This window comes from Lynx rufus, unplaced genomic scaffold, assembly GCF_022079265.1.
Source record: "Lynx rufus isolate CCGP_SWC_20201006 ecotype Redwood Valley unplaced genomic scaffold, mLynRuf1.p SCAF_14, whole genome shotgun sequence".
Taxonomy (NCBI): domain Eukaryota; kingdom Metazoa; phylum Chordata; class Mammalia; order Carnivora; family Felidae; genus Lynx; species Lynx rufus.
This window is the reverse complement of record NW_025814828.1, coordinates 52,989,320-53,277,677: the sequence shown is the minus strand read 5'-3', so window position 1 is coordinate 53,277,677 and position 288,358 is coordinate 52,989,320.

Genomic DNA, 288,358 nt, shown 5'->3' with positions numbered 1-288,358 from the left:
TGGTGCTGGGAAAACTGGACAGCTACATGCAAAAGAATAAAATTGGACCACTTTCTTATACACAAAAATAAACTCAAAATGAATTAAAGACATGCATGCGAGACTTAAAATTATAAAACTCCTAATACAAAATATAAGCAGTACTCTCTTTGATATGAGCCTTAGCAAAATTTTTCTAGATATTTCTCCCCTGAGGCAAGGGAAACAAAAGCAAAAATAAACTATTGGGGACTACACCAAAATACAAAGCACTTGCACAGCAAAGGAAACCATCAACAAAATAAAAATACAACCTAGTACATTGGAGAAGATATCTGTAAATGATATATCCAATAAGGGGTTAATATCCAAAATATATAAATAACTTGTATAATTATAATTCAATACCATAAAAAGAAACAGATAAAAAATAGGCAAAGGACTTGGATAGACCTTTTTCTAAAGAAGACATACAGATGTCCAACAGGAACATGAGAAGATGCTCAACATTACTAATCATCAGAGAAATGCAAATGAATACCACAATGAGCGATCACCTTACACCTGTCAGAATGGCTAAAATCAAAAACACAAAAATAGCAAATGATAGGAAGATATGGAGAAAAAGAACTTTCATGCACTGGTGGTTGGAATACAAACTGGTGCAGCACTGTAGAAAACAGTGTGGAGTTTCCTCAAAAAATTAAAAATACAAATATCACATGATCCAATAATTCCACTACTGGGTATTTACCTAAAGAAAATGAAAACACTAAAAAAGATATAAGAACCTTCTTGCTTACTGAGCATTACATACACAGGAAGCAACCTGTGTCCATTGATAGATTAATGGATAAAAAAGCTGTGGTATAGAATTCTGGTCCAAGATGGTGACATAGGAAGACCCTGAACTCACTTCCTCCATGAAACACACCAAATTACACTTATTTATAGAACAGCTCCTCCTGAAGAACTGAAGGCAGACTAAACAACTTCTGCATGACAAAAGAACAGCAAAAGAGAACAGGAAGAGAGAAGGAAACATGGTAACAAATGAATCCCCCACCCTAGATTCTGTGAACTACAGTTGGGAAGGATAGTACTGAGGGACTGAGAATAGAAAAGGAGCCTTGGTTTAAAAGAGCAACTAGCATATAAAAGAAACAACACTGGGATTCTGCCAAATGGCAGAGGAGCCATGGGAATGTTCTCTGCATCATAGGGACTGAAAAACTGCAGGTTTGTGTTCCCTCACCACCTTAGCACAGACCAGAGCAAGGTCCTGGATTCCATCACTGGGTCTGCAAACCCACACCAGCCTTGGTCACTCTAGGACACACACACACACACACACACACACACACACACAAAATTGCATGTTTTCTTCTTTTTAAATTTTTTTTCTATTCTTTTTTCTATTTTCTTTTTTTCCCCCATTTTTTTTCTTTAAAAAGCTGCAGCTTAAAACAGCAGCTAGCATATAAAACAGCCAGCATTATACCTTCACCAAATGGCTGGGTGAGCAGCTGGAATGCTCTGTAGGTGGGATGGACTGATGGACATGATGTGCACTTCCCCCAACCTTGAAAGCGCGGACCAGTGTACAGTCCGCACACCCTAACTGACCTGCCACATCAGTGAGCCCCACGCCCATAGCCCACACCAGCCCCAGCTGTCCCCACCAAAGTGGCCACAGGGTGGTGCACACTAGATCACTAATGATTAGTGCTCACTACATCTCCACCTTTTGTGCCAAGGTGACACAGGCACAAAGCACTGTGGAACACTCCAGGCCTACACCACTTTGTCTTCAGATGGCTTTCTAGGGAACCCTGAGTGCAAAGTGCTCTGGAAACTTGGTTAATGTCTGCTTCAAATCCAGCTTCCTTGCCAAGATGCCCCCTATGTGGAGCATTCTGGGAACCCCTGGCCCAAAGCTGCATCAATTTCAGCTTCCCCAATAGAGCACCCACTGTGTACAGCACCCCAGAACATACCTTCCCACACCAATCTTGGCTTCAGTTGCCCGGCCAGAGCACTCACTGAACTGAGCACCTTGGGACATACAAGCTTGCACCCAGTTCAGCTTCAGCTGCCCTGATAGGGTACATTTAGCATGAAGAGACCAGGGACCACCTTGCTCCACCCCCATTATAGCTTTAATAGTCTGCCAGGGTACCATCTGCATGGAACACCATAGGAACTCCTGGCCTGTACCATGCCTCCCCTGCAGCCACTTCTTCTGGGCACCATATGTGCAGAGAGTCCTGGGATACCTTCAGATTCAGCTATCCTGCCAAGGTGCCCTCTGTGTGTAGAGCCTGGGGTCTCCCTGGCTTGCATCCAGTTTAATTTCAGCTATCCTGCTAAGGCACCCTCAACACAGAGAACTCAAGAGACCTTGCAGCTAGCATAATACCTCAGGCTTAAGTTGTACCACCAAGGCACTCCCCATGCAGAGTGCCCCAGGGAACCCCAGCTAGCACCCATTTCAGCTTCAGCTGTCCCACCATGGTGCCCTCAACACATAGAACCCCAAGAACACAGTGGTGTGCATCCACCTCAGCTTAACTATTCTGGCAGTGTGCCAACTGTGTGGAAAACCCCAGGACCCCAGCCCACACCAGCCACAGCTCTAGTTAGTTAGCAAAAGTCATCAACTACACACAATCTACATAGATAATCATACATTAGACCTTTCCTTGAAGTTTGTATGAAGTAGTTGTTCTGCCTAATTCACAGAAACAAACACAGAAAGTCAAGCAAGATGGGGAGACAAAGGGATACGCTTAAAAGAAAGAACAAGACTAAACCTGAGAAAACAGCTAAATGAAATGGAGATAAGCAATATGCCTGATTAAGAATTTAATGTAATGAGGGGTGCCAGGGTGGCTCGGTCGGTTAATGTCTGACTCTTGATTTCAGCTCAGGTCATGATCTCACAGTTCATGAGATCAAGCCCCACATCAGGCTCTCTGTTGACTGCACAGAGTATGCTTGAGATTCTCTCACTCTCTCTTTGCCCCTTCCCTGCTCTCTCTCTCAAAATAAATAAATAAACATTAAAAAAAGAATTTAATGAAACGATTGTAAAAATGCTCACTGGGCTAAAGAGAAGAATGGAAAAACTCAGTGAAACCTTCAATAAAGAGACAGGAAATATAATAAAGAACCAAAGAGAGTTGAAGAGTACAAGAACCGAAATACAAAACACACTAGAGGGAATCAAGAGTAGACTAGAAGATGCAGAAGAGCATATCAGTGATCTAGAAGACAGGGTAATGGAAATCACCTAAGCAGAACAGCATAAAGAGAAAAAAATGAAAATAGGTTAAAGGATCTCTTGAACAAGATCAAGTGAACAAACATTTGCATTAGAAGGGTCCCAGAAAAAGGCGAAAGAGAGAGAAAGGGGTAGGAAATTAATTTAAAGAAATAATCAATAAAAACTACTATAGTCTTGGGAAGGAAATAGACATCCAGGTCCAAGAAGGGCAGACAGTTATAAAAAAGATGAATCCTGGAAGGGCCACACCATGACACTTAAAACTTACAATGTGAAAGATTAGAGGCACCTGGGTGGCTAAGTTGGTTAAGTGTCCAACTCTTGATCTCAGATCAAGTCTTGATTTCATGATCATGAGTGCAAGTCCTGTGATAGCCATGAGGCCTACTTAAAAAATAAATAAATAGGGGCATCTGGGTGGCTCAGTTGGTTGAGCAACCGACTTTGGCTCAGTTCATGATCTTGTGGTTCATGAGTTGAAGCCCCGCATCAGGCTCTGTGCTGACCACTCAGAGCCTGGAACTTGCTTCCGATTCTGTGTCTCCCTAGTTCCCTGCCCCTACCCCACTCTTGTTCTGTCTCTCTCTCTCTCTCTCACAAAAAATAAATAAATATTTAAAAATTTTAATAAATAAATAAATAAATAAATAAATGTCAAAGATTAAAGATAAAGAGAGAATTTTAAAAACAGCAGGAGGGGTGCCTAGGTGGCTCAGTCAGTTAAGCCTCTGACTTTGGCTCAGGTCATGATCTCACAGTTCGTGAGTTTGAGTCCCACATTGGGCTCTGTGCTGACAGCTCAGAGCCTGGAGCCTGCTTTCTATTCTGTGTTTCCCTCTCTCTTTGCACCTTCCCCACTCATGCTCTGTCTGTCACTCTGTCTCAATAATAAACATACATTTTTTTTAAACAGCAAGAGAAAAGCAAAAAGTTACCTACAAGGGAAAACTTATAAGGCTATCACCTGATTTTTTAGCAGAAATCTTGCAAGTCAGAAGGGAGTGCCATGATATAGTCAAAGTACTAAAACAAAAAAAAATCTACAAAAAAGAATATTCTACCCAGCAGGTTATCATTCAGATTTGAAGGATAGTTTCCCAAACAAATTAAAGGAGTTTATCACCACTAAACCAGCCTTACAAGAAACAGTAAAGAAACTTCTTTCAGTAAAAAATAAATGGACATGATTATACATAATAAAATTATGAATATAAAGATGTAAAATATGACAGCATATACATAAAATATGGAGGAGGGAGAAAAAACAATAAAAAATTCTTATTTTAGAATGTTCTTGAACTTAAATGACCATCAATTTAATATAAACTGCTATATACTTAAGATGTTAAGAACCTCATGATAACCACAAACTCAAAACTTATAATAGATACCCAGAAAATAAAGAGAAAGGACCAAACATAATGTTACAGAAAATCACCATTCACAAAAAAGGAGAGCAAGAGAAGAAGAAAGGAATAAAAATCACAAAATAACTATAAAATTATAAACTACAAGAACTACAAAAACAACCAGAAAACAGATAACAAAATAGTAATAAGTGCATATCTACCATTAATTGCTTTGAATGTAAAAGGCCTAAATACAAATTCTTTTCAAGTGCACATGGACACATTATCCAGAATACATCACATGCTAGGCAACAAAACAAGCCTCAGTAAACTAAGATTAAAATCAAAAGACATAGGATGACAGAACGGATTACAAAACAGACAAACAAACAAAAACCCCTGAGATCTGTTTATGTGCTGCCTACAAAACACTTCATACCTAAAGACACATACAGACTGAATGTGAAGGGATAAAAAAAACATTTACCATGCAAACAGAAGCAAAAAGAAAAAAAAACTGGAGTAGCAATACTTATATCAGACAAAATAGACTGTAAAACAAATACTGTAACAAAAGACAAAAAAGGACAGTACATAATGGTAAAAGGATCAATCCAACAAGGGGATATAACAATTGTAAATATCTACACACCCAACACTGGAGTACTTAATTACATAAAACAAATATTAAAGAACATAAAGAGAGAAATTTATGGCAATACAATAGTAGGGAACTTTAACATCCCACTTACATCAATCAATAGATCACCCAGGCAGAAAATTAATAAAGAAACTATGTCATTGAATGGCACACTCAATCAGATGGATATAGTAAATATATTCAGAACATTCCATCAAAAAGGACAATATACAAATTCTTTTCAAGTGCACATGGACACATTATCCAGAATACATCACATGCTAGGCAACAAAACAAGCCTCAGTAAACTAAGATTAAAATCATACCATGCACCTTTTCTGACCACAGTGGTATGAATCTGGAAATCTACCACAAGAAAAATAAAATTTGAAAAAAACACAAACACATGTAGGGTAAACAACATAATATTAAACAACTAATAAGTCAACAAAACAGTAAAAGAAAAAACTTTTAAATGCATAGAAAAAATGAAAATGGAAACACAATGGTCCAAAATCTTTAGGATGCAACAAAACCATTTCTAAAAGGCAAATATATTACAATACAGACCTATCTCAAGGAACAAGAAAAAGATCAAATAAACAATTTAGCCTTATACAAAAAAAAAAAAAAACTACAAGAGAAGAAATAAAGCCCAAGGTGAGCAGAAGGAAGAAAATAATAAAGATCTAAACAGAAATAGATGGCATAAAGGCAAAATAGAAACAAATCAGTGAAACTAAGAGCATGTTCTTTGAAAAGATAAACAAAATTGATAAACCCTTAGCCAAACTCATCAAGAAAAAGGTTAAAGGCTCTGATAAGCAAAATCAGAAACTAAAGAGAAGTAACAACCCCCACCACAAAAATACAAAGGATCATAAGAGAATACTATGATGCAAAATTATATACCAACAACTTGCACAAAGTAGAAGAAATGGATAAATTCCTAGAAGCATACAATCTTCCAAAACTGAATAAGGAAGAAATAGAAAATCTGAACACACCTACTACTTAGTGACAAAATTAAATCGGTAATCAAGAAATGACCAAATAATAGAAGTTCAGGACCAGATGGATTCACAACTGAATTCTATAAAACATTTGAAGAAGTTGAAACCTATTGTCCTCAAACTATTCCAAAAAATAGAAGAGGAAGGAAAACTTTCAAGTACTACAAGGCCAACATTACTTTCACACCAAAACCAAAAACCAAACAAAAACACCACACACACACACACACACACACTTGCTACAGGCCAATAACCCTGATGAACATAGATGTAAAACTCCCCAACAAAATATTAGCCAACTGCATCCAAGAATACATTAAAATGATCACTCACCATGATCAAGCGAGATTTAGCCTGAGAATGCAAGAATGGTTCAATATTCACAAATCAATCAACGAGATACACCACATCAACAAAGCAAAGCATAAAAATCATATAACTACCACAATAAAGGGTTCCCTTTTTCTGCATCCTCACCAACACCTGTTGTTTCCTGTGTTGCTATTTTTAGCCATTATGACAGGTGTGAGGTGACATCTCATTGAAGTTTTGATTTGTATTTCCCTGATGATGAGTGATGTAGAGCATCTTTTCACGTGTCTACGTTAGCCATGTATATGTCTTCTTTGGAAAAATGTCTATTCATGTCTTCTGCCTGTTTTTTAACTGCATTATTTGCTTTTTGGTATTGAGTTATATAAGTTCTTTATATATTTTTGATATTAACCCTTTGTAAGATTTGTCATTTGCAAATATCTTCTCCCATTCTGTCAGTTGCCTTTTAGTGTTGTTGTTTCCTTTGGCTTGCAGAAGCTTTTTATCTTGATGAAGCCCCAATAGTTTATTTTTGTTTTTTTCCCCTTGCCTCAGGAGACATATCTAATAAGTTGCTACAGCCAATGTCAAAGAGGTTACTGCCTGTGTTCTCCTCTAGGATTTTAATGATTTCCTGTCTTATATTTAGGTATTTCATCCATTCTGAATTTATTTCTGTGTATGGTGTAAGAAAGTGGTCCAGGTTCATTCTTTTAGTTGTTGCTGTCCCAATTTTCTCATCACCATTTTTTTGTGTCTTTGTTTAAGTTTATAATTTCATTGCTGGATTTTGAAATGCTGCTCTAAGTGCTGACTGAATTAATCATTCCTTAGACTTTTTGGCCTAACTTCCTAGGCCTCTTCATTTTTGAGATGTAGAAGTGAACAGGTTAACCTAAAAAAAGATTTATGGATCTCCAAATCCATCTAAAACAATTTAATAGAAAGTCCTAAAAAAGATTTATGGGCCTTCAAATCCATCTAAAACAATTGAATAGAAAGTGACTATATTTATTTTAATTCTATGTTCTTTCAATTTAAAAAGTGGATTACCTAGGGGAGGCTGGGTGGCTCAGTGGGTTGAGTGCTCAACTTTTGATTTCGGCTCAGGTCACGATCCCGGGTCATGGGATTTAGCCCTGTGTCAGGCTTCGAGCTGGGTGTGGAGCCTGCTTAAGATTCTCTCTCTCTCTCTCTCTCTCTCTCTCTCTCTCTCTCTCTCTTCTCTCTCTCTCTCTCCCTCTCTCCCTCTTTCTCTCTCTCTCTCTCCCTCTCTCCCTCTTTCTCTCCCTCTGTCCCTCTCCCCCTCTCCCCTCTCCCCAGCTCATGCTTTTTCTCTCTCTTTCTTAAAAAAAAAACACACACAGTGAATTACCTAAAGATTTCAGCTAATACTAAACTCATGGAGTTTAATATTTGTCTTTTGTATTAAATGAATCCAAAAACATTAATTAATTATTTATGAGAATTCTTTCATAAGAGAAGTGAATGAAAACAAAATTTGAGTCAGTTGTTAGATGATATTTGAAAATTGGTGAAACAATGTTAGAAATCACCAAAGTAAAAATTAAAATGTTACTAAAGACATTTTTTTTAAAAAATAACTTTTTCTAATAGGTACACTTTATTGGTAAAATTGGAAGTTGGTGACAGTATATTTAGGATTTAAACACTGGAACATTTACTGCTTGGTAAAATATCATCTTCCCACTCCCTTAATGTACTCTTAGAGTACTCATGATATAGTCTTACTTTAATTAAGTATAACTTCCAGAAATCTAATCATCCATTTAGTCGGTATTTTTGCATTTACTTGAAAAACAAATCTCAAACAAAAGGAATAAATTTTGAATTAGAAATCAGAAGGTAGGTATAATAAACCAATAGGGGAGGTATGTGGAATATGTAGAGACTGAATATGGATAAGACCATATATAAAAACAGAACTCTGATCTACAACCACTGTAGCAACGAGTTCAGAAAGCATTGTTCATAATCACTTACCTAAAATCAGCATATCATAGTGCACATTACAGAATTATTTCACAAGATGAATTCTTCCTTCAATGTAGTTTCTTTCGTGTTTTCATTTGAAATATATACATAATTTCTCATATTATTTCTTCATTTTTTTCTTTCTGAGGTAGAAACTAATCGAGTCTCATCTCTGTAAAAATACAAGACTAAAATTAGTAACCACCAGACCTGGGGAAGATGGCGGTGTAGGAGGACGCTGGGCTCACCGTGCGTCCTGCTGATCACTTAGATTCCACCTACATCTGCCTAAATAACCCAGAAAACCACCAGAAGACTAGCAGAACGGGGTCTCCGGAGCCAAACGCAGACGAGAGGCCCATGGAAGAGGGTAGGAAGGGCGGAGAGGCAGTGCGCACTACACGGACTGGCGGGAGGGAGCCGGGCTGAGGCGCAGCCCATGGGCAAAGCAGAGCCCCCAAGTCTGGCTTGCAAAAGCGGAGGGGACAGATGGAGTGTGTTGGGACAGCAAGCTGGACTTAACATCTGGAAGGTTATAAGCTAACAGCTCTGCTCAGAGAGCAGGAGGGCTGGAAGACAACTGGAGGGAGAGTTGTTGAGCCCCGGACAACAGAGCTCAGCTTGGTGGGGAACAAAGGCACTCACCAGCGCCATCTCCCTCGCCCATCCCCCAGCCAAAATCCCAAAGGGAACCAGTTCCTGCCAGGGAATGTGCTTGTACCACACAAACACCCAATGCTCTGCTTCTGCGGATCCATCCCTCCGGCGGGTCAGACTCCCTCCTGGTGCTGCAGGGCCCCTCCTGAAGCACATCTCCGAAGGAAAAGCGAGCTGAGCCTACCCCTCCCGCCCCTGTGCACCTTGCTGATCCACTCCAGCTAATATGCCAGATCCCCAGCACCACAAGTCTGGCAGTGTGCAAGTAGCCCAGAAGGGCCACGCCACCCCACAGTGAATTCCGCCCCTAGAAGAGGGAAAGAGAAGACACACACCAGTCTGACTGTGGCCCCAGTGGTGGGCTAGGGGCAGACATCAGGTCTGACTGCGGCCCCGCCCACCAACGCAAGTTATTCAAGACAGCACAGGGAAAGTGCCCCTCAGGTCCGCACCACTCCAAGGACTATCCAAAATGATGAAACGGAAGAATTCCCCTCAAAAAAACCTCCAGAAAATAACAACAGCTAACGAACTGATCAAAAACAATTTAAACACTATAACAGAAAGTGAATTTGGAATAATAGTCATAAAATTAATCACTGGGCTTGAAAACAGTATAAAACAGTATACAGAGATCAAGGGACTAAGGAACAGCCAGGAGGAGCTAAAAATTGCTATTAATAAGATACAAAATAAAATGGAGAGGACCACGGCTCGGATTGAAGAGGCAGAGGAGAGAATAGGTGAACTAGAAGATAAAATTATGGAAAAAGAAGAAGCTGAGAAAAAAAGAGTTAAAAAAATCCAGGAGTATGAGGGGAAAATTAGAGAAATAAGTGATGCACTAAAGACAAATAATCTATGCATAATTGGTATTTCAGAGGAGGAAGAGAGGGAAAGGTGCTGAAGGTGTACTTGAAGACATAATAGCTGAGAACTTCCCTGATCTGGGGAAGGAAAAAGGCATTGAAATCCAAGAGGAACAGAGAACTCCCATCAGACGTAACGTTAATCTATCTTCTGCAACATATCATAGTGAAACTGGCAAAATACAAGGATAAAGAGAAAATCCTGAAAACGGCTAGAGATAAACGTGCTCTAACATATAAAGGGAGACCTATAAGACTGGTGAATGATCTCTCTACTGAAACTTGGCAGGCCAGAAAGGAATGGGACGAAATCTTCCATGTGATGAACAGAAAAAATATGCAGCCGAAAATCCTTTATCAAACAAGTCTGTCATTTAGAATAGAAGGAGAGATATAGGTCTTCCCAAACAAACAAAAACTGAAGGAATTTGTCACCACTAAACCAGCCCTACAAGAGATCCTAAGGGGGATCCTGTGAGACAAAGTACCAGAGACATCACTACAAACATAAAACATACAGACATCACAATGACTCTAAACCCATATCTTTCTATAACACAATGTAAATGGACTAAATGCACCAACCAAAAGACATAGGGTATCAGAATGGATAAAAAAACAAGACCCATCTATTTGCTGTCTACAAAAGACTCATTTTAGACCTGAGGACACCTTCAGATTGAAAGTTAGGGGATGGAGAACTATTTATCATGACACTGGAAATCAAAAGAAAGCTTGAGTAGCCATACTTATATCAGACAAACTAGACTGTAAATTAAAGGCTGTAACAAGAGATGAAGAAGGGCATTATATAATAATTACACGGACTATCCATCAGGAAGAGCTAACAATTATAAATGTCTATGCGCTGAATACCGGAGCCCCCAAATATATAAAACAATTACTCACAAACATAAGCAAACTTATTGATTAGAATGTGGTAATTGCAGGGGACTTTAATACCCCACTTACAACAATGGATAGATCTAGACATGGTCAATAAAGAAAAAAGGGCCCTGAGAGATACATTGGATCAGATGGACTTGACAGATATATTTAGAAGTCTGCATCCCAAAGCAACAGAATATACTTTCCTCTCAAGTGCACATGGAACATTCTCCAAGATAGATCACATACTGGGTCACAAAACAGCCCTTCATAAGTATACAAAAATTGAGATCATACCATGCATACTTTCAGACCAGAATGCTATGAAGCTTGAAATCAACCACAGGAAAAGGTCTGGAAAACCTCCAAAAGCATGGAAGTTAAAGAACACCCTACTAAAGAATGAGTGGGTCAACCAGGCAATTAGAGAGGAAATTAAAAAATATATGGAAAGAAACGAAAATGAAAAGACAACAATCCAAACGCTTTGGGATGCAGCAAAGGCAGTCCTGAGAGGAAGATACATTGCAATCCAGCCTATCTCAAGAAACAAGAAAAATCCCAAATACAAAATCTAACAGCACACCTAAAGGAAATAGAAGCAGAACAGCAAAGAAGAAGAGAAATAATAAAGATCAGAGCAGAAATAAACAATATAGAATCTAAAAAAAAACTGTAGAGCAGATCAACGAAACCAAGAGTTGTTTTTTTGAAAAAATAAACAAAATTGATAAACCTCTAGCCAGGCTTCTCAAAAAGAAAAGGGAGATGACCCAAATAGATAAAATCATGAATGAAAATGGAATTATTACAACCAGTCCCTCAGAGATACAAGCAATTATCAGGGAAGACAATGAAAAATTATATGCCAACAAACTGGACCACCTGGAAGAAATGGACAAATTCCTAAACATCCAAACTCTTCCAAAACTCAATCAGGAGGAAATAGAAAGCTTGAACAGACCCATCACCAGCGAAGAAATTGAATCGGTTATCAAAAATCTCCCAACAAATAAGAGTCCAGGACCAGATGGCTTCCCAGGGAGTTCTACCAGACGTTTAAAGCAGAGATAATGCCTATCCTTCTCAAGCTATTTCAAGAAATAGAAAGGGACGGAAAACTTCGAGACTCATTCTATTAAGCCAGTATTACTTTGATTTCTAAACCAGACAGAGACCCATTAAAAAAAGAGAACAACAGGCCAATATCTCTGATGAATATGGATGCAAAAATTCTCAATAAGATACTAGCAAATCGAATTCAATAGCATATAAAAAGAATTATTCACCATGATCAAGTGGGATTCATTCCTGGGATGCAGGGCTGGTTCAACATTCACAAATCAATCAACGTGATACATCACATTAATAAGAGAAAAGATAAGAACCATATGATCCTGTCAATCGATGCAGAAAAGGCCTTTGACAAAATTCAGTAACCTTTCTTAATAAAAACCTTTCAGAAAATCGGGATAGAAGGAACATACCTAAAGATCATAAAAGCCATTTATGAAAAGCCCACAGCTAACATCATCCTCAATCGGGAAAAACTGAGAACTTTTTCCCTGAGGTCAGGGACACGACAGGGATGTCCACTCTCACCACTGCTGTTTAACATAGTGTTGGAAGTGCAGGCATCAGCAATCAGACAACAAAAGGAAATCAAAGGCATCAAAATTGGCAAAGATGAAGGTAAGCTTTCACTTTTTGCAGATGACATGATATTATACATGGAAAATCTGACAGACTCCACCAAAAGTCTGCCAGAACTGATACATGAGTTTAGCAATGTTTCAGGATACAAAATCAATGTACAGAAATCAGTTGCATTCTTATACACTGATAATGAAGCAACAGAAAGACAAATAAACTGATCCCATTCACAATTGCACCAACAAGCATAAAATACCTAGGAATAAATCTGACCAAACATGTAAAAGATCTGTATGCTGAAACTATAGAAAGCTTATGAAGGAAATTGAAGAAGATATAAAGAAATGGAAAAACATTCCCTGCTCATGGATTGGAAGAATAAATATTGTCAAAATGTCAATACTACCCAAAGCTATCTACACATTCAATGCAATCCCAATCAAAATTGCACCAGCATTCTTCTCGAAACTAGAACAAGCAATCCTAAAAGTCATATGGAACCACAGAAGGCCCCGAATAGCCAAAGTAATTTTGAAGAAGAAGACCAAAGCAGGACGCATCACAATCCCAGACTTCAGCCTCCACTACAAAGCTGTCATCATCAAGACAACATGGTATTGGCACAAAAACAGACACATAGACCAATGGAATAGAATAGAAACCCCAGAACTAGACCCACAAACGTATGACCAACTCATCTTTGACAAAGCAGGAAAGAACATCCAATGGAAAAAAGACAGCCTCTTTAACAAATGGTGCTGGGAGAACTGGACAGCAACATGCAGAAGGTTGAAACTAGACCACTTTTTCACACCATTCACAAAAATAAACTCAAAATGGATAAAGGACCTGAATGTGAGACACGAAACCATCACAACCCTAGAGGAGAAAGCAGGAAAAGACCTCTCTGACATCAGCCATAGAAATCCCTTACTCGACACATCCCCAAAGGCAAGAGAATTAAAAGCAAAAATGAACTACTGGGACCTTATGAAGATAAAAAGCTTCTGCACAGCAAAGGAAACAACCAACAAAACTAAAAGGCAACCAACGGAATGGGAAAAGATATTCGCAAATGACATATCAGACAAAGGGCTAGTATCCAAAACCTATAAAGAGCTCACGAAACTCCACACCCAAATAACAAATAACCCAGTGAAGAAATGGGCAGAAAACATGAATAGACACTTCTCTAAAGAAGACATCCAGATGACCAACAGGCACATGAAAAGATGCTCAACGTCGCTCCTCATCAGGGAAATACAAATCAAAACCACTCAGATATCACCTCACACCAGTCAGAGTGGCCAAAATAAACAAATCAGGAGACTATAGATGCTGGAGAGGATGTGGAGAAATGGGAAACCTCTTGCACTGTTGGTGGGAATGCAAACTGGTGCAGCCACTCTGGAAAACAGTGTGGAGGTTCCTCAGAAAATTAAAAATAGACCTACCCTATGACCCAGCAATAGCACTGCTAGGAATTTACCCAAGGGATACAGGAGTACTGATGCATAGGGGCACTTGTACCCCAATGTTTATAGCAGCACTCTCAACATAGCCAAATTATGGAAAGAGCCTAAATGTCCATCAACTGACGAATGGATAAAGAAATTGTGGTTTATATACACAATGGAGTACTATGTGTCAATGAGAAAGAATGAAATATGGCCCTTTGTAGCAACGTGGATGGAACTGGAGAGTGTGATGCTAAGTGAAATAAGCCATACAGAGAAAGACAGATACCATATGTTTTCACTCTTATGTGAATCCTGAGAAACGTAACAGAAACCCATGGGGGAGGGGAAGGGAAAAAAAAGAGGTTAGAGTGGGAGAGAGCCAAAGCATAAGAGACTCTTAAAAACTGAGAACAAACTGAGGATTGATGGGGGGTGGGTGTGAGGGGAGAGTGGGTGATATGTATTGAGTAGGGCACCTTTTGGGATGAACACTGGGTGTTGTATGGAAACCAATTTGACATTAAATTTCATCTATTGAAAAAAAAAAAAAAGAAACCACCAGTATGTCAAAGATAAATAAACTCCAATAAAAGATAAATATAAAAGAAAAAAAAAGTAGTAACCATAGATCAAAATTCAAATGATCATTTGTTAACCAAACTTCTCATGATCCTGAAAACAAATGGGCATAGTATTATTTGTGAATATATTCTGGATACTAATTTAGTATACTCTTTGGGGCAGGTAGAGTTAGTAAGCAAACCGTACAATATTTTAGCAGTGTACAGAGTTTAGAGAGATTTCTAGATCTGAATACCTCTGACCTTGTAAACATAGGCTCCTCTTCTCTCATACTCAGTAGTATCAACATTTATGTGTCTATTTTAAAATATAATCGGGGCACTTGGGTGGCTCAGATGTTTAAGTGTCCACCTTTGGCTCAGGTCATGATCTCGCGGTCTATAAGTTCAAGCCCCACATTGGGCTCTGTGTTGAGAGCTCAGAGCCTGGAGTCTGCTTCTGATTCTGTGTCTCCCTTTCCCTCTGCCTCTGCCCGCTCATGCTCTTTCTCAAAAATAAACCTTAAAAAATTAAAATAAATATAATAAAAGTTACTGATGATTCCTTTCAGCCAATATGTAGCTGATAGGTTGGAGATTAATTTTGAAGGAATCAGACAATGGTATTGAAGGTTGTAGCAATTTGACAAAATGTTATTTTCATTTTGTAACACTTTGATGCTTTTTATATATGACCCAGACTTAGACATCAAGATTCCTAGTGTTTTATTTATTTTTTTTTATACGAAGTTTATTGACAAATTGGTTTCCATACAACACCCAGTGCTCATCCCAAAAGGTGCCCTCCTCAATACCCATCACCCACCCGCCCCTCCCTCCCACCCCCCATCAACCCTCAGTTTGTTCTCAGTTTTTAACAGTCTCTTATGCTTTGGCTCTCTCCCACTCTAACGTCCTTTTTTTTTTTTTTTTCCTTCCCCTCCCCCATGGGTTCCTGTTAAGTTTCTCAGGATCCACATAAGAGTGAAACCATATGGTATCTGTCTTTCTCTGTATGGCTTATTTCACTTAGCATCACACTCTCCAGTTCCATCCACGTTGCTACAAAAGGCCATATTTCATTTTTTCTCATTGCCACGTAGTATTCCATTGTGTATATAAACCACAATTTCTTTATCCATTCATCAGTTGATGGACATTTAGGCTCTTTCCATAATTTGGCTATTGATGAGAGTGCTGCTATGAACATTGGGGTACAAGTGCCCCTATGCATCAGGACTCCTGTATCCCTTGGGTAGATTCCTAGCAGTGCTATTGCTGGGTCATAGGGTAGGTCTATTTTTAATTTTCTGAGGAACCTCCACACTGCTTTCCAGAGCGGCTGCACCAATTTGCATTCCCACCAACAGTGCAAGAGGGTTCCCGTTTCTCCACATCCTCTCCAGCATCTATAGTCTCCTGGTTTGTTCATTTTGGCCACTCTGACTGGCGTGAGGTGATACCTGAGTGTGGTTTTGATTTGTATTTCCCTGATAAGGAGCGACGCTGAACATCTTTTCATGTGCCTGTTGGCCATCTGGATGTCTTCTTTAGAGAAGTGTCTATTCATGTTTTCTGCCCATTTCTTCACTGGGTTATTTGTTTTTCGGGTGTGGAGTTTGGTGAGCTCTTTATAGATTTTAGATACTAGCCCTTTGTCGGATATGTCATTTGCAAATATCTTTTCCCATTCTGTTGGTTGCCTTTTAGTTTTGTTGGTTGTTTCCTTTGCTGTGCAGAAGCTTTTTATCTTCATAAGGTCCCAGTAATTCACTTTTGCTTTTAATTCCCTTGCCTTTGGGGATGTGTCGAGTAAGAGATTGCTACGGCTGAGGTCAGAGAGGTCTTTTCCTGCTTTCTCCTCTAAGGTTCTGATGGTTTCCTGTCTCACATTTAGGTCCTTTATCCATTTTGAGTTTATTTTTGTAAATGGTGTGAGAAAGTGGTCTAGTTTCAACCTTCTGCATGTTGCTGTCCAGTTCTCCCAGCACCATTTGTTAAAGAGGCTGTCTTTTTTCCATTGGATGTTCTTTCCTGCTTTGTCAAAGATGAGTTGGCCATACGTTTGTGGGTCTAGTTCTGGGGTTTCTATTCTATTCCATTGGTCTGTGTGTCTGTTTTTGTGCCAATACCATGCTGTCTTGATGATGACAGCTTTGTAGTAGAGGCTGAAGCCTGGGATTGTGATGCCTCCTGCTTTGGTCTTCTTCTTCAAAATTCCTTTGGCTATTCGGGGCCTTTTGTGGTTCCATATGAATTTTAGGATTGCTTGTTCTAGTTTCGAGAAGAATGCTGGTGCAATTTTGATTGGGATTGCATTGAATGTGTAGATAGCTTTGGGTAGTATTGACATTTTGACAATATTTATTTTTCCAATCCATGAGCAGGGAATGTCTTTCCATTTCTTTAAATCTTCTTCAATTACCTTCATAAGCTTTCTATAGTTTTCAGCATACAGATCCTTTACATCTTTGGTTAGATTTATTCCTAGGTATTTTATGCTTCTTGGTGCAATTGTGAATGGGATCAGTTTCTTTATTTGTCTTTCTGTTGCTTCATTGTTAGTGTATAAGAATGCAACTGATTTCTGTACATTGATTTTGTATCCTGCAACTTTGCTGATTTCATGTATCAGTTCTAGCAGACTTTTGGTGGAGTCTATCGGATTTTCCATGTATAATATCATGTCATCTGCAAAAAGCGAAAGCTTGACTTCATCTTTGCCAATTTTGATGCCTTTGATTTCCTTTTGTTGTCTGATTGCTGATGCTAGAACTTCCAGCACTATGTTAAACAACAACGGTGAGAGTGGGCATCCCTGTCGTGTTCCTGATCTCAGGGAAAAAGCTCTCAGTTTTTCCCCGTTGAGGATGATGTTAGCTGTGGGCTTTTCATAAATGGCTTTTATGATCTTTAAGTATGTTCCTTCTATCCCGACTTTCTCAAGGGTTTTTATTAAGAAAGGGTGCTGGATTTTGTCAAAGGCCTTTTCTGCATCGATTGACAGGATCATATGGTTCTTCTCTTTTTTTTTTGTTAATGTGATGCATCACGTTGATTGATTTGCGAATGTTGAACCAGCCCTGCATCCCAGGAATGAATCCCACTTGATCATGGTGAATAATTCTTTTTATATGCTGTTGAATTCGATTTGCTAGTATCTTATTGAGAATTTTGGCATCCATATTCATCAGGGATATTGGCCTGTAGTTCTCTTTTTTTACTGGGTCTCTGTCTGGTTTAGGAATCAAAGTAATACTGGCTTCGTAGAATGAGTCTGGAAGTTTTCCTTCCCTTTCTATTTCTTGGAATAGCTTGAGAAGGATAGGTATTATCTCTGCTTTAAACGTCTGGTAGAACTCCCCTGGGAAGCCATCTGGTCCTGGACTCTTATTTGTTGGGAGATTTTTGATAACCGATTCAATTTCGTCGCTGGTTATGGGTCTGTTCAAGCTTTCTATTTCCTCCTGATTGAGTTTTGGAAGAGTGTGGGTGTTCAGGAATTTGTCCATTTCTTCCAGGTTGTCCAATTTGTTGGCATATAATTTTTCATAGTATTCCCTGATAATTGTTTGTATCTCTGAGGGATTGGTTGTAATCATTCCATTTTCATTCATGATTTTATCTATTTGGGTCATCTCCCTGTTCTTTTTGAGAAGCCTGGCTAGAGGTTTGTCAATTTTGTTTATTTTTTCAAAAAACCGACTCTTGGTTTCGTTGATCTGCTCTACAGTTTTTTTAGATTCTATATTGTTTATTTCTGCTCTGATCTTTATTATTTCTCTTCTTCTGCTGGGTTTAGGGTGCCTTTGCTGTTCTGCTTCTATTTCCTTTAGGTGTGCTGTTAGATTTTGTATTTGGGGTTTTTCTTGTTTCTGGAGATAGGCCTGGATTGCAATGTATTTTCCTCTCAGGACTGCCTTCGCTGCGTCCCAAAGCGTTTGCATTGTTGTATTTTCATTTTCGTTTGTTTCCATATATTTTTTGATTTCTTCTCTAATTGCCTGGTTGACCCACTCATTCGTTAGTAGGGTGTTCTTTAACCTCCATGCTTTTGGAGGTTTTCCAGACTTTTTCCTGTGGTTGATTTCAAGCTTCATAGCATTGTGGTCTGAAAGTATGCATGGTATAATTTCAATTCTTGTAAACTTATGAAGGGCTGTTTTGTGACCCAGTATATGATCTATCTTGGAGAATGTTCCATGTGCACTCGAGAAGAAAGTATATTCTGTTGCTTTGGGATGCAGAGTTCTAAATATATCTGTCAAGTCCATCTGATCCAGTGTCTCATTCAGGGCCCTTGTTTCTTTATTGACCGTGTGTCTAGATGATCTATCCATTTCTGTAAGTGGGGTGTTAAAGTCCCCAGCAATTACCACATTCTTATCAATAAGGTTGCTTCTGTTTATGAGGAATTGTTTTATATATTTGGGGGCTCCGGTATTCGGCGCATAGACATTTATAATTGTTAGCTCTTCCTGATGGATAGACCCTGTAACTATTATATAATGTCCTTCTTCATCTCTTGTTACAGCCTTTAATTTAAAGTCTAGTTTGTCTGATATAAGTATGGCTACTCCAGCTTTCTTCTGGCTTCCAGTAGCATGATAAATAGTTCTCCATCCCCTCACTCTGAATCTAAAGGTGTCCTCAGGTCTAAAATGAGTCTCTTGTAGACAGCAAATAGATGGGTCTTGTTTTTTTATCCATTCTGATACCCTATGTCTTTTGGTTGGAGCATTTAATCCATTTACATTCAGTGTTATTATAGAAAGATACGGGTTTAGAGTCATTGTGATGTCGGTATGTTTTATGCTTGTAGTGATGTCTCTGGTACTTTGTCTCACAGGGTCCCCCTTAGGATCTCTTGTAGGGCTGGTTTAGTGGTGACAAATTCCTTCAGTTTTTGTTTGTTTGGGAAGACCTTTATCTCTCCTTCTATTCTAAATGACAGACTTGCTGGATAAAGGATTCTCGGCTGCATATTTTTGCTGTCTAGCAGCCTGAAAATCTCGTGCCAATTCTTTCTGGCCTGCCAAGTTTCAAAAGAGAGATCAGTCACGAGTCTTATAGGTCTCCCTTTATATGTGAGGGCACGTTTACCCCTTGCTGCTTTCAGAATTTTCTCTTTATCCTTGTATTTTGCCAGTTTCACTATGATATGTCGTGCAGAAGATCGATTCAAGTTACGTCTGAAGGGAGTTCTCTGTGCCTCTTGGATTTCAATGCCTTTTTCCTTCCCCAGTTCAGGGAAGTTCTCAGCTATAATTTCTTCAAGTACCCCTTCAGCACCTTTCCCTCTCTCTTCCTCCTCTGGGATACCAATTATGCGTATATTATTTCTTTTTAGTGTATCACTTACTTCTCTAATTTTCCCCTCATACTCCTGGATTTTTTTATCTCTCTTTTTCTCAGCTTCCTCTTTTTCCATAACTTTATCTTCTAGTTCACCTATTCTCTCCTCTGCCTCTTCCATCCGAGCCGTGGTGGTTTGCATTTTGTTTTCCATTTCCTTTAAAGCGTTTTTCAGCTCCTCGTGACTGTTCCTTAGTCCCCTGATGTCTGTAGCAAGAGATTCTCTGCTGTCCTGTATGCTGTTTTCCAGCCCAGCGATTAATTTTATGACTATTATTCTAAATTCACTTTCTGTTATATTATTTAAATCCTTTTTGATCAGCTCATTAGCTGTTGTTATTTCCTGGAGATTCTTCTGAGGGGAATTCTTCCGCTTGGTCATTTTGGATAGTCCCTGGTGTGGTGAGGGCCTGCAGGGCACTTCCCCTGTGCTGTGGTGTATAACTGGAGTTGGTGGGCGGGGCCGCAGTCCGACCTGATGTCTGCCCCCAGCCCACCGCTGGGGCCACAGTCAGACTGGTGTGTGCCTTCTCTTCCCCTCTCCTAGGGGCGGGATTCACTGTGGGGTGGCGTGGCCCGTCTGGGCTACTTGCACACTGCCAGGCTTGTGATGCTGGGGATCTGGCGTATTAGCTGGGGTGGGAAGGCAAGGTGCACGGCGGCAGGGGGGGCAGGCTTAGCTCGCTTCTCCTTAGGTGATCCACTTCAGGAGGGGCCCTGTGGCAGCCGGAGGGAGTCAGATCGCTGCCGGAGGTTTGGCTCCGCAGAAGCACAGAGTTGGGTGTTCACGCGGAGCGAGCAATTTCCCTGGCCGGAGCCGGTTCCCTTTGGGATTTTGGCTGGGGGATGGGCGGGGGAGATGGCGCTGGCGAGCGCCTTTGTTCCCCGCCAAACTGAGCTCTGTCGTCCGGGGGCTCCGCAGCTCACCCTCCCTTTGTCCTCCAGCCTTCCCGCTTTCCGAGCAGAGCTGTTAACTTATGACCTCCCAGACGCTAAGTCGCGCTTGCTGTCGGAACACAGTCCGTCAGGCCCCTCCGCTTTTGCAAGCCGGACTCGGGGGCTCTGCTTGGCCGGCGAGCCGCCCCTCCGCCCCGGCTCCCTCCCGCCAGTCCGTGGAGCGCGAACCGCCTCGCTGCCCTTCCTACCCTCTTCCGTGGGCCTCTCGTCTGCACTTGGGTCCGGTGACTCCGTTCTGCTAATCCTCTGGCGGTTTTCTGGGTTATTTAGGCAGGTGTAGGTGGAATCTAAGTGATCAGCAGGACGCGCGGTGAGCCCAGCGTCCTCCTATGCCGCCATCTTCTTCCTAGTGTTTTAAATTCCCTATCTCTTTTAGTTCATGTTTAGCTATTGAAATATTTTCCTAATTCTGCTATTTTATATTCAACATGTCCAAATTTACATTGTTTCATTCTCGTTGGAATCAAGAACAAGCTCTCTATTTAGATAGGAATTTGACATGGTAGATTCCATTAAGATTGTATATTACAAGCCAAATGTCCACCGAAGATAAAATACCCTAAATATTTTGCAAAATAGACACTCTTTATTGGTTACCCATTGAACAAGCAATATACTAAGTATATTGATATTATGTTAAAAGATTCAGTCTTAATACATAAATAGAGGCATTTCCTCTTAATGATTCTTTAGGAAGATCAGTGTGACAAGCAGCCAGATTAAAAAATAAATATTGATAGTTAATTGTAAGGAAAATATATTAATATTCAGAAACTAGCCTGAATGTTCCTTTATAAGTTTACTCTTTCTAACTCTCTATATGTTTACTTTTTAGGTATAAGGAACTTGATCTTGCTTTCAAAAGTAGGATTTAGGTTATTTTCAGCTGCTGGAAAACATTTGTAAATCTGGGCTACATAGAGACATTCACTTATATTCATTATACAGTGATTTTAACTGAATTTAGCAACAATAAACAAATCTAAAAATACATTTGAAATTTTGTTAGTGAATGACAAAGTTGTCATTGGCTAAGTTGTCTAGACTCAGTTCACATCCAGGAGGAACTCAAATAAATCAGAACTGTCTTATTTTTGTAAATTACTTTTTTGTAAATTACTGAAAATTTGCAATTCCTAAAAACAAGTTTACCAAAGAAAATTTTTTTTTTTCATTTGAGGCATGCAGCCAGATTAGGAATGTGAAATGTTACATGACACAATAATCAGAAATTTGAGTGATAAAATGGTTACTGTTTCATTTAAATTACATTCCCTTTATATGATTAGCCAGTTATCATTTACTTTTTATTAATAATACGTACTTTATTAAATATAGGAATACAAAGGCTTGGAAGAATATAGTCATTGCTTCATTACTTGTGTAAGGTACTCAGTGAAACATATTTATTTTTTAACTATATATATAAATCTGTGTAATTACAAACTGAGATGAGCACTGTAAAGAAAAGTTACTCTGTTCTATAAAAATATATAACAGTAAACCTGACCTAAAATTGTGTATATATATCTCTCAGAAGTAATGAGACCAGAGAAGCTGCACCCTTGAAGTAATGGATCTGAAGGTGAAGGAAAATTAAAGGCAAAATAGGTAAAGAAAATGGATGGATTGATAAGTAGGTGGATGAATGGAACGTTTAAGATGGAGAAAATAGCATGTATATGTATTCAGTAGCAGGAGATAACATGGCAAATCAGATATACTGCAAAACAGCTGGAGGCACTGGAGTATAGAAAGAAATATGAACAACTCTATACACATAAACTTGACAACTTAGATGAAGCACACTAATTTATGAAAAAGCACAAAATACCACAGATCACTGAAAATAAGGTAGGTAATTTGAATAGTTCTGTACGCATTAAGAAATTTTTAATTTGTAATTTAAAAATTCACAAAAATAGATGTTAGTCTCAAATTGTTTCACTGGCAAATTCTACCAAACATTTAAAGAGGAATTAATACCAGCTCTACACAATGTTTTCAAAAAATAGAATGTAAGGCAGCACTTCTAAATTTAGTCTATAAAGCAAATATTACTCTGATATACAATTTAGGCAAAGAAAGTACAAAAAATAAAACTACACACGAATATTCCTAATATACACAGGTGCAAAAATATTGGACAATATATTAGCAAATAGAATCAGTGCTCTGATATACTAAAAACTTATATACCATGGCAAATAAACCATGGGGCTTATTCCAGACATGTAAGGCCAGTTCAATATTCAAAAATCAATGAAGTAGTCCATATATTATGAAGCTAAAAATCTATATAATTATATAAGAAGCATGTACAAAAAATATTTACAGCAAACATTATGCTTAATGATGTAGGATTGAATGATTTCCCACTGAAATTTGGAAAATGCTAAACATGTTCTCTCTCTCATCACTATTCAAATTAACTCTGGACATTTTAACCAGAACAACGAGGTATGAAAATGGAATAAAAACATACAGATTTCCAAGGTGGAAATAACAATGTCTATATTTGCAGATGACATAATTATGCTCAGAAAATATCTTAATCTACATAATCCTATTATTGTTTCCACCAATGTCATAGGAAAAAAGATAAACTTATAGAACTCAATTTTATTTCTATAAACTGGAATGAAACACATTGATATCAAAATTCAAAAGTACAAAAGTTTTTACAATACTCAAAAAATAAAATGCCTAGGTTTAAATATAACATTGCATTCATAATACTTTGAATGGTGGAAACTATAAAACACCAATGAAAGAAATCAAACAAGATATAAAGAAATGGATAAGAGACATACTGTGTTCATGGATTGGAAGATTCAATATATTATGTAAATTCTCCCCAATTAATATACAGGTTTAATGCAATACTTATCAAAATACCAGCAAGGATTTTTGTAGATATGGATAAAATTATAATAGAATTTATATGGGAAGGCAGAGGAACTAGAATAGCTAAAACAATTTTGAAAAAGAAAAATACAGTGAGAAGAATGCACTTATTCCATCTCAAGAGTTCTTATATAGCTATAGTAATTGAGACTTCATGGTATTGATGGAGAGATAGACCAAGAGACCAATGGCACAGAGCAGAAGCTAACAAATAGATTCACACAAACATGCCCAGGTAGTTTTCAACAAAGTTGCAAAAGGAATTCAATGGAGGAAGTAAAGTCTTTGAACAAATAGTGCTGAAACATGTGAACATCCATAAGCAAAAAACATTAACATGACTGAAACCTCAATCTTTATATAAAAATTAACTCAAAATGGATCATGGACTTAAATGTAAAATAAAAACTATAAAGCTTTTAGGAAAAAATAAGAGGAAGTTATTTGGTTCTAGGGCCAAGAAAAAAGTTCTTAAACTTGATACCAAGGGCATAATGCATAAAATGAATGTTTGATGAATTGAAATTTGTTAAAATTTTTTAAATTGCTCCCTTATGTTCATCTGTTTTGTCTCTTAAAGTCCTCATATGAGTGAAGTCATATGATTTTTGTCTTATTCTGACTGACTAACTTCACTTAGCATAATACCCTCCAGTTCCATCCACGTAGTTGCAAATGGCAAGATTTCATTCTTTTTGACTGCTGAGTAATACTCCATTGTGTATATATACCACATCTTCTTTATCCATTCATCTATCGATGGACATTTGGGCTCTTTCCATACTTTGGCTATTGTTGATAGTGCTGCTATAAACATGGGGGTGCATGTGTCCCTTCAAAACAGCACACCTGTATCCCGTGGATAAATACCTAGTAGTGCAATTGCTGGGTCGTAAGGTAGTTCTATTTTTAGTTTTTTTGAGGAACCTCCATACTGTTTTCCAGAGTGGCTGCACCAGCTTGCATTCCCATGGGCAACTTTTATTAAGCTGGCTCTACACCCTGGCCAGGAGAATAAGTTTCATATTTAATGCTGATAATTCTAAATACATGTCTATCTCAAATAAACCAAATATTTAAATTAGTTTAAACATTGAATATGTTCCACCTGCATCCACTTAGAAGTCAATCACTTGCTCCCCATTGTCAGTTTTTACCTGGGACACCAGTGGGGGAATCTGAAGTGGGTGGTTCAAGTGGGTGCTCTTTGTCCCTGGGCATTGAGGGGAGGAGGAGGAGCTAATGGTGCTTGAGGCACTGAGGAGGGTATGAAATCAGTTATGCAGGCTGCACCCAAGGTGGTGCAGAAACAGGAGGAGGGGGAGGGGAAGGCAGAAGAGGTGAGGTGCTAGAAGGCAGAGAAAGATTCCCAGTTTTAAACCTCATCAGTTCAGTCAGAGGAACAGATACCATGTGATTTTTTCTTTGTTTTTGTTTGTTTGTTTGTTTGTTTTTCATCAAAGTGGAAGTCTATGTCAGGCCAGAGAAGACAGGGAATTTCTCCAAAACAAAAGGAAGGAGTTTCTGCAGCTGCTTGGGAATATTCCTTAAAGTCTCCCTCCTGAGGTAGACTAACCACAGGCAGCTGGCTCCAATTATCATTGTCATTAACCCAGGAAATAAATGGGGAAGAAGCCCCCACATACAGCTCCTCCAGAAACCTGTGTTTATTCAGAGGTCTGTTTGGACAATCATCCAATATATAAAGAGGGAGTTTACTAGCCAAACACATTTGGGCAATCACATTCTGAAAAAGGCCCTCAGTTCTGGATCCAAACTTAGGGCCATGAAAGCTTGGACACAGGATATCTCAGTCCATTTGCCCTGTTTCTTACAGAAGAGATCTGTATCAAAATTTAGCGTACCCCTGGGGCACCTGGGTAGCCCAGCTGGTTAAGTGGTCGACTTTGGCTCAGGTCATTATCTCATGGTTCGTGAGTCTGAACCCCGTGTTGAGCTCTGTGCTAACAGCTCAGAGCCTGGAGCCTGCTTCGGATTCTGTGTCTCCTTCTCTGTACCTCCCCCACTCACACTCTGTCTCTCTCTCAAAGATAAATAAACATTGAAAAAATGTAAATTTAATGTCCCCTTAATGGGTCATTTTTCCTCATCTCTTAAGTAGTATTGAGCCCAGTGTTACAAAAGAAGATCAGGTTTTTGGTTTTTTTTTGTTTGTTTGTTTTTCTCTTTTTTAGATCTTGCAATCTGAATTGATTCCAGTGGGCTAAGAGGCATCCCAAGGGGGAGTCCTTGGGGACTGAAGAAGATCCCACGTTTCCTCAGTCTCAGAGAGTGTAAGCCCTTTCCTCCAGTGTAGTATAACTTTTGTCATTCACATAAAGGACTAGGGCCTGATAGACCCAGTCTTTCTCAGAGCCAAAACAAAACGAAACAAAATACAGATGGTCTTTTAATTGGGTTTTTAGTCCAAACAAAACAGCAGAGTTTAATCATTTTGTTTGTCCTTGTTCCTTGTACAAGGAACTTCCTTCCAGTACCTTAACATTTGCCCCAGAAGACTATCTGGGGGAATCTGAAGAGGCCCCGCCTCTTTGTGGGTATATCTTCCCTTATCCCTAGGCCTAGAATTTTTGTTCTCCATCCCTAAAAAAGACTAGTTTCTGCTCCTGACCTTCTCTGGGGGCTCAACCCCCTTTAATGGAGGTTTCTTGCACTCTCCAGAACTGGCTTCCTTTGTCTCTGGCCATTTCCCTTGCGAAAGAACAGAACCACGGATCAAGAGTCTGCATTCCCTTTGTATCTAGGATATATCTTAGTCACACACAGTCTCAGGATTCCCCGACCCTCAAGGCAGTACTTATATACAATTTTCCTACCTTGGTCTGTAAGTGGAGTTACCAGGTCACTGAGGTACCTGTCTTCTACCCTTTCCCCAGTGTCACTTCTTCTGTCTCCAAAGGCAAAAAGCCTCAAGCTCCACGGATCCTGCAGGGGCCAGTGGCCCTGCCACTGAAAGGCCACCCAAACTGGGGTGGGATGTGTCTCTCCTCTGGCAGGAGGACCTGGACCCTGCAGGTTGAGGTGAATCCCGGGCAGCCCCCAAATGTGAGAAATAAGCCCACTGACCCAATCAAAGGAGGGATGCAGAGACTCAGAGCACAGTGAAGTGAGGCTTTAATCAACGTTCTTGCAAGAGCAAGTGTCTGAGGGACAGGCACAATCAGGGAAGTTACAGTAGACAATTTATCTCCTTGCATGCAAGCCCCTCCTCTGATTCCTCATTGGCTGAGTACTACAGAGGTTACAGCCTTACCTGGAAGTCGCCTATGTCCATATAAGGACAAAAGTAGTCTGATTGGTACAAATGTACATTCCTTGAGGTGATGCAGAGACTTCAGTTCTTTGGCGCAAACTCATTGCAAAGCCTGTGAAAAATAAGCCTGCAAAATGGAGAGGGGAAGGAGAACCAGGAAGTGAATTGTTTATGGGTTTGGAATTCCATTGTGGGTGAGGAGGGTGGTTCATACATATTTCCAATAGATTATAAACCTATTGTTAACTAAACAGCACAGCTTTTATTTGATATTTCTCAAAATGAATCATCTCACTTACTTCTCACAGGAACCAGAAAAGACCCAAAAGTGCCAAAGCAACCTTGAAAAGGAAAAGCAAAGTTGGGGACATCACAATTCTGGACCTTAAGTTATATTACAAAGCTGTAGTGATCAAAACACTATAGTAATGGCACAAAAATAGACACATTGATAAAAATGAACATAATAGGAAACACAGAAGTGAACCTACAACTGTATGGTCAATTAAACTTCAACAAAGCAGCAAACAATATCCAATGGGGGAAAAATGTCTCTTCAACAAATGGTGTTGGGAAAACTGGACAGCCACATGTGAAACAATGAAACTGGACCACTTTCTTATATCATACACACAAAAAAATTCAAAATGGATTAAAGACCTAAATGTGAGACTTGAAACCATTAAAACACTGGAGGAGAACACAGGCAGTAATTTGTTCAACATTGGTTGTAGCAACTTGTTTCTAGATATGTCTCCTGAGGCAAGGGAAACAAAATAAAAAATAAACTATTGGGACTATATCAAAATAAAAGCTTTGGCACAGCAGAAGAAGCAATCAACAAAACTAAAAGTCCACCAAATAGAATTGGAGAAGATATTTTCAAATGACATACCTGAAAATGGGTTAATATCCAAAATATTTAAAGAGTTTACAAAATTAAATACCCCAAAATCTTTTTTTCAATATATGAAGTTTACTGTCAAATTGGTTTCCATACAACACCCAGTGCTCATCCCAAAAGGTGCCCTCCTCAATATCCATCACCCCCCCTCCTCTCCCTCCCACCCCCCATCAACCCTCAGTTTGTTCTCAGTTTTTAAGAGTCTCTTATGCTTTGGCTCTCTTCCACTCTAACCTCTTTTTTTTTTCCTTCCCCTCTCCCATTGTCTTCTGGTAAGTTTCTCAGGATCCACATAAGAGTGAAAACATACGGTATCTTTCTCTGGATGACTTATTTCACTTAGCAGAACACTCTCCAGTTCCATCCACGTTGCTACAAAAGGCCATATTTCATTCTTTCTCATTGCCACGTAGTACTCCATTGTGTATATAAACCACAATTTCTTTATCCATTCATCAGTTGATGGACATTTAGGCTCTTTCCATAATTTGGCTATTGTTGACAGTGCTGCTATAAACATTGGGGTAAAATTGCCCCTATGCATCAGTACTCCTGTATCCCTTGGGTAAATTCCTAGCAGTACTATTGCTGTAAATACCCCAAAATCTAATAATCCAATTAAAACTAGGCAAAAGACATGAATAGACATTTTTCCAAATAAGACATAGAGATGGCCAATAGACACATAAAAAGATGGTGAACTTCACTGATTATAAGGGAAATTTAAATCAAAACTGCAATAAGATATCACCTCACACCTGCTAGAATGGCTAACCTCAATAACACAAGAAACAACAGATGTTGGAAAGGATCTGGAGAAAGGAGAACCCTCTTGCACTCTTGGTTGGAATGTAAACTGGGTCAGCAACTCTGGAAAACAGTATGGAGGTTCCTCAAAAAGTTAAAAATAGAATTACCCTACTATCCAGCAGCTGCACTACTAGGTATTTACCTAATGGATACAAAAATATGAATTCAAAGCTATACATGCCCCTGAACGTTTATAGCAGCATTATATACAATAGCCAAATTATGAAAAGAACCCAAGTGTCCACGGACTGATGAATGGATAAAGAAGATGTAGTATATATGTACGATGGAATATTACTCATCCATAAAAAAAATAATGAAACCATGCTATTTGTAACAACATGGATGGAACTAGAGAGTATTACATTAAGTGAAAAAAGTCAGTAAGAGAAAGACAAATACATATAGGGTATTTGTCACTTATATATTTCACTCATATATGAGTGAACTCTAAGTGGAACTTAAGAATTAATAAAAATAATACTAGTGGAAAACAAAGAGGCTAACCAATAAACAGACTATTAACTATAGAGAACAAACTGATGGTTACCAGAGGGGAGGTAGGTACCAGAGAGGACGGATTAAATAGGTTATGGGGATTAAGGAGTGCACTTTTGTGATGAACCCTGGATATTGTATGGAAGGAAGTGTTGAATTACTATATTGTACACCTGAAACTAATATCACACTGTATGTTAACTGACTAGAATTTAAATAAAGGCTTAAAAAAAGAAAATAAACACATGAAAATAATTAGTATTCTTCAGGGAATGAAATATCACTACACTCCTATTACAATGGTTAAAACAAAAAATAGTGGCAACACCAAATTCTAGCAATGACGCAGATAAACTGGACCCCTCATACATTGCTTATGGCAATGTAAAATGGTTCAGCTACTCTTGCAAACACTTTGGATTTCTCTTAAGGACTAAACATTCAACTACCCTATGACCCAGCAGCTACACTCTGGTCTTTTTCATAAACAAAGAAACAAATAAAAACATTTTCACACAAAATCCTGTACACAAATATTCATGGAAGTGTTATTCATAATAGCCCAAATGTGGAAACACCTAGATCTCCTCCTATGGGTGGTTAATAGTTTAACAATAATTGATACATCCATACCAGCAATAAAAAGAAATAAACACTTGAATCACACAACTTGGATGAATATCTAGAGAATTATGTTAAATGAAATAAACCAATCCCCAAAGTATACTTCCAATGTATGATTCCATTTATGTAATATTCTTGAGCCAACAAAATCATGGAAATGGAGAATATATTAAACAGTGGTAGGAAGGAGAGAATGTCAGAGAGAATTGTGTATGGCTATAAAAGGACAAGAGGGATCCTTGTGGTGATATATGTGATCTGTATTTAGACAATATCAATATTTGTATTCTGATTTTGATACTGTACTATAGTTGTACAATATATAGTATTATATTGTACTATGTTGTACAATGTATTGTAGTATACTTGTACAATTTGGTACCACTGGAGGAAACTTAGTAAAATGTACATACGATCTCTCTGTATTATTTTTTGCAATTGTATGTGAATCTACAACTATCTAAAATATTTAATTAAAAAATATTTCTTCAGCTCATATGAAGAATGGAGTTCAGGGAGATCAGATTAGATGAAATAGAAGACTAGTAATCCATGTAAAAGCTAATATGAGTATCAATGATAGCAGTAGAAATGGGAAGAAATTGATGGATTAAAGAGATATTAGAAGGGGTAAAAATAGCTGGATTTGATTATTGGTTAAATATGGGGAGTGGGAGAAGAGGGGATGTCAAGGGTGAGTTAATCCTAGGTTTCTGACTTATGGAGAAAACACTTGAAATGACCAAAGCAGTTCAGGAGACTGGAAAAAGCCTTAAATAAGTGGTACAGCTGTATCAGTATGCACTAGGTAAATAGAGAGGTATGTGGGTACATAAAAGTAGAGGGAATAAAAAAGATTTGGTGTGTTTAAAATCAGAAAGATCCAGTTAGAGAGAGAGAGAGAGAACGTAAATTGGAGAGAACATGTACCAATAGTTGAAAGATATTATCCTCATCTATTTGAGTGAGGAACTAGAATCAGATTGGATAATGACCAGTCACTGGGTAACAAATGGAAGATCCTAGATTGAAACTCATGTCTGTTTCACTTTTGACCTATCAAACACACTAATTTCTTGTGAATTATCTTTTAACAAAAACTAACATCCATGATCTATCTCCTAATATTAGATTTTAGGAGAAGCTCCTTCATTAACATAGAAAAGGTATTAGAAAATACTCTGTTTCACTTAATTTAGACAACATTTCTTTCCTTTCATTTAGGTTTGTATACCAACTGAGGAATAATTCTTTCAAACTAAAAAATATCTTTTACATTTTGAGAGAAATGACTCACGAAAATCAGATACTTTCTCACATTTATCTTTAATATTTTTTTTAACTCAGTATGAATAAATTGACCAGTTGTTTTGAAGCTAGGGTGTGATGAGTTAACAACAAAATAAAATATTGTAGCATTGTGTTGAACTGAGCCTCTTCTTTTAATAGAAGAATAAAGCCTATTTACCTTTATTATGACTACTGATATGTTTTGTTTTATTCATGCTATCTTACTTTGTTTTATTTTTTGTTTGCTTGCTGGATTGCCTACAATGCTTTCATTTCATTCCTGTCATTCCCTTTTTGTATTGAACAAATTTGTTTTATTTTTCCTTAGTGGTTTGGTATCAAATAATTTCCATTCCTTCAATGATTAACTTAAAAATTTAAGTAGACTATATTTAATCTATATTTTTCCTGTAAACATGTAGATAAATCAATAATCTATTATTTAAAAAAACATTTTTAATGTTTATTTATTATTTTTGAGAGAGAGAGAGAGACAGAACATGAGTGGGAGAAGGGGCAGAGACAGAGGGACACACAGAATCAGAAGGAGGCTCCAGGCTCTGAGGACCTGGGGCTCTAACTCATGGACTGGAGGATCATGACCTGAGCCAAAGTCTGATGCTTAACTGAATGAGCCACCCAGGCACCCCAATATTCTCTTCTAGTAAATATACTTTTAATTTCTTTTTCACTCAAGATACTTTGTATATTTTATTTAAATCACTAGAATTTTATTTATAATTAATTATTAAAATGTTTCCACTATTACATTATTTCATTCATAAAACAATTTTTTGTTTATTTTTTAATAAATGTTTTAATGTGTATTTATTTATTTTTTAATTTATTTTTTTTTAAATTTACATCCAAATTACTTAGCATATAGTGCAACAATGGGTTTCAGGAGTAGATTCTTTAATGCCTCTTACCCATTTAGCCCATCCCCCCTCCCACAACCCTTCCAGTAAGCCTTTGTTCCCCATATTTAAGAGTCTCTTATGTTTTGTCCCCCTCCCTGTTTTTATATTATTTTTGTTTCCCTTCCCTTATGTTCATCTGTTTTGTCTCTTAAAGTCCTCATATGCGTGAAGTCATATGATATTTGTCTTTGACTGACTAATTTCACTTGGCATAATACCCTCCAGTTCCTTCCATGTAGTTGCAAATGGCAAGATTTCATTCTTTTTGATTGCCGAATAATACTCCATTGTATATATATACCACTTTTTTACCCATTCATCCATCTTTGGACATTTGGGCGCTTTCCATACTTTGGCTATTCTTGATAGTGCTGCTATAAACATTGAGGTGCATGTGTCCCTTCAAAACAGCACACCTGTATCCCTTGCATTTTCTTCAGGAACCTCCATACTGTTTTCCAGAGTGGCTGCGCCAGCTTATATTCCCACCAACAATGCAAAAGAGATCCTCTTTCTCCACATCCTCGCCAACATCTGTTGTTGCCTGAGTTGTTCATGTTAGCCATTCTGAGAGGTGTAAGTTGATATCTCATTGTGGTTTTGATTTGTATTTCCCTGATGATGAGTGATGTTGAGCATTTTTTCACATGTCGGTTGGCCATCTGGATGTCTTCTTTGGAGAAGTGTCTATTCATGTCTTGCCCACTTCTTCACTGGATTATTTGTTTTTTGGATGATGGGTTTGATAAGTTCTTTATAGATTTTGGATACTAACCCTTTATCTGATATGTCGTTTGCAAATATCTTCTCCCATTCTGTAGGTTGCCTTTTTGTTTTGCTGATTGTTTCCTTCGCCGTACAGAAGCTTTTTATTTTGATTTGGTTCCAGGAGTTCATTTTTGCTTTTGTTTCTCTTGCCTCCAGAGACGTATTGAGTAAGAAGTTGCTTTGGGCAAGATCAAAGAGGTTTTTACCTGCTTTCTCCTCAAGTATTTTGATGGCTTCCTGTCTTACATTTAGGTCTTTCATCCATTTTGAGTTTATTTTTGTGTATGGTGTAATAAAGTGTTCCAGGTTCGTTCTTCTGCATGTTGCTGTCCAGTTTTCCCAGCACCTCCTGTCTTACATTTAGCTCTTTCATTCATTTGTGTTTACTTTTGTGTATGGTGTAAGAAAGTGGTCCAGGTTCATTCTTCTGCATGTCGCTGTCCAGTTTTCCCAGTACCATTTGCTGAAGAGACTGTCTTTATTCCATTGGATATTCTTCCTGCTTTGTCAAAGATGTTTTGGCCATACATTTGTGGGTCCATTTCTGGGTTCTTTATTTTGTTCCACTGATCTGAGTGTTGTTCTTGTGCCAGTACCATACTGTCTTGATGATTACAGCTTTGTAGAATAGCTTGAAGTCTGGGATTGTGATGTCTCCTGCTTTGGTTTTCTTTTCAAGATCGCTTTGGCTATTCGGAGTCTTTTCTGGTTCCATACAAATTTTAGGATTATCTGTTCTAGCTCTATGAAGAATGCTGGTGTTATTTTGATAGGGATTGCATTGAGTATGTAGATTGCTTTAGGTAGTATTGACATTTTAACAATATTTGTTCCTCCTATCCAGGAGCATAAAATCTTTTCCCATTTTTTTTGTGTCTTCTTCAATTTATTTCATAAATTTTCTATAGTTTTCAGCATATAGATTTTTCACCTCTTTTGTTAGATTTATTGCTAGGTATTTTATGTTTTTTTGTGCAATTGTAAATGGGATCGATTCCTTGATTTCTCTTTCTGTCACTTCATTGTTGGTGTATAGGAATGCAACCAATTTCTGTGCATTGCTTTTACATCCTGCGACTTTGCTGAATTCATGGACCAGTTCTAGCAGGTTTTTGGTGGAATTTTTGGGTTTTCCATATGGAATATCATGTCCCCTGCAAAGAGTGAAAGTTTGACCTCTTCCTGGTTGATTTGGATGCCTTTTATTTCTTTGTCTTGTCTGATTGCAGAGGCTAAGACTTCCAATACCATGTTAAATAACAGTGGCAAGAGTAGACATCCCTGTCTTGTTCCTGACCTTAGGGGGAAAGCTCTCAGTTTTTCCCCATTGAGGATGATATTAACATTGGGTCGTTCATATACGGCTTTTATGATCTTGAGGTATGCTTCTTCTATCCCTACTTTCTTGAGGGTTTGTATCAAGAAAGGATGCTGCATTTTGTCAAATGCTTTCTCTGCATCTATTGAGAGGATCATATGATTCTTGTCCTTTCTTTTATTAACGTGATGAATCATGTTAATTATCTTGTGGATATTGAACCATCCCTACATCCCAGGTATAAATCCCACTTGGTCATGGTGAATAATATTTTAAATGTATTGTTGGATCCTGTTGGCTAATATCTTGTTGAGGATTTTTGCATCCATGTTCATCAGGGAAATTGGTCTATAGTTCTCTTTTTTAGTGTGGTCTCTGGTTTTGGAATCAAGGTAATGCTGGCTTCATAGAAAGAATTTGGAAGTTTTCCTTCCATTTCTACTTTTTGGAACAGTTTCAAGATAATAGGTGTTAACTCTTCCTTAAATGTTTGGCGGAATTCCCCTGGAAAGCCATCTTCCCTTGGACTCTAGATTTTAGGAGATTTTTTTTTTTTTTTTTTTTTTACCAATTCGATGTCTTCACTGGTTATGGGTGTATTCAAATTTTCTATTTCTTCCTGTTTCAGTTTTGGTAGTGTATATGTTTCTAAGAATTTTCCATTTCTTCCATAGTGCCTATTTTATTGGCATATAATTGTTCATAATAGTCTCTTATTATTGTTTTTATTTCTGCTGTGTTGGTTGTGATCTCTCCTCTTTCATTCTTGATTTTATTTATTTGGGTCCTTTCCTTTTCTTTTTGATCAAAGTGGCTAGTGGTTTATCAATTTTGTTAATTCTTTCAAGGAACCAGCTTCCTTTTTCATTGATCTATTCTCCTCTTTTATTTTTTTTTGGGGGGGGTTTGATAGCATTGATATCTGCTGTAATCTTTATTATTTCCTGTCTTTCGCTGATTTTTGGTTTTATTTGCTGTTATTTTTCCAGCTACTTAAGGTGTAAGTTTAGGTTGTGTATCTGAGATCATTCTTCCTTCTTTTGGAATACCTGGATTGCTATATACTTCCCTCTTATGACCACCTTTGCTGTGTCCCAGAGATTTGGGGTTGTGGTGTTATCATTTTCATTGACTTCCTCTTTTTAATTTCCTCTTCAACTTCTTCATTGTCCCATTCATTCTTTAGTAGGATATTCTTTAGTTTTCAATATTTGTTACCTTTCCAAATTTTTTTCTTGTGGTTGATTTCGAGTTTCATAGCATTGTGGTCTGAAAATATGCACGGTATGATCTCAATCTTTTTGTACTTGCTGAGGGCTGATTTTTGTCCCAGGGTGTGATCTATTCTGGAGAACATTCCACGTGAACTGGAGAAGAATGTATATTCTGCTGCTTTTGGATAAAATGTTCTGAATATATCTGTTAAGTCCATCTGGTGCAGTGTGTCATTCAAAGCCAGTGTTTCCTTGTTGATTTTTTGATTAGATGATCTGTCCATTGTTGTGAGTGGGGTGTTGAAGTCTCCTACTATTATGGTATTACTATCAATGAGTTTCTTTATGTTTGTGATGAAATGATTTATAAATTTGGGTGCTGTCACATTTGACACATAAATGTTTAGAAATGTTAGGTCTTTTTGGTGGATAGACCCCTTAATTATGATATAATGCCCCTTATCATCTCTTGATATAGTCTTTATTTTAAAGTCTAGATTACCTGATATAAGTATGGGTACTCTGGCTTTCTTTTGTTGACCATTAGCATGATAGATGATTCGCCAACCCCTTACTTTCAATCTGAAAGTGTCTTTATGTCTAAAGTGGGTCTCTTGTAAGTAGCATATAGATAGATCTTGTTTTCTTATCCATTCTGTTACCCTGTGCCTTTTGTTTGGAGCATTTAGTCTATTGATGTTTAGAGTGAGTACTGAAAGATATTAATTTATTGCCATTATGATGGTTGTAGAGTTGGAGTTTCTGGTGGTGTTCTGGTCGTTTCTAATCTTTGTTGCTTTTTGTATTTATTTATTTATTTATTTATTTATTTAATCTTTTCTCTCCTCAGAGAGTCCCCCTTAAAATTTCTTGCAGGGCTGGTTTAGTGGTCACAAACTCCTTTAATTTTTGTTTCCCTGGGAAACTTTTTATCTTTCCTTCTATTTTGTTTATTTTTAAAAAAATTTTTTTTTCAACATTTATTTATTTTTGGGACAGAGAGAGACAGAGCATGAACAGGGGAGGGGCAGAGAGAGAGGGAGACACAGAATCGGAAACAGGCTCCAGGCTCTGAGCCATCAGCCCAGAGCCCGATGCGGGGCTCGAACTCACGGACCACGAGATCGTGACCTGGCTGAAGTCGGATGCTTAACCGACTGCGCCACCCAGGTGCCCCACTTTCCTTCTATTTTGAATGACAGCCTTGCTGGGTAAAGAATTCTTGGCTGCATATTTTTCTGATTCAGCACATTGAATATATCTTGCCACTCCTTTCTGGCCTGTCAAGTTTCTGTGGATTGGTCTGCTGCAAACCTGATCTGTCTTCCCTTTTAAGTTAGGGACTTTTTTTCCCCTGTTGCTTTCATGATTCTCTCCTTGCCTGAGTATTTTGTGACTTTGACTATGATATGCCTTGTTGATGTTCAGTTTTTGTTGAGTCTAATGGGAGTCCTCTGTGCTTCCTGGATTGTGATGTCTGTCTTTCCCCAGGTTAGGAAGGTTTTCCACTATGGTTTGCTCACATAACTCTTCTACCCCTATTTCTCTCTCTTCCTCTTCTGGGACCCCTATGATTCTGATGTTCCTTTTTAATGAGTCAATGATTTCTCTAATTCTTAAATTGTGCTCCTTTGCCTTAATCTACCTCTTTTTTTCTTCTTATTCTCCATGAGTTTGTCCGCTATATTGCTGCTTCTCTGTTCTGCCTCATTCATCCTTGCTGTCACGGGAGCCATTTGAGATTGCAGCTCAGTCATAGCAATTTTTATTTCCTTCTGACTAGTTTTACTTCTTTTATCTCCTTAGAAAGGGATTCTAATGTATTTTTGACTCCAGCTAGTATTGTTATTATCGTGATTCTAAATTCTGTTTCAGACATCTTGCTTGTATCTGTGCTGGTTAAGTCCCTGGCTGTTGTTTCTACCTGCTTTTTCTCTTGGGGTGAATTCCTTCATTTCGTCATTTTGAATGGAGAAAAGTTATTAATGAGGTAGAAAAAATAAAATAAAAAAATAAAATTAAAATATTAAAATTACAAAATTGAAAACAAACACACACACAAAATTGAATAAATGATGGTATATCCTACGTGTATTTTGGTCTGGGTTTTGAAAGTGTCTTCATAGATTAGAGAAAAAAGGGGAAAAAAAGAAAAAAAAGGAAATCATTTGAAAATTTGAAAAAATGAATACACTGAAGTAGACTAAGGTGAAATGATGGAAGTAAAATAGAATTTGAAAAAATTTACACAAAATAAAAAATATAGTAGAAAAAATTAAAGAAAAATATTTTTAATAAAAAATGACAACAAAAATGTTTTTCTTTTTCTGTATTCAAGAAAATGAAAAAAACAAAATAGAGTAAAAGAAAAAGAAAGAAAGAAAATTGAATAGTTGGACCCACTAACAGACTGAAATATGACTGAAATTACTTCATTTTCCCCTAGAAGTCAAACTATGAAGCGCTTTATAGTCCATAAACTAAGCAGGCATTGAGACCTGTGTTCTTGAAGAGCGAGGTTGTCCAAGTTGGGAGGGGCTTAGTGTAATGGCTCCATTTTCCACTAGGTGGCACTGCTACCCTATGGGGGTGGATTATTGTGGCACTTGTAGGTGTGTATGCATGAGAGCAGTGAAAATGGCATCACCCAGCTACCTAGTCTCTAGTATCGGAACTCTGTTCTCCCAGACCAGCAATAGCGCACCTGTCCTTCATCTTTGGCTTCCGTCCACACCCCACTTTCACACTGTCTGTGACCAAGCCCAAGGCAGCACCTCCCTCCCACGTTTTGTCTCAGATGCAGATGCGTTTCCTGTCCCCCCCATTTCTGAGGGACTGTGGCTGTGACACACTCTGCCCCTCTGCAGAGGGTCTCACCGAGCAATGGCCGGGTGCCAGCCGCACCCAAGAATGCTTGCTGCTGCCGATGCCCAGAGACTGTGGCCAGGTGCCAGCCCATTGCAGAAAAAGTTCTCGAGACAGTGTAACAGCAGCTCCTCAGGGTTATGGAAAATCACAACACACATCTGGCACCAGGCTTCACCCCCAACGATGTTCCAGCACCAGCAAATGTGGCCGTTCTCTAGGGTCTGTTGGGCCCTGGTGGCCTCACAGCCTCTACCAAATATCCTTCCAGCAGTGGAACCACTTCTCCCTATGTGGCCCAAGAAACTCCTGGACCCCATCTGCTCCTGGGGTTTCTCCCTTTTCTCCCACCAGAGCACAGTCAGCTATCGAGCTGCAGAGTTTCAGACTCTGCATTCCCCCTGTTTACAGTTTTAATGGAATTTAAACTCTCTCCTTTCTCCTTTCTCCCTTTTTACTTCAGTCCCTGTGGCTGCTTCCAATTTTCCACTTTCTCTCCAGCTGCTTTTGGGGAGGGGTGCTCTTCCTGTATTCTCCTCCCCCTGTCTGTCTCCATCCGCTCTCTGCCTGCAAAAGTGGCTCCCTGCCCTCCACAGCTTCTCTCTCCCCAAGTTCACCTGTTCTTCACCATGTACCTGCTGAATTCTCTGGTTCAAGTTGTGTGGATTGTTGTGTTAATCCTCAGATCAGTTTTCTAGGTGTGCAGGATGGTTTAGTGTTGGTCTGGCTGTATCTCATGGATGGGAGACACACAAAAAAGTTCCATGCTGTTCCACCATATTGGCCTCCCAAGACAATTTTTAAAATACTGTTTAACAACTATCTTAAGCTTTAAGCCCATATTATCAATTTACTTGGATCAAACTGTTTTAGTGTTTTGTTTTGTTTAGGGTTTGTTCAACATGCTTTGTCATGGTCGACATCTACCTTCTTTGTTTCATTTTTGTTTTTACAGAACTCTACATAAGTAATTTGTTTAGAGGAGATCTGTGAATTATAATTGTACTTCGTTATACATTCCTAATAAAATTGTATTTTATTTTCACATAAAAGAAAATTTGGGTATAAAATTCTAAGTTCAAAATTATTTTCTGGGGAACTTTGAAGATACTGATCATGTTTCCAAACATCCAGTGTTCAAGGTGGAAAGTTTTATAGTAATCTTATTCTAATTCCTGTAGAAGAAGTTTATTTCCTTTCCCACTTGCTTGAATTTTTTCAGTTTCCTTTTATATTTAGTGCCTTGGATCCATGTCTCTTAACACATTCCCTTAGCTTTGATATTTGGTAATATTTTGGGAGAGTTCATTGGCTTGAACTTACATTTCACTTATTTGATTTTCTGGTGTACACATTTTGCTGTGTATCTCATCTATTAAACCTTTTTATGTTGATGATCAGATTTTTAATTTCCAAATACTATTTCACAGCATTCTTGATGTGGGGGGTCAGCAGAAGGCAGAATTTAATAAATGCAATATTATTTCAAATATCTTTGAGAATATTAATTAAATTGACTTTGAAGTCTTTTTCGTTTTACCTTATAAGTTCTATTTCTTTTGGAGTTATTTCTGGATTTTGGTCTTTATTTTCTTCAAATATTTAGTGATTTTTAATGCTGTTCCTACTTATGGATGTGTTTATTTATAAGCATTTAGATCAAAGTTGGCACACTGGTAGCTCAGCTTGAGAGCCACCAGTGTTGTTTGGCTAGCACAACATAGGACACCCAGACTCGTGGGTTGCCCAGGTAATTTATCTTCTATATATGTGAGCTCCTTTTTCCTGATGGCCTTTGAAAGATCTGGGCATTTCCTCTGTTCTGAGACATATGGGCTTCATATGCTTTGAACTTCTAGTGCAAATAATGACGTCAAAGTAAGTGAAGGCTTACCTGTAAAGGATTTATGCTGCTTTTTAAAAACTTAAAATTTATTTCTATGTAGTTTAAATTACTGTAAACAGTAGAGCACTCTATTCTTTATATTTATGTGACCTCATCCTCAATTTTTAGGCTATCATATATGGTAGAGAATAATTAAATACCTAATTTTCAACACTTTAACTCACTTTTGACTGATACAGTTTCATACCACTTCCTAAAACATTCATTGTGTTTTCAATGTTTTATTCTCTGCCTCTTAGCTAAGCTAGTTCATAATATTTCTCATTCAGTAAAATTTTTTGAAATAATGAATTTTGCTTGATCATACACATGGTACTGTGCCTAGTTCTGCAATGAATTAAAATTCAAATGTTAACATGTGTAATGTCATGGTTATAATCATATGCTTCTGAAATGGAGAAAAGAGTGGGAAGGGTTGCTTCCTAATGCAGCCTTAATCTGGGAGACCCATAACAGAGTGAAGAATATTTCCTTTCTCTGCAACTAGCTTCCATGATCCACTACTTTTAGTTGTCAAACAGAAAGTGAAGATCTGCTTATTGAATGGGCAGCATTACTTTCTGGAGTTACATTGTCAGTTAAGTACCCTTAGATTTCTATATTTTCTTTTCACTAGACACACATCTTACTCCTTTACTCACACCCAACTTTCCTCTCAAGCCCTCAGACTTTGCTAGAGAAGATTGACATTAATTAAAATTTTGGACAAAGTTTAATTGTGAGATATCGGGAAAACATTTTCTCTAGGACAGATAATTCCCATTCAAAGTTGGAGTTATGACATTAATTCTATGAGTTTTATTGGATTAGTGTAATCCGAATTTAAATTATTTCTATAATTATTGCCATTTAATAACTCAAGTTTATGTCAAAAGGAAAATATGCCCATTCTTTAAGAGATTACCTACACCTTGCATATAACTTACTTTTTAAAATTGAGAATATCTTCATTCAATAGCAAAATGAATGGTTCAGGAAGGAAGGATTTGTATTGCGCATTTCTAAAGGCATGTATGCTTGTAAAACTCACCTAGTCAAATTTCTACAATCTCTTGTCATTAATACTGTTTTTAGCTCAGTAAAAACAAGTAATTAGTGGATATATATGTTTAATTTAATAATAGTAAATTAGAAATGCTGCCTGTGCAGAGATATATCCAGAGGTAAATTGCAGTCCTCTATAGGAAAAAAAAAACAGAAATTCTCATGAGATTATCATAGAAAAAAATGTGAAAATGAAGTATTTTTGCCAAGCTCTGATAGAGTATAATATTTCTGAATATCTTGGTGATGGTAGTTTTTCTTTTGTTCTTTCATTTAACAAATATGTACTGGTTGCCTATTACATTCCAGGTGAATATTCTAGTTCCACATTTTCTTGTTGGAACACATGTGAGTCATTCATGCAAGTAAGAAATATTCCCAATATTCTATCCTAGTATGAGTCCAAGAGATGGGTGAGATAAACAAGGTAAATTCAACCATCAATATTTATCTAGTCATGTTTTGTCCATAGGGGAATTTATATGAAACATTAATTTCCTTCTTAGAAAAATAAGAGACACATATAATTGATTGATCTAATTATTAGACTTTATGAAACACATGCTAAGGTAGCTAAAGGAGCTAAAACACTCAATGTATTTTTTTTCATTTGGTTTCAAGTTTTTATTTAAATCCCAGTGAATTAATATATAGGGTAATATTAGCCTCAGGAGTAGAATTTAGTGATCCAAAGCTTAAATATAAAACCCAGTGTTCATCACTACAAGTGCCTATTTATAGGCTATTTTAGTTTAGTTTAGTTTAGTTTAAATTATAAAAACAACACAGATTTTTTGTTTCAAGTTTTATTTAAAATCTTATTAGTTAACATATAGTGTAATATTAGTTTCAGGAGTAAAATTTAGTGATTCATAACTTAAATATAAACAACCAGTGCTTATCAAATAAGTGTCCTCCTTAATACCCATTATCAATTTAGCTTGTTGCTCCCCCACCTCCCATTCAGCAACCTTCAGTTTGTTCTCTATAGTTAAGAGTCTATTTTATAGTTTGTTTCTCTTTCATTTGTTCTTTCTTCTATGTTCATCTGTTTTGTTTCTTAAATTCCACACATGAATGAAATTATGTGATATTTGTCTTTCTTTTGACTGACTTATTTTGCTTAGCATAATACACACTAGCTCCATCCACCTTACCGCAAATTGCAAGTTTTTATTCTTTCTGATGGCTGAGTAATATTCCATTATATATACACCACATCTTCTTTATGCATTCATCAGTCGATGAGTAGTCTATTTTTAACTTTTTGAGGAACTTTCATACTGTTTTCCAGAGTGGCTGTACTAACACAGGTTCATGGTATCATGTTTAAACAAAAGTACTCAAACAATATAGAAGCAGTAAATAATATATTTTCCTTTCCCATAATAACTAATTTACTGTGTAACCTTTTAAACCTCTTTCAATGTATATTTGCAATTGTTTTATTTTATAATTTTTAGGTAAATACTTTTCAGCCGCTAGATACAATAAATTGAATCTATGGAAGATAGATAGACGTAGAAGGATGACCTCAAAGTCATCATGGTACTAAAAAAAGTGACCTGAAGGACAGTACAGATAATATTTTTTAGATTTTGCCATCATGATTGGGCATATCTTTTATTTCTATTATCAGTGTATCTAGTGGAAAGATAAAGACAGATTTTTAAATTTAGGAAAGAATTCTAGAAACTACTATATGAACAAACTAAAAAAATAATTATAAGTCTAAAAGTGAATATTTTCAAGCTTTCATAGATGTACACACCTAACTTTTTATTTCCCATAAAATTCCCAGTAATAACAATAACAAATTTTCTATCTGTGAATTTACAGACCTTAGAACCAAACCTGTGGCTGCCTTTCACATGGTCAACTTCTAGAGACCAAATTAGAAAAGAAAGGGAAAAAGCTACATGATAAAATAAAAAGCTCTCATGAAGGTAAACATATGGACAAATATAAAACCAATATTTTGTAATTTCAACTTATAACTCCATTTTACATTTTTATAGAATTTAAAAGCATATGCATAAGTGATGATGCTGAATCTATGTTAATAGGTATATATCAATAACATAAAGTGAAGACTGGAGCAGTAAAGGAGTAGAGATTTTTATATACATTTGAAGTTAAATTACTATTAACTTAAAATATATTGTTATAACTTCCAAATGTTATATATAATCTCCATGGTAATCTCAAGGAAATGATCTATAGAATATACATGAAAGGAAATGAAAAAGGAATAAAATGTGTCACTACAAAAAAAATTACTAAAGCATCTGACTTTTGGTTTCAGCTCAGATCATGATCTCGTGGTTTCATGAATTTGAGCCCTGTGTCAGGCTCTGAACTGGCAGCATGGAACAAGCTTGGGTTCTCTCTCTCCCTCTCTCTCTACCCCTCCCTCACTCACACTGTCTCTGTATCTCTCAAAATAAATGAATAAACTTAAAAAATGTAACTGAACACAACAAGAGGCAGTAATGAAATAAATGAAAGACAAAAAAGCTGTAACACACACACACACACAAACACCAAAATAACAAAAGCAAATACTTCTATATCAGTAATTACATTACATGTGAATGGATTAAATTTACCAATCAAAAGACATAAATTGAGAAAGGTTTTAATATGGCAGCATAAGAACCTGAGCTCACCTTCCATAGACACAACAAATATACAACTACATATGAAATAATTCCCTCTGAAGGACCTAGAATATGATGAACATGGCTTACACACACACACACACACAGCACAGATATAGGTAGTAGAGGTAGATATATGATTACACTAATATAAATACCACAACCCAGGCATGATGTTCCACAGTTAGAATGGATATCCAATGAATGGAACTTTTCCTTGAGGAATGAGAAATTTGAGCTCCACATAAGACACCTAAACTTGTAGATTCTTCACAGGAAAGATGAGACCCCCTAAAACACCTGACTTTGAAAACCAACAGGAAATATATCTAGAAAATCTATGAAAAAGTAGGGAAAGGAAAACCCACTTTTAAAGGTCTCAAATGCAGACTCACACAACTTAGAAACCAATGCAAAAACACCAGATCGAAATTCACATAGTGTATGAAGAAGACCCACTTACTAACCTAAGAGCATCTGCCAGAGAAGCAAGAGACATCTAAGCCTCTCTCCAGGAATAGAGACACTGGCAACAATCATTTTTGCTATCTTGTTCTGCCATACATATCCCACCCATTTTGGAATCCTCCCTCTAGACTGCTAACACAAAGGGGCACAATGCACTAAGTGACCCAAACAACACTGCACCTTGGCCAGGTCTTGCAACCAACAAAACTGAAAACTAATGACACTATCAACCAATTTTTCAGACGAAATTTTGTAGGCATGAAAGGAATGGCATGATATATTCAAAGTGTTGAAAGGAAAAATATACAACCAAGAATACTCCATAGAACAAGGTAATCATTCAGATTTGAAGGAAAGATATAGCATTTCCTAGACAAACAAAAGTTAAAGGAGCTTATAATCAGTAAACCAATTGTATAATAAATTTCAAAGGGACTTCTTCAGGTGAAAAAGAGATGGCCATAATTATACATAAGAAAGTTACAAATAAAATGATGTAAAATATGACAGCATATACACAAAATGTGGAGGAGTAAGTAAAAAATGTTTTTAGAATATGTCTGAGCTTATGTGAACATTAACTTAATATAGATTGATATATACTTAGGATGTTATATATAAAACTCATGGTAACCACAAGTTCAAAATCTATAATACACAAAAAACATGAAGAGTGAGAAAATCATACATAATTATACAGAAACTAACCAGTCACAAAGAAAGGGATCAAGAGAAGAAGAAAGGAAGAGATAAGAACAACAAAAATATGCAAAACACACAAAACATGGCAATAAGTACATGCTTATCAGTAATTACATTAAATAGACATGACCTAAGTGCTCCTATCAAAAGACAGGGTGGCAGAATGGATTAAAAAACCAAGACCTATCTATTCACTGCCTACAGGAGACCCACATGAGACATAAAGACACATACAGAAGGAAAGTGAAGGGATGATAAAAAAAATGCCATGCAAAAGAAACAACAACAACAAAAAAGAAGTTGGGGTAGCAATACTTACATCAGACAAAACATACATTAAAACAAAGACTGCATGCAACAGGAGGCAAAGAAGAGAATTATATAATGATAAAGAGATTAATCTTGGTAAATATCTATACACTCAACACTGGAGAAATTAAGTACATGAAGCAAATACTAACAGACAAAGAGAGAAATTGATGGTAATACAATAATAGTAAGGGAGTTTCATCAATTTTGAATTTATTTCAAAATAAATAAGAAAGTGTGTAAGAAAGTGGTCCAGTTGTATTTGCAGATGTTGCTGTCCAGTTTTCCCAAAAACATTTGGTGAAGGGACTATCTTGTGTCCATTGGATATTCTTTCCTGCTTTTTCAAAAATTAGTTGACCATAGATTTGTGTTTCCATTTCTGAGTATTCTATTCTGTTCCATTGATCTGGTGTCTGTTTTTGTGCCAGTACCATACTGTCTTGATGACTATAGCTTTGTACTACAGCTTGAAGTCTGGAATTGTGATGCTTCCAGCTTTGTTTTTCTTTTTCAAGATTGTTTTGGCTATTCAGGGTCTTTTGTGGATCCATACACATTTTAGAACTGTTTGTTATTGTTCTATGAAAAACGTTGTTGGTATTTTGATAGGGGTTGCATTAGGTAGTATAGACATTTTAACAATATTTGTTCTTCCAAACCATGAGTATGGACTGTTTTTCCATTTCTTTGTGTCATCTTCAATTTCTTTCATAAGTGTTCTATAGTTGTCAGAGTACAGATCTTTTACCTCTTTGGTTAGGTTTATTCAAAGGTATCTTAGGGCTTTTAGTGAAAATGTAAATGGGATAAATTCCTTGATTTTTCTTTCTACTGCTTCATTATTGGTATATAGAAATGCAACAGATTTCTGCACATTGATTTTATATCCTGTGACTTTGCTAAATTCATGTATCAATTTTAGGAATTTTTTGGTTGGGTCTTTCAGGTTTTCTACATAGATTATCATGTCATCTGTGAATAATAAAAGTTGACTTCTTCCTTGATGATTTGGATGACTTTTATATTTTTGTTGTTGTGTGATTGCTGAGGCTAGGGCTTCCAGTACCATGTTAAATAAAAATGTGAGAGTGAACATTTCTGTCTTGGTCCTGACAATAGAGGCCTAAATATGAGACATGAAACCATCAAAATGCTATAGGAGAACACAGGAAGCAACTTCTTTTACCTTGGCTGTGACAATTTCTTACTAGACAGGTCTCCAAAGACAAGGGAGAAAAAAGCAAAAATAAACTATTGGGATTTCATCAAGATACAAAGCTTTTACACAGCAAATGAAACAATCAACATAACTTAAAGGCAACCTTTCAGTTATTGAATAGGGGAATAGGGGGAATAGGGGAAGATATTTGCTAGTGATATATCTGATAAAGGGTTAGTATACAAAAGAACTTATCAAATTCAAAACCAAAAAACAAATCCAGTTAAGAAATGGGCATTTTCCAAAGAACATACAGATGGTTAATAGACACATGAAAAAATGCTCAACATCACTCATCATCAGGGAAATACAAATCAAAACTGCAATAGGATACCACCTCACACCTGTAAGAATGGTTAAAATTAACAACACAGGAAACAACAGATGTTAGCAAGGATGTAGAGAAAGGGGAACTCTCTTACACTGTTGGTGGAGTCACTCTGGAAAACACTATGGACGTTTCTAAAAAAGTTGAAAATAGAACTACCTTGTGACCCAATAATCACACTACTAGCTACTTATGCAAAGGATAAAAAAATACTGATTCAAAGGGGAACATTCACCTTGATGTTTACAGCTGCATTATCAAGAATAGCCAAATTATGGAAAGAGCTCAAATGTCCATCAACTGAAGAATGCATAAAGAAGTAATGGTATATATATACTATGGAATATTACTCTCTATAAAAAATGAAATGGTATATGTATACTATGGAATATTACTCTGCCATAAAAAATGAAATGGTATATGTATACTATGGAATATTACTCTGCCGTGTTATTTGCACCAACATGGATGGAGCTAGAGTGTATTACATGAAGTGAAATAAATCAGCCAGAGAAAAACAAATACTATATGGGTTTACTCACGTGAGTTTTAAGAAATAAAACATATGAACACAGGGGAAGGGTAAAAAAAGAGATGGAAAGGTAAAAACCGTAGAGAACAAACTGAGCGTTGATGGAGGGGATGTGGGTGGGGGATGGGCTAATTGGATGATGGGTATTAAGGAGGGCAATTGTGTTGAGCACTGAGTATTTTATGTAAGTGATAAATCACTAAATTTTACTCCTGAAACCAGTATTTCACTATATGTTAACTGACTAGAATTTAAATAAAATTAAAAAAAGAAAATAAACATAAATAATTGTAGGGGCTGTAACATCCCACTTAAATCAATTGACAGATCATCTGAGAAAATCACTAGAGAAAGTCTCTGTGAATGACACATTAGGCCACATGGACATAACAGATATATACATAACATTTCATTCCAAAACAACAGAATACACGTTATTTACAAGTGCACAAGAAACATTCTCCAGAATAGATGATGACATGTTAGGCCACAAAACAAGTCTCAATAAATTTAAAAAGTTTGAAATCATACTGTGCATATTTTCCATACATAAAAATATAAAACTAGAAATAAATCAGAAGAAAAAATTGGGAAATACATAAACATGTGAAGGCTAAACAACGTGATATGAACCAAGGAATGAGTCAATGAAACCATCCACGAATAAACAAAAAAAAATATGTGAAAACAAATGAAAATAAAAACACAATAGTCCAACATCTTTGGGATGTAACAAAAGCAGTTCTAAGAGAAAAATATGTAGCGATATGTGGAGAATAAGCTTAGGAATCCCCTGAAATTACACCAATGGGTTAACAAGGCATAAAGAAGTACAAAGCCATAGGATGCTCACATCCCAGTTTGGGTAAACAAGACAAGACAACCAAAAATAGGGAGGTACAAAGGCACCCAAAACAAAGATATATGAAATAAACAAGATTAGATATTCAGGGTGGAAGCACCCCCCAATTTAGTATTATAGCAGAAAACTGCTTTCACAGGAGGAAAGGACCAAGTTAGGTAAACAGGTATTTGGGCTATAGACCACTACATTGCAGGTGAAGCAGCCCAGAGCAGAAATGATTAACAAAAGAAACATGCCTTGTTATCTCTGAAGTTATTTCCCCTACCTGTCTCATCCCCTAGGCTAAAATAAACAGAAGTGGTGCCTCATGTCCCCTTTAAACAATTTTCCTCCCAACTGACTCGGGTTAGGATTTTGCTTTGTATTAACCCAGACCCCTAACATGAAATATCTGCAATACCCCCTTTCCCTCATGTCCATAAGTTAATGTTCAAAGATTCATTGTCTCTTTGAGCATGTCCATAACCATGTTTGTAAGCCTTATGATACTAATAAAAATGGGGCAAGGATGCTTATTTGGGGCTCTTGTCTTTTCCTGGACATTAGCCATCTCTCGCTTTTCATCCTGAATCCCACTCTTTTGCTGGCCAAAAGAGAACTTCAGACTTAGAGTCTACGACAGTGATATAGGCCTACCCCAAGAAACAAACAAAAAACTCAAACTAACTTTACACCTAAAGGAACCAGAAGAAAAAAAGAACACACAAAGCCCAAAGTTAGTAGAAGGAAGGAAATAATAGAGATCAGGGACTAAAAACACAATAGAAAAAAAATCAAGGAAATCAAGAGCTCGTTATTTGTAAAGGTAAACAAAATTGATAAACCTTTAGCTGGACTCATCAAGGAAGGAAGAGAAAGAATTAAAATCAATAAAATCAGAAATGAGAAAGGAGAAGTAACAACTCACCCTATAGAAATATAATAAATTAAAAGAGATTACTACCAAAAATTATATGTAACAAATTGTACAACATAGAAGAAATGGATGGATTCCTAGACAAATACAAACTTCCATAACTGAGTCTGGAAAAAAAATAGAAAATCTGAACAGGCCAATTACTAATAACAAATTAAAATGAGTAACCCTAAAACTACCAAAAATTAAAAGCCCAGGACCAGTGGGATTTACAGGTGAATTCTACCCAATGTTTAAAGAACAGTTAATGCCTACCCTTCCAAAATATTCCAAAAAAATTGAAAAGGAAGAAAAGCTCCTAAATACATTCTATAAGACCAACATTATGCTGATATGAAAACCAAAGACACTACAAGGACACCTGGGTGGCTCAATCATTTAAGCATGTGACTCTTGATTTTGTCTCAGGTCAAGATCTCACAGTCATGAGATCAAGCCCTGCATTGGGCTCTGTGTTGACAGCGCAGAGCCTGCTTGGGATTCTCCCTCTCCCTCTCTCTCTGATCCTCCCTCACTTGTTCTCTCTCTCTCTTTATCTCTTTCTCTCTCAACAAATAAATACATAAATAAAATTTAAAAATACATTAAAATAAAAACCAAAGACACTACAAAAAATAAAACTACAGGCCAATATCCTTGATAAACATAGATGCAGAAATGTTCAACAAAATATTAACAAACCACATTCAGCAATAAGTTGAGAGAATCATATACAACAATCAAGTAGGATTTACTCTGGGAATGCAAAGATGGCTCAATATTCACATATCAATCAATGTGATTTGTACATCAAAAAATGAAGGATAGAAACTATATGATCATCTCAATAGATGCTGACAAAGCATTTGACAAAATCTAAAATTTGTTCATTACAAAAACTCTTAAGAAAACAAGGTGAGAGGGAGCATACAATAACATAATAAAGATCATATATAAAAACCCCACATATAACAGCATACCCAATGGAGAAAAATGAGAACTTTCCCACTAAGATCAGGAAAAAAGAAAGTATGTCCACTTTTGTCACTTTTATTCAACATATTACTGAAATTCTTAGTGGCAGCAATCAGAAAATAAATAAAAAAATAAATGTCCGTATTGGTATACAACAAGCTAAACTGTCAGTCTTTGCAGATAACATGATAGTATACATAGAAAATCCTAAAGATTTCACCAATAAATTACTAGTAGTAATACAAGAATTCAGTAAAGTTGCAGGATACAAAATTAATACCCAGAAATTGGTAGTATTTCTGTACACTAATAATAAAGTCAGAGAAAGAGAAATTAGTAAAAGTCTCATTTAAACTTGCACTAAAAAGAATAAAATTTCAAGGAATAAATTTAACCTAGGTTATTAAAGACCTCTACTCCAAAAAGTGTGAAACACTGATGGAAGAAACTGAAGATAGCACAAAGAAATGGAAAGGTATTCCCTACTTATGAATTGGAAAAATTAATATTGTTAAAATATCCATACCACTAGAAGTAATTTACAGATTTAATGCCTTTTTCAAAACACCAATACCATATTTCACAGAACTATACCAAATAATTTTAAAATTTGTATGGAATAACAAAAGACCTGAAAGAGTCACTGAAATCTTGAGAAAGAAAAACAAAGTTTAAAATATCACAATTCCAGACTTGAAGATATACTCCAAAGATGTAGTCATCAAAACTGTATAGTACTGGTATAAAAATAGACACATAAATCAATAGAATAGAATAGCAAACACAGAAATGAAACCTCAACTATATGATCAATTACTCTTTGACAAGGCAGGAAAGAATATCCAATGGGAAAAAGACAATCTCTTCAAAAAATGGTGTTGGGAAAAGTGGACAGAAACAGGCAAAAGAATGAAACTGGACCACTTTCTTACACCATACACAAACATAAATTCAAAATAGATAAAAGACCTAAACACGAAACAGTAGACAATCAAAATACTAGAGGAGAACACAGGCAGTAACCTCTTTGAATTTGGCCATAACAACTTTTTCTGGATAGGTTTTCCTTCCCAAAATAAACTACTGGGAAGTTACCAAAATAAAAATTCTCTACATAGTGAAGGAAACAATCAACAAAACTAAAAGGCAACCTAAAGAATGGGAGAGAATACTAGTAAATGATATATTAGATAAAGGGTTAATATCTAAAGTATGTAAAGAACTTATAAAACTCAACACCCAAAAAACAAATAATCCAATTAAAAAATGAGCAGAAGACTTGTATAGACATTTTTCCAAAGAAGAAATCCAGATGGCAAACAGACACAGGAAAAGATACTCAACATCAATTATCTTCAGAAGAACAAATCAAAACCACAATGAAATATCAACCTGTCAGAAAATCACAACTCAAGAAACAACATATGTTGGTGAGAATGTGTAGAAAGCGGAGCCCTCTTGCACTGTTCATGAAAATGCAGATGCAGCCACACTGGAAAATAGTATGGAGGTTCCTCAAAAAGTTAAAAATAGAACCACCCTATGAACCAACATTTAAACTCCTAGAGATTTTCCCAAAGAATATGTAAAAAAAACAGATTCAAATGGATATATGCACCTGATTTTTATAGCAGCATAACCTACAAGAGCAAAACTATGGAAACTTCCCAAGTGTCTGCTGATTGATGAATAGATAAAGAAAGTGTGGTATACACACACACGCGCGCGCGCGCGCACGCACGTGCACACACACAATGGAATATTACTCTGCCATAAAGAATGGAATCTTGCCTCTTGCAATGTCATAGATAGTACTAGAGAGTATTATGTTAAGTGAAATAAGCCAGAGAAAAATAATATCATATGATTTCATTCATATGTAGAATTTAAGAAATATAACAAATGAGGAAAGGGAAAAAAAGAGAGAGAGAACCAAACCAAGAAACAGACACTTAACTACAGAAAACAAACAAATGGTTACTAGAGGGGAGGTTTGTAGGGAAATGGGTTAAATAGGTGATAGGGACTAAGGGCTGCACTTGTGATGAACATGGGGTGATGTATGGAAATACTAAATTACTATGTTGTACACATGAAACTAATATAATACTGTGTGTTAACTGACTGGAATTAAATAAAAACTTTAAAAAACATATATAATGGTCATAAAGATACTCGAGTTGAGAAAAGAGTGCAAGCCCTCAATGAGACCCTTAACACAGAGATAAGGAATAACATAGAGGTAAATAAAGCATTCAGCAAATGAAATGAAAAACATGCTTTGTGGAATGAAAAACAGTCTGGAAGAAATAGAGGAATCAATAAATGACCCAAAACACTGAGTAATGGAAAACAATCAAGCTGAACAAAAGAAGGAAAAAAGAATAATGTGAAATGCAAATACATTTAGCAAACTCAGTGAGTCCATCAGCTGTAACAATAGTAGTAGTACAGGGGCTCTAGAAGAAGACAGAGAAACAAAAGCAGATAATTTATTTTAAGAAATAATAGCTAAAAGTGAAATAACTCAGGCAGAGAAAGGCAAATACCATATGAGTTCACTCCTATGTGGAAGTTGAGAATCAAAATAGATGAACACATGGGAAGGGGGGAGAGGGAGGAGGGAAACAAACCACAAGAGGCTCTTAACCGTAGAGAGCAAACTGAGGGTTGCTGGATGGGAGGTAGGTAGGGGATGAGCTAGACAAGTGATGGGTACTAAGGAGAGCACTTGTGATGAGCACTGGGTGTTGTATGCAAGTGATGAATCACTGAATTATACCCCTGAAACAAATATTGCACTGTATGTTACAGTAACTAAAATTTAAATTAAAAAAACTAAAAAGCAAATAACAAAAAATAAATAATAGCTGAAAACTTCCTTAACCTTGGGAAGGAAACATACATGTAGATCCAAGAAGCACAGAGAACCCTAAAAATCAACAAAAGTAGATCAATACCAAGACATGTATTAATTAAAATGGCAAAATATAGTGATAAACTAAGCATTTTTAAAGCAGCAAGCCAAAGAAGACAGTTATATACAAGGGAAACCTCATAAGGCTATCAGCTGATTTTTCAGCAGAAACTTTCTAAGTAAATAGGTAGTGGAATGATATATTCAAAGTTCTAAACAGGAAAAATCTGCAACCAAGAATAGTCTATCCATCGAGTCTATAATTTAGAATAGGAGAGATAAAGAGTTACCCAAACAGAAACTAAAGGTGTTTGTGAGCACTAAACCAGCCCTGCAAAAAATATTAAAGGGAATGTTTGAGTGGAGAGGAGAGATCAAAGGTGACAGTACCAAAATAGGAAACACAAATGAATATTTCTGTAAAAGATGAGTTGAGGAGCTCACAAAATAAAAGGTTATAAATAATGACATAATATACCTAAAATGTGGGGAAAAAATGAGTTCTTATGGGGAGAATGGGTTCAAACTTAAATGACAATCAACTTAATATAAACTACTATATGCAGAAGATGTTATATACAAACCTAATTAGAAATAAAAATTAAAAACTAATAATAGATATGCAGAGAATAAAGAGAAAGAAATCCAAATACATCAGGGAAGAAAACCAGAAAACCATGAAAGAAAGAAAAAAAATATCAGAGTAAAACTTCAGAAGCAACCACAAAATAAGTAATAAAATGACAATAAATATGTATCTATCAATTACTTTGAATGTAAATGGACTAAATACATGAATCAAAAGACATAGGTTGACAGAATGGATTAAAAAAAACACTCATGTATATGCTGTCTACAGGAGATTTATTTTATACCAAAAGACACCTGCAGACTGAAAGTGAGGAAATGGAGAAACATCTATCATGCAAATGAATGTCACAAGAAGCCTGGAGTAGAAATATTAATATCAGACGAAATAGACTTTAAAACAAAGGTTGTAACAAGAGACAAAGAAGAACATTATATAAAAATAAAGGGGACAATCAAGAAGAAAATTTAACCATTGTAAATATTTATACACCCAACATGAAGGCAAATATATGAAACATTAAACAACAAACATAAAGGAACTAATCAATACTGATACAATAATAGTAAGGGATGTTAACACCCCACTTACATCAATGGACAGATCATCCAATCACAAAATCAACAAGGAAACAATGACTTTTAGAGGCACTTTGGACCAGGTGGACTGAAGAGATATATACAGAACATTGCATCCTAAGACAGCAGAATACACATTCTTTTCAGGTGCACCTGGATCCTTCTCCAGAAGAGATTACATATTCAGCCACAAAACAAGTCTCAACAAATTTAAAAAGTACAAAGTCATACCATGTATCTTCTCTCTTTTTTTAATTTTTTTTATGTTTTTATTTTAGTTTTGAGAGACAGAAAGAATGCAAACAGAAGAAGGCCAGAGAGAGAAGGAGACACAACCCAAAGCAGACTCCAGGCTATGATCTGTCAGTGCAGAGCCTGACGTGGGGCTCAAACTCATGGACTGTGAGATCATGAGCTGAGCTGAAGTCGGATGTTTAATTGATTGAGCCACCCAGGCGCCCCCCATGTATCTTCTCTTAACACAATGCTATGAAAGTAGAAATCAACCACAAGAAAAAATCTGGAAAATGCACAAATACATGGAAGTTAAATAACATGTTACTAAACAATGAGTGGGTTAACCAAGAAATCAAAAAAAAAAAAAAAAGAAATCCAAAAGTACATGGAAATAAATGAATGAAAACATAAGGGTCCAAACTTTCATGATGCAGCAAAAGCAGTTTTAAGAGCTATGTTTATACCAACACAGCCCTTCCTCAAGAAGAAAGAAAAATCTCAAATGTACAACCTAAACATACACCTAAAGTGCAAGAAAAAGAAGAACAAACAAAATCCAAAACCAGCAGAAGGAAGAAAATAAAGATTAGTGCAGAAATAAATGATGTAGAAATTAAAAAAAAATACACTAGAGCACATCAATGAAACCAAGAGCTAGTTCTTTGAAAAGATAAACAAAATTCAAAAAGCTACAGTCTGACTCATCAAAAAATAAAAATAAAGGGTTAAAAATATATTACAAATGATAGAGGAGAAATAATAACTAACAACACAGAAATCAAACAATTGAGAGAGAATATTATAAAAAAACTCTATGCCAACATACTGGACAGCCTGGAAGAAATTGATAAATTCCTAGGAGCATATAACCTACCAAAACTGAAGCAGGAAGAAACAGAATATTTGAATAGACCAATTGCCATAAAGGATACTATGTCAGTAAAGAGAGAGAGAGAGAGAGAGAGAGAGGGAGAGAGAGAGAAAGGAAGAAAATCTGCCAATGAACAAAAGTCCAGGACCTGATGGCTTCACAGGCCAATTCTACCAAACATTTAAAAAGTTAGTACCTATTATTCTCAAACTATTACAAAAAATAGAAGAGGAAGGAAAAATTCCAAATGTATTCTATGAGTCCAGTATTAGTCTGATACTAATACCAGATAAAGACAGCACAAAAAAGAACTATAGGCCAATATATTTGTAGGAAACAAATATAAAAATCCTTAACTATGTACTGTCAAACAAAATCTGATAATATATTAAAAAAAACATTCACTATGATCAAGGGGTATTTATTCCCAGGATGCAAGTGTGGTTCAATATTCACAAATCAATTAATATAAATATCAAATCAATAAGAGAAAGGATAAAAAGTACATGATCATCTCAATAGCTCCTGAAAAAGCATTTGACAAAGTACAACATTCACTCATGATAAAAGTATTCAATAAAGTAGGTTTGGGGGAACATACCTCAACATAATAAAGGTCATATATGAAAAACTCACTGTGAAAATCATCCCCAATGAGGAAAAAACTAAGAACTTTCCCCTAAGATCACAAAAAAGACAAAGATGTCCACTCTCACTTTTATTCAACATACTACTGTAAGTCCTAGCCACAGCAATCACACAACAAACAGAAATAAAAGCACCCAGTTTGGTAAGAAAGAAGTAAAACATTCATTATTTGCAGACAACATGATACTATATGTAGAAAACTCAAAAGACTCCACGAAAAAATGCCAGAATTAAGTAAAGTTTCAGAATACAAAATCAGTGTGAATTAATCTGTTACATTTCTATACCTTAATAATGAAGAAGACATGTCTCCCGAGACAAGGGAAATAAAAGCAAAAATAAACTATTGGGACTACATCAAAATAAAAACCTTCTATATACCAAATGAAATAATCAACAAACTAAGAGTCAAGTGGAGAGGTTATTTGCAAAGGACGTATCTTATAAAGCATTAGTGTCCAAAATATGTAAAGAATTTATTCAACTGAACACCAAAAACCAAATAATCCAATTAAAAAATAAGCAGAAGACATGACCAGACGTTTCTCCAAAGAAGACATACAGATGGCAACAGACACGTGGAAAGATGTTCAACATCACTCATTATCAGGGAAATTCAAATGAAAACTACAATGAGATATTACCTCACACCTGTCAGAATGGCTAAATTAAAAAAAAAAAAACACATCAAACAACAAGTGTTGGTGAAAATGTGGAGAAAAAGAAACTCTTGTTCACTGTTGGTGGGAATGCAAACTGGTTCAACCATTTGGAAGACTGCAGGTTTCTCAAAAATTTTAAAATAAAACCATCCTATGATTCAGTACTTTCACTACTGTCTATTTATCCCCAAAATACAAAAATGTTAACTCTCAGGGACAAATGCACTCCTATGTTTATAGGAACATTATTTACAAGAGACAAGTTATGGAAGCAAAGTGTCCATGGATAGATGAATAGATAAAGAAGAGATAGTATATATATACAATGGAATATTTTTCATCCATAAAAATAACGAAATTTTGCCATTTGCAATAACATGAATGCAGCTAGAGAATATAATGCTAAGTGAAATAAGTTGGTCAGCGAAAGACAAATACCATATGAGCTCATTCATTTGTGGAATTTAAGAAACAAAATAAAAATGCTCAAAGGAAAAAAGAGAGAGTGAGGCAAGCCAATAAACAGACTCTTAACTATTGAGAACAAACTGATGGGTACCAGAGTGGAGGTGGGTAAGTATTAGGGAGTGCAATTGTTGTGATGAGCACTGGGTGAGGTATGGAATTCTTAAAAGTAAAAATATTAATTCAAATGATACATGCACCTTTATATTTATTGCAACATTATTTAGAGTAGCCAGGATATGCAAGCAACCTAAGTGCTTATCAGTAGAGAAATAGACAAGGAAGATGTGTTCTGGAATATTTCACAGCCAAAAAAGAACAAGATCATGCCATTTGTGATAACATGGAAGGACCTAGGTAGTATTATGCAAAGTAAAATACAACTGGAAAAGACAAATACCATTTGATTTCACATAAATGGGGATCTGAAAAAACCCAAATGAATAAGCAAAATAGAGAATTAGACTTATAAATACAGAGAACAAACTAATTTTTTGCCAAAGTGGAGGTAGGTGGGGAAATGGTTAAAATGGGTAAACGATAGTGGGAGATACAGGCTTCCAGTTATGGAATGAAAAAGTCACAGGAACAAAAAGCACAGCATAGGAAATATAGTCAATAATATAATGTCATTGTTTGGTGACCAATTGTAGCTTCACTTGTGATGAGCATACCATAACATATAGAGAATTTGAATCACTATGCTGTCCACTGGAAACTAATGTAACATTGTGTGCCAAGTATATTTTTAAAAAATAAACAAAATATAAATGGACTAAATATTCCTATTTTTTATTTTTTTAAATTTCTTTTCTTCTTTTAAAAAATTTTTAATGTTTATTTTTGAGAGAGAGAGGGAGACAAAGCACGCGTGGGGGAGGGGCAGAGAGAGAGGGAGACACAGAACCCCAAGCAGGCTCCAGGCTCTGAGCTGTCAGCACAGAGCCAGATGCAGGGCCCAAACTCATGAGCTGTGAGATCATGACTTGAGCCAAAGTCAAACACAACCGACGGAGCCACCCAGACACCTCTAAACTTCTTATTTTTAATGTTTATTTTTGAGAGAGAGAGACAGAAGATGTGAGCGGGAGAGGGGAAGTGAGAGAGGGAGACAGAGAATCCCAAGCAGGCCCTGCACTGTCTGTATAGAGCCCTATGCAGGGCTTGAACTCATGATTTGTGACATGACCTGAAACAAAACCAAGAGTTGGACGCTGAACAGACTGAAATACCCAAGCGCCCGAATGGACAGAATGTTCTAATCAAAATATATAAGATTACTGTATGGATTAAAAAAAATACCCCTCTAAATGTTGCCTACAAAAGACTCAATTCAGATTTAAAAATACACACAGGCTGAAAGTAAGAGAGGCAGAGAAATGTTTCAAGCAAATAAGTAAAAACGAACAAGCAAACAAAAACCAAAAAAACAAGCCAATGTAGCAGTACTTGTAGCAGGCAAAATAGACATAAAATAAAAGCTATAATAACAGAAACATGAAAGCATTCCGTAATGATAAGGAGAGCAATCTACCAAGAAGATACAACACTTATTAATATTTATGCACACAATTTAGGAGCACATAAATGCATAAAGCAAAAATTACAGACTTAATGGGGGAAATTGACAGCAATACCATAATAGCAAGGGCCTTTAACACCCTACTTGTATCAATAGAAAAATCATCAAGACTGAAAATTAATTAAAAAATATTGGCCTTAAATGTCCCATTTGACTAAATGAATTTAATATATACACACAGAACAGTCCATCCAAGGGAAGCAGAATACATATTCCTCTCAAGTACACATAGAATGGTCTCTGCATTAGATCACATATTATGCCACAAAATAAGTCCCAATAAATTTCAAAAAGATTGATATTATATCATGTAGATTTTCTGACCACAGTAGTGAAACTAGAAATAAATTACAAGAAAAAAAACCTGGAAAAAACACAAATAAGTGGAGACTAATCAACATGCTATAAAAAAACAAACAAACAAATGGGTCAATGAAGCAAAGAAATGGAAATCAAAAAATAACCTGAGACAAAAAAGAAAATATAACTTTCCAAAATTTATGCAACATGGCAAAATCAATTCTAAGATTATAGCAGTATGGGCCAACCTCAAGCAACAAGAAAAATCTTAAACAATTTAACCTTAAATATAAAAAAAAAATAAAAAAGAGAACAAACAAAGACCAAAGTTAGTAGAAAGAATGAAGCAACAAATATCAGGCAGAAACAAATGAAATAAAGACTTAAAAAAACAACCAATAGAAAACATCAATGAACCTGAGAGCTTGTTCCTTGAAAAGATAGAATTTACAAACCTTTAACCACACTTATCAAGCAAAAAGTGAAGGCCCAAATAAATAAAACCCAAAATGAAAGAGAAATTACATATGATACTACACAAATTTTGAAAATCACAGGAGACTATTATAAACTATTATAAACCAAAAAATTGTAAATTTTAGAATAAATGGTTAAGTTTTTGGAAACATACAATCTTCTAATACTGAATCAGGAAGAAATCGATCAGCTTGCAGTCCCAGGATTGCACGAGAAAAACAATTCCCCTAATCATTGGGGAAATGAGAGGGGCTGATTATTACAAGTTTTATAAGCTGCAGAACTCAAAGTCTGATGTTTTTAGAAATTTGTGCCATCGCTGTAGTGAAGCATGGCAGAAATAGTTCCACTTCTGTGGATGAAGAGTGCAGAGGCCTGGGAGCAGGCAATGTAGTCTGAGGATCTCCTGGGTCACACTAAGAGAGACAGTTCTCCTTCTTGGAGTGCATTTGGGAGAAATGGCTCTGCCTATCAGGGGACAAAAGAGCTGGTGGGCACCATAGAGCTGCCCCTTTCATTAGCATAGGCACAGAGGAACCTGGTGAGGGCAGCTAACCTGGATGCCGGCTTTTGCTATGCTTTAAAATAAAATCCAAGCCCCTGTGCATTCATGTGACTGCCCCTCTGGAACAAACCAGCACCAGCTACAGGATGGTGAGACACTCCCCCACAGGATCAGTGCAGGTCCATGCCATGCCAGGTCCCTAAAATTTGCAGTTTTAAAACCCAGCCTTATGCCTGAGATAAAACATAGGAGCACTGAAAAGCAGGGTGGGCAGATGGCGCAGACACAGACAAGGTGAAGGCAGGGATCTTAGGGATCCTGGGACATATGAGGGGAGATTGGCTGCTGTGCTATGATGGTTTCCTGAACAGCACTGGGCAGGAAATCCTCTCCCCAGGAATGAAAGAGTGGGCTGACGCCATTTTTATTCTCCACCTCTCAGCACAGATGGACTTCAGTGACCAGCACAGTACACACAGTGGAGGTTTAAACCACTTACACAAAGCACCCCACCCCGCCGCATTATGCAGGTGCCTTTTTCTAGGGCAAGCTTGCCTGAGAGACAGAGTAGCAGTCAGCCTTTCCCCTAGAATACCAGCACAATGCTCTCCAATCACCAAGTCTACTGATGATAGAGTGCTGCAAAGCTACAGCTCTAGTGGAAATTGGATCAAACCTCTTTTGTTTATTTATTTATTATATTATTTTATTTTTAAAAATTCATTTATTATTTATTTAATTTTTAAAAATTTACATCCAAATTAGTTAGCATGTAGTACAATAATGATTTCAGGAGTAGAATCCAGTGATTCATCCCCTACATATAACACCCATTGCTCATCCCAACAAGTGTACTCCTTAATGCCCCTTGCCCATTTAGCCCACCCCCCGTGCAAACCCCTCCAGCAACCCTCAGTTTATTCTCTATATTTAAGAGTTTCTTATGTTTTGTCCCCCTCCCTGTTTTTATATTATTTTTGCTTCCCTTCCTTACATTCATCTGTTTTGTGTCTTAAATTCCACATATGAGTGAAATCATATGATATTTGTCTTTCTCTGACTGACTAATATCGCTTAGCATAATACACTCTAGTTCCATCCACGTTGTTGCAAATGGCAAGATTTCATTCTTTGTGATTGCAAGTAATATTCCATTGTGTGTGTGTATATATATATATATATATATATATATATATATGCATACACAATATATTGTGTATATATATATACACAATCTTCTTTATCAATTCATCTGTTGATGTACATTTGGGCTCTTTCCATACTTCAGCTATTGTCTATAGCACTGCTATAAACACTTGTGAACATGTGCCCCTTCAAAACAGCACCCCTGCATCCTTTGGATAAATACCTGTATCCTTTGGATAAATACCTAGTAGTGCCATTGCTGTGTCATAAGGTAGTTCTATTTTTAATTTTTTGAGAAACCTCCATATTGTTTTTCAGAGTGGCTGCACCAGTTTGCATTCCCACTAGCAGTGCAAAAGGGTTCCTCTTTCTCTGCATTCTAGCCAACATCTGTCATTGCCTGAGTTGTTCATTTTAGTCATTCTGACAGATGTGAGGTGGTATCTCATTGTGGTTTTGATTTGTATTTCCCTGATGATGAGTGATGTTGGGCATTTTTTCATGTTTTCCATCTGCATGTCTTCTTTGGAGAACTGTGTATTCATGTCTTTTGCCCATTTCTTCACTGGATTATTTGTTTGTGTGTGTGTGTGTGTGCTGAGTTTGATATGTTCTTTTGATAGATTGATAGATTTTGGATACTAACCCTTTATCTGATATGTCATTTGCAAATATCTTTTCCAATTTTGTCAGTTGCCTTTTAGTTCTGCTGATTGTTTCCTTTGCTGTGCAGAAGTTTTTTATGTTGATGAGGTTCCAACAGTTCATTTTTGCTTTTGTTTCCCTTGCCTCCAGAGATGTGCTGAATAAGAAGTTGCTGCGGCCGAGATAAAGTTGCCTGCTTTCTCCTTGAGGATTTTGATGATTTCATGTCTTACATTTAGGTCTTCCATCCATTTTGAGTTCATTTTTGTGTATGGTGTAAGAAAGTGGTCTAGGTTCATTTTTCTGCATGTTGCTGTCCAGTTTTCCCAGCACCATTTGCTGAAGAGACTGCCTTTATTCCATTGGATATTCTTTCCTGCTTTGTGAAAGATTAGTTGGCCATACATGTGTGGGTCTGTTTTTGGGTTCTCTATTCTGCTACATTGATCTGTGTGTCTTTTTTTTGTGCCAGTACCATACTGTCTTGATGATTACAGCTTTGTAATACACCCTGAAGTCCGGAATTGTGATGCCTTCAGCTATGGTTTTCTTTTTCAAGATTGCTTTGGCTATTCAGGGTCTTTTGTGGTTCTATACAAATTTTACGATTGTTTGTTCTAACTCTGAAGAATGCTGGTGTTATTTTGATAGGGAGATCAAGTCTCTTTTAATAAGTAGACCAAAACACACCTAGTTAAAACTTCAGAGGATTGACCTGAGGGAAATAGCAGCCAAAACACAACAGCAGAGTGCACACAGCACACATTAGAGACATTTCCTGAAGCACGAGGCCCTGGTCAGTATATGAAATCTTCTTAATAAATCCATCAATCTCAGCAGCAGAAAACATAACAGGCTTTACTAACACACAGAAGACAGACACCTTGACAAAATACAGAACTGAAGGAATTCATCCCAAAAGAAAGAATAAGAAAAGGTCACAGACAGGGATCTAATTGAAACAGATATTGGTAATATACCTGAACCAGACTTTAAAACAACAATCATAAGGCTACTAGTTGAGCTTGAGAAAAGCATAGAAGATACCATAGAGTCCCTTTATGCAAAGATAAATGACCTAAAAACTATCCAGGTAGAAATAAAAGATGCTGTAACCAGGATGGGAAACTGATTTTATGTAATCAACACCAGGATGGAAGAATCAGAGGAAAGAATAAGTGATATAGAAGAAAAAAGTATGGAGAACAATGAAGCTGAAACAAAGAGGAAAGAAAAAAAATTGGATCATGAATGTATACTTGGGGAACTCAGTGACACCAAAAGGCATAAAAACATTCACATCATGGGAGTCCCACAAGAAGAAGATGGAGAATAAGGGGAAGAAGGTGTTTTTGAGCAAATTATAGCTGAAAACTTCCCTAACCTGGGGGGAGGAAACATATATTCAAATCCAGGAGGCACAGAGAAGTCCCATGAAAATCAACAAAAGCAGGAAAACATCAACATATATCATAGTAATATTTGCAAAATACAGAGATAAGGAAAACATCCTGAGAACAGAAAGAGGAAAGACATCCCTAAATTACAAGGGGAAACTAATCTGGTTAGCAGCAAACACTTATCAACAGAAACTTGGCAGGCCAGAAGGAATTGATGTGATATATTCAACTTGCTGAATGCAAAAAAAAAAAAAATACGCAGCCAAGAACACTTTATCCAGCATGACTGTCTTGTAGAATAGAAGTAGAGATGAAGAGTTTCCCAAACAAAAAGTAAATGAGTTTGTGACCACTAAACAAGCCCTGCAAAAAATATTAAAGATATCTCTTTGAGTAGGAAAGTAACACCAAAAGAAACAAAAACTAGAAAGGAACAGGGACACCTGGGTGGCTTAGTTGGTTAAGCATCCAACTTCAGCTCAGGTCATGATCTCACAGTTGGTGGGTTCGAGCCCCATGTCGAGCTCTGTGCTGACAGCTCAGAATCTGGAGTGAGCTTCGGATTCTGTGTCTCCCTCTCTCTCTGCCCCTCCCCCACTCATGATATGTTTCTCTGTGTCTCAAAAATAAATAAACATATTTTTTAAACTAGAAAAAACAGACAAAATCACCAGAAATGACTTTATAGGTAATACAATGGCAGAAAATTCATGTGTATCAAAAATCATTCTGAATATAAATGGACTAAATGCGCCAATAAAAATACATAGGGTGTAAGAATGCGTGAAAAAAAAAACAAGATGCATCTATATGCTGCCTATAAGAGACTCTTTCTAGACCTAAGGACAGCTCCAGATTGAAAGTGAGGGGATGGGGGCGCCTGGGTGGCGCAGTCGGTTAAGCGTCCGACTTCAGCCAGGTCACGATCTCGCGGTCCGGGAGTTCGAGCCCCAAGTCAGGCTCTGGGCTGATGGCTCAGAGCTTGGAGCCTGTTTCCGATTCTGTGTCTCCCTCTCTCTCTGCCCCTCCCCCATTCATGCTCTGTCTCTCTCTGTCCCCAAAATAAATAAACGTTGAAAAAAAAAAAAAGAAAGTGAGGGGATGAAGAAATATCTATCATAATAATGGATGTCAAAAGAAAGCTGGAGTAGCCACAGTTATATCATACAAACTAGATTTTAAAGCAAAAACTAACAAGAGATGAAGAAGGGTACTATATCATAATAGAGGTGTCTATCCAACAAGAAGATCTAACAATTGCAAATATTTATACCTCAATTTGGGAGCTCACAAATATATAAAAGTATTAATAAAAAACATAAACTCATTGATAATCATAAAATAATAGTAGGGGTTATGAACCACCTACTTACAGCAATAGACAAATCATCTAAGCAGAAATTCAACAAGCAAACAATGGCTTTGAATGACATACTAGACTAGATGGTCTTAACAGATATGTTCAGAACATTTCATCCTTAAACCAGCAGAATACACATTCTGTTTGAGTGAACATGGGACACTTTCCAGAATAGATCACATACTTACTGGGTCACAAACCAGGCATCAACAAATATAATAAAATTGAGATCATACCCTGCATATTTTTCTTTTTTTTTTAATTTTTTTAACGTTTATTTATTTTTGAGACAGAGAGAGACAGAGCATGAACGGGGGAGGGGCAGAGAGAGAGGGAGACACAGAAACAGAAGCAGGCTCCAGGCTCTGAGCCATCAGCCCAGAGCCCGATGTGGGGCTCGAACTCATGGACCGCGAGATCGTGACCTGAGCTGAAGTCGGCCGCTTAACCGACTGAGCCACCCAGGCGCCCCACCCTGCATATTTTTCAACCATAACACTATGAAACTTGAAGACAACCACAAGAAAAAATTTGGAAAGCCCACAAATACATGGATGTTAGAGAATATCCTAGTGAAGAATGAATGGGTTAACCAGGATATTAAAGAAGAATTAAAGAAATACACAGAAACAAATGAGAATGAAAACAGGACAGCCCAAAACTTTTGGGATGCAGGAAAGCAGTCATAAGAAGGAAGCATATAGTAATACAGATCTACTTTAAGAGTCAGAAAAATCTCAAATACACAATCTAACCTTACACAAAGGAGTTAGGAGAGGAACAAAAATGAAGCCCAAATCCAGTGAAAAAGGGAAATAATAAAAACTACAGCAAAATAAATGATTTAGAAATAAACAAAAAGCCAGTAGAGCAGATCAGTGAAACTAGGAGTCAGTTCTTTGAAAGAATTAATCAGATTGACAAGCCCCTAGCCAGACGTATCAAAAAGAAAAGATAAAGGACCAAAATAAATAAAATCATGAATGAATGAGGAAAGATCACAAGCAACATCACAGAAATAGTTATAACAGAATATTATGAAAAAATTATATGGCAGCAAATTGGTCAATCTAGAAAAAAATGGATACATTTCTAGGAATGCAGAAACTACCAAAACTGAAATAGGAAGAAATAGAAAATTTGAACGAACACACCCATAACCAGCAAAGAAATTGAATCAGTAATCAAAAATCTCCCAACAAATAAGAATCCAGTGCCAGATGGTTTCCCATCTGGAAATTCTGGAGAATCTGGAAATTCTACCAGACATTTAAAGAAGAATAAATACCTATTATTCTCAAATTATTCCAAAAAATAAAAATGGAAGGAATACTACCATTCTACATGGCCAGCATTACCTTCATTTCAAACCAGACAAAAACCCCATTATAAAGGAGAATTATAGGCCAATATCCCTGATGAACCTGGATGCAAAAATTCTAAACAAGATACTATCAAAAGAAATCCAACAATATGTTAAAAGAATTATTCACCATGCTCAAGCAGATTTAGTTTTGGGTTGCAAGGGTGGTACAATATTCACAAATCAATCAATATGATACATTATGTTAATAAAAGAAAGGATAAGAACTATATGATCCTCTCAACAGATGCAGAAAAAGCATTTGACAAAGTACAACATCCATTCTTGAGAAAAGACCTCAACAAAGTAGGGATAGAGAGAATTAAACCCAACATCATAAAGGCCATATATGAAAGACCCACAGCTAATATAATCCTCAATTGGGAAAAACTGAGAGGTTTTCCTCTATGGTCAGGAATAAGAAAGGGATGTCCGCTCTCCTCAATGTTATATAACATGGTACCGGAAGTCCTAACCTTAGCAATCAGACAACAAAATGAAATAAACGACATCCAAAATGGCAAGGAAGAAGTCAAACTTTCACTATTTGAATATGACAGGATACTCTATGTACAAAACCTGGAAGAGTCCATCAAAAACCTGCTTTAACAGATATAGGAATTCAGTAAATATGCAGGAAACAAAATCCACGTATTTCTGTACACCAATAATGAAGCAGTAGAGAGAAATCAAGGAATTGATCCCATTTACAATTTCACCAAAAACCATAAGATACCTAGGAATAAACCTAACTAAAGAAGTAAAAGATCTGTACTCTGAAAACTATAGAACATTTATGGAAGAAATTGAAGAGGACACAAATAAATGGAAAAATATGCCATGCTCATGGATTGGAAGAACAAATATTATTAAAATGTCTATATTTACCTAAATCTCTATTCTGCCTCAAGCTACTTAATGCATTCCCTATCAAACTACCACCAGCAGTTTTCACAGACTAGAAAAAACAATCCTAAAACTTATGTGGATCCAAAAATCACCCCAAATATCCAAAACCAACTTGAAAAAGAACAAACCTGGAAGCATCACATTTCCAGACTTCAAGCTATATTAAAACGCTGTAGTTATTAAGACTTTATGGTCCTGGCACAAAAACAGAAACATAGATCAATGGAACGCAATAGAAAACCCAGAAATGGACCTACAACTATATGGTCAACTAATATTCGACAAAGTAGCAAAGAATATTCAATGGAAAAAAGACAATCTCTTCATCAAATGATGCTAGGAAAATTGGACAGAAACATGCAGAAGAATGCTACTGGACCAGTTTCTTACACCATATACAAAAATAATTTCAAAATGGATAAAAGAACTAAATGTGAGACGGGAAACCATTAAAATACTAGAGGCAGCAACCTCTTTGACGTTGGCCTTAGCAATGCCTTATTAGACATTTCTCTTAAGGCAAGGGAAATAAAAGTAAAAATAAAGTATTGGGACTTCATCAAGATAAGAAACTTCTGCACAGCAAAGGAAAAAAAATCAACAAAACTAAAAGGAGGCCTACGGAATAGGAGAAGATAACCACAAATAACATATGTGATTAAGGTTTAGCATCCAAAATCTATAAAGAACTTAACAAACTCAATAGCCAAAACACAAATAATTCAGTTAAGAAAAGGGCAGATAATATCAAAAGTCATTTTTCCAAAGAAGATATACAGATGGCTAAGAGACACATGAAAAGATGCTCAACATCACTCATCATCAGGGAAATGCAAATCAAAACAACAATGAGATACAACCCCACACCTGTCTGAATGGCTAAATCTATTAACAACGCAGGAAACAACAGATGTTGGAAAGAGTGTAGAGAAAGGGAACCCTCTTACATTGTTGGTGGGAATGGAAATTGATGCAGCTACTTTGGAGAATAGTATGGAGATTCCTCAAAAAGTTAAAAATAAAACCACCCTTTGACCCAACAATTACATTACTAAGTATTTACCCAAAGGATACAAAAATACTGATTCAAATGGGCACATGCACCCCCGTGTTTATAGCAGCACTATCAACAACAGCCAAAGTATGGAAAGATCCCAAATGCCCATTGAGTTATGAATGCATAAAGAACATGTGGTATATATACAATGGAATATTACTCAGCAATCAAGAAGAAAGGTATCTTGCCATTTGCAATGATGTGGAAGGGAGCAAGAGTGTATTATGGTAAGTGAAATAAGTCAGAAAAAGACAAATACCATATGATTTTATTCATATGCACATTTTATTTTAAATGTGCAATTTAAGAAACAATAGATGAACATAGAGGAAGGAAAAAAGAGAGAAGGAAGCAAAACATAAGAGACTCTTATCTATAGAGAATATACTGAGGGTTGGTGGAGGGAGGAGGGTGGGGGATGGGCTAACTGGGTGATGGGTATTAAAGAAGTCACTTGCCATGATCCCTGGGTGCTGTATATAAGTGATGAATCACTAAATTCTATGCCTGAAACTAATATTACACTATATGTTAACTAACTAGAATTAAAATAAAAAATTGAAATAAACAAAAAATATTATAGTAATTAAAAAATATTAATGGCACAAAAAAGGAATACCTAGATAAACCTACATTTATATGGTTAATTAATCTATGATAAAGGAGGCAAGAATATACAAAGAGGAAAAGACAGTCTCTTCAATAAATGGTGTTGGGAAAACTGGACAGCTACATGTAAATGAATGAAACTAGACCACTTTCAGTATTAGAGGGGAGGAGCCAAGATGGTGGAACAGCATGGAAGTTTTTTTTTTGTCTCGTGTCCAAGAAATACAGCCAGGTCAACACTAAACCATCCTACACACTTAAAAAAACTGATTTGAGGGTTAACACAACAATCTGCACAAACTGAACAACAGAACTCAGCAGGTATGCAGAGTGGAGGTGAAATGGAGGAGAAGCTGTGGAGGGCAGGGAGCTGTTTTTGCTTGTGGAGAGAGGGGGGAGAATATGGGAAAAGCATCCTTCCCAAAAGCAGCAGGGGAGAAAGTGGAAAAGTGGAAAGACGCATAGGGACTATAGTAAAAAGGGAGAAAGAAGAAAAGAGAGGGTTCAAATTCCACTAAGACTCTATAAACAGGGGGAGCACAAAGTCTAAAACGCCACAGCTGAATACCTGGCAGTGCTCTGCTGAGAAGGGTGAATCCCCAGGAACAGAGTGAAGTCCAGGGGTCTTCAGGCACAGGGGGAGAGGTGGTTTCCCTGCTGGAAGGACATCTGGTAGAGGCTGTGTGCACCCCCCCACCACATGCAAAGGCCTCAGTGGATCCAGGAGAAAAACCAAATTCACTGGTGCTGGAACCAGGTCGTTGGGGGTGAAGCTTGGTGCCAGCTGTATGTTGTGATTTTCCATAATCCCTGACACATTGCTGCCATATGATTGTGTGAACTTTTTCTGGGGCAGGCTGGCAACCAGCTGCATCTCTGGGCATTAGCAGCAGCATGGTCCCACTAATGTTCCTGGGTATAGCTGGCACCTGGCCATTGCTCAGTGAGACCCTCCTGCAGAAGGGCAGAACGGGTCAAAGCCACAGTCCCTCATAAATAAGGGGTTGAGAAAAACAGCTGCATCTGAGATAAAACTCAGGAGGGAGGTGCTGCCTGGGGCTTGGCCACTGACAGTGTAAAAGTGCGGAGTAGACAGAAGGTGAAGACAAAGGATGGGTGTGTGATTGCTGGTCGGGGAGAACAGAGTTCTGATACTAGAGACTGGGTAGCTGGGTGATGCCATTTTCACCTTCCTGTGTATGTGCATACATGCGTCACAACAATCCACCCAAGTTAGCTAAGCAGCACCATCCAGTGGAGAATAAAGCCATTACACTAAGCCCTCCCCCCCCCAAAGGGCCAACCTTGGTCTTCAGGAACACAAATCTCTCCTCCTGCTTAGTTTATGGACAATACAGCACTTCACAAGTTGACTTCTAGGGGAAAACGAAGTAATTTCAATCATATTTCAGTCTGTTCGCTGGTCCGTCTATTCAATTCTCTTTTCTTTTTTCATTTTCTTTTTCTCTTTTTCATTTCCTTTCTTTTTCTTGAATACAGAAAGAGAAAAAAATATTTTAAATTTTTATTAAAAGTATTTTTCTTTAATTTTCTTTTTTCTATTTTTTTACTTTTGTGTACATTTTTTCAAATTCTATTTTACTTCTGTCATTTCATTTTATTCTATTTCAGTGTATTCATTTTCTCAAATTTTCAAATGATTTTCTTTTATTCTTTCCCCTTTTTCTATAATCTATCAAGCTCCTTTCAATACCCAGACCAAAACACACCTAAGATATAGCATCATTTTTTTGATTTTGTGTGTGTGTTGTTTTTGATTTTTTAATTTTAATTTAAAAAATTTTTAATTTATTTTAATTTCATTTTTTAACCTCATTAATTCCTTTTCTTCCTTCAAAATGATGACATGAAGGAATTCACGCCAAAAGAAAAGGGAGTCAAAAGAAGTAAAAGTTATTCAGGATGAAGTAAAAAACGTTTCTACCTTGAATGGATGCCATGGCAGCAAAGATGGATGAAGCACAACAGAGAATCAGCGATATAGGGGACAAATTTATGGAGAATAATGAAGCAGAAAAAAAGAGGGAGACTAAGACAAAAGAACACAATTTAAGAATTAGAGAAATAAGTGACTCATTAAAAAGTAAAAACATCGGGGTGCCTGGGTGGCGCAGTCGGCTAAGCGTCCGACTTCAGCCCGGTCACGATCTCGCGGTCCGTGAGTTCGAGCCCCGCGTCAGGCTCTGGGCTGATGGCTCGGAGCCTGGAGCCTGTTTCCGATTCTGTGTCTCCCTCTCTCTCTGCCCCTCCCCCGTTCATGCTCTGTCTCTCTCTGTCCCAAAAATAAATAAAACGTTGAAAAAAAAAATTAAAAAAAAAATTTAAAAAAAAGTAAAAACATCAGAATCCTAAAGGTTCTAGAAGAGGAAGAGAGAGAAAAAAGTGTACAAGGGTTTTGTGAGCAAATAATAGCAGAAAAATTTCCTAACTTGGGGAAAGACACAGACATCAAAATCCAGGAAGTACAGAGGACTTCCATTAGATTCAACAAAAACCAACCATCAACAAGGGATCTCATACTCAAATTCACAATATACTCAGGCAAGGAAAGAATCATGAAAGCAGCAAGGGAAAAAAGTCCTTAACCTACAAGGGAAGACAGATCAGGTTTGCAGCAGACCTATCCACAGAAACTTGGCAGGCCAGAAAGGAGTGGCAGGATATATTCAATGTGATGAACGGGAAAAATATGCACCCAAGAATTCTTTATCCAGCAAGACTGTCACTCAAAATAGGAGAGATTAAAAGTTTACTAGACAAACAAAAATTAAAGGGGTTCCTGACCACTTAACTAGCCATGCAGGAAATTTTAAGGGAGACTCTCTGAGGGGAGAGAAGATGAAAACAAACAAACAAACAGATAAATAAATAAATAAATAAATAAATACTAAAAGCAACAAAGATTATAAAGGACCAGAGAACACCACCAGAAGCTCCAACCCTACAAGCAACATAATGGCAATAAATTCATATCTTTCAGTACTCACTTTACACGTCAATGGACTAAATGCTCTCATCAAAAGACATAGGGTAACAGAATGGATAAGAAACCAAGATCCATCTGTATGCTGTTCACAAGAGACCCACTTTAGAACTGAAGACACCTTCAGATTGAAAGTAAGGGAATGAAGAACCATCTATCATGCTAATGGTTGAGAAAAGAAAGCCAGGGTATCCATACTTATGTCACACAATATAGACTTTAAAATAAAGACTGCAACAAAAGATGAAGAAGGGAATTATATCATAATTAAGGAGTCTATCCACAAAGAAGACCTAACAATTGTAAACATTTATGTGACAAATGTGGAGCACCCAAATTTATAAATCAATTAATCACAAACATAAAGAAACTCATTGATAATAATACCATAATAGTAGGAGACTTCAACACCCCACCTATAGCAATGGACAGATCATCTAATAAAAAAATCAACAAGGAAACAATGGCTTTGAATGACACACTGGACCAGATGGACTTAACAGATATATTCAGAACATTTCATCCTAAAGCAGTGGAATATACATTCTTCTCCAGTGCACATGGAATGTTCTCCAGAATAGACCACATACTGGGACACAAATCAGCCTTCAGAAAGTACAATTAGATTTAGATTATACCATGCATACATTCAGACCACAATGTTATGCAACTCAAAATCAACCACAAGAAAAAGTGTGGAAAGGTAACAAATACTTGGAGACTAAAGAACATCCTACTAAAGAATGAATGGGCCAAGCAAGAAGTTAAAGAGGAAATTAAAAAGTACATGGAAGCCAATGAAAATGATAATACCACAACCCAAAACATCTGGGATGCGGCAAAGGTGGTCATGAGAGGAAAGTATACAGCAATCCAGGATTTCCTAAAGAAGGAAGAAATGTCTAAGATACACAACCTAACCTTACGTCTTAAGGAGCTGGAAAAAGAACAGCAAATAAAACCCATAACCCACAGAAAACAGAAAATAATAAAGATTAGAGCAGAAATCAATCCCATCAAGAAAAAAACAAAACAAAAAAAGTAGAACAACTCATTGAAACCAGGAGCTGGTTCTTTGGAAGAATTAACAAAATTGATAAACCTCTAGCCAATTTGATCAAAAAGACAAAGGAAAGGGCCCAAATAAATAAAATCAAGAATGAAAGAGGAGAGATCACAACCAACAAAGTATAAATAAAAATAATAATAAGAGAATATTATAAGCATTATATGCCAATAAAATAGGCAATCTAGAGGAAATGGACAAATTCCTAGAAACGTACGCAGTACAAAATGAAACAGGAAGAAATAGAAAATTTGAACAGACCCACAACCAGTAAAGAAATTGAATTAGTAATAAAAAATATTCCAAAAAATAAGAGTCCAGAGATGGATATCTTTCCTGGGAAATTCTACCAAACATTTAAGGAAGAGTTAACACCTATTCTCTTGAAGCTGTTCCAAAAAATAGAAACAGAAGGAAAACTTCCAAACTCTTTCTATGAAGCCAACATTACCTTGATTCCAAAACCAGACAGAGATCCCACTAAAAAGGAGGACTATAGACCAATTTCCCTGATGAACATGGATGCAAATTCCTCAACAATATATTAGCCAACTGAATCCAACAGTATATCAAAAAATTATTTACCACGACCAAGTGGGATTTATATCTGGGATGCAGCACTGGTTTAATATCCGCAAACAACCAATGTTATTCATCACAACAATAAAAGAAAGGACAAGAAACACATAATCTTCTCAATAGATGCAGAGAAAGCATTTGAAAAAATATATCAGTCTTTCTTCATAAAAACCCTCCAGAAGGTAGGGATAGAAGGATCATACCTCAAGATCATAAAGCCATATATGTAAGACCCAATGCTAATATCATCCTCAATGGGGAAAAACTAAGAACTTTCCCCCTAAGGTAAGGAATAAGACAGGGATGTCCACTCTCCCCTCTGTTATTCAACATAGTATTAGAAGTCGTAGCCTCAGCAATCAGGCAAGACAAAGAAATAAAAGGCATCCAAATAGTCCAGGAGGAGGTCAAACTTTCACTCTTCACAGATGACATGATAGTCTATATGGAAAACCCAAAAGATTCCACCAAAAAACTGCCAGTGCTGACCCATGAATTCAGCAAAGTTGCAAGATATAAAATAAATGCACAGAAATCGGTTGCATTCCTATACACCAACAATGAAGCAACAGAAAGAGAGTCAAGGAATCAATCCCATTTACAACTGCACCAAAACCCATAAAAATACTTAGGAATAAATGTAACTAAAGAAGTGAAAAGCCTGTACACTGAAAACTATAGAAAGCTTACGAAAGAAATTGAAGAAGACACAAAAAAATGGAAAAAGATTTCATGTTCCTGGATAGGAAGAACAAATATTGTTAAAATGTCGATACTACCCAAAGCAATTTACATACTCAATGCAATCCCTATCAAAATAACACCAGCATTCTTCATAGAGCTAGAACAGATAATCCTAAAATTTGTATGGAGCTAGAAAAGACCCTGAATAGCCAAAGTGATCTTGAAGAAGAAAACCAAAGCAGGAGGCATAAGAATCCCAGACTTCAAGCTACACTACAAAGCTGTAATCATCAAGACAGTATGGTACTGGCACAAGAACAGACACTCAGATCAATGGAACAGAATAGAGAACCCAGAAATGGACCCACAAACGTATGGCCAACAAATCTTTGACAAAGCAGGAAGAATATCCAATGGAATAAAGACAGTTTCTTCAGCAAGTGGTGCTGGGAAAACTGGACAGCGACATGCAGAAGAATGAAACTGGGCCACTTTCTTACACCATACACAAAAGTAAACTCAAAATGGATGAAAGTCCTAAATGTAAGACAGGAGGTACTGGGAAAACTGGACAGCAACATGCAGAAGAATGAACCTGGACCACTTTCTTACACCATACACAAAAATGAACTCAAAATGGATGAAAGACCTAAATGTAAGGCAGGAAGCCATCAAAATCCTAGAGGAGAAAACAGGCGAAAATCTCTTTGATCTTGGCTGCAGCAACCGCTTACTCAACACTTCTCCAGAGGTAAGGGAAACAAAAGCAAAAATGAACTACTGGGACCAAATCAAAATAAAATCCTTCTGCACAGTGAAGGAAACAATCAGAAAAACTAAAAGGCAACCAACAGAATGGGAGAAGATATTTGCAAAGGACATATCACATAAAGGGTTTGTATCCAAAATCTATAAAGAACTTATCAAACTCAACACCCAAAAAACAAATAATCCAGTGAAGAAATGGGCAAAAGAAATGAATAGAGACTTCTCCAAAGAAGACATACAGATGGCTAACCAACACATGAAAAAGTGCTCAACATCACTCATCATCAGGGAAATACAAATCAAAACCACAATGAGATACCACCTGACACCTGTCAGAATGGCTAACATTTACAACTCAGGCAACAACAGATGTTGGCGAGGATGTGGAGAAAGAGGATCTCTTTTGCATTGTTGGTGGGAATGCAAGCTGGTGCAGCCACTCTGGAAAACAGTCCTCAAAAAACTAAAAATAGAACTACCCTATGACTCAGCAATTGCACTACTAGGTATTTATCCAAGGGATACAGGTTTGCTGTTTTGGAAGGGCACATACACCCTAAGGTTTATAGATAAGATATATAAGAAAAGAAAAAAACCAGATGTTGGAAGAAAGAGGAAAACTTTTGAAAATTTGAAAAAATTAATACAATAGAATAGAATAAAATGAAATGTTGGAAGTAAAATTTAATTTATATAAGTTGCAAAAATGTAATGTATATAGTAGGTAAAATTAAAGAAAAATCTTTTTAATAAAAATGGAAAGTAATATCAAATTTTTCTCTTTCTGCATTCGAGAATAAGAAAAGGAAAGAAAAAATTGAATATAAGGATCAGCGAATAGAATGAAATACGATTGAAATTACATCTGGTTTCCCATTGAAGTCAAACTATAAAGCACTTTATAGTTCATAAACTAAGCAGGTGGAGAGACTTGTGTTAGTCAAGAAGGTGTTTAACCCAATTGAGCGGGGCTTATTGTAATGGCTCTGTTCTCCACTAGATGGCATTGCTTAGCTTACTGGGGTGGATGGTTGTGGTGTGTGTAGGCATGTATGCACATGCGCAGGACGGTTGAAAATGGCATCACCAAGGGACCCAATCTCTAGTATTGGGACTCTGTGCTCTCCTTGACCACAATCAAGCAACCCTCCTTGTTTTCAGCTTCCATCCATTCCCTGCTTCTACACTGTCCATGACCAAGCTGTCAGGCTTCCAGGTGGCATTTACTTCCTGAGTTTTATCTCAGATAGTGCTATGTTTCCCAACCCCTCACTTCTGAGGGACTGTGGCTTTGACCCGCTCAGACCCTCTGGGGGAGGATCTCTCTGAGCAATTCCTGGGTGCTGGCCCATCCCCAGGAATTCTCATGGGACCATGCTGCTGCTGCTGCTGCCCAGAGACTGCAGCCGGCTGCCAAACTGCCACAGAAGAAGTTTACATGATCTTGTAGCAGCAGTGTTTCAGGGATTATGGTAAATCACAACTCACATCTGGCACCAGACTTCACCCTTAATGTCCTTGTTCCAACATCAGCGAATGTGTTTGTTCTCTGGGGTCCTCCAGGACCTTTGCCTGTTGTGTTCTGTGGTTCAGGTTGTGCAGATTGTTGTGTTAATCTTCAAATCAGTTTTCTAGGTGTGCAAGATGGTTTAGTATTGATCTGGTGCATTTCAAGAATGAGCTGTCTAAACCACTCTTAAACATCCAATGGATCAAAGAACAATTTAAAAGGTAAATTAGAAAATATCTTCAGATATATAAAAATAAAAATACAGTATACCTAAATTAATGGAATGCAGTAAATGCGGTGGTAAGAGGAAAATGTATAGCTGTAAACACTTCTATCAAAAAATGACACAGATTTTAAATGACCTGACTTTACACCTTAGAGGAATGGAAAGAGAAGAAACTAAAAACTAGGAGAAGGAAGGAAATACAGAATAGAACATAGATAAAATAGAGATATAAAAAGTCAACAAAATCCAAAGTTGACTGTTCTAAAAGATCAACAATGTTGACAAACTTTAGCTGGATTGTGTAAAAAAATAAGAATTAACCAGCTCTGGCGTTTTTTTTTTTTTTTTTTTTTGTGGAGTCTTTGGGTTTTCCAGGTAGACTATCATGTTCTATGCGAAGAGAAAAAGTTTGACTTCTTCCTTGCCAATCTGTATGCCTTTTATTTTTATTTTTTTGTTGTCTGATTGCTGAGGCTAGAATTTCCAGTACTATGTTGAACAACAGCGGTGAGAGTGGACATCCCTGTGGTGTTCCTGACCTTAGGGGGAAAGCTCTCATTTTTCCCCCCATTGAGGATATTAACTGTGGGCTTTTCATATACGGCTTTGATGATGTTAATGTATGTTCCTTCTACCCCTAGTTTCTTGAGGGTTTTTGTTTTTACCAAGAAAGGATGCTGTATTTTGTCAAATGCTTTCTATGCATTTATTGGAAGGAAATTTTGGTTATTATCCTTTCTTTTATTAATGTGGTGCATCACATTGATTGATTTGAGAATATTGAACCAGTCCTGCAGCCCAGAAATGAATTCCAGTTGATCATAGTAAATAATTCTTTTAATGTACTATTGAATTCAATTTCTACTATCTTGTTGAGAATTTGCATCCCAGTTCATCAGGGATATTGGCCTTTTTAAAAAAAATTCTTTTAATTTTTTTAAATGTTTATTCTTGAGAGACAGAGAGAAACAGAGCATGAGTGGGGGAGGAGCAGAGAGAGAGGGAGACACAGAATACGAAGCAGGCTCCAGGCTCTGAGCTGTCAGCACAGAGCCTAATGCAGGGCTTGAACCCACTAGCTGTGAGATCATGACCTGAGCTGCAGTCAGACACTTAACTGACTGAGCCACCCAGGTGCCCCTTAATTCTCCTTTTTAATGGGATCTTTGTCTGGTTTTGGAGTTAAGGTAATGCTGGTTTCATAGATGAGTTTGGAAGTTTTCTCTCCATTTGTTTTTTGGAACACTTTGAGAAGAATAGGTATTAACTCTTCTTTATATATTTGGTAGAATTCCCCTGGGAAGCCATCTGGCCCAGAACTCTTATTTGTTGGGAGATTTTTGATAACTGGTTCACTTTCTTTGCTGGTTATGAGCCTGTTCAACTTTTCTATTTCTTTCTATTTGAGTTTTTGTAGTGTGTGTCTAGGAATTTGTCCACTTTTCCAGATTGTCCAGTTTGTGGGCATACATTTTCTCATAGTATTCTTTTTTTTAAAATTTTTTTTCAACGTTTTTTATTTATTTTTGGGACAGAGCGAGACAGAGCATGAACGGGGGAGGGGCAGAGAGAGAGGGAGACACAGAATCGGAAACAGGCTCCAGGCTCTGAGCCATCAGCCCAGAGCCCGACGCGGGGCTCGAACCCACGGACCGTGAGATCATGACCTGGCTGAAGTCGGACGCTTAACCGACTGCGCCACCCAGGCGCCCCTCATAGTATTCTTTTATAATTGTTTATATATCTGTGGTGTTGTTTGTGAATTCAACAATGCTGCAGGAAATAAAATCCATGTAAAGAAATTGGTTGTGTTTCTATACACCAATAAGGAAGCAGCAGAAAGAGTTATCAAAAAATTGATCCAAAATACAATTGCACTGAAAATAACAAATTACCTAGGAATAAACCCAACCATCAGGTAAAAGATCTGTATGCTGAAAACTATAGAAAGCTTGTAAAATGAATGGAAGAATACACCAAGAAATGGCAAAATATTCCATGCTCATGGATTGGATGAACAAATATTGTAAAAATGTCTATACTATCCAAAGAAGTCTACACAGTCAATGCAATCCCTATCAAAATAACACCAGCATTATTCCAGAGCTAGAACAAACAATTCTAAAAATTGTATGGAACCAGAAAAGACCCCAAATAGCCAAAGTAATGTTGAAAAAGAAAAGCAACCTGGAGACATCACCATTCCAGACTTTAAGCTGCATTATAAAGCTGTGGTCATCAAGACAGTATGGTATTGGCACAAAAATAAACACATAGATCTTTGGAATGGAATAGAGAACTCAGAAATGGACTTACAAATATATGGCCAACTAATCTTTGATGGGCAGGAAAGAGTATCCAATGGAAAAAAGACAGTCTTTTTAGCAACTAGTGCTGGGAGAAATGGACAGCGACATGCAGAAGAAAGAAAGTGGGCCACTTCTTTACACCATAAGCAAAAATAAATTCAAAATGGATGAAAAACCTAAATGTGAGACAGGAAACTATCAAAGTCCTACAGGAGAAAACAGGAACGCCTCTAACCTCGGCTGCAGCAATTACTTAGTTGACATGACTCTGGAGGCAAGGGAAGTAAAAACAAAAATGAATTATTGGTTTTACATCAAAATAAAAAGCTTCTACACAACAAAAGAAACAAAGAAACTAACAGGTAACCAATGGGTCGGGAGAAGATTTTTGCAAATGACATATCAGATAAAGAGTTAGTATCCAAAATGTATAAAGAACTTGCAAAACTCAACACCCAAAAAACAATCCAGTGAAGAAATAGGCAGAAGACATGAATAGACATTTTTCCAAAGAAGACATCCAGCTAGTTAACAGACACATGAAAAGATGCTCAAGATCACTTAGCACCAGAGAAATATAAATCAAAACCACAATGAGATACCTCCTCACACCTGTCAGAATGGCTAAAATTAACAACTCAGGCAACAGCAGATTTTGGCGAGGATGTGGAGAAAGAGGATCTCTTTTGCCCTGTTGGTGGGAACAAATACTGGTGCAGCCACTCTGGAAAACAGTATGGATGTTCCTCAAAAAATTAAAAATAGAACTACCCTATGACCCAGCAATTGCACAACTAGGTATTTATCCAAATGAAACAAAAATGCTATTTCAAAGGGGCACATGCACCCCAATGTTTATAGCAACACCATCAACAATAGCCAAAGTATGGAAAGAGCCCAAATGTCCATCAACTGATGAATGGATAAAGAAAATGTGGTATATATGTACAATGGAATACTACTTGATGTTGAAATAGAATAAAACCTTGCCATTTGCAAGAACGTGGATGGAACTACAGTGTATTATCTTAAGTGAAATAAGTCAGAAAAAAACATATATGATTTCACTCATGTGGAATTTGAGTAATTCAACAGATAAATATAGGAGAAAGAAAGGAAAAATAAGAAAAACAGAGAGGGAGGCAAACCATAAGAGACTCTTAAATATAGAGAACAAACTGAGGTTTGCTGGGGGGACTTTGTGGGGGGATGTGTTAAATGGGTGAGGGGCATCAAGGGGAGCACTTTTCAGGATGAGCACTGGGTGTCATATATAAAAGATGAATCACTGAGTTATACTCCTGAAGCCAGCACTGCACTGTATGTTAACCAAACTGAATTTAAATTTTAAAAATATAGAAAGAAAAATAAAGAGAAGACTCAAATTAGCAAAATCAGAAGTGAAAGTCTGGACAGCACTATTGATTTTATAGATATAAAATATTTAAAAGAAAGTACTACGAACATTTGTGCACAAACATTGGAAAATTCCTATAAGGACACAACCTACCAAGAGTAAATTTTGAAGAAATAGGAAATATGGATAAGACCTATAATTAATAAGGATATTGAATCATTAATCACAAACTTCCCACTGAAGAATAGCCCTGGACTAGATGACTTTACAGGTAAATTCCCTGAAACTTTTAAAGAATGATATCAATTCTTTTAAAACTCTTCCCCCAAATAGAAGAGAAGATAACATCTCCAAAGTAATTTTATAAAGCCACAATTGCTCTTATACCAAAGCCAAAAACAAAAACCACTTCTTACAGCCCAATAGCCATTATGAATATCATGCAAATTCCCTCAACAAAATACATGCAAATGGAATTCAACAACACATTAAAAGGATTATACACCATGACCATCTGAGATTTATTCTTGAATGCAAAGATGGTTTAATATATGAAAATCAAGTAATACACTATATTAAAAGAATGAAGGACAATATCCATATGATCATACTAATGATGCAGAAAAAATATTTGACAAAATTCAACACATTTTCGTTATAAAAATACTGACAAACAAGGAATAGAAGGAAACTCCTTCAGTGTGATGAAAATCACATATGCAAAGCACACAACTAATATATATACTGAGTGGCAAAATATTCAAAGCTTTAGGTTCAAGATCATGAACAATACAAGGATGCCCACTTTCACCACTTCAATTCAACACAGTATTGAAAGTTGCAAGAGGAGAGGAAGAAGGCAGCAGAGTTGGAAGACCCTAGGCACCTATAATACCATAAACACAACTCAATGACTATCAAATCATCCTAAACACACCAGAAATCAAACAGAAGACTGACAGGAAATTCCATAATTAAAAGGAGAGAAGAAGCTACATCGAAGAAGGTAGGAAGTGCAGAGACATGGTTTACAGGAGAAACCAATCACAGGTGCTGTGGAAGGGAGGGAGCTGTCATTGCAGGAGAGAGAGAGAGAGAGAGAGAGAAAGAGAGAGAGAGAGAGAGGCACACAGAGGAATGCATAAGGAAAACATTTCCCCAAAGCCATTGGCTGAGAAAATGAGATGGACTGATTTTTATGAGTCCTTGCAACTACCTGGGTTTAAAGCCTAGAGTTATAAAGGTCGGGGGGTTTGGCTGAGATAAAGGCCCAAGTCAAACAACCTGGCAAATAACAGACAGTGTGAAAACAGCAATCTGAATGAAGAGCATCTGGAGAACACAGTGGGGAGATTATGTGGTCTTCTCAGAGTGCATTCCTGAGAGGCAGCATTCACAGAGACACCTCTCTGGGAACAAGGGAGCTGGCTGGCACCATTCCCTTCCCACTCCCCTCAACATAAACCCAGAGTCACCTGTGGGAAGCAGCTCAGAGTGGACACTGGCTGAATAACTTGCTTACAAAAAGTCCCATATTCTTTATACTCAGGGAGGACTGTCCTTCTCAGTAAAGCTTGCCTCAGTGCAAGTGAGGTGGGCCCCTTATTCAGAAAACCATCAAAAACACCTGTCCACACCATGTGTCCAGAGAAGAAAGTTTTGCATGGCCTCAGTTCTGGTGGAGTTGGTGTCAGGTCTCATTTCATAAGCAGACCAGAGCACACCTACTTAAAACTCACCACATTGAGGCCAATGACCAAACACTGCCCATAGCATGCAAAGAAAGCCTCTGCAGATGACAGACCTGAAGGATATAGCAGCTAAAACACGGCAGCAGAGTGCATGCATCACATATTGGAGACACTCCTTGAAGCACCAGACCCTGGAAACTTTATAACCACTTTTTCATAAGGCACTTATATTCAGGAGGAGACATAATTTGCTTTTCTAACACACATAAGAAGGTAGAGACTTAGACAAAATGTTAATATGGAAGAATTAATCCCAAATAAAAGAGCAAGAAAGGGGCACAGAGATCGAGGCAAAGCAGATGTAAGTAATATGGCTGATAGAGAATTTAAATAAACAATCATAAGGATACCTACTGGGCTTGATAAAAAATAGAAAAACTCAGGGAGACCATTACCACAGAGATAAAGGAGTTAAAAAAGAATCAATCAGATATGAAGAATGCAATAAATGAGATTAGAAATAGGCTTAAGGCAATGAACACCATGCTGTAAGAAGCAGAACAATTAATTAGTGACCTAGAGGACAAAATAAAACAATAAAGCTGAACAAGAGACAAATGAGAATTACACAACATGAGAAGAGACAGAAAACTCAGTGATGCAACTGGATGAAATAACATTTGTATTATAGGAGTCCTAAAGAAGAAAGAGAAAAGGAGGCAGATTTTGAGGAAATAATAGCTAAAACCAACCAGACTCTGGGGAAGGAAACAGACATCCAAATCAAGGAAGCACAGAGAACTATCAAAATAAACAAAAACATGTCAAAATCAGGACATATTGTAATTAAATTTCAAAATACAGGGTTAAAAAGTAAATTTTAGAAGCACCAAGACAAAAGAAGACCTTAATTTACAAGAGAAAATCCATAAGTCTAGCTGCAGATTTCTCAACACACACTTGGCAAGCCAGAAGAGAGTGTAATGATATATTAAAAGTGGGGAATGGGAAAAATCTGCAGCCACGAAGAGCATATCCAGCAAGGTTATCATTCAGAATAGAAGTAGAGAACAAGTTTCCCAGAGAAGCAAAAGCTAAAGGAGTTTGTGACCACTAAACCAGCACTGCAAGAAATATTAAAAGGGAATCTTTGAGTGCAAAGGGGATACCAAAAGGAACAAGACAAGAAAGGATCAGAGAATATCTCCAGAAACAATGAAAAAATGAGTTATAAAATGACATAAAATGCATATCTGTCAATAATTACTTTGTTTTTTTATTATATAAAATTTATTGTCAAATTAGTTTCCATACAACAGCCAGTGCTCATCCCAAAAGATGCCCTCTTCAATGCCCATCATCTCCCCTCCCCTCCCTCCCACCCTGCATCAACCCTAAGTTTGTTTTCAGTTTTTAAGAGTATCTTATGCTTTGGCTCTTCTCCCAATCTAACCTCTTTTTTTTCTTTTTTCTTCCTTCCCCTCCCCCATGGGTTTCTGTTAAGTTTCTCAGGAGCCACATAAGAGTGAAAACATATGGTATCTGTCTTTCTCTGTATGACTTATTTCACTTAGCATAACATTATCCAGTTCCATCCATGTTGCTACAAAGGGCCATATTTCATTCTTTCTCATTGCCACGTAGTACTCCATTGTGTATATAAACCACAATTTCTTTATTCATTCATCAGTGGATGGACATTTAGGCTTTTTCCACAATTTGGCTATTGTTGAGAGTGCTGCTATAAACATTGGGGTACAAGTGCCCCTATGCATCAGTACTCCTGTATCCCTTGAGTAAATTCCTAGCAGTGCTACTGCTGGGTCATAGGGTAGATCCATTTTTAATTTTTTGAGGAACCTCCGCACTGTTTTCCAGGGTGGCTGCACCAGTTTTCATTCCCAGCAGCAGTGCAAGAGGGTTCCCTTTCTCCACATCCTCTCCAGCATCTATAGTCTCCTGATTTGTTCATTTTGGCCACTCTGACTGGCGTGAGGTGATATCTGAGTGTGGTTTTGATTTGTATTTCCCTGATGAGGAGCGATGTTGAGCATCTTTTCACGTGCCTGTTGGCCATCTGGATGTCTTCTTTAGAGAAGTGTCTATTCATGTTTTCTGCCCATTTCTTCACTGGATTATTTGTTTTTTGAGCGTGGAGTTTGGTGAGCTCTTTATAGATTTTGGATACTAGCCCTTTGTCTGATATGTCATTTGCAAATATCTTTTCCCATTCCGTTGCTTGCCTTTCAGTTTTGTCGATTGTTTCCTTTGCTGTGCAGAAGTTTTTATCTTCATGAGGTCCCAATAGTTCATTTTTGCTTTTAATTCTCTTGCCTTTGAGGATGTATCAAGTAAGAAATTGCTACGGCTGAGGTCAGAGAGGTCTTTTCCTGCTTTCTCCTCTAGTGTTTTGATGGTTTCCTGTCTCACATTCAAGTCCTTTATCCATTTTAAGTTTTGTGAATGGTGTAATAAAGTGGTCTAGTTTCATTCTTCTGCATGTTACTGTCCAGTTGTCCCAGCACCACTTGTTAAAGAGACTGTCTTTTTTCCATTGGATATTCTTTTCTGCTTTGTGAAAGATTAGTTGGCCATACGTTTGTGAGTCTAGTTCTGGGGTTTCTATTCTATTCCATTGGTGTCTGTTTTTGTGCCAATACCATGCTGTCTTGATGATTACACCTTTGTAGTAGAGGCTAAAGTCTGGGATTGTGATGTCTTCTGCTTTGGTCTTTTTCTTCAAAAGTACTTTGGCTATTCGCGGCCTTTTGTGGTTCCATATGAATTTTAGGATTGCTTGTTCTAGCTTCGAGAAGAATGCTGGTGCAATTTTGATTGTGATTGCATTGAAAGTGTAGATAGCTTTGGGTAGTATTGACATTTTAACAATATTTATTCTTCCAATCCATGAGCACGGAATGTTTTTCCATTTCTTTATATCTTCCTCAATTTCCTTCATAAGCTTTCTATAGTTTTCAGCATACAGATCTTGTACAATTTGGTTAGGTTTATTTCTAGATATTTTATGCTTCTTGGTGCGATTGTGAATGGGATCAGTTTCTTTATTTGTCTTTTTGTTGTTTCACTATTAGTGTATAAGAATACAACTGATTTCTGTCCATTGATTTTGTATCCTGCGACTTTGCTGAATTCATGTGTCAGTTTTTTTTTTTCAACGTTTATTTATTTTTGGGACAGAGAGAGACAGAGCATGAACGGGGGAGGGGCAGAGAGAGAGGGAGACACAGAATCGGAAGCAGGCTCCAGGCTCTGAGCCATCAGCCCAGAGTCTGACGCGGGGCTCGAACTCACGGACCGCGAGATCGTGACCTGGCTGAAGTTGGACGCTTAACCGACTGCGCCACCCAGGCGCCCCTCATGTGTCAGTTTTAGAAGACTTTTGGTGGAGTCCATCGGATTTTCCATGTATAATATCATGTCATCTGCAAAAAGTGAAAGCTTGACTTCATCTTTGCCAATTTTGATGCCTTTGATATCCTTTTGTTGTCTGATTGCTGATGCTAGCGCTTCCAACACTATGTTAAACAACAGTAGTGAGAGTAGACATCCCTGTCGTGTTCCTGATCTCAGGGGGAAAGTTCTCAGTTTTTCCCCATTGAGGATGATATTAGCTGTTGGCTTTTCATAAAGGGCTTTGATGATATTTAAGTATGTTCCTTCTACCCCAACTTTCTCGAGGGCTTTTATTAAGAAAGGGTGCTGAATTTTGTCAAAGGCCTTTTCTGCATCGATTGACAGGATCATATGGTTCTTATCTTTTCTTTTATTAATGTGGTGTATCACGTTGATTGATTTGCAAATGTTGAACCAGCCCTGCATCCCAGGAATGAATCCCACTTGATCATGGTGAATAATTCTTTTTATATACTGTTGAATTTGATTGGCTAGTATCTTATTGAGAATTTTTGCATCCATATTCATCAGGGATATTGGCCTGTAGTTCTCTTTTTTTACTGGGTCTCTGGTTTAGGAATCAAAGTAATACTAGCTTCATAGAATGAGTCTGGAAGTTTTCCTTCCCTTTCTATTTTTTTGGAATAGCTTGAGAAGGATAGGTACTTTCTCTGCTTTAAACGTCTGGTAGAATTCCCCAGGGAAGCCATCTGGTCCTGGACTCTTATTTGTTGGGAGATTTTTGATGACTGATTCAATTTCTTCGCTGGTTATGGGTCTGTTCAAGCTTTCTATTTCCTCCTGTTTGAGTTTTGGAAGTGTATGGGCGTTTAGGAATTTGTCCATTTCTTCCAGGCGGTCCAGTTTGTTGGCATATAATTTTTCTTAGTATTCCCTCATAATTGCTTGTATTTCTGAGGGATTGGTTGTCATAATTCCATTTTGATTCATGATTTTATCTATTTGGGTCATCTCCCTTTTCTTTTTGAGAAGCCTGGCTACAGGTTTATCAATTTTGTTTATTTTTTCAAAAAACCAACTCTTGGTTTCGTTGATCTGCTCTACAGTTTTTTTAGATTCTATATTGTTTATTTCTGCTCTGATCTTTATTATTTCTCTTCTTCTGCTGGGTTTAGGCTGCCTTTGCTGTTCTGCTTCTATTTTCTTTAGGTGTGCTGTTATATTTTGTATTTGGGATTTTTCTTGTTTCTTGTGATAGCCCTGGATTGCAATGTATTTTCCTCTCAGGACTGCCTTTGCCCTATCCCAAAGCATTTGCATTGTTGTCTTTTCACTTTTGTTTGTTTCCATATATTTTTAAATTTCTTCTGTAATTATCTGGTTGACCCACTCATTCTTTAGTAGGGTGTTCTTTAACCTCCATGCTTTTGGAGGTTTTCCAGACTTTTTCCTGGGGTTGATTTCAAGCTTCATAGCATTGTGGTCTGAAAGTATGCATGTTATGATTTCAATTATTGTATACTTATGAAGGGCTGTTTTGTGACCCAGTATGTGATCTATCTTGGAGAATGTTCCATGTGCACTCGAGAAGAAAGTGTATTCTGTTGCTTTGGGATGCAGAGTTCTAAATATATCTGTCAAGTCCATCTGATCCAATGTCTCATTCAGGGCCCTTGTTTCTTTATTGACCGTGTGTGTAGATGATCTATCCATTGCTGCCAGTGGGGTGTTAAAGTCCCCTGCAATTACCACATTCTCATCACTAAGGTTGCTTATGTTTCTGAGTAATTGTTTTATATATTTGGGGGCTCTGGTAGTCGGTGCATAGACATTTATAATTTTTAGTTCTTCTTGATGGATAGAGCCTGTAATTATTATATAATGCCCTTCTTCATCTCTTGTTACAGCTTTTAATTTACAGTCTAGTTTGTCTGATGTAAGTATGGCTACTCCAGCTTTCTTTTGACTTCCAGTAGCATGATAAATAGTTCTCCATCCCCTCACTTTCAATTTGAAGGTGTCCTCAGGTCTAAAATTAGTCTCTTGTAGACAGCAAATAGATGGGTCTTGGTTTTTTTTATCCATTCTGATACCCTATGTCTTTTGGTTGGAGCATTTAGTCCATTTACATTGTGTTATAGAAAGATATGGGTTTAGAGTCATTGTGATGTCTGTAGGTTTCATGCTTGTAGTGATGTCTCTGGTACTTTGTCTCACAGGATCCCCCTTAGGATCTCTTGTAGGGCTGGTTTAGTGGTGACAAATTCCTTCAGTTTTTGTTTGTTTGGGAAGACCTTTATCTCTCCTTCTATTCTAAATGACAGACTTGCTGGATAAAGGATTCTCGGCTGCATATTTTTTCTGTTCATCACATGGAAGATTTCGTGCCATTCCTTTCTGGCCTGCCAAGTTTCAGTAGAGAGATTGGTCACGAGACTTATAGGTCTTCCTTTATATATTAGAGCACGTTTACCCCTTGCTGCTTTCAGAATTTTCTCTTTATCCTTGTATTTTGCCAGTTTCACTATGACATGCCATGCAGAAGATCGATTCAAGTTACGTCTGAAGGGAGTTCTCTTTGCTTCTTGGATTTCAATGCCTTTTTCCTTCCCCAGATCAGGGAAGTTCTCAGCTATGATTTCTTCAGGTACCCCTTCAGCACCTTTCCCTCTCTCTTCCTCCTCTGGAATACCAATTATGCATAGATTATTTCTCTTTAGTGCATCACTTAGTTCTCTAATTTTCCCCTCATACTACCAGATTTTTTTTATCTCTCTTTTTCTCAGCTTCTTCTTTTTCCATAATTTTATCTTCTAGTTCACCTGTTCTCTCCTCTGCCTCTTTAATGCGAGCTGTGTCGTTTCCTTTGTATTTTGCATCTCATTAATAGCATTTTTTTTTAGCTCCTCCTGGCTGTTCCTGAGTCCATTGATCTCTGTAGCAATAGATTCTCTTTTGTCCTTTATACTGTTTTCAAGCCCAGTGATTAATTTTATGACTATTATTCTAAATTCACTTTCTGTTATATTGTTTAAATCGTTTTTGATCAGTTCGTTAGCTGTCATTATTTCCCGGAGTTTTTTTTTTTGAAGGGAATTCTTCCGTTTGGTCATTTTGGATAGTCCCTGGAGTGGTGCGGGACTGTGGGGCACTTCCACTGTGCTGTCTTGAATAACTTGCATTGGTGGGCGGGGCCACAGTCAGACCTGATGTCTGCCCCCAGCCCACCGCTGGGGCCACAGTCAGACTGGTGTGTGCCTTCTCTTCCCCTCTCCTAGGGCAGGATTCACTGTGGGGTGGCGTGGCCCTTCTGGGCTACTTGCACAGTGCCAGGCTTGTACTTGGGATCTGGTATATTAGCTGGGGTGGATCAGCAAGTTGCACAGGGGCGGGAGGGGCAGGCTCAGCCTGCTTATCCTTTGGTGATCTGCTTCAGGAGGGGCCCTGTGGCACTAGGAGGGAGTCAGGCCCGCCAGAGGGATGGATCCACAGAAGCACAGCGTTCAGTGTTTGTGCAGTTCAGCAAGTTCCCTGACAGGAACTGGTTCCCTTTGGGATTTTGGTTGGGGGATGGGCGAGGGAGATGGTGCTGATGAGCACCTTTGTTCCCTGCCAAGCTGTGCTCTGTTGTCCGGGGCTCAACAATTCTCCCTCCCGTTGTCCTCCAGCCCTCCCGCTCTCTGAGCAGAGCTGTTAACTTATAACCTTCCAGATGTTAAATCTCGCTTGCTGTCCAAACACACTCTGTCTGGCCCCTCTGCTTTTGCAAGCCAGACTTGGGGGCTCTGCTATGCCGGCGGGCTGCTCCTCCACCCCGGCTCCCTCCCACCAGTCTATGTAGCATGCACCGTCTCTCCATCCTTCCTACCCTCTTCCGTGGACCTCTCGTCTATGCTTGGCTCTGGAGAATCCATTCTGCTAGTCTTCTGGTGATTTTCTGGGTTATTTTAGGCAGGTGTGAGTGTAATCTAAGTAATCCGCAGGATGCAGTGAGCTCAGCGTCCTATGCTGCCATCTTCCCAGAAGCCTGTCAATAATTACTTTGAATGTAAATGGACTAAATGTTCCATTGAAAAAGCATAGGGTGTCAGAATGGATAAAAAGAAAAAAAAAAAAAAACCAGACGCATGTATATGCCGCCTATAAGAGAATCCTTTAGGACCTAGAGACACCTTAGTTTGAAAGAGAGGGGATGGAGAAATATTTATCATGCAAATGGATGAGAAAAGAAAGCCAGAGTAGCAATACATATATCGGAGAAGCTAGACATTAAAAGAAAGACTGCAAAAAGAGAAAAGAAGGGCATTATATAATCATAAATGGAACAATAGAACAAGAAAATCTTGGGGCATCTGGTTGGCTCAGTTAGTTAAGCGTTCGACTTTGGCTCAGGTCATGATCTCACAGTCAGTGAGTTCGAGTCCCACATCAGGCTCTGTGCTGGCAGCTCGGAGCCTGGAGCTTGCTTTGGATTCTTTATCCCTCTCTTTCTGCCCCTCTCCAGCTCACGCTCTGTTCTCTCTATAACTTAAAAATGAATAAACATGAAAAAAATGTTTTTAAAAAAAGAACAAGAAAATATAATAATTGTAAATTGTCCCAAGTTGGAAGCACCCAAATATATAAATTAATTAATAACAAACATAAGGAAATAATTGATAGTAACACAATAAAAGTAGGGAAGGTTAACATTCCACTTATGTCAACAGACAGATCATCTAAACAAAAAATCAACAAGGAAACAGTAACTTTGAATGACACATTTGACCAGATGAACTTAACAGATATATTGAGAACATTTCATCCTAAAACAGCAGAATACATATTCTTTTCAAGTGCACATAAAACATTTCCAAGAAGAGATTACATATTAGGTCACAAAATATCCTCAATGAATACAAAAAAGAATTGAAATCATACCATGTATATTTTCTAACCACAATTCTATGAACTAGAAGTCAACAATAAGAAATGTTTTGGAAAGGCCACAAATCCATGGAGGCTAAATAAAATTCCACTAAACAATGAATGGGCCAACCAGGAAATCAAAGAAGAGACAAAAAATACATGGAAAGAAGTAAAAATGGGAACACAACAGTCTAAAAACATTGAAATGCATCAAAAGTGGTCCTATGAGAAAGTACATAGCAATACAAGCCTAAATCAAGAAGCAAAAAATATCTCAAATAAATAATCTAACCTTACACCAAAGGAGCTAGAAAAAGAACAACAAATGAAGACTAAAGTCAGCAGAAAGAAGGAAACAAAGATTAGAGTGGAAATAAATGATATAGAAAGTGAAAAAAAATGGAACAGATCAATGAAAACAGTAGAAGTTTCCTAGACAAAATTAATAGAATCAATAATTCTGTAGCTGGACTTATCACAAAGCAAATAGAAAGGACTTTAATATCTAAAATCACACATGAAAAAGGATAAATAATAAACACCCAACACCACAGAAATACAAGTACAGAAGAATAATGTGAAAGAGTATATGCCAACAAATTGGAAAACTTGGAAGAAATGGGTAAATTTCTAGAAACATATAAACTACCAAAACTGAAACAGAAAGAAATAGAAAACTGGAACAGACTAATAACTAGCAAAGAAATTGAATCAATAAACGAAAGTCTGGGGGAAGATGACTTCATAGTCAAATTCTACCAAACATTTAAAGAAGAGTTAATACCTATTCTTTTTAAAATATTCCAAAAAAGTAGAAAAGGAAGGAAAACTTCCATATTCATTCTATGAGGCCAGCATTACCCTGATATGAAAACCGGAAAAGGAAAACTACAGGTTAATATCCCTGATGAACATGGATGCAAAAATTCTCAATAAAATAATAGCAAACTGAGTTCAACAATACATAAAAAAAATCATTCATGGATAAAGAAGATGTGATATATATGTATGTGTATAATTACTCAGCCATAAACATGAATGAAATCTTGCCATTTACAAGGATGTGAATGGAGCTAGAGAGTATTATGCTATGTGAAAGAAGTCAGAGAAACACAAATACAAGCGAGAGAAGTACAAATACCATATGATGGAATTTAAGAAACAAAACAGATGAACATAGGAGGAAAAAAAAGTGAGGTAAGCCATAAAACTCTTAACTATAGAGAACAAACAGATGGTTGCCAGAGGGGAAGTTGGTGGGGGAAAGGGTCAAATAGGTGGTGGGGAGTAAGGAAGGCACTTGTGTTGAGAATGGGTGTATTATGTATATGATGAATCACTAAATTCTACACCTGAAACTAATATTACACTGTATGTTAACTAACTGGAATTTAAATAAAAAGTTAAAAAAGAAAAAAAAGGCAAAATTTTTATGCTTAAAATAATAATTCACAATGATCAAGTGAGATTTATTCCTGGGATGCAAGGGTGGTTTACTATTCTGAAATCAATCAACATTATGCACTATATTAATAAAAGAAAATATAAGAACCATATTATTACTTCCTTTCTTGTTTTCAGTATGTATTTAAATTCCAGTTAGTTAACATACAGTGTAATAAGTGTTCCAGGTGTACAACTTAGTGATTCAGCACTTACTTAAAACTCCATGTGCTCATCACAACAAGTGCACTCCTGAATCCTCATTACCTATTTAACCTATCCCTCCACCCACCTCAACTCTGATAAACATCAGTTTGTTCTCTATACTTAAGCATCTGTTTCATGTTTTATGTCTCTTTTTTCCCTATGCTCGTTTGCTTTGTTTCTTATATTCCACATATGACTGAAATCACTTGGTATTTGTCTTTCTCTGACTGACTTATTTCACTTAGCATAATATACTGTAGCTCCGTCCACATCCTTGCAAATGGCAAGATTTCATTTTTTATGGATGAGTAATATTCCATTGTATATATATGCCACTTCTTTTTCCATACATCAGTCAGTGGACACAAGGGCTGTTTCCATAATTTGGCTATTGTACACAATGTTAGTATAAACATTATCCCTTTGAATTAGTATTTTTATTCTTTGTGTAATTATTATTGCAATTGCTTGATCATAGGCTAGTTCCATTTTGAACTTTTTGAAGAACCTCTATACTATTTTCTGAAGTGGGTGCACCAGTTGGCATTCCCACCAACAGAGCAAGAGGGTTCCCCATTCTCCACATCCTCGCCAACACCTGTTGTTTCTTGTGCTGTTTATTTTAGCCAGTCTGACAGGTGTGAGGTGGTATCTCATTGTGGCTTTGATATGTATTTCCCTGATGATTAGTGATGCTGGGAATCTTTTTGTGTCTGTTGGAAATCTGCATATCTTCGTTACAAAAATATGCATTCATGTATTCTGTCCATTTTTAATTGGATTATTTGTTTTTTGGTGTTGAGTTTTGTAAGTACTTTATATTTTTTTGATACTAACCCTTTATCAGATATGTCATTAGCAAAAAACTTCTCCCTTTCCATAGGTTGCCTTTTAGTTTGTTGCATGTTTCCTTTGCCGTGCAGAAGCTTTTTATTTTGATGTAGTCCCAATAGTTTATTTTTGCTTTTGTTGGCCTTGCCTAAGGAGACATATCTAGAAATAAGTTTCACAGCCAGTGTCAAAGAGATTACTTCCTGTGTTCTCTTCTAAGATTTTAATGGTTTTATGTCTCACATTTATGTCTTTAGTCAATTTACAATTTATTTTTGTGTATGATGGAAAAAAACACGGTCCAATTTCATTCTTTTGCATATTGTTGTCCAGTTTTCCTTATACCATTTGTTGAAAAGACTGTCTTTTCCCCATTGGATATTCTTTCTTGCTTTGTCAAAGATTATTTGACCATATATATGTGGGTTCATTTCTGTGTTTTCTATTCTTTTTTTAAGTTTATTTATTTGTTTTGAGAGAGAGAGAGAGAGAGAGAGAGAGAACACACACGCTTATGGGGGAGAAGCATAGATAGGAGAGAGAGAATCCCAAACAGGCTCTGCATTGTCAGCACAGAGCCTGACACAGGGCTCAGTGTCATGAACCATGAGATCATGACCTGAGCTGAGATCAAGAGTTGGGCATTCAAGGGACTGAGCCACCCAGGTGCCCCATTTCTATATTTCCTTAATGTTTATTTATTTTTTGAGAAAGAGAGAGAGACAGAATGCAAGCAGGAGAGGGGCAAAGAGAGAGGGAGGCACAGAATCAGAAGCAGGCTCCAGGCTCTGAGTTGTCAGCCCAGAGACCTATGTGGGGCTTGAGCTCACGAACTGGGAGATCATGATCTGAGCTGAAGTCAGACACTTAACCAACTGAGCCACCCAGGCGCTCCTGTCTTTTCTATTCGGTTCCATTGATCTATGTTTCTATTTTTGTGCCAGCACCACACTATTTTGATCACTACAGCTTTGTAATATAACTTGAGGTCTAGCTCTGTGAAAAATGCTGGCGGTATTTGCATAGAAATTGCATTGAATGCATAGATTGCTTTGGGTAACATATACATTTAAACAATATTTGTTCTTCCAATCCATAAGCATGATTCATTTTTGATGTATAGAAGTGCAAAAGATTTCTCTACATTTACTGAATTTGTGTAACAGTTCTAGCAATTTTTTTGTGGAATCTTCCAGGTTTTCTGTATATAGTATCATGTCATGTGCAAATAGTGAAAGTTTCACTTCTTACTTGCCAATTTGGATGTCTTTTGTTTATTTTTGTTTTCTGACTGCTGTAGCTACAACTTCCAGTATTAGTTAAATAACAGTGGTGAGAATGGACAATCCTGTCTTTTTCCTAACCATAGAGGAAAAGCTCTCAGTTTTTCTCCATTGAGGATGATAGTAGCTGTGGATTTCTTGTATATGGCCTTTATTGCATTGAGGTATGTTTCATCTAAACCTACTTTGTTGATGGTTTTTATCATGAGTGGATGTTGTACTCTGGAAAATGCTTTTCCTTCATCTATTGAAAGGGTCATATGGTTCTTATCCTTTCTTATTAATGTAGTGTATCACATTGATTGATTTGTGGATATTGAACTACACTTGCAACCTAGGAATAAATTCCACTTGATTGTGGTAAATGTTTCTTTTAATGTATTGTTGGATTCAGTTTGCTAGTATTTTAAGAATTTTTGCATTTGTGTTCATCAGGGATATTGGCTTCTAGCCCTCTTTTTAGTGGAGTCTTTGTGTTTTGTATCAGGGAAATTCAAGCCTCATAGAATGAATTTGGAAATTTTATTTCCTTTTCTATTTTTTGGAATAGTTTGAAAATAATAGGTATTAATTCTTTAAATGTTTTGCAGATATCATGTATTTTCCAGGGCCTGGTGTTTCCGGGAGTGTCTCTTGTGTGTGCTGTGTGCACTCTGCTTTTGTGTTTTGTCTGATATATCCTTCAGGCCAGCCATCTGTAGAGTCTCTTCCTGTCTGTAATGGGCAGTGTTTGGTCCTTGACCAAAATGTGGTGAGTTTTAACTAGGTATACTCTGGTCTGCTTGTTAAATAAATCCTGATACTACTTCCACTAGAACTGAAGCTCTGCAGAACTCCCTTGTTGGTAGATGTATTGTAGGAAGGTATTTCTGCTGGTCTTCTGTTGAAGGGGCCCATTGCACTGGGTCTGAGGCAAGCTTGACTGAGAAGGGCAGCCCCATCAGAGTGCAGAGGTGTAGGACTTGGTGTAAGCAAGTTAAGCAGCCTATGTTGGCACCGAGCTGCTTCCGGCAGGTAGTTCTGTGCTTATGATGAAGGACAGGGGAGGGAAGTGGTACCAGCAAACTCCTTTTTTCCCTGGAAAGCCGTCTCTGTAAAGGTTTCCTCTCAGGGAAGCACTTTGAGAAGAGCTAATAATCTCACTCCTGTGTGTCACAGGTGTTTTTCTTATCATTGTTTCCATGCTGTATGCCTCCAGGTTTTTTTGTTTTGTGTTGTTTTGTTTTTGTTTGTCTTGTATTGTTTTTGACTGCTTTCTCTCTAGGAGCCCTGCCATGCCCCTCTAGGCTCCATCTCAGCCAAGCCTGCTGACCTTTAGAACTCCAGGCTTTAGAGACATGCCGTGGGCAGGGTTTTGTGCTTGTTCTCTGGTATAAGGGTCCTCCTTGGTTTGACTGAGGCAAGCTTGACTGGGAAGGGCAGTCCCACCAGAGCATAGAAGAGTGAGGCTTGATGTAAGGAAGTTAGGCAGCCAGCATTGGCGCTGCGAGTCTTCCCAGGGGTGGTTCTGTGTTTATGCTGAGGGGCAGGGGAGGTAAGTGACTCACCAGAGCTCCTATATCCCCAGAGAGGCATCTCCGTGAATGTTGCTTCTCAGAGATGCACTTCAAGAGGAATGAATAATCTCTCCCCTGTATGACCTAGGTTTCTAAAAATCCCTGTTTTCATGCTCTCTGCCCCAGGGTTGTTTGCCTGTCTTTTCTTTAGGAGCAGAGCAGTGCCCTCAGGGTTCTATCCTAGCCAAGCCTGCTGACCAGGGTTTAAGCCCCATAAGTTTTGCAAGAAGTCATGAATATCAGTCCCTCTTGTTTTCCCACCCAATGGCTTTGGGGAAATGTTTTCCTTGTGCATTTCCCTGTGTACTCTACTCTGTCTCACCTTTCTCTGTGACCACTGCTCCCTCCCTTCTGCAGCACATCTGTGATTTGTTTCTCCCCTAAACCACATCTCCACACTTCTTACCTTCTTTTCTCTTTTTAATAGTGGAGTTTTTTGGTTAGCCTTAAGGTTGATTTCTGGGATATTTAGGATTATTTGATAGTTATCTAGTTATCTTCATGGTATAAGAGGAAACAAGGGTCCTTACACTTCACTGCCATCTTTCCAAAACCCTGCTTATAATTATTTCAATAGATGAAAAAAGGTATTTGACAAAGTACATCATACACTCATGATAAAAACCTTCAACAAAGTAAGTTTAGAGGAAACTTATCTTAATATAATAAAGGCCATATACAAAAAACCCCACAGCTAATGTCATCCTCAATGGGCAAAAAAGAGAGGTTTTCTTTTACAGTCAGGAACAAGACAGGGATGTCCACTTTCACCACCATCATTTACCATAGTACTGGAAGTCCTAGCCACAGCAATCAGAAAACAAAAATAAGTAAACCGTATCTGAATCTGTAAGGAAGAAGTAAAACTTTCACTATTAGAAGATGACACAATAGGGGCGCCTGGGTGGCTCAGTCAATTGAGCGTCCGACTTCGGCTCAGGTCATGATCTCACGGTCTGTGAGTTCGAGGCCCGCGTCAGGCTCTGTGCTGACAGCTCAGAGCCTGGAGCCTGTTTCAGATTCTATGTCTCCCTCTATCTCTGCCCTTCCCCCACTCATGCTCTGTCTCTCTCTCTCTGTCAAAAATAAATAAACATTAAAAAAGAATTAAAAAAAGAAGATGATGCGATATTGTATACAGAAAACCCAAAAAACTCCCCCAGAAAATAGCTAGAAGTGATAAACCAATTAAGTAAATTCACAGGATACAAAACAACATAAAGAAATGCATTGAATTTCTATTCATCAACAATGAAACAGCAGAAAGAGAAAGGAAGGAATCAATCTCATTTACAATTGCACCAAAGCAGTAAGATACATGGGAAGAAATCTAAAACCAAAGAGGTGAAAGAGCTATATTCTGAAAACAATAAAACACTGATGAAAGAAATTGAAGAAGACATAAAGAAATGGAAAGATATTCCATGCTTAGGAAACAGAAGAACAAATATTGTAAAATATCTGTAATACCCAAATTAACCTGCACATTTAATGTTATCCCCATCCAAATACCAATAGAAGTTTTCATAGAGCTAGAACAACAAATCCTAAAATTTGTATGGAACCACAAAAGACCTTGAATAGCCAAAGCAACCCTGGAAAGGAAAAGCAAAGCTAGAGGCATCAAAGTTCCATTTAGAAAGCTGTAATGGTCAGAACATTATGGTACTGGCACAAAAACAAACACATAGATCAATTAAATGGAATAGAAAACCCAGAAATGGACCCACAACTCTGTGGTCAATTAATCTTTGACCAAGCAGGAAAAAACACACAATGGGAAAAGACAGTCTCTTCAACAAATTGTGTTGGAAGAACAGGATAGCAACATGCAAAACAATGACATTGGACCACTTTATTCCACCATACACAAAAATTAATTGAAAATGGGTTAAAGATTTAAATGTGAAACATGAAACCATTAAAATCCTAGAGGAGAACACAGTCAGTAACCTCTTTGACATCTGCCATAGCATCTTCTTACTAGACACGTCTCCAGAGGCAAGGGTAACAAAAGCAAACGTAAAGTATTGGAACTACATCAAAATAAAAACTGCACAGCGAAGAAACATGCAACAAAACTAAAAAGCAACCTGTGAAAAGGGATAGGTTTTTTGCTAATGACATATTTGATAAAAGGTTATTATCCAAAATATATAAAGAACTACTAAAACTCAATACCTCCAAAAGACATAATCCAATTAAAAATGAGCAGAAGATATGAATGGATATTTTTCTAAAGAAGACATACAGACTGCCAACAGACACATGAAAAGATGCTCAACGTCACTAATCATTGGAAAATACAAATCAAAACTTCAATAAGATATCACCTCATCCCTGGGGCGCCTGGGTGGATAAGTTGGTTAAGCGTCCGACTTCAGCTCAGGTCATGATCTTATTGTTTGTGAGTTTGAGCCCCGTGTCAGGCTCTGCTGACAGCTCAGAGCCTGGAGCCTGCTTCAGATTCTGTGTCTCCCTCTCTCTGTGCTCCTCCCCCATTCATGCTCTGCCTCTTTCTGTCTCTCAAAAATAAACGTTTAAAAAATAATAATAATAATGATACCACCTCACACCTATCAGAATGGTTAAAATCAACAACACAAGAAATACAAGAAACAACAGGTGTTGGTTAGGACGTGGAGAAAGGGGAACATTTTTTCACTGTTGGTGGGGATGCCAACTGGTGCAGCCACTCTGGAAAACATTATAGAGGTTCCACAAAAATTTCAAAATGGAATTATCCTAATATCCAGCAATTGCACGACTAGGTATTCACACAAAGAATACAAAAATACAAATTTAAAGGGATATTTGCACCCCAATATTTAAAGCAGCATTATCTACAATAGCCCAACTATGGACACAGACTAAATGCCCACTAACTAATGAATGGAGAAAGAATATACATGGAATATTACTCAGCCATATAAAAGAATGAAATCTTGCCATTTGTATCAGTTGGGTAGAGCTAGAGAATATTATACTAAGTGAAATAAATCAGTCAGAGAAAGATAAATACCATATGATTTCATTCATATGTGGAATGTAAGAAAGAAAACAAAGGGTAAAAAAAATAGACACTGTGACAAAACAAGAAATAGACTCTTAATTCTAGTGAACAAACTGATGGTTACCAGAGAAGAGGTGGTTAGGGTGTGTGTGTAAAATAGGCAATGAGGATTAAGGAGTGCACTTGCTATGATGAGCACTGGGTATTTCATGGATGTGTTGACTCATTATACTGTAAATGTGAAACTAATATTATACTGTATGTTACTTAACTGGAATGTAAATTAAAAGTTAAAAAAAAAGAAAGTTGTAACTCTATGGTAGCCAATTAAGTAAGAAAAAGATATAAAAGGGATCTAACTTGAAAGGAATAAATAAAATTATCTCTGTTCACAGATGACATGGGGTTAAATGTAGAAAATCCACACAAAACTGTTAGAACTAATCAAATTCAGTAAACTTGCAGGATACAATATCTATACAAATAAATCAATTGTGTTGATACACTAACAGTATACAACCAAAAAATGAACTTAGGAAAAAAAATCTCATAGTAGTATCAAAAAGACTAAAATACATAAGAATAAACTTAACCAAGGAGATGAGAGATTTTTACACTGAAAACTACAAAAGTATACTTACAGAAATCGAAGAAGAGAGAAGTAAGTGGAAAGACATCCTATGTTTATAGACTGGTAGACTTAATATTGTTAAGATGTCAACATTACTCAAAGCAATCTACAGATTAAATTATCTAATGTTTTAATTCACTAAGAGAACAACAATCAGAAGAGGATGTCACAACCTCCCCCTACCACATCTACATTCCTGCTAGTACCTGCATCCATCATACTCTGCATTATCTCATTATTACAGATGAACCCATCTGTGATCCTAACTAAAGTCAGCCCATCCACTATTGCACAATTTCCCACAGTCCCTTACCTCCTCTGAGAAGTCACTCTAATTCTCTCCTTTTTCTCCTACATTTTTATTATTACCTTCTCTTTAGTATTTTTTCCATCAGTGTATAAAAAATATCCTGTTTCTCCAATCTTTTTTTTTAATTTTTTTAACGTTTATTTATTTTTGAGACAGAGAGAGACAGAGCATGAACGGGGGAGGTTCAGAGAGAGGGAGACACAGAATCGGAAGCAGGCTCCAGGCTCTGAGCTGTCAGCACAGAGCCTGACGCGGGGCTCGAACTCACGGACCGCAAGATCATGACCTGAGCCGAAGTCGGCCGCTTAACCGACTGAGCCACCCAGGCGCCCCCTGTTTCTCCAATCTTAAAAAATACTCTCTTGACCCCATTCCACTCCCAGATACTTTTGTATTTTATCCACTTCTCTTTTGTAATAAGGTCCCTTTAGAGAGATGTACAGAATCAGTAAGTACAGAGGCCTTGTTTCTCCTATAAAGGAGCAGATTTGAGAAGGAAGAGTGGAAGTCCATTTTTGGACATATTGAATTAGAGAATCCTATAATACATGTTAATTAACATGTAAAGTAAATAGAGATATAACATAGGCAATAGAAGTAAGCAAAACAGGGTTAAGTAATTTTCTTTGGTCCCTAGAAGCTAGTAAGTGGCAGATCTTTGATTCATACTTATATCACCTGACTTCCAAGAGTATATTCTCAAATGCTGTAACTACTGGGTCTCTAACTTTTGCGACCTCTTCCATTTGTTCAACAAATATTGAGCAAGTATGTATTCAGTTTCGTGTCCTTATTCAGTGGTTACAAAGTTATAAAAGTGTTAACATATGACTTTTGTTCAAAAAAGTTGTAATTTAGTTTTACTAATGGTGTATCTTCACAGATAATGCATGAAATAGTTTAATATGTAATTTAATTGATTTAATTAATATTTTATGATTGAAGTCATAGTTTTAATAACTTAAAAGATGTTTAGAATGTGAACTGTTTTATAAAGAATATTTTATCTGAATGAGATTTTGAGTTGACATTTCAAGGAAAGTAGAGTAAACTTAACCATGGTATTTAAATACCAATGAACCTCAAATAAAACATAGAGCAGCTGGTAATTTTTATTAGTAGGGAAAAGCTTAGATCTAATTAATAAAACTAAACAAAATTCTCAGGTTTGGGGAAAGTAGCTGTCAATTTTAGCTGACCAACAACATCATGTCACATGATCAATCACTGTCTTTTTGCTTCTCACTGCAGATGGAATATGGTGGAAACTAAAAACAGAAAAACCCAAAGGAAAAATAAAATTGAATATTTAGATTTACCTACATGTGAAGGGACTGGTTGGCTAGTAAATAAACTCCTAAGCAATTAGAAACTGAAGAGTGAATGAAATTATTCTTAACTATAATAAAGCTTGAAGTGCAAGAGTTACTTTGGATAGGGACATCAATAATATAGTTTCAGGAAGAGGTAAAATTATAACATTCTAAAATGTACTAAATGCTAATTAGAGATTGATAATATTTATTATTTTTTTTAATTTAAAATTTAGTTAACATACCATGCAATATTGGTTTCAGGAGTAGAATTCAATGATTCATCACTTATATACAATACCCAGTGTTCATCACAAGTGCCCTTTTTAATACCCATTACCCATCTAGCCCATCTCCCACCCACACCCCTCCATCAACCCTCCGTTTGTTCTCTATCTTTAAGAATATCTTGTGGTTTGTTACCCTTTATTTCCCCCCTTCCTTTGTGCTCATCTGTTTTGTTTCTTAAATTCCACATATGAGTGAACATAAGGTATTTTCTTTCTCTGATTGATTTATTTCGCTTACTATAATACATTATAGCTCCATCCACATCATTGTAAGTGGCAAGATTTCATTCCTTTTGATGACTGAGTAATATTCCATTGTATATCTGTATTGCATCTTCTTTATCCATTCATCAGTTGATGGACATTTGGGTTCACTCCATAGTTTGGCTAATGTTGGTCATGCTGTTATAACCATTGGGGTGCATGTATTCCTTTGAATCTGTATTTTGTATCCTTTGGGTAAATACCTAATAGTGCAATTGCTGGATCATAGGGTAGTTCTATTTTTAGTTTTTTGAGGAACCTCTATACTGTTTTCCAGAGTGGCTTCACCAGTTTGCATCCCCACCAACAGTGCAAGAGGGTTCCTCTTTCTCCATATCATTGCCAACCCTTGTTGTTTCTTGTGTTGTTAATTTTAGCCATTCTGACAGGTGTGAGGTGGTATCTCATCATGGTTTGGTTTGTATTCCCCTGGTGATAAGTGATGTTGAGCATCTTTTCATGTGTCTGTTAGTTATCTGGAGGTCTTCTTTGGAAAAGTGTCTACTCATGTCTTATGTCCATTTCTTCAATAAAGGCTGCCTTTTAGTTTTGTTGATTGTTTCTTTTGCTGTGCAGAAGCCTATGGAATAGGAGAAGATATTTATGAATGACATGTCTGATAGAGGGTTACTATCCCAAATGTATAAAGAACTTATCAGACTCAAAACCCAAAAAACAAATAATTCAGAACCTGATGTGGGGCTTGATATCGTGAATCATGAGATCATGACATGAGCCAAAATCAACATCTGGATGCTTAACCCGCTGAGCCACAAAAATGCCACATCTATGTGTCTGTTTTTGTGCCAGAACCATACTGTCTTGATGACTACAGCCTTGTAATATAGCTTGAAATATGGAATCTTGATGCCTTCAGTTTTGCTTTTCTTTTTCAGGATTGCTTTGAAAATCAGGGTCTTTTGTAGTTCCACACAAACTTTAGGATTATTGGTTCTAGCTCTGTGACAAATTGTGGTGGTATTTTTTATAGAGATTGCATTAAATGTGTAGATTGCTTTGGGTAGTATAGATATTTTAACAATGTTTGTTCATCCAATCCATGAGTATGGAATGATTTCTCATTTCTTTGTGTCCTTTTTAATTTCTTTCATAAGTGTTCTACAGTTTTAAGAGTATAGATCATTTACCTCTTTCATTAGGTTTATTCCTAGGTATTTTATTGGTTTTGGAACAATTGCAAGTGGTATTGATTCATTGATTTCTTTTTCGACTGCTTCATTAATGGTGTATAGAAATGCAACAGATTTCTCCACATTGATTTTATATCCTGCAACTTTGGTGAATTCATAAATTGTTCTAACAATTTTTTGGTGAAGTCTTTTGGGTTTTCTAAATAGGATATCCTGTCATCTGCAAATAGTGGCAGTTTGACTACTTCTTGCCTATTTCTGTGCTTTTTCTTTTTGTTGTTTGATTCTGAGGCTAAGACTTCCAGTACTATGTTAAACAGTAATGGTGATAGTGGATATCCTTGTCTTGTATCTGACTGTACAGGAAAGGCTTTCAATGTTTCATCATTGAAGATATTAGCTGTGGGTCTTTTGTATATGGCCTTTATGATGTTGAGGTATGTTCCCATCTATCCCTACCTTCTGGAGAGTTTTTAACAAGAATGAATGCAGTATTTTGTCAAATGCCTTTTCTGCATATACTAACAGCATCATATGGTTCTTATTCTTTCTTTTATTAATGTGGTGTATCCCATTGATTTTCAAATATTGAACCAGCCCTGCAGCCAAGGAATAAATCCCACTTTATCATCATGAATAATTCTTTTACTGTTATATTGAATTTGATTTGGTAGCATTTTATTGAGAATTTTTGAATCCATATTTATCAGGGATACTGACCTGTAATTCTCCTTTTTAGTGGGGTCTTTGGTTTTGGAATCAAGGTAATGATTGGTAGAATGAGTTTGGAAATTTTCCTTCCATTTCTATTTTTTTAAAAGTTTGAGAAGAATAGTTATTAACTCTTCTTTAAATGTCTAGCAGGATGCATCTGGGTGGCTCAGTTGGTTAAGTGTCCAACTTAGGTTCAGGTCATGATTTCACAGTTCGTGAGTTCAAGTCCAGCATTGGGCTCTCTGCTGTCAGTATGGAGCCCATTTTGGATCCCCTGTCACCCTCTCTTTCTGACTGTCTTCTGCTCGCACTCTGTCTCTCTCAAAATAAATAAAATTAAAAAATTTATATATCTGGCAGAATTCCCTGGGAAGCCACCTGGCCCAGGACTCTTGTTTGTTGGGAGATTTTAAATTACTGATTCAATCGCTTTGCTGGCTGTTGGTCTGTTCAAATTCTCTCTTTCTTCCTGTTTCAGTTTTAGTTGGTTGTCAGTTTCTAGGAAATTGACCATTTCTTTCACATTGGCCAGTTTGTTTTTGGCACATAACTTTTCATTATATTCTCATATTATTATTGTATTTATGTGGTGTTGGTTGTGATCTCTCCTCTTTCATTTGTGATTTTCTCTATTTGGTTCCATTCTCTTTTCTTTTTGAAAAGTCTGACTAGGTGCTTATCAATTTTGTTTATTCTCTCAAACAATCAGCTCTCAGTTTCATTGATCTGTTCTTTGTTTGTTCGTCTATATAGTTTATTTCTGCACTAATCTTTACTTTCTCCCTTCCTCTGCTCCCTTTATCCTTTATTTGTTGTTCCTTTCTTAGATACTTTAGGTGTAAGGTTAGGTTGTGTATTTGGGGCCTTTCTTCCTTCTTGACATAGGCCTGAATTGCCATATACTTCACTCTTAAGATTTCCTTGCTTCATCCCAAGGGTTTTGGACTGTGGTGTTTTTGTTTTCATTTGCTTCCATGATTTCTTTATTCTTCTTTAATTTTCTGGTCAACCCACTCATTCTTTTTTTTTTTTATATGAAGTTTATTGACAAATTGGTTTCCATACAACACCCAGTGCTCATCCCAAAAGGTGCCCTCCTCAATACCCATCACCCACCCGCCCCTCCCTCCCACCCCCCATCAACCCTCAGTTTGTTCTCAGTTTTTAACAGTCTCTTATGCTTTGGCTCTCTCCCACTCTAACGTCCTTTTTTTTTTTTTTTTTTTCCTTCCCCTGCCCCATGGGTTCCTGTTAAGTTTCTCAGGATCCACATAAGAGTGAAACCATATGGTATCTGTCTTTCTCTGTATGGCTTATTTCACTTAGCATCACACTCTCCAGTTCCATCCACGTTGCTACAAAAGGCCATATTTCATTTTTTCTCATTGCCACGTAGTATTCCATTGTGTATATAAACCACAATTTCTTTATCCATTCATCAGTTGATGGACATTTAGGCTCTTTCCATAATTTGGCTATTGTTGAGAGTGCTGCTATGAACATTGGGGTACAAGTGCCCCTATGCATCAGTACTCCTGTATCCCTTGGGTAAATTCCTAGCAGTGCTATTGCTGGGTCATAGGGTAGGTCTATTTTTAATTTTCTGAGGAACCTCCACACTGCTTTCCAGAGCGGCTGCACCAATTTGCATTCCCACCAACAGTGCAAGAGGGTTCCCGTTTCTCCACATCCTCTCCAGCATCTATAGTCTCCTGATTTGTTCATTTTGGCCACTCTGACTGGCGTGAGGTGATACCTGAGTGTGGTTTTGATTTGTATTTCCCTGATAAGGAGCGACGCTGAACATCTTTTCATGTGCCTGTTGGCCATCTGGATGTCTTCTTTAGAGAAGTGTCTATTCATGTTTTCTGCCCATTTCTTCACTGGGTTATTTGTTTTTCGGGTGTGGAGTTTGGTGAGCTCTTTATAGATTTTAGATACTAGCCCTTTGTCCGATATGTCATTTGCAAATATCTTTTCCCATTCCGTTGGTTGCCTTTTAGTTTTGTTGGTTGTTTCCTTTGCTGTGCAGAAGCTTTTTATCTTCATAAGGTCCCAGTAATTCACTTTTGCTTTTAATTCCCTTGCCTTTGGGGATGTGTCGAGTAAGAGATTGCTACGGCTGAGGTCAGAGAGGTCTTTTCCTGCTTTCTCCTCTAAAGTTCTGATGGTTTCCTGTCTCACATTTAGGTCCTTTATCCATTTTGAGTTTATTTTTGTAAATGGTGTGAGAAAGTGGTCTAGTTTCAACCTTCTGCATGTTGCTGTCCAGTTCTCCCAGCACCATTTGTTAAAGAGGCTGTCTTTTTTCCATTGGATGTTCTTTCCTGCTTTGTCAAAGATGAGTTGGCCATATGTTTGTGGGTCTAGTTCTGGGGTTTCTATTCTATTCCATTGGTATGTGTGTCTGTTTTTGTGCCAATACCATGCTGTCTTGATGATGACAGCTTTGTAGTAGAGGCTGAAGTCTGGGATTGTGATGCCTCCTGCTTTGGTCTTCTTCTTCAAAATTCCTTTGGCTATTCGGGGCCTTTTGTGGTTCCATATGAATTTTAGGATTGCTTGTTCTAGTTTTGAGAAGAATGCTGGTGCAATTTTGATTGGGATTGCATTGAATGTGTAGATAGCTTTGGGTAGTATTGACATTAACCCACTCATTCTTTAGTAGGATGTTCTTTAATCTCCATGTATTTGTGGGCTTTTAAAATTTTTTCTTGTGGTTGACTTCAAGTTTTATAACGTGTGATCTAAAAATATGCATGGTATGATCTCAATCTTTTTGTACTTGTACTTTCTAGACTTTGTTGAAGACTGATGGGTGACCCAATATATGATCTATTCTGGAGAATTTTCAAGGTAGACTTGAGAAGAATATGTATTCTGCTGAATTAGGATGAAATGTTCTGAATATATATCTAAGTCTATCTGGTCCAATGTGTCATTCAAAGCCATGGCTTCCTTGTTGATTTTCTGCTTAAATAATCTGTCCATTGTTGTAAATAGTCCTCTACTATTACTGTATTATTATCAATGAGTATGTTTATATTTGTTTTTAATTGATTTATATATTTGTTTTCTACAAGTTTGGGGCATAAATATTTACATTTGTTGGATCTTCTTAATGGATAGACCCTTAATTATGAGAAAGTCCCCTTCTTCATCTCCTATTACAGTCTTTGTTTTAAAATCTCATTTGATATGAGATGATGCGTTCTTTTGACATCCATTAGCATGATAGATGATTCTCCATCACCTCACTTTCAACATGCAGGTGTCTTTAGGCCTAAAATTAGTCTCCTGAAGGCAGTATATAGGCAGATCTTTTTAAATCCCTTCTGATACCTTACACCTTTTAATTGGAGCATTTAGTCCACTAACATTTTGACTGATTATTGAAAGATATTAAATTAGTGCCATTGTGTTGCCTGTAGAGTTGGTATTTCTAGCAATGTTCTCTGGTCCTTTCTAGACTTTGTTGCTTTTGGTCTTTTGTTTTTTCCTCCATTCAGAGTCCCCCTTAAAACTTATTGCAGGGGTTGTTTAGTGGTCACGTACTCTATTAGTTTTTGTTTGTCTGGGAAACTCTTTATCTCTCCTTCTATTCTGAATGATAGCCTAGCTGGGTAAAGAATTCTTAGCTGCATATTTTTCTCATTCAGCTTGTTGAATATATCCTGTGACTCCTTTTTGGTCTGCCAAGTTTCTGTGGACAGATGCACTGTGAACATTATGTATCTCCCCTTGTTTCTTTCATTACTTTTTCCTTGCTTGTGTATTTTGTGAATTTTACTATGATATAGTGGCCAGCTTTTGCTGAATTTTATGAGAATTCTTTGATTTTTGGATTTTGATGTCTATGTCCTTCCCCAGTTTAGGGAACTTTTCAGCTATAATTTGCTCACATATAACTACTGTCCCTTTTTCTCCCTTTTATCTTCTGTGACTCTATTATTTAAATATAGTATCTTTTTAATAAGTCGCTGAGTGGGGTTCTTGGGTGGCTCAGTCATTTAAGCATCTGAGTTTTAATTTCAACTCAGGTCATGATCTCACATTTGGTGGGAATGAGCCCTGCATTGGGCTCTGTACTAACACCAGAGAGCCTTCTTGGTGTTCTCTTTCTGTACCTCTTCTTATGCTCTCTACCTCTCAAAATGAATAAATCATTTTTTAATATAATTTATTGTCAAACTGGTTTCCATACAACACCCAGTGCTCATCCCAAAAAGTGCTCTCCCCAATGCCCATCACCCACTTTCCCCTCTCCCCCACCCTAATCAACCCTCAGTTTTTTCTTTATATTTAAGAGTCTATTACGATTTGCTCCCCTCCATCTATGTAACTTTGTTTTCCCTTCCCCTAACCTATGGTCTTTTGTTAAGTCTCTCAATATCCACATATGAGTGAAAACATATGGTATCAGTCTTTCTCTGACTGACTTATTTCACTTAGTATAATACCCTCCAGGTCAACCCACGTTGCTTAAATTGCAAGATTTCATTCCTTCTCATCGCCAAGTAGTCCTCCATTCTGGATATAAAGCACAAATTCTTTATCCATCCATCAGTTGATGGACATTAGGGCTCTTTCCATAATTTGGCTATTGTTGAAAGAGCTGCTATAAACATTGGGGTGCATGTGTCCCTATTCATCAGCACTCCTGAATCCCTTGGGCAAATTCCTAGCAGTGCTATTGCTGGGTCATAGGGGAGATCTATTTTTAATTTTTCGAGGAACCCCCACACTGTTTTCCAGCGCAGCTGCACCAGTTTGCATTCCCACCAACAGTGCAAGAGGGTTCCCCTTTCTCCACATCCTCTCCAGCGTCTATAGTCTCCTGATTTGTTCATTTTAGCCACTCTGACTGGCGTGAGGTGATACCTGAGTGTGGTTTTGATTTGTATTTCCCTGATGAGGAGCGACATTGGGCATCTTTTCATGTGCCTGTTGACCATCTGGATGTCTTCTTTGGACTAATGCCTATTCATGTCTTCAGCCCATTTCTTCACTGGATTATTTGTTTTTCAGGTGTGGAGTTTGGTGAGTTTTTTATAGATTTTAGATACTAGCCCTTTGTCCAATATGTCATTTGCAAATATCTTTTCCAATTCCGTTGCTTGCCTTTTAGTTTTGTCGATTGTTTCCTTTGCAGTGCAGAAGCTTTTTATCTTCATGAGGTCCCAAGAGTTCATTTTTCCTTTTAATTCCCTTGCCTATGGAAATGTGTTGAGTAAGAAATTGCTGCGACTGAGGTCAGAGAGGTTTTTTCCTGCTTTCTCCCCTAGGGTTTTGATGGTTTCCTGTCTCGCATTCAGGTCCTTTATCCATTTCGAGTTTATTTTTGTGAATGGTGTATGAAAGTAGTCTAGAAAGTGGTCATTCTTCTGCGTGTTGCTGTCTAGTTCTCCCAGCACCATTGCTGTTGAGTTTTGCAAACACCATTTCTTGCAGAGACTGTCTTTCTTCCATTGGACATTCTTTCCTGCTTTGTCAAAGATTAGTTGGCCATACTTTTGTGGGTCCAATTGTGGAGTCTCTATTCTATTGCATTGGTCTATGTGTCTGTTTTTGTGCCAATACCATGCTGTCTTGATGATTACAGCTTTGTAGTAGGGGCTAAAGTCTGGGATTGTGATGCTTCCCACTTTGGTCTTCTTCAATATTACTGTGGCTGTTCAGGGTCTTTTGTGGTTCCATACGAATTTTAGGATTATTTTTGTTCTAGCTTTGAGAAGAACGCCAGTGCAATTTTGGTTGGGATTGCATTGAATGTGTAGATAGCTTTGGGTAGTATTGACATTTTAACAATGTTTATTCTTCCAATCCATGAACACAGAACGTTTTTCCATTTCTTTATGTCTTCTTCAATTTCCTTCATGAGCTTTCTATAGTTTTCAGCATACAGACCTTTTACATCTTTGGTTAGGCTTATTCCTAGGTGTTTTATGATTCTTGGTGCAATCGTGAATGGGATCAGTTCCTTTATTTGTCTTTCTGTTGCTTCATTATTAGTGTATAGGAATGCAACTGATTTCTGTACGCTGATTTTGTATCCTGCGATTTTGCTGAACTCATGTATCAGTTCTAGCAGCCTTTTGGTGGAGTCTGTTGGGTTTTCCACGTAGAGTATCATGCAGTCTACGAAAAGTGAAAGTTTGACTTCTTCTTTGGAAATTGTGATGCCTTTTATTTCATTTTGTTTTCTGACTGCTGATGCTAGGACTTCCAATACTATGTTGAAAAACAGTGGTGAAAGAGGACATTCCTGTCGTGTTCCTGATCTCAGGGGGAATGCTCTCAGTTTTTCCCCATTGAGGATGATATTAGCTGTGGGGTTTTCATAAATGGCTTTCATGATGTTTAAGTATGTTCTTCTATCCCGTCCCTCTGGAGGGTTTTTATGAAGAAACGATGCTGTATTTTGTCAAATGCTTTTTCTGCATCTATTGACAGGATCATATCGTTCTTATCCTTTCTTCCATTAATGTGATGTATCACATTGGTTAATTCTGAATATTGAACCAGCCCTGCAGTCCAGGAATGAATCCCACTTGATGACGGTGAATAATTCTTTTTATATGATATTGAATTCGATTTGCTACTATCTTGTTGAGAATTTTTCATCCATATTCATCAGGGATATTGGCTTGTAGGTCTCCTTTTTTGGGGGGACTCTGGTTCGGGAATCAAGGCAATGCTGGCTTCATAGATTGAGTCCAGAAGTTTTGCTTCCCTTTCTATTTTTTGGAACATCTTGAGAAGGATAGGTATTAATTCTGCTTTAAATGTCTCATAGATTTCCCCAGGGAATCCATCTGGTCCAGGACTCTTATTTGTTGGGAGATTTTTGATACCTGATTCAATTTAGTCACTCACTATGTGTCTGTTCAAATTTTCTATTTCTTCCCGTTGGGGTTTTGGTAGTGTGTGGGTGTTTAGGAATTTGTCCATTTCTTCCAAGGTGTCCAGTTTGTTGGTATATAATTTTTCATACTACTCCCTGATAATTGCTTGTATTTCTGAGGGATTGGTTGTAATTATTCCATTTTCATTCGTGATTTTATCTATTCGGATCCTCTCTCTTTTGTTTTTGGGAAGTCCGACTGGAGGTTAATCAATTATGTTTATTTTTTCAAAAAACCAACTCTTGGTTTCATTGATCTGTTCGTCTATTTTTTGGATTCTATATTGTCTATTTCTGCTCTGATATTTATTATTTCTCTTCTTCTTCTGGGATTGGGGTGTCTTTGCTCTCCTGCTTCTAGTTCCTTTAGGTGTGCTGCTAGATTTTGTATTTGGAATTTTTCTTGTTTCTTGAGATAGGCCCGGATTGCAATGTATTTTCCTCCTAGGGATGCCTTTGTTGCATCCCAAAGGGTTTGGACTGTCGTGTTTTCATTTTCATTTGTTGCCATATATTTTTAAATTTCTTATCTAACTGCCTGGTTGACCCATTCATTCTTTAGTGGGATGTTTTTTAACCTCCATGCATTTGGTGGTTTTCCAAACGTTTTCCTGTGGTTGATTTCAAGTTTCAGAGCATTGTGATCTGAAAGTGTGCATGGTATGATCTCAATTCTTTTATATTTATTGAGAGCTGTTTTATGACCCAGTATGTGATCTATTTTGGAGAATTTTCCATGTGCACTCGAGAAGAAAGTATATTCTGCTGCTTTAGGATGTAGAGTTCTAAATATATCTGTCAAATCCATCTGGTGCAGTGTATCATTCAGAGCCATTGTTTCTTTACTGATTTTCTGTCTATATGATCTGCCCATTGCTGTAAGTCCCCTGCATTTACCACATTCTTACCAATAAGATAGTTCATGCTTGTGATTATTTGTTTTATATAGTTGGGTGATTCCGAATTTGGTGCATAGACATTTATAATTGTTACCTCTTCCTGATGGATAGACCCTGTGGTTATTATATAATGCCCTTCTTCATCTCTTGTTACAGCCTTTAATTTAAAGTCTAGTTTGTCTGATATAAGTATGGCTACTCCAGCTTTCTTTTGAGTTCCAGTAGCATGATAGATAGTTCTCCATCCCCACACTTTTAACCTGAAGGTGACCTCAGGTCTAAAATGGGTCTCTTGTTGACAGAAATTAGATGGGTCTTGTTTTTTATTTATTCTGATACCCTATGTCTTTTGATTGGAGCATTTAGTCCACTTGCAGTCAGTGTTATTATTGAAAGATATGGGTTTAGAGTCATTGTGTTATCTGTAGGTTTCTGCTTGTAGTTATGTCTCTGGTCCTTTGCGGTCCTTGCAACACTTCACTCACAGAGTCCCCCTTAGGATCTCTTTAGTGGTCTGGTTTTGTGGTGATGAATTCCTTCAGTTTTTGTTTGTTTGGGAAAACCTTTATCTCTGAATGACAGAATGATAATGACCTTTATCTTCTGAATGATAGGCTTGCTGGATAAAGTATTCTTGGCTGCATATTTTTCCTATTCATCACATTGAATATTTCCTGCCATTCCTTTCTGGCCTGCCAAGTTTCAGTAGATAGGTCTGCTACTACCCTTATGTGTCTACCTTTGTATGTTAAAGCCCATTTTTCCCTAGATGCTTTCCGAATTCTCTCTTTATCCTTGTATTTTGCCAGTTTCACTATGATACGTCGTGCAGATTGATTCAAGTTACACCCAAAGGGAGTTCTCTACGCCTCTTGGATTTCAGTGTTAATTTCCTTCCCCAGATTGGGGAACTTTTCAGTCATGATTTGTTCAAGTACACCTTCAGCCCCTTTCTCTCTCTTCTTCTTCTTCTTGAATTCGTATGATACGGATATTGTTCCGTTTGATTGAATCACTTAGTTCTCTAATTCTCCCCTCGTGATCCTGGATTTTTTTATCTCTCTTTTTTTTCAGCTTCCTCTTTTTCCATAATTATATCTTCTAACTCACATATTTCCCCCTTTGCCTCCTCAGTCCATGCTGTGGCCGCCTCCATTTTATTTTTCCCCTCATTTATAGCATTTTTTAATTCATCATGACTATTTTTTAGTTCCTTGCTCTCTGCAGCAATAGATTCTTTGCTGTCTTCTATGCTTTTTTCAAGCCCAGCCATTAATCCTATGACTATTACTCTAAATTCTTGTTCAGTTATATTGTCTATATTGGTTTTGATAAATTCTTTAGCTCTCACTTCTTCCTGGAATTTCTTTTGAGGATAACTCTTCCGTTTCACCATTTTGGCTGTTTTTCTGTCTTATAAGAGTTTTAAAACCTTGTTATGTGCTCTGCACCTGTGAGCACTGGTATATTAAAGGGGGGTGTCATACACTGTCCAGGGCATGGCCCTTCAGGGGGTGTTTTCTCGTGCATGTTACTTGCTCTCTGTTATTGTGACTTTGGTTGTTTTATTTCCCTACTCGTAGTGATGTTTTGGACCCTCCACCAGGTGTGTTTTGATTTGTTCCTTGAAGTCTCCCTGGAAAGGGAAAGAAAAAGATAAGCAAACAAGGAATAAAAACACACAAACAAGTAAAACAAACAAACAAGCCAAAAACCAAAAGCCAAAAACCATAAACACCAGCTACACGTTAAGAACAGGGTGGAGGCAGTATTGATGGAAGAGCACATACTAAGAGAGAAATGACAGGGGTGGGGAAAAAGAAAAATAAACATTGACCAGGCAGAGAGACTCAAAGGCTTAATCCAGAGAGAGAGAAAGGAAAATAAAAAAGGAAGCGTGGGGGGGGGGGGAAGAAATGAAGATCAAGTTATCCAGACAGAGAAACTCTATGGCTTAATTACTCCAGAGAGAGAGAAAGGAAAGTAAAGAAGGACATATACAGCATGTATCAAGAGAATGGATTAAATATGTCTGCTTAAACAAACCAACAAGCAGAGTAACCAGACTAGAGGAGGAAAGAGATAAGGAGAAAAGGAAGGAAGAATATATCTAAATAAGAATAATTGTCTGAAAACTAATCCAGGCAATGCAGCAGCGCTAGTCTGGAGGAGGTGGCCATCTGGTACCTCAGCGCCTATCCCGCTCCAGTAGATAGGCAGTTATCCCTTGCAGAGGGGTGTGGTTTGGTGTGGGAGGGACCCACTTCCACTGTGGGCCCTGCAGACCCATCCCTGAGGTCCGGCCTTGGTAGTGGTGGGGACCCTGTATCCCAAGTCACTCTCTTTGAGCCATCCTCTCTGTGCCCCGGATGAAGATGAGGCAGTCTGTCTTGTTCTACAGAGCCCCAGCGCTTGGCTGGGATTCAAGCTCCTGCTCTCTTGATGTAGGCCTGTGTTGCTATATACTTCCCTCTTAGGACCATTTTACTGCATCCCAAAGGTTTTGGATCGCTGTGTTTTCATTTGCATTGTTTCCATGTATTTATACATTTCTTCTTTGATTTTCTGGTTGACCCATTATTGTTACATGCTGTTTAACCTAAATACATTTGTGGTCTTTCCAAAACTTTTATTTGATTGACTTCTAGTTGACAGCAGTTTGGTTAGAAAAGGTGCAAAGCAAAAGAAGTGACATAACATACAAGAGATCTTCCATAAGATTAATAGCAGATTATTTGTAAGATACTTTGGAGGCTTGAAGGTAGTGAGCTAATATATTCAAAATGTTAACTGAAAACAAACTGTTAACCAAGAAAATTGTATCTGCCAAACCTGTCCTTCAAAAGTGAGAGAGAAATGAGACACTCACAGATAAATGCTGAAGGATTTTGTTACCACTAGACCTGTTCTCCAAGAAATTCTCAAAGAAGTCCTGTAAAGTGAAATGAAAGGGCACACATACTAACTTGAAGTAGCATGAAAAAATAAAATTTCAATCAAAATAAATACATGGGTAGTTATAAGAGTCATTACTGTAGCAACAGTCAGGAACTCTACTTTTTGGTTTCTATGTAACTTAAGAAGTTAATATATTAAAAATTTTTAACTAACAACTAGTATTTTTGAAACTTTGGTTTATAAATGAATATTTGGTTTTATACACAATTTAAGAGATGAAATGCATTGAAAAGAACTAAAACATTTAAATGTTTTCATATTAAAAAGCAAGTAAACACAAAAGAATACAGTAATTTAGGAAATGAGAGACAAAAATCTCTAAGGCATATAGAAACCAAATATCTAAATGACAGAAATTCCTTATTATCAGGAATTATTTCTTTAAGTTAAAAAAAATTAGAGAGAGAGAGAGAACATATAAGCAGGGGAGAGGGGCAAAGGGAGAGAGAATCTTAAGCATGGTGAGCATGGAGCCCAATGTAAGGTCCAGTCCCACAAACCAGGGATCAGGAAATTAGCTGAAATCAAGAATCAGACACTCTGGGGGGGGGGGGTTGGGAAGCCAAGATGCAGGAACAGCAAGGAAGTTCTTTTTGCATTTTTCATCCATGAAATACAGCCAGATCAACAATAAACCATCCTGTACAAGTAGGAAACTGATCTGAGGATTAACACAACAACCTGCACAACCTGAACCACAGAACTCAGCAGGTACATGGTGTGGACAGGTGAAGTGGGGGAGAGAGAAGCTGTGGAAGGCAGGGAGCTGTTTTTGCTTGCAAGGAGAGGATGGAGACAAAGTAAGGGGAGAGTAGAGGAAAAGCACCCCTCCCCAAAAGCAGCTGGAGAGAAAGTGGAAAAGTGGAAACAGCTGCAGGGTCTGAACTAAAAAGGGAGAAAGGAGAAAGGTGAGGGTTTGAATTCCATTAAGACTCTATAAACAGAGATTTAAGAGAAGATGGCGGCGTAGGAGGAGGCTGGGCTCACCGCGCGTTCTGCTGATCACTTAGATTCCACCTACACCTGCCTAAATAACCCAGAAAACCGCCAGAGGAATAGCAGAATGGAGTCACCAGACCCAAGCGCAGACGAGAGGCCCACGGAAGAGGGTAGGAAGGGCGGCGAGGCAGTGCGCGCTCCACGGACTGGCGGGAGGGAGCCGGGGCGGAGGGGCGGCTCGCCGGCCAAGCAGAGCCCCCGAGTCCGGCTTGCAAAAGTGGAGGGGCCTGACGGACTGTGTTCCCACAGCAAGCGCGACTTAGTGTCTGGGAGGTCATAAGTTAACAGCTCTGCTCTGAAAGCGGGAAGGCTGGAGGACAAAGGGAGGGAGAGCTGCGGAGCCTCCGGACGACAGAGCTCAGTTTGGTGGGGAACAAAGGCACTCGCCAGTGCCATCTCCCCCGCCCATCCCCCAGCCAAAATCCCAAAGGGAACCGGTTCCTGCCAGGGAAATTGCTCGCTCCGCGCGAACACCCAACTCTGTGCTTCTGCGGAGCCAAACCTCCGGCAGCGGATCTGACTCCCTCCGGCTGCCACAGGGCCCCTCCTGAAGTGGATCACCTAAGGAGAAGCGAGCTAATCCTGCCCCCCCTGCCGCCGTGCACCTTGCCTACCCACCCCAGCTAATACGCCAGATCCCCAGCATCACAAGCCTGGCAGTGTGCAAGTAGCCCAGACGGGCCACGCCACCCCACAGTGAATCCTGCCCCTAGGAGAGGGGAAGAGAAGGCACACACCAGTCTGATTGTGGCCCCAGCGGTGTGCTGGGGGCAGACATCAGGACTGACTGCGGCCCCGCCCACCAACTCCAGTTATACACCACAGCACAGGGGAAGTGCCCTGCAGGCCCTCACCACACCAGGGACTATCCAAAATGACCAAGCGGAAGAATTCCCCTCAGAAGAATCTCCAGGAAATAACAACAGCTAATGAGCTGATCAAAAAGGATATAAATAATATAACAGAAAGTGAATTTAGAATAATAGTCATAAAACTAATCGCTGGGCTGGAAAACAGTATACAGGACAGCAGAGAATCTCTTGCTACAGAGATCAAGGGACTAAGGAACAGTCACGAGGAGCTGAAAAACGCTTTAAATGAAATGCAAAACAAAATGCAAACCACCACGGCTCGGATGGAAGAGGCAGAGGAGAGAATAGGTGAACTAGAAGATAAAGTTATGGAAAAAGAGGAAGCTGAGAAAAAGAGAGATAAAAAAATCCAGGAGTATGAGGGGAAAATTAGAGAAGTAAGTGATACACTAAAAAGAAATAATATACGCATAATTGGTATCCCAGAGGAGGAAGAGAGAGGGAAAGATGCTGAAGGGGTACTTGAAGAAATTATAGCTGAGAACTTCCCTGAACTGGGGAAGGAAAAAGGCATTGAAATCCAAGAGGCACAGAGAACTCCCTTCAGACGGAACTTGAATCGATCTGCACGACATCATAGTGAAACTGGCAAAATACAAGGATAAAGAGAAAATTCTGAAAGCAGCAAGGGGTAAACGTGCCCTCACATATAAAGGGAGACCTATAAGACTCGTGACGGATCTCTCTTTTGAAACTTGGCAGGCCAGAAAGAATTGGCACGAGATTTTCAGGGTGCTAGACAGAAAAAATATGCAGCCGAGAATCCTTTATCCAGCAAGTCTGTCATTTATTTTTTTTTGAATATGTTATTTTATTAGTTTTGTATTAAATTCTCACATATATAGACTGGGATCTATTTTTGAACACTGCTGGACTCCACTGAATAATGTATCTATTGCTAATTTACTTCCACACCGCATTACTTTTTTAACGTAGCTTTATATTATATGCTAATATCTAGGGTTTTTTTTCTTTTTTTTTTTATATATGAAGTTTATTGACAAATTGGTTTCCATACAAGACCCAGTGCTCATCCCAAAATGTGCCCTCCTCAATACCCATCACCCACCCGCCCCTCCCTCCCACCCCCCATCAACCCTCAGTTTGTTCTCAGTTTTCAACAGTCTCTTATGCTTTGGTTCTCTCCCACTCTAATGTCCTTTTTTTTTTTTCCTTCCCCTCCCCCATGGGTTCCTGTTAAGTTTCTCAGGATCCACATAAGAGTGAAACCATATGGTATCTGTCTTTCTCTGTATGGCTTATTTCACTTAGCATCACACTCTCCAGTTCCATCCACGTTGCTACAAAAGGCCCTATTATATTTTTTCTCATTGCCATGTAGTATTCCATTGTGTATATAAACCACAATTTCTTTATCCATTCATCAGTTGATGGACATTTAGGCTCTTTCCATAATTTGGCTATTGTTGACAGTGCCGCTATGAACATTGGGGTACAAGTGCCCCTATGCATCAGTACTCCTGTATCCCTTGGGTAAATTCCTAGCAGTGCTATTGCTGGGTCATAGGGTAGGTCTATTTTTAATTTTCTGAGGAACCTCCACACTGCTTTCCAGAGCGGCTGCACCAATTTGCATTCACACCAACAGTGCAAGAGGGTTCCCGTTTCTCCACATCCTCTCCAGCATCTATAGTCTCCTGATTTGTTCATTTTGGCCACTCTGACTGGCGTGAGGTGATACCTGAGTGTGGTTTTGATTTGTATTTCCCTGATAAGGAGCGACGCTGAACATCTTTTCATGTGCCTGTTGGCCATCTGGATGTCTTCTTTAGAGAAGTGTCTATTCATGTTTTCTGCCCATTTCTTCACTGGGTTATTTGTTTTTCGGGTGTGGAGTTTGGTGAGCTCTTTATAGATTTTAGATACTAGCCCTTTGTCCGATATGTCATTTGCAAATATCTTTTGCCATTCCGTTGGTTGCCTTTTAGTTTTGTTGGTTGTTTCCTTTGCTGTGCAGAAGCTTTTTATCTTCATAAGGTCCCAGTAATTCACTTTTGCTTTTAGTTCCCTTGCCTTTGGGGATGTGTCGAGTAAGAGATTGCTACGGCTGAGGTCAGAGAGGTCTTTTCCTGCTTTCTCCTCTAAGGTTCTGATGGTTTCCTGTCTCACATTTAGGTCCTTTATCCATTTTGAGTTTATTTTTGTAAATGGTGTGAGAAAAGTCTGTCATTTAGAATAGAAGGAGAGATAAAGGTCTTCCCAAACAAACAAAAACTGAAGGAATTTGTCACCACTAAACCAGCCCTACAAGAGATCCTAAGGGGGACCCTGTGAGACAAAGTACCAGAGACATCACTACAAGCATAAAACATGCAGATATCACAATGACTCTAAACCCGTATCTTTCTATAATAACACTGAATGTAAATGGATTAAATGCGCCAACCAAAAGACATAGGGTATCAGAATGGATAAAAAAACAAGACCCATCTATTTTCTGTCTACAAGAGACTCATTTTAGACCTGAGGACACCTTTAGATTCAGAGTGAGGGGATGGAGAACTATTTATCATGCTACTGGAAGCCAAAAGAAAGCTGGAGTAGCCACACTTATATCAGACAAACTAGACTTTAAATTAAAGGCTGTAACAAGAGATGAAGAAGGACATTATATAATAGTTACAGGGTCTATCCATCAGGAAGAGCTAACAATTATAAATGTCTATGCGCCGAATACCGAAGCCCCCAAATATATAAAACAATTACTCATAAAGAAGCAACCTTATTGATAAGAATGTGGTAATTGCAGGGGACTTTAACACCCCACTTACAGAAATGGATAGATCATCTAGACACACGGTCAATAAAGAAACAAGGGCCCTGAATGAGACATTGGATCAGATGGACTTGACAGATATATTTAGAACTCTGCATCCCAAAGCAACAGAATATACTTTCTTCTCGAGTGCACATGGAACATTCTCCAAGATAGATCATATACTGGGTCACAAAACAGCCCTTCATAAGTTTACAAGAACTGAAATTATACCATGCATACTTTCAGACCACAATGCTATGAAGCTTGAAATCAACCCCAGGAAAAAGTCTGGAAAACCTCCAAAAGCATGGAGGTTAAAGAACACCCTACTAACGAATGAGTGGGTCAACCAGGCAATTAGAGAAGAAATCAAAAAATACATGGAAACAAACGAAAATGAAAATACAACAATCCAAACGCTTTGGGACGCAGCGAAGGCAGTCCTGAGAGGAAAATGCATTGCAATCCAGGCCTATCTCAAGAAACAAGAAAAATCCCAAATACAAAATCTAACAGCACACCTAAAGGAAATAGAAGCAGAACAGCAAAGGCAGCCTAAACCCAGCAGAAGAAGAGAAATAATAAAGATCAGAGCAGAAATAAACAATATAGAATCTAAAAAAACTGTAGAGCAGATCAACGAAACCAAGAGTTGGTTTTTTGAAAAAATAAACAAAATTGACAAACCGCTAGCCAGGCTTCTCAAAAAGAACAGGGAGATGACCCAAATAGATAAAATCATGAATGAAAATGGAATTATTACAACCAATCCCTCAGAGATACAAACAATTATCAGGGAATACTATGAAAAATTATATGCCAACAAATTGGACAACCTGGAAGAAATGGACAAATTCCTGAACACCCACACTCTTCCAAAACTCAATCAGGAAGAAATAGAAAGCTTGAACAGACCCATAACCAGCGAAGAAATTGAATCGGTTATCAAAAATCTCCCAACAAAAAAGAGTCCAGGACCAGATGGCTTCCCAGGGGAGTTCTACCAGACGTTTAAAGCAGAGATAATACCTATCCTTCTCAGGCTATTCCAAAAAAATAGAAAGGGAAGGAAAACTTCCAGACTCATTCTATGAAACCAGTATTACTTTGATTCCTAAACCAGACAGAGACCCAGTAAAAAAAGAGAACTACAGGCCAATATCCCTGATGAATATGGATGCCAAAATTCTCAATAAGATACTAGCAAATCGAATTCAACAGCATATAAAAAGAATTATTCACCATGATCAAGTGGGATTCATTCCTGGGCTGCAGGGCTGGTTCAACATTCGCAAATCAATCAACGTGATACATCACATTAACAAAAAAAAAGAGAAGAACCATATGATCCTGTCAATCGATGCAGAAAAGGCCTTTGACAAAATCCAGCACCCTTTCTTAATAAAAACCCTTGAGAAAGTCGGGATAGAAGGAACATACTTAAAGATCATAAAAGCCATTTATGAAAAGCCCACAGCTAACATCATCCTCAACGGGGAAAAACTGAGAGCTTTTTCCCTGAGATCAGGAACACGCTGTTTTTTAACATAGTGCTGGAAGTTCTAGCATCAGCAATCAGACAACAAAAGGAAATCAAAGGCATCAAAATTGGCAAAGATGAAGTCAAGCTTTCGCTTTTTGCAGATGACATGATATTATACATGGAAAATCCGACAGACTCCACCAAAAGTCTGCTAGAACTGATACATGAATTCAGCAAAGTTGCAGGATACAAAATCAATGTACAGAAATCAGTTGCATTCTTATACACTAACAATGAAGCAACAGAAAGACAAATAAAGAAACTGATCCCATTCACAATTGCACCAAGAAGCATAAAATACCTAGGAATAAATCTAACCAAAGATGTAAAGGATCTGTATGCTGAAAACTCTAGAAAGCTTATGAGGGTAATTGAAGAAGATTTAAAGAAATGGAAAGACATTCCCTGCTCATGGATTGGAAAAATAAATATTGTCAAAATGTCAATACTACCCAAAGCTATCTACACATTCAATGCAATCCCAATCAAAATTGCACCAGCATTCTTCTCGAAACTAGAACAAGCAATCCTAAAATTCATATGGAACCACAAAAGGCCCCGAATAGCCAAAGGAATTTTGAAGAAGAAGACCAAAGCAGGAGACATCACAATCCCAGACTTTAGCCTCTACTACAAAGCTGTCATCATCAAGACAGCATGGTATTGGCACAAAAACAGACACACATACCAATGGAATAGAATAGAAACCCCAGAACTAGACCCACAAACATATGGCCAACTCATCTTTGACAAAGCAGGAAAAAACATCCAACGGAAAAAAGACAGCCTCTTTAAGAAATGGTGCTGGGAGAACTGGACAGCAACATGCAGAAGGTTGAAACTAGACCACTTTCTCACACCATTTACAAAAATAAACTCAAAATGGATAAAGGACCTAAATGTGAGACAGGAAACCATCAGAACCTTAGAGGAGAAAGCAGGAAAAGACCTCTCTGACCTCAGCCATAGCAATCTCTTACTCGACACATCCCCAAAGGCAAGGGAATTAAAAGCAAAAGTGAATTACTGGGACCTTATGAAGATAAAAAGCTTCTGCACAGCAAAGGAAACAACCAACAAAACTAAAAGGCAACCAACGGAATGGGAAAAGATATTTGCAAATGACATATCGGACAAAGGGCTAGTAGCTAAAATCTATAAAGAGCTCACCAAACTCCACACCCGAGAAACAAATAACCCAGTGAAGAAATGGGCAGAAACCATGAATAGACACTTCTCTAAAGAAGACATCCAGATGGCCAACAGGCACATGAAAAGATGTTCAGCGTCGCTCCTTATCAGGGAAATACAAATCAAAACCACACTCAGGTATCACCTCACGCCAGTCAGAGTGGCCAAAATGAACAAATCAGGAGACTATAGATGCTGGCGAGGATGTGGAGAAACGGGAACCCTCTTGCACTGTTGGTGGGAATGCAAATTGGTGCAGCCGCTCTGGAAAGCAGTGTGGAGGTTCCTCAGAAAATTAAAAATAGACCTACCCTATGACCCAGCAATAGCACTGCTAGGAATTTACCCAAGGGATACAGGAGTACTGATGCATAGGGGCACTTGTACCCCCATGTTCATAGCAGCACTGTCAACAATAGCCAAATTATGGAAAGAGCCTAAATGTCCATCAACTGATGAATGGATAAAGAAATTGTGGTTTATATACACAATGGAATACTACGTGGCAATGAGAAAAAATGAAATAGGGCCTTTTGTAGCAACATGGATGGAACTGGAGAGTGTGATGCTAAGTGAAATAAGCCATACAGAGAAAGACAGATACCATATGGTTTCACTCTTATGTGGATCCTGAGAAACTTAACAGGAACCCATGGGGGAGGGGAAGGAAAAAGAAAAAAAAAAGAGGTTAGAGTGGGAGAGAGGCAAAGCATAAGACTCTTGAAAACTGAGAACAAACTGAGTGTTGATGGGGGGTGGGAGGGAGGGGAGGGTTGGTGATGGGTATTGAGGAGGGCACCTTTTGGGATGAGCACTGGGTGTTGTATGGAAACCAATTTGTCAGTAATTTTCATATATATATATATAAAAAGCCTTGGGCAGAAAAAAAAAAGACTCTATAAACAGCGGGAGTGCAGTGTCTGAAACTCCACAGCTCGATAGCTGGTGATGCTCTGGTGGGAATGGCAAATCCCCAGGAGCAGAATGAAGTCCAGGGGGTCTACGGGCCACATGGGGAGCGGCAGGTCCCCTGCTTGGAGGACGTTTGGTAGAGTCATGTGGACTCCCCACAGGCAAAGGTCCCAGCAGACCCTGGACAATGGCCACACCCACTGGTGTTGGAGTGAGGACATTAAAGGAGAAGCCTGGTGCCAGAGATGTGTGTGATTTGCCATAATCCCTGAAACACTGCTGCTACATGATCAGGTGATTTTTTTCTGGGACGACCTGGCACCCAGCCACAGTATCTGGGCATCGGCAGCAGCACAGTCTCACAAACGTTCCTGGGTGCAGTTGGCACCTGACCAATGTTTGGTGAAACTCTCCTGCAGGGGGTCAGAATGTGTCAAAGCCACAGTTTCAGAAAGGAGGGCTCAGGAAACACAGCTGCATCTGAGATAAAACTCAGGAGGGAGGTGCTGCCTGGCAACCTGATGGCTTGGTCATGGACAGTGTAAAAGCAGGAAGTAGATGGAAGCTGAAGACAAAGAACGGGTGTGCAATTGCTGATTGGGGAGAACAGAGTTCTGATACTAGAGACTGGGTAGCTGTGTGATGCCATTTTCACCGCTATAACTGAGCTGTGATCTCACATGAGTGCCACGGCAGCAAGGATGGATGATGCAGAGCAATGAATCAGTGACATACAGGACAAATATGGCAAATAATGAAGCAGAAAAAAAGAGGGAGACTAAGGCAAAAAGAGCACGATTTAATAATTAGAGAAATCATTGACTCATTAAAAAGGAAAAACATCAGAATCATAGGGGTCCCAGAAGAGAAAGAGAGAGAAAAAGTGACAGAAGGGTTATGTGAGCAAATCATAGAAGAAAACTTTCCTAACCTGGGGAAAGAAACAGACATCAAAATCCAGGAACAGAGGACTCCCATTAGATTCAACAAAAACTGAACATCAACAAGGCATATCAGTGTCAAATTCACAAAATACTCAGGAAAGGAAAGAATCATGAAAGCAGCAAGGGGAAAAAAAGCCCTTAACCTACACGGGAAGACAGATCAGGTTTGCAGCAGACCTATCCACAGAAACTTGGCCGGCCAGAAAGGAGTGGCAGGATATAATCTATGTGCTGAATCAGAAAAATATGCAGCCAAGAATTCTTTACCTAGCAAGGCTGTTATTCAAAGTTAAAGGACAGATAAAAAGTTTCTCAGGCAAACAAAAACTAAAGGAGATTGTGACCGCTAAACCAACCCTGCAACAAATTTTAAGGGGGGCTCTGTGAGGGGAGAAAAGACAAAAAAATGACCAAGAGCAACAAAGACAAGAAAGGACCAAAGAACACCACCAGAAACTCCAGCTCTACAATAAACATAATGGTGATAAATTCATATCTTTCTATACTCTAAATGTCAATGGGCTAGATATTCCAATCAAAAGACATAGGTTAACAGAATGGATAAGAAAACAAGATCCATCTATATGCTGTTTACAGGAGACCCACTTTAGACCTAAAGACACCTTCTGATTGAAAGTAAACGGATAGAGAAATATCTATCATGCTAATGGCCAACAAAAGAAAGCCAGAGTATCCATACTTATGTCAGACAATCTAGACTTTAAAATAAAGACTGTAACAAGAAATGAAGAAGGACATTATATCATAATCAATGGGTCTATCCACCAAGAAGACCTAAAAATTGTAAACACTTATGCATCAAATGTGGTAGCACCCAAATATGTAAATCAATTAAACACAAACATAAAGGAACTCATTGATAATAATACCATAATAGTAGGGGAATTCACACCCCACTTACATCAATGGACAGATCATCTAAACAGAAAATCAACAAGGAAAAAATGACTTTGAATGACACACGGGACCAGATGGACTTAACAGATATATTCAGACCATTTCATTCTAAAGCAACAGAATACACATTCTTCTCGAGTGCACATGGAACATTCTCCACAACAGATCACATACTGGAACAACAATCAGCCTTAAACAAGTAAAAAAGATCGAGATCATACCGTGCATACTTTCAGACCACAACACTGTGAAACTAGGTATCAACCACAAGAAAAAATTTGGAGAGGTAACAAATACTTGGAGACTAAAGAACATCCTACTGAAGAGTGAATGCACTAACCAAGAAGTTAAGGAGGAAATTAAAAATTACATGGAAGTCAATGAAAATGATAACAATGCAGCCCAAAACCTCTGGGACACAGCAAAGGTGGTCATGAGAGGAAAGTATATAGCAATCCATGCTTTCCTAAAGAAGGAAGGAAGGAAGGTCTCAGATACACAACTTAATCTTACACCTTAAAGAGATGGAGAAAGAACAGCAAATAAAACATAAAATTGGCAAAATACAGAAAATAGTAAAGATTAGAGCAGAAATCAGTGCTATCAAAACAAAACAAAACAAAAAAACCCACAGTAGAACAGACCAATGAAACCAGAAGCTTGTTCTTTGAAAGAATTAACAAAATTGATAAACCACTAGCCAGTTTGATCAAAAAGAAAAAGGAAAGAAACATATAAACTACCATATATACATATAAACATATAAACTAGAAACATATAAATTACCAAAACTGAAACAGGAAGGAAGAGAAAATTTGAACAGAGCCATAACCAGTAAATAAATCGAATTAGTAATAAAGAAAATCTCCATAAAAACAAGAGTCCAGGGCCAGATGGCTCTCCAAGGGAATTATACCAAAGTTTTAATGAAAAGTTAACACCTATTCTCTTGAAGCTGTTCCAAAAAATATAAGTGGAAGGAAAACTTCCAAAGTCTTTTTATGAAGCCAGCATTACCTTGATTCCAAAACCAAATACCTCACTAAAAAGGAGAATTAGAGACCAATTTCCCTGATGAACATGGATGCAAAAATCCTCAACAAGATGTTATTCAACCAGATCCAACAATATATTAAAAAAATTATTCACCACGACCAAGAGGGTTTATACCTGGGATGCAGGGCTGATTCAATATCTGCAAAACAATGAATGTGATTCATCACATCAATAAAAGCAAGGACAAGGACCACATGATCCTCTCAATAGTTTCAGAGAAAGCATTTGACAAAATGCTTTCCTTGATAAAAACCCTCAAGAAAATAGAGAGAGAAGGATCATACCTCCAGATCATAAAAGCCATGTATCAAAGACCCGATGATAATATCATTCTCAATGGGGAAAAGCTGAGTGCTTTCCCCCTAAGGTCAGAAAAAGACAGGGATATCCACTCTAGCCTCTGTTATTCAATATAGTATTGGAAGTATTAGCCTCAGCAATCAGACAAGACAAAGAAATAAAAGGCATCAAAATAGGCCAGGAGGAGGTCAAATTTTCACTCTTCACAGATGACATGACACTCTGTATGGAAAACCCAAAAGTTTCCACCAAAAAACTTCCAGAACTGATTCATGAATTCAGCAAAGTAGCAAGATATAAAATCAATGCACAGAAATTGGTTGCATTCCTATACACAAACAATGAATCAACAAAAAGTGAAATCAAGGAATCAATACCATTTACAATTGCACCAAAACCCATAAGATAGCTAGGAATAAATCTAATGAAGGAAGTGAAAAATCTATACACTGAAAACTATAGAAAGCTTATGAAATAAATTCAAGAACACACAAAAAAATGGACAAGGATTTCATGCTCCTGGATAGGTAGAACAAATATTATTAAAATGTCAATATTACCCAAAGCAATCTACATATTCAATGCAATCCCTATCAAAATAACACCAGCATTCTTCACAGAGCTAGAACAAACAATCCTAAAATTTGTGTGGAACCAGAAAAGATCCTGAATAGCCAAAGTGATCTTGAAAAAGAAAAACAAAGTGGGAGGCATCACAATCCTGGATTTAAAGCTGTATTACAAAGCTGTAATCATCAAGACCGTATGGTACTGGCACAAAAATAGACACACAGATCAATGGAACAGAACAGAGAACCCAGAAATGTACCCACAAACATATGGCCAACTAATCTTTGACAAAGCAGGAAAGAATATCCAATCGAATAAAGGCAGTCTCTTCAGCAAATGGTGCTGGGAAAACTGGACAGCGAAATGTGGAAGAATGAACCTGGACCACTTTCTTACATCATACTCAAAAACTCAAAATGGATGAAAGACCTATATGTAAGACAAGAAGCCATCAAAATTCTCAAGGACAAAGCAGGAAAAAACCACTTTGATCTTGACCACAGTAATTCTCACTCAACAGGTTTCCAGAGGCAAGGGAAACAAAAGCAAAAATGAACTTTTAGGACCTCATCAAAATCAAATGCTTCTGCACAGTGAAGGAAACAATCAGCAAAACTAAAAGGCAACTGATGGAATTTATTTGCAAATGACATATCAGATAAAGGGTTAGTATCCAAAATCTGTAAAGAACTAATCAAACTCAACACTCAAAATACAAATAATCCAGTGAAGAAATGGGCAAGAGACATGAATAGACACTTCTGCAAAGAAGACATCCACATGGAAAACAGACACATGAAAAAATGGTCAACATCACTCATCACCAGGGAAATACAAATCAAAACCACAATGAGATACCACCTCACACCTGTCAGAATGGCTAACATTAACAACTCAGACAACAACAGATATTGGCTAAGATGTAGAGAAAGAGGATCTCTTTCACACTGGTAGTGGGAATGCCAACTGATACAGCTACTCTGGAAAACATTATGGAGGTTCCTCAAAAAATTAAAAATAGAACTACCGTATGACCCAGCAATCACACTACTAGGTATTCATCCAAGGGATACAGGGATGTATCGAAGGGACACATGCACCCCAATTTTTATAGCAGCACTATCAACAATGGCCAAAGTATGGAAAAAGCCCAAATGTCCATCGGTGGATGAGTGGATAAAGAAGATATGGTATATATATATACAATGGAGTATAACTCGGCAATCAAAAAGAATGAAATCTTGCCATTTGCAACTACGTGGACGGAACTGGAGGGTATTATGCTAAGCGAAATTAGTCAGAGAAAGACAAAGATAATATGACCTCACTCATATGAAGACTTCAAGACACAGAACAGATAAGCATAAGGGAAGGGAAAAAATAATATAAAAACATGGAGGGGGTCAAAACATAAGAGACTCTTAAATATGGAGAACAAATAGAGTGTTACTGGAGGGCTTTCGGAGTGGGGATGGGCTAAATGTTTATGGGGCATTAAGAAATCTCCTGAAATCACTGTTGCACTATATGCTAACTAATTTGGATGTAAATTAAAATGTAAAAGTTAAAAAAAAGAAGCATTTCAAATCAATAACCTAAATGTGTAATTTAGGGAACTAGAGAAAGAAGAACAAACTAAAGTAAAGGTAGCAGAAAGAAGGAAATGATAAAGATTACAGCAAAGTTAGAGAAAAAAAAACTAGAGAAAAGAAAATGTATAGGAAAAAAAAACAATGTTAGTTCTTTTAAAAAGTTGACAAAATTGAAAACCCTTTAGCTAGGTTGTCTAATAAAAGAGACTCAAGTTGCTGAAATAAAAAATGAAATTTGGTGCAGTACTACAAATTCTCAATAAATAAAGATTATAAGAGAGTACTATGAACAATTGTATGCAAACAAATTGATAACCTAAATGAAATGAACAAATTCCTAGAAACCTAATATTTACCATGAATAAATCATGAAGACAGAAAATCTAAATAGATCTATAACTAGTAAGGGGATTGAATCAATAAGACTCTTCTGACCAGTTAAAACCATGGACCTAATGGCTTCACTTGTGAATTCTGCCTAACTTCTTTTTTGTTTCCCCACAATTTATTTTTTATTTTTAAATTTTCCCCTCTTTTTTAAAAATAGAATTTAGGTCTAGAGGAAGATGGCGGCGTAGGAGGACTCTGGGCTCACCGCGCGTCCTGCTGATCACTTAGATTCCACCTACACCTGCCTAAATAACCCAGAAAACCGCCAGAGGATTAGCAGAACGGAGTCACTGGACCCAAGTGCAGACGAGAGGCCCATGGAAGAGGGTAGGAAGGGCGGCGAGGCGGTGCGCGCTCCACGGACTGGCGGCAGGGAGCTGGGGTGGAGGGGCGGCTCACCAGCCAAGCAGAGCCCCCGAGTCCGGCTTGCAAAAGCGGAGGGGCCTGACGGACTGTGTTCCGACAGCAAGCGCGACTTAGCGTCTGGGAGGTCATAAGTTAACAGTTCTGCTCTGAAAGCGGGAAGGCTGGAGGACAAAGGGAGGGTGAGCTGCGGAGCCCCCGGAAGACAGAGCTCAGTTTGGCGGGGAACAAAGGCGCTCGCCAGCGCCATCTCCCCCGCCCATCCCCCAGCCAAAATCCCAAAGGGAACCGGTTCCTGCCAGGGAAATTGCTCGCTCCGAGCAAACACCCAACTCTGTGCTTCTGCGGAGCCAAACCTCCGGCAGCGGATCTGACTCCCTCTGGCTGCCACAGGGCCCCTCTTGAAGTGGATCACCTAAGGAGAAGCGAGCTAAGCCTGCCCCCCCTGCCGCCGTGCACCTTGCCTTCCCACCCCAGCTAATACGCCAGATCCCCAGCATCACAAGCCTGGCAGTGTGCAAGTAGCCCAGACGGGCCACGCCACCCCACAGTGAATCCCGCCCCTAGGAGAGGGGAAGAGAAGGCACACACCAGTCTGACTGTGGCCCCAGCGGTGTGCTGGGGGCAGACATCAGGACTGACTGCGGCCCCGCCCACCAACTCCAGTTATAAACCACAGCACAGGGGAAGTGCTCGCAGGTCCTCACCACACCAGGGACTATCCAAAATGACCAAGCGGAAGAATTCCCCTCAGAAGAATCTCCAGGAAATAACAACAGCTAATGAGCTGATCAAAAAGGATTTAAATAATATAACAGAAAGTGAATTTAGAATAATAGTCATAAAACTAATCGCTGGGCTGGAAAACAGTATACAGGACAGCAGAGAATCTCTTGCTACAGAGATCAAGGGACTAAGGAACAGTCACGAGGAGCTGAAAAACGCTTTAAATGAAATGCAAAACAAAATGCAAACCACCACGGCTCGGATGGAAGAGGCAGAGGAGAGAATAGGTGAACTAGAAGATAAAGTTATGGAAAAAGAGGAAGCTGAGAGAAAGAGAGATAAAAAAATCCAGGAGTATGAGGGGAAAATTAGAGAAGTAAGTGATACACTAAAAAGAAATAATATACGCATAATTGGTATCCCAGAGGAGGAAGAGAGAGGGAAAGGTGCTGAAGGGGTACTTGAAGAAATTATAGCTGAGAACTTCCCTGAACTGGGGAAGGAAAAAGGCATTGAAATCCAAGAGGCACAGAGAACTCCCTTCAGACGTAACTTGAATCGATCTTCTGCACGACATATCATAGTGAAACTGGCAAAATACAAGGATAAAGAGAAAATTCTGAAAGCAGCAAGGGGTAAACGTGCCCTCACATATAAAGGGAGACCTATAAGACTCGTGACGGATCTCTCTTTTGAAACTTGGCAGGCCAGAAAGAATTGGCACGAAATTTTCAGTGTGCTAGACAGAAAAAATATGCAGCCGAGAATCCTTTATCCAGCAAGTCTGTCATTTAGAATAGAAGGAGAGATAAAGGTCTTTCCAAACAAACAAAAACTGAAGGAATTTGTCACCACTAAACCAGCCCTACAAGAGATCCTAAAGGGGACCCTGTGAGACAAAGTACCAGAGACATCACTACAAGCATAAAACATACAGACATCACAATGACTCTAAACCCGTATCTTTCTATAATAACACTGAATGTAAATGGATTAAATGCGCCAACCAAAAGACATAGGGTATCAGAATGGATAAAGAAACAAGAACCATCTATTTGCTGTCTACAAGAGATTCATTTTAGACCTGAGGACACCTTTAGATTCAGAGTGAGGGGATGGAGAACTATTTATCATGCTACTGGAAGCCAAAAGAAAGCTGGAGTAGCCATACTTCTATCAGACAAACTAGACTTTAAATTAAAGGCTGTAACAAGAGATGAAGAAGGACATTATATAATAGTTACAGGGTCTATCCATCAGGAAGAGCTAACATTTATAAATGTCTATGCGCCGAATACCGGAGCCCCCAAATATATAAAACAATTACTCATAAACATAAGCAACCTTATTGATAAGAATGTGGTAATTGCTGGGGACTTTAACACCCACTTACAGAAATGGATAGATCATCTAGACACACGGTCAATAACAAACAAGGGCCCTGAATGAGACATTGGATCAGATGGACTTGACAGATATATTTAGAACTCTGCATCCCAAAGCAACAGAATATACTTTCTTCTCGAGTGCACATGGAACATTCTCCAAGATAGATCATATACTGGGTCACAAAACAGCCCTTCATAAGTTTACAAGAATTGAAATTATACCATGCATAATTTCAGACCACAATGCTATGAAGCTTGAAATCAACCACAGGAAAAAGTCTGGAAAACCTCCAAAAGCATGGAGGTTAAAGAACACCCTACTAACGAATGAGTGGGTCAACCAGGCAATTAGAGAAGAAATCAAAAAATATATGGAAACAAACGAAAATGAAAATACAACAATCCAAACGCTTTGGGACGCAGCGAAGGCAGTCCTGAGAGGAAAATACATTGCAATCCAGGCCTATCTCAAGAAACAAGAAAAATCCCAAATACAAAATCTAACAGCACACCTAAAGGAACTAGAAGCAGAACAGCAAAGGCAGCCTAAACCCAGCAGAAGAAGAGAAATAATAAAGATCAGAGCAGAAATAAACAATATAGAATCTAAAAAAACTGTAGAGCAGATCAACGAAACCAAGAGTTGGTTTTTTGAAAAAATAAACAAAATTGACAAACCTCTAGCCAGGCTTCTCAAAAAGAACAGGGAGATGACCCAAATAGATAAAATCATGAATGAAAATGGAATTATTACAACCAATCCCTCAGAGATACAAACAATTATCAGGGAATACTATGAAAAATTATATGCCAACAAATTGGACAACCTGGAAGAAATGGACAAATTCCTGAACACCCACACTCTTCCAAAACTCAATCAGGAGGAAATAGAAAGCTTGAACAGACCCATAACCAGCGAAGAAATTGAATCGGTTATCAAAAATCTCCCAACAAATAAGAGTCCTGGACTAGATGGCTTCCCAGGGGAGTTCTACCAGACGTTTAAAGCAGAGATAATACCTATCCTTCTCAAGCTATTCCAAGAAATAGAAAGGGAAGGAAACTTCCAGACTCATTCTATGAAGCCAGTATTACTTTGATTCCTAAACCAGACAGAGACCCAGTAAAAAAAGAGAACTACAGGCCAATATCCCTGATGAATATGGATGCAAAAATTCTCAATAAGATACTAGCAAATCGAATTCAACAGCATATAAAAAGAATTATTCACCATGATCAAGTGGGATTCATTCCTGGGATGCAGGGCTGGTTCAACATTCGCAAATCAATCAACGTGATACATCACATTAACAAAAAAAAAGAGAAGAACCATATGATCCTGTCAATCGATGCAGAAAAGGCCTTTGACAAAATCCAGCACCCTTTCTTAATAAAAACCCTTGAGAAAGTCGGGATAGAAGGAACATACTTAAAGATCATAAAAGCCATTTATGAAAAGCCCACAGCTAACATCATCCTCAACGGGGAAAAACTGAGAGCTTTTTCCCTGAGATCAGGAACACGACAGGGATGCCCACTCTCACCGTTGTTGTTTAACATAGTGCTGGAAGTTCTAGCATCAGCAATCAGACAACAAAAGGAAATCAAAGGCATCAAAATTGGCAAAGATGAAGTCAAGCTTTCGCTTTTTGCAGATGACATGATATTATACATGGAAAATCCGATAGACTCCACCAAAAGTCTGCTAGAACTGATACATGAATTCAGCAAAGTTGCAGGATACAAAATCAATGTACAGAAATCAGTTGCATTCTTATACACTAACAACGAAGCAACAGAAAGACAAATAAAGAAACTGATCCCATTCACAATTGCACCAAGAAGCATAAAATACCTAGGAATAAATCTAACCAAAGATGTAAAGGATCTGTATGCTGAAAACTATAGAAAGCTTATGAAGGTAATTGAAGAAGATTTAAAGAAATGGAAAGACATTCCCTGCTCATGGATTGGAAAAATAAATATTGTCAAAATGTCAATACTACCCAAAGCTATCTACACATTCAATGCAATCCCAATCAAAATTGCACCAGCATTCTTCTCGAAATTAGAACAAGCAATCCTAAAATTCATATGGAACCACAAAAGGCCCCGGATAGCCAAAGGAATTTTGAAGAAGAAGACCAAAGCAGGAGGCATCACAATCCCAGACTTTAGCCTCTACTACAAAGCTGTCATCATCAAGACAGCATGGTATTGGCACAAAAACAGACACACAGACCAATGGAATAGAATAGAAACCCCAGAACTAGACCCACAAACGTATGGCCAACTCATCTTTGACAAAGCAGGAAAGAACATCCAATGGAAAAAAGACAGCCTCTTTAACAAATGGTGCTGGGAGAACTGGACAGCAACATGCAGAAGGTTGAAACTAGACCACTTTCTCACACCATTTACAAAAATAAACTCAAAATGGATAAAGGACCTAAATGTGAGACAGGAAACCATCAGAACCTTAGAGGAGAAAGCAGGAAAAGACCTCTCTGACCTCAGCCGTAGCAATCTCTTACTCGACACATCCCCAAAGGCAAGGGAATTAAAAGCAAAAGTGAATTACTGGGACCTTATGAAGATAAAAAGCTTCTGCACAGCAAAGGAAACAACCAACAAAACTAAAAGGCAACCAACGGAATGGGAAAAGATATTTGCAAATGACATATCGGACAAAGGGCTAGTATCCAAAATCTATAAAGAGCTCACCAAACTCCACACCCAAAAAACTAATAACCCAGTGAATAAATGGGCAGAAAACATGAATAGACACTTCTCTAAAGAAGACATCCAGATGGCCAACAGGCACATGAAAAGATGCTCAATGTCACACCTCATCAGGGAAATACAAATCAAAACCACACTCAGGTATCACCTCACGCCAGTCAGAGTGGCCAAAATGAACAAATCAGGAGACTATAGATGCTGGCGAGGATGTGGAGAAACGGGAACCCTCTTGCACTGTTGGTGGGAATGCAAATTGGTGCAGCCGCTCTGGAAAGCAGTGTGGAGGTTCCTCAGAAAATTAAAAATAGACCTACCCTATGACCCAGCAATAGCACTGCTAGGAATTTACCCAAGGGATACAGGAGTACTGATGCATAGGGGCACTTGTACCCCAATGTTCATAGCGGCACTGTCAACAATAGCCAAATTATGGAAAGAGCCTAAATGTCCATCAACTGATGAATGGATAAAGAAATTGTGGTATATATACACAATGGAATACTATGTGGCAATGAGAAAAAATGAAATAGGGCCTTTTGTAGCAACGTGGATGGAACTGGAGAGTGTGATGCTAAGTGAAATAAGCCATACAGAGAAAGACAGATACCATATGGTTTCACTCTTATGTGGTTCCTGAGAAACTTAACGGGAACCCATGGGGGAGGGGACGGAAAAAAAAAAAAAAGAGGTTAGAGTGGGAGAGAGCCAAAGCATAAGAGACTGTTAAAAACTGAAAACAAACTGAGTGTTGATGGGGGGTGGGAGGGAGTGGAGGGTGGGTGATGGGTATTGAGGAGGGCACCTTTTGGGATGAGCACTGGGTGTTGTATCGAAACCAATTTGTCAATAAATTTCATATATATTAAAAAAAAATAAAAAAATAAAAATAAAAATAGAATTTATTGTCAAATTGGCTCACACAAAGTGTATAAAGTGTGCTCTTGGTTTTTAGGGTAGATTCCCATGGTTCATTGTTCACATACAACACCCAGTGTTCATCTACCAAACTTTTAAAGAATTAATGACAATCTTTCTCAAATGTTTCTAAAAAAATTAAAAGGAAGGAACACTTCCTGACTTATTCTGTAAGGCTAGTTTTATCCTGATGCCAAAGTCAGAAAAAAAAAAAATTGCAAGGAAAGAAAAACATATCAATATTCCCTATGAACACTAATTCAAAAATCCTCAACAAAATAGTAGGGAACAATTCAGCAACATAGTAAGAGGATTTTACATCATGACCAGGTAAGATTTATTCATTGAACTCAAGGATATTTCAGCATATGAAAATTGGTCAATATACTGTACCATATTAGCAGAATGATGGGAAAATCACATGATCATCTTGTTTAATGTAGAAATCAATTGACAAAATTCAACACCCTTCTATGATAAAAATATATACTATACTGGGGATAGCAGGAAACTACCTTAATATAATATAATCCATATATGAAAAACCCAGAGCAAAAATCATACTCTATGGTGAAAGACTGAAAACTTCTCTTCTAAGATCAGAAATACAGAAAGGATGCCGTCTGTCAACACTTCTATTCAGCATAGTGGTGGAAGCTGCAGCCAGAGCAATTATACAAGAAAAAGAAATAAAATGCATCCAAATTGAAAAAAAGAGGTAAAATTATCTGTTTACAGATGACATAATCTTATATTTAGAAAACTTTAATGATTCCACACTCAAAAAAAAAAAAACCTCTCTGGTGCTAATAAATGATTTCAGTGATGTAGCAAGATATAAAGTAACACAAAAATCAATTGCATTTCTAGGCATTAACAATGTACAATTTAAAAAGTAACTCAAAAAAGTTCCACTTAAAATAACATGAAAAGTTAGGAATTAACTTTACCAAGGAAGTTAAATACTTGTACAGTAAAAACTACAAAACATTACTGAAAAAAATTAAAGAAGACATAAATAAATGGCAACAAAACGGTTCATAGATTGGTGGCATTAATACTGTTAAGATGTCGGGGCGCCTGGGTGGCTCAGTCAGTTAAGCATCTGACTTCAGCTCAGGACATGATCTCACAGTTTGTGAGTTTGAGTCCCACATCAGGCTCTGTGCTGACAGCTGAGAGCCTGGATCCCGCTTCAAATTCTGTGTCCCCCTCTCTCTCTGTTCCTTCCCTGCTCATGCTCTCTCTCTGTCTCTTTTTCAGAAATAAATAAATAAATAAATATTAAAAAGTACTGTTAAGATGTGAATACTACCCAGAGTGATACATAGATTCAGGAAATCTCTATAAAATCCCAATGATTTTATTTCCAAAACTAGAAAACCCATCCTATAATTCATTTGGTATCTCAAGGGATCCAAAATAGTTAAAATAATCTTAAAAAAGAACAAAGCTGGAGGACCCACAATTCCTGATTTCAAAACTTACTGCAAAGTTACAGGAATCAAAACAGTGTGTCACTCTCATAAAGACAAACATACAGACCAATGAAAAAATTAGAGAAGCCAGAAATAAATTTTTGCATACATCGTCAAATAATTTTTGATAAGGCTGTCAAGATCATTCAATGATGAAAAAACTGTCTTTTTTGAAAAAATATTTTTAATGTTTTATTTATTTAGACATAGAGAGAGGGAGACACAGAATCCAAAGCAGGCTCCAGGCTCTGAGCTGTCAGCACAGAGCCTGACGCGGGGTTCAAACTCACAAACCACGAGATCATGACCTGAGCCGAAGTCAGATGCTCAACCAACTGAGCCACCCAGGCGCCCCTTGAAAGAACTGTTTTTTCAAGAAATTGTGCTGGGAATATTGGTTATTTACATGCAAAAGAATGGAATTGGGCCTTTACCTAACACCACATACAATAATTCAAAAATGATAAAAACCTAAATGTGAGACCTAAAACTATAAAATTCTTAGAAGAAAAAAGGCAAAAGCTTCATGACATTGGTTTGGAAGTGATTTCTTGAGTATAACACTGAAAGCACAAGCAACAAAAGAAAAACCAGACAAATTAGATTTCATGAAAAAAAATTTAAAATGTGCATCAAAAGATGATGTCAACAGAATAAAAAAGCAACCAACAGAATGGGAGAAAATATTTGCAAATCGTATATCTGACAAGTGATTAATATCCACAATTATATAGAGATATCCTAAAATTTAATAACAACACAAATAATGATTAAAAATGGGAAAAATATTTAAATAGACATTTCTCCAAAGAATATGTAGAAATGGCCAATAAGTTCGCGAAAGGATGTTCAAGATCACCAATCATTAAGGGAATGCAAATCAAAGCTTCATTTGGATACACCATTTCACACTCATTAGGACAGGACCCATTAAAAAACCACAAAAAACATAACAGAAGATATCGTGTATTGCCCAGGACGTGGAGACATTGAAACTCTTGTGCACTATTGGTGGGAATGTAAATTGGTACAGCTGCTGAGGAAAGCAATAAAGCAGTTCCACACACATACAAAAATGGAATTACCATATGATGAAGCAATTACACTTCTGGGTATATGCTCAAAAGAATTGAAAGCAGAGTCTAGAAGAGATATAGTACCCCCATGTTTGTTAACAGAATTATGTCATTAAATCTAAAACATGGAAGCAACACAAGTGTCCATTGTTGGATGAATGGATAAGCGAAATTTGGTATAAATACACAGTGGAATATTATTGGCCTTAGAAAGGAAGAAAATTCTGGCATATAGAGTACAACATAGATGAACCTTGAGGATATTATGCTCAGTGAAAGAAGCCAGTCACAGAAAGACAAATACTGTATCATTCCACTATATGGGGTACTTAGAGTAGTCAAAACCACATTGACAGAAAATAGAATGGTGGTTTACATGGGCTGTGGAAGGGGGTGGATTTTAAGTTATTGTTTAAAGTATATATAGTTTCAATTTTACAAGATAAAGAGATTTATAAAGGTGGATGGTGATGATGGCTGGATAACATTATGATTATATTTAACAGCACTAAACTGTACACTTAAAATTGGTTAAGATGGTAAATTTTATGTTAGGTGCATTTCACCACAATAAAAAAATTAGGTGAAAAAAGGAAATTTATTTTTTAGGTAATTTATACCTATGCAGATAAAACAGTAATCTACAAAAATTAATTACATATATAGTAGTTGTTTTATGTAAACATTTAAATTGTTACTTTCTTCTTGAGGGTTTTCATCTTTAGCATAAAGGAACACAATATTGATTCTAGCATTAAATAGAGTTTGTTACAAGCATTTTTTTTTCTGAGCCATGGGTTACTTTCTGGAAATCATCACTGCCATACAAATATAAGCGTTCCAGTTCCAAGTTCTTGGAACTTGTATCGTCTTGTATTTGTAGCTTGAACAACATATATTGTCTTTTGAAGCTTTGTTTCCATATTTTCATATACAACGAAGCTACTATTACATGTGAGGATCACTCTAAAGGGTAATTGTTAAGATCAAATATTTTGATAATGATTCATGCAATTGCTAACCCTACATATAAATGCAATGTCAATAAACATGGTTTTTCCCCTTCTTCTACATCTGGGGTATATTAAAGGTCAGGGCTTATCTTAGATGAATTTTGAACATCAGCACCTAGTTGTTAGGAATCTCAATCTTAATTTGTCACAAACTGGTATCACTGCCACCACCTCATCTCCATTCTCCTTCTTTATATTTCAACTTGCTTAGTGGCACCATCATCTTCCCAAATCAGAAAGCTGGGAGTTGAACTAAACTTTTACTACTTCCTTTCCTCCCACATCAAATAATCCAGTATTCCAGCCATTTTTGTCTTAATAGCTTTCAAATATGTATTCTCTTCTTCATTCTTACTACTTACAGTTTTATTTCAAGCTCTTTGGAATTAGATTCTGGACCACCATAACTGTGTCTTAACAGATGTTCTATCCTTCTTTTTCCCTGTGTCTTCTCCTTAAACCCATCCTCCACACCACCACCAGAGTTATTTCTCTAAAGTGCAGTCACATTGCTACCATGCTTAAAACTTTTTAAAGGTTACCCATTACCTCTGGGATCAGGTCTAAATTTTCTAATATGGCAAACAATTTTCTTGCTTACTTTTTAAAAAATGTTTTTATTTTTTGGAGAGAGGGACACAGAAAGAGGGAGACTGAGGATCTGAAGCAGGCACCGCGCTATTAGTGCAGAGCCCCATGTGAGGCTCAAATTCACAAACTGCGACATCATAACCTGAGCCGGTCTGACGCTTAACTGACTGAGCCACCCAGGCACCTCTCTTGCTTGTTTTTCCAATCTAACTTTTCATCAGCACATCACACCAGGTATTATATGCATACCAAACTATGGGTGGTTTCCCCAAATGTGCAATGATCTTTCTCAGCTGACTTTCAGAATAGAAACTTGAAAATAGAAGGAGCAATATTGTTTATTGAAATCTGAGGCTTTATGGATGAGATAGATTTTGAGTTGAGGGAAGGTACCAAAAAGAATATGGTGCCTATATATACAAGTAAGTCAATGTAGGGAAAAAGTCGGGAGATTCACCTCGATGGAGCAGAGGGTTGAATTTCAATAATAAAAATGAGGCATACAGAGAGAGAGTGGTGACAAATAGTGGAGGTCTTATAAAAATGTTTGGTAGGTCATCAGGCTTGATTGCCTGTGTGTCCTGTAGTCCTCAAAGTGTATCTGGTGTTAATTCGTCACAAAAAGTGTTTTTTCTTGTTTTTATTGTTTTGTTTTGTTTTGTTTTGTTTTGTTTTTTAGTAAACCTGGCAACCCAGCCCTTGTTTCTAACTGTAAAGGAAAGAAATGTAGGCTTCTTTTAGTTAATTCACTATATTTTCAGCTTTTTTTCCATGAGCTATAAAAAATCTGTAACATTTTTTGAGTTGCTTTACGGCAGTTCCAGAGACAGTTTTATTGCATCCAATTCATTCATATCTAAAACTTCTTGGTAAATGACATATGTTATCAATTTTTCTAGTTTAGCAAGGTTGAATGGGATAAATTGTAAGTTAAGACTCCAAGATACTGATGAGTCTCAACTATTTTAATTATGTGCACCACATTCATAAAACAATAACAATAATAAACAACATTAACAATAAAATAGCATTTGATTATGGCTGATATCAAATCTAGATTGGACATCACAATATTAAAAACATCTGTCATGAGATTTACTAAAAGTTAAGATCATCTTCTTCTGGAGACAGAGACTTATACAAAAGATGAAGAGAATTTATGGATGGAAAATTTAACTGCACTTTTGAATCGTTAACAATACAAAATAATTTTTATATAGTGGCTAGAAAGGAACACAATGTGTCTTTTTTCTTATTTCAGAATATGCCAGAAGCAAATAGGATGAATGGGGTGATTGTCACATGGTATTTTGCAGCAACATTGTTGGCCCCATGGACATGCAATGAGGAGGGGATAAAATAATAAACATATAATAAACATTGCTCAGGGATCGCTGCAATTTTTGAAGTTATTTGCTCATATCCTCAAACCTTCTTGACTGTGCTTTTGTCCTTTCCATTTCAAGGTATTCTTTTCACTAGTCAAGGGTCAAGGTTTTATCTGCTACCTGTCTGGAGGTTGAGCTGCAACAATAGGATAAAAAGAAACTTGGGAGTTAAAAGTTGTAATGAAAGAAAAAAAATATTTTTATCAGAATAATTTTGATTATTTAATATAAAATATTAGATATCATGACCCTTGAAAATTACAGACCCGTGCCCAAAAAATTACTTTGATTATCTAATAATCACAACTATAAGACTGTAACCTGGGTTTCTGATAACATTAGGTTAACACAATATTTACTACACTTGACACCTTTAATTACATGTTATTTTCATGTAAATATCAATTTACATGTTCATATAAAATTAACTCTAAATTTTTCGTTATAGACTCTGATTCTTTTTTCACTTTGTAGTTGTGTGATCATAAAAAGGCTACTTTACTACATAATGTAGTCCTCATTTGTAAAATAAGAATAAAGAAAACGATGTAATTTCATCAGGTTGTTTGAGAGGGTTAAATGAACTATTACATGTAAAACTCAAGAATGCATGTCAGACAGTAAGTGCTATTAAATGTTGGTTATGAAATGGCTGCCTAAAGACTTGCATTGAAGTTTATGTATTTTTATATATTTTCTAATTTCAACATTGATGTCTTTGTTATGTAACATATTCTATTTCTAAAATATATTCAAGACTAGTAGAAAGCCATAGAAATACTCATACTGAGAACTGATTTTTTTGGCACTTTTGCTTTAAACTCTCAAAATTAGCAATCTTATTCTGATTCAGAGCCTTTTGCAACTATCTATAAATGGTCATATCAAGGCCTAGGATAAAATTTTGTTTGTCTCATTATCTATCACTGTTTAGTCATGTAAGATGAACTATGCTTCTTGGCTGTGAACAGTGTCCATTTGTGGTATAATATTTATGTGATGAAATAAGATAGTGCTGGTGCTTGTTTCTTCTATTGTTTCTACTTCATTTACAACTTGATCGGTCATTCTTTTATTCAGGGAGTACCAAGATAGTAAGTGTGAACAAACAGATTGTTCCCAACTTCTTATAAAAAGTATTATTTGTAATAAAAATGATATTCTTACTAAAATCACTGTAGAAATTCAGATGGCTGTGGTTCTCAAAGTGACACAAAAGCAGAACAAGTTATCAATGGTGTGTATGTGTGTGTGTGTGTGCATGCATGTGTGTGTATTTGTATAGGTTCTTTGTAACAGGGTAAAAATGAGGTGGTAGTGGATATATTAGGAGACTCACTTTCAAGAATCAGCAATCAGGAAGTACACTTTGAACAGCTTGACAGCTTTGTTACTTTCTGAATGGAGTTAGTAGATCGGGGTGTTAAAGTGACCTCAGAACAGGAAAAACAGAAACTGGTGGTGAACAAGTGAGCATTTGTTAATGTAGCATGCTTATATTCTTGGTATTTGAAACTTTAAAAAGTCTGCAATTGTCTCTCTCTGTGTGTGTGTGTGTGTGTGTGTGTGTGTGTGTGTGTGTGTGTGTTTGTGTGTGTGATGAGATAGGGACAGGTCAGGAAATACAAAGGATGGTATAGAAGAAAAATATTTTTTCAAATGGACTTGGACTAGCTAGAACACATTGGGATTCAATGATATGGTAAAAAAAACAAAGATTACTGCAATCATGTTTATTATTCCACAATATCCCTCTTTCTCCATATGACATTATTTCCTTTGTCTTTACCTCAAATATAATCCCCTCTTGCTACTACCTTCTTATCAACATTCTTCATTTTACTGAGGGACTCTATTACAATGGGTCAACAGTTTATATCCCATAAACATTCCACTTAATGAATCTAGGTATCTTTAGAAGTGGATTGGTTGACATGACTCATGAGAGACAAAAACTGAAATTTCATATTTTGCTTATTTAATCATTTCACATTTATTGTCTTTGATACCCAATACATCCAAACTCAGACTTAAAAACTTTGGAAAATGTAGTTTATTAATTGTTCCTCAAGTAGAAGATGAAATAAATTCAGACACAGCTGCCTCAGTTTTGTTTCCAAACCTGGAAAACATGGCATATTGCACAGACCCTGCAGCTGTTGAATGCACCACATCTACACTGGTGTCACTGTAGCAAACATTTGTGATATTTGAAAATCTAGTGAAATCTTTTTGAGAATAAAATGTCTCTTTAGTCAATTATTTAAAATTTATGATGTTGAGTGATAGTCTTAAAGTTCTCCTAAGTTTGTCTATACCAATTTTTGGACTCAAGTTGATGTTGTCTGTTTTTCTTTATCTCCTCAGATAAGATTCATCATTGATCCTGTGGTTAAATTTGAGGAGGCTAGGCCAAAGACTCATGAGGCACCAGGAAAAATATATAACTTTGAAATTCCTACAGAAAGAAGGTCATTGGCACAGATTTTTGGTAATGGTGGCAGTAATAAAGTGCACTTTACTTTGAACTTGGGATAACTGGTGTTGCTTTGGACTGCTCACTTGGGTCATTATATATTTGTGGTTGGGTCATAGAACTATACATGGTGCAGATAAAGGGAGAAGGCTGGATTCAATCTAAGACTTTGATCTTTTAACAAACCAACAATTGTTTTTTTCCCAAACTATTCAGAGAACAATGAGAAGAACACATGGTTGGCAGGAGGAACACTTTTATTTGCTTGATATTATTTATTCAGTTACATTCAATTTGAGATCTTTTACTAATTCATTTCAAAAAGAGATGCCAACTTAGTTCACCATATTTTGATTAAACACTTTCAGGACCCTATCTTATCTAACAAGGAATCCAGCAATAGGATACCTGGGAAACACTTTAGTATTATGAAGAAATGATCAAATTGATGTATAAAGGAGTGAATTTATGGAAAGGTTTGGTGCACAGATGACCTCAGTAAAGAAATTCAGCAATTAACAGACCTTGAGCAAGTTGACAGTATATTTGGATAGGAGATGGTTTGTTGTTATTTTAGATTGAAAATCCCCAGAAAGCTTGTCTCCCACTGTAACAAAACACAACATATCACTTTTTAAAAAGCTAGAAATAGAAAAACTGTTTATCTGTATGCAAACATACTTAACTAAGAAGCTACAAGGCAGGGCATTGCTTTGATTATCTGTAGTATATTGGTACAATATACATAAATATGCCTAAAGGTTAGGTTTAAACAAGATTTACTTCAATGAATATTAAGCAGAATAATTAAACCTCTTTATGTATCTTAATGGCTCTATGATCAGAAAGGAAATGATACACTTGCATGGACCATTTTGAAATTAAAATATGAAAACTTCTGGCCACTTCAGTTAATCCATTTGATAACATTATACTATGAATTTAGCCTCTCCTGAACCAAGACTTACCTGTAGACTTCCTCAAATATTCAAGATATTTATAAACAAAAGACTTAATTTTGAGACAATTACTAGAAATACCAATTTAAGAGAACTTTGGTACAAAAAGCATAACACATTTGGTATGCTCAGACATCTGTCACTAAGAAGACTTGTATACCTCTGCATTTAAAACACTCTGGTTATAGTAGACTATACTATATGAAAAATTTCTTCCATATCACTACTGAATCATTTTTTTAATTTTTTTAAAATATATAATACATCAGAGATTACCACTTCTTTTATGACCCCAATGCAATTTTTATTAAGTACATTGGATGCTGTCAAGAACTTCAACTAATTAAACGCTTGCATGATTTTTTATAAATAAAATCTATTTTCAAAGTTTAAGATAGGGTATTACTCTTATCTATTTTATGTGGAATCATATTGTTTTTTCAGAATTGTAAATAATTTCTAGATAACTTATTAAATGATACTAGGATTTTAATAACATGGTTCTAAAACCACTATCCATGGAAGTCAATGTTAACCCTCACAAAAAGGAAGATAGTTTCAAGAGTTGTGACCTTGTTTGGTTATTTCTGAAAAGTTCAACACAGTATAATAATTAATGCACACATATTTCCAACTATTTTAATACATTGGTGACATGTGATCTTAACAATGAAAATGTTTTCTAACCATTCTTGAAACTCAGTGAGATGCCATTTTATTTGTCTTCACATAGTTTCTATTCTCCAACAGCCATTTGTTTTCCCATTAAGGTAGAAAATGGTTAAAAGCACTTTAAAGGGCACTATGTTTTTTACTTTGCATATTTTTTGAGCCTTCTACACTGCTTAATTATTGAGTGCCTATTGAAATAATGAATGAAGGGGCGCCTGGGTGGCGCAGTCGGTTAAGCGTCCGACTTCAGCCAGGTCACGATCTCGCGGTCCGTGAGTTTGAGCCCCGCGTCGGGCTCTGGGCTGATGATGGCCCAGAGCCTGGAGCCTGCTTCCGATTCTGTGTCTCCCTCTCTCTTTGCCCCTCCCCCGTTCATGCTCTGTCTCTCTCTATCCCAAAAATAAATAAACGTTGAAAAAAAAATTAAAAAAAAAAAAAAAAAAAAAAAGAAATAATGAATGAAGATGGTACAAATGGCTTGACTATATATTCTTATGTTAAGTTGGTTGTTTGATTCATTTATGGTTAGTAGAAAAGTTTTATAGCTTTTAAAATGAGCTTCTCTCACTTCTTAAATTGTTTTAATGGGGAACATACCTCCATTATCCTCATTGTAGTTGTTTGTGATGGAGATATAGAAAAGGATGTGATAAACCAGGAAAATGTGGAAATACAAAGGCTCTGAGGGAAGAATTCTCTGTTTGTGTACATCCTCTATTTGAAAAACATGATTATTTTTTGGGGAGAGGGAAATGCCTTACTTTGAAGATAATTTTCATTTAAAATTAACATGATATGTTTCACATACCCATACTTAGGAAACAATTCTTATATACTAGGATTCAAACTGCAAAGTGTTCCTTAACTAGTAAACTAGAACTTATGATAACCATATATTCACTAATCCAAAAACATCAAAGCCATAAAATAAACATACTTCAAAAGTTTTCATACTACTATAAAAGTTCATTTGTATAAAACAACTAAGAAAAGTATCTCTTTTTCCTGGTGTTGAGGCTTGTATCTTAACAATATTATTTTTGTTGATTATTGGACATTACCCTTAAATTTATATAAGGTGGAGTAATACAACTATACTAGGTATTTACAACTGTTTCCAGAGAGGTGGTTCTCTTGGAAAAATCACAAAATTGTTCTCTATTAAAGTAAAAGCACTAGAGAGATACCAATTTTGTACTTTCACTTGGCTATAAGAATATATGTTTTATTTTAAAATGTACATTTATATTCAATTACACATCTATTAGAAAACAAAGTAATTTTTTTTTCAAGTTGCACATTTAGGCACACAGACACTACAATCCAAATTAAATGTATTTGTTTACGGTGTCTAATAAGACTAAAATTCAATTATATACCAACTTAATTATGTCTCAATGACAGTATGTTGGTATAGCTTCATCAGAATGAATATTAGTTGATGGTATCAAAAATAGTTTTGCAAACATATAGCAATCTTAGTTTGTGAATACAATTCAGAGTTCTAGAAGAAATATTTGATAAAGATTAAAAATATAATGTTACTTATTTTCAGGAGAAATTAGATAAAGCAAATTTTAAGTCAAAAGTAGAAAAAGTTTAGGGTTCTTTGCTTAATATGTGAAAAAACTTAGTAAAATTATATTTATTTAAATTATAAATTAGAATATAATACTTTTGCCAGTTCCCTTATAAAATGGGAATTTTGGAGATAGTAGTTTCAAATGTCTTGATTTATGGTATTTAAGATTCATTTAACTTTACTCTTTATGCAAATAGAGGGATGAAACCAATACTTGGCTATTTGTAACCTTGATGGAGGTAGTATATGAGCCAGCCACAGTGCAATCAAACCCATGTTTCTATTTACCAGCTGTATAGCACATGTATCTTTCAAATGGAAAACCATGTTTCTGGCTACAGGAGTCAAAAAATAAGTAATACTGGACATCTTTTCTCCTCTCTTCCATGGCTTACATATTCAAGTAAATTTTAAAAAGGAAGTCTCTTGGTCCTGTTCAGTGACCTAACACTCTGAATTGTAGGAAATGGAGAAGAAAATCAAAGTCTACATTTATATAAACTTACCTTAAAAAATAGATTCACAGCCCCTGGTGATACAGCAAACTTCACAACATCTGGTGGTTCAGCTTCTACTATAATGTCAAAAATAGGGAGTGGGATACTTGAATTGGAGTGAAAGTTTAAATTGGCAGGATACTTGACACCAATTGGATTCTGGATCCTGGATAAATATTTTAAAAAGCCAACTTCCTTGGCATCAAGGACATCCTTGGACTTAGTGGTATGATTAAAGCTAGAAGAATCCATGGAGCCAGAAGAGTCCTTGAGGCAGGCACCAAATTTGTGGTTATCAACAACTGTATAATTTATACCAAGCTTAGATGAATCAGAAAATTCAGAGGTGATCAAACTTTCAGGAGTGGAAGTATAGTTTGTGCCAGCAGCAAAAGTGGCGGAGTTAGCATAAACAATATTAGGAATGGAGGAACTTGTACCAATTTCTAATTCAGGCTCAGACAGATTATTAATATTGCTTATACTGGTGGAATTATGAACATTATGAGTATTTGTGGCATCATAGTTGGAGTTGGTGACAAAGTTGGATTCAAAGGCATGAATCAATCTAAGGTCATGGTTAATGCCTGAGGCGCAGTTGGTGCCAGCAGTATAGCTAGGGCTAACAGCACCACTACAACTAGTTGTATTGCTAGTGTCAATGACATTGGCAGTAGTAGTTGTAGAGCTGTGTCTGGCAGCATAACTGTTTTTGGCAATATAGTTGGGGTTGACTAGAGAGCTAGAACCTACTGCATGGGTAAATCTTGAGACACAGTCATGGTCTGAGTCATAGTTTGGGACAGCTGCATAGTTGTGTCCAGCAGCAATGGTGGGTTTTGTATCATACGTGGAGTCAGCATCCTTGTTAGAACTAATAGCACTATTGTGGCTTATAGCACTACTAGGCCTGACATTATAGTTAGATCCAGGGTCAATTTTAAGGCCAGAGCCATTGTCATCGGGGCCAGGGCTATTGTTGTTCAGGCCAGGACCATTGATTTTGAGGCAGGAGACATTGTTGCTGGAGTCAGGGCTGTTGGGACATGATACGATATTTTGGGGGTCAAGGGCATTGTTTTGGAGGCCAGATATATTGGTTTTAGAGCCATGTCTATTGTTGGGGCTAGTACCATTGTTGGGGCAAATGTCATTGCCTGATCCAGTGGCATTGTTAGTGCCAGAACCATTATTGGAACAAGAAGTGTAGTTCAGGCCAGTTCCATTCTGCAGCACAGAGGTAGAGTTTGTACTAGTGCCATTGCTGGAGTTAGCAGTACAGTCCTGATCAACACAATTGTCTAGGCGAGGGGTATTGTCTGAATTAATGGTATGTTTTCCCCCATCAGAATCAGTGCTGTATTTGGAATTAGCATCATTGTTAGTGGCATCATCAGTATTAGAGTCAGGTTCATTGTTGGAGTCAGTTCCATTGTTAGAGTCACCATCACCGTTGGAATCAGCTCCACTTGTAGGGTCAGCATCACCACCAGGATCAGATCCACTGTTTGTGTCTGCATTATGTTCAGCATTGCTATCTTTGGAATCACTGTCATCAGGGTCAGACTTATCTTTGGGATCTTTCTTATCTTTGGTGTTGTTTTCATCCTCAGAGTCTATTTCCTTTTCAGAATCTTTTTCATCTTCAGAGTCTGTCTCATCTTCATGTTCTGTCTCATATTTGAGAAGGGGCTCGTCATTGGCACTGGCCTTATCTTTGAGGTTTCTGGCAGTAATCAGTTTAGTATCATTGTCAGGTTTGGCCTCATTTTCAAGTTTAGCAGTAAGGTTAAACATGCCCTCATTTTCAAGGCCAGGAACATTGCTGGTGTTGATAACATTGTCTGGGCCAAGTGTACTATGGGAGCTCATAGTATTTTGAGGATTCATGGGAAAGGTATGGGTAGCAGTAGAGCCTATGTGATTTTGGACAGCTGAGCAACTTTCACAATGTAAATAAGAACTTGAGCCCAAGGAATATTTAGAATCCTCCCAGTGTAAAGGACAGCAAAAGCCCACAGAATGCTTAGGATCCAGGGATCGAGATAAAGGGCTATTCCAAGAAGTCTTGTGATATCTAATAGATTTGAGGTTCAGAGAATATTTAGAATCCAAGGGAATTTGGAGATGTAAAGAAGAATCAGGGTCTGAATCATCATCAGAGTTTACAAGACATTTATGAAAAGGAGAATTACCGATTTCCATAAAACATTTGGAACAAATAGGAGCCCCAGTGTCTAAAGAATATGTGTTATTTCTGTGAGTCTTGGGGTGTACAGCATACTGAGGGCTCATGGACATAGGGTGGCAGAGAAGTGCTGAGACTTTGGAGGTATAATCCTCAGCATTTAGAAGATTAAGAGGATTCATTTGAGACTGGGAACTCTGAAAATTTTGTGGGAATTGATAGTCCTTGCAACGACTTTTACAGACAGAAATTTTGTGCCTTCTGTTTCTGTGATACTTGTTATCTGTGAATGTGTTTGGGTCTGAAAGGCTCTGGATGTGCTCTTCCTTTAGCTTTTGCTGTGACTTTTGATTGCCAATGAGAGCTGGAGGCACTTCTTTAAATCTCACAATCTTGTCATCACTCAGATATCTTACAAATTGAATTCTGGAAACTGCTAGGAAGAGAATAAAACATGAGCAAAAATAACAAATAAATAATAAAGTTTTACCTTGACATTCACATTACAACACAAATATGTGCAAAGAAAAAATGCCATTTTATTCAATAGATTATTGTTAACTGGTATTTCAAAAGGAGGCCATGATCCTAAATTTTCTGCTCAAGTAGGTGTCATCTTGAGCTTATTAATAAATAAAAAAATGAAAGATTTTATCTTATATTTCTTATTAACAAATAAAAAATGAAAAAAAATCATCTTATATTTCTATACTGCTCAGATTCAGAGAGCTTATTTTTAAGGAGATAACTCATTTAACAGGAATTCATTGGCACAATGTGTCCAAAATAAAACTGACTTTAGAAAGTTTGGTTACCACAGATCTGCATTATCTTTTTCATTTTGCTTCCAGAAATACTATTTATTATTTACTGGAATATAATCCCTGTAATTTATACCATCTCCATGCTTGGAGACAAAAATTTTCTTTGGCTTGATATGTATGTCAAAATTGCAAATTTTTCTGATATTATCAAGGATAAATTTCTGTAGCTATCATGAACTCATTGGAACATGATTCTGAAAATATAGACATTTACCAATAAAACTGAACTAAAAAATTCAGTAAATGTCATTGTTTTCTAGGTAAATGGGCAAGAAAAAAATAAAAAGCAACAAAAGAAGACCTCCTTCTACCATTTCCTCAAGGTCTTAAAGACATTTTTGTTATGTTTTGGCACTAAACATAAAATCATACTTGGGAAAGAGTCAAAGAATGTTGGGTGGTAGTTTCCACTTAGAAATTGAGTGACTTTTTACAGAGGAGGAGATATGTCTTTTCATAAACTTTCCTTTAATGGCATATAGAATTCTTAAGATAATTTTTTAATTGCATACTCTTTAGGCATTTATAAAAGAGACAACTTAAATTAGATACATTCTGAAAAGTATTCAATAGTGTATGCTACATATGACATTATCTACAATGAAACTTTTTTTTTTACTGTATAACCCTCACAGATTTATTTCTAAGAAAAGGAGCTCATATTCTTGTAAATACATGAAGTCATTGTGTTGCTTTTGATAACATGATAGCATTCACTGGTGCTCATGTAATGCAAAAGACATGAGATGTTGATAGTATTTGTATGTTTTATAGTAAATACTAGAAGCACAACTACAGATTTTCTATCCCAAGCAATGTATAAACAAATATTGAAGGAAAGTGGTATTAATGTCTGGTATTCAACAGCACGTATTATATATTTTACTCATACACTGCTATTATTATAAATTAGTGACAGGGGTTTAGAGCCTGACAGAAACAAAAAAGTGATGTAATTTTGCTATTTGTAGTACTTATTCACATTCAAGATAATAGTCAAATATACTAAAACAATTATAAACAATATGGCTGTAAAACAAATTGGAAGTATATGGGTTATAAGGTATACAAGATTCTTAAACTGGATGAGAAAAGAACACTGAAAAATCTCATATCAAATATGAGAGTTATATCACTAAATTGATATCTTAAACTATCTTAAAACTAATATCTTAAAACTAAGAGTGAGATGGATATCAGACAGCAGTACTCAGGCTGCTCTATAGAGATAGAGAACTTAAATTATAATCAAGAAAGTATCTCTCATTTAAAGCCTGAAGATGTATTTCTGACTTCCAAAAGCCAAAGGATATGTTCATATGCATAAGAAAAATAAAAATCAACTTATTTATACATGATTATCTGTACTTGCAGAGTTTGGTGTGGCTACAGCACAGAATGCATTGGGTGTATAGTGGAGATCTCAATCAGAAGTACTCTTTTTATGCCTTTTAAAGGAGGAGATAGAAATGAATAAATGACAACATAGTAGACTCTTAATGACATTATCAGAGAATAATAGTGGTTTTTATGTGATTTAGAGGACTCAATATTATGTGTGTAAGAAAGATCGCTGGTTTTCAAACAGCCTGTGTTTGAGAATTTGGTTCTATCATGTGTTAGTGATATGATTTGGGCAAGTTATACAACATTCAAAAGCCATCGTTTCTTCAGCCTAAAACAATTATAATTATATCTACCTTTTAAAGCTGTTGTATGGGTTAGATGAGATACTCTATAAATGTTAGGTATTTCTATTCTCTCAAGATACAAAAATATAATATTGTGGAGATTGTTGTACTAGTTTTTCCCCTTGTGAATCTTATATACCTAATGACTAGTAGCCAATTTTGAACTATTCTGTTAATTTTCTAATATTCTGAAAGTTGGGAAGAATAGTTATAAGGACTAAATTTTAGGCATTTAAAATTTATATACAGAATTACAGTACTATTGTTCCAAGAAGTCCAATAGCTATATTTCCCACACTGTTTCATAGAGTGAAAATAAAGCTGATTCATCATAAAATATGTTGTTACTAAAAAAGGTATTTATTTAAATATAATTAAAGAAATAGTTATCAAAACAAACTATAGACACAGCAAGATTATGACAAGTGCAAATTCCTACAAATTGACAATTATTATTACTATAATTGTGATAGCTTGAATGATATGTAATTGATACTCATGTCATTAACTTTGAAAAAAGACTTGATATTCAAATGAAAGGAGACAACTTTATTTTATTTTATCTTATTTTATTTTACTTTATTTTATTTTATTTTGTAAAAGAATAGAAAAATATTTATTGACCACTGTTTACCAGTATTTACAATAAAGTAAACAATATATACAGTTGGAGAACGTTCTGATTACTACAAAGTTATTTTTTCTGGTTTCTGCTGAACCAGTAACTCAAATACTGAGAAGATTGAACCTACATGTAAGGAAGGAGTTGAGGTAAAGAATAAAAATGTAGGTCAAGAATTTAGATTACAGAAGTTTGTTTACCCATTTATTCCAGCAGGTCTTAAATTGCCAACATCTCTAACCATCTGGTTATTATTAGGTTTCCATGAATGAAGTCTTAGATATTTCATGAATCATGACCTTTTAGTCAATATAGCACAGGGATTTCAACTTCTTGAAAAGGAATGGTGTGCTAAGAGGAACATTTAATGTCCATTTAAGTTTTGTTTACCTAAATAAAACACACCAGGACTTGATTAGTTTTCTCATTTGGGTGGGGAGGTTGTTGGTAGTGATAACATTTTCCTTTCAAGGATCTTGCAAATAAACTTGTATTTAAATGACTATAGATCTGGATATGGATACTAATATGGCTGCTTTTAAACTGTCCAATTTAAATTGTTTACATTATATTTAAGTTGTCCAATTAGTTACAAAACTTGAAAGGTTAAAGCTTCAGGAATTTTCAATTTAACTTTAAGTGATTTATTTCTAAAGTTTCTGAAAATGCTGCTATTCCAGAAACATGGGCTTATCCATGGTTATTAAATGCTGTTTTTGTTTTAGTGAATGTTAAAAAAAAAGAAAGAAGGAAAGAAAAAAAACCTCTACGTATATATTTTTACACACACACACACACACACACACACACACACAGACGCCTAAAAAACCAAAAAAAATCAGAATGGTCCTTAGGTGTATAGGAGTTAAACACAAATTCTGATTGAATAACATCTATGAAGATTTCTCCCAGTATTTAGAAAAACTGTTCTCAAATGCAGGGGAATAATATACCATGGTCTCAAATACTATTTTCTGATAAAGTAATTACAGAAAGTCTTTATATATTCAAAGTAAATAGTAGATGCAAAAACAAAAACAAAAACAAAAAACCCGAACAACTTCCCCAATACTACTTGAAAATAAAACTTGATTTTTATTAGAATGTTATCTATTCACACTAATAAATTAAAATCAAGACCCAAAGAAACACAAGCAATCAATGAACTTCACTTTGGGACCAGAATGTCAAGTTAGTCTCTCATCATAAGAAGCAATAATAATTTTTTAAATTTTATTTATTTATTTATTTATTTATTTATTTATTTATTTATGTTTACAGGTGTGTTTATTTTCTTTAACATTTTTTATTTTTTAAATATGAAAATTTTTGTCAAATTTGTTTCCATACAACAGCCAGTGCTCATCCCAAAAGGTGCTCTCCTCAATGCCCATCACTCGCCCTCCCCTCCCTCCCACCCCCATCAACCCTCAGTTTATTCTCAGTGTTTAAGAGTCTCTTATAGTTTGGCTCTCTCCCTCTCTAACTTTTTTCTTTCCTCCCCTCCCCATGGTCTTCTGTTAAATTTCTGAGGGTCCACAAAAAGGTGAAAACATATGGTATCTGTCTTACTCTGTATGACTTGTTTCACTTAGCAGAACACTCTCCAATTCCATCCACGTTGCTACAAAAGGCCATATTTAATTCATTCTCATTGCCAAGTAGTATTCCATTGTGTATATAAACCACAATTTCTTTATCCATTCATCAGTTGATGGACATTTAGACTCTTTCCATAATTTGGCTATTGTTGAAAGTGCTGCTATAAACATTGGGGTACAAGTGCCCCTATGCATCAGCATTCTTGTATCCCTTGGGTAAATTCCTAGCAGTGCTATTGCTAGGTCATAGGGGAGATCTATTTTTAATTTTTTGAGGAACCTCCACACTGTTTTCCATAGTGGCTGCCCCAGTTTGCATTCCCAGCAGCAGTGCAAGAGGGTTCCAATTTCTCCACATCCTCTCCAGCATCTATAGTCTCCTTATTTGTTCATTTTAGCCACTCTGACTTGCATGAGGTGATATCTGAGTGTGGTTTTGATTTGTATTTCCCTGATAAGGAGTGATGTTGAGCATCTTTTCATGTGTCTGTTGGCCATCTGGATGTCTTCTTTAGAGAAGTGTCTACTCATGTTTTCTGCCCATTTCTTCACTGGATTATTTGTTTTTCAGGTGTGGAGTTTGGTGAGTTCTTTACAGATTTTAGATACTAGCCCTCTATCCAATATGTCATTTGGAAATATCTTTTCCCATTCCATCGGTTGCCTTTTAGTTTTGTTGATTGTTTCCTTTGCTGTGCAGAAGCTTTTTATCTTCATGAGGCCCCAAGTGATCATTTTTGCTTTGGAAATGAGTCAAGTAAGAAATTGCTTCGACTGAGGTCAGAGAGGTTTTTTATTGCTTTCTCCTCTAGGTTTTTGATGGTTTCCTGTCTCACATTCAGGTCCTTCATCCATTTGGAGTTTATTTTTGTGAACGGTGTAAGAAAGTGATCTAGTTTCATTCTTCTGCATGTTGCTATCCAGTTCTCCCAGCACCATTTGTTAAAGAGACTGTCTTTTTTTTTCCATTGGATATTCTTTCCTGCTTTGTCAAAGATTAGTTGGCCATACTTTTGTGGGTCCAATTCTGGAGTCTCTATTCTATTCCATTGGTCTATGTGTCTGTTTTTGTGCCAATACTATGCTGTCTTGATGATTGCAGCTTTCTGGTAGAGGCTAAAGTCTGGGATTGTGATGCATCCCACTTTGGTCTTCTTCCTCAATATTACTTTGGCTATTCTGGGTCTTTTTTGGTTCCATACAAATTTTAGGATTATTTTTGTTCTGGTTTGAGACGAATGCCAGTGAAATTTTGATTTGTATTGCATTGAATGTGTAGATTGCTTTGGGTAGTATTCACATTTTAACAATGTTTATTCTTCCAATCCATGAGCACGGAATGTTTTTCCTTTTCTTTATGTCTTCTTCAATTTCTTTCATAAGCTTTTTATAGTTTTCAGTATACAAATCTTTTACATCTTTGGTTAGGTTGATTACTAGGTATTTTATGATTCTTGGTGCAATTGTGAATGGGATCGGTTTCTTTGTCTTTCTGTTGCTCCATTATTAGTGTATAAGAATGCGACTGATTTCTGTACATTGATTTCGTATCCTGTGACTTTCCTGAATTCATGTATCAGTTCTAGCAGACTTTTGGTGGAGTCTATCAGGTTTTCCATGTATAATATCATGTCATCTGCAAAAAGTGAAAGCTTGACTTTGTCTTTCCCATTTTTGATGCCTTTGATTTCATTTTGTTGTCTATTTGCTGATTCTAGAACTTCCAACATTATGTCAAACAACAGTGGTGACAGTGGACATCCCTGTCATGTTCCTGATATCAGGGAGGAAGCTCTCAGCTTTTCTCTATTGAGGATGATATTAGCTGTGGGCTTTTCATAAATGGCCTTTATGATGTTTAAGTATGTTCCTTCTATCCCAACATTCTCAAGGGTTTTTGTTAAGAAAGGATCCTGAATTTTGTCAAATGCTTTCTCTACCTCAATTGACAGGATCAAATGTTTTTTTTCTTTTATTTTCTTTATTAATGTGATGTATCACATTGATTGATTTGCGAATGGTGAACTAGCCCTGCAGCCAAGGAATGAATCCCACTCTATCATGGTGAATAATTCTTTTTATATGCTGTTGAATTGGATTTACTAGTATCTTATTGTGAATTTTTGCATCCATATTCATCAGGGATATTGGCCTGTAGTTATCTTTTTTTACTGGGTCTCTGTGTGGTTTAGGAATCAAAACAATGCTAGCTTCATAGAATGAGTCTGGAAGTTTTCCTTCCTTTTCTATTTTTTGGAACAGCTTGAGAAGGATAGATATTACCTCTGCTTTAAATGTCTGGTAGATTTCCCATGGAAGACATCTGGTCCTGGGCCTTTTTGCGGGGTGGAGATTCTTTTTTTTTTTTTTAATTTTTTAACGTTTATTTACTTTTGAGACAGAGAGAGACAGAGCATGAACGGGAGAGGGTCAGAGAGAGGGAGACAGAATCTGAAACAGGCTCCAGGCTCTGAGCTGTCAGCACAGAGTCCGATGCGGGGCTCAAACTCACGGACCGCGAAATCATGACCTGAGCCGAAGTCAGCCGTTTAACCAACTGAGCCACCCAGGTGCCCCCGGGGTGGAGATTCTTGATAACTGATTCAATGCCTTCCCTGGCGTGGGTCTGTTTAAGTTTTCTATTTCTTCCTGCTTGAGTTTTCAACGTGCATGGGTGCTTAGGAATTTGTCAATTTCTTCCAGGTTATCCGTTTGTTGGCATATAATTTTTCATAGTATTCCCCAATAATTGCTTGTATTTATGAGGGATTGGTTGTAATAATTCCATTTTCATTCATGATTTTATCCATTTGGGTCATATCCCTTTTCTTAATGAGAAGCCTGGCTAGAAGTTTATCAATTTTGTTTTTTTTTTTTCAAAAAAAACCACATCTCTTGTTTGCATTGATCTGCTCTACAATTTTTTTTAGATTCTATATTGTTTATTTCTGCTCTATTCTTTATTATTTCTCTTCTTCTGCTGGGTTTGGGGTGTCTTTGCCATTCTGCTTCTCTTTCCTTTAGGTGTGCTGTTAGATTTTGTATTTGAAATTTTTCTTGTTTCTGGAGTTAGGCTTGGATTGCAATGTAATTTCCTCTCAGGTCTGCCTTCGCTGTATCCCAAAGCATTTGGATTGTTGTATTTTCCTTTTCATTTGTTTCCATATATTTTCAATTTCTTCTCTAATTGCCTGGTTGACCCATTCATTCTTTAGTAGGGTGTTCTTTAACTTTCATGCTTTTGGAGGTTTTCCAGACTTTTTCCTGTGGTTGATTTGAAGTTTCATAACATTGTGGTCTGAAAGTGTGCATGGTATGATCTCAATTCTTGTATACTTATGAAGGGCTGTTTTGTGACCCGGCATTTGATCTCTCTTGGAGAATGTTCCATGTGCACTCGAGAAGAAAGCATATTCTGTTGCTTTGGGATGCAGAGTTCTAAATATATCTGTCAAGTCCATCTGATCCAATGTATCATTCAGGGCCCTTGTTTCTTTATTGAACCTGTGTCTAGATGATCTATCCATTTCTGTAAGTGGGGTGTTAAAGTCCCCTGCAATTACCACAGTCTTATCAATAAGGTTGCTTCTGTTTATGAGTAATTGTTTTATATATTTGGGGGCTCCTGTATTTGGCGTATAAACATTTATAATTGTTAGCTCTTCCTGATGGATAGACCCTGTAATTATTATATGATGTCCTTCTTCATCTCTTGTTACAGCCTTTAATTTAAAGTCTAGTTTGTATGATATAAGTATGGCTACTCAGCTTTCTTTTGACTCCAAGTAGCATGATGGATAGTTCTCCATCCCTTCACTTTCAATCTGAAGGTGTCCTCAGGTCTAAAATGAGTCTCTTGTAGACAGCAAATAGATGGGTCTTTTTTTTAATCTATTCTGATACCCTATGTCTTTTGGTTGGAGCATTTAATCCATTTACATTCAGTGTTATTATTGAAAGTTATGGGTTTAGAGTCACTGTTGCTTTCATGCTTGTAGTGATGTCTCTGGTACATTGTGGTCCTTGAGACATTTCATTCACAAAATCCACCTTAGGCTCTCTTGTAGGGCTGGTTTAGTGGTGATGAATTCCTTCAGTTTTTGTTTGTTTGGGAAAACCTTTATCTCTCCTTCTATTCTGAATAACAGACTTGCTGGGTAAAGGATTCTTGGCTGCATATCTTCTGTTCACCCATTGAAGATTTCCTGCCATTCCTTTCTGGCCTGACAAGTTTCAGTAAATAGGTATGCCACTACTCTTATGGGTCTACCTTTGTAAGTTAGAGCCTGTTTATCCCTAGCTGCTTTCAGAATTTTCTCTTTATCCTTGTATTTTTCTAGTTTCACTATGTTATGTAGTGCAGAAGATTGATTCAAGTTACATCTGAAGGGGGTTTTCTGTGCCTCTTGGATTTCAATGCTTTTTCCTTCCCCAGGTCAGGGAAGTTCTCAACTATGATTTGTTCACGTATGCCATCAGTGCCTTTCTCTCTCTTGTTCTTCTTCTGGAATTCCTATGATACGGATATTGTTTCGTTTGATTCCATCAGTTATTCTCAAATTCTCCCCTCATACTCCTGGATTTTTTTATCTCTCTTTTTTCTCAGCTTCCTCTTTTTCCATAATTTTGTCTTCTAATTCACCTATTCTCTCCTCTGCCTCTTCAATCTGAGCTGTGGTCGCCTCCATTTTATTTTGCACCTCATTTATAGCATTTTTTTAGTTCCTCATGACTATTTCTTAGTCCCTTGATCTCTGTAGCAATAGATTCTCTGTTGTCCTCTATACTTTTTATGAGTCCAGCGATTAATTTTATGACTACTATTCCAAATTCTTGTTCTGTTGTATTGCTTAAATCATTTTTGATCAATTAGTTAGTTGTCTCTACTTCCTGGAGTTTCTTTTGAGGAGAATTCTTCTGACTACTCATTTTGGGTAGTCTCTGTGGTGGCTCCAAACTGCAGGGCACTTCCCCTGTGCTGTCAGGAGTAACTTGTGTTGGTGGGCAGGACCGCAGTCAGACTGATATCTGCCCACAGCCCACTGCTGGGGCCACAGTCAGACTGGTGTGTACCTTATCTTCCCCTCTCCCAGAGGCAGGACTCACTGTGGAGTGGTGTGGCCCCTGTCTGGGCTACTTGCACACTGCCAGGCTTGTGGTGTTGCTTCTATGGGATCTGGTGTATTAGCCGGGGTGGATCCAGAAGGTGCACAGGGGCGAGAGAGGCAGGCTCAGCTCGCTTTGCCTTCAGTGGTCCCCTGCGTGAGTGGCCCTGCAGCACTGGGAGGGAGGCAGGCCCATTGGAGGGATGGATCCACAGAAGCACAGCATTGGGCGTTTGTGCAGTGCAAGTTCAGTGATGGGAACTGGTTCCTTTTGGAATTTTGGCTGGGGGATGGGAGAGGGAGATGGCTCTTTCCAGTGCCTTTGTTCCCCATCAGAGCTGAGCTCTGTCTTCCAGGGCCTGACAACTCTCCCTCCTGGTGTTCTCTTGCCCTCCCCGCTCTCTGAGAGCAGAGCTGTTTACTTTTAACATTCCAGATGTTAAGTCCCGCTGGCTGTCAGAACTCATGGAGTCTGGCCCCTCCGCTTTTGCAAACCAGGCTTCACCAGCTCTGCCTTGCGTGGTGGGGTTCCCCTCCACTGCTCTGGCTCCCTCCCACCTGTCTGTGTAGCATGCATTGCCTCTCTGCCCTTCATATCCTCTTCTGTGGTCCTTTTATCTATGCTTCACTCCTGAGAGTCCATTCTGCTAGACTTCTGGTGGTTTTCTGGGTTATTTACACAGATGTGGATGGAATATAAGCAATCAGCAGGACGAGGTGAGCCCAGTGTCTTCCTATGCTGCCATCTTCCCCTCTGAGTCCCCCAGGAATCACCATCTTCAGTTGTGTTTTTTAAAAATGCGCACGATGGTTTGGAAATGCACGGGAACTGCTACTGGATCTTCCTGTCCTCTGTGAGGACCCAGTGCGTGGTGGTGAAGGCCCCTTGAGCTGCCACACTCAGCAAGGTGGAAAGACTCAAATGTTTATTTTTTGAGAGATAGATAGCGTGAACAGGGGAGGGGCAGAGAGAGAGGGAGACACATAATCCAAAGCAGGCTCCAGGCTCCGAGCTGTCAGCACAGAGCCCAACACAGCCCTCAAACTCACAAACTGCGAGATCATGACCTGAGCTGAAGTTGGAGGCTTAATCACCTGAGCCACCAGGCACCCCCAAAAAGCAATTATAATTTGAGGACACTTTATATTTGCCTCTTTTGCCAGAACTAAGTCTGCCTCATTGAGTCTTTCATTTCATGAGCAGTATTAATTTTTCACTGCTGTCTGTGGCATGAATTATTCATTCAGGATCCAGACTTATGGCAAAATCTCTTGACTTAGCAGCAGCATCTCTTTCTACTTTGCTTTCTTATCATCAGATTCACTGTCAGATATTTTCTTTGTGTACCATATTTTTCTTCGTCAGCTTTTTGATAATTAAGAAATGCTTTGGGGCGTCTGGGTGACTCAGTCTATCAAGTGTCCAATATTGGCTCAGGTGATGATCTCATGGTTTGTGAGTTTGAGCCCTGCATAGGGCTCTGTGCTGACAGCTCAGAGCCTGGAGCTTTCTTTGGATTCTGTGTCTCGCTCTCTTTCTGCCTCTCTCACACTCTGTCTCTCAGTCTATCAAAAATAAATAAACATTATTGTTTTTAAAAAAGATGTTTCAATTAACTCTGGACTATCTAAATTTTATTCAGGTTCCCAAGTATTATTAGCACCTGTAAGTCCTTTAAACTTCAGGAAATACTCCATCTTCCCTTTCACTATACATTGGTTCAGTACTTTTTCCACCAAACTTCTTCAGGGTATGCCTCTTCTACTTTTTTATTCTTTCCATTCTGTTTCTTTCCCATTTTTTGCAATGTAGTTTTATTGGAAGCCATTATTAAAAGTTTTTCTTTAAATTCTAGTTATCACACAGTGTAATATTAGTTTCAGGTGTACAATACAGTGATTCAACACTCATGTACGACACCTGGTGCTCATCACAAGTGCATTCCTTAATACCCATCACATATTTAACCCATTTTCCCACTTACTCCCCTTCTGGTATCCATACGTTTGTTGTTTATAATTGAGTCTGTTTCTTGGTTTGCCTCTCTCTTTTCCCTTTGCTTGTTTGTTTTGTTTCTTAAATTCCACATGTGAGTGAAATCATATGGAAAAGCATTCCATGTTCATGGATTGGAAGCACAAATATTGTTAAAATGTCTGTATACCCAAAGAAATATACACATTTAATGTAATCCCTACCAAAATTCCACCAGCATTTTTCCCAAAGTTTGAACATACAATCCTAAAATTTGTATGGAACCACAAAGGACCCCAAATAGCCAAAGCAATCCTTAAAAAGCAAAGCAAAGCAGGAGGCATCATAATTCTGGACTTCAAGGTATATTACAAAGCTGTAGTGATCAATAAAGTATGATACTGTCACAAAAACAGACACATAGATAAATGGAACAGAATAGGAAACCCAGAAATGAACCCACATCTATATGGTCAATTAATCTTTGATAGAGAAGGAAAGAAAGCCCAATGGAAAAAAGTCTCTTCAACAAATGGTGCTGGCAAAACTGGACAGTAACATGTAAAAGAACAAAAATGGACCACTTTCTTACACCATACAGAAAAATAAATTGAAAATGGATGAAAGACCTAAATGTGGGACCGGAAACCATCAAAAACCTAGAGGAGAACACAGGCAGTAACTTCTTTGAAATCTGCTGTGGCAACTTCTTACTGGACACGTCTCCACAGGTGAGGGAAACAAAAGCAAAAATAAACTATCGGGACTTCATCCAAATAAAAACCTGAACAGTGAAGGAAACAGTCAACAAAACTAAAAGACAACCTAAGGAATGGGAGAATAGGTTTGCAAATGACATATATGATGAAGGGTTACTATCCAAAATATACAAAAACTTGTCAAACTCAATACCTAAAAACCAATCCATTTAAAAAGTGGGCAGAATACATGAATAGACATTTTTCCAAAAAAGACATGCAGATGGTTAACAGATATATGAAAAGCTGCTCAACAACGCTCATCATCAGGGAAATACAAATCAAAACTATAATGAGACATCATATCACACCTGTTAGAATTGTTAATGAACAACACAGGAAACAACAGGTGTTGGTGAGGATGTGGAGAAAAGGGAAACTTCTCACACTGTTGGTGAGAATGCAAATGGATATAGCCACTCTGGAAAACAGTATTAAGGTTCCTCAAAAAGTTAAAAATATCACTATCCAGGATCCAGCAATTGTACTACTAGGTATTTACCCAAAGGACACAAAATACTAATTCACAGGGATACATACACCAGAATGTTTATAGCAGCATTATAAACAATAACCAAATTTTGGAAAGAGTTCAAATGTCCATTGACTAATGAATGGATAAAGAAGATGTGGTATATATATATATGCAATGGAATATTACTCAGCCATAAAAAATGAATGAAATCTTGCCATTTGCCAACAATGTGAGAGTATTATGCTATGTGAAATAAGAGAAAGAAAAATACCATGGAATTTTACTCATATGCAGAATTTAAGTAAGAAAATAAATAAGCATAGGGGAAAAAAGGAAAGGGAAACCAAAAAACTGACTCAACTATACAGATGAAACTGATGGCTACTGGAGAGGAAGAGGGCATAGGGAGGATGGGTTAAACAGATGATGGGTATTAAGGAGGGCACTTGTGATAAGCACCTGGTGTTGTATGTATGTGATGAATCACTAAATTCTATACCTGAAACTGATATTGCACTGTATGTATGTTAACTAGCTGGAATTGAAATAAAAACTTGGAAAATAATTAGAACTACCCTAGGATCCTGCAACTTCACTATTGGGTATTTACAAAAAGGAGACAAAAATACAAATTCAAAGGAATACATGCACCTCAGTGTTTTATAGCAGCATTATCAACAATAACCAAATTATGGAAAGAGCCAAAATGTCCATTAACTGATGAATGGATACAGAAGATATGGGGTGTGTGTGTGTGTGTGTGTGTATATATATATATATATATGTATATATATATAAAGAATATTACCCAGCCATTAAAAAGAATGAAATCTTGCCATGTGTAATGACATGGATAGAGCTAGGGAGTATTATTCTAAGTGAAATATGTCAGAGAAAAACAAATACCATTTTTAATTGCAGACTCGAATAGCTATTATCCATCATCTCCAAGCTGTTCCAGTCTCCAGTCTGCAGTGTTTTGGGCCCTGTAAGCCTCGAGCTCCAGCCACATCAGAGGGGGTTGGGGGTGGGGAGCTGTTCTGGGCTGGTGCCAACAGGTGTGGACGGTAAGGGGTGTGGGTGGGATTACGTTATTTTATTGGGTGGATAAAAACACTGTCAGTAGTCAAACGAAAAAAAAAGAAGTGTTTGTTAATTTCTTTAGTGTTAGGCATAGATTTAGAAATTAAATATGAAGATAGTAAAAAGACAGCAGTACTTTTACTGAGAATTCTTCCATTTACCGAATTTTCATGATTCTCAATTTTTAATAAATGTTTATTTAAAAATTTTTTATGTTTATTTATTTTTGAGAGAGAGAGAGAGTGTGAGCATCAGTGGGGGAGGGGCAGAGAGAATGGGAGAGACAGAATCTAAAGCAGGCTCCAGGCTCTGAGCTGTCAGCACAGAGCCCGATATGGCGCTCAAACTCACAAATTGTAAGATCATGGCGTGAGGCAAAGTCGGACGCTTAACTGACTGAGCCACCCAGGTGTCCCTTTAGTAAATGTTTTAAAAAAAATTGATAAGATTATAATTTTGTTATATAGAAATCAGAACACTTATATAATTGAGGTTTTTTTTTTTTTAGTTTTTCTTACTAATGATATTTCAAAATACCTTACTTTTAAAAACTACACAAGAGGGCTGATATCACTAAAACTGGAGTAGTAAAAAGGCACTACAGGACTCCATACCTCTGCAGAGCAAGTCATGAGGTAGCAAAAGCTATTAAAATCAACTTCTTCAGAAATACGGAATCAATGAATGGATAAAGAAATTGTGCTTTATATACACAATGGAATACTACATGGCAATGAGAAAGAATGAAATATGGCCTTTTGTAGCAACGTGGATGGAGCGGGAGAGTGTTATGCTAAGTGAAATAAGTCATAGAGAGAAAGACAGATACCACATGTTTTCACTCTTATGTGGATCCTGAGAAACTTAACAGAAGTCCATGGGGGAGGGGAAGAAAAAAAAAGAGGTTAGTGTGGGAGAGATCCAAAGCATAAGAGACTCTTAAAAACTGAGAACAAACTGAGGGTTGATGGGGGGGGAGTGGAAGGGAGGGGAGGGTGGGTGATGGGTAGTGAGGAGGGCACCTTTTGGGATGAGCATTGGGTGTTGTATGGAAACCAATTTGACAATAAATTTCATATTAAAAAATAGTGGGGAAAAAACGAAATAGACAGCAGGCAGGATTTGGCCTACAGGCGATAGTTTGCCTTTTCCTTTCATAAAAAGTTACACTTTATTTGGGATACACCAGCCCTTACTAAATTAGTATGCCATATGTGCTTCTGCATCATTACTCTTTTATTATTAACAAAGAAAGCACTAAATGTGAATGTGATTTCTTCAAATAAAAAAACAGATTAAGCTAGTAAAGAAAAAAAGAAAGAAATACGGAATAAAAAACTTACAAAAATCAAAACAAAGCTTGATGAAGAAAGCTGTTACTTTGTAATAAAAAGTGCCATGGCATTTAAACTGCTCAGTTATCTTCCATACTGCAGATCAATGGTGACAATGAGGATGACAGCCTTCATTGACAGTGAAAGTTGCTATTATGAGAGGGAGCAAGATATTCAGTATTTTTACAGAGTTGTAGCTGTGAGTCTCAACTTGTCTGTTGGCTCCTTGATGGATTGCTGCAAGAACTTCATTTTTCCTTGCCCAACTTGGAGCATTCCCATGGCTGAGGAGCGTCCTGGATAGATTTTACTAAAAGCATTTAAAGAAACAAGCATTGTCCACAGCAACCAGGGTCAAGGGACAACAGTTTGAATAAGCAATAGACAGAATTAAAAAGACCTGAGAAGGAAGAAAGTTATAAAAGAGGGTACATAGGTGGAATAAAGATGTTTTTAAGTTTATTTACTTATTTTGAGGGAAAGAGACAGAGGCAAAGAGAGATGGAGACAGAATCCTAAGCAGGCTCCAGACTGTCAGTGCAGAGCCTGACACAGGGCTCAAACTCACAAACTGGTGAGATCATGACCTGGGCCGAAATTGAGTTGGGTGCTTAACCAACTGAGTCACTTAGGTACTCCAAGACTTTTAGCACTAACAAATATACTTGAGAATTAAAAATGCTACATTCAGGTTCCAGTCCAAGATGACAATGTAGAAAGACCTTTAATTCATCTCCTTCATGGAACACATCAAATTGCACATGTGTATAGAATAATTCCTCCTGAAGAACTGTGGGCTGACTAAACAGCTTCTGTACAACAAAAGATAGAGAGGCACAAAGAACATCAAGAAAGATGGAGACATGGTAACAGAGAAAACCCCCACCCTCCACTCTGGGAACTGTAGTGGGGAGTGATAGTAATGAGGGACTGGGAACAGACTCCTCTATCCTTGGGCATAGAAAAAAAAGTGCAATTAAAAGAGCAACTAACATATAAGAGACAACTCCAGAACTCCACAAAACAGCTAGAAGAACTGTTGAAAAGTTCTCTGGGTCATAGGGACTGGAGAATTACAGGTTTACATTCCCCTTCCACCTTAAAAGTGCATACCTGAACAGGGTATGGATGCCATAACTGGATTGCCACCTCAGTGAGTCCAGGGTTCACAAACTCACACCAGCTCTGGCTGCGCTGGGCAATAGGGCAGAGGAGCTATGGGAATGGTCAGAGAAACCAGCTTACCACGTCAGCAAGTCCCAGGTCTGCAAGTCCATACCAGTCCCAGCTGGGCCCACGACCGAATGAATGAATGAGTGAGTGAGTGAATAAAGCTGTTTTTTTCTTGACTTTTTTCTTTTCTCTTTCCTCCTTTTTTCTCTTGTTTCAAAAGCCACAGTTTAAAACAGCCACTAGCATATAAAAAAGGAAGAACTAGAATTCTGCCAAATGGCCGGAGGAGCTACTGGAACTTTCTTCAGGTGGGAAGGCCTTATGGAAATGGCCTACACTCCCCCCTACCTTGAAAGTACAGTGCATAGTCCGGGTGCCCTAATCTGCCTGCCACCTCTGTGGCCCATAGCCAATACCAGCCCCAGTTACCTCACCAAGGTTACCACAGAGTGGTTGGTGTATGCCAGGACACTCCTGGCTAGTGCTCACTACAACCTCAGCCTTTGCATCAAGGTGAAACAGGTGTAAAGCACTGTGGAAAACTTTAGGCCCACAACATTTTGGCCTTAGTTTGCTAGGGCACTCCTCATGCAGACTGCTCTGGAACATCTTAGACATATGTTTCATATCCAGCCACCCTGCTAAAGTGCTCTCTGCACAAAATACTCTGGGAATCCTTGGCCTGTGCTTGCATTAGTTTCAGTGACCCCCACCAAGGCACCCTGTGTGAAAAGACCCCAAGAACACACCTGGCCATAACAGCCTCATCTCCAGTTACCAGGACAAGGCACGCCTGTGCTAAACAACTTGTGACATCCCAGGTTCTACTCGACTTACCTTCAGCTATCTGGTCAGAACACATTTTGTCCATGGATTCTAGGGACCCCACCAACCCATGCTGATTTATCTTCAGCTTTCCTATCAGGGTACCTCCCTAGAAACTCCAAAACTGTACCCTGGAATGGCTTCTGTCACCCCTTAAGGGTACCCTCTGTGTGGAGAGTCCTGGAACACCCTGGTTTGGATCCACATCAGCATCAGATACTGTATCCAGGTACTCTATATGCATAGAGCCTGTGGACCCCCTTCTTGCACCCACTTTAGTTTCAGCTATTCTGCCAGGGTGTCCTCTGTACAAAAAGCTCAGGAACATCCCAGCTTACACACTGCCTCAGCTCCAGCTGCCCCACCAGGACACCTTCTCCACAGAACACCCTGGGGCACCTAGCTTGCACCCATTTCAGCTTCATCTGTGCTGCCAAGTGTATCATCAATACATATGACCCTGAGTCAACGTGGGAAAAGGGCAATAGAAAGCATTCAAGCTGAACAGTAAAAAGAGAAAATAATTAAAAAAAAAAAGACACGTTAAGGGATCACTTGGACAACATCAAATGAACAAAAATTCAAATTGTTCCCAGAAGGGAAAGAGAAAAAGGAGTAGAAACCTTATTGGAGGAAATAATAGCTGAAAACTTCCCTGACATAGAAAAGGAAATAGATTCTTACTCAACACATCCCCAAAGGCAAGGGAATTAAAAGCAAAAATGAACTATCAGGACCTCAGCAAAGATAAAAAGCTTCTGCACTGCAAAGGAAACAACAAAACTAAAAGGCAAACAACGGAATGGGAAAAGATATTTGCAGATGACATATCAGTCAAAGGGCTAGTATCCAAAATCTATAAAGAACTCACCAAACTCCACACCTGAAATACAAATAATCCAGTGAAGAAATGGGCAGAAGACATGAATAGACACTTCTCTCAAGAAGACATCCAGATGGCGAACAGACACATGAAAAGATGCTCAATGTCACTCCTCATCAGGGAGATACAAATCAAAATCACACTGAGGTACCACCTCACGCCAGCCAGAGTGTATAAAATGAACAAATCAGGAGACTATAGATGCTGGCGAGGATGTGGAGAAAGGGGAACCCTCTTGCACTGTTGGTGGGAATGCAAACTGGTGCAGCCACTCTGGAAAACAGTGTGGAGGTTCCTCAAAAAAACTAAAAATAGAACTACCCTATGACCCAGCAACAGTACTGCTAGGAATTTGCCCAAGGGATACAGGAGTGCTGATGCACAGGGGCACATGTACCTCAGTGTTTATAGCAGCATTTTCAACAATAGCAAAATTATGGAAAGAACCTAAATGTCCATCAACTGACAAAGGGATAAAGAAGATATGGTTTATATATACAATGGAATACTACATGGCAATGAGAAAGAATGAAATCTTGCCACTTGCAGCAATGTGGATGGAACTAGAGAGTATCATTCTAAGTGAAATAATTCAGAGAAGACAGATACCATATGCTTATACTCATATGTGGATCCTGAGAAACTTAACAGAAGATCATGGGGGAGGGAAAGGGGGAAAAAGAGAGAGGGAGGGATGCAAACTATAAGAGACTCTTAAATACTGAGAACAAACTGAGGATTGATAGGGGGTGGGGGAGACGGGAAAGTGGGTGATGGGCATTGAAGAGGGCACCTGTTGGGATGAGGACTGGGTGTTATGTGGAAACCAATTTGACAATAAATTATATTTAATACAAAAAGAAAAGGAAATAGATACCTATGTCTAAGAAGCATAGAGGATTCCAAATAAGGTGAACTCAATGAAATCTATAACATGATATATAATAAAATGTCAAAGGTAAAGGTAAAGAGAGAATTTTAAAAGCAGCAATAGAGAAACAAAAAGTTACCAAAAGGGGAACTATAAGGCTATTACCTGATTTTTCAGCAGAAACTTTGCAAGTCAGAGGGGAATGCCATGATATATTCAAACTGCTAAAAGGGAAAAAATCGCTACAACCAGGAATACTCTACCTAGCAAGATTATCATTCAGATTTGAAGGAGAAATAGAGTTTCCAGATAAGTTAAAGGAGTTTATCACTACTAAACCAGGATTACAAGAAATGGTAAAGGGACTTTCAGTGCAAAAGAAATGGCCATAATTAGACAAGAGAAAATTATGAATAAAAAGATGTAAAATATGACAGCATATATATAAAAAAGGGGAGGAAAGAGTAAAAGAAGAAAGAAGTTCTTTTTTGAGAATATGTTTGAACTTAAATGACCATCAACTTAATACAGATTGCTATGTACTTAGGATGCTATATAAGAACCTCATGGTAACTCCAAGCCAAAAACTTATAATAGATACCCAAAAAATAAAGAGAAAGAAAGCCAAATATAATGCTATAGAAAATCATCGATCACAATAAGGAGAGCAAGAGAAGAGGAACAGAGAAGAACTGCAAGGCAATCAGAAAACAAATAACAAAATGACAATAAATACATACCTATCAATAATTACTTTGAATGTAAAAGGCCTAAATGCTCCAATAAGAAAACATAAGGTGGTGGAATGGATAAAAAACAAGATCTATCTATATGCTGCCTACAAAACACTCATCTCAGACCTAAAGACACATACACATACACAGAAAGTGAAGGGATGGAAAAACATTTACCGATCAAATGGAAGCAAAACATCTGGGGCAGCAATACTTATGTCAGAAAAAAAGTAGATTTTAAAACAAATACTATAACAAAAGACAGAAAAGGACAGTACATAATGTTAAAGGGATCAACCCAAGAAGAGGATATAACAATTTTAAATATCTGTGCATCCGACACTGAAGCCCCTAATTACATAAAGCAGATATTAAAAAACACAAAGAAAGAACTTGATGGTAATGCTGTAATAGTAAGAGACTTAAACATCTCACAACATCAATCAATAGATCATCAAGGAAGAAAATCACTAAGGAAATAGCATCTTTGAATGACACATTAGATTAGATGGATATAACAGATATATTCAGAATATTCCACCAAAAATGACAAAATACAAATTCTTTTGGGGTGCACACGGAACATTCTCCAGAATAGATCACATGATAGGCCATAAAATAGTATCAATAAATTTAAGATTAAAATCGTATCATGCATCTTTTCTGACCACAATGGTATGAAACTAGAAATAAATCACAAGAAAAATGATTGGAACACAAACGTGTGGAGGCTAAACAGCATAACACTAAACAACTAATGAGTCAACAGAGTAATCAAAGAAAACAATTAAAAATACATGGAAACAAATGAAAATGAAAACACAACGGTTCCAAATCTTCAGGATGCAGCAAAAGCATTTGTAAGAGGGAAACATATAGCAATACAGACCTACTTCAAAAAACAAGAAACAATTCAAATAAAAAACCTAACCTTACACCTAAAGAAACTAGAAAGAGAAGAACAAAGCCCAATGTGAGTAGAAGGAAAGAAATAAAGACTTGAACAGAAATAAATGACACAGAGACAAAAGACAGAAACAAACTGATGAAACCAAAAGCTGGTTCTTTGAAAAGATAAACAAAATTGATAAATCCCTGGCCATATTCATAACAAGAAAAGAAATATATAAACAGAACAATAAACTAAAGAGGAAAAGTAACACTGTCACCACAGAAGTATTGGCTCATAAAAGAGTACTAATCAAAATTATGTCCTAACCTAGAACAAATGGATAAGTTTCTGGAAACATATATAACCTCCCCAAACTCAATAATAGATAGAAAATCTGAACTAAATTCAGCAATGAAACTTAATCAATAATAAAAAAAAAAACTCCCAAGAAACAAAAGTCCAGGTCTAGAATTCACAGGTAAAATCTAACAAACACGTAAAGGACAAAAAATATCTATTATTCTCAAAGTATTCCAAAAAAAAAAAAGAAGAGGAAAAATATCCAAATTCATTATGTAAGGCCAGAATTACCCTGATACCAAAAACTGTTGGGGTTATTACTGAGGATGACAAGATTATACACAATGCTTGGCTAGCTAAAATGTAACACAGAGATTTCTAGTGGGTTGCAGTTAAGCTTGGGAGAGGCGTGGGTCTCTTGGAATGCTGGAGGCCTGTGGCAACTGCCCTGACTGTGGAATTCCCTGGGAAGGCCCTCCCAGGTATTTCTGCAGTCCTTGGGGAACTCCATCATCTATACATTGTATACAAAGTTTAGCAAAACAATAGGACACATAGACCCTTGTTGTATATCTATGATTTCATTAGTCTCTTATGATTGTTCACCTTTAAGTCATGCACCCTTTGTTTTTGCATGCCCAAAATGTTATATGCCCTCTGTACACAACAAGCCAACTGAGACTTGTGATTGGCATGACACTGCAATAAATGAGAATGTGAGTGAGGCAAAGGGGGTCTTCATCTGTGAACATTGACCCCCATGCCTTCTCTCTTTCTCAGCAAAGTGTAGAGTAATCTTTCATCTGTCGGCCCAGGGTTTGCTGGCCATTCCCAGCAAAAAACATGTAAAGACACTAACATAAAGAACCACAGGCTGATATCTCTGATGAAGAGAGATGGAAAACTCCTGGATAAAATGTTAGCAAACTGAATCCAACAGTACATTAAAAAAAATCATTCACCACCACCAAGTGTGTACCAGGATGTAAGTGGTTCATTGACCAATCAATCAATGAGATAGATCACATATATACGAGAAAGAAAAACATGATAATTTTAATAGATGCAGAAAAAGCATTTCAAAAAGTACAACATCCATTCATGATAAAAGCCCTCAACAAAGTAGGTTTAAAGGAAACATACCTTGACATAATAAAGGCCATGTATGAAAAAAACCACAGTTTAACATCAAACTCCATGGTGAAAAACCATAGAGGGCTTTTCCCCCAAGGTCAGGAAAAAGACAAGGATGTCCATTTCCATCATTTTTCTTCAAGAGAGCACTGGGAGTCCTAGCTACAGCAATGAGACAAGAGAAAGGAATAAAATGCATCAAAATTGGTAAGAAAGAAGTAACATTTCACTATTTGCAGATAACATGATACTATATACAAAAAACCCTAAAGACTCCATCAAAAAACTACTAGAACTGATAAATTCAGTAAGGTTATAGGACACAGATCAATGCACAGGAATATGTTGAATTTCTATACATTAATAATGAATCAGCAGAAAGAGAAATTAAGTAAACAATCCCATTTACAACTGCACCAAGGATATTAAAATACCTAGGAATAAACTAAACCAAGGATGTGAAAGACCTTTACTCTGAAAAGTATAAAACAATAATGAAAGAAATTGAATATGACACAAATGGAAAGATTTTCCATGCTAATGGATAGGAAGAACAAATATTGTTAAAATGTCTATCCTACTCAAAGCAATAAACAGATTTAATGCAATCTCTATCAAAATACCATCAGCACTTTTCACACAGCTAGAACCAATAATCCTAAAACTTATATGGAATCACAAAAGACCTTGAAGAGCTAAAGCAATCTTGAAAAAGAAAAGCAAAGCGGGAGGAATCACAATTTCAGACTTCAAGTTATGTTACAAAGCTGTAGTGAGAAAAACAGTATGATACTGGTACAAAAACAGAAACAGATCAATGGACCAGAATAGAAAATCCAGAAGTGAACTCACAACTATATGGTCAATTAATTTTTGACAAAACAGGAGATAATATCCAATGGGAAAAAGACAGTGTCTTTCAAAAATGGTGTTGGGAAAACTGGACAGCTACATGAAAAGAATAAAAATGGACCAGTTTCTTACACTATCCATAAAAATAAATTCAAAATGAATTAAGGACCTAAATGTGAGTCCTGAAACCATAAAATCCTAGAAGATAGCACAGGCAGTAATGTCTCTGAAATTCCCCATAACATTTTTCTAGATATGTCTCCTGACGCGGCAGAAAGAAAAGAAAAAAATAAACTATTGAAACTACATAAAAATTAAAAGCTGCATGGCAAAGGAAACTATGAACAAAACTAAAAGGCAAACTACTGAATAGGAGAAGATACTTGCAAATGAAGACAGATTGCCAACAGAAACATGAAAAGATGTTTAACATCATTCACCATCAGGTAAATGCAAATCAAAACCACAATGAGATATCACCTCATACCTGTCAGAATGGCTAACATCAAAAATAGAAGAATAACTGGTATTGGTGAGGATGTAAAGAAAAAGGAATCATTTTCCATTGTTGGTGGGAATGCAAACTGGTTCAGCCACTGTGGAAAACAGTATGGAAGTTTTTCAAAATATTAAAAATAGAACTAACATATTATCCAGTAATCACACTACTTGGTATTTACTCAAAGAATACGAAAACACTAATTCAAAAGGTGCATACACCCATATGTTTGTTGCAAAATTATTTACAATAGCCAAATTATGGAAACAGCCCAAGTGTCCTCTCTGATAGATGAATGGATAAAGATGTGATACACACACACACACACACACACACACACACACACACACTGGAATATTACACAGCTATTAAAAAGAATGAAATCTTGTTATTAAGAACAACATGGATATACCTAGAGGGTATTATGCTAAGTGAAAAAAGTCATACAAAGATAACTATCATGTGATTTCATTTATACATGGAATCTAAAAACAAAGAAATTAACAAAAGCCAGAGTGATAAATACAAAGAACAAAGTGGTGGTTGGCAGGGTGTAGAGAATGGAGCATAGGTGGCATAGGTGAAGGAGATTTAGAGATACAAACTTCTAGTTATAAAATAAACACCTCATGGGGATAAAAAGTAGAGCATAGGGAATATAATTAATAATATTGTAATAGTATTGTATGGTGATAGGTAGTAGCTACACTTATTTTGGTGAGCATTTTATAATGTATATAATTGTCAAATCACTATGTTGCACACCTAAAACTAATATAATATTGGATGTCAACTATACTTCAATTAAAATAAAAAAATAATTTTTTTTGGTATCAAAGTCCACTGTCAACAAAATGAAAAGACAACCTATAGAATCCAAAAAAGTATTTGCAAATTATATTTCTAATAAGTTTCTAGCATTCAGAATATACAAAAACTAATACAAGTTGTTATGGGTTGTATTGTATCTCTTAAAACAGGTATGTTGAACTCCTAACTCCCAGTACCTTGAATGTGAACTTATTTGGAAATAGAGTCTTTACAGAAGTAATTAAGTTAAAATGAAGTTACTAGGGTGTTCTCTAATCCAATATGACTTGTGTCTTCATAAAAAGGGCAAATTTGAACACAGAGATAATGAGCGAAGACTATGTGAGAAGACACAAAGAGAACATCAAGTGAAGATGGAGGCAGAGATTGAAATTATGCTGCCACAAGCCAACAAACACCTGCAGTTACCAGAAGCTGGAAAGGGCAAGGAAAAAAATCCTCTTTCTAGAGCATTGAGAAGGAGTATGGTGCCGCTAAAAACTTGATTTTGTAATTTTAGCTTCCAGACATATAAGATAATGTTTTTTTTTCCCTAAGCCACTCAGTTTGTGGCACTTTGTTATGGCAGACTTAAGAACCTAATATACAACCCAACAACAAAAACTAATTCAATAAAAAACTGGCTTTTGTTTGTTCATTTATTTTCTCTTTTAGATTCCACATATAAATAAAATCATATGGTACTTGTCTTCCTGTTTATTTTTTTTTCCTTTTAGTTTCAGGTGTAGAATTTAGTGACGCATCACTTACATACAACACATACTGCTCATCACAAGTGTCCTCCTAAATAATCATCACCCATTTAACACCCCCTCCAGCCCACCTCCTCTCCAGCAACCTTCAGTTTCATCTCTATAGATAATAGTCTGTTTTCTGGTTTGCTTCTCTTTTTCCCCCATGTATGATCCTCTGTTTCGTTTCTTAAATTCCACATATGAGTTAAACCATATGGTATTTGTCTTTTTCTAATTTCACTTAAGATAATACTCTCTAGCTCCATCCATATCATTGCAAATGGAAAGACTTCTGTTATTTTTTATGTTCATCTTTGAGACAAAAAAAGAGACAGAGTGCAAGTGGGTGAGGGGCAGAGAGAGAGGGAGACACAATCTGAAACAGGCTCCAGGCCTGAGCTCTCAGCACAGAACCCAATGAGGGGCTAGAACTCAGGAACAGTGAGATGGTGACCTGAGCTGAAGTTGGATGCTTAACCAACTGAGCCACCCAGGTGCCCCGCAAATGGCAAGATTTCATTTTTTATGGCTGAGTAATATTCCATTATATATATATAATATATAATATATATATATATATATATAATATATATCCATTATGTATATCCATGAATATATATGGATATTTTTATAGCTGAATAATATTCCATTCTATAAATATATCCCTTCATATATCCATATATATATATATATATATATTCATTTATCAGTTGATGGACATTTCATAATTTGGCTGTTGATAATTTTTCTATAAACATCAGGGTGCATGTATGTTTGAATCAGTATTTTTGTATTCTTTGGGTAAATACCTAGCAGTGCAATTACTGCATTGTAGTTATTTCTATTTTTAACTTTTTGAGGAACATCCATACTGTTTTCCAGAATGGCTGCACCAGTTTGCATTTCAACCAAAATTATAAGAGGGTTCCCCTTTCTCTATATCACTGGCAACACATGCAGTTCCTTATGTTGTTAATTTTGGCCATTCTAAAAAGTGTGAGGTGACATCTCATTGTAGTTTTCATTTGTGTTTCAGAGTTGAACATCTTTTCATGTGCCTTCTAGCCATCTGCAGGTCTTCTTTGAAAAAAATGTCTATTCATGTTTTCTGCTAATTTCTTAACTGGATTGTTTTTTTTAGGTGTTGAGTTTGGTAAATTCTTTATAGATTTTGGATAGTAACCCTTTATCATATATGTCAGTTGCAAACGTCTTCTCCCATTCCTTAGGTTGCATTTTAGTTTTGTTGATTGTTTCTTCACTGTGCAGAAAGCTTTTATTTTGATGAAGTCCTAATAATTTTTGCTTTTGTTTCCCTTGCATCGGGAGACATATCTAGTAACAAGTTGCTATGGCTTATGTCACAGCTTATGGCTTGTTCTCCTCTAGGATTTTGATGGTTTCCTGTGTCACATTTAGGTCTTTCATCCATTTTCAATTTATTCTTGTGTATGGTGTAAGAAAGCGGTCCAGTTTCATTCAACTGCATGTTGCTATCCAGTTTTCCCAATACCATTTGTTGAAGAGACTGTCATTTTTCCATTAGATATGCTTTCCTGCTTTCTCAAAGATTAGCTGACCACATATATGTGGGTTCATTTCTGGGTTTCCTATCCTGTTTCATTGATCTATGTGTCTGTTTGTGTACTAGTACCATATTACCTTGATCATTACAGCTTATTAATATAACTTGAAGTCCGGATTGTGATGCTTCCAGCTTTGCTTTCCTTTTACAAAATTGCTTTGGCTATGTAAGGTCTTTTTTGGTTTTGTACAAATTTTAGGATTCTTTGTTCTACTTCTGTGAAAAAGGCTGGTGGTATTTTATTTTATTATTTTATTTGTTAATATTTATTTATTTTTGAGAGAGTTAGAGACTGAGTGCATGCGAGGGAGGGACAGAGAGAGACACACACATAGAATCCGAAGCAGGCTCCAGGCTCCAAGCTGTCAGCACAGAGCCCAATGCAGGGTTCGAACTCACAAACTGTGAGATCATGAACTGAGCCAAAGTCAGACGCTCAACCAACTGAGCCACCCAGGCGCTCCAAGGATAGTGGTATTTTTTTTTTAAATTTTTAACGTTTATTTACTTTTGAGACAGAGAGAGACAGAGCATGAACGGGGGAGGGTCAGAGAGAGAGAGGGAGACACAGAATCTGAAACGGGCTCCAGGCTCTGAGCCGTCAGCACAGAGCCCGACGCGGGGCTCGAACTCATGGACCGCGAGATCGTGACCTGGCTGAAGTCGGACGCTTAACCGACTGCGCCACCCAGGCGCCCCGGATAGTTGTATTTTAAAAGAGATTGCATTAAAAGTGGTTTGTTTTGGGTAGTATAGACATTTTTGTAATATTTGTTCTTCCAATCCATGAGCATGGAATATTTTTCCATTTCTTTGTCATCTTCAATTACTTTGATCAGTGTTGTATAGTTTTAGAATACAGATAATTTACCTCTTTGGCTAGTTGTATTCTTAGGTATCTTATGGGTTTTGGTGCAATTGTAAATAGGATTGATTCCATGATTTCTGTTTCTGCTGCTTCATTATTGGTGTATAGAAATGCCACAGATTTCTATACATTGGTTTTGTATCTTGCTACTTTCCTGAATGCATGTATCAGTTCTAGCAATTTTTTGGTGGATTATTTTGGGCTTTCTATCCAAAGTATCATGCCATATGCAAATAGGGAAGCTTTGACTTCTTGACAATTTAGATGCCTTTTGTTCCTTTTGGTTGTCTCATTTCTGGGGCTAGGACACCCAGGAAATATTCAAGAACTGTGGTGATAATGGAATCCCTATCTTGTTCCTGACCATAGAGGAAAAGTTCTCAGGTTTTGCTCATTGAGGATGATATTAGCTGTGAGTTTTTAATATATAGTGTTTATGATGCCAAGGTATGTTGCCTCTATCCCTACTTTGTTCAGTTTATATGTTTCTAGGAATTTATGCACTTCTTCCATATTGTATGATTTGGTAGTGCATATTTTTTCATAATATTCTCTTATAATTGTTTATATTTCTGTGGTGCTGGTTGTGATTTCTCTCATTTGTGATTTTATTTCTTTGAGTTATTTATCTTCTCTTTTTGATAAGTCTGGTTCTAGGAGTTTATCAATTTTATTAATTTTTTCCCAAGAACCAGCTCTTGATTTCATTGATCTGTTCTACTTTTTTTTCTATACCATTTATTTATTCTCTAATCTTTATTATTTACATTTTTATGCTTGCTTTAGGCTTTATTTGGTGTTCTTTTCCTAGCTCCTTTATTTGTAAGGTTAGGTTGTTAATTTAAGATATTTCTTGCTTCTTGAGGTTGGCCTACATTACCATATATTTCCCTGTTATGACCACTTTTGCTGTATCTCAAAATTTTTGGTCTAATGTGTTTTCATTCTCATTTGTTTCCATGTGTTTTTTTCCTCTTTAATTTCCTAGTTGAACCCATTCATTCTTTAGTGCCATGTTCTTTAACCTCCATGTATTTGTTATCCTTACAATTTTTTCTTGTGATTGACTTCAAGCTTCATAGTGTTGTGGTCTGAAAATATGCATGGTATGATGTCAATCTTTTTGTACTCATTGAGGGCTGATTTGTGACCTAGTATGTGATGTATTCTGGAGAATGTCCCATTTGCACTTGAGGAGAATGTGTATTCTGCTGCTTTAGAATGAAATGTTCTGAATTTATCTGTTAAGTCCATCAGGCCCAGTGTGTCATTCAATGCCATGATTTCCTTTTTGATTTTCTGCTTATATGATCTGTACATTCATACAAGTGTGGTGGTAAAGTCCCCTACTATTATTGTATTATTATCAATGATTTCCTTTTTGTTTGTAATTATCTGTTTTGAGCAAATCCTCAGCTGTGACTTCTTGATCTTTCTTTTGGGGAGAATTCTTCTACCTTGTCATTTAGTCTAGCTTTCTGTATTTTGAGTATTATGAAAGCCAATTATGTTTCCTGCTCCTGAGAGTAATGAGATATTAAGAAGGGGTACACACTGTCCAGGACTTGGCACTTCAGGAAATGTTCCTGGTGTATATTGTTTTTACTCTGCTGTTGTGCTTTGGCTGCTATTTCCCACAGGTCAGTCCTCCACAGAGTTCCTCCTTGCTTGCTTCCGTGGTGGTGGGTGGTATTTGGACCTTTAACTAGGTGTGCTTTTATATGTTTGTTAAAATAAGCCTGATTAAAATGATTGATCCAAAAGAAAGAGAAAAGGAAAAGGAACAACAACAGCAACAACAACAACAACAAAAAGACAGACAAACAAAAACCTATAAGCCTGATTCCAATGAAAAGAAAGAAAGAGAATCCTGATTCAAAAACAAAAAACAAGAAAAGGAAATGAAAAAACAGACAAATAAACAAAAACCTATAAGCTCGATTCCAAAGGGAAAAAAAAAAAGAAAGAAAGCCTGGTCCAATTTCCACTGGAACTGAAGGTGATGCTTTGCTGAACTCTATGATCAGTAGACTTGGTGCATACAGGGGGCCTGTATTGGTCCTCTGGGGGAGAAGCCCACTGTGCTGGTTCACAGTCAGACTAGCCCCAGTAAAGATGTCCCTGCAGGGCGCCAGTGGGTGATTTTCTGTAAGCAGCTTCAGGCTCTACTAAGGGCTCTCCGTTGCTCACTGAATTCCGACCGTGCTGGTGGGCAACGAGGGGAAGATGGTGTCACCCTGCTCTCTCATCCCTGGGGAAGGGAGTTCACACCCACCATTGTTCAGAAAACCCTCACAGTAAAGTGAACAATGTCCCCTCCTATGTCCCATGCTTCTGTTAGATCCCTGCCCTCAACCTGTCTGTGCCTGGGTAGTAGGCATGCCCATGCCACAGTTTTCCTGTGTTTTATATCTGTTGCCTTACTTGGATTCAAACCTCCAAATCATAAAGTACCTGGCAAGGCATAGACCAGCTCCTCTCCTCTGGAGGAGAGCCTTGCAGCACTGCACCTGGCAACATTCTGCCCCAGAAAAGCCATTTCATGACAGTGAAAGTGCCTGGAATTTATGGTGAAGCACAGCAAAAAGCTGCAACCAGGTAATCTGACGTCTGCACTTCTGCCCTCTGAACTTCTGTCCCCTGTTGTTAAATGGCCACCAAATGATGCCCTCTCAATGACGTCTTTTGTCCTTGGAGAGGCAATATACACTCTTCTAAATGTTCTCCAGGAAGAAGAATGTTCTCTCCCAGTGTGAACAAGGGGATCTCCACACCACACTGTCCACTGTCCACTGTCCACTGTCCACTCCCAGGCTTCTGCCATCCTTCTTCCCAGGAGCACCACTGTCTGCCTGTGAGCAGGACTTCTAAAACCTCAGAGTTTGAGCTCCACTGTTTGCAAAAAGTTGTGATAGTCAGTTCTTCTTGATTCCCTAGTCAATAGTTATGAGGGAGTGTTTTTCTTATATGGGCCCAACATGCTTACATCTCTCCCCCTCTCTGTCTTCTCTCCATGAAAAGGGCTCCCTCTCCTCCACAGCACCACAGCTTTTCTCTCCCCCAATTCATGTCTCTGCACCTCTTACCCACCATGTTCTTTCCCTCTAATTAAATAGATTTTTCTCTAAATCCCTCAGATCAATTATCCTAGGTGTTCAAAAGGATTTGATGTTGATCTAGCTGAGTTCAAGGAACAAGGCAACCATGGGTCCCCCTACTATGCCATTTTAACTCTTCCTCCCCTTTATATTTGTTATTAATTTAAAAAATATATTTGGGTGTTTCAAGTTGGGGGCATAGATATTTACCATTATTAGATATTCTTGTTGTCTTTTCCCCTTTATTATGATATAATGCTCTTCTTCATCTCTTGTTAAAGACTTTGGTTTAAAATCTAGTATGTCTGGAGAGCCTGGGTGGCTCAGTTGGTTTTCATTCAGGTCATTATCTGGCGATTCATGGGTTTGAGCCCTGAGTTGGGCTCTGTGAAGGCAGTGATGAGCCTGCTGGGGATTCTGTATCCTTCTCTCTCTGCCCCTTCTCCACTCACTATCTCTCTCTCAAAATAAATAAACTTCAAAAAATATGTTAAAAGCTAGTATGTCTGCTATAAGCATTGCTACTCTGGCTTTCTTTTCACCTTCATTTGCATGATAAATATTTTCCACTCCCTTCACTTTCAATCTGCAGGTGTCTTTTGGCCTAAAATGAGTCTTCTGTAGGCAGCATATAGATGGGTCTTGTATTTATCCATTCTGACACTGTATGTCTTTTGATTGGAGCATTTAATCCATTCAAATTCAGAATAATTACTGATAGATATGTATTTAGTGCCATTTTATTACTTTTTTTGTTGTTTCTGGATATTTTCTCTGTTCCTTTCTAGTCTTTGTCACTAATGGTCTTGGTTTTCTTGCATGGTTGATTTAGTGGTCCCGAACTCCTTTAGTTTTTGTTTGGGGAACTCTTTATGTCTCTTTCTATACCCTTCCTTGCTGGATAAGTTATTCTCGGCTGAAGATTTTTTTCCATGCAGCACATTGAATATATCATGCCACTCCCTTCTGGTTTGCCAAGTTTCTGTGGAGAGACCTGTTGCTAACCTTATTAGTTTTCCTTTGAAAGTTAGGGACTTTTTTGTCTTGCTGCTTTTAGGATTTTTTTCTTTATCAGTATAATTTGCAAATTTAACTACAATATGTTTTGGTGTTGGCCTACTTTTGTTGATTTTGATGGGAGTTCCATGTGCATCCTGGATTTGGATGTCTTTTTCCTTTCCCAGATTAGAGAAGTTTTCAGCTCTAATTTCCTCAAATACATCTTCTGCCCCTTTTCTCTCTTCTTTTCTGGGACTCATATGATACGAATGTTATTAAATTTGATGGAGTCACTGAGTTCCCTATGTATACTTTCATGATCCATGATTTTTCTCTCCTTTTGTTCAGTGTCATTATTTTCCATAATTTGATCCTCTACATCACTTATTCATTGCACTGCTTCTTCCATCCTTGTGGTCATCACATCCAGTCAGCATTAAATCTTGGTTATTCTATTTTTCATTTCAGCCTGATTGTTTTTTAGCTTTTTTGCCTCTGTGGTAAGGGGTCTGTCTCCCTGATGTCTTCCATGCTTTCCTCAAGCTCAGCTAGCATTTTTATAATTGTTGCTTTAAATTCTGTATCAGACATATTACTTGTATCTGTTTCCATTAGATCCCTGGCCATTACCTTTGCTTCTTTCTTTCGGGATGAATTCTTCTGTCTTGGCATTTTGTCTAGGTCTCTGTCTTCTTCTGTTTGTTAGGAAAGCCTGTTATGTTTCCTACTCCTGAGAGCAATGGCTTTATGAAGAAGCGGTCATAAAATGTCCAGGGCCTGGCCCTTCATGAAATGTCTCTGGTGTGTGCTGTATGCACTCTACTGCTGTGTTTTAGCTGCTCTATCACTGTGGTCAGTTGTCTGCAGAGTTTCTCCTTGCCTGCTATGGGAAGTGTTTTGACCTTGGCCAGAGTGTGGCAAGTTTCATCTAGGTGTGTTCTGGTCTACTTGCTAAAAGAGACCTGATGCTATTTCCACTGGAGCTGAAGCTTTGCAGAACTCTATTGTCAGTAGATGTGGTGTGTGTTGGGGGGAGGAAGTTGTGTTGGTCTTCTGGGAAAGGGGCCCACTGTGTTGGATTTTAGGCAGAGAAAATCACTTCCAGCAGAGGGCAGCAAGATGAGACTTGGAATAAACAGATTAGGCAAACAGTGTTGGTACTGTGCTGTTTACTGAGGTTGGGTCTGTTGAGGGGGCAGGGGAGGGAAATAAAACTCCCAGGAGAGGGGAGTCTGTGCTAGAGTGCTCTTAGGGTAACACTTTGAGTAATGAATAATTTCCCCTAATGCATCATAGGCATTTTTCAGATTGCTGATTTCACACTGTCCGTTTCTGGGTTGGTTACCTGCCTGGAGCAGTGCAGTGTACCTTTGGGATCTACCCTAGTCAGGTCTGCTGACTTTTAAAACACCAAACTTCAGGGACCTGGTGTGGCAGGGATCCATATTGGTCATCTGAAGAAGGGTCTTGATGCACTGAGACTGATGAAGGTTTGACCAAGAAGGGCAGATGTGCCAGAGTATAGGGACATAGGATTTGGAGCAAAACAGTCTAAACAGTCAGTTTACAAGTAGCTGCCTTCAGCAGGTGTCTCTGAGCCTATACTGTGGGGAGGAAGTGGGGGGGAATGGCACCTACTGGTTCTTTTGTCCCCAGAGAGGCAATGCCACCTGTCACAAATGCTCCAAAAAGTGCAGTCTCTCACTGTGTCCCTTTAGGTGACCCTCAGATCATCTAGTCTTTCTGAAGGCTATTTGTATCTTCTCCAAGAGCAGAACAGCATCCTGAGATATGTATTTCAGCCAAGCCTTGGTATATCTAAAACTCAGTCTTTGAGCCCCACTGCTTGCAAAAACTCATAAAATTCAGTCCCTCTAATTCTCCCAGCCAAAAGCTTTGGGGAATTTTTCTCCTTGTGCCTATCCCTGTGCACTCTACATTCTTTTGCCTTTCTCTGTGACCAAGGTTCTCCATTTTTTCTATTTTTTCTATTAGTCTTCAGGCCTATTTCTTAAGTATTTGGAATGATTCGAAAGTTATCTAAGCTGTGTTCAAGGGACAAGGCAAGCCTAGCATTTTCTTGCTACACCACTTAGTTCCTTGTCTTTCTTTTTCTGACTTATTTCATTTAGCATATTACCTTCTAGGTACATTCATGTCATCATAAATGGCAAGATTTCATTCTCTTTTTTGGCTGATTGATATTCCATTGGTTATATATACACCACATATTCTTTATCCATTCATCTATTCATGGACACTTGGATTGCTTCCACATCTTGGCTATTGTAAATAATGCTGTAATAAACCTGGTGGTGCATATATATTTTTGAATTAGTGTTTTTGTTTTTTTTTTGGTCAAACATCCAGTTCAGAGAACAAATTCACTTTCCAGAAGGGAGTTGGGTGGGGGATGGGTAAGATAAGCAAAGGGGACTAAGAGGTACAAAATTCCATTTTTAAAATAGGTAACTCATGAGGATTCTGGGAAGATGGCGGCGTAGGAGGACGCTGGGCTCACCGCGCGTCCTGCTGATCACTTAGATTCCACCTACACCTGCCTAAATAACCCAGAAAACCGCCAGAGGATTAGCAGAACAGAGTCACCGGACCCAAGTGCAGACGAGAGGCCCACGGAAGAGGGTAGGAAGGGCGGCGAGGCGGTGCGCGCTCCACGGACTGGCGGGAGGGAGCCGGGGCGGAGGGGCGGCTCGCCAGCCAAGCAGAGCCCCCGAGTCCGGCTTGCAAAAGCGGAGGGGCCTGACGGACTGTGTTCCGACAGCAAGCGCGACTTAGCGTCTGGGAGGTCATAAGTTAACAGCTCTGCTTGGAAAGCGGGAAGGCTGGAGGACAAAGGGAGGGTGAGCTGCGGAGCCCCCGGACGACAGAGCTCAGTTTGGCGGGGAACAAAGGCGCTCGCCAGCGCCATCTCCCCCGCCCATCCCCCAGCCAAAATCCCAAAGGGAACCGGCTCCAGCCAGGGAAATTGCTCGCTCTGCGCGAACACCCAACTCTGTGCTTCTGCGGAGCCAAACCTCCGGCAGCGATCTGACTCCCTCCGGCTGCCACAGGGCCCCTCCTGAAGTGGATCACCTAAGGAGAAGCGAGCTAAGCCTGCCCCCCCTGCCGCCGTGCACCTTGCCTTCCCACCCCAGCTAATACGCCAGATCCCCAGCATCACAAGCCTGGCAGTGTGCAAGTAGCCCAGACGGGCCACGCCACCCCACAGTGAATCCCGCCCCTAGGAGAGGGGAAGAGAAGGCACACACCAGTCTGATTGTGGCCCCAGCGGTGGGCTGGGGGCAGACATCAGGTCGGACTGCGGCCCCGCCCACCAACTCCAGTTATACACCACAGCACAGGGGAAGTGCCCTGCAGGCCCTCACCACACCAGGGACTATCCAAAATGACCAAGCGGAAGAATTCCCCTCAGAAGAATCTCCAGGAAATAACAACAGCTAATGAGCTGATCAAAAAGGATATAAATAATATAACAGAAAGTGAATTTAGAATAATAGTCATAAAATTAATCGCTGGGCTGGAAAACAGCATACAGGACAGCAGAGAATCTCTTGCTACAGACATCAGGGGACTAAGGAACAGTCACGAGGAGCTGAAAAACGCTTTAAAGGAAATGGAAAACAAAATGCAAACCACCACGGCTCGGATGGAAGAGGCAGAGGAGAGAATAGGTGAACTAGAAGATAAAGTTATGGAAAAAGAGGAAGCTGAGAAAAAGAGAGATAAAAAAAATCCAGGAGTATGAGGGGAAAATTAGAGAACTAAGTGATACACTAAAAAGAAATAATATACGCATAATTGGTATCCCAGAGGAGGAAGAGAGAGGGAAAGGTGCTGAAGGGGTACTTGAAGAAATTATAGCTGAGAACTTCCCTGAACTGGGGAAGGAAAAAGGCATTGAAATCCAAGAGGCACAGAGAACTCCCTTCAGACGTAACTTGAATCGATCTTCTGCACGACATATCATAGTGAAACTGGCAAAATACAAGGATAAAGAGAAAATTCTGAAAGCAGCAAGGGGTAAACGTGCCCTCACATATAAAGGGAGACCTATAAGACTCGTGACTGATCTCTCTTTTGAAACTTGGCAGGCCAGAAAGAATTGGCACGAGATTTTCAGGGTGCTAGACAGAAAAAATATGCAGCCGAGAATCCTTTATCCAGCAAGTCTGTCATTTAGAATAGAAGGAGAGATAAAGGTCTTCCCAAACAAACAAAAACTGAAGGAATTTGTCACCACTAAACCAGCCCTACAAGAGATCCTAAGGGGGACCCTGTGAGACAAAGTACCAGAGACATCACTACAAGCATAAAACATACAGACATCACAATGACTCTAAACCCGTATCTTTCTATAATAACACTGAATGTAAATGGATTAAATGCGCCAACCAAAAGACATAGGGTATCAGAATGGATAAAAAAACAAGACCCATCTATTTGCTGTCTACAAGAGACTCATTTTAGACCTGAGGACACCTTTAGATTCAGAGTGAGGGGATGGAGAACTATTTATCATGCTACTGGAAGCCAGAAGAAAGCTGGAGTAGCCATACTTCTATCAGACAAACTAGACTTTAAATTAAAGGCTGTAACAAGAGATGAAGAAGGACATTATATAATAGTTACAGGGTCTATCCATCAGGAAGAGCTAACAATTATAAATGTCTATGCGCCGAATACCGGAGCCCCCAAATATATAAAACAATTCCTCATAAACAGAAGCAACCTTATTGATAAGAATGTGGTAATTGCTGGGGACTTTAACACCCCACTTACAGAAATGGATAGATCATCTAGACACACGGTCAATAAAGAAACAAGGGCCCTGAATGAGACACTGGATCAGATGGACTTGACAGATATATTTAGAACTCTGCATCCCAAAGCAACAGAATAGACTTTCTTCTCGAGTGCACATGGAACATTCTCCAAGATAGATCATATACTGGGTCACAAAACAGCCCTTCATAAGTTTACAAGAATTGAAATTATACCATGCATACTTTCAGACCACAATGCTATGAAGCTTGAAATCAACCACAGGAAAAAGTCTGGAAAACCTCCAAAAGCGTGGAGGTTAAAGAACACCCTACTAACGAATGAGTGGGTCAACCAGGCAATTAGAGAAGAAATCAAAAAATATATGGAAACAAACGAAAATGAAAATACAACAATGCAAACGCTTTGGGACGCAGCGAAGGCAGTCCTGAGAGGAAAATACATTGCCATCCAGGCCTATCTCAAGAAACAAGAAAAATCCCAAATACAAAATCTAACAGCACACCTAAAGGAAATAGAAGCAGAACAGCAAAGGCAGCCTAAACCCAGCAGAAGAAGAGAAATAATAAAGATCAGAGCAGAAATAAACAATATAGAATCTAAAAAAACTGTAGAGCAGATCAAGGGAACCAAGAGTTGGTTTTTTGAAAAAATAAACAAAATTGACAAACCTCTAGCCAGGCTTCTCAAAAAGAAAAGGGAGATGACCCAAATAGATAAAATCATGAATGAAAATGGAATTATTACAACCAATCCCTCAGAGATACAAACAATTATCAGGGAATACTATGAAAAATTATATGCCAACAAATTGGACAACCTGGAAGAAATGGACAAATTCCTGAACACCCACACTCTTCCAAAACTCAATCAGGAGGAAAGAGAAAGCTTGAACAGACCCATAACCAGCGAAGAAATTGAATCGGTTATCAAAAATCTCCCAACAAATAAGAGTCCAGGACCAGATGGCTTCCCAGGGGAGTTCTACCAGACGTTTAAAGCAGAGATAATACCTATCCTTCTCAAGCTATTCCAAGAAATAGAAAGGGAAGGAAAACTTCCAGACTCATTCTATGAAGCCAGTATTACTTTGATTCCTAAACCAGACAGAGACCCAGTAAAAAAAGAGAACTACAGGCCAATATCCCTGATGAATATGGATGCAAAAATTCTCAATAAGATACTAGCAAATCGAATTCAACAGCATATAAAAAGAATGATTCACCATGATCAAGTGGGATTCATTCCTGGGATGCAGGGCTGGTTCAACATTCGCAAATCAATCAACGTGATACATCACATTAACAAAAAAAAAGAGAAGAACCATATGATCCTGTCAATCGATGCAGAAAAGGCCTTTGACAAAATCCAGCACCCTTTCTTAATAAAAACCCTTGAGAAAGTCGGGATAGAAGGAACATACTTAAACATCATCAAAGCCATTTATGAAAAGCCCACAGCTAACATCATCCTCAACGGGGAAAAACTGAGAGCTTTTTCCCTGAGATCAGGAACACGACAGGGATGCCCACTCTCACCGTTGTTGTTTAACATAGTGCTGGAAGTTCTAGCATCAGCAATCAGACAACAAAAGGAAATCAAAGGCATCAAAATTGGCAAAGATGAAGTCAAGCTTTCGCTTTTTGCAGATGACATGATATTATACATGGAAAATCCGATAGACTCCACCAAAAGTCTGCTAGAACTGATACATGAATTCAGCAAAGTTGCAGGATACAAAATCAATGTACAGAAATCAGTTGCATTCTTATACACTAACAATGAAGCAACAGAAAGACAAATAAAGAAACTGATCCCATTCACAATTGCACCAAGAAGCATAAAATACCTAGGAATAAATCTAACCAAAGATGTAAAGGATCTGTATGTTGAAAACTATAGAAAGCTTATGAAGGTAATTGAAGAAGATTTAAAGAAATGGAAAGACATTCCCTGCTCATGGATTGGAAAAATAAATATTGTCAAAATGTCAATACTACCCAAAGCTATCTACACATTCAATGCAATCCCAATCAAAATTGCACCAGCATTCTTCTCGAAAGTAGAACAAGCAATCCTAAAATTCATATGGAACCACAAAAGGCCCCGAATAGCCAAAGGAATTTTGAAGAAGAAGACCAAAGCAGGAGGCATCACAATCCCAGACTTCAGCCTCTACTACAAAGCTGTCATCATCAAGACAGCATGGTATTGGCACAAAAACAGACACACAGACCAATGGAATAGAATAGAAACCCCAGAACTAGACCCACAAACATATGGCCAACTCATCTTTGACAAAGCAGGAAAGAACATCCAATGGAAAAAAGACAGCCTCTTTAACAAATGGTGCTGGGAGAACTGGACAGCAACATGCAGAAGGTTGAAACTAGACCACTTTCTCACACCATTTACAAAAATAAACTCAAAATGGATAAAGGACCTAAATGTGAGACAGGAAACCATCAGAACTTTAGAGGAGAAAGCAGGAAAAGACCTCTCTGACCTCAGCCGTAGCAATCTCTTACTCGACACATCCCCAAAGGCAAGGGAATTAAAAGCAAAAGTGAATTACTGGGACCTTATGAAGATAAAAAGCTTCTGCACAGCAAAGGAAACAACCAACAAAACTAAAAGGCAACCAACGGAATGGGAAAAGATATTTGCAAATGACATATCCGACAAAGGGCTAGTATCTAAAATCTATAAAGAGCTCACCAAACTCCACACCCGAAAAACAAATAACCCAGTGAAGAAATGGGCAGAAAACATGAATAGACACTTCTCTAAAGAAGACATCCAGATGGCCAACAGGCACATGAAAAGATGTTCAGCGTCGGTCCTTATCAGGGAAATACAAATCAAAACCACACTCAGGTATCACCTCACGCCAGTCAGAGTGGCCAAAATGAACAAATCAGGAGACTATAGATGCTGGAGAGGATGTGGAGAAACGGGAATCCTCTTGCACTGTTGGTGTGAATGCAAATTGGTGCAGCCGCTCTGGAAAGCAGTGTGGAGGTTCCTCAGAAAATTAAAAATAGACCTACCCTATGACCCAGCAATAGCACTGCTAGGAATCTACCCAAGGGATACAGGAGTACTGATGCATAGGGGCACTTGTACCCCAATGTTCATAGCAGCACTCTCAACAATAGCCAAATTATGGAAAGAGCCTAAATGTCCATCAACTGATGAATGGATAAAGAAATTGTGGTTTATATACACAATGGAATACTACGTGGCAATGAGAAAAAATGAAATAGGGCCTTTTGTAGCAACGTGGATGGAACTGGAGAGTGTGATGCTAAGTGAAATAAGCCATACAGAGAAAGACAGATACCATATGGTTTCACTCTTATGTGGATCCTGAGAAACTTAACAGGAACCCATGGGGGAGGGAAAGGAAAAAAAAAAAAAAAGGACGTTAGAGTGGGAGAGAGCCAAAGCATAAGAGACTGTTAAAAACTGAGAACAAACTGAGGGTTGATGGGGGGTGGGAGGGAGGGGCGGGTGGGTGATGGGTATTGAGGAGGGCACCTTTTGGGATGAGCACTGGGTGTTGTATGGAAACCAATTTGTCAATAAACTTCATATAAACAAAAATGGAAGGGCAAAGCCTCTTAGATAAAATATAAAGGTTCTACCACCAAAAAAAAAATAGGTAACTCATGAAAATAAAAATTACAGTAAAGCTAATATAGCCAGTAGTATTGTAATAATGTTGTTTGGTGACAGATGGTGATTACATTTACTGTGGTGATTGCTGAGTAATGTTGAATCAATATGTTGTACACCTGAAACTTATATAATGTTATATGTTATTCATACTTTAATAAAAAAGATTCAAGGTAAAAATAAAAAGACACAGAAACAAATACTTTCTCAGAAATAAAATGGCAAATGACTTGAATAAACATTTCTCCAAAGCAGACACACAAATGTTCAAGAAACACATAAAGAGATGTTTAATTTGATTAAGAAAATGCTAATCAAAACCATAATTATATACCAGTTCACATTCAATAAGATGGCTAAAATAAAAAAAAAAAGAAAAGAACTAGTGTTGGAGAGAAATTGGAACACTCATACATTGCTACTAAGAATACAAAATGGTAGAGCCATTGTACAAAACAATTTGGATGTTCCTCAAAAAAATTAAAAAGTATAATTACCACTAATATAGTGTGTGTGTGTGTGTCTGTATATGTGTGTGTGTGTTTGTGTGCGTGTGTGTGTAGCTAGCTATCCATATTCATAGGTATATACTCTAAAGAATTGAAAATAGGTATTCAAACAAACACATACCCAAATATTCATAACAGCATTTCACTTAGTTAAACATGGAAGCTATTCATTTAATATCAACAGGTGAAACGATAAACAAAATGTTGAATATACATACAATGGAATATAATTCAGCCATAAAAAAGAATAAAATACTGATACATACTATAATATTTGAACCTCAAAAACATGCTAAACCAAAAAAAGTCAGACCTACAAGGTCACATACAATATTTCATTTTTATTTAGAAATATGTAGAATAGAGAAAGTTACAGATAGAAAGCAGATTAGAGGTTGCCAGGCCCAACGAGGAGGTAATGGGGCCATAATTTACTCAAATTTTAAAAATAATGTGTGCTACATTTTCTCAAATCGTTTTTAGGAATCTCTTATAGATCACCTAAAAAGTTTTCTTTTTTATTTTGTTATGTGATAAATTATTAGTTTGTTTTTGAATGTTAAATCAGCCTTATATTTCTAGAATAAACTTTAGTCATGATGCAAAGTCTTTAATAGTTTGCTGAGTTAATTGGCTGATATGTTGTTTAGGATTTCTGCATCTATGTTTGTGAATGATAATGTTCTGTAATTCTTCATTCTTGTCATATATTTGTCAAGTTTTGGTGTCAGAGTTATGCTATCCTAGTAAAACAAGGGTGGGAGGGCTTCCCTTTTTCTATTCCCTGAAATAATTTGTGTAAGATTTGATTAGTTTCTTCCTTGAATGCTTGTTAAGTTACACTAGTGAAACCACCTGAGCAAGAATTTTATTTATGGAAAGATTTTTTTTTAATTAAAATTTCGATTCCTGGGTCTCCTGGGTGGGTTGGTTGAGCAGCCAACTCTTGATTTGAGCTTAGGTTATGATCCCACATCCTGGGATCAAGCCCCATGTCTGGCTCCATACTGAGCATGTAGCCTGCTTAAGATTTTTCTCTCCTCCTTCTACCCTCCTCCCCTACTCTCTCTCTCTAAAATAAATAAATAAAATAAAACAAACAAAAACTTTAAAAAATAAAATTTCAATATTTTGTTTCACATAGAGCTTTTCTATTTCTTCTGCTTTGGATGTGGTTTTACTTTTATGCCAATTTGTCCTAAGTTGTGATATATTTAATAGAGGAGTGTTAAAACTTCCAACCAAAATTGCAAGTTTGTCTATTCTTTTAGCACTTTCAATTGTTGCCTTATATATCATTTGCCCACATAGTATCATTTTATAATTATTAAATATACTTATTTTTATTTGGAAGTGCACTTGGTTTTGATCTCTAGTTAATCTGATATCAATCAGCCACACAAGCTGTCTTCAGGTTAATATTAGCATGGTATATATTTTTCATTAAAATGTTTCAACATATATCAGTTCTTATATATCAATTGTGTCTCTATTAAACAGTGTGACTTGTGTCTTGTTTCTCAATTCAGTCTTACAATCTCTGTAATTTGATGAAAGTTTGTGAAATTTTTCCAACTAAATTTCATGTATTTATTAATACATTTGCATTTATTTCTTCTATTTAACTGTTTGATTCATATTTATCCTATCTGATACTTGGCTATTTAACTGTTTGGTTTATATCTAGCCTATCTGATACTTGGATCTTTATTCCCTCTTTTCCAGTTCTTGGGCTGTCCAATATAGTAGCCATTAGCCACATTTGCCTATTGAACACTTGAAATGTAGTTAGTGTGACTGAGAAAACATTTAATTTTTTAACAGTTTTATTAAGTTATAAGTGGACATAGAAAAACTACACATATTTAAACTGTACAATTCAGTAAATTTAGTATATGTATAAACCCATAAAAACATCCCCCAAATCAAAATAGTTTACGTAGGAAAAAGACTGGGAAGATGGTGGAGTCTAAGCTCAACTTGTCCCATGGATACAACTATATAACACTCATATCAGTATAAATAACCCAGAAAATGACCTGAAGACTGGAAGAACAAACTCCACAGCTAACGGTAGAGAAGATGCCACATCAAAAAAGTGGGAAGGGGGGGCGCCTGGGTAGCTCAGTCGGTTGAGCGTCCAACTTCAGCTCGGGTCATGATCTCACAGTCTGTGAGTTCGAGCCCTGTGTCGGGCTCTGTGCTGACAGCTCAGAGCCCGGGGCCTGTTTCAAATTCTGTGTCTCCCTCTCTCTCTGACCCTCCCCCGTTCATGCTCTGTCTCTGTCTCAAAAATAAATAAACGTTAAAAAAAATTTAAAAAAAGAAAAAAAAGAAAAAAAAGTGGGAAGGGCATAGATGCAGTTTGGGAGGGAAATGGACCATGGGTGACTGCAGTAGGGACCATGGGAGTAGGGCAAAACACAGACTATTATACCAGAAAGCACACACAGGGAAAATGTATCCCCATCACATTTGGCTTTGAAAGCAAGAGGGGCCAAATCTCCTAAGTTCATACAACCAGTGGGACTTAAAACCTTAAAACCAGCAGCTGGGTTCTGAAGGAGTTGCTATGGAATTAAGAAGAAGAGTTCTCACCCTTAAGGAGACAGCTCCACATACAGCTGGCAGACATACAGCTTGGAAGCACCAGTTTGAAAAATTCCACCAGGGGCAGATAAGAGGGAAGTTATTTATTCATCTCAAAGCATGGCCTGGACAAAGATCATGAGGAGACCCTTCCAGGAACAAAGGAATTGTCAGGTGCCATTTCCCTCCTTCAACCCCAGCATAAACACACAACCATCTGTGGGAAATAGCAGAGCACCAACACTCCTTACCTAACGTGTTTACACCAAGCTCCCAGCCCCCATAATTTGGTAGATCCACACTTCCCAGCCATGCTTTCCACAATTTTGTTGCTGTGGCCTCCCTCCCCAAGAAGACCAGCACAAAAACACCAACACTTATGTCCCAACAAGAGCATTTTGTGGGACCTCAGTTCCTATGGCAGAAGCAGCAGTGGAGGTGGAGACAGTGGCAGCAGCATGGGCAGCAATGGCAGGTCTCTTAGGGCAAGCAGACCAGCACACACTTTGTTAAAATATATCCCGCCCAGCTGGTGACCAAAGAACTCCCACAACAGGCAAAGAGAGCTTCTTCAGACAACTGGACTGAAGCAAAAAGCAGCCAAGACTAAACAGCAGGACATACACAACACACAGAGGAGAAACTCCCTGAAGCACCAGGTCGAGGGAATAGGAGACACTGCACTGCAGGGCACTACAGGACCTCTTTTACCTTCAAGAGTAGGAGATGTGGCTGACTTTCCTCATACACAGAAACAGAACAGAGAGTTAGAAAAAGTGAGGAGACAGAGGAATATGTCCCAAATGAAAGAACAGGACAAAACCACAGCAAGATATTTAAGTAAAATAGATATAAATAATATACCTGCTAAAGAATTTAAAGTAATGATCATAAAGATACTAACTGTATTTGAAAAAGAGTAGAGGATATCAATGAAAGTTAACAGAGTTAAAAAAGAACCAACCAAAGATGAAGAATACAATAAATGAAATTAAAAATACATGTGATAGAATAGATAAGACCCTAGAGGAAGCAGAGGAACAAGTAATGTCCTAGGAAACAAAGTAATAGGAGTTGATCAAGCTGACCAAATGAGGAGAAAAATTATGTAAAATAAGAATAAACTTAGGGAACTCGGTGACTCTATCAAGTGTAATAACATTCACATTATAGGTATCTCAGAAGAAGAGGAGAAAAAAGGGGTAGAAAATTTATTTGAAAAAGTAAGGGCTTAAAAGTTCCCTAATCTGGGGAAGAAGACAAATATCCAGATCCAGGAGGCACAGAGATTCCCTAACAAAATGAACCCAAGGAGGTCCACATAAAGACACATAATAATTAAAGTGGCAAAAAGTAATGATAAAACATTAAAAGCAATAAGAGAAAACAGTTACATACAAGGAAAACCCCATAAGGCTATCAGCAGGTGTTTCAGCAGAAATTGTGCAGGCCAGAAGGGAGTGGCATGATATATTCATAGTGCTGAATAGGAAAAATCTGCAGCAAGAATACTCTATCCACAAAGGCTATTATTCAGAAAAGAAAAAAAGAGTTTGTCAGACAAACAAAACTTAAAGGAGTTCATGACCACTAAATCAACTTTACAAAGAATATTAAAGGATACTCTTTGAGTAAGAGTATAAAAAGTTGAAGCATAAAAACAGTAAAAATCAGTATATGTAAAAAATCAGTCAAGGGATTCACAAAATAAAAGAATATAAAATATGATTAAATTTACCTAAAATGTGGAAGGGAGAGGAGTAAATAAAAGGCTCAAACTTTAAGCAACCATCAAGTTAATACAGATTGCTATATTCAGAAGATGGTATATACAAACCACAAAAAATCAATAAGCAGTAATTGATATGCAAACTATAAAGAAAAAGTAATCCATGTATATCACTAAAGAAAGTCAGAAAACCATGAAAGAGATCAAGAGAAGAAATGATCAGAGGAAAACTACAGAACTAACCACAAAACAAGTGACAAAATGGCAATAAATAAATGGAGGTCAAATAATATGCTATGAAACAATGAATGGGTCAACCAAGAAATCAAAGAAAGAAATTAAAAAGTACATGAAAACAAACAAAAATGAAAACACAATGGGCCAAAATCTTTGGGATGCAACAAAAATGGTTTTAAGAGGGAAGTTTATAGCAACACAGGTCTACCTAAAGAAGCAGAAAAATCTCAAATAAACAACTTAACCTTCTACCTAAAGGTGCTAGAAAAACAAAAACAAACCCCAAAACCAACAGAAGGAAGGTAATAGTAAAGATTAGAGCAGAAATAAATGATATAGAAGTAAAAACAACAACAACAATAGAACAGATCAAGGAAGCCAGGAGCTGGTAAAAATCAATAAAATTGATAAACAGATAGCCAGACATTTTGAGAGAGAGAAAGGACTCAAATAAATAAAATATCCAATAAGAGAGGATAAATAACAACAAACACCACATAAATGCAAGCAATTGTACAAGAATATTATGAAAACTATTTGCCAACATATTCAACAACCTAGGAGAAATTGTTAAATTCCTAGAAACATATAACCTACCAAAACTGAAAAGGAAAAAACAGACGTTTTTTTGAGCAGACTAAGTACCAGCAAGGAGATGGAATCAGTAATCAAAAAATTGACAACAAACAGAAGTCCAGGACCAAATGTGTTCATGAGCAAATTCTAACAAACTTTTAAAGAACCATTAATACCTATTCTCTTTAAACGAGTCCAAAAAATGGAAGAATGAAAACTTCCAAATTCATTCAATGAGTCCAGTATTATCCTGATACCAAAACCAGATAAAGATACCACCAAAAAAGAGAACTACAGGCCTATAACTCTGGTAAATACATGCAAAAATATTCAAAAAAAATACTAGGAAACCAGTACATCTGGGTGACTCAGATGGATGACCCTCCAACTCTTGATTTTGGCTCAGGTCATGATCTCACAGTTGTGAGATCAAGCCTCATGTGGGGCTCCATACTAGGTGTGGAGTCTGCTTGGAATTCTCTCTCTCTCTCTCTCTCTCTCTCTCTCTCTCTCCCTCCCTCCCTCCCTCTTTCTCTCTCTATCTTTATCCCCCTCTGCCCCTCTTCCCCACTCACACGATCTCTTAAAAAAACATACTAGGAAACAGAATCCAATAGTACATTAAAACAATCATTCACTACAATTAAGTGGAATTTATTCCCAGGATGCACAGGTGGTTCAGTATTTGCAATCAATGTGATACTTCACATCAATAAGAGAAAGGATAAAAACCAAATAAACAGTTCAATAGATGCAGAAAAAACATCTGATGAAGTATAACACCCATGCACAACAAAAACCCTCAACAAGGTGGGTTTAGAGAAAACATACCTCAACATAACAAAGGCCATATATAAAATATCCACAGCAAACACCATACTCAATGGTGAGAAACTGATAGCTTTCACCCTAAGGTCAGGAACAAGACAAGGATTTCCTTTCTCACCACTTTTCTTCACACAGTACTGGAAGTCTTAGCTACAGCAATCAGACAAGAAAATAAATAAAAGTCATCCAAATTGGTAAGGAATAAGTCAAACTTTACTATTTGCAGATGAAATGAAAACCTATATATGGACACTCTAAAGATTCCACCATAAAGCTATTAGAAATGATAAATGAATTAAATAAATTCACAGGATACAAAATCAATATGCAGAAATATGTTGCATTTATATATACCAAAAAATGAAGCAGCAAAAAGAGAATTTAAAGAATAAATTCAACTTAAAATTACACCAAACAAAATAAGATACCTAGGAATTAACATAACTAGAGATGTAAAAGACCTGTACTCTGGAAACTATGAAAAACTGGTGAAAGAAATCAAAGATGACAATCAGAAATGGAAAGACACCTCATGCTCATGAATTTAGAAGAAAAAATATTGTTAAAACGTCTATATTACCCAAAGCAATCCGAGGCAATTCCTATAAAAATACCAGCAGCATTTTTTTTACAGAACTAAAAGCAATTCTAAAATTTATATGGACCACAAATGACTCTGTATAGCTAAAGTAATTTTGAAAAAAGAAATGCAAAATGAATATATCAGAATTACAGATTTCAAGTTATATTACAAAGCTATAGTAATCAAAAGACTATGGTGCTTGCACAAAAATAAACACATAAACAGAACAGAATAGAAACCCAGAAATAAACCCACAATTGTAGGGTCAGTTAATCTTTGACAAAGTGGTGAAGAATATCAAATGGGAAAAAGACAGTCTCTTCAGCACATGGTGTTGGGAAAACTGTGCAATTACATACCAAAGAGTGAAACAGCACCACTTTCTTACACCATCCACAAAAATATACTAGAACTGATCAAAGACCTAAAAGTGAGATGTGAAACTATAAAAATCCTAGAAGAGAGCACAGGAAGTAATGTCTTGGCTATGAGTCATACAGACATTTTTCCTAGACATTTCTCCTTAGGCAAGGGAAATAATAGCAAAAATATACTATTCAGACTACATCAAATTAAAATGTTCTGCACATCAAAGGAAGCAACCCACAAAACTAAAAGGCAACCTATTGAATGGGAGTTGATAATTGCAAGTGACATATCTGATAAAGGATTAGTATCCAAAATATACAAAGAATGTATTAAACTCAATACCCAAGAAACAAACAATCTAATTTAAAAAATAGGCAGAAGTCATAAACAGACATTTTTTCAAAGAAGACATCCAGATGGCCAACAGACACATGAAAAGATGTTCAACATCACTGAACATCAAGGAGCTGCAAATCAAAGCTACAATGAGATACCACATTACACCTGTCATAAGGCTAAAATCAAAAACACAAGAAACAACCTTTGGCAAGAACGTGGAGAAAAAGGAACAGTTGTGAAATGTTGATGGGAATACAAACTGGTGCGGGTAATGTGGAAAGTAGTATGGAACTTCTTCAAAAAGTTAAAATTAAAACTATCCTACTGCTATCTAGGAGTTTCACTACTGCGCATTTCCCCCCAAAATTAAACACTAATCCAAAGGTATACATGCAACATTATTTAAAAAAGACAAACAATGGAAGCATCCCAAGTTTCCATCCATAGATGAATGGATAAAGAAGAAGTGATGTGCATATAAATATATATACAATGGGATACTATTCAGCCATAAAAAAAGAATCAAATCTTGCCATTTACAATGACATGGATGGAGCTAGAGAGCATAATGCTAAGTGAAGTAAGTCAGTCACAGAAAGACAAATACCATATGTTTTCACTCATATGTGGAATTTAAGAAACAAATCAAACAAGCAAAGGGAAAAAGAGAGAGAGAGTGGCAAACAAAGAAACAGACTCTTAACTATAGAGAAGAAACTAATGGTTAGCAGAGGAAAGGCGGGTAGCAGGATGGGTAAAATAGATGATGAGGATTAAGTAGCTCACTTGTTTTAGTGATCAATGGGTGAAGTATGGAATTGTTGAATCACTATATTGTACACCTGAAACTAATATAACACTGTATGCTAACTGTACTGGAATTAAACATTTTTAAAAAGTTACCTCTTTGAAAAGATTAGCAAAATTTGAACGTCTTTGGATAAACTTATTAAGAAGAGAGAAGTCTAAAAAAAAGAAGAGAGATGTCTCAAAGTATTAAATACAGAAATGAAAGTGGAGCATTACTGAAGACTTTACAGTAATGAAAGAGATTATAGGGGAATACTATGAACAATTGCATAAAAATGCATTAGATAACCTAGATAAAACAGACAAATTCATAGAAACACACAAAATTCCAAAACTGACTTAAGTAAAAATAAAAGTTTTGAATAGACATATTATATGCAGTCAAAGAGATTGAATCAGTAATCAAAATCCTCCCAACAAAGAAAGGCACAGGACCAGATTATTTCACTGATGAATTCTATCAATATTTAAAGAATTAACCCAATCCTTTTCAAACTGTTCCATTACACAAAAGAAGAAATAGCACTTCCTAACACATCCTGTTAGGTTGGAATTACCCTGATAACAAACCAGATGAAAAAATCATAATAAAAGAAAGTTATATATAGATTAATATTTCTTTTGGATATAGATCTAAACAATTCTCAACAAAAGAAGAGAAAACAGGAAACAGACTTCAGCAGCATACTTAGAGGATTATACTTAGAGGAATAAATAGAATTTATTCTAGGAATGCAAAATCAATTTTATATGCAAATATCAGTTAATGTGATACTCCATATCAATACAATAAAAAAATCACATGATCATATCAATATATGCAGAAAATTCACCTGACAACTTTCTATAACCTTTCATGGCAAAGACATTCAACAAACTAAGAATAGAAGGAAATTTCCACAATATTATCTACGGCCACTAGAAAAAACAAAAACTAACATAATACTTAATGATGAAAGGCTGAGTTTTCTTCATCTAGAAGGAGGAACAAGAAAAGGATTTCACTTTTTTCTCTCTTCTCTTCAACATTGTACTGGAGGTTTTAGCTAGAGAAATTAGGGGAGAAAGAGAAAAGCATCCAGATTGGAAAAGAAGAGGTAAATTATCTCTATTCACAGATAATATAATTGTATACCCGGAAAATTCTGAGTAATCTATTAAAAACGATTAGTACTTATGAAGGATTTCACCAAGTTTCAAGATACAAGATCAATATTCAAAAATCAATTGTATTAGAAGGGGAGCCAAGACAGTGGCATAGTAGAAGGACTTGATGCTTGTATCATCCTTTGAACACAACTAGATAACTATCAAATCATTATGAATACCAAAGAAATCAACCAGAGGACTGACAGAACAAACTGTGCAACTAGAGGGAGAAAAGAGGCCACTTTGAGGAAGGCAGAAAGTGTGGAGATGTGGTTTGGGGAGGAAAAGGATCATGTGTCCTGTGGAGGGGAGGGAGCCCTGGTTGTAAAGAGAGGTGAGAGAGAGTGGAGCATACAGCAATATGCACAAGGCTAACACTTCCCTAAAGCCATTGGCTTGGAAAATGAGAAGGGCTGATTTTCATGAGTTTTTCTAACCAGCAGAGATCAAAGACTGGAGTTTTAGTGGTCCTCAGGCTTGGCTAGGATAGAGACATAAGGACACTGCCCTACTCCTGAAGAAGAGGAAGGCTAGAAACTCCAGGATAGACTGCATGCTATGAGGATTCCCTAAGTTGCACAGGGAGAGTCTACTCCAGACTTTTTGGAGTGTATCTGTGAGAGGTAGCATAGCTTCTCTGGAGACAAAAAACTAGAGGGCAGCCTTTCCCTCTCTATCCTGTAGCATTGGTGCAGAGACAGTGTTTGAGGGTGGTTGACTGGGAAACTGGCACTTTAGCCTGCTTTACTCCAAATACCATAGCCCTGTACTCTGTAAAAATTGCCCTTTTGGATCATACATGCATCAGTTCCAGTGTGGCAAGACCCTTTCCTAGAGGACAAGCATAAGTCCCTGCCACACCAAGCCCCTGTAGGTTGGAATTTTAAAAATAAACAGGCATGGCTGAGATAGAGCCCAAGATGCCCTGGGCTGTTCCAAGCAGGCAAGTAACCAAGAGACAGACAGTGTAAGATGAGCGATCTGAAAAAAAGCCTGTGATACTTAAGGGAAAATTATTTGCTCCTCTGAAAGTGCTTCTCTGAGAGCACCTAGCACAAACCCTTCTCCCTAGGGACAAAGGTGCTGGCTGGTGCCATTTCCCTACCCTACACCTAAGCAGAAACCAACTTCCATAAACAGCATTGTGCCAACACTGGCTGCCTAACCTGCTTACACCAGGTCACAACCCTGAATTTGCTGGGACTGCTTTTCTCAGGCAAGTGTGCCTATGGATCAGTGTAGCAGGACCTTTCCCCAGAAGACCAGCACAAATCACCACAAGCACCACCTCTCCTGACTGTAGGGTTCTGCAAAGCTTAAGTTCTAGTAGAAGTAACATCAGGTCTCTTTGAACAAGCAGACCAGAGCATATCCAGTTAAATTTTGCCACACTCTGGCCAAAGTCAAAACACTCCTAATTTCAGGCAAGAATAAACTGCAGATTAATGACCACAGAAATAGAGCAGTCAAAACAGCAGCAGAGTGCATGCAGCACACACCAGAGACACTTCAGGACGCATTAGACCTAGGACATTATATGACCTCTTCTTCATAAAGTCATTTCTCTCAGGATCAGGAAACATAACAGGCTTTCCTAACAGAAAAAGACAGACACCTAGACAAAATGGCAAGGCAGAGGAATCCATCCCAAAAGAAAGAACAAGATAAGGTCATGGCCAGGGATCTAACTGAAACAAATAGAAGTAATATGCCTGATTCAGTATTTAAAGCAACAACCATAAGAATACTAGCTGGGCCTGAGAAAAGCATGGAAGACATCAGGAAGACCCTTATTGAAGAGATAAAGGAACTAAAAAAAAGATCAGACCTAAATGAAAAATTCAATAACCAACATTTGAAACCAACTGATTGTAATGACCACAAGGATGGAGGAAGAAGATGAACAGGTAAATGATATAGAGGATAGAATTATGGAAAATAGTGACACTGAACAAAAGTGGAAAGAAAAATTTTGGATCATGAGAGTAGAATTAGGAAAGTCAGTGACTGTATCAAATGTAATAACATTAGTATCATAGGAGTCCTAGAAGATGAGAAGGAAAAGAAGGCAGAAGGTCTGTTTGAGGAAATAATAGCTGAAAATTTGGGATAGGATACAGACATCTAAATGTAGGTGGCACAGAGAACTCCCATCAAAATAAATAAAAGCAGGTCAATACCAAGACATACTGTAGTTAAATTTGCAAAATATAGTGATAAAGAAAAAATCTTAAAACAGGAAGACAAAGGAGAGCCTGAGTGGCTCAGTCAGTTGAGCGTCTGACTTCAGCTCAGGTATGATCTCATGGTTCGTGAGTTCGAGCCCCATGTCAGGCTCTGGGCTGACAGTTCAGAGCCTGGAGCCTGATTCGAATTCTGTGTCTCCCTCTCTCTCTGCCCCTCTCCCGCTCGTTCTCTCTCTCAAAAATAAACATTAAAAACAACCAAAAAAAACCAGGAAGACAAAGAAAGTCCCTAACTTACAAGAGAATACCCATAAGGTTAGCAGCAGGTCTTTCCACAGAAAATTGATAGGCAAGAAGGGAGTGGCACTAGTGGCAATATGATGACTGTGAAAAAACTGCAGCCAAAAATACTCTATTCAGCAAGGCTATCACTCACAATAGAAGGAGACATAAATAATTCCCCAAACAGAAACTAAAGGAGTTCATGACTACTTAACCAGCCCTGTAAGCATTATTAAAGGGGACTCTTTAAGTGGGAAAGAAAGACCAAAAGTGACAAAGACTAAAAAGGAACAGAGAAAAACTCCAGAAACAATGACAAAATGAGTAACAAAATAGCACTAACAACATATCAATCAATAAGCACTTTTAATGTAAGTGGACTAAATGCTCCAATCAAAAGACATAAGATGTCAGAATGGATAAAAAAAAGACAAGACCCATGTATATGCTGCCTACAAGAGATTCATTTTAGACCTCTGCAGATTGAAAGTGAGGGGATGGAAAAACAATTATCATGCAAAAGAAAGGTGGAGTAGCAATACTTAAGTCAGACAAACTATATTTTAAACCAAAGACTGTAACAAGACATGAAGAAGAGCAGTATATCATAATAAAGGTGAGTATCAAAGATCTAACGATTGTAAATATCAATGCTCTTAACTTGGAACAACTAAAATATATGAAACAATTAATAAAAAACCTGAAGGAACTCATTGATAATAAAAATATTATAATAGGGGACTTTAACACCCCACTTACATCAATGGACAGATCATCTAAGCAGAAAATCAACAAGGAACCATGACTTTGAATGACACACTGGAACAGATGGACTTAACATATATTCAGAATATTTCATCCTAAAACAGCAGAATATACTTTCTTTTCAAGTGCACATAGGACATTCTCTAGAATAGATCACATGCTAGGTCACAAATCAGCCCCCAAAAAGTACAAAAAGTACCATGCATATTTTTCTGATCACAGTGTTGTGAAACTTGAAGTCAATCACAAGAAATATTTGGAAAGATCACAAATATATAGAAGTTAAGAAACATCTTACTAAGGAATGCATGGTTCAACAAGGAAATTAAACAAGAAATAAAAAGAAAATGGAAACAAATGAAAATGAAGACACAATGTCCCAATACCTTTCAGATGCAGCACAAATGGTCATGAGAGTGAAATATATAGAAATAGAGGCCTACTTCAAGAAGTCAGAAAAATCTCAAATACACAACCTATCCTTACACCTAAAACAGATAGAAGAAGAAAAACAAATAAAGCTTAAAGCCAGTCGAAGAAGGGAAATAAAGATTAGAGCAGAAATAAATGATGTAGAAAAAAATCAGTAGAACAGGTCACTGAAACCAGAATCTGTTTTTGAAAATTTAATAAAATTGATAATCCCCTAGTCAGACTGATCAAAAAGAAAAGATAAAGGACCCAACTAGATAAAATCTCAAATGAAAGAGGAGAGAGGAGAGATCACAACCCAAATAACAGAAATATAAACAACTATAAGAGAATATTATGAAAAATTAACGCCACCAAATCAGTCTGGAATAAATGGATAAATTTCTAGAAACATTAACTATCCAAACTGAAACAGGTATAAATAGAAAACTTGAATAGACCAATAACCAGTAATTGAATCAGTATGAAAAATCTCCCAACAAACAAAAGTCCAGGGTCAGATGGCATCACAAGTGAATTCTACCAATTATTTAAAAAAATAATATCTATTTTCAAACTATTCCAAAAATAGAAATGGAAGGAAAACTTCAAATTCTATGAGGTCTGCATTACCGTGATTCCAAAACCAAAGACTCCACTGAAAAAGAGAACTGCAAGCCAATATCCCTGATGGACATGTATGCAAAAACTCTCAAGAAAAAATTAGCAAACCAAATTCAACAATAAATTAAAAGAACCATTCACCAAGATCAAGTGGGATTTATCCCTGGGCTGCAAAGATGGTTCAATATTCACAAAACAATTAATGTGACACATCACGATAATATAAGAAAGGACAAGAACCATATGATCCTTTCAATAGATGAAGAAAAATCAATTGACAAAATATAATTTCCATTCATGATAAAAGCACTCAGCAAATTAAGGATAGAGGGAACATACCTCAGGATATTTAGGCCATATATGAAAAACAAACAGATAATATCATCCATAATGGAAAACAATTGAGAGCATTTCCTCTATGGTCAAGGACAAAACAATGATGAGCACTCTCACCATTACTATTTAACATAGTACTGGGAAGTCCTAGCCTCAGCAATCTTATATCAAAAAGAAATAAAAGGCACCCAAATTGTCAAGGAAGAATTCAAACTTTCAGTATTTGCATATGATATGATATTCTGTATAGAAAACTAAAGATACCTCCAAAAAATTTCTAGAACTGATACATTAATTCAGTAAAGTTGCAGGATAAAAATCAATATACAGAAATCTGGTGCATTTTTATACACCAAAAATGTAGCAGCAGAAAGAGAAATCAAGGAAACAATCCCATTAACAATTGCATGTAAAACTAAACATACCTAGGTAAACCTAACAAAAGAGTTAAAATCTGTACTGTGAAAAATATAAAACACTTCTGAAAGACATTGACGATGACAGAAAAAAATAGGAAAACATTCCATGCTCGTGGATTGGAAGAACACATATTGTTAAAATGTCTATTATACCCAAAGCAATCTACATATTTAATGCAATCCCTATCAGAACACCAAAAACATTTTTTAACAGAGCTAGAACAAACAATCTTAAACTTTGTATGGAACCACAAAAGACCCTGACCAGCCAAAGCAATCTTGTAAAAGAAAAGCAAGGATGCCTGGATGGCTCAGTTGGTTGAGCGTCCGACTGCAGCTCAGGTCATGTTCTCACCATTTATGAGTTCAAGCCCCACATTGGGCTCTGTTCTGACAGTTCAGAGCCTGGAGCTTGCTTCAGATTCTGTGTCTCCGTCTCTCTCTGCCCCTCCCCTGTTTGTGTTCTCTCTCCCAGAAGTAAATAAACATTTAAAAAAATAAAAAAAAAAAAAGAAAAAGCAAAGCTGGAGGCATCACAATTTTGGACTTTAAGTTATATTAAAAAGCTGTAGTGATGAACATAGTATTGTACTGGCACAAAAATAGACACATAGATCAATAGATCACAACAGAAAATCCAGAAAAAAACCACTACTATATGGTAAACTAATCTTTGACAAAATAAGAAAGAATATCCAATGGAAAAGAGACAGCCTCTGCAAGAAATGGTGTTTGCAAAACTCAAAAGCAACATGCAAAATAATGAAACTGGACCACTTTCTTACACCATACACAAACATAAATTAAAAATGGATGAAAGACATAAATGTGAGACAGGAAACCATTAAAATCCTAGAGGAGAACATATGTAGTAACCTATTTGACATAGGCTGTAAGAACTTCTTACGAGGTATGTAAACAACTATTGGGACTTCATCAAGATTAAAAGCTTCTGCACAGCAAAGGAAGAAATCAACAAAATTAAAAGGCTTCAGGATGGGAGAATATATTTGCAAATGACATATCTGATAAAGGATTAGTATCCACAATATATAAAGAGCTTATAAAACCCAACACCCAAAAAATGAATAATCCAATTAAAAATGGTAGAAGATATCAATAGACATTTTCCCAAAGGAGACATCCAGATGGCTAACAGTCATATGAAAATATCCTCGACATCACGTATCATCGGGAAAATACAAATCAAAACCATGATGAGATAACACCTCACACCTGTCAGAATGGCTAAAATTAATGACACAGGAAACAACAGGTGTAGGCGAGGATGCAGAGAAAGGGAAACACTCTATAACTGTTGGTGGGAATGCAAGCTGGTGCAGCCACTTTGGAGAACAGTATAGAGGTTCCTCAAAAATTAAAAACAGAACTACCCTATGATCTAGCAATTGTGCTAATGGGTATTTACCCAAAGGATACAAAAATAGTGATTCAAAGGGATACATGCACCCTGATGTTTATATCAGCATTATTAATAATAACCAATTATAGAAAGAGCCTCAGTGTCCATCAGCTGATCAATGCATAAAGAAGCTGTAGTATATATACACAGTGGAATAATACTTAGCCATCAAAAAGAATGAAATCTTGCCATTTTCAATGATGTGGAATGAGTTAAAGAGTATTATGCTAGGTGAAATGAGTCAGTCAGAGAAAGACAAATACCACCTGATTTCACTCATATGTGGAAGGTAAGAAATAAACAAAAAATGAACATAGGGAAAAAAATATAGAAAGCAAGGCAAACCATAAAACATAGTGTTACCTAAGGAGAATAAATTGAGTGCTACTAGAGGGGAGGTGGTCAGGTGGAAGGGTGAAATGGGTGATGGGCATTAAGGAGGGCACTTGTGATGTGTACTGTGAAAGTGATGAATCCCTAAATTCTACGCCTGAAACCAATAGTACACTGTATGTTAACTCACTGGAATTTAAGTAATAACATGAAAAAAATCAATTTTATTTCTGTATACTTGAAGAATGAAAGAATATAATTAAAAACTCAATTTATAATAGCATTAGAAAGAATAAAAATTTGCAATAAACTTAATAGAATATGTTAAAAATTACACTTTAAAAACTACAAAACATTGAAGAAAAATTTTTTAATATAATTTATTGTCAAGTTGGTTTCCATACAACACCCAGCGCTCATCCCAACAAGTGCCCTCCTCCCTGCCCATCACCCATGTTCTCCTTTCCCCCACCCCCCATCAACCCTCAGCTTGTTCTCAGTATTTAAGAGTCTCTTATGGCTTGTCGTCCTCCCTCTCTGTAACTTTTTTTTCCCCTTCCCCTCCACCATGGTCTTCTGTTAAGTTTCTCAAGATCCACATATGAGTGAAAACATATGGTATATTTCTATGGCTGACTTATTTCACCTAGCATAATACCCTCCAGTTCCATCCATGTTGCTGCAAATGGCCAGATTTCATTCTTCTAATTGCCAAGTAGTATTCCATTGTATATATAAACCACATCTTCTTTATCCATTCGTCAGTTGATGGACATTTAGGCTCTTTCCACAGTTTGGCTATTGTTGAAAGTGCTGCTATAAGCATTGGGGTACATGTGCTCCTATGCATCAGCACTCCTGAATCCCTTGGGCAAATTCCTAGCAGTGTTATTGCTGGGTCATAGGGTAGTTCTATTTTTAACTTTTTGAGGAACCTCCACACTGTTTTCCAGAGTGGCTGCACCAGTTTGCATTCCCACCAGCAGTGCAAGAGGGCTCCCGTTTCTCCACATCCTTGCTAGCATCTATAGTCTCCTGATTTGTTCATTTTAGCCACTCTGACTGATGTGAGGTGGTATCTAAGTGTGATTTTGATTTGTATTTCCCTGATGAGGAGTGATGTTGAGCATCTTTTCATGTGTCTGTGTCTGACACATGATGTCTCCTTTAGAGAAGTGTCTATTCATGTCTTCTGCCCATTTCTTCACTGGATTATTTGCTTTTCAGGTGTGGAGTTTTGTGAGCTCTTTATAGATTTTGGATACTAGTCCTTTGTCTGATATATCATTTGGAAATATCTTTTCCCATTTCGTTGGTTGCCTTTTAGTTTTGTTGATTGTTTCCTTTGCAGTGCAGAAGCTTTTTATCTTCATGAGGTCCCAAGAGTTCATTTTTGCTTTTAATTCCCTTGCCTTTGGAGATGTGTTGAGTAAGAAATTGCTGCAGCTGAGGTCAAAGAGTTTTTTCCTCCTTTCTCCTCTAGGGTTTTGATGGTTTCCTGTCTCACATTCAGGTCCTTCATCCATTTTGAGTTTATTTTTGTGTATGGTATAAGAAAGTGGTCTATTTTCATTCTTCTGCATGTTCTGGACTCATTCTATGAAGCTAGCATTACTTTGATTCCCAAAAAAGACAGAGACCCACCAAAAAAAGAGAACTACAGGCCAATATCCCTGATTAATATGGAAGAAAAAATTCTCAACAAGATCCGAGAGAATTAAATTCAACAGCACATGGAAAGAATTATTCACCATGATCGAGTGGGATTCATTCCTGGGCAGGGATGGTTCAATATTTGCAAATCAATGTGATACATGACATTAATAAAATAAAATATAGGAACCATATGATCATGTCAATAGATGCAGAAAAATACATTTGACAAAATACAGCATCTTTTCTTGATGAAAATCCTCAAGAAAGTCAGGATAGAAGGAATATATTTAAACATCATAGAATCCATTTATTTTTTTTTTCAACGTTTATTTATTTCTGGGACAGAGAGAGACAGAGCATGAACGGGGGAGGGGCAGAGAGAGAGGGAGACACAGAATCGGAAACAGGCCATCAGCCCAGAGCCCGACGCGGGGCTCGAACTCACGGACCGCGAGATCGTGACCTGGCTGAAGTCGGACGCTTAACCGACTGCGCCACCCAGGCGCCCCTCTTTTTTTTTTTTTTTTTTTTTAGAATCCATTTATGAAAAGCCCACAGCTAATATCATCCTCAATGGGGAAAAAGTGAGAGTTTCCCCCCTGAGATCAGGAACACGACAGGGATGTCCACTCTCACTGCTGTTGTTTCACACAGTGTTGGAAGTCCTAGTATCAGCAATCAGACAACAAAATGAAATGAAAAGCATCAAAATTGGCAAAGATGATGTCAAACTTTCACTTTTCACAGATGACATGATACTTTACGTTGAAAAAACCACAGACCCCACCAGAAGTCTGCTAGGACTGATACATGAATTCTAAAAAGTCGCAGGATACAAAATTAATATACAGAAATCGGTTGCATTTTTATATGAAGCAATATAAAGAGAAATTAAAAAAAACTGATCCCATTCACAATTGCACCAAAAACCATAAAATACTTAGGAATAAACCTAACCAAAGATGTAAAAGATCTGTATGCTGAAAACTATAGAAAGTTTATAAAGGAAATTGAAGAAGATACAAAGAAATGGAAAATCATTCTGTGCTCATGGATTGGAAGAATAAATATTGTTAAAATGTCAATACTACCCAAAGCAACCTACACATTTGATGCAATCCTAATCAAAATTGCACCAGCATTCTTCTCAAAGTTAGAACAAACAATCCTAAAATTTCTATGGATCCACAAATGACGCCAAATAGCCAAAGTTATATTGAAGTAGAAAACCAAAGCGGGAGGCATCACAATCCCAAACTTTAGCCCCTACTACAAAGTTGTAATCATCAACACAGTTTGGTATTGGTACCAAAACAGACACATAGACCAATGGAATAGAATAGAGACCCCAGAATTGGACCCACAAATGTATGGCCGACTAATCTTTGAGAAATCAGGAAAGAGTATTCAATGGAAAAAAGACAGTCTCTTTAACAAATGGTACTGGGAGAACTGGAAAACACTGAAGAAATTTTAAAAGATCTAAATTAATGGAAATATTCTATATTTATGTATCAGAAGACATAATATTGTTGGGATGGCAATAATTCACAAATTAATCTACAGATCAACACAATCACTATCAGAATAGAAGTTGACTTATTTTAATGAATTAACAAGTTGATCCTAAAATTTTATGTGTAATTTTAATGGACCTAAAATAGGCAAAACAGTCTTTAAAAAGAACAAAGTAGGAGTACTTATGCTTCCATTTTAAAAATGTATTACAAAGCAACAGTAATTAAGACAATGTGGTAAAGCACAAGATAGGCTTATAGATCAGTGGAATAAGACTGAGATACAAAAATAAAACTACACCCTCCCCCGTTCATGCTCTGTCTCTCCCTGTCCCAAATAAATAAATAAATAAACGTTGAAAAAAAAAATTAAAAAAAAAAAACCGTCAGGCTCTGGGCTGATGGCTCAGAGCCTGGAGCCTGTTTCCGATTCTGTGTCTCCCTCTCTCTCTGCCCCTCCCCCGTTCATGCTCTGTCTCTCCCTGTCCCAAATAAATAAATAAATAAACGTTGAAAAAAAAAATTAAAAAAAAAAAACAAAACTACAGATCTCTGGTCAACTGATTTTTGACAAGGAGCCAATACCATTCCATGGAGAAAAATAGTCTTTTCATCACGTGGTATTGAGTCAACTGGACTGTCACATTCAAAAGATTAAATTGTTCCCTCACATCACACTATACAGAAAAAAATAACTCAAAATGCATCAAGAAATTAAATGTACGAACTTAAACTATAACATTATTAGGAAGTAACATAGTTATAAATCTTCACAATCTTGGATTTGGCAAATAATTATTAGATATGACACCCAAATTATGAACAATAATAGGAAAAGAATAAATAATCTTAACTGTATTAAAGTTAAAAAGTTTTGTATTTCAAAGGACACCATCCGAAAATAAAAAGACAATACAGAATGGTATAATATGTTTGCAAATTGTATATCTGATAAAAAACATGTATTCAGACTATATAAAGAACTTACAACTCACTAACAAAAAAATAATACAAATATAGACTATAAAAGATATTTGTATGGATAGATATTTATCCAAGGAAGATCTACAATGGTCAAAAGCACATAAAAATATGTTCAACATTATTAGTCATTGGGGACTTACAAATAAAAGTCATAAATTAATAACATTTCATACCACAAGGAAGGTTAAAATAAAAAGGTCAGATAATGAAAAGTGTTTACAAGAATGTGGATAAATAGGAATCCTCATACAATGATGGTGGGAGTGTAAAATTATGTAGTCACTTTGGAAAACAGCATGACAATTAAACATGGAGTAACCATGTTATTTAGCAATTTTTCTCCTATGCATATAATTAAGAGAAATGAAAACATGCTACAATATGGACTAACCTTGAAAGCATTGTACTATTTGAACGAATGCAGTCGCAAAGGGCCCTGTATTATATTATTGTACTCATAAAAATGTCCAAGATAGGGAAATCTATATAGACACAAAGCACATTAGTGGTGTCTTAGGGATAGAGGAAATGGGAGAGGTAGGCAGATGATAAATATAGAGTATAGGATTACCTTTTATGGTGATAACATTTTTCCAAAAGGGATTTTTGTGATGACTGCACATATCTGTGAGTATACTTAAAACCACTGAACCATGTTGAATGGGTGAATTATATCACAATAAAGCTGTTTTTTTTAATTTTCTGGAAACTGAGAATTTAATGAGCTTCCCTGGTAGACAAAATCTCACAGATGTCATAACTTGCTAGATGAATTAAATGAATTTCGTATGACTCCATTGGAAGTGTGGACTCTTGGAACCTTGTACCTGCTTCCTGATAGTCTTCATTCTATGCGCCTTTTCTCATTACTGATTTTATCGTGTGATCTTTTGCTGTAGTAAATTTTAGCCTTGAGTACTACTGTATGTTGAGTCCAGTGTATACTCCTAGAGAATGACTGTATTCAGATATTGCCTTGGGGATCCCTGATACAACAAATCCTGGCTTAAAATTTTCCAAATATTGATAGAAAATATCTAAAACCATTTGGCAATTTCTATCGAATATACTCACCTCTGTTATCAATTTGTTGTACAGACTTTTGTTCTTCAGTTCTCTTTCTTTGGCTAAATGGAGATGACAAGAAAACAGGCCTCCAAAAACCTGTAAACATTAAATAGACATAACTATTTTCCAATTCCTAATAAGATTGTAGAAAGGAAATATTATATGATTCTGCAGTGAATTAATGTGTATGATACTACTATTTTTATTCAAATTAATGGAGATCCTCTTCCCAATTTTCATGGAGCTTATTAAAGCAATATTGAAGATGAAGTTAAAAATATTCCACCATATGCTATTGATATAGTTACCTCACATAAAAATTCAGAATATTCTCAGTTAAGTTTTTCTAAAAACTTTTATAGCCAGTTCATGTCCTAATAAATGAAATATTGGCATAAAATTTCCTAAAAAGCACCCATTAGGATGACTACTGCACAAAAAACAGGGGCACCTGGGTGGCTCAGTCAGTTGAGTGTCCAACTCTTGATTTCAGCTGAGGTCATGATCCCAGGGTCATGGGATCAAGCTCTGTGTTGGGCTCCATGCTAAGCATGAAGTCAGCTCAAGATTTTTTCTCTCTCTCCCTCTGCCCCTCTCACTCACTAATGCACCCTCTCTCTCTCTCTCTCTCTCTCAAACTAAATAAAATTTAAAAATTGAAAAAAAACATAAAACAATTATTGGTGAGGATGTGAAATGGTACAGATATTGGAACCTTTGTGCACTGTTAGTGGGAATGTAAAATGGTACAGCCATTATAGAAAACAGTATGACAAATCCTCAAAAAAAATGAAAAAAATATATAATTAACATACGATCCAACAATTGTCCTTTGATTATATACCCCCCAAAATGAAAGCAGGATCTCAAAGAGATATTTACCACTCATATTTATAGTGACATTATTCACAATAGCCAAAAGATGAAAGCTACCCAACACCAACATCTATCCAGGGAGACATGAATGGATAAACAAATTCAGGTATATCCATACAATAGAATACTATTTATCCTTAAAAAGGATAAACAAACTCTGGTATATCCATACAATAGAATACTATTTATCCTTAAAAAGGAAGGAAATTTTGACACATGCAACAACATGGATGAACTTCAAGGACATTATGCTGACTTCAAGAAGGCAAGCAGATATACACAAATACTATATATGAAATAAATACTTATATGAGATGCTTTGTCAAAATCATAAAGAAAATAAACATATGCTTAACTACACAGAACAAACTGATGGTTATGAGGTGAGGTGGGTAGGGGAATGGGCTAAATAGGTGATGGGGATTAAGAAGTGCACTTGTGATGAGCACAGGGTGTTATATGGAAGGTTGAATCACTAAATTGCACACTTCAAACTAATATTACACTATGTTAACTAACTGGAACACAAATAGAAACTTAAAAATATCATAGAGAAAGGAAGTAGAATTGTGGTTGCCAGGGACTGAGGAAAAAGGGAAATGGTAAGTTATTGTTTAATGGGTATAAGGTTTGTTTTGCAAGATGAAAAGAGTTCTGCAGACTGGTTGCACAACAATCTGAACTTACCACTAAACTGTACATTTAAAAATGATCAAGATACTAAATTTTATTTTATGCATATTTTACCACAATTTTTTAATGAGACAAAAATGGCTAACAACAGGCTGTGTAGGATATGGAAATATTCTCATGTCAAATGGAATGGAGAATTCAATTCAATAATTCCAAAGTGATAGTACTTGGTGTAAAATTTTAAGGTGCAAGATAAATTCTAAATATAATTATAACAGACATAGAAGTTGAGTAAACTAGTTAATATTATTAATGAGATTTATACTGTTACCAGGAAAAGCAGTGTGTAAAAAAGATAAAAAACTGTTTTATAAACAACTATTCATTTAAAAATATTATTTAGAATCCATAGTCAGAGGAGCAAAACGACTTAATTTTTGGCCTAGGAAATGCAGCAAAGTCATTTCTCCTGTGTCTTTACCATAGAAAGCATAGATAAGGGGAAGACACAATGCAAGCTCTGACTTTAAGAAGAGTGTATTGCTGGGGCGCCTGGGTGGCTCAGTCGGTTGGGCGTCCGACTTCAGCTCAGGTCATGATCTCACGGTCTGTGAGTTCGAGCCCCACGTCGGGCTCTGTGCTGACAGCTCAGAGCCTGGAACCCGTTTCAGATTCTGTGTCTCCCTCTCTCTCTGACCCTCGCCCATTCATGTTCTGTCTCTGTCTCAAAAATAAATGAACATTAAAAAAAATTTAAAAAAAGAAGAGTGTATTGCTAATCAACATCACAGAAATATAGTCATGAGAATATTATGAAGCATTATATGCCAACAAACTGGGTAATCTCAAAGACATGGATAAATTCCTAGAAACATACAAACTACTAAAACTTAAAGAGGAAGAAACAGAAAATTTGAACAGACTTGTAGGGAGCAAAGAAATTAATCAGTAATAAAAAATGTCCCAAAAAACAAAAGTCCAGGGCCAGATGACTTCCAAGGGGAATTCTACCAAACATTTAGAGAAGAGTTAACATGTATTCTTCTCAAACTGTTCCAAAAAATAGAAATGGAAGGAAAACTTCCAAACTCCTTCTATGAGGCCAGCATTACCTTGATCCAAAACCAAAGACCTCACTTAAAAAGGCCAACATCCCTGCTGAACATGGATGCAAAAATTATCAAAAAGATACTAGCAAATCGAATCCAACCGTACATTGAAAGAATTATTCACCAGTACATTGAAAGAATTATTCACCATGATCAAGTGCAATTTATTCCTGGGCTATAGGGCTGGTTCAATATTTGCAAATCAATCAATATGACAAACCACATTAATAAAAGAAAAGATAAGAACCATATGATCCGCTCAATAGATGCAGAAAAAGCATTTGACAAAATACAGCATCCATTCTTGGGTCTTTCATATATGGCCTTTATGATGTTCAGGTATGTTCTTTCTATCAGTTTATGTTTTCCATATAGAACATCTGAAGATGGGTGAAAGCAGCTAGCAAACTTTTGATTTATATATGAAAGGGCTTCACCTATGGATTGACTATACCCAAGTGCATGCTTTACATTAATAATAATCCACATATTAAATACAGTCTAAATGCAAATATTTAAAGTGTGCCAAAGACTTTTATAAAAAAAAATTAGGCTCAGGTAAAGTGTAGTTAATTGACTGGTTTCATGTGGAATATTTCCTCAGTTAGATTATAAACTTCATGAAGTCACAGATGTAGTTGAGATAACAGTAGACTAGGAGTTTCTATACTCTAGCCTAACCACTAATTACCTATGTGACATTTAGGAACGTAGTCTGCTTGCATCTCATTTTTCTCATTTTTTAAAGCAGAAATAATAATTCTTTACTGTAGTAGCTCTTTCTAAATAAGAAGAATGTGACATTAGGGGAGGAGTTAAGATGGTGCATAAGTAGGAGGACCCTGGTCTTTCCTTGTCCCTCAAACACAGCTGTTTTGAGGTAAGATTACTTGGAATATTGAGGAAATAGAGTTGCAGAGTGGCAGAAGGATCTTCAAAGTTATAAGGAGACAGCATGGCAGATGAGAGGTGCGTGAATGTGAATTGGGGGAGAGAAAATGGTGGAGCCGCAGAAGGGAGGAACCCTTTATGTGGAGAGACAAAAAATAGAAAAAGAGAGGGGTTGAGAAAGTGTCTCATTGAGTTAGCACAGGAGGAAAACCTCTCTGGACCACGGAATGGGGAACAAGAAGTACCGAGTATCTCAGTTCTTTTTTGCAAACAGCTTTTGGAGCTCAAACTCTGAGGTTTTGGAAGTTTGTGACTTTGTTAGGAGCAGAGCTGTTGCACATGCTCCTGGAGAGGGGAGCTGGCCCCGGACTGTATAGTGTTGTGAAGTGATCTCCAGGGTGCCCTGGGAGAGAACAGTCTCTTTCCTGAAGTACTTTTGGAATAAGGTTTATTGCCTCCCCAAGGACAAAAGACCCTGATGTTGCCATCTAAAGGCCTTTCATCAGCAGGATGGAGAGGCTCTACTCCCGAGGAGGGGAGGAGATGCACACTGTGTTGGGTCCTTTAAGACTTTGGATTTTGAATCCCAGCCTGCACCAATGAAAAAGTGCAAGAGAGTTTTGGTGAAGGGAGAGCTGATTTCTCTCACTATACTGTGAGGGCTGCCTGAATAGCAGAGGTGGAGATCTCTGGTCTGGTGATGAGAGATTGGGGTGGTGCCATTTTCCCCCTAACACCAACATGGTGGGACTTCAGAAAGGAACACATCAGCCCCCAGTGGAGGCAATACACATGTACACCAAACCCTGCCACCTCTGTGACTGGCACCTGATTATTTACTGGGGCAAGACTGACTCTGAGATGACACAGTCAGTCTCTCCTCCAGACCAGCACAACCACCACCCCTCAGGCACCAACAGACAACTGTGTATTTTCTTTTTTACCTCCTTCTCCTTTCTTTTTTTTTTTTTTGGAAATTAAGCTCATGGTTTCTGATTTGTTTTCTCTCATTCCTTTTATCTTTTCTTTTTATTTTGGATCAGGCTTTTTTACTCTTTTCTTTACCCTTCTTTTCTCTTTCTTTTGCTTTTTTTTCATTTTTTTGCTTTATTTCTCCTTGGGATAAGCCTTATAGATTTTTTATTCACATTTTCTTGTTCCTTTTCCTTTTCTCTTTTTAGTATAAGGCTCCCCTCCCTTTTTGCCCCCAGGGTTACTTCAACAAGCAAATCAAAGCACACCTAGTTAAACGTCCAAACACTCCACCAGTGCAAGCAAGGAGAAGCTCTGCAGAAGACTGACCAGTGGGAAAGAGTAGCCAAAACACAACAGCAGAGTTCACACAGCATACACCTGAAACACTTCCTGGAGTGCCAGGCCCTGGGCAGTGTATGACTCCTTTTAAATATAGTAGTACTCTCAGGTGTAGGGAATATAACAAACTTGTAAAACACTCAAAAGACAGAAACTGAGCCAAAATGACAAGATGGAAGAATTCTCCCCAAAAGAAAGGTCAAGAAGAAATTAGTCATGGACTTGCTCAAAACAGATATAAACAATGTATCTGAACAGGAATTTAGAACATTCATAAGACTACTATCTGGGCTTCAAAAAATCATAGAAAACACCAGAAAAACCCTTGCTGCAAATATCAAAGACCTAAGAACTAGTCAGGATGAATTTAAAAATGCTATAACTGAAATGCAAAATAAACTAGATACAGTGACAGCAAGCATGGGAGAAGCAGAGGAGGGAATAGGTGAAATAGAAGATAAAATTATGGAAAATAATTAATCTGAAAAAATAAGGAAAAGAAATTACTAGATAATAAAAGGTGACTTAGAGAACTAAGTTATTCTGTGACTCGAAACAATATCCATAACACAGAAGGCACAAAAGAAGAGCAAGAAAAAGGGACAGGTTTATTTGAATAAATTATAGTTGAGAACTTCCCTAATTTGTGGAAGGAAACAAGCATTCAATTCGTAGAGACACAGAGAACTCCCTTCAAAATCAACTAAAACAGGTTAACACCACAACATATCTTGGTGAAACTGGCAAAATACAAAGATAAAGAGAGAATTCTGAAAGCAGCTGGGGACAAAAGGTCCTTAACCTATAAAGGTAGACACATAAATTTAGAAGCAGACCTGTCCACTGAAACTTGGCAGGCCAGAAGGGAGTGGCAGGAAATATTAAATGTGCTGAATAGGAAAAAATATGTAGCCAAGATTCCTTTATCAAGCAAGGCTGTCACTCAGAATAGAAGGAGAAATAAAGACTTTCCCAAACAACAAGGAAAGGAGTTCATGACCACTAAACCAGCCCTGTAAGAAATTTTAAAGGGCACTCTCTGCATGAGAAAAAAAAAGGCCAAAGCAGAAAAGACTACAAAGGAGCAGAGAACATCACCAAAAACAAACACTAACTCTACAGATAACACAATGGCGCTAAATTCATATCCTTCAATAATCACACTAATGTAAATGGACTAAGTGCTCCAATCTAAAGATACAGGGTATCACAATGGATTAAAAAAAAAGATCTATTCATATGCTGCCTAGGAAAGACTCATTTTAGTCCTAAGGACCCTGCATATTGAAAATAAGGGGATGGGGAACCATGTATCATGCTAATGGAGGTCAAAAGAAAGCTGAAGTAGCCATACTTATATCAGACAAACTAGATTTTAAACCAAATACTGTAACAAGAAATGAAGAAGGGCATTATATCATAATTAATGGGTCTATCCATTAAGAAGATCTAACAATTATAAATATTTATGTCCCCAACTTGAAAGAACCCAAATATATAAATCAATTAATAACAAACATCAAGAAACTCATTGAGAATGATACCATAATAGTAGGAGACTTAGTATAACACTTACAACAATGGACAGATCATCTAAGCAGAAAACTAACAAGGAAGCAATGGATTTGAATGACACACTGGACCTGATGGACTTAACAGATATCTTAAGAACATTTCATCCTAAAGCAATAGAATACACATTCTTCTTGAGTGCACATGGAACATTCTCCAGAACAGATCACATATTGGGTCACAAATCAGCCCTCAACAAGTACAAAAAGATAGAGATAATAACATGCATATTTTCAGATTATAATGCTATGAAACTTGAAGTCAAGCACAAGAAAAAATTTGGAATGCCTTTAAATACATGGAGGTTAAAGAACATCCTTCTAAAGAATTAATGGGTTAACCAGGAATTTAAAGAAGAAATAAAAAAAAATACTTGGATGGAAATTAAAATGAAAACATGACAGCTTAAACCCTTTGGGATAGAACAAACACAGTCCTAAGAAAAAAGTACATTGCAATTCAGGACTATCTCATGAGGCAAGAAAGGTCTCAAATGCATAACCTAGCCTTATACCTGAAGGAGCTAGAAAAGGAGCAGCAAAGAAAGCCTAAAGTCAGCATAAGAAGGGAAATAATAGGATTAAAGAAGAAATAAACAATATAGAAACAAAGAAACAAAGAAAACAATGGTAGAACAGATCAATGAAACTTCAGGATATTTTTTTAAAGAATAAGCAAAATTGATAACCCCCTAGTGAGACTTATGAAAAAGAAATGAAAGAGGACCCTAGTAGATAAAATCTGGAATGAAAGAGGAGAGTCATAACCAACACCACAGAAATACAATTATAAGAGAATACTATGAAAAATTATATGCTAGCAAACTATACAATCTGGAGGAAATGGACAAATTCCTAGACAATCACACACTACCAAAACTCAATCAAGAAGAAATAGAAAATTTGAACAGGCCCATAACCAACAAAGAAATTGAATTAGTTATCAAAAATGTCTCAACAAATAAGAGTCTTGGGCCAAAGGCTCCCCAGGACAATTCTACCAGACATTTAAGGACAGTTAATACTTATTCTTCTGAAACTGTTCCAAAAATTGGAATGGAAAGAAACTTTCCAAACTCATTCTATGAAGGCAGCATTATTACATTGATTCCAAAACCAGACAAAGACACCATTAAAAATGAGAATTACAGGTCAATATCCCTGATGAACTTCGATACAAAAATTCTCAATAAGATACTAACAAATCAAATTCAAAAATTATTCACCATGATCAATTGGGATTTATTCCTGGGCTTCAGGGCTGGTTCAGTATTCACAAATCAATCTATGTGATACATTACACTAATAAAATAAGGCATAAGAACCATACAATCCTTTCAATAGATGCAGAAAAAGCATTTGATGAGACACAGCATCCTTTCTTGATAAAAACCCTCATGAAAGTAGAGGTAGAAAGAACATGTGTTAACATAATAAAAGGCATATATGAAAGGCCCATAGTTAATATCATCCTCGATGGGGGAAAATGAGAGCTTCCCCCCTAAGGTCAGGAACACAACAGATATGTCCACTCTCACCACTGTTGTTCAACATAGTACTAGAAATCCTAGCCTCAGCAATCAGACAACAAAAAGAAATAAAAGGCATACAAAATGGCAAAGAAGTAGTCCAACTTATATTCTTCAAAGATGACTTGATACTCTACATGGAAAACCAAAAAGACTCCATCCAAAAAATACTAGAACTGATACGTGAATTCAGAATAATCACAATATATAAAATAAACATACAGAAATCTGTTGCATTTCTATACACCGATAGTGAAACAGTAGAAAGAGAAATGAAGGAATCGATCCCATTTACAATTGCATACAAAACCATAAGATACCTAGGAATTAACCTAACCAAATAGGTTAGGTCTGTATGCTGAAAACTACAGAAAGCTAATAAAAGGAATTGAGGAAGACACAAAGAAATGGAAAAACATTCTGCACTCATGGATTGTAAGAACAAGTACTGTTAAGTCTATACTACCCCAAATAATCTACACATTCAGTGCAATCCTTACAAAATAATGCCATCATTATTCACAGAGCTAGAACAAACAATCCTAAAATTTGTATGGAACCACAAAAGACCCCAAATAGCCAAAGTAATGTTAAAAAAGGAAACCATAGCTGGAGGCAGCATAATTCTGGACTTTAAGCTGTATTACAAAGTTGTAATCTGTAATCATCAGGACAGTATGGTACTGGCACAAAAACAGACACATAAATCAATGGAACAGAATACAGAACCCAGTAATGGACCCACAAATGTATGGCCAACTTCTTCAAAAGTCTTCAACAAAGCAGGAAAGAGTATCCAATGGAAAAAAGAGAGTCTCTTCAGCAAATGGTGCTGGGAAAACTGAACAGCAGCAACATGCAGAAGAGTGAAACTGAACCACTTTTTACACCATACACAAAAATAAACTCAAAATGGATGAAATACCTTAATGTGAGACAAGAAACCATCAAAATCCTACAGGAGAAAACAGGCAGCAACCTCTTTGACTTTGGCCACAGCACCTTCTTACTAGACATGCGTCCAGAGGCAAGGGAAATAAAAACAAAATGAACTATTGGGACTTCGTCAAGATAAAAAGTTTCTGCACAGCTAAGGAAACAATGAACAAAACTGAAAGGCAACCAACAGAATGGGAGAAAATATTTGTAAATGACATATCAGATAAAGAGTTAGTATCCAAAATCTATAAAGAACTTACCAAACTCAACACTAAAATAATAATAATAATAATAATAATAATAATTCAATGAATTAATGGGAAGAAGACATGAATAGACACTTTTCCAAAGAAGACATCCAGATAGCTAACAGACACATGAAAAGATGCTCAACATTGCACATCATCAGGGAAATACAAATCAAAACCACACTGAGATACCACCTCACACCTGTCAGAATGGCTAAAATGTACAACTCAGAAAATAATAGATGTTAGCGAGGATGTGGAGAAAGGGGAACTCTTTTGCACTGTTGGTAGGAATGAATACTGGTGCAGCTACTCTGGAAAACAGTATGGAGGCTCCTCAAAAACTAAAAATAGAACTACCCTACGACTCAGCAATTGCACTGCTAGGTATTTATCCAAAGGATACAAAAAATGCTGATTTGAAGGGGCACATACACCCCAATGTTTACAGAAGCACTATCAATAATAGCCAAATTATGGAAAGACCCTAAATGTACATCCACTAATAAATGGATAAAGAAAATGTGTCATATATTTACAATGGAATACTACCAGTGATAAAAAAGAACAAAATCTACAATTTGTAACAATGTGGATAGAACGAGATTGTATTATGCTAAGTGAAATAAGTCAGGCAGAGAAAGGCAAATATATGATTTCACTCATATGTGGAATTTAAGAAACACAACAGATGAACATAAGGGAAAGGATGGAAAAATAAGATAAAAACAGAGTGGGAGGCAAACCATAAGAGACTCTCAAATATAGAGAACACACTGTTGTTGGAGGGAGGTGTGTGGGGGGATGGGCGAAATGGGAGATGGATATTATGGAGGAAGTTTATTGGGATGATCACTGGGTGTTATATGTAAGTGATGAATCACTGTGTTTTACCCGAAACAAATACTACACTGTATGTTAGCTAACTTGAATCTAAATAAATTAAAAGTAAATAAATAAAAATTACAAAAAAGAATATGAGGTTAAACAAGAGTTGAGATATAAGCAACATACTTAAAAACTCAGGCTCTGGAGGCAGATAAATCCAGTTTCAAAGTCCAGCACAACTCTTTTGAGTATTATAGCCTCATTTTTCTCACTATAAAATTGGAATAATTCATGTTCTTCTAAATTATTTTAATGTTCATTTATTTTTGAGAGAGAGAAAGAGAGAGCAGAGGAGGGGCAGAGATAGAGGGAGACACAGAATCCGAAGCAGGCGACAGGCTCTGAGCTGTCAGCACAGAGCCCAACACAAGGTTCAAACCCACAAACTGTGAGATCATGACCTGAGACGAAGTCGGACGCTTAACTGAATGAGCCACCCAGGCACCCTGGGATAGTATATATTCTTCTTAGCTGAAAGATGTCTTCATGTTTAACAGCACAGACTTTGGAGCATGGGTTCATATCTTGACTGCCATGTATTATGTTACCTTGGTTAATTATATAATTTCTTTGTGCCTCAGTTTCTTCATTGGTCAACTAGAAATGATAAACGTGCCTATGTCCTAGATTGCTGTAAGGGTTTAATGAATTCACACATGTAAAACTTGTGAATTAGTATTCATTAATTGGTTCTGGTGAATTGGTACGAACAGATTAGTATGCATACAATGCTTAGAGTTTTTCTTAGCAGTGTTGTATAAAGCTTAGGTATTATGTAAAGGATGGGTTTAGATGTAATAATGCATGTGACTTGTGTAGCACAGTGCTTGACAATATTAGATGGTTGTTATTTTCATATTAATGGACTTTGGAAGGCTGAAAGGTGTTATAGAAATTTAAGGTATTATACATTTATGTTTTTATTGTATGCTGAGCATATGGTAAGCACTTGATTGGCAAAATTTTACAAAGCACATCAATAACAGTGCAGTTGAGTTCTTTAGAAGTAATTATGCTATTTCAATGGACATTTATTAGATATTGTTTGAAAATATCAAAACTGAATCTGAATGTGAAATGTTAATCTTTATACCCTCCATGCTGATTTATACAACTCTTAAAAGAATCACTAATATTGCCTTGTTAGAAGAGAATGATATTTGGTTAGGAGATAATTCAACTTAGTGTTACAAAATTCAAATCCAATAAAAACATTGTTTTAAGGGTTTTCCCCCTCTTCATGAAAGGTAGCATACTTCTTTCACCACCCTACCAATATGTTGCATTGTAAGAGGATCTCAGAAATTCATTTCTTACACTCCTTATTCTTTTCCAATAGAATTTCATTTCTAATTGAAAACAGATTATTTTTGTTAGGGAATATAAAGAATGAGATGAATATTTTCCTCTGACTGTTCAAATAAAATATTGCACGGTTAATCCAACTGAATTAATGGCTTGAGGATAAATGTACCTGTCTGACAATCAAGGAAACCCCTGGATAACACTTTGTGTTAGTAAATGCCCAAAAATATATAGTATATTTTTATTGGATTCAATAACATGTTCTACTTAAAAGAATATAACATGTAAAAGTCAGTATTATATAGGATAAATTTCAAAGACTCCTGTATAAATAGCATATTAAAATAGGAAACCTTTACCATACATTAAATATATACTATTTCAAATGATCTATTTTTGAAGAGTCACTGGAGTTTATTGAAGCACAAAATTTCTTGTTATATTTTCAGAGGTAAAATCTCTTTTGAATGTTTAGGGGTCAAGTTCTTAGTTTTTTTTTTCTCCTTTGAATTGTAGCTAAAGGACTCTGTGGAAAATGAATAATACGAAGAAAAACATTTTATGAAATGATAATAGTTCCTTTGTTTTAAGCATACCTTAATACAATGGTTTAGGAAATGGAGAATTATAATGATGTAGTGTGAAGTAAAAGTAAATGTGACTAACAAGGTAAATGCCAACTATTTATTGAGAATTATGCAGCTTTTATAATAATTTTGAGAGAAGCAAGTTAAGTTGGATGTCTGTATAGTTAGGCTTGGATACTACTTTTCACACCAACTAATAATGGGGAAAAGTTTACGAGCAATTTCTACTGACCCATTCCAGAACAATTGGAGCAAAATTTAGCATGCTGTTTTCTAGGCACAAATAACCATATTTGCTAATAATTCTCTAATTTTTACTCTTTTATGAAGTAGATAGAGATGATTTGTCTAATTTTATTGAAGATTTTAAGTAACCTCTACACCCAACATGGGGCTTCAATTTACAACTCCAAGATCAAGAGTCACATGCTCTACTGACTGAGCGAGCCAGGTGCTCCTATTTGCCTAATTTTCAAAAGTGAATGGAAATCTAGAATGAAGATGCCTTTTCTCTGAGCTTCTGATGAAATGATCTCAGGCCCAAACCCGTTAAAGCTACTGACATTTTGTAATTGTCACCATGTTACTAATTATACTTTCAAAAGTCACACATATTTAGGCTTACCCTGAGGACGATTATCCTTCTTGCGAGCACCAAGCCTTTGTGCTTCATTTTCTGAGTAAACGGGGTGTCTTTCATTGTGAAATACAATCTTGTGCTCTTGTTCACTGTCAGATGTTATGAGATACCTTTTCTTGTCTTCATCTGCTTGAAGTCTCTTATTTTCAAATATCAGACACTGTTCCTTCGCCATATCCATCATGAGTCTTTCACTTTCAAACTCATTTTTATGTCTTTTATTTTCAGAATCTGCTAGATATTTTCCAGAATTGGGGTCTATTTGATGTCTTTCAAAGCTATCCCAACGTTTTTGAGGGTCATCCCTACATTTTCCAGAGCTATGCTGAATTCTTTCAGACCTAAATTGATATCTTCCAGAGCTATCCCAACATCTACCACAGTCAAAGTTCAATTTTTGTCTTTCAGAGTCAGTCCAGCATCTTTTAGATTCAAACCTGAGGCCCATCCATAAACTTTCCAAGTCAGAGGCCCTCTGGCAATTTTCAGCCTTAATTGTGTGTTTCACTGAATCAGAGACCATCTCTGGGCTTTCAGAATCTAAGTCATTTGTATGTCTTTCAGACCAAGAATCCATCCCGCATCCCTCAGTATCAGTGCTGGACTGGAATGTTTTAGCATCCATGATACATTTCACAGCTGTTGAGGCTAGCCCATATCTTTCTGAGTCTGAGTCCATCTCACATGGTTCAGAATCAGATTCCATTATATATCTCTTAGATCTTATCTTTTCCTGGTGTTTTTCTTCCCCCATCAGACATACTGACGATGCAGAAGCTGAGTCCATTTCATCTCTATCCATGTCTGAGTCTATCACATACTTCTCAGAAACAGAGAGCATCCAGTGTTGTTTGGTCTCCATCAACATTTTCGGAGATTCCATCAGGCTTTTTACAGAATCTGAAGCTATTTGGCATTTTTCTGCCTTTAGCGGGTGTTTCACAGATGCAGAAGCCATAGGGGATTTTTCTGAGTCTGAATCCATCTCAGGTATTTCACTGTCTGAGTTCAACCCATATTTTTCAGAGTCAGAGTCTGCCAAACATTTTTCTGAATCTGAGTCTATCCAGTGTTTCAAAGAGTCAGAGTCCATCTGGCATTGTTCAACTCCCACTAGCTGTTGCTTTGACTCCATCAGGTCTTTCATAGAACTTGAAGCCACCTGGTATTTTTCTGTTTCTTGCAGATGTTTCACAGAGTTTGAGTCCATGAGATGTTTTTCTGAGTCTGAGTCCATTCCCCATATTATTGAATCAGAGTCTTTTGAGTGCTGTTCTAAGTCAGAGTCCAAACCAATGCCTCTATCAGACTCAGAATCAATCACACATCTTTCAGAGCCAGATTCCAGCAAGGGGGTGTCACTTTCAATTATTTTTAGGTCTTGGAGACTTTTATAGTCCAAAGAACCCGTTGAAATTTCAGAAATTTTTGTATCAGAAGCTTCTGTTTCAGACTTGCTTCCTTCATCATGTGACATCACAATTGCTCCTTCATTACTTAAAGAAAGACAAACATGAACACCTTAAAAATATTCATCAAATGTTAAATGTTTTCTCTGTTGAAAACCTTTCTGTGTGAAAATACTATAGAGTACACATTTCTATCAGGTTGTAGAAAGTAAGAAACACCACCAACATTCTTGTGAACAAATTGGAATAGTATCAGTGTAAGCAGATTTTACACTTGCATTTACCCTTACATTAACTGTTTTCCATTACAGCTGAAAGTAATAGCCTGCCTAGGACACTCTCTTGAAATGTACTATTTTCTTGTTCCTTTCTAATCAATGAATCATTATTTTGGGACTTGAATATCATGTTAAGAATGTAGTGGAAAATAAAACAAACTTTCTATATTCTACACCAAGTTAAGGTTGTAGATCTGGTTTTTAGTGAGGCTTACCTTGGAGTGTTGAGCCTTTCTGGGGAAAAATATTCAAATTTTTCTGGTACTATTTCAATTGGAAGGGACACATCTTGAAGTGAGAATATAAGTTCACTTGATGAATTAATTGTAGTTATTGGCTGTAAAAGCAAAATAAATCATAAACCAAGTTATAAATTCTCAGTTGCATTTACCATGAAAAATAGCACACTTAGTAATTTTGATTGAGGGGAGTATATCACTTCATTAGCTTCACTTGTGCTTGAGGGAAAGTCATAGTGAGAACCTCTTCCAAAGTAAAACTTCAGAATTAATATTTAAGTATAAGGGCAGACATGATAGATATGTTGTAAGGTGTGTTCCTAGCCTCTACCTTTCCAAGAACTAATGGCCATTCCCAATGCTGCATTGGTACTGTTACCCAGTCCCTTGGTTGTAGGTAGCTGGAATTTTACCCAAATTGGAGTAGATTCTCTTTACTTGGGATTTAGAGTTAGAATTCAGGTGTTTTTCTGCTGTGTTTGAAGTGTGGACAGGCAATCTCAGGCACTATGAGAAAACAGTCTGTCATATGCCTAGAGAAGTAGAAAAAAGTCAAGAAGCAGAGAATGTGAAGAATAAAACAGCCATACATAAAGGAAGTTGAAACCACATATCATATGCCTCTAGACAGATGAAAACATTTTTACATGGGTTCCTGATTCCAGTTCCTCCTAAGTATTTACTTTCTGTCCTTGAGTTCTCTATGGTAATGATGATCCTTGACTTAAGTTCTTATCACCTTCCTTTTGTTTTTTCTCAAGGTAGTATGAATGGGGTTCTGTTTCTTTCAACCAAAAGGAGCCTTCAGGGACATCATAGTTGCTGTTAATATTTTATTGTTAGCCTTCACATATAACATACCTTAAAAATGTGTCTTTTAGACAAATAAGGAGTCCAAGCACAGGAGAAGAGAAAGTTAAAAAAATGAACAAAATGAATTTTATCTACACAAAAGATTTACTCCATTTTCAATAAAACCCGTGCAAAAAATAGACTTATAACATGACATTTAGGTATGATATAAGAAAAAAAAATTCCACGAGGTTTAATATACTCTATAATTGATTATAACAAAAGATTTAGAATGTCCTGTCTCAGCAGACAACTGTGAGGCTCACGTGAACTAGCAATTAAGAGAAAACACTCACTATGAAAACTGGTAAGACATAACGTGTAAAGGAAATGCAATGTTGATTTATATGGCAAACAATCATGAACAATACTGAAATTTTCACACCATAGGAGAGGTAGATAAGAAATAAATTTCATGTGCTTCTAAACATTCGTCTAAAACATGCCAGTACTCAGAATTTCTTTTACTCCTAGTCTCAAATCATAGTAATAGCTTTTCTATTATGACTCCAATTCACTAGTTTTCATTAGTTTGAAAGTCAAGACAGAAAATTAAAGGGTGAGGAAAAATATAAGCAAACTTTATTCAACTAAACATAATATATGCTTAATAAAATAATATTTGCCTTTATGAATTTGCAACTAATATCCTTTCATGTATTGGATTTATCAGGATACCTGGCCTCCTCAGGAACTATATAGATAATTTCTATTCTTTCCAAAAGAACCAAAAGCAGCTACATATTCTACTACACTGATAAAAAAATCTAACAGGAAACACAATAAATATGGAATTCACAGTGGTTATTTAGGATTGTCATACTTCCTGATGTTTGGGGACTTTGACTATAACAAATATTTATGTCTGCTTTTTGGAAAACTAAACCAAATATCTTCCTTAGTAAGAATACTTTCAAAGATGGTGTAGAGTATCAAAAGGGTTAAGTGTTCTTCCTAGTAATACCACTTTCCAGAGGTGACACTTTTGAAATAAATATTTTCTGCTAGCTGATTAAACTTCAACTAACATCAAAACAGGGTAAAAGATATTTATAAATTAATTAGAACTTTGTAAAAGCTAATCTATCTTTATCTCTAAGGCTATGCTTTCCTGAGAACTGTAATTCTGAACAGTACTGATTTCTAATTGAGAGAAAAAAATGCTATGAAAACTAAATTCAATTAGATTGTTAAATAAATGTCTCCAACTAATGAATCTGTAAAAATTTCCCCCTCTTTCTAGAAAGTTGCTTCTTTCCTCTAAAGCATTAATGTACAGTTTTGGGGTGCCTAGGTGGCTCAGTCGGTTGAGCGTCTGACTTTGGCTCAGGTCATGATCTTGCGGCTTGTGGGTTCAGGCCCCACATTGGGCTCTGTGCGGACAGCTCAGAGCCTGGAGCCTGCTTCTGATTCTGTGTCTCCCTCTCTCTCTCTACCCCTCCCCCACTCACACTCTGTCTCTCTCTCAAAATAAATAAACATTAAAAAAAAGAATTAATGTACACTTTTATACTGTACACTAAACTGATTTTTAGTTGTCCGTAAAACTCTGTCCAAAGGTTTATATCCACATTTTCCTTTATTTATATCTATTTTTACTGCATCTTATATAGAACAAAGTTGTAATTTTATCGAATAATCTTAACAGATTACTTTAGCCATTAAGAAGAATAAATTTATTAGACCTTTTCCTGATCTGATGACATCAGTGCCATGGCCACACACCTATAATATATAATTGTATTCTAGTTAGCCACTGTTCTAAAAGAAATAGACTCACTGTTACCTAGGCCTCAGAGTCTAACAGCTGACTCCCAGGTAAACTTCTAGGTGCATGGGGGATGTGAAGATAACAAAAAGGTTCGGTTAATAAGCTATATAGAAAGGTTTTGCTCCATAATGTTTTTTTTTTTTTTAGTAAAAAGTATTTTTGTGTAATTAATGTTAATCTTAATGCAATTATATGATAAGGAAGTCATAGCATGTGATTTGAAAAATTTTGAGGATGCCAAGGCTTAAATAGGGAGTTTTAGAGCACAGTAAGAATCCCCTTTACTTTCTAAAAGAAGTAAGATCCAGGGGCACCTGAGTAGCTCAGTCGGTTGGGCATCTGACTTTGTCCCCAGTGATCTAGCAGTTCATGAGTTCAAGCTCCACACCTGGCTCACTGCTGTCAGTGCAAAGCCACTTCAGATCCTATGTCTCCCTCTCTCTGACCCTCCCCTGCTTGCACTCTCTCAAAAATAAATAAAATATTCATTGTTAGGGCACTTGTTGGGATGAGTACTGGGTGTTGTATGTAAGCCAATTTGACAATAAATTGTATTCGTAAATAAATAAATATAAAACTTTTTTAAAAATCTAAAAAAGAAATAAACGAAGTAAGGTCTGTACTTATGAAACTTAACTCTTAAATGGTCCTCCTTTTGGTAAACTATCCCCATCATTGTACATGGTACATTTCCCTAGAGGTTTACTTTGGGAAAGCATCACTTGTAAGAATTCCCATTTGCTATTCATTTTCAAGGAAAGAAACCAGAATATCCAAGTATTTTAATAAGCACCCAAAGTAGAGCCCAGTTTAAGAAAACATGAGCTAGATGAGGGGCTGGAAAACTATGCCCTGCCGGCCAAATCCAGCCTATGATCTGTTTTTGTATGACCCAAGAGCAAAGGAAGACTTTTATATTTTAAAAATGTAAAAAAAAAGTAAAGTGCATAAAAGTCTTTTAGCCCAGCAGGGAGAATAGTTCCTTCAACAGTTTAGGAAATAGTCTCTAGGCCTGCAAAGCTCCAAAGATTTAAGATCTAGTGCTTTACAGAAGTTTTCCATCCTGTGAACTAGATGCTTTCCAATGACTTTTCTGACTAAGAGTCCATGAGCTTATGTTTTAAATTAAAAGCCTTCTAAGTACTCTGAGATGGCTTTCCCATGTAGAGAAATGATCAATTTGCTTAACTTTCTAAGAGTTCAGAGGCTTCTCTTCTCTAATGGGGTTAAAGTCATACAGCAGTTTGCCCCTAGAGAAATTTGTGGCTAATGCATCTGAAAATGTAATTTGTGAGTTTCCTAAGAAGGATTCCCTGTGGATCCTCTCATTTAGACTAACGAAAAAAATGATCCAATTAATTCACAAACACTACACATAGGCCTTTTTACATTAAAAATTATGTGGAATTATGGGGGCGCCTGGGTGGCTCAGTTAAGTTTCTGACTTCAGCTCAGGTCAGGATCTCACAGTTCATGAGTCTCAATCCCACATTAGGCTCTCTGCTGTAAGTTCAGAGCCTGCTTTGGATCCTCTGTCCCCCCCTCTCTCTCTGCCCCTTCCCTGTTTGCACTCCCTCTTTCAAAAATAAGTAAACCTTAAAAAAAAAGATTTTGTGGAATTATAGAGTACTGAACTACCCAAGATTTTGTTTTCCCTACACCTAAAAGGTGATTCTAAGAGATGCCAAGAGAAGGGGTGAATCTTAATAATAGACTCTGTTTCCAGGAGAGTTCCTAGGAATGGGGATCTCACATATAATAGGATGCGGCTACACAGAAAGTGGATAATGAATATTACTCCTCTACCTTACAAAATAAAAGCTTTCCATTTTAATTTTACAAGCCTCACAGTGGCTTCTCCCTATGAGTGGGATGATTGGATATAATACAAATTAATCACTTCAGTTGACAATGTTGTTATCACTCCCTACTAAAATCTCTTTTAGTCATATATATTTTGCCAAACTACTGTATAACATAGGAAAGATTAGTAATGCCTAAAATTATCACAGATCTAAAAAATGTAAGGAAGTATTTCTAATTACATGCCAAAGAACAGTAAACATTATTATGAGATCATTACTTTCTCTTGGTTTGATTTTTTTCTTATTCCATATACATATATAATTGTTTCCTCATTTTTTCTAGTTACCTATTATCTTGGCAATATGCTTGAAACATAAGTTCTATATAATATGAATATGATTCTATTGAGCAAACATAACTCTTTAAGTTAACAATTACCAGGTTTCCATCAGCAATATATTTTTCAACCTTTTATAGTTAGTGAGTCATGTTGCATTCTTACAAAACATGTTGGAAAGGACACTCCAGAGAAAAATTAATTTGTAATAGGTGTCAAATAATCTGTATCAAGATATTTATTTAATCATTGTCCCTGTCTTTTAGCATTTGTTATTGTGAAATATAAGATTATAAATTTAAATAGATCTATGTTTTTAAAAGTTTATTTATTTATTTTGACAGGTAGAGGGGCAGAGATAGAGGGAGACAGAGAATCCCAGGCAGGCTCTGCATTGCCAGTGTGGAGCCTGACGCAGGGCTCAAATTCACAAACCATGAAATCATGACCTGAGACAAAATCAATTTGGATGTTTAACCGACTGAGCCACCCAGGCACCCATAGATCTATGTTTTATATAAAACATTTATTCTCTATAAAAAATAATGAGATACATCCTGATATAAATTTTTAAATGTGGGGAATCTATTAAAAGTAATTTTGATAAAAAATTTTGCATCACAATTTTCCCTTGGATTGTCTCCCAGCTCCTTCCCAGTACATTTATACTATTACAGGAATCAACCACAAGGATATGATTAACAGTATGGACTATGGAATTAGACTTACCTGGGTTTGAGTTCGGGCTTTGCTATTAATTATTGTATGAACTTGGGGGAAGTTAACCTATTTATGCCTCTGTTTCCTTTTCTATAAAAGTGAAGATAAAAGGGTTTATTTGGCATCTGAACAGCAAAGGGAGCAATTGACACAGCTAAAAGACAACCTAATGAATGGGAGAAGATACTTGCAAATGACATATCTGATAAATGGTTAGTATCCAAAATATATAAAAAATGTATACAACTCAATGCCAAAATCTCCCAAAGAATCCAATTAAAAAATGGACAAAAAACATGAACAGACAATTCTCCAAAAAAAAAAAAGACATATAGATAGCTGAAGACACATGAAAACTGCTCACCATCATTCATCATCAGGGAAATGCAAAAACACAATCAGGTATAACCTCATACCTGTCAGAATGGCTAAAATAAAAAACATGAAACAACAAGTATTGGTGAGAGTGTAGAAAATAAGGATCCCTCTTGCACTGTTGGTGGGAATGCAAACTGGCACAGCCCCTGTGGAAGACAGTATGGAGGTTCCTCAAAAAATAAAAATAGAACTACCCTACTACCCAGCAATTGCACTACTAGGTATTTATCCAAGGGATACAAAAATTATGATTAAAAAGGGCACAACTATTGCACTACAGGGTATTTACACAAAGAATGCGAAAACATTAATTTGAAGGGATACATGCACCCCTATGTTTGTTTATTGCAGAATTATTTACAATAACTAAACTGTGGAAGCAGCCCAAGTGTCTATAGATAGATGAATGGATAAAGAAGATATGATATATATGTATATATACATACACAATGCAATATTAATCAGCCATATAAAGAATGAAATCTTGCCATCTGCATTGACACGGATGGAGCTAGAGAGTATAATGCTAAGTGAAATTAGAGAAAGACAAATATCATATGATTGCACTCATATGTGGAATATAAGAAACAAAACAAATGAATAAAGGAAAAAGGAGACAAACAAAAAAGCAGACCCTTACCTATGGAGAACTAACTGGTAGTTGCCAGAGGGAAGGTGGGTGGGGGAATGGGTGAAATAAGTGATGGGGATTAAAGAGTACATTTATCATAATGAGCACTGAGTAATGTATGGAATCACTGAATCACAATATTGTACACCTGAAAGTAGCATAACACTGTAAGTTACCTATATTGAAATTAAAATTTAAAAAACTTGATAAAAAAAGAGTTGATGTGAAGATTGTAGGAGATATAATTAGATTGTAGGAATATAATTGTTTAACACAATGTTTGGTAACTAATAAAGCACTTTATATGTACTTACTGTTATTATTATTAATTTATCCAAATCATCTTTAAGTTAAAATGTAGCTAAGAAAATTCTGCTCTATTGTAATTTTACTGAGTATTTGCTAGTGGTTTATTGAGTTATATAATTAGTATATTATAGGGTAGAACAGATTTAAAACATTTAGTGACATAAAGCATTCAGTTTTTGTTTTTATATGACTACTTAGGCATATAATAGGCTATATGACTAGTGATTTGTCTGCTGTTACTCATTATCACTTTTTCCCTTTCTAGTTAATTTCATTTATGTTTATTTTTTTGGTTGTTATAATAATAATATAAATAATTGTCATCCATATAATTAAAGAGATTACATTCTGGTTGAATCCTAGAACACTTTTATATGTTGATATAGTGAATGGATAACAAAAAGCAGGTATGATATACCAATTTCTTTAAGGCTGAGATGACTAAAATGTTCAAGAAATAAATCTTCCTTTCCCACTAAAATCAAACAATTCTAAGTGAGAAGTAAGATGCACTAGTTAGAATTCATAGATGATGTCATGGGCATTGGTTTAATATGCTTGTGGATGTTGTCCAATTGTATCACGCTATAGATGTTCATGCTTTCTGAAACATAGTTATAGGGTATCATCTTTCTCAAAGGTACTCTTAAGAGCATAAGACTGATGTAGAAGTAAGCTCTAACTGACAATTTATGGTATGTTTGCTATTGCATGACAATGGTAGAATATATGAGTAGCTAAAGACAAAAGATGTCTCATATCCACATGTACAAAATCATAATTAATGAAGTTATGTATTACATTATGTTTATTCCATTGTTCAAAATTATTAGTTTGTTAACCTAAATATTTCATTATGAGTTTATTACAAGTTTCAATATATGCACTGATTGAATTTGACTCCCCAAAATAAAATGTAACATTTGTAAGCATCTAATTAATAATCTATTCAATTTGGTCATTAAGTGACCTCATTAAGGTAGAAGCACTTAAAGGAAATAGTTTTTCTAGTGAAGAAAAGTTAAACAGTAAAATTAGTGGATTTTCTAATTTTTCCTCCATGTTTTATGGAGGAAATATTTCAGATACAGTATTTCAGATATAATATTTCAGATACAGTACTTTGTGGATTCTATTATAAAATAAGTTTACAAAACTCTATTTTTATTTAAAATAAATTTTATTGCTTATTTATTTTTGAGAAGCAGAACACGAGTGGGGGAGGGGCAGAGAGAGAAGGAGGGACAGAATCTGAAGCCGACTCCAGGCTCTGAGCTGTCAGCACAGAGCCTGGCACGGGGCTCGAAAAAACGAACCATGAGACCATGACCTGAGCCAAAGTCAGATGCTTAACTGACAGAGACACCCAGGTACCCTTACAAAACTTAAAACTTAAATTTGTTCCATGAGTTTTTATAAAATCAGGACCACCTTTCTAACATAATAGTTTTAATACTTCTCTCTTTTCATTTTTTTTTTGTTGGTTCTTCTGTATTATTGGCTAGTAGCAAGAAAGGCTACACAGGAAACATAATGATACTGAATGCAAGGCCAAGGAATTAGGACTTGGTATTATGTAGAAAATACAGATGCTAAGGAGCCATCAATCCTACTTCTAGCACATAGTACTTGAACTCTAAATATGAAAAGGATGGTGCTAGCTGATGCAAAGGAACACCAAGATAAATCAAGCATGGATCTTCCATCAAATTGCTGTCACACAAGGTTATGAAAAGGACTAATATATTATTAGGAATAACAAGTATAAAGAAGATACAGGTAAGTGTAACAGAGGAAACAAGGGAACATGATATCTTGCTAGCTGTATCTTGTGTATACTTAATGGAAAAGGTGATGTTCAAGCTTGAATTTAAAGATGGGTAGAATCTGGATAAACTTAAATGAGGGAGAAAGAGCATAAGAGGCAGAAAGCATGAGGAAACACACTGAAGTGACAGAGCACAGAGCATATAGTGTCAAATTGGCACTATCAAAGTGTGAGTGGAAACCAATGTGGGAAATATGTTTGAAAAGGTAGAATTAACAACAGATTATGGAAGATCTTAAAAGCCATTCCTGGGCACCTGGGTGGCTCAGTTGGTTAAGTGTCCGACTTCAGCTGAGGTCATGATCTTGCTGTTTGTGAGTTTGAGCCCCGTGTGGGGTTCTGTGCTGATGGCACGGAGCTTCATATTCTGTGTCTCCCTCTCTCTGTCTGCCCTCCCCACTCACACTCCGTCTCTCTCTCTCAAAAATAAATAAACATTAAAAAATTTTTAAAAAGTCGTTCCAAAGAATTTTGATTTTGTTCTATTGACAATTAAGGAAATATTGAAGGTTAAGAAGCACCAACATGGTTAAGTTTATGGTTTGATGAGATTAACACAGCAGCAGAGTATAAAACATACTGATAAGGTAAACAAAATGGGGAGAAAACCCTGGAAAATACTTAAAAGGGACTGCTGATTATAGTGATGTAAATAATTTGGCAATCTTTCTCTGCAAAATAAAAGTATAAAAATGGACAAAATCAAGGAAGATGGTGGCAGAGTAGGAGGACTCTATGCTTATTTCATCCCAAGAACAAAACTAGATAAATATAAAATCATTATAAATAACCCAGAAATCAACCTGAAAACTGACAGAACTCTAAAACTAAAGGGAGAGAAGAGGCCACATCAAAGAAGGTAAGACTTGCAAAGACATCGTTTAGGGGAGAAATGGATCATGGGTGTTGGGGAGAGGAGGGAGCAGTGTTTACAGAGAAGGGTGAGAGAGAGTAGAGCATACAGAGGTATGTACAAGGTGAATATTTCTTCAAAGTCATTATCTTGGAGAACGAAAGGAACTGAATTTTGTGTTTTCAACCAGCAGGGCTTAAGGCCTGGAGTTCTAAAGGTCAGAAGGCATGGCTGGGATAGAGCTCAGAGGGCACTGCCCTGCTCCTGGAAAGAAGACAGGCAAACAATGTGGGGATAGAGAGTATGGGAACAACAATTTGAGGAATGCATGGAGCGTACAGTGGGGAAGTTATTCACTCTTCTAAGAGACTGTCCCTGAGAAGCATTCACTTGAGATGCCTGTCTGGGGACAAAGGAGCTGGCCAGAGCCATTTGCGTCCCCTGCCACTCAGCATAAACACAGAACCACCTGTGAGAGGCAGTGCAACAACACTGGTTGCTTAATTTGCTTACTCCAAGATCCACACCCCTATGCCCTGGTGGGACTGCCCTTCTCAGCCAGGTTTCCCTCAGTCCAAGCAAGGCAGACACCTCTGACAGAAGACTAGCACAAGCCTCTGCCCACACATCTCTAAGCCTGGAGTTTTAAAGGTCAGCAAGCATGGCAGGGATATAGCCCAGAGAGTACTGCTCTGTTCCTGAAGAGAAGGCAGGCGAAAAACTCAGAGGTAGACAGCATGGAAGCAGCAATCTGAAAACACCTGGGGAACACAGAGGGGAAATTATTCCCTCTCCTCAGAGTGCTTCCCCAAGAAGTAGTATTTACAGAGACTCCTCTCCAGGGACAAAGAAACTGGCTGGTGCCATTTCTCTGCCCTCAGCATAAACACAGAGCCAGCTGTGGTAAGCAGCACAGCCCCAACACTGGCTGTCTAACATGCTTACACTAAGCCCCAACCCCTTGTGCTCTAGCTGCACTACCCAACTCAGTCAAGCTTACCTCACTTCCAGTGTGGTGGACTCCTCTTCCAGAAGACCAGCAAAATCCCTGCCCATAAGAGGTCTCCAAGCAGTGAATTCTTCAGGTACTCAGTTCCAATGGAAGTAGTATCAGGTATGATTTCATAAGCAGACCCAGAATACACATAGTTAAAAATTGCCACATTCTGGCCAAGGACCAAACACTGCCTGCAGCAGGCAAAGAGAGACTCTGCATACAACTGGCCTGAAGGATAGAACAGCCAAAACACAAAGCAGAGTGCCTTCAGCACACATCAGAGACACTCCATGAAGCACAAGGTCCTGGACACTACCTATTCTTTTCTTCATAACAAATTACTTTCAGGAGTGGGAAACATAACTGCCTTTCTAATACAAAGAAGGCAGAGACTTAGACAAAATGCCAAGATGGAGGATTTATCCCAAATGAAAGAACAAGATAAGGCCACGGCCAGAGATTTAAGTGAAACAGATATAAGTAACATACCTGATGGAGAATTTAAGGTGACAATCATAATGATACTCATTGGGCTTGAGAAAAGAATATAAGACATCAGGGAGACCCTTACTACAGAGATAAAAGAGTTAAAAAATACTCAGTCAGAAATGAATAATGCAATACATGAGATAGGAAACAGGGTTGATGCAATGAACAGTTGGCTGGAAGAATCAGAGGAAGGAATTAGTGATACAGAAGACATAATAATGGAAAATAATAAAGCTTAATTAAAAGAAAGAATTATGCAACACAAGGATAGACTTAGGGAACTCAGTGACTCCATCAAATGTAATATAATTTATATAATTGGAGTCCCAGAAAAGAAGAGAGAGAAAGGGGGGAAGACACTTTATTTGAAGAAATAATAGCTGAAAACTTCCCTAACCTGGGGAAAGAAACAGATATCCAGATCCAGGAGCCATAGAGAACTCCAATCAAAGTCAACAAAAGCAGGCCAATACCAAGACTTACTGTAATTAAATTTGCAAAATATAGTGATAACGAAAAATCTTAAAACCAGCAAGACAAAAGAAATTCTTAACTTGCAGTAGAAGGCCCATAAGACTAGCTGGAGATTTCTCAACAGAAACTGACAAAGCAGAAGGGAATGGCATCATATATTCAAAGTGCTGAAGGTGAAAAATCTGCATCCAAGAGTACTTTCTCCAGCAAGCCTGCCATTCATAATAGAAAGAGACATACAGAATTTCCTAGACAAACAATAACTAAAGGAGTTCATGACTACCAAACCCGTGCTGCATGAAATATTAAATGGAAATTTTTGAGTGGAAAGCAAAAACAAAAGTGACAAAGACAAGAAAGGATAAGAGAAATCTCCAGAAGCAATGACAAAACAAGTAATAAAGTGGCAATAAATACACATCTATCAATAATTACTTTGAATGTAAATGGACTAAATGCTCCAATCAAAAGATATAGGGTTTGAAAATGGATTAAAAAAAGACCTATTTATATACTGCCTTCAAGAGACTCATTTTAGACATAAAGACACCTGCAGATTGAGAGTAAAGTGATGGAGAAACATTTATCATGCAAATGGATGTCAAAAGAAAGCTAGAGTAGCTATACTTATATCAAACAATGTAGACTTGAAGACAAATACTGTAACAAGAGGTGAAGAAGGGCACTATATCATAATAAAGGGGACAATCCAACAAAAAAGATATAACAATTGTAAATATTTATGCACCCAACATGGAGTACCCAAATATATAAAGCAATTAATAACAAACATAAAAGACCTAATTGATAATACAACAATAGTAGGGGAATTGATCACCTCACAGCAATGGACAGATCATCTAAGCAGAAAATCAACAAGGAAACAATGGCTTTGAATCACTGGACTAGACAGACATAACAGATATATTCAGAACATAAAACAGCAGAATGTACATTCTTTTCAAGTGCACATGGGACATTGTCAAGAATAGATCACACATTAGGTCACAAATCATGCCTCAACAAATGCTAAAAGACTGAGATCATACCATTCATATTCTTTGACAACAATGCTATATAATTACAAGTCAACCACAAAAAAATATTGGAAAGTAATAAATACATGGAAGTTAAACAACATGTTACTAAAAAACGAATGTGTCAACAAGGAAATATAAGAAGAAGTTTAAAAAAAATACATGGAAACAATGAAAATTAAAACACAGTGGTCCAAAACATTGGGATGCATAAAAGGAGTCCTAAGAGGGAATTATATAGCAATATAGGCCTACCTCAATAAGCAAGGAATATATCCAATAAACAACCTGACCTTACACATAAAGCAGCTAGAAAGGAACAACAACCAAAGCTTAAAGCTAGGGAAAGGACAGAGCTAATAAAGATTAAAGCAGAAATAAATGATATAGAAAGGAAACAAAAAACCACAAAACAACAAATCAATGAAACTAGGAGCTGGTTCTTAGAAAAAAAAATAAAATTGATAAGCCTCTATCCTCACTTATCAAAAATACAGAAAAGGACCCAAATGAATAAAATCACAAATGAGAGAGGAGAAATAACAACCAATACCACAGAAATACAATGGAAGTGAGTATTATGAAAAACTATATGCCAAGGAATTGAACAACTTGGAAGAAAAGGAAAATTTCTAGAAATATATAAAATACCAAAACTGAAACAGGAAGAAATAGAAAAGTTGAACAGACTGATAAGCAGCAAATAAATTGAATCAGTAAACAAAAATCTCTCAACAAACAAAAGTCCAGGACCAGGTGGATTCACAGGAGAATTCTACCAAACATTTAAAGAAGTTAATACCTATTCTCAAACTATTCCCAAAAAATAGAAAAGGAACGAAAACTTATAAACTCATTCTATGAGGCTAGTATTATCCTGGTATCAAAACCAGATAGATACACTAAAAAAGAGAACTACAGGCCAATATCCCTGTTGAACATGGATGTAAAAGTTCTCAATAAAATACTAGCAAACCAAATCCAACAATATATTTAAAAAATCATTCATGGATGCCTGGGTGGCTCAGTTAAGCATCTGACTCTTGATTTCATCTCAGGCCATAATCTCACAGTCATGAAATCAAGTCCCTTGTTTGGCTCCATGCTGGGCATGGAGCCTGCTTAAGTTTCTCTTTCTCCCTCTCCCTCTTCCCCTCTCCTGCTTGTGCTTGTTCTCGCTCTCTTTCTCCCTCACAAAACAATATTTCAGTACAATCAAGTGGGATCTAGTCTTGGGTTGCAAGAGTGGCTCAATATTGGCAAATATATCAATGTGATACACCACATTAATTAAAGAAAGGAGAAGAACCATATGATAATCTCAATAGACGCCAAAAAAGCATTAGACTAAGTACACCAATTCATTATATAAACCCTCAACAAAGTAGGGATACAGGGAACATATCTCAACATAATCAAGCCCATCTATGAAAAACCCATAGCTAATACCATCCTAAATGGAGTAAAACTGGCAGCTTTTCTTCTATAGTCAGGAATAAGACAAGGTTGTCCACTCCCACCACTGTTAATTAACAGAGTACTGGAAGTTCTAGCCACAACAGTCAGACAACAAAAAGAAATGAAAGGCAGTTGAATTGGCAAGGAAGATGTAAAACTTTGACTACTTGCAGATGACATGATATTCTGTATAGAAAACCTGAAAGACTCCACCAAAAAACTGCTAGAACTGATAAACAAATTCAGCAAAGTCTCATGATACACAGTTAATGTACAGAAATCTGTTCCATTTGTATATACCAATAATAAAGCAGCAGAAAGAGAAATGAAGGAATCAATTCCATTTACAATTGCACCAAGAACAATAAGATGCTTAGGAAAAATGCAGCCAAAGTGGTGAAATACTGGTACTCTGAAAACTATAAAACACTGTTGAAAGAAATTGAAGATGACACCAAAAAATGGAATGCTCCATCTATGCTCGTGGATTGGAAGAAGAAATATTGTTACAATGTCTATATTACCAAAATAATCTACACATTTAATAAAAATCATTATCAAACCACCACCACCAACAGCATTTTAACAGAACTACAGCAAACAATCCTAAAATATGTATGAAACCACAAAAGAACCCAAATAGCCAAAACAACCTTGAAAAAGAAAAGCAAAGCTGAAGACATCATAACTCCAGACTTCAAGTTATATTGCAAAGCTATAGTGAACAAAACAGCATGGTAGTGGCACAAAAATAGACACATAAATAATTAGATTACAATAGAAAACCTATAAATGAATCCACAACTATATGGCCAATTAATCTTCAACAAAGCAGGAAAGAATATCCAATGGGAAAATGTCTCTTCAACAAATGGTGTTGGGAAAAGTGGACAGCACCATGTAAAAGAATGAAACTGGACCACTTTCTTACACCATACACAAAAGTAAATTCAAATGGATCAAAGACCTAAACATGAGACCTGAAACATCAAATCCTAGAAAATACAGACAGTAACCTTTTTGATATTCAGACATACGAACTTCTCTGTAGATGTTTCCTGAGGCAAAGGAAACAAAAGCAAAAACAACAACAACAACAAAAACAACAACAAACTATTGTAACTTCCTCAAAAAAAGAAAAACAAAAAACCCCAAAACTTCACAGTGAAGGAAATAGTCAACAAAACTAAAAGTCAACCTTTGGAATGTGAAGAGATATTTGCAAATGACATATATGATAATGGGTTTGTATACAAAATATATAAAGAACTTATAAAACTCAACATTCACATAATGAATTGTCCAATTAAGAAATGGGCAGTAGACATGAATAGACATTTTTCCAAAGAAGAAATTCAGATGGCTAACATGAATAGGTGCTCAACATCACTGATCATCAGGGAAATACAAATCAAAACTACAATGAGATGTCACTTCACACCCGTCAGAATGGCCAAAATTAACAACAGAAGAAACAACAGGAGTTGGCAAGGATGTGGAGAGAAGGAAACCTTACACTGGTGGTAGAAATAGAAACTGGTACAGCCACTCTGGAAAATTATATGGAGGTTACTCAAAGAGTTAAACTAGAACTACCTTATGTTCCAGCAATTGAACTACTAGGAATTTACCCAAATATTACACAAATACTATTTCAAATGGATACATGCACACTAATGTTTATAGCAGCATTTTCTACAATAGCCAAGTTACGGAAACAGCCCAAGTGTCCATGGACTAATAAATGGATTGAAAGAAGTGGTGGATACATAATGGAATATGAGTCAGCCATAAAAAGAATGAGATCCTGTCATGTCCAACAATGTGTATGTAGCAGAAGAGTATCATGCTAAGCGAAATAAGTCAAAGAAAGAAAAATACAATATATCACTCATATGTTGAATTTAAGAAACAAATGACTGAAAGGTAAAAAAAAATAGAAAGAGGCAAACTAAGTAACAGACTCTTAGCTATAGAGAACAAACTAGAGGGTAGAATAATGGGTGAAATAGGTTATGGGGATTAAAGATTGTACTTATTGGGATGAACACCAGATGCTGTATGGAAGTGTTGAATCATTACATGTTACATGTTAAACTAATATTACACTGTATGTTAACTAACTGGAATTTAAATATAAACTTAAAAAACAATGAAATGTCTTCATTTGAGACTTCATGTCATATCAAATTATCTCATTGGAATTACTTTTTCTAAAATGTGAATTCAACTTCATGTAAGCTAGAGGGGCTTGAAAGAGAAAAGCATAAACATTTTTATAAAATATCTCAAGAATAAAGTTTATAGTATATTAACTTATGATATTTTTAATGTGTATGGATACTTATTCAAGAAAAATACATCACAAGTATATGTTTTCACTGGTATTACCTTAAACTATTTAAATGTTAGTGTTTAAATTTAGCCAACTATGTTTAACCCCTCCTATAAGTTCAGTTATTTATTGGAAACAATTCTTGACATCATTTGGATATAATCGGGGGGGGAGGGTAAAAGTTGTTTTGAATATTATAGATAACAACAAATATTCGCCTTTAATTTGAACTAAGAATATTATTTTCATAAATTCCCAAGAAGACAAGTTTAAAAGAAAATGTCAGATATTAAGGGATGGGACAAAATTAAAATATTTCTCCCTGCCTATACGACCTTACCCAGTTTTGTCCATGAAAATCTTCTAAATCCAGATTATATTTTACTCTATGAAAAAAATTTTCAGATTAACAGTTTAATTTCTTTTGAATTTACAATACTTTAGTTTTTTGTGTGCACTTAATTCTTGAACAATCATCTATTGCCTTATTTTATTTTATTATTTATTATCTTTTTAAAAATTTCTATTTTGAGAGGGAAAGACATAGCATTAGAGGGGAAGGGGCAGGGAGACAGGGAGACACAGAATCCGAAGCAGGCTCCAGGCTCCGAGCTGTCAGCACAAAGCCCCGATGCAGGCCTCGAACCCATGAACAGTGAGATCATGATCTGAGCTGAAGTTGGTCACTTAACCGACTGAGCCACCCAGGTGCTCTATTGCCTTATTTTAGTAGTTGGTGAGTCTAATCTGATTCTAAAACTTTTTATGATTGACCAGCATGGTACAATCTTTTAAAATACATTTGAATTTGATAGTGTTGCTATAAACATTGGGGTGCATGTGCCCCTTCAAAACAGCATACCTGCAATAGCCAAAGTATGGGAAGAGCTCAAAGTTCCATTGATGGATGAATGTATAAAGAAGATGTGGTTGTGGTTACTCGGCAATCGAAAAGAATGAAATCTTGCCATTCGCAACTACGTGGTTGGAACTAGAGGATATTATGCTAGGGGAAATTAGTCAGAGACAGACAAATATCATATGACTTTACTCACATGAGGACTTTAAGATACAAAACAGATGAACATAAGGGAAGGGAAGCAAAAATAATATAAATACAGGGAGGGAGACAAAACATAAGAGACTCTTATGGAGAATATACAGAGGGTCACTGCAGGGGTTGTGGGAGTGGGGATGGGTTAAATGGGTAAGGGGTATTAAGGAATATACCCCTGAAATCATTGTTGCATTATATGCTAACTTGGATGTAAATTTAAAAAAATAAATTAAAAAAATACATTTGAATTTGAATACATTTAGGCAAGCCCATGACTCCTGGTCCACATCTTTCCCAGTCACTTCTTATTTTTATATATCTGGCCTGCTTCAATTATTTAAGGTACCATTCTGAACCCTAAAGTTATCTGATTATAACCCTTGAGTTCAAGTTTTGATTTCTAACTATGATGTAAGTTACTAGGAAGGAAAAACTCATAATTTATAATCTCATTTTAAGAATTCAGTGACTTCAAATAAAACTAAGGAGGACTCTCCATATATCACCATTAGATGAATAATAGATTAAAACAAAGTTAAGGAAATAACAGAAGAACTATATTGCTATAATTTTTTGTTGTTTCTAGTTATAGATTTGCTGACAAATACCCAAGACATAGCTATAATATCTCTGAATTAGATTTGAAAATGTTTTTTTATAGATCAACTAACTAATGTGTATCAACATTTAGGTTATTAGTTTGTAAAATTTACAGTGTGATTTTCCCCTGCAGATTGGTTACTATTGATTACATATGAAATTGCTGAGCTGCAAATTATTATTCTTTGCTAATAGAAATGTTAGTAATTACAAAGGTCACATTGATTTATGTCAAATGACAAACTCTGGAAGCAGTATTAAAGGGATAGCATGTGACTTATGGATGTAGCAAAATCCTAGCTAATAGGTCAATTCTTCATTTTTTAAAATTTTCTTATTGTCATGACTGAACTTCCAGTTACAGTGTTCAAAATGTATTTGTGAAAAATAGATTTAAACAAGCTGTACTTTTTCTGTTTAAAGATAAGAATAATTATCAAAAATAATAAAACACATAGGAATACATTTAACTGAGGAGGTGATAGATCTGTACACTGAATACTATAAAATAATGATAGAAGAAATTGAGAACATAAATAAATGGAAAAATACCCATGTTCATGGGTTGGAAGAAATAATATTAATTAAAATTTCTATACTACCCAAAGTTATCTACAGATACAATTAAATTCTTATAAAAATACCAATAACATTTTCACATGAATAACAATTCTAGAATTCATATGGAACCACAAAATAACCTAAATAGCCAAAGCATTTTTGAGAGAGAAGAACAAAGCTGAAGTTATCACATTTCCTGATTCCAAACTATGTTACGAAACTATATTAGTCAAAACAGAATATTATTGGCATAAAAAACAAATACATAGACCAATGGAACAAAATAAAGAGCTCAGAAATAAACTCATGCATATATAGTCAACTAATTTTGACAAAGGCACCATGAATACAAAATGGGGGAAAGGATGGTCTTTTCAACAAGTGGTAGTGGGAAAACTGAATATCCTCATACAGAAGAATTGCACTATACACAAACATCAACTCAAAATGGCTTAAATATTTAAATATAATATCTGAAGCTGTAAAACACCTAGAAGAAGAATAGGGAAAAGACTTTTTGACATTCATCTTGTAATGATATTTTGTATATGACACAAAAAGTACAAACAATAAAAGCAAAAACAAGTGAGATTACATAAAACTGAAAATGTTCTGCACAGGAAAGGAAACAATCAACAAAACAAAAAAGTAGCATATAGAATGAGAGAAAATATTTGCAAACCATATATCTGATATAAGTTTAATATCCAAAAAATATAAGTAACTCCTACAACCCAATAGCAAACAAAAACAAAAACAAAAACAAAAACGCCTACAAATAACCAAATTTAAAACTGGGCAAGGACCCGAATAGACAGTCTTTCAAAGAACACATAGAGAAGAGAATGAGTTAAAATGATGGATAGTAGGAGGACCCTGTGCTTTCCTCACCCCTTGAACACAGCTAGATAAATACCAAGTCATTCTGAACACCCAAGAAATTGATCTGAGGACTGAGAAAACAAACTGCACAGCTAGAGGAACAAAACTAGAAGTTTTGGAGGTGTCCAGAGAGATGAATTGAGGGGAGAAAAGAATCACAGGTGCTGTGGAGGTGGGGGAGCCCTGATCACAGAGATGAAAGACAGAGAGACAGTGACAGAGACACAGAGAGGAGCAGGGGATTGAACAAGAAAAGCACCTTCCCAAAATCATTGACTGGGAAGACAAGAGGGGCTGCTTATCACAAAGTATTTACAAACAGCAAAGCTCAAAGTCTAAAGTTTCAGGAGTCCCTGCCATGGTGTGAGTCGAGCCTGGTGGGCATAGTGGCACTCCTGAAGAGGACGGTATAGACCCTGGAGCAGACAGCATGGTCTGGGGATCCCCCTGGATCACACTGGGAGAGACAGGTCCCCTTATTGTGGTGCATTTGGGAGAAGTGGCACTGCATCTCAGGGGACAAAAGGCAAGGCAGGTGCCATTGAGTTTTCTCCTTCATCAGCATAGCAACAAAAGTGCCTGCTGAGGGCAGCTAAACTGGGAAACAGCATTTGGCTGCACTTTACCATGAACTCTAAGCCCCTGTGTTGTCATGCAACTACTTTTCTGGGATAAGCCAGCACCAATAATTAGGGAAGCAAGACTATAGCCTAGAAAATCATTGCAGCCTGAACCATGCCAGGTCCCTAAAATCTGGAGTTTTGAAACCCAGCCATGTGCCTGAGATAAAACACAAGAGCACTGTGCAGTGGGGTGGGGAAAATGGTTCAGACACAAACAGGGGAAAGGCATGGATTTGACAGAAGCCTGGGACACAAGAGGGGAGATTTTTTGCTCTTCTGTGAGAGCTTCCTGAAGAGCAACAGGCAAGAACTCCTCTCTCCAGGTAAAAAAAACCCTGCCTAACTCCATTTTTCCCCCTCCCATCAGCACAGATCCACTTCAGTCAGAGTCACAGCGCCCCATAGCGGAAGCTTAAACCACTTACACCAAGCCCTAGCGCCATGGGCTCTGCAGGCGCCTTTTATATTAGAGCAAGTGTGATTAAGAGCCACAGCTGTAGTAGACCCCTTCACTAGAAGGCCAGCACAAAACCCCAATACACAACAGGTCTACAGATCATAGGGTGCTGCTTCAGATCTAGTGGAAATAGAACTAGGCAAGGGTTTCCTAACACACAAAAGACAGAGACCTAGGAAAAATCCCAAGATTGAAGAATTCATCCCAAAAGAAAGGACAAGAAGAGGTCACAGCCAGGGAGCTAATCAAAACACATATAAGTAATATACCTCAACCAGAATTTAAGACAACAATCATAAGGATACTGGCTGAGCTTGAAGAGAAAAGCATAGAAAAAATCAGAGAGACCCTGACTGTAGAGATAAAGACCTAAAAACTAGTCATGCAAAAATTAAAAAAAATGCTATAACTGAGTTTCAAAACTGACTATATATAATAATGACCACAAGGATGAAAGAAGCAGAGAATGAATAAGTGATAGCGAAGATAAAATTATGGGAAATAAAGAAACTGAAAAGACGAGGGAAAGAAAAATACTAGACCATGAAGATAGAGTTAGGGAACTCAGAACCTCCATAAGGTCTAATAACATTTGTATCCTAAAAGTCCTAGAAGAAGAGATGGAAAAAAGGGGAAGAATGCTTATTTGAGTAAATTATAGCTAAAAATTTCCTTAATCTGAGGACAGAAACAGACTTCCAAATCCAGGAGGCACAAAGAATTACCATCAAAGTCAACAGAAGCAGTCTAATACCAATATATCATAGTAAAAATTTGCAAAGTACAGAGATAGGAAAGAATCCTGAAAGAAACAAGGGTAAAGGAATCTCTAACCTACCAGGAAAGACATATAAGTTAGCAGCAGCTCTCTCCCCAGAAGCCTGGCAGGGCAGAAGGGAGTGGCATGGTATATTCAATGTGCTGAATGAAATATGCAGCCAAAAATACTTTATCCAGCAATACTGACATTCAAAATAGAAGGAGACGTAAAGAGTTTACCAAAGAAAAACTAAAGGAGTTTGTGACCACTAAGCCAACCCTGCAAGAAATATTAAAGGAGACTGAGTGGGAATGAAAGACCAAAAGCAACAAAGACTAGAAAGGAACTCAGAAAATCTCCAGAAACAATGACTTTACAATGTATTACAGGTAATACGCTGGTACGAAATTCATATTTACCACTAATCACACTGAATGTAAATGTACTAAATGCTCCAATAAAAGCACATAGGGCAGGGGCTCCTGGGTGGCTCAGTCGATTAAGCGTCCGACTTCAGCTCAGTTCAGGATCTCATGGTTCATGGGTTTGAACCCCGCATCGGGCTCTGTGCTGACAGTTCAGAGCCTGGAGCCTGCTTCAGATTCTGTGTCTCCCTCTCTCTCTGCCCCTCCCCGGCTCATGCTCTGTCTCTCTCTCTCTCTCTTTCTCTCAAAAATCAATATTTAAAAAAAAAGTTTAAAAAAAACACATAGGGCATCAGAATGTATAAAAAACAAGACCCATGTATATGCTGTCAACAAAAGCCTCATTTTAGATCTAAACACATTCAGATTGAAAGTGAGGGGATGGAGAACTATATATCATTCTAATGTATGTCAAAAGAAAGCTGGAGTCTGATACTTATATCAAAGTAAATTTTAAAGCAAAGCCTGTAACAATAGATGAAGACAGCCATTATATCTTAATAAAGGGGTCTATCCAACAAAATACCTAACAAATGTGAATATTTATGCCCCTAATATTCGAGCACTCAAATATGTTAATCAATTAATAATAAAAATTAAGAAACTCATTGATAATAACACAATAATAGTAGGGGACTTTAATATCCCACTTACAACAATGGAGAGATCATCTAAGCAGTAAATCAAGGAAACAATGGCTTTGAATGACACACTGGAACAGATGGATTTAACAGATAAATTCAGAACATCTCATCTTAAAGAGGAAAACATACATATTCTTTTCAAGTGCGCATTCTCCAGATTAGATCACATACTGGGTCACAAATCAGGCCTCAAGAAATAAAAAAAAAAAAAAAAGATTGAGACCATACCATGAAAATTTTCAAATTACAGTGCTATGAAATGAAAAGTGATCCACAGAAAAAAATGGTAAAGACCACAAAAACATGGAGGTTGAAGAAAATGCTGTTAAAGAATGAATGAGTTAACCAGGAAATTAAAGAAGAAAAACACAGCAAAGGAAACAACCAACAAAACTAAAAGGCAACCAACGGAATGGGAAAAGATATTTGCAAATGACATATCGGACAAAGGGCTAGTATCTAAAATCTATAAAGAGCTCACCAAACTCCACACCCAAAAAACAAATAACCCAGTGAAGAAATGGGCAGAAAACATGAATAGACACTTCTCTAAAGAAGACATCCAGATGGCCAACAGGCACATGAAAAGATGTTCAGCGTCGGTCCTTATCAGGGAAATACAAATCAAAACCACACTCAGGTATCACCTCACGCCAGTCAGAGTGGCCAAAATGAACAAATCAGGAGACTATAGATGCTGGAGAGGATGTGGAGAAACGGGAACCCTCTTGCACTGTTGGTGGGAATGCAAATTGGTGCAGCCGCTCTGGAAAGCAGTGTGGAGGTTCCTCAGAAAATTAAAAATAGACCTACCCTATGACCCAGCAATAGCACTGCTAGGAATCTACCCAAGGGATACAGGAGTACTGATGCATAGGGGCACTTGTACCCCAATGTTCATAGCAGCACTCTCAACAATAGCCAAATTATGGAAAGAGCCTAAATGTCCATCAACTGATGAATGGATAAAGAAATTGTGGTTTATATACACAATGGAATACTACGTGGCAATGAGAAAAAATGAAATAGGGCCTTTTGTAGCAACGTGGATGGAACTGGAGAGTGTGATGCTAAGTGAAATAAGCCATACAGAGAAAGACAGATACCATATGGTTTCACTCTTATGTGGATCCTGAGAAACTTAACAGGAACCCATGGGGGAGGGGAAGGAAAAAAAAAAAAAAAGGACATTAGAGTGGGAGAGAGCCAAAGCATAAGAGACTGTTAAAAACTGAGAACAAACTGAGGGTTGATGGGGGGTGGGAGGGAGGGGCGGGTGGGTGATGGGTATTGAGGAGGGCACCTTTTGGGATGAGCACTGGGTGTTGTATGGAAACCAATTTGTCAATAAACTTCATATAAAAAAAATAAATAAATAAAAGAAAAAAAAAGAAGAAAAACACATGGAAGCAAATGAAAATGAAAACATGACATTCCAGAACTTCTGAGATGCAGCAAACAAGGTCCTAAGAAAGAAGTATATAGCAATACAGGGCTACCTCAAGTAGTAAGAAAAGGCTCAAATACCCAACCTAACTTGACACCTAAAGGAACTAAAAAAGGAACAGAAAATAAAGGGTAAATCCAGCAGAAGGGAAATAATAAACATTAGAGCAGAAATAAATGATATAGAAAACAAACAGTAGAACAGATCAATGAAAGTTAGAGCTGCTCCTTTGAAAGAATTAAGAAAATTGATAACCCCTAGCCACACATATCAAAAAGAAAAGAAAAAGGACCAAAATAAATAATATCGTGAATTAAACAGGAGAGATAACAACACCACAGAAATACAAGTAATAATTAGAGAATATTAGGAGAAATTTTATGCCAACAAATTATGAAATATGGAAGAAATGGATAAATTAATAGAAAGGTAAAAACTACAAAAATTGAAACAGGAAGAAATAGAAAATTTTAACAGACCCATAGTCAACAAAGAAATGGAATCAATAATGAAAAATATCCCCCCAAAACAAACAAAGAAAAAAAAACAGGGTGAGATGACTTCCCAGGGGAGTTCTACCAGACAATTAAGGAGTATTTAATAACTATTTTTTTTCACATTGCTCCAAAAAATTGATGGAAAGAAAACTTCCAAAGTCATTCTGTGAGGCTAGCATCATCTTGATGCCAAAACTAGTCATAGATCCCCACTAAAAAGGAGAATTACAGGCCAATATGTCTGATGAACATGGATGAAAAATTTCTCAACAAGATACCAGCAAATCGAACTGAACAGTACATTCAAAGAATTATTCACTATGATCCAGTGGGATTTATTCCTGGGTTGGGGGTGGTTCAATATTCACAAAAATAAATTAACATGATACACCATATTAATAAGAGGAAGGATAAGAACCATATAATCCTGTAAATAGATGCAGCAAAAGAGTACACTTATCATGATGAGAATTAAGTAATATACAGAATTGTTGAATCACTATACTGTATACCTGAAACTAATATAACACTGTATGTTAACTATACTGAAATTAAAATTAAAAACATTGAAGGTAGAAGTTAAGACAGCAGAGTAGTAGGGGGACCTTATGTTTGCCTCATACCTCAAACACACTGAGAAAATTCTCAAATTATTTTGAACACCCATGAAATTGATCTGAGGACTGAGAGAACAAAATGCACTACTAGAAGGAGAAAAGAGGCCACACCATGGAAGGCAGGAAGTGAGGAGATGTGATTTGGGGGATAAAATAATCACAGGTGCTGCACCATAGAGCACTTATGAAAGAAACTGAAGATGACACAAAGAACTGGAAAAACATTCCATCCTCATGGATTGGAAGAACAAATATTGTTAAAATGTTCATACTACCCAAAGCAATCAACACATTTAATGCAGTCTTTATGAAAATACCACCAGCCTTTCTCACAGTGCTAGAACAATCCTAAAATTCATATGGAACCACAAAAAATTCCAAATAGACAAATCAATCTTGAAAAAGAAAAACAAAGTTGGAGCTGTCACAATTCTGGACTTCAAGCTAAATTACAAAGCTGTAGTGATCAAGACTGTATGGTACTGACACAAAAACACACATAGATCAATGTCACAGAATAGAGAAACCATAAATAAACCCACAACTGTATAGTTAACTAATATTTGACAAAGCAAGAAATAATATCCAATTTAAAAAAGACAGTCTCTTCATCAAATGGTTTTGGGAAAACTGGACAGCGACACACAGAAAAATGAAACTGGATCACTTTCTTACATCATACATGAAAATAATTTCAAAATGGATGAAAGACTTAAATGAGAGACAGGAAAACATCAAAATCCTAGAGAAGAACACAGGAAAAAAACATCTTTGACATCAGTCATAGCCACTTCTTACTAGAAATATTTCTGGAAGTAGGGAAACAAAAGCAAAAATAAACTATTGGGACTTCAAAATAAAAAGCATCTGCCCAGTGAAGGAAATAATCAAGAAAACTAAAATGCAACCTACAGAATGGGAGAAGAGAATTGCATATAACATGTCTAAATAAAGGTTAGTATTTAAAATCTATAAAGAACTTATAAAGCTCAACACCCATAAAAGACATAATCAGTTAACACCAGAAGACATGAATAGACATTTTTCTAATGAAGACATACAGACGGCTAACAGATACATGAAAAGATGCTCAACATCACTCAAAATCACAATGAAATACCACTTCACAGCTTTCAGAATGGCTAAAATTAACAGCACAGGAAACAACACATACTGGCAAGAATGTGCAGAAATGAGAAGTCTCTTACACTGTTGGTGGGAATGCAAATTTGTGCAGCCACTGTGAAAAACAGTATGGAGGTTACTCCAATAATTAAAAATAGAACTACTCTATGACTCAGCATTTGCACTACTAGGTATTTACCCAAAGGGTACAAAAATACGGATTTGAAGGGACACATGCACCCCAATATTTAAAGCAGCATTATCAACAATAGCCAAGTTATGGAAGGAAACCAAGTTTCCATCAATTGATGAATGGGTAAGGAAGATGTTGTATAGATAGACAATGGAATATTACTCAGCCATAAAAAGTGATATTTTGTCATTTGCATTGACATGAATGCAGCTAGAGTACATTTTGATAAGTGAAATAAGTCAGTCCAAGTTAGACAAGTACTATATGATTTCTTTCACATGTAGAATTTAAGAAACAAACAGATGTACGTAGTGGAAGGGAAAAAAGAGAGAGGGAAAGAAACAATAAGAAACTCTTAACTATAGAGAACAAACAGAGGGTAAATTGACTAGATGCAGGTAGGGGGATGGGCTAAATGACTGATTGGTATTAAGGAATTCCAATTTTCCTGTGGTGTTGAGCAATGGGTGTTAAATCTAAGTGATGAATCACTAAATTCTACTCCTGAAACCAATATCACAATATATGTTAAGTAACTAGAAGTTAAATATAAATTTGAAAATAAAGTAAAATAAAATGAAGGTAAAAAAAATTAAATTAAACTAAAATAGAAAACTTAAAAAATAGTTAAAATAAGTTAAAATAAATATTTATTACAGTGGATCAACAAAAATTTTGAATAAACAGAAGAAAGGATGAGTGAACTTGAAAACTGTCAATTGCAATGATCAATTCTGAGAAAGTGAATTTAATAGGATTTTTTTTTAAATGAGCAAAACCTTGGAGACTGATGGGACAGTGATAAGTGTACTGACATACATAATAGGAGTTTCATATTAGAGAGGAAAGAGAAAAGGGAAGAAATTATAACTGAAGAAAAAATGGTTAAAAATTCTAAATATTTATGAAAAATTTTAAACTACACGTCCAAGAAGCTCAATAAACACAGGATAAACTCAAAGAGAACTCCACCAAAACACATCATAACTGTGAAAAACAAAGAGGAGATAACTAGAAAAGCAGCAAGAGAAGATGACTCAAATGTACAAGGCAAAGTCTTAATAAGACTGAGATTGATGCTGAATGAGATTAATGTACTATTTCTCATCAGCAACCAAAGAGGCCAAAAGATGGTGGGCTAACATAAAGTGCTGAATGACAAAACAAAAACAAAAACAAAAACAAAAAACCTGTAGCCAAGAATTCTATATTTAACAAAAATCTCCTTTTAAAAATGAAGGAGAGGGGCGCCTGTGTGGCTCAGTCAGTTAAGTGTCTGACTTTGGCCTAGGTCATGGTCTCGCGATTCTTGAGTTCGGGGCCTAGGTCGGGCTCTGTGCTGACAGGTCAGAGCCTGGAGCCTGCTTCGGATTCTGTGTCTCCCTCTCTCTCTGCCCCTCCCCCACTCACACTCTCTCTCTTTCTCTCTCAAAAATAAACATTAAAAAATTAAAAAAAATAGATTGCTGTAAGTTAGGATGTTAAATGTAACTACATAGGAACTATATATGTAAGTTTTTATATACTTGAAATTAAGTTGGTTATTAACCTCAATTAGATTGTTATAAATGAAGATGTTAATTGCCAGAGCAACTGCCATTAAAATAACTAAAAGACACAGAAACAAGAGAAGTAAAATGATACACTAGGAAAATGTATTTAACACAAAAAATGTAGTGATAGAATATAAAAAGGGACATTAAAAAAATAAGGCATATAGAAAACAGCAAAATGGCAAGTGGAAATCCCACCTTACCAATAATTACATGAATTCAACATTCCAATTAAAGGGCAGAGATTGGCAGAATGGATAAAACTTTAAAAAATGTGATGTGACTGTACGTCTTCTACAAAAGACACTGTTTAGATTCAAAGATACAAATTGGTTGAAAGTAAAATAATGGAAAAAATATACCATGCAAACAATAACCAAAAGAGAGATGGAATGACTATACTAATATCATAACAAATACATCTTAACAAATTGTTACTACAGACAAGTACATTTGATAACAATAAAAGAGGAAATCAATCAAGAACACAGAACAATTCTAAACATATATGCCCCTAGCAGGAGAGCTCCAAAGTACCATGAATATGGATAACAGGTGATTGCTCACACCAACTCAATGATGAAGCAGAAAGAAATTTCCCTGATATCAAGAGCAAATTACCTTTTTTAAATATTAAATTTATTGTCAAATAATCCAGTGAAGAAATGGGCAGAAGACATGAATAGACACTTCTCTAAAGAAGACATCCAGATGGCCAACAGGCACATGAAAAGATGCTCAACGTCACTCCTCATCAGGGAAATACAAATCAAAACCACACTGAGATACCACCTCATGCCACTCAGAGTGGCTAAAATGAGCAAATTCAGTTTAATATTCCTTTAGAATGTATTAGTAACAGATGGGGCAAATCCATCGTTTAATGTATTGTATAGAACTGTGAAAATATAGAAAATGACAGCAGTGTTTTACAAATATTAAAAAAAAAATTAAAAGAACTGTTTTTCACTGCTATCTGAATAAGAATTCCCTTCAATGTAAGAGTGCTCAAAATGGAGAGGGTGTTTGGGCAACTGTTTGGGCAACTGTCCTTTACTAAAGTTTTCTTAGGTTCAAACAAAATTTTTCAACTACAGAAGCAAGAGACAAGAGCATGCTTTTTAAACACACACACACACACACACACACACACACACACACACACACAGGCTAAACATAGATTACTTGGTCCAGAATTTCAAAACATAGTTTTAATCCTTTAAATAAAAACAGAGATATCACCATAATACTAGAGTTGAATGATTTTCTATATTACATGTTTCATAGAAGGGATAGTGATCATTACTATTCTACCTACACTCTTCTCCAAATAGAACTCTCAAAATTTTAAGTCATTCATCTTTACCCATTGCAAGTAAACAATGAATTTGAAAACTTCACTTATATAACTATCATTTCACTCTTTTGTATAAAAGAGACCACCACTTTCCAGAAATATGTTTCACTTGGAACCAATAATGGCACAATGAGGAATACAAATTTATTATTTTTTTCAATTTGATGATGACAGAACTGCATTACTTCTGCTGCCCTAAGCTCCTCATGGCTCTGTTCTCCAAGTTCTGACATTTTAGGCTTTGTGTTAAGAGTACCCTATTACCTTTTCCTAATCCTGGAGGTCCTCTTCAGTTTAACCTTTTTCCCATTTATTTCAGAATTTCTTCCTTGACTGGAGATATTACTAACTATAAAGTCTAGGCTTTGTAAACACATATTTTCTTGGGACACCTGAGTGGCTCGGTTGGTTAAGCATCCAACTCTTGATTTTGGCTCAGGCAATGATCTCACAGTTCATAAGTTTGCGTCCTATGCTGTCAGCACAGAGCCTGCTTGGGATTCTCTTTCTCCCTCTCTCCCTTCCCCTTTGTCTCTTTCTTTCTCTTTCTCACAGAGCCTGCTTTCTCTCTTTCTCTCTCAAAATAAGTATACATTTAAGAAAAATAAATAAAAGCATATTTTCCTTCTCTTGTTGGATATAGGAATATTTAAAGTGGCTAATATGGTTCTGGTCCAAGATGGTGATGTAGGAGGGCCCTGAACTCACCACCTCCATGGAACACACTAAATTACACATATTTATAGAACAATTCTGCCTGAAAAGAATTGAGGACCAACTGAACAGCTTCTGCAAAACAGGAGACAGACAATGGCAAAAAAAGAACTGCAAGACAGATGGAGTAATCATCTGCTAATGGTAACAAAATGAACCTTCACCCCTGACACTGGGAACTGCAGTGGGGAGGGATAGTACTGAGAAACTGCGAACAAATTCATCTGTCTTTGGCACAAAAATAAAATCCATGGTTTAAAAGAGCAATTAGCATATTAAAGAGCCAGCCCTAGAACTTCACCAAATGGTGAAGGGAGCTGTTAGAACACTCTACAGGTGGGAGGGGCTAGCAGACATAGTTTGTTTCCTTACCACTTTAATTACATGAATGGAAGCAGAGCCTTGTTGCCCTAGCTGGCCTGTCACCTCAGCAAAAACCAGGTTTTCAGCCCACATCAGCCCTGGATGCCCTGGGGCACAGGAAAAATATACCTTGATTTAAAAGAACAACTAGAATACAAAAGAGCGAGTCCTAGAACATTTCCAAATGGTGAAGGAGCTACTGGAACTCTCTCTGGATGAGAGGCGCTGATAGACACAGTCTATGCTTCCCCTTCACCTTGAAAGCACAGACCAGTGCATGGTCTGGGTGTCCTAACTGGCCTGCCACTTCAGTGATCCTCAGGCCCCGTGATGCAAACCAGCCCCAGACATTCCACCAAGGTGGCCACAGGGTGCACACAAGGACACACCTGGTTAACACTTACTATAGCTCTAGCCTTTGCAGCAATATGAAACAGAAACAAAGCACTTTGAAAACTCCAGGCTCACACTACTTCAGCTTCAGATGGCTTGCTCAGGCACCCCTAGCACAGAGCACTCTGGAACCTCCTGGCTGATGTTTGCTTCAGATTCAACCACCTTGCCACCCCCACCACCACTCCGTGTTGAGTGCCCCTGAAAGTCCTGGCCTGTGCCTGCATTGAGTCACCCCCTGGGAGCACCCTCTGCATGGAGTACCCAGGAAGACCCTTGCCTGCACTGGCTTCATCTCAGGTTGCCAAGCCATTGCACCCTTTGTGTGAGCACACCAGCACATCTCAGCTTACACCCAACTTCAGCTTCAGCTGTTTCACCAGGTTGCCCTCAGTGTGGAGAGCCTAGGACATCTGGCTTGCACTCATTTCAGCCTCAGGTGTCTTGCCAGACTGCTGTCAGCATACAGAAACGCAGGAAACCCTGGCCTGCATCCACTTCAGCTTTATCTGTCCTGTGAAAGCCTCCCGACCTCTCAGTTTGCACATCGCCTCAGGTCTACCTTCCCCACCAGGGCACCCTCAACAGAAAGAACCCTTTGATCCCCCAGCTTGTACCAACTTTAACTTCAGCTGACCTGCTGGGGTCCCCTCAGTACTTAAACTCTGGGCCTGAACCCAATTCAGTGTCAGCTGTCAGCTGTCAGCTGTCAGCTTTAGCTGTCCTGCCAAGGTGCTCACTGCATGGAAAGCCCCATAAACTCTTGACCTGCATGCTTCCTTAGCTTCAGCCAACATACCAGGGGACATTCTGCATGAAGAGCTCTGGGATAACCTGGATAATACCAATTTTACCTGTAGCTATCCTACTAAGGTTCCCTCTGTTTGTAGAGCCTAGGGACACCCCAGTTTGCACCCATTTTAGCTTTACCTGTCCTTCCAGGGAACCTACTGCATGAATAGCCGAGGGACTACAATGATCTGTTCTCACTTCAGCTTTAGCTGCCTGACAGGTCACCCATTGCATGCATAGTCTAGGGACCCCCATCCCATGCTAGCAACAGCTCCAGATAGTCAGCAAAAGTCACCAAGCACACACATTCTACACAGAGTGACCATACACAGAACCATTCCTTCAAGTTTAGAAGAAATATCTGTTCCACCTAATCTGTAGATACAAACACAGAAAGTCAAGCAAAATGGGAAAACAGAGGAATATTCCCCCAAAGAAAGAACAAGACAATATCTCAGAAAAAGGACGAAATGAAACAAAGATAAGCAACATGTTTGATAAAGAATTTAAAGTAATGATCATAAAGATGCTCACTGGACTGGAGAGAAGAGTAGAAGAACTCTTCAGTAAAGAGATAGAAAACATAAAAAAGAGCCAATCAGAGTTGAAAAATAACTGAAATTATATATATATATATATGTGTATATATATATATATACATATATATATATATATGCTAGAGAGAATCAACAGTATATTAGTAGATGGAAAAGAAAGTATCAGTGATCTGGAAGACAGGGTAATGAAAACTACTCAGGTAAACAGCAAATGAAAGAAAAGTTTAAAAAATGAAGATAGGTTAAAGAATCCCTTTGAAAACATCAAGTGAACAAATATTCATATTATAGGGGTCCCAAAAGAAGAAAAAGATAAAGGGGCAGAAAAATTATTTGAAGAAATAATAACTAACAATTTCCTTAACCTAGGGAAAGAAATAGACATCCAGGTTCAAGAAACACAGAGAGTTCCAAACAAGATAAACCCAAGGAGATGCACGTCATAATATATAATAATTAAAATGTCAAAGATTAAAGATATAGAGGGGCCTCTGGGTGGCTCAGTCGGTTAAGAATCCAACTTCGGCTCAGGTCACAATCTCGTGGTCCATGAGTTTGAGCCCCACGTCGGACTCTGTGCTGACAGCTCAGAGCCTGAAGCCTGTTTCAGATTCTGTGTTTCCCTGTCTCTCTGACCCTCCCCCATTCCTGCTTTGTCTCCCTCTCTGTCTCAAAAAAATTAAACATTAAAAAAAATTTAAAAAAAGAGAATTAAAAAAATTTTTTTTCAACGTTTATTTATTTTTGGGACAGAGAGAGACAGAGCATGAACGGGGGAGGGTCAGAGAGAGAGGGAGACACAGAATCGGAAACAGGCTCCAGGCTCTGAGCCATCAGCCCAGAGCCTGACGCGGGGCTCGAACTCACGGACCGCGAGATCGTGACCTGGCTGAAGTCGGACGCTTAACCGACTGCGCCACCCAGGCGCCCCTAAAAAAAGAGAATTTTAAAAGCAGCAGGAGAAAATAAAACATTTACCTATAAGGAAAACATTATAAGGTTATCAGTTGAGTTTTCAGGAGAAATTTCAGTCTAAAAGGGATTGGCATTACATTTTCAAAGTGCTGAAAGTAAAAATAAATAAATAAAACATAAAACCAAACCTCTAATCAAGTGTGCTCTACTTAGCAATGTTATCATTCAGACTTGAAGAAAAGATAAAGAGTTTCACAGACAAACAAAAATTAAAGTAGTTTATCATCACTAAAACAGCCTGCCAAAAAATGAAAAAGGACTTCTTTAAGTAGAAAAGAAATAACCATAGTTAGACATAAGAAAATTATGAATAAAAGTTGTAAAATATGACAACATATACACAAAATGTGGAGGAGGGAGTTTAAAAGTTTTTTAAGATTTTGTTTGAGCTTAAATGACCATCAACTTAACATAGACCACTATATATTTGGCATGTTTTATATGAACTTAATGGTAACCAAAAACCCAAAACCTATAATAAATATAAAAAATGTAAAGAGAAATAAAGTCAAACAATACTACAAAAACTCATCATTCATAAAGAAAGAGAGAGAGAAAAGAAGAAACAGAGGACTACAAAAAACAACCAGAAAACAATTAACAAATGGCAGTAAGCACAAACTTATTAATAATTAATTAAAATATAAATTGCTAAAAAGCCCAGTCAGAATACAGAATGGTGAAAAGGATTGAAGAAACAAGACTCATCTGTATCTTGCCTGCAAAAGACTCATCTCAGACTTAAAGACCCATGGAGACCGATAGTGAAGGGATGAAAAAAAAGATATCTCATGAAAATTGAAGTGAAAAAACAAAGCCAGGGCAGTAATATTGATATTAGACAAAATAGACTTTAAAGCAAAGATTCGTAAGAGACTAAGAAAGGCATTACATAATGATAAAGGGATCAATAAAGCAAGAAAATATAACAATTGTAAGTATTTATGCATCCAACACTGGAGGACCTAAATGCATAAAGCAAATATTAATGGACATAAAGGGAGAAATGATGGTAATACAATAATATTAGAGGACTTTAACACCTCACTTATATCAATGGATAGATCATAAAGGCAGGAAATCAATAGGGAAACATTACCTTTGAATAACACATTGGATCAGATGGACACAACAGATAATATACAAAACATGCCCTCAGATTATTGCTGGGAAGATGGCGGCATAGGAGGACACTGGGCTCACCGCGTGTCCTGCTGATCACTTAGATTCCACCTACACCTGCCTAAATAACCCAGAAAACTGCCAGAAGACTAGCAGAATGGAGTCTCTGGAGCCAAGCGCAGACGAGAGGCCCATGGAAGAGGGTAGGAAATGTGGAGACGCAGTGCGCACTCCACGGATTGGCGGGAGGGAGCAGGGGTGGAGGGGCGGCCCGTGGGCCAAGCAGAGCCCCCGAGTCTGGCTGGCAAAAGTGGAGGGGCCAGTAGGAGTGTGTTCTCACAGCAAGGGGGACTTGACATCTGGAAGGTTATAAGCTAACAGCTCTGCTCAGAGAATGGGAGGGCTGGAGGACAACAGGAGGGAGAGTTGTTGAGCCCCAGACGACAGAGCTCAGCTTGGCGGGGAGCAAAGGTGCTCACCAGCGCCATCTTCCTCGCCCATCCCCCAGCCAAAATCCCAAAGGCAACCAATTCCTGCCAGGGAATTTGCTTGCACCGGGCAAACACCCAGTGCTGTGCTTCTGCGGATCCATCCCTATGGCAGCTGGTCTGGCTCCCTCCCGATGCTGCAGGGCCCCTCCCTAAGCAGATCTCCAAAGGAAAAGTGAGCTGAGCCTGCCCCTCCTGCCCCTGTGCACCTTGCTGATCCACCCCAGCTAATACGCCAGATCCCCAGCACCACAAATTTGGCAGTGTGCAAGTAACCCAGATGGGCCACACCACCCCACAGTGAATCTCCTCCTTAGGAGAGGGGAAGAAAAGGCACACACCAGTCTGACTGTGGCCCCAGCGGTGGGCTGGGGGCAGACATCAGGTCGGACTGCGGCCCCGCCCACCAACTCCAGTTATACACCACAGCACAGGGGAAGTGCCCTGCAGGTCCTCACCACTCCAGGGACTATCCAAAATGACGAAACGGAAGAATTCCCCTTAAAAAAACGTCCAGGATATAACAACAGCTAACGAACTGATTAAAAAGGATTTAAACAATATAACAGAAAGTGAATTTAGAATAATAGTCATAAAATTAATCACTGGGCTTGAAAACAGTATAAAGGACAGCAGAGAATCTATTGCTACAGAGATCAAGGGACTAAGGAACAGCCAGGAGGAGCTAAAAAATGCTATCAGTGAGCTGCAAAACAACCACGGCTCAGATTGAAGAGGCAGAGGAGAGAAGAGGTGAACTAGAAGATAAAGTTATGGAAAAAGAAAAACCTGAGAAAAAGAGAGATAAAAAAATCAAGGAGTATGAGGGGAAAATTAGAGAACTAAGTGATGCACTAAAGAGAAATAATCTACGCATAATTGGTATTCAAGAGGAGGAAGAGAGAGGGAAAGGTGCTGAAGGTGTACTTGAAGACATAATAGCTGAGAACTTCCCTGATCTGGGGAAGGAAAAAGGCAATGCAATCCAAGAGGCACAGAGAACTGCATTCAGACGTAACTTGATCTTCTGCATGACGTATCATAGTGAAACTGGCAAAATACAAGGATAAAGAGAAAATTCTGAAAGCAGCTAGAGATAAACATGCTCTAACATATAAAGGAAGACCTACAAGACTCATGACCGATCTCTCTACTGAAACTTGGCAGGCCAGAAAATAATGGCAGGAGATCATCAATGTGATGAACAGAAAAAATATGCAGCCAAGAATCCTTTATCCAGCAAGTCTGTCATTTAGAATAGAAGGAGAGATAAATGTCTTCCCAAACAAACAAAAACTGAAGGAATTCGTCACCACTAAACCAGCCCTAAAAGAGATCCTAAGGGGGATCCTGTGAGACAAAGTACGAGAGACATCGCTACAAGCATGAAACCTACGGACATCACAATGACTCTAAACCCATATCTTTCTATAATAACACTGAATGTAAATGGACTAAATGTTCCAAGCAAAAGACATAGGGTATCAGAATGGAAAAAAAATATGACCCACCTATTTGCTGTCTACAAGAGACTCATTTTAGACCTGAGGACACCTTCAGATTGAGAGTGAGGGGGTGGAGAACTATTTATCATGCCACTGGAAGCCAAAAGAAAGCTGGAGTAGCCATACTTATACCAGACAAACTAGACTTTAAAGGCTGGAACAAGAGATGAAAAACGGCATTATATAATAATCACAGGTTCTATCCATCAGGAAGAGCTAACAATTATAAATGTCTATGTGCTGAATACAGGATCCCCCAAATATATAAAACAATTACTCACAAACATAAGTAAACTTATTGATAAGAATGTGGTAATTGCAAGGGACTTTAACACTCCACTTACAGAAATGGATAGATCATCTAGACACAGGACCAATAAAGAAACAAGGGCCCTGAATGATACATTGGATCAGATGGACTTGACAGATATATTTAGAACTCTGCATCCCAAAGCAACAGAATATACTTTCTTCTCGAGTGCACATGGAACATTCTCCAATATAGATCACATACTGGGTCACAAAACAGCCCTTCATAAGTTTACAAGAATTGAAATCATACCATGCACACTTTCAGACCATAATGCTATGAAGCTTGAAATCAACCACAGGAAAAAGTCTGGAAAACCTCCAAAAGCATGGAGGTTAAAGAACACCCTACTAACGAATGAATGGGTCAACCAGGCAATTAGAGAAGAAATTAAAAAAATATATGGAAACAAATGAAAACGAAAATACAACAATCCAAACGCTTTGGGATGCAGCAAAGGCAGTCCTGAGAGGAAAATACATTGCAATCCAGGCCTATCTCAAGAAACAAGAAAAATCCCAAATACAAAATCTAACAGCACACATAAAGGACATAGAAGCAGAACAGCAAAGACAGCCTAAACCCAGCAGCAGAAGAGAAATAATAAAGATCAGAGCAGAAATTAACAATATAGAATCTAAAAAAACTGTAGAGCAGATCAAGGGAACCAAGAGTTGGTTTTTTGAAAAAATAAACAAAATTGACAAACCTCTAGCCAGGCTTCTCAAAAAGAAAAGGGAGATGACCCAAATAGATAAAATCATGAATCAAAACGGAATTATTACAACCAATCCCTCAGAAATACAAGAAATTATAAGGGAATACTATGAAAAATTATATGCCAACAAACTGGACAACTTGGAAGAAATGGACAATTTCCTAAACACCCACGCGCTTCCAAACTTCAATCAGGAGGAAATAGAAAGCTTGAACAGACCCATAACCAGCGAGGAAATTGAATCAGTCATCAAAAATCTCCAAACAAATAAGAGTCCAGGACCAGATGGCTTCCCAGGGGAGTTCCACCAGATGTTTAAAGCAGAGATAATACCTATCTTTGTCAAGCTATTCCAAAAAATAGAAAGGGAAGGAAAACTTCCAGGCTCATTCTATGAAGCCAGCATTCCTTTGGTTCCTACGCCACACAGAGACCCAGTAGAAAAAAGAGACCTACAGGCCAATATCCCCGATGAATATGGATGCAAAAATTCTCAATAAGATACTAGCAAATCGAATTCAACAGCATATAAAAAGAATTATTCACCATGATCAAGTGAGATTCATTCCTGGGATGCAGGGCTGGTTCAACATTCGCAAATCAATCAATGTGATACATCACATTGATAAAAGAAAAGATAACCATATGATCCTGTCAATCGATGCAGAAAAGGTCTTTGACAAAATTCAGCACCCTTTCTTAATAAAAACCCTTGAGAAAGTCGGGATAGAAGGAACATACTTAAAGATCATCAAAGCAATTTATGAAAAGCCCACAGCTAACATTATCCTCAATGGGGAAAAACTGAGAGCTTTTTCCCTGAGATCACGAACACGACAGGGATGTCCACTCTCACTGCTGTTGTTTAACATAGTGTTGGAAGTGCTAGCATCAGCAATCAGACAACAAAAGGAAATCAAAGGCATCAAAATTGGCAAAGGAAGTTAAGCTTTCACTTTTTGCAGATGACATGATATTATACATGGAAAACCTGATAGACTCCACCAAAAGTCTGCTAGAACCGATACATGAATTTAGCAAAGTTGCAGGATACAAAATCAATGTACAGAAATCAGTTGCATTCTTATACACTAACAACGAAGCAACAGAAAGACAAATAAAGAAACTGATCCCATTCACAATTGCACCAAGAAGCATAAAATACCTAGGAATAAATCTAACCAAAGATGTAAAAGATCTGTACGCTGAAAACTATAGAAAGCTTAAGAAGGAAATTGAAGAAGATATAAAGAAATGGAAAAACATTCCATGCTCATGGATTGGAAGAATAAATATTGTCAAAATGTCAATACTACCCAAAGCTATGTACACATTCAATGCAATCCCAATCAAAATTGCACCAGCATTCTTCTCGAAACTAGAACAAGCAATCCTAAAATTCATATGGAACCACAAAAGGCCCCAAATAGCCAAAGTAATTTTCAAGAAGACCAAAGCAGGACGCATCACAATCCCAGACTTTAGTCTCTACTACAAAGCTGTAATCATCAAGACAGCATGGTATTGGCACAAAAACAGACACATAGACCAATGGAATAGAATAGAAACCCCAGAACTAGACCCACAAACGTATGGCCAACTAATCTTTGACAAAGCAGGAATGAACATCCAATGGAAAAAAGACAGCCTCTTTAACAAATGGTGCTGGGAGAACTGGACAGCAACATGTAGAAGGTTGAAACTAGACCACTTTCTCACACCATTCACAAAAATAAACTCAAAATGGATAAAGGACCTGAATGTGAGACAGGAAACCATCAAAACCCTAGGGGAGAAAGCAGGAAAAGACCTCTCTGACGTCAGCTGTAGCAATTTCTTGCTTGACACATGCCCAAAGACAAGGGAATTAAAAGCAAAAATGAACTACTAGGACCTTATGAAGATAAAAACTTCTGCACAGCAAAGGAAACAACCAACAAAACTAAAAGGCAACTAACAGAATGGGAAAAGATATTTGCAAATGACATATCGGACAAACGGCTAGTATCCAAAATCTATAAAGAGCTCACCAAACTCCACACCCGAAAAACAAATAACCCAGTGAAGAAATGGGCAGAAAACATGAATAGACACTTCTCTAGAGAAGACATCCGGATGGCCAACAGGCACTTGAAAAGATGCTCAGCGTCGCTCCTCATCACGGAAATACAAATCAAAACCACACTCAGATATCACCTCACACCAGTCAGAGTGGCCAAAATGAACAAATCAGGAGACTATAGATGCTGGAGAGGATGTGGAGAAATGGGAACCCTGCTTGCACTGTGGTGGGAATGCAAATTGGTGCAGCCACTCTGGAACACAGTGTGGAGGTTCCTCAGAAAATTAAAAATAGTCCTACCCTATGACCTAGCAATAGCACTGCTAGGAATTTACCCAAGGGATACAGGAGTACTGATGCATAGGGGCACTTGTACCCCAATGTTTATAGCCGTACTCTCAACAATAACCAAATTATGGAAAGAACCTAAATGTCCATCAACTGATGAATGGATAAAGAAATTGTGGTTTATATACACAATGGAGTACTACGTGGCAATGAGAAAGAATGAAATATGGCCTTTTGTAGCAACATGAATGGAACTGGAGAGTGTGATGCTAAGTGAAATAAGCCATCCAGAGAAAGACAGATACCATATGTTTTCATTCTTATGTGGATCCTGAGAAACTTAACAGAAACCCATAGGGGAGGGTAAGGAAAAAAAAAAAAGGAGATTAGAGTGGGAGAGAGCCAAAGTATAAGAGACTTAAATACGAGAACAAACTGAGTGTTGATGGGGGGTGGGAGGGAGGGGAGGGTGGGTGTTGGCTATTGAGGAGGGCACATTTTGGGATCAGTACTGGGTGTTGTATGGAAACCAATTTGACAATAAACTTCATATATTAAAAAAAAAAAACATGCCCTCAAAAAAAAAAAAAAAAAACAACACAACAGAGTACACTTACTTTTCAAATGAACAAAGAACAGTCTCCAAAAATAGATCATATGTTAGGCCACAAAAAAATCTTCAGTACATTTAAGAAGGTTTAAATTATACCATGTATCTTTTCAGACCACAGTCCTATGAAAGTAGAAATCGATCATGAGGAAAAAAAAAACAGAGAAAACACAAACAAGTGGACGCTAAACAACACAGTACTAAACAACCAATGGGTTAATGAAGCAATCAGAGACAAAAAAAAAAAGAATACATGGAGACAAATGAAAATAAAAATACAATGGACCAAAAATTTGGGTATTCAGAGAAAGCATTTCTAAGAGGGGAAATATATACTGGTAGCAGCTTATGTGAAGAAACAAGGAAAACAAGAGGCCAGGGTTACCCTGATACCAAAACCAGACAGAGACCACACACACAAAAAGGAAAATTACAGGTCAATATCCCTGGTGAACATAGATGCAAACATCCTCAGCAAAATATTAGCAAACTGTGCTAATAAGTAAGCAAAATGTATTAAAGAGCTAAATGTGAGACCTGAAGCCATCAAAAATACTAGAAGAGGACATAGGCAGTAATTTCTCCAACACTGGCCATAGCAACATTTTTCTAGATATGTCTCTTAAGGTAAGGAAAACAAAAACAAAAATAAACTATTGTACTACATCAAAAGAAAAAGCTTTTGCACAAAAAGGGAAACGATAAACAAAATAAAAACAAACTTACTGAATGGGAGAAAATATTTACAAATGATACATTTGATAAAGGGTTAATATCCAAAGCTATAAAAAACTTATATAGCTCAACATCAAAAAGAAATCTGATTTAAAAAATGGGCAGAGCACCTGAATAAACATTTTTTTCAAAGAAAGCATACAGATGGGCAAAGGTACATGAAAAGATGCTTAACATCATTAATTATCAGTGAAATGCAAATCAAAACCACAATGAAATATTACCTTACACCTGTCAGAACAGCTAAAACCAAAAACACAAGAATTAGCAAATGTTGAGATGTGGAGAAAAAAATCCTAATGTACTGTTGGTGGGAATGCAAACTGGTGTAGCCACTGTAGACAACAATGTGGCAGCTTCTCAAAAAAATTAAAAATGGGGGGGGCAGGGCGGCTCAGTAGATTAAGTGTCGTTCCTCAACTCAGGTCATGATGTTGTGGTTCACAGGTTCAAGCTCCACATCAGGCTCTATGCTGACAGCTCAGAGCCCGGAGCCTGCTTCAGATTCTGTGTCTCCCTCGCTCTCTGCCCCTCCCCCACTCACTCTCTGTCTCTCTCAAAAATAAATAAATATAAACAATTTTTTTAAAAAAACTGATCTTATTCAACTGTTGGAAGAGTAAAAGCTGTTGGAGAGTAAAAGACTGATAACAGCTACTATATTTTAGAGTATCTAGTATCCATCAGGCACTCTACTTGAGACTATTCCTCAGTTATAGCAAAGTTGCAGATAATGTGAGGAGTTAAGTGGTTTATCCTTGGCCACAAAAATAGTAAGAAATGAGACAAGACTAAACCTAGGTTTGAGTAGTTCTTTTTTTTTTAACATTTATTTATTTTTGAGACAGAGAGAGACAGAGCATGAACAGGGGAGGGGCAGAGAGAGAGGGAGACACAGAATTGGAAGCAGGCTCCAGGCTCTGAGCCGTCAGCCCACAGCCTGACTCGGGGCTCGAACTCACGGACCGCAAGATCGTGACCTGAGCTGAAGTCGGATGTTCAGCCGACTGAGCCACCCAGGCGCCCCTAGGTTTGAGTAGTTCTAAAGCCAATTTTCTTGCTATAGTTAATACAAGTAATTCTCAAAATATAGTCCTCAGATTGTAATGGTCAGCATTAGCTGTGGAATTTTTAGAAATGCAAATTCTTGGACCACACCCCACACCTACTCAATTAAACACCATGGGGTTAAGGTCAGGCATGTAAGCTCATTAAGAATTGCTCTCAACCAAAATGACACATCTCAGCCAAAAACAAGGAATGGAAAACAAAGGATTTCCCACAGAATGTAACTGGCACTAAGCATTTAGGTAAATACAGGAAAATTCTAAAAAACATGTACATAAAATAAAGGGAGTCATAGATGCAGTAGAGTCATGAGTTAATTCTTTAAATGGAGCAAATTTAGGGAAGCTTTTGAATTCCCCATTGTAATCTTCAGTATCTTTATTCTGCCTTTATTGTGAGTGCCATCTATTTTAATATTTTATGTTGCTTTTAAACAATTTGATATTTAATTGGACATAATATGTTCATGAGTCATCATTTTATATCATATTGTTAAAATGTATGTATTATATTAAATCAGAACTATTTTAGTATTTCTTATGATGTTGATATGTGGTTTCCTGTTCAACAAACTATAAGAATGTTAAAGCAATTCCTTTTATAACATATATAGGGATTGTCAACCTATTCACATTATCTAGTGGAGGTAATTTTTGACATACTATGGTCATTTTTTTTTTATCATGGTCATTTTTAAGTATTCATGGTAACCATGAATATAGGTATATTTTTATATATATTGTGTAGAATTTGTAGATCATCAAAGAATTTTTATGGAGTTTGATGCTGGGTAATATCCATCAAAGTAAGATTCACAATAGAATACAATAGGAAAAAATACTAAAGGAACAAACCAATTATTAAGCTGACACTGTATTCATCAGACAATGTCACACTATCTATTCTGAGACTTGTTCAAACACTTGAAAATCCAAACCAGGACTTCCATCTGGAAGCATGAATTCTCATGACATTAGAATAACTGAAAGTTCAGTAGAAGTACAGCTGACCCCTGAAAAACACAGGTTTGAACTGAGCAGGACCACTTAAACACACATTTCTTTTTACAATACAATACCATAAATGTATATATTTTTCCTTATGATTTTCTTATTAACATTTTATTTTCTATAACTCACTTTATTATATGAAAACACTATATATTACATATACAATAAATGTATCACTTGACTGTATATGTTATCAGCAAGGCTTCTGGTAAACAAAAGGCTACTAGTAGTTAACTTATCAAAAGTTATACATTGATTTTTAAGGAGAGAGAGACAAGAAAGGATCAGGGAAAATGTCCAAACAACCACAAACCAAATAATAAAATGACAATAAATACATATCTATTAATAATTACTTTGAATGTAAATGTACTAAATACTCCAATCAAAGACATATGGTGACAGAATGAATTTTAAAAAATGACCCATCTATATGCCACCTGTAAGACACACATTTAAGACCTAAAGGCACCTGAAGATTGTGAGGGGATGGAGAAACATCCATCATGCAAGTGGATGCCAAAAGAAAGCTGGAGTAGCAATATTTATATCAGACGAAACAGCCTTTAAAACAAAGACTGTAACAAGGGACAAAGAAGGATACTATAAAAAAATAAAGAGGACAATCATAAGAAGTCATAACAACTGTATATATGTATGCACCTAATATGGGAGCACCTAAATACATAAAACAGGTAGAAATAAACATAAAGGAACAAACTGATAACAATACAATAAAGTAGGGGACTTTAACACACCGCTTACATCAATGGACAGATCATCTAAACAGAAAATCAACAAGGAAACAATGGCGTTGAATGACATACTGGAATAGTTGGACTTAACAGATATATTCAGAACATTCCATACTACACAGCAGAATACACATTCTTTTCAGATGCACATGGAACATTCTCCAGGATAGATTACATATTAGCCCACAAAACCAGCCTCAACAAATTCAAGTCAAAGTCATAAAATGCATTTTTTTCTGACAGCAATACTATGAAGCTAGAAGTCAAACACAAGAAAAAAATCTGGAAATAAAAATACACAGAGGTTTTACTTTTTTTTTAATATGAAATTTATTGTCAAATTGGTTTCCATACAACACCCAGTGCTCATCCCAAAAGGTGCCCTCCTCAATACCCATCACCCACCCTCCCCTCCCTCCCACCCCCCATCAACTCTCAGTTTGTTCTCAGTTTTTAAGAGTCTCTAATGTTTTGACTCCCTCCCTCTTTAACCTTTTTTTTTCCTTCCCCTCCCCCATGGTCTTCTGTTAAGTTTCTCAGGATCCACATAGAAGTAAAAACACATAGTATCTGTCTTCCTCTGTGTGATTATGTCACTTAGCATCACACTCTCCAGTTCCATCCACGTTGCTACAAAGGGCCATATTTCATTCTTTCTCATTGCCAAGTAGTATTCCATTGTGTATATAAACCACAATTTCTTTATCCATTCATCAGTTGATAGACATTTAGGCTCTTTCCATAATTTGGCTATTGTTGAAAGTGCTGCTATAAACATTGGGGTACAAGTGCCCCTATGCATCAGCACTCCTATATCCCTTGGGTAAATTCCTAGCAGCGTTATTGCTGGGTCATAGGGTAGATCTATTTTTAATTTTTTGAGGAAACTCCACACTGTTTTCCAGAGCGGCTGCACCAATTTGCATTCCCACCAACAGTGCAAGAGGGTTCCCGTTTCTCCACATCCTCTCCAGCATCTATAGTCTCCTGATTTGTTCATTTTGGCCAATACGACTGGCATGAGGTGATATCTGAGTGTGGTTTTGGTTTGTATTTCCCTGATGAGGAGCGACATTGAGCATCTTTTCATGTGCCTGTTGGCAACCCGGATGTCTTCTTTACAGAAGTGTCTATTCATGTTTTCTGCCCATTTTTTCACTGGATTATTTGTTTTTTGGGTGTGGAATTTGGTGAGCTCTTTATAGATTTTGGATACTAGCCCTTTGTCTGATATGTCATTTGCAAATATCTTTTCCCATTCCATTAGTTGCTTTTTAGTTTTGTTTACTGTTTCCTTTGCCACGAGGAAGCTTTTTATCCTCATGATGTCCCAAGAGTTCATTTTTGCTTTTAATTCCCTTGCCTTTGGGGATGTGTCAAGTAAGAAATTGCTGCGGCTGAGGTCAGAGAGGTTTTTTCCTGCTTTCTCCTCTAGGGTTTTGATGATTTCCTGTCTCACATTCAGATCCCTTACACAGTTTGAGTTTATATTTGTTAATGGTGTAAGAAAGTGGTCTAGTTTCATTCTTCTGCATGTTGCTGTCCAGCTATCCCAGCACCATTTGTTAAAAACTGTCCTTTTTTTCCATTGGACATTCTTTCCTGCTTTGTCAAAGATTGGTTGGCCATACTTTTGTGGGTCTAGTTCTGGGGTTTCTATTCTATTCCATTGGTCTATGTTTCTGTTTCTGTGCCAATACCATGCTGTCTTGATGATGACAGCTTTGCAGTCGAGGCTAAAGTCTGGGATTGTGATGCCTCCTGCTTTTGTCTTCTTCTTCAAAATTACTTTGGCTATTCAGGGTCTATTGTGGTTCCATACAAATTTTAGGATTGCTTCTTCTAGCTTCGAGAAGAATGCTGGTGCAATTTTGATTGGGATTGCATTGAATGTGTAGATAGCTTTGGGTAGTATTGACATTTTAACAATATTTATTCTTCCAATCCATGAGCACGGAATGTTTTTCCATTTCTTTGTACTTCTTCAATTTCCTTCATAAGCTTTCTATAATTTTCAGCATACATTTCTTTTACATCCTTGCTTTGGCTTATTCCTGGGTACTTTATGCTTCCTGGTGAAATTGTGAATGGGATCAGTTTATTTCTCTTTTTGTTGCTTCATTGTTAGTGTATAAGAACGCAACTGATTTCTGTACATTGATTTTGTAAACTGCGTCTTTGCTGAATTCATGTATCAATTCAAGCGGACTTTCCGTGGAGTCTATAGGATATTCCATGTATAATGTCATGTCATCTGCAAAAAGTGAAAGCTTAACTTCATCTTTGCCAATTTTGATGCCTTTGATTTCCTTTTGTTGTGTGATTGCTGATGCTAGAACTTCCAGCACTATGTTCAACAACAGCAGTGAGAGTGGACATCCCTGTCGTGTTCCTGATCTCAGGGAGAAAGCTCTCAGTTTTTCCCCATTGAGGATGATATTAGCTATGGGCTTTTCATAAATGGCTTTATGATCTTTAAGTATGTTCCTTCTATCCCGAATTTCTTGAGGGTTTTTATGAAGAAAGGATGCTGAATTTTGTCAAATGCTTTCACTGTATCAATTGACAGGATCATATGGTTCTTATCTTTTATTTTATTAATGTGATGTATCACACTGATTGATTTGCAAATGTTGAACAATCCCTGCAGCCCAGGAATGAATCCCACTTGATCATGGTGTATGATTCTTTTTATGTGCTGTGGAATTCAGTTTGCTAGTGTCTTGTTGAGACTTTTTGCATCCATATTCATCAGGAATATTGGCCTGTAGTTCTCTTTTTTCTACTGGGTCTCTGTGTGGTTTAGGAATAAAAGGAATGCTGGCTTCATAGAATGAGTCTGGAAGTTTTCCTTTCCTTTCTATTTTTTGGAATAGATTGAGAAGGATAGGTATTATCTCTGCTTTACATGTCTGGTAGAATTTCCCAGGGAAGGCACTAATACTCCAACCAAAAGACAAAGGGCATCAAAGTGGATAAAAAACAAGACCCATCTATTTTCTGTCTGCAAGAGACTCATTTTAGACCTGAGGACCCTTCAGATTGAAAGTGAGGGGATGGAGAACTATCTGTCATGCTACTGGAAGTCAAAAGAAAGCTGGAGTAGCCATACTTATATCAGACAAACTAGACTTTAAATTAAGGGCTGTACCAAGAGATGAAGGGCATTATATAATAATTACAGGGACTATCCATCAGGAAGAACTAACAATCATAAATGTCTTTGCACCCAATACAGGAGCCCCCAAATATATAAAACAATTACTCATAAACATAAGCAACCTTATTGATAAGAATGTGGTAATTGCTGGGGACTTTAACACCCCACTTACAGAAATGGATAGATCATCTAGACACACGGTCAATAAAGAAACAAGGGCCCTGAATGAGACACTGGATCAGATGGACTTGACAGATATATTTAGAACTCTGCATCCCAAAGCAACAGAATATACTTTCTTCTCGAGTGCACATGGGACATTCTCCAAGATAGATCACATACTGGGTCACAAAACAGCCCTTCATAAGTATACAAGAATTGAGATCATAGCATGCACACTTTCAGACCACAATGCTATGAAGCTTGAAATCAACCACAGGAAAAAGTCTGGAAAACCTCCAAAAGCATGGAGGTTAAAGAACACCCTACTAAAGAATGAATGGGTCAACCAGCCATTAGAGAAGAAATTTAAAAAATATATGGAAACAAATGAAAACGAAAATACAACAATCCAAACGCTTTGGGATGCAGCGAAGGCAGTCCTGAGAGGAAAATACATTGCAATCCAGGCCTATCTCAAGAAACAAGAAAAATCCCAAATGCAAAATCTAACAGCGCACCTGAAGGAAATAGAAGCAGAACAGCAAAGACACTCCAAACCCAGCAGAAGAAGAGAAATAATAAAGGTCAGAGCAGAAACAAATAATATAGAATCTAAAAAAAACTGTAGAGCAGATCAATGAAACCGAAAGTTGTTTTTTTTTTTGAAAAAATAAACAAAATTGATAAACCTATAGCCAAGGCTTCTCAAAAAGAAAAGGGAGATGACCCAAATAGATACAATCATGAATGAAAATGGAATTATTACAACCAATCCCTCAGAAATACAAGCAATTATCAGGGACTCTATGAAAAATTATATGCCAAAAAACTGGACAACCTGGAAGAAATGGACAAATTCCTAAGCACCCACACACTTCCAAAACTCCAACAGGAAGAAATAGAAAACTTGAACAGACCCATAACCAGCAAAGAAATTGAATCAGTTATCACAAATACACAGACATTAAACAACATGCTATTAAACAATGAATGGGTCAACCAGAAAATCAAAGAAGAAATAAAAAAGTAGATGGAATCAAATGGAAAAAAAAAGCCCAAAACCTCTGGGATGCAACAAAAGTAGTAATAACAGGGAAGTTTATAGCAATATAGGCCTAAATCAAGAAGCAAATATAAATCTCAAATAAACATCCTAACCTTATATCTATAGCATCTAGAAAACAAATAAATAAAACCTAACACCAGCAACTAGAAGGAGATAATAAAAAATAGAGCAGAAGTAAGTGATATAGAAACTAAAAAAAATAATAGATCAATGAAACCAGGAGCTAATTCTTTGAAAATCTCAATAGAATTGATAAATCTCTAGCCAGACTTATTAAGCAAAAAGGAGTAATAAAATAAAATAAAATAAAATAAAATCACAAATGAGAGAGGAGAAATAACAATCAACACCACAGAAATACAAACAAGTATAAGAATATGATGAAAGTATAAGCCAACAAATTGAACAGCCTAGAAAAAATGGATAAATTCTTTTTTTAATGTTTGTTTATTTTTGAGAGTGAGGGAGAGTGTGAATAGGGAGCGGCAGAGAGAGAGGGAGACACAGAATCCAAAGCAGGCTCCAGGTTCCGAGCTGTCAGCACAGAGCCCAATGCAGGGCTTGAACTCACAAACTGCGAGATCATGACCTGGACCAAAGTAAGATGCTTAACAGACTGAGCCACCAGGCACCCCAAAAATGGTTATATTCTTAAAAAACATGTAAACTACCAAAAGTGAAAAATGAAGAAACAGAAAATTTGAAAAGACCAACTACCAGCAATGAAACTATATCATTAATCATAAACTTGAAAAAAACCAAAGTCCAGAAGCAGAATTCTTCACAGGTAAATTTTACAAAACATTTAAAGAAGAGTTAATATCTATTCTTCTCAAACTATTCCAAAAAAAAATAGAACAGAAAGCAGAATTACCAAATTAATTCTATGAGGCCTGCATTATCCTGATACCAAAACCAGATAAAGGCACCACTAAAAAAGAGCACTACAGACCAATATCCCTAATGAACATAGATGCAAAAATCCTCAACAAAATACTAGCAAAGCACATCCAACAATGCATTAAAAAATTCCCAGCTATCAAGTGGTATTAATTTCTGGATTGCAAGAGTGGCCCAATATAAACAAATTCATCAATTTGATACATCACATCAATAAGAGGATAAGAATCATAATATCATTTCAATAGATACAGAAAAAAAACATTTCACAAAGTACAGCATCCAGTCCTGATGCAAACCCTCAGCAAAGTAGGTAAAAAGCAACATACCTCAATATAATAAAGGCATTCAATGAAAAACCCACAGCTAATATCATCTTTGATGGGGAACAACTGAGAACTTTCCCCTTAAGTTCAGTAACGAGACAGGGATGTCCGTTCTCACTACTTTTATTCATCATAGTACAGGAAATCCTAGCCACAGCAATCAGAGAACAAAGAGAAATGAAAGGAATCCAAATAGGTAAGGAAGAAGTGAAACCTTCAATATTTGCAGATGGCATGATACTTTATGTAGCAATCTCAAAAGACTCCACCAAAAAATTGCTAGAACTGATAAATGAATTCAGTAAAGTCACAGGATACAAAAATAAATGTGCAAAAATCTGTTGAAATTCTACACACCAGTAATGAAGGAGCAGAAAGATAAATCAAAGAAACAATCCCATTTACAACTGTACCAAAAATAGTAATATACCTAGGAATAAACCTAACCAAAAGGGGCAAAAGACTTGTACTCTTAAATCTATAAAACACTGATGAAATAAATTGAAGATGACACAAAGAAATGGAAAGACATTCCATGTTCATGGATTGGAAGAACAAATACTGTTAAAATGTTTACACTAACCAAAGCAATTTACATATTTTTTTTCTTCTTAGAAAGAATGACAAATCTGGGGAGGGGCAGAAGGAGAGGGGGAGACAGAATCTCAAGCAGGCTCAATGCCCAGCATGAAGCCTGACTCGGGGCTCAATCTCATGGACTGTGAGATCATGACCTTAGCCAAAATCAAGGTTCAAATGCTCAACCAGTTGAGCCACCTAGGCGCTCCTACATATTTAATTCTATCTCTATCAAAATATGAGCCAACATTTTTTGCAGAAATAGAACAATCATAAAATTTTTATGGAACCACAAAAGGCCCCTAATAAACAAAGCAATCTTGAAAAAGAAAAGCAAAACTAAAACATCACAATTTCAGAGTTCAAGTTAAATTACAAAACTGTAGTAATCGAAATCATATGATACTGGCACAAAAACAGACATAGATCAATGGAACTGAATAGAAAATCCAGAAATAAACCCACGATTATATGATCAATTAATCTTTAACAAACTAGAAAAGAATATCCATTGGAAAAAGACAGTCTCTTCAACAAATAGTGCTGGGAAAACTAAACAGAAACATGTAAAAGAATGAAACTGGACCACTGGCTTACATTTACAAAAAATTAAATTCAAAAGGGATGAAAGACCTAAATGTGAGACCTGTAACCATAAAAGTCCTTGAAGGGAACACAGGCAGTAATTTCTTTGACTTCAGCCTTAGCAATTTCTTTGTAGATATGTCTCCCGAGGCACAAGAAACAGAAGCAAAAATGTACTATTGGGACTACATCAAAATAAAAATCTTCTGCACAGTGAAGGAAACCATCAACCAAACTGAAATGCAACCTACAGAATATATGAAAATAAAAATTAAAATTGTTTTTGAAGAAAAAAAAGAGAAATGTTTGAAGACAATGACATACAGGGAGAAGGTCTTGCCAACTCCTTGATATTTAAACCCCTCACTTTTTTTTTACATTTATATATTTTTGAGAGAGAGAGAGAGAGAGAGAGAGAGAGAGAGAGAGCACGACCAGGGCAGGGGCAGAGAAAGAAGGACACACAGAATTGAGGAAAGCTCTAGGCTCTGAGCAAGCTGTCAGCACAGAGCCCGACGTGGGGCTCAAAACCATGAACCATGAGATCATGACCTGAGCTCAAGTCAGACACTTAATTGACTGAGCCACCCAGGTACCCCTCCTGGATTTTTGACTACTAGCCTCCAGAACTATGAGAAAAAGTTTTCTATAGTTTTAAATCTCTCAATTTGTGACAATTTATTATGGCAGCTTAGGAAATACATACAACTTTTATAAAGTTCAGTTCCCTTGTCTGTAATGGTACTTACATTTAATTCAGTCATTTTGAGAATTAAAGGATACAGTGCATATGAAGTATGTATAGTGCTAATCAAATATTAGCTCTAATTATTGCTGGTTGGCACATTTGTAAATGAAATAATACCTCTGATTCAGATGATTTCATCCATTGTAGTGAGGATCAAATGAGAGACTGAATGGGAAAATACATTTGGAGTGGTAATGCATCTTATCATCAAAGGTAATTTCCTGGATAAATTAATGATCCTTCTATCATGTGACAATGACTATGTTTATGTCAAAACTACATAGACTCTAGGACCATCTCCTCTACATGAAAATTATAAATAATGAACACATATAAACACGTGATTAATCATAAATCTAGATGTAATAGATCTTTGTGTTTCCAGCCTAGAACAATTTCTAGAAGCCTGAAGAAAATTATCAAAATACTTTAAAATTTTTTAATGTTTATTTATTTTTGAGACAGAGACAGAGCATGAACGGAGGTGGGGCAGAGAGAGAGGGAGACACAGAATCTGAAGCACGCTCCAGGTTCTGAGCTGTCAGCACAGAACCTGACGCGGGGCTCAAACTCACAAACCGTGAGATCACGACCTGAGCTGAAATCGGATGCTTAACTGACTGAGCCACCCAGGTGCCCCCCAAAGTGCTTTTAAACACTAAGGACATAAGGTGTTAGTGCCATTGTGCCTATTAAATTTACTTCCAGTAGTCTAAGGAATTCTTGTTTGGGATTTTTGACCATTTGTTTGCCTAACAGTCTCCCAAAAAATATCATCACATAACAAACATATTTGCTAGACTCCTGCAGACAACATGACTAGGGGCATGGGTAGCTGTGGAGTGGCTCTAGTATAGTGCCCTTCTACATCTAGTATTCTAGAATGGTTCAGAAATAAGGCAGTTATGCAAGAAGGAAAGTCATTTCCTTCACCTTATTTGAGACTGCCTAGTATAATTGTGATGTGACAGCTTTGCATAAAACAAAGTCTAACTACCATTCCCTACTAGGCAAAACCCCAAGACTACCCTTAAAATTTATCACTATTTCTTATATTGATTCATTAACTGTAATGTCTCTTTCATTCATTCCTCTCTCTCCTCTTCCACTACTATGTAAAAATGACAGACCTGGAATTACATCTTATGGAAAGCTCTTGACAAGCAGATTGAAGGGTAGCATGCTATTTAATACCTTCCAATTGCTTTTTCATCTGTGAAATGGGGAATGATATAGAATTTCTTTTTTTTTAATTTTATTTATTTTTCCATATCAAATTTTAATTTGAAACAAATATATATTTATTAATTTAAGGGTATTACATATAGTCAACACACATGATTAGATATGTAGTTTTTAAAGTTTATTTTTATTTTTTTAATGTGAAATTTATCGTCAAATTGGTTTCCATACAACACCCAGTGCTCATCCCAACAGGTGCCCTCCTCAATGCCCATCACCCACCCTCCTCTCTCTCCCACTCCCCATCAACCCTCAGTTTATTCTCAGTTTTTAAGAGTCTATTATGGTTTCCCTCCCTCCCTCTAACTTTTTTCCCCCTTCCCCTCCCACATGGTCTTTTGTTAAGTTTCTCAGGATCCACATATGAGTGAAAACATATGGCATGACTTATTTCACTTAGCATCACACTGTCCAGTTCCATCCATGTTGCTACAAAAGGCCATATCTCATTCTTTTTCATTGCCATGTAGTATTCCATTGTATATATAAACCACAATTTCTTATTTTTTAAATTTTTTTTAACATTTATTTATTTTTGAGACAGAGAGAGACAGAGCATGAATGGGGGAGGGTCAGAGAGAGGGAGACATAGAATCCAAAACAGGCTCCAGGCTCTGAGCTGTCAGCACAGAGCCCGACGCGGGGCTTGAACTCACGGACCGCGAGATCGTGACCTGAGCTGAAGTCGGCCGCCCAACCGACTGAGCCACCCAGGCGCCCCATAAACCACAATTTCTTTATCCATTCATCAGTTGATGGACATTTAGGCTCTTTCCATAATTTGGCTATTGAAAGTGCTGCTATAAACATTGGGGTACAAGTGCCTATGCGTCAGCACTCCTGTATCCCTTGGGTAAATTCCTAGCAGTGCTATAGAATTTCTAAAGGAATGCAATGAAATAATACATTAAAACAGCAGAGCAAGGAGAGTTAAGATGGTGGGGGTAGTGGGAGGTCCCTATGTTTGCTTCATCCATTAAACACAGCTCGATAAATGTTAAATCATTCTGAACACTGAAGAAATTGATCTGAGGACTTACAGAACAAACTGCACAACTAGGGAGAGAAGAGGCCACATTATGGAAGGTAGGAGATGTGGAGAAGTGGTTTGGGGGAGAAAAGGGTCATGGATGCTGCAGAGAGAGGAAGCCCTGATCATGGAGATAGGCAAAAGAGAGAGAAAGAGAAATAGAGAATGCATTGCACAGGGGATCACAACAAGGAAAACACTTCCCCAAAACCATTGACTGGGGAAACAAGAGGGGTTGATTATTGTGAGTTTTTACAACCATCAGAGCTCAAAGACTAGAGTTTTAGAAGTCCCTGCAGTAGCTGATATTGAACCCCAGGGTGCTGTGCTGCAGTGCTCCTATGGAGAAGGAGGGCAGAGGCCTGGGAGCAGAGCTCAGTTAATAATGGATAAATAGATAAATTAATCCCCTAGGATGCACTGGGAGAGACAGCTTCTTCTTCTTGGAGTGCATCTGGGAGAGATGGCATTGCTTCTCAGGGTACAAAAGAGCTGGTGAGTGCCATTGCGCTCCCTTGTCCCTTAAGCATCTGGGCAGAGATGCTTGCTGAGGGCGGCTAAATGGGACTCTGGCCTTTTGCTACACTTTACTCAAAACTCCAAGCTTCTGTGTGTTGTTGCGACTGCCCTAATGGGACAAACTAGCTCCAGTCCAAGTGTGGCAAGACCCTCCCCTAGTGGACCAGCATGAGTCCACGCAGTTCTAGGCGCCTAAACTTTGGAGTTTTGAAACACAGCCAGCATGCCTGAGATAAAACATAGGTACACTGTGCTACTAGGTGGCAGACAACCCAGACACAGGGTGAAGGCAGGGATCTGAGGGATGCCTTGGACATAAGGGGGGATTGTTGCTCTTCTGTGAGGGCATCCTGGACAGCAGCTGGCACGAACTACTTTCTCCGGGGACAAGGGAGAGAACTGGTGCCATTTTTCTCCCCCACCCATCAGCACAGACTGAGTTCAGGGAGCAGCACAGTGCCAACAGTGGAGGCCCTAGCTGCTTACACAAAGACCCACCCTACTGCACTTCTGCAGGTTTTTTTTTTTTTAATTAGGGCAAGTGTGACTGAGAACCAGAGCAGTGGGCCCCTCCCCAGAAGACTAGCACAAACCCCCCTCATGCACCACATCTACTGATCATAGAGTGCTGCAAAGCTTCAGCTCTAGTGGAAACAGAGATCAGTCCTCTTTTAACAAGCAGACAGGGCACATCTAGTTAAAACTCACCATACTCTGGTCAAGGTCCAAACACTCCCTACTACAGGCAATGAGAAACTTTGCAGAGGACTGACCTGAAGGAAAGAGTAGCCAAAACACAGCAGCAGAGTGGACACAGAATACGACAGAACATTTCCTGAAGCACCAGGCCCTGGACAGTATATGACCTCGATTTAACAAAGCCATTACTCTCAGGAGCAGAAAACATGACAGGCTTTCCTAACACACAGAAGGCAAAGAACTAGACAAAATGCCAAGATGGAGGAATCCATCTGAAAAGAACAAGAAAAGTTCATGGCCAGGGATCTAATCAAAACAGATATAAGTAATATTCCTGGCCCAGAATTTAAAACAACAATCTTAAGGATATTAGTTGGGCTTGAGAAAAGCATAGAAAACACCAGGGAATCCCCTACAGCAGAGATAAAAGACTTAAAAAGTAGTCAGGCTGTAATGTAGTAATACATCTTGTGATTCTCTAAATATTAAAATAAAAATGTAGAAATGCAATTTAATTAAGTACTGTTATAAATGTTGCTGGCTTTGAAAAGAAAAACCTTAATTTTATTCATAAGTAACTAGAGAATGAATTTCATAAGTTTAGAGGAAATAATGATAAACACTACTTCTTTTAAGCAGGGATACATTTGTCATTCATTTTTAGAATGTGAACTTGATAAGTGTTAGGGCAGATGTCAGTTTCTGTTTACTGCTTCATGTAGAACATTTGCTAACATATTGTACATACTCAGTTAATGATTGATAGATAAATTAATACAGGAGGATAGTGTTGTCCCTTTATAGTCATGTTGAGCCATAGACATTGTAATCATCAGAGGAAATCACCAGTTAAAACATGAATAATAACTGGAGTGCTGTCTATGAAAATCCAAGACATGGACATATTTCTGGCAAGGGCAAGGAGGGAGAAATCAAGCCCATTTATTAGTAAATATAGTAATCAGAAAAGTTTCCAAGAAGTAGTTTACATGGGAAAAAATGAAACAATGTTATTTTCATTATAGTTTTAGTTAGGCTTTTCATTACACACACACACATGCATACACACACATACACATACACACACACTTATCTCCAGTGGAGCTTTTGCAATAAACACCATATTTAGAAAGAAAGGGGCTCAAAGAAGGATGCAAACCATAAGAGACTCTTAACTATACAGAACAAACTGAGGGTTGCTGGAGGGGAGGTGGGTAGGGGATGAGCTAAATGGGTGATGCGGATTAAGAAGGGCACTTGTTAGGATGAGCACTGGGTGTTATGTGTAAGTGATGAATCACTAAATTATACTCCTGAAACCAGTATTACACTATATGTTAACTAATTAGATTTGAAGACAAACTTTAAAAAAAGGAAAGGGACTCAAATATGGAACTAACTTCCTCTTGTGAATACCTGGAATTTCTAAAGCTTTAATTTTCCCAAGGAGTCAGTCAGAGAAGGTATATCATTGAAGGTTCTTCAGAAGTAGCATTACAAATAGCTGCTTTTTTTTTTTAAGTTTTTTTTTTATATGAAGTTTATTGACAAATTGGTTTCCATACAACACCCAGTGCTCATCCCAAAAGGTGCCCTCCTCAATACCCATCACCCACCCGCCCCTCCCTCCCACCCCCCATCAACCCTCAGTTTGTTCTCAGTTTTTAACAGTCTCTTATGCTTTGGCTCTCTCCCACTCTAACGTCCTTTTTTTTTTTTTTTTCCTTCCCCTCCCCCATCACATCCCCAAAGGCAAGGGAATTAAAAGCAAAAGTGAATTACTGGGACCTTATGAAGATAAAAAGCTTCTGCACAGCAAAGGAAACAACCAACAAAACTAAAAGGCAACCAACGGAATGGGAAAAGATATTTGCAAATGACATATCGGACAAAGGGCTAGTATCTAAAATCTATAAAGAGCTCACCAAACTCCACACCCGAAAAACAAATAACCCAGTGAAGAAATGGGCAGAAAACATGAATAGACACTTCTCTAGAGAAGACATCCAGATGGCCAACAGGCACATGAAAAGATGTTCAGCGTCGCTCCTTATCAGGGAAATACAAATCAAAACCACACTCAGGTATCACCTCACGCCAGTCAGAGTGGCCAAAATGAACAAATCAGGAGACTATAGATGCTGGAGAGGATGTGGAGAAACGGGAACCCTCTTGCACTGTTGGTGGGAATGCAAATTGGTGCAGCCACTCTGGAAAGCAGTGTGGAGGTTCCTCAGAAAATTAAAAATAGACCTACCCTATGACCCAGCAATAGCACTGCTAGGAATCTACCCAAGGGATACAGGAGTACTGATGCATAGGGGCACAAATAGCTGCTTTTTAATCCAAGGCTCCACTTGCCTGGGCACAAATAGGTGTGTATTTACTATAATCTGTTTGCGTAATTGAGAAGCAGTACCCTGGTGGAAACAGCTGTTTATGAAGCATGATATGTATGATATTATATGGCAGTGTTGACTATTGATCTTCGTATCTACAGATAGCAGTCTATTGATAGGAGTTAATAACTCTCTTTACACCAAGAGTTAAAATTTCCTGCTCACACAGAGGTGGACTCCTATTTCTCACTTCTGCTATGCCCTATTTTCTCTTTCTTGAGTGTCAGGTTGAAATTAAAAAAAAAAAAGACTTGAAATGTCCCAGGAATTGAGAAATTGGAAGAAGAAGGAATCAGAGGGCATTTGGGATACTGATTCATTAGGGTTAAAGCAGATGGATCATATGCCCTCTTAATCTATACTAGGTCATTAGTACTTCCACTGGAATCTAACGAAAATTTCACTGAAGGGACACAAATAAGATGTTAATAATACAAGAATTGCTTGGAAAAACACAAGTGGCACACTGCAAAAGGTGATATTTTGTCAAAATAAAGATTTAGGATATAAACTGGCAGCAGTTCAGGAAGTGTACTTTTATAAATAGAAGTAAACATTTTGGGAAACAGATAATCTCCTAGTATTACACATCAATATTTACACATTGGACAAAGTCTGTTCTGTAATTTCATCTTCATACTGATGAATTCTTCTTACCTACTAGAATCTATTTCAAGAAATAGCTGCAGAAAGTGATTTTGTTACTTTTAAACTTTCTCTTATTAATGAGGAGCAAACAAATGCTCTTAGGAACTAATTGTATGTCATAAATTCACCTTTCTGAATCACACAATTCTCATTTATATTATAAGAGGATTAGTTTTTAAGGTGGTATATAGACTTTTCTATTTATTTATTAAGCATCTATGATGAGATGGGTAATTTGATTCAGTAACACAGTGATTTTTACTCTCAAATCTACAACTCAGTTAAAATATTTTATTAACAATATCTTTGTATAATTGGTGAGAATAAGGTTCTACATACATGCCAAATTCTATTTAAAAGGAACAATTTTATTATTAAAAGTAAAACAATTATTGGCTTTTATTGAACCAAAACATATACAAAAGAATCTTCAAATGATTTTCCCAATTGTGAAATTCAAATAATCATTGGAGTGGGCCTATTTAAATATTTAAATTCCAGAGAGTCAATTAAAGCTTCCACTATAATAGAAGTGAACTATGTAGTAGATTATAATATACAAGTGGCTTAAAATTAGTGTACTAGGTCATGTGGGTTGGTAATCCTTTTGGATAACCTCTTCCAGGGGTTATGAACACAAATGTAACAGATTATGTATTGACTCAGAGTACTACTTGGAGTCACTAGCAAGATTCATTTCAATTAAGTATTTTGTAGGAATCAGTTTGAAATTGTAGTGGAACATAGTGTAAAAATTACATCATATTAAATATTCAACTTATATATACAAAACTTATTAGAATGATTTCTGTAAGTAAAAATAGGGTATAAAGGTACATTTGAAAACTAATCTCACATTTTTGGTATATCCAAACCAAATACATATGATGACTGTTTATTTAATGGATACTTAATATCATATAGGTCCAAGAGGCTAACAAGATAGAGCAACATTAGCTAATTGGTTGACTATGGTGTTGTTACACAGATTCCAAGATATTCCAATTAACTATGAAATGTTATAGACATATCACTTTTGGTAAAGATTTTCATTACTGGGTCTTTCGCTAAGGAAAATTAGTCATATTATGTGTATGACTTTATGTGTAGCAGAGGAAATCAGAATACTTATTTTACAAGGTCTGAGTTATGCTGGAAAATAATTGAAACAAATCTAATTGGTGATGGAAGTAGAAAAAGAATGTTTAACAGAGAAATGATTGTTATATATAATGAACATGATTTTATCATTATATATAGTAAGGAGATTAGTTAATATTAAAACGGTAAAAATAATACATGCTTTTGATTGCATTCTATTCCCATTCTATTACTGTTGATTATCGAATTGTATTTTCTGTATTAATATAGAGCCTCCCATCACCTCCAACTTCACTTTGCATTAGGTCTAATCCTTTTTTCTCAAATTAAACAAATACATGCCATTTATGTGTTTTGTACCAGGTAGAAACAGCCTTTGTATGACAAGATAGCTAAGTCATATAAACAGAAATATTGTTTTAATTGCTTCCTTTATTTATTTAATATTGGTGCAACCACAACTAGTATAGCCAGAGTGTCAAAAGTGACCTAAAGATTATCTCCCAGGGTATTCATATTTAAATGCAAATAATACTCTAGTATGCCTTTTTTCTTGCTTGATTCCAAAGAAAAACACAAATTTGTTCTCTCCTTAGAAAACCATTGTCAGAATAAATGACAATTTATGTAATTTAGTTAGATTCTGAAGTTAAATAGTAGTGAAGAATAAAATTCAAACACCTATACTAACCCTCTCACAAAAGTTGTAAAAAATTCTAGGGGCACCTGGGTGGCTCAGTTGGTTAAGTCTCTGATTCTTGATTTCAGCTTAGGTTATGATCTCACTGTGGGTTCAAGCCCTGCCTCAGCACTGACACTGTGGAGACCGCTTGAGATTCTCTCTCCCTCTCTCTCTGCCTTTCCCTCACTAGTGTGCTCTCTCTCTCTCACTATCTCTCTCAAAATAAGTAAACTTAAAGAAAAGAGTTGTAAAAAATTCTGAAGTTGTTAAACAATGTATACACAGATTATTGAATTTGATATTTGAGAACTGAGTTTTGCCATTTAGGACACTGGCCAACACTAAAGATTACAATAATATTTAAAAAGGAGTCAGAAAAATTTACAAAATGGTTGTGCAGAAAGTCACATGGGCTCACCAAGTGATGGGCCAGATTTTTCAAACCTTATCTAATCTGCTATCAGATATATAGACAGTATTGAAAGCTTTCATTGTTTTCATATTACTCTTTTTTCATACATTCTTTTTTTCCTGAATCGAAGCAAGGTCATCTATTGCTTGTGTGGTGTGATGTAGTCATTTTATAGATTGCCAAAATACTTTCCCTTTGGCTAATTCAGAGAATAAAATTCCAAACCATATATAGCTTATTTTTTATAAATAACACAATATATCCAAAACCATTTATAAAATATAAATATTTAGCCAAAGATTTAGCACTCATTATTATATTATCTGTGAATAGGATCCAGGTAAGCTTATTTTTGATTTAAAAAGATCTGAAATGCAGTTTTCTGCTTGGAAGATCAAAATCTCTGGATACATTTTCTTGCATATCATATCATTTTTTCTAGGTCAGAACCATACAAATATTTGAATTCCATGAGATATATCCTGAGATATATCATGATTGAGTTATTGGCCCTAAATAATACAAAACAACCAGTCAGTTTAGACCCAAACTTTACAAAAATAGTTATTTTGTGCCACATGAACACAGCTTAAATCTATATTGCTACTCTCCACCTTCATGTTCTGTTTATCAACAATGAAAAAATATGTATGTAAGCCCTGTTGATTATGGATCTCTACAGGAAAATTAATCTGTGTATTTTCAGTTTGCTAAACAAATGTTGCAAACATTTGTTGCCAAATACATTCTGTGTGTTTTAACTTATTAATAGTAAACTTCCTATGTATCGCATAAGTGAATGCTGCTTAATAAAAATAGAAAAATTCTGTCATTAAAGCTCTCAATTTTAGCACCTGGAATGCCAAATGGAAAAAATACCATTGCAAAACGCAAAAAACTCTGGGCACAAAACAACTCCATCCAACTCCAACACTAAGATACTGGAATATCTAGCATGGATTTTAATAGCTTAAGGCCATGTCCCTAGTATGACCCCAGCCTCCCTTAAAATGCCTGCCAGGAAAAGCTTAACATTTCCAGGAGAATTTATAGTTTGTTTCAGCCAAAGTTCAGTGATAGGCTGGTAGGTCCCTGAAAGCCATGTTAGAACAGTTAACTTTTAAAAGCTTGCAAATATAAATCCTTCCTTTCTCCTTTGAGTTGTAAAATCTACCACACAGAACTCTTTTCTCAAGGAGTCAGGAGCCATCACCTTGAAATGCAAACATTCAAGGAGATAGCTTTTACTTCTACCCACTGTGGTAGGGAAAGGGCCTAACTTTGGTGGGTGCCTTACTCCAACTTGTAGCACTACCTCCTTAATAAAGATATGAGAAGTTTTTTTTTCTCTTCTGGATAAATGCCAATTAACAAACCCAGGTGGCCTAGTCATATGGACCAATCCTCATTTAATGCCATTCAGTGCATTTAGCAAATGCAAACCTTCAGTATTAAAAAAAAAAAAAATCTCCTGCCTTTTGTTTTGGCAGGGTTGAGCACAGGTTACATTGAGGTCTCTCCCTTACTGCAATAGGTATTACTGAATAAAATCTGTCTTTACCACATTTAACAAGTGTCTGGCTTTATCCTTGACATTATAACCATGTTCTTGGAAAATGGCAGCAGAAGATCTTATTTCCAAATTTTGTATTTTGAATGGTATTATAAGAAACCATTTATATTATTATCTTTGGAATCACTGGTATTGTCAGTAAACACTAACAATTACTTAAGTCACAATCCTTGCACTGACCATTATATAATTTGTAAAAAAATTCTTGATAGCATGGGTTACTCATGCTTCCCTCCACTTTCATCTGACCTAAAACCCTAGGGGAAAGTAGGTTTTAGTAAAAAGAATTAGCAGTGGATGATATTTTAAAAAATGATTCTATTGGATTTCCACAAGCAAGAATAAGAAAAAAAAATGAAAAATAAAGCCCTCTCAACCTTTGTTTCAGATTCATGAAGAAAGAAAATTGTATTTACCCACGTATATGTTTTGTTTGTTTTTCTAATATATAGTGGTGATTGGTAAGTCACCCAAATAAAATCAATGACAGTATTTACTGTTAGTTCAGAGACAACAATATGATTTCTCCTAATTTACTATTGTCCACTATGTGTAAAAACAGATTTCTATCTTGCACCAATGAAGATAATTCCTGCTCACAACCCCCAATTTAAAATGACTGTGGATTATTAAGGCATCTTTTGATTTTATTTAAAATAAAATGATCAGACAAAATAGCTGCTTTAGAATTAACTACTTAAGGGTTTCTGCTTAAAACTAGAAGTATTTGTGAAAACATTACCTTAGAGTATAGAAACATAACTTCATTATTAAGATTTACTGAAATTTCTTGGTTGGGTCGGTAAAGATTTAATAATGCTAGACAAACAGTGGAGCTACCATAGCATCATAAGTTAAATTATCATAACCACACAGAATGTTTTCTATAAATTACTACTAAATGCCCACTTTTTACGTGAATTATGGGGCACTCACTTGAGTCATGTACCCTCAAAATAATACTTTTATTGACTGATACAACTTTTATCTTCCAAAAGAGATCCATGACAGATTCATTTAGAATGACTTCATGATCAAGAAAGTAAAGGTTGACGTTTTTCCAGCTTAAAATAACAACCTTTTACTTTGTAGTCCTTTGTTAGACTGTGAATTCCTTGGGAGATAGGGCACATTTTCATTAGCAGATTATCTGGCATATATTAGACATTCAAGACAGGATTACTGAATAAATCAATGAGTCAATGAGTAAAAACGTTGTTCTAGTCCTTCTCTGTAGCACACTAATTTGTGGCAAAATATTTCTTTAAGTCCATCTCACATTTTTTTTTACTTCTGTGCAAGCTTATGCTTGTTTGTCAAATATAAATATTTGTAGATTTGGTGCAAATTTATACTTCAAAGGCAATCAAATCACACAACTACAGTTTTCTTTAGAAATAATAATCATTCTTCTAGAATATTTTCACATTTAAACATCGATTTTGAAAATTAATGTGATCAATTTTATTTACTTTTCTACTTTTTTATGGGAAAGCAAAAGGATAAATAATTTATTGGAATGCATTATAAACAATAGCCTATTAAGAAATGAAGTATTAAGATGGCTAACAGATACATGAAAAGATGCTCAGGATCACTGATCATCAGCGAAATCCAAATCAAAACTACAATGAGATATCACCTCACACCTGCCAGAATGGCTACAATCAACAACACAAGATACAACAGGTGTTGGTGAGGATATGGAGAAAGAGGAACCTTCTTGCAGTCTTGGTGGGAACGCAAATTGGTGCAGCTATACTGGAAAACAGTATGGAGGTTCCTCAAAACGTTACAAATAGAATTACTCTATGATCCAGCAGTTGCAATACTGGGTATTTACCCAAAAGACAAAAAAATACCGATACGAAGGGATACATTCACCCTGATGTTTATAGCAATATTATCTACAATAACCAAATTATGGAAACAGCCCAAGTGTCCATTGATGGATAAATGGATAAAGAAGATCTATATATCTACATATATCTATATATCTTTATCATCTATATCTAAATCTATATATCTCACATCTTATTTATTTTAATATTACTCAGCCACAAAAATAATGAAATCTTGACATTTGCAACAATGTGGATGGAGCTAGAGAGTATTATGCTAAGCGAAATAAGTCAGTCAGAGAAAGACAAATACCATATGATTTCACTCATGTGGAATTTAAGACACAGAACAAATGAGCAAAGGGGGAAAAAGAGAGAGAGGCAAACTAAAAAACAGATTTTTAACTATAGAGAACAAACTGATGGTTGCCAGAGGGAAGGTGGGTGGGGGATAGTTTAAATAGATGATGGGGATTAAGGAGTGCATTTTTTCTGATGAGCACTGGGTGTTGAATGGAAATGTTGAGTCACTATGTTGTACACTTGAAACCGATACAACACTACGTTAAGGAATTGGAATTTAAGTAAAAACTTAAAAAGAAAGAAATGAAGTATTATAATATTTATTAAGATTCTTTTTTATAACAATAGTGCTATCTCTCATTTTTTTTTATGGTGTGTGCTATCCTCTTTATTTATTTTTTTATTTATTTTTTTTATATGAAGTTTATTGACAAATTGGTTTCCATACAACACCCAGTGCTCATCCCAAAAGGTGCCCTCCT